Source organism: Drosophila yakuba, chromosome 2R, assembly GCF_016746365.2.
Source record: "Drosophila yakuba strain Tai18E2 chromosome 2R, Prin_Dyak_Tai18E2_2.1, whole genome shotgun sequence".
Taxonomy (NCBI): domain Eukaryota; kingdom Metazoa; phylum Arthropoda; class Insecta; order Diptera; family Drosophilidae; genus Drosophila; species Drosophila yakuba.
Window position 1 is genome coordinate 10,329,825 of NC_052528.2, and position 267,972 is coordinate 10,597,796.

General features: G+C 45.7%; 46 protein-coding genes across 82 annotated transcripts in view; 24 read left to right on the forward strand and 22 right to left on the reverse strand.

Annotated features, from left to right (window-relative positions):
- Positions 1-24,302: 24,302 nt before the first annotated feature.
- Positions 24,303-26,542, reverse strand: LOC6529969. Its single transcript, XM_002090879.3, has 4 exons — positions 25,711-26,542; positions 24,824-25,442; positions 24,564-24,757; positions 24,303-24,486 (listed from the first exon to the last, which is right to left on the reverse strand). The coding sequence occupies exons 1-4, from the start codon at positions 25,967-25,969 to the stop codon at positions 24,380-24,382; spliced, it is 1,179 nt and encodes a 392-aa protein (XP_002090915.1). The 5' UTR covers positions 25,970-26,542; the 3' UTR covers positions 24,303-24,379.
- A 662-nt stretch (positions 26,543-27,204) lies between these two features.
- Positions 27,205-28,519, forward strand: LOC6529970. Its single transcript, XM_002090880.4, has 3 exons — positions 27,205-27,915; positions 27,974-28,170; positions 28,358-28,519. Exons 1-3 carry the CDS (start codon positions 27,212-27,214, stop codon positions 28,450-28,452), a joined length of 996 nt encoding a protein of 331 aa, XP_002090916.2. The 5' UTR covers positions 27,205-27,211; the 3' UTR covers positions 28,453-28,519.
- Positions 28,520-29,819: 1,300 nt separating this feature from the next.
- Positions 29,820-58,292, forward strand: LOC6529971 (calcitonin gene-related peptide type 1 receptor). 3 transcript variants are annotated; one of them, XM_039372083.1, is made up of 11 exons: positions 29,820-30,524; positions 47,811-48,027; positions 48,432-48,587; positions 50,630-50,736; positions 50,836-50,927; positions 52,159-52,285; positions 52,387-52,613; positions 52,907-53,083; positions 53,412-53,535; positions 56,575-56,703; positions 56,971-58,292. In XM_039372083.1, exons 2-11 carry the CDS (start codon positions 47,841-47,843, stop codon positions 57,043-57,045), a joined length of 1,401 nt encoding a protein of 466 aa, XP_039228017.1. In that variant the 5' UTR covers positions 29,820-30,524; positions 47,811-47,840; the 3' UTR covers positions 57,046-58,292. The 3 variants fall into 3 exon arrangements, with proteins under 3 accessions (XP_039228017.1, XP_039228018.1, XP_002090917.3); XM_039372084.1 differs by having other exon boundaries at positions 56,982-58,292; XM_002090881.3 differs by having other exon boundaries at positions 56,997-58,292.
- A 1,426-nt stretch (positions 58,293-59,718) lies between these two features.
- On the reverse strand, positions 59,719-66,058 carry LOC6529974 (PDZ and LIM domain protein 7). 5 transcript variants are annotated; one of them, XM_015196544.3, is made up of 6 exons: positions 65,258-66,058; positions 63,299-63,450; positions 63,098-63,189; positions 61,007-61,770; positions 60,725-60,792; positions 59,719-60,654 (listed from the first exon to the last, which is right to left on the reverse strand). In XM_015196544.3, the coding sequence occupies exons 1-6, from the start codon at positions 65,462-65,464 to the stop codon at positions 60,567-60,569; spliced, it is 1,371 nt and encodes a 456-aa protein (XP_015052030.1). In that variant the 5' UTR covers positions 65,465-66,058; the 3' UTR covers positions 59,719-60,566. The 5 variants fall into 5 exon arrangements, with proteins under 5 accessions (XP_015052030.1, XP_015052031.2, XP_015052034.1 ...); XM_015196545.2 differs by lacking the exon at positions 65,258-66,058 and adding an exon at positions 63,617-63,634; XM_015196548.2 differs by lacking the exon at positions 65,258-66,058 and adding an exon at positions 63,576-63,621.
- Positions 66,059-67,734: 1,676 nt separating this feature from the next.
- On the reverse strand, positions 67,735-68,662 carry LOC6529975. The gene is made up of 2 exons (XM_039372786.2): positions 67,984-68,662; positions 67,735-67,934 (listed from the first exon to the last, which is right to left on the reverse strand). The coding sequence occupies exons 1-2, from the start codon at positions 68,458-68,460 to the stop codon at positions 67,932-67,934; spliced, it is 480 nt and encodes a 159-aa protein (XP_039228720.1). The 5' UTR covers positions 68,461-68,662; the 3' UTR covers positions 67,735-67,931.
- A 1,351-nt stretch (positions 68,663-70,013) lies between these two features.
- Positions 70,014-70,744, reverse strand: LOC6529976. The gene has a single exon (XM_002090886.4). The coding sequence runs from the start codon at positions 70,649-70,651 to the stop codon at positions 70,253-70,255; it is 399 nt and encodes a 132-aa protein (XP_002090922.1). The 5' UTR covers positions 70,652-70,744; the 3' UTR covers positions 70,014-70,252.
- Positions 70,745-71,393: 649 nt separating this feature from the next.
- Positions 71,394-72,205, reverse strand: LOC6529977. Its single transcript, XM_002090887.4, has one exon. The coding sequence runs from the start codon at positions 72,110-72,112 to the stop codon at positions 71,441-71,443; it is 672 nt and encodes a 223-aa protein (XP_002090923.2). The 5' UTR covers positions 72,113-72,205; the 3' UTR covers positions 71,394-71,440.
- Positions 72,206-74,533: 2,328 nt separating this feature from the next.
- On the forward strand, positions 74,534-76,970 carry LOC6529978. The gene is made up of 3 exons (XM_002090888.3): positions 74,534-76,319; positions 76,395-76,491; positions 76,548-76,970. The coding sequence occupies exons 1-3, from the start codon at positions 74,607-74,609 to the stop codon at positions 76,919-76,921; spliced, it is 2,184 nt and encodes a 727-aa protein (XP_002090924.1). The 5' UTR covers positions 74,534-74,606; the 3' UTR covers positions 76,922-76,970.
- A 173-nt stretch (positions 76,971-77,143) lies between these two features.
- On the forward strand, positions 77,144-79,934 carry LOC6529979. Its single transcript, XM_002090889.4, has 3 exons — positions 77,144-78,843; positions 79,332-79,428; positions 79,497-79,934. The coding sequence occupies exons 1-3, from the start codon at positions 77,314-77,316 to the stop codon at positions 79,889-79,891; spliced, it is 2,022 nt and encodes a 673-aa protein (XP_002090925.1). The 5' UTR covers positions 77,144-77,313; the 3' UTR covers positions 79,892-79,934.
- A 1,097-nt stretch (positions 79,935-81,031) lies between these two features.
- LOC6529980 (muscle-specific protein 20) lies at positions 81,032-82,167 on the reverse strand. Its single transcript, XM_002090890.3, has 3 exons — positions 82,034-82,167; positions 81,540-81,872; positions 81,032-81,472 (listed from the first exon to the last, which is right to left on the reverse strand). The coding sequence occupies exons 1-3, from the start codon at positions 82,061-82,063 to the stop codon at positions 81,281-81,283; spliced, it is 555 nt and encodes a 184-aa protein (XP_002090926.1). The 5' UTR covers positions 82,064-82,167; the 3' UTR covers positions 81,032-81,280.
- A 5,823-nt stretch (positions 82,168-87,990) lies between these two features.
- Positions 87,991-89,325, reverse strand: LOC6529982 (glutathione S-transferase E14). Its single transcript, XM_002090892.4, has 4 exons — positions 89,116-89,325; positions 88,787-88,987; positions 88,602-88,724; positions 87,991-88,512 (listed from the first exon to the last, which is right to left on the reverse strand). Exons 1-4 carry the CDS (start codon positions 89,263-89,265, stop codon positions 88,288-88,290), a joined length of 699 nt encoding a protein of 232 aa, XP_002090928.1. The 5' UTR covers positions 89,266-89,325; the 3' UTR covers positions 87,991-88,287.
- A 248-nt stretch (positions 89,326-89,573) lies between these two features.
- LOC6529983 (protein PTCD3 homolog, mitochondrial) lies at positions 89,574-91,774 on the forward strand. Its single transcript, XM_002090893.4, has 2 exons — positions 89,574-90,024; positions 90,082-91,774. Exons 1-2 carry the CDS (start codon positions 89,698-89,700, stop codon positions 91,711-91,713), a joined length of 1,959 nt encoding a protein of 652 aa, XP_002090929.1. The 5' UTR covers positions 89,574-89,697; the 3' UTR covers positions 91,714-91,774.
- LOC6529984 (probable palmitoyltransferase ZDHHC24) lies at positions 91,698-93,116 on the reverse strand. Its single transcript, XM_002090894.4, has 2 exons — positions 92,821-93,116; positions 91,698-92,768 (listed from the first exon to the last, which is right to left on the reverse strand). Exons 1-2 carry the CDS (start codon positions 93,056-93,058, stop codon positions 92,155-92,157), a joined length of 852 nt encoding a protein of 283 aa, XP_002090930.1. The 5' UTR covers positions 93,059-93,116; the 3' UTR covers positions 91,698-92,154.
- An 840-nt stretch (positions 93,117-93,956) lies between these two features.
- Positions 93,957-97,118, forward strand: LOC6529985 (sulfhydryl oxidase 1). Its single transcript, XM_002090895.4, has 2 exons — positions 93,957-95,520; positions 96,348-97,118. Exons 1-2 carry the CDS (start codon positions 94,096-94,098, stop codon positions 96,831-96,833), a joined length of 1,911 nt encoding a protein of 636 aa, XP_002090931.1. The 5' UTR covers positions 93,957-94,095; the 3' UTR covers positions 96,834-97,118.
- LOC6529986 (transmembrane protein 183) lies at positions 97,039-98,400 on the reverse strand. Its single transcript, XM_002090896.4, has 2 exons — positions 98,169-98,400; positions 97,039-98,104 (listed from the first exon to the last, which is right to left on the reverse strand). The coding sequence occupies exons 1-2, from the start codon at positions 98,233-98,235 to the stop codon at positions 97,116-97,118; spliced, it is 1,056 nt and encodes a 351-aa protein (XP_002090932.1). The 5' UTR covers positions 98,236-98,400; the 3' UTR covers positions 97,039-97,115.
- A 136-nt stretch (positions 98,401-98,536) lies between these two features.
- On the forward strand, positions 98,537-100,481 carry LOC6529987 (probable peroxisomal membrane protein PEX13). Its single transcript, XM_002090897.4, has 4 exons — positions 98,537-98,739; positions 98,801-99,478; positions 99,532-99,761; positions 99,894-100,481. The coding sequence occupies exons 2-4, from the start codon at positions 98,820-98,822 to the stop codon at positions 100,313-100,315; spliced, it is 1,311 nt and encodes a 436-aa protein (XP_002090933.1). The 5' UTR covers positions 98,537-98,739; positions 98,801-98,819; the 3' UTR covers positions 100,316-100,481.
- A 100-nt stretch (positions 100,482-100,581) lies between these two features.
- LOC6529988 (transcription factor Dp) lies at positions 100,582-106,356 on the reverse strand. 2 transcript variants are annotated; one of them, XM_015196543.2, is made up of 9 exons: positions 105,800-106,356; positions 103,176-103,333; positions 103,046-103,112; positions 102,848-102,974; positions 102,451-102,784; positions 102,147-102,382; positions 102,007-102,089; positions 101,860-101,943; positions 100,582-101,799 (listed from the first exon to the last, which is right to left on the reverse strand). In XM_015196543.2, the coding sequence occupies exons 2-9, from the start codon at positions 103,317-103,319 to the stop codon at positions 101,615-101,617; spliced, it is 1,260 nt and encodes a 419-aa protein (XP_015052029.1). In that variant the 5' UTR covers positions 103,320-103,333; positions 105,800-106,356; the 3' UTR covers positions 100,582-101,614. The 2 variants fall into 2 exon arrangements, with proteins under 2 accessions (XP_015052029.1, XP_002090934.1); XM_002090898.3 differs by having other exon boundaries at positions 105,674-106,356.
- Positions 106,357-106,748: 392 nt separating this feature from the next.
- Positions 106,749-108,122, forward strand: LOC6529989 (F-box/SPRY domain-containing protein 1). Its single transcript, XM_002090899.4, has 3 exons — positions 106,749-107,214; positions 107,268-107,632; positions 107,692-108,122. The coding sequence occupies exons 1-3, from the start codon at positions 106,907-106,909 to the stop codon at positions 107,784-107,786; spliced, it is 768 nt and encodes a 255-aa protein (XP_002090935.1). The 5' UTR covers positions 106,749-106,906; the 3' UTR covers positions 107,787-108,122.
- Positions 107,821-108,599, reverse strand: LOC6529990 (COP9 signalosome complex subunit 9 homolog). Its single transcript, XM_002090900.4, has 2 exons — positions 108,439-108,599; positions 107,821-108,298 (listed from the first exon to the last, which is right to left on the reverse strand). Exons 1-2 carry the CDS (start codon positions 108,514-108,516, stop codon positions 108,161-108,163), a joined length of 216 nt encoding a protein of 71 aa, XP_002090936.1. The 5' UTR covers positions 108,517-108,599; the 3' UTR covers positions 107,821-108,160.
- Positions 108,600-108,611: 12 nt separating this feature from the next.
- On the forward strand, positions 108,612-109,388 carry LOC6529991 (UPF0587 protein CG4646). The gene is made up of 2 exons (XM_002090901.4): positions 108,612-108,945; positions 109,008-109,388. The coding sequence occupies exons 1-2, from the start codon at positions 108,693-108,695 to the stop codon at positions 109,244-109,246; spliced, it is 492 nt and encodes a 163-aa protein (XP_002090937.1). The 5' UTR covers positions 108,612-108,692; the 3' UTR covers positions 109,247-109,388.
- Positions 109,389-109,572: 184 nt separating this feature from the next.
- On the forward strand, positions 109,573-113,224 carry LOC6529992 (organic cation transporter protein). 9 transcript variants are annotated; one of them, XM_015197052.3, is made up of 9 exons: positions 109,613-109,843; positions 110,775-111,390; positions 111,445-112,162; positions 112,226-112,319; positions 112,508-112,564; positions 112,644-112,744; positions 112,805-112,885; positions 112,944-113,054; positions 113,111-113,224. In XM_015197052.3, the coding sequence occupies exons 2-9, from the start codon at positions 110,834-110,836 to the stop codon at positions 113,138-113,140; spliced, it is 1,749 nt and encodes a 582-aa protein (XP_015052538.1). In that variant the 5' UTR covers positions 109,613-109,843; positions 110,775-110,833; the 3' UTR covers positions 113,141-113,224. The 9 variants fall into 9 exon arrangements, with proteins under 9 accessions (XP_039228743.1, XP_043062890.1, XP_039228738.1 ...); XM_039372805.2 differs by having other exon boundaries at positions 109,602-109,843; positions 110,775-112,162; XM_039372806.2 differs by having other exon boundaries at positions 109,605-109,843; positions 112,944-113,224.
- On the reverse strand, positions 113,129-114,222 carry LOC6529993 (transmembrane protein 186). Its single transcript, XM_043206956.1, has 3 exons — positions 114,030-114,222; positions 113,233-113,966; positions 113,129-113,163 (listed from the first exon to the last, which is right to left on the reverse strand). Coding segments are annotated over exons 1-2 (615 nt in total). The 5' UTR covers positions 114,031-114,222; the 3' UTR covers positions 113,129-113,163; positions 113,233-113,352.
- A 195-nt stretch (positions 114,223-114,417) lies between these two features.
- On the forward strand, positions 114,418-116,813 carry LOC6529994 (aquaporin-11). Its single transcript, XM_002090904.4, has 4 exons — positions 114,418-114,531; positions 115,150-115,330; positions 115,639-116,052; positions 116,143-116,813. The coding sequence occupies exons 2-4, from the start codon at positions 115,153-115,155 to the stop codon at positions 116,355-116,357; spliced, it is 807 nt and encodes a 268-aa protein (XP_002090940.1). The 5' UTR covers positions 114,418-114,531; positions 115,150-115,152; the 3' UTR covers positions 116,358-116,813.
- Positions 116,814-116,970: 157 nt separating this feature from the next.
- On the forward strand, positions 116,971-117,910 carry LOC6529995. Of its 2 annotated transcripts, none has more exons than XM_039372812.2 (4): positions 116,971-117,174; positions 117,234-117,340; positions 117,406-117,581; positions 117,676-117,765. In XM_039372812.2, exons 1-4 carry the CDS (start codon positions 117,063-117,065, stop codon positions 117,752-117,754), a joined length of 474 nt encoding a protein of 157 aa, XP_039228746.1. In that variant the 5' UTR covers positions 116,971-117,062; the 3' UTR covers positions 117,755-117,765. The 2 variants fall into 2 exon arrangements, with proteins under 2 accessions (XP_039228746.1, XP_002090941.1); XM_002090905.4 differs by having other exon boundaries at positions 116,977-117,174; positions 117,406-117,541; positions 117,676-117,910.
- On the forward strand, positions 117,812-118,562 carry LOC6529996. The gene is made up of 4 exons (XM_002090906.4): positions 117,812-117,920; positions 117,972-118,126; positions 118,184-118,319; positions 118,421-118,562. Exons 1-4 carry the CDS (start codon positions 117,812-117,814, stop codon positions 118,492-118,494), a joined length of 474 nt encoding a protein of 157 aa, XP_002090942.1. The 3' UTR covers positions 118,495-118,562.
- Positions 118,563-118,977: 415 nt separating this feature from the next.
- On the forward strand, positions 118,978-120,888 carry LOC6529997. Of its 4 annotated transcripts, none has more exons than XM_039372810.1 (7): positions 118,978-119,155; positions 119,221-119,438; positions 119,507-119,642; positions 119,743-119,917; positions 120,014-120,232; positions 120,555-120,657; positions 120,749-120,888. In XM_039372810.1, exons 1-4 carry the CDS (start codon positions 119,047-119,049, stop codon positions 119,799-119,801), a joined length of 522 nt encoding a protein of 173 aa, XP_039228744.1. In that variant the 5' UTR covers positions 118,978-119,046; the 3' UTR covers positions 119,802-119,917; positions 120,014-120,232; positions 120,555-120,657; positions 120,749-120,888. The 4 variants fall into 4 exon arrangements, with proteins under 4 accessions (XP_039228744.1, XP_039228745.1, XP_015052540.1 ...); XM_039372811.1 differs by having other exon boundaries at positions 120,014-120,032; XM_015197054.2 differs by lacking the exon at positions 120,555-120,657.
- Positions 120,883-124,057, reverse strand: LOC6529998 (peptidyl-prolyl cis-trans isomerase 1). Of its 2 annotated transcripts, XM_039372803.2 has the most exons (6): positions 123,857-124,055; positions 123,503-123,784; positions 123,251-123,441; positions 122,553-123,194; positions 122,298-122,493; positions 122,057-122,197 (listed from the first exon to the last, which is right to left on the reverse strand). In XM_039372803.2, exons 1-6 carry the CDS (start codon positions 123,866-123,868, stop codon positions 122,168-122,170), a joined length of 1,353 nt encoding a protein of 450 aa, XP_039228737.1. In that variant the 5' UTR covers positions 123,869-124,055; the 3' UTR covers positions 122,057-122,167. The 2 variants fall into 2 exon arrangements, with proteins under 2 accessions (XP_002090944.1, XP_039228737.1); XM_002090908.4 differs by having other exon boundaries at positions 120,883-122,493; positions 123,857-124,057.
- A 182-nt stretch (positions 124,058-124,239) lies between these two features.
- On the forward strand, positions 124,240-126,328 carry LOC6529999. 2 transcript variants are annotated; one of them, XM_002090909.3, is made up of 6 exons: positions 124,240-124,449; positions 124,511-124,655; positions 124,712-124,837; positions 124,998-125,147; positions 125,204-125,450; positions 126,240-126,328. In XM_002090909.3, exons 1-6 carry the CDS (start codon positions 124,322-124,324, stop codon positions 126,242-126,244), a joined length of 801 nt encoding a protein of 266 aa, XP_002090945.2. In that variant the 5' UTR covers positions 124,240-124,321; the 3' UTR covers positions 126,245-126,328. The 2 variants fall into 2 exon arrangements, with proteins under 2 accessions (XP_002090945.2, XP_015052542.1); XM_015197056.3 differs by having other exon boundaries at positions 124,382-124,457.
- Positions 126,329-126,330: 2 nt separating this feature from the next.
- On the forward strand, positions 126,331-128,928 carry LOC6530000 (origin recognition complex subunit 3). The gene is made up of 4 exons (XM_002090910.4): positions 126,331-126,471; positions 126,534-127,331; positions 127,401-128,638; positions 128,703-128,928. Exons 1-4 carry the CDS (start codon positions 126,445-126,447, stop codon positions 128,797-128,799), a joined length of 2,160 nt encoding a protein of 719 aa, XP_002090946.1. The 5' UTR covers positions 126,331-126,444; the 3' UTR covers positions 128,800-128,928.
- On the reverse strand, positions 128,909-132,847 carry LOC6530001 (valine--tRNA ligase). Of its 2 annotated transcripts, XM_039372802.2 has the most exons (7): positions 132,711-132,847; positions 132,442-132,656; positions 132,123-132,290; positions 130,802-132,064; positions 130,720-130,737; positions 129,615-130,644; positions 128,909-129,555 (listed from the first exon to the last, which is right to left on the reverse strand). In XM_039372802.2, exons 2-7 carry the CDS (start codon positions 132,625-132,627, stop codon positions 129,053-129,055), a joined length of 3,168 nt encoding a protein of 1,055 aa, XP_039228736.1. In that variant the 5' UTR covers positions 132,628-132,656; positions 132,711-132,847; the 3' UTR covers positions 128,909-129,052. The 2 variants fall into 2 exon arrangements, with proteins under 2 accessions (XP_039228736.1, XP_043062889.1); XM_043206954.1 differs by lacking the exons at positions 130,720-130,737; positions 132,711-132,847.
- Positions 132,848-133,312: 465 nt separating this feature from the next.
- On the forward strand, positions 133,313-155,711 carry LOC6530002 (probable lysine-specific demethylase 4B). Of its 11 annotated transcripts, none has more exons than XM_039372140.2 (9): positions 133,313-133,975; positions 143,893-144,433; positions 144,509-144,847; positions 144,906-145,228; positions 145,294-145,553; positions 145,668-146,039; positions 146,645-147,046; positions 148,569-150,837; positions 152,817-152,967. In XM_039372140.2, the coding sequence occupies exons 2-9, from the start codon at positions 144,002-144,004 to the stop codon at positions 152,824-152,826; spliced, it is 4,407 nt and encodes a 1,468-aa protein (XP_039228074.1). In that variant the 5' UTR covers positions 133,313-133,975; positions 143,893-144,001; the 3' UTR covers positions 152,827-152,967. The 11 variants fall into 11 exon arrangements, with proteins under 11 accessions (XP_039228074.1, XP_015052544.1, XP_039228070.1 ...); XM_015197058.3 differs by lacking the exon at positions 152,817-152,967 and adding an exon at positions 151,738-152,661; XM_039372136.2 differs by lacking the exon at positions 152,817-152,967 and adding an exon at positions 153,316-155,711 and having other exon boundaries at positions 133,315-133,975.
- On the reverse strand, positions 155,467-156,536 carry LOC6530005. Its single transcript, XM_039372331.2, has 2 exons — positions 156,482-156,536; positions 155,467-156,220 (listed from the first exon to the last, which is right to left on the reverse strand). Exons 1-2 carry the CDS (start codon positions 156,534-156,536, stop codon positions 155,835-155,837), a joined length of 441 nt encoding a protein of 146 aa, XP_039228265.1. The 3' UTR covers positions 155,467-155,834.
- Positions 156,537-157,335: 799 nt separating this feature from the next.
- Positions 157,336-160,786, reverse strand: LOC6530006 (1,4-alpha-glucan-branching enzyme). The gene is made up of 4 exons (XM_002090916.4): positions 160,598-160,786; positions 159,408-159,577; positions 158,405-159,345; positions 157,336-158,350 (listed from the first exon to the last, which is right to left on the reverse strand). Exons 1-4 carry the CDS (start codon positions 160,675-160,677, stop codon positions 157,484-157,486), a joined length of 2,058 nt encoding a protein of 685 aa, XP_002090952.1. The 5' UTR covers positions 160,678-160,786; the 3' UTR covers positions 157,336-157,483.
- A 698-nt stretch (positions 160,787-161,484) lies between these two features.
- On the reverse strand, positions 161,485-163,800 carry LOC6530007 (serine palmitoyltransferase 1). The gene is made up of 6 exons (XM_002090917.4): positions 163,652-163,800; positions 163,337-163,410; positions 162,773-163,272; positions 162,388-162,715; positions 161,968-162,333; positions 161,485-161,905 (listed from the first exon to the last, which is right to left on the reverse strand). Exons 2-6 carry the CDS (start codon positions 163,382-163,384, stop codon positions 161,741-161,743), a joined length of 1,407 nt encoding a protein of 468 aa, XP_002090953.1. The 5' UTR covers positions 163,385-163,410; positions 163,652-163,800; the 3' UTR covers positions 161,485-161,740.
- A 161-nt stretch (positions 163,801-163,961) lies between these two features.
- Positions 163,962-168,132, forward strand: LOC6530008 (apolipoprotein D). 2 transcript variants are annotated; one of them, XM_015197061.3, is made up of 5 exons: positions 163,962-164,181; positions 165,483-165,654; positions 167,371-167,525; positions 167,581-167,653; positions 167,712-168,132. In XM_015197061.3, exons 2-5 carry the CDS (start codon positions 165,517-165,519, stop codon positions 167,982-167,984), a joined length of 639 nt encoding a protein of 212 aa, XP_015052547.1. In that variant the 5' UTR covers positions 163,962-164,181; positions 165,483-165,516; the 3' UTR covers positions 167,985-168,132. The 2 variants fall into 2 exon arrangements, with proteins under 2 accessions (XP_015052547.1, XP_002090954.2); XM_002090918.4 differs by having other exon boundaries at positions 163,967-164,181; positions 165,478-165,654.
- A 101-nt stretch (positions 168,133-168,233) lies between these two features.
- LOC26535489 lies at positions 168,234-169,410 on the forward strand. The gene has a single exon (XM_015197418.3). The coding sequence runs from the start codon at positions 168,377-168,379 to the stop codon at positions 168,713-168,715; it is 339 nt and encodes a 112-aa protein (XP_015052904.1). The 5' UTR covers positions 168,234-168,376; the 3' UTR covers positions 168,716-169,410.
- Positions 168,705-171,946, reverse strand: LOC6530009 (tyrosine-protein kinase transmembrane receptor Ror2). The gene is made up of 4 exons (XM_002090919.4): positions 171,576-171,946; positions 171,204-171,483; positions 170,896-171,138; positions 168,705-170,834 (listed from the first exon to the last, which is right to left on the reverse strand). The coding sequence occupies exons 1-4, from the start codon at positions 171,942-171,944 to the stop codon at positions 169,552-169,554; spliced, it is 2,175 nt and encodes a 724-aa protein (XP_002090955.1). The 5' UTR covers positions 171,945-171,946; the 3' UTR covers positions 168,705-169,551.
- A 149-nt stretch (positions 171,947-172,095) lies between these two features.
- On the reverse strand, positions 172,096-173,659 carry LOC26536225 (DNA ligase 1). 2 transcript variants are annotated; one of them, XM_015197473.2, is made up of 3 exons: positions 173,418-173,659; positions 173,152-173,238; positions 172,096-172,504 (listed from the first exon to the last, which is right to left on the reverse strand). In XM_015197473.2, exons 1-3 carry the CDS (start codon positions 173,514-173,516, stop codon positions 172,319-172,321), a joined length of 372 nt encoding a protein of 123 aa, XP_015052959.1. In that variant the 5' UTR covers positions 173,517-173,659; the 3' UTR covers positions 172,096-172,318. The 2 variants fall into 2 exon arrangements, with proteins under 2 accessions (XP_015052959.1, XP_015052960.1); XM_015197474.2 differs by lacking the exon at positions 172,096-172,504 and adding an exon at positions 172,582-172,700 and having other exon boundaries at positions 173,418-173,620.
- Positions 173,660-174,079: 420 nt separating this feature from the next.
- LOC6530010 (tripeptidyl-peptidase 2) lies at positions 174,080-179,676 on the forward strand. The gene is made up of 12 exons (XM_002090920.4): positions 174,080-174,362; positions 174,572-174,908; positions 174,966-175,515; positions 175,764-176,318; positions 176,660-176,781; positions 176,837-176,993; positions 177,062-177,264; positions 177,330-177,493; positions 177,559-177,670; positions 177,731-178,726; positions 178,787-179,114; positions 179,173-179,676. Exons 1-12 carry the CDS (start codon positions 174,198-174,200, stop codon positions 179,543-179,545), a joined length of 4,062 nt encoding a protein of 1,353 aa, XP_002090956.2. The 5' UTR covers positions 174,080-174,197; the 3' UTR covers positions 179,546-179,676.
- A 137-nt stretch (positions 179,677-179,813) lies between these two features.
- On the forward strand, positions 179,814-189,646 carry LOC6530011 (activated Cdc42 kinase-like). 2 transcript variants are annotated; one of them, XM_002090921.4, is made up of 8 exons: positions 179,814-179,896; positions 181,121-181,190; positions 181,269-181,668; positions 181,723-182,805; positions 182,868-183,604; positions 183,665-183,884; positions 187,821-189,140; positions 189,198-189,646. In XM_002090921.4, exons 1-8 carry the CDS (start codon positions 179,893-179,895, stop codon positions 189,387-189,389), a joined length of 4,026 nt encoding a protein of 1,341 aa, XP_002090957.2. In that variant the 5' UTR covers positions 179,814-179,892; the 3' UTR covers positions 189,390-189,646. The 2 variants fall into 2 exon arrangements, with proteins under 2 accessions (XP_002090957.2, XP_039228078.1); XM_039372144.1 differs by lacking the exons at positions 187,821-189,140; positions 189,198-189,646 and adding an exon at positions 184,099-187,684.
- A 74-nt stretch (positions 189,647-189,720) lies between these two features.
- On the reverse strand, positions 189,721-194,713 carry LOC6530012 (condensin complex subunit 3). The gene is made up of 7 exons (XM_002090922.4): positions 194,284-194,713; positions 194,037-194,213; positions 193,146-193,960; positions 191,561-193,088; positions 190,918-191,499; positions 190,718-190,858; positions 189,721-190,426 (listed from the first exon to the last, which is right to left on the reverse strand). Exons 1-7 carry the CDS (start codon positions 194,527-194,529, stop codon positions 189,872-189,874), a joined length of 4,044 nt encoding a protein of 1,347 aa, XP_002090958.1. The 5' UTR covers positions 194,530-194,713; the 3' UTR covers positions 189,721-189,871.
- An 833-nt stretch (positions 194,714-195,546) lies between these two features.
- LOC6530013 lies at positions 195,547-198,544 on the forward strand. The gene is made up of 4 exons (XM_002090923.3): positions 195,547-197,108; positions 197,165-197,397; positions 197,451-197,847; positions 197,905-198,544. The coding sequence occupies exons 1-4, from the start codon at positions 195,645-195,647 to the stop codon at positions 198,412-198,414; spliced, it is 2,604 nt and encodes an 867-aa protein (XP_002090959.1). The 5' UTR covers positions 195,547-195,644; the 3' UTR covers positions 198,415-198,544.
- A 347-nt stretch (positions 198,545-198,891) lies between these two features.
- On the forward strand, positions 198,892-199,986 carry LOC6530014. The gene is made up of 3 exons (XM_002090924.3): positions 198,892-199,080; positions 199,142-199,350; positions 199,421-199,986. The coding sequence occupies exons 1-3, from the start codon at positions 199,002-199,004 to the stop codon at positions 199,736-199,738; spliced, it is 606 nt and encodes a 201-aa protein (XP_002090960.1). The 5' UTR covers positions 198,892-199,001; the 3' UTR covers positions 199,739-199,986.
- A 1,913-nt stretch (positions 199,987-201,899) lies between these two features.
- On the reverse strand, positions 201,900-204,835 carry LOC6530015 (nose resistant to fluoxetine protein 6). The gene is made up of 9 exons (XM_002090925.4): positions 204,551-204,835; positions 204,130-204,493; positions 204,002-204,075; positions 203,740-203,942; positions 203,572-203,684; positions 203,305-203,515; positions 203,059-203,240; positions 202,537-203,002; positions 201,900-202,482 (listed from the first exon to the last, which is right to left on the reverse strand). The coding sequence occupies exons 1-9, from the start codon at positions 204,813-204,815 to the stop codon at positions 202,255-202,257; spliced, it is 2,106 nt and encodes a 701-aa protein (XP_002090961.3). The 5' UTR covers positions 204,816-204,835; the 3' UTR covers positions 201,900-202,254.
- Positions 204,836-223,357: 18,522 nt separating this feature from the next.
- LOC6530017 lies at positions 223,358-224,342 on the reverse strand. 2 transcript variants are annotated; one of them, XM_039372957.1, is made up of 2 exons: positions 224,083-224,342; positions 223,358-224,027 (listed from the first exon to the last, which is right to left on the reverse strand). In XM_039372957.1, the coding sequence occupies exons 1-2, from the start codon at positions 224,129-224,131 to the stop codon at positions 223,432-223,434; spliced, it is 645 nt and encodes a 214-aa protein (XP_039228891.1). In that variant the 5' UTR covers positions 224,132-224,342; the 3' UTR covers positions 223,358-223,431. The 2 variants fall into 2 exon arrangements, with proteins under 2 accessions (XP_039228891.1, XP_002090963.1); XM_002090927.3 differs by having other exon boundaries at positions 223,358-224,018; positions 224,083-224,341.
- A 25,465-nt stretch (positions 224,343-249,807) lies between these two features.
- LOC6530018 (tyrosine-protein kinase RYK) overlaps positions 249,808-267,972 on the forward strand; it is a 24,156-nt gene continuing 5,991 nt past the window's right edge. The window contains exons 1-7 of the mRNA XM_002090928.3: positions 249,808-250,271; positions 255,966-256,861; positions 261,289-261,416; positions 261,490-261,727; positions 261,802-261,970; positions 262,035-262,192; positions 262,273-262,418. Coding sequence (XP_002090964.1) covers positions 256,744-256,861; positions 261,289-261,416; positions 261,490-261,727; positions 261,802-261,970; positions 262,035-262,192; positions 262,273-262,418 — 957 coding nt within the window. The 5' untranslated portion in view covers positions 249,808-250,271; positions 255,966-256,743. The remainder of the gene's footprint in view (positions 250,272-255,965; positions 256,862-261,288; positions 261,417-261,489; positions 261,728-261,801; positions 261,971-262,034; positions 262,193-262,272; positions 262,419-267,972) is intronic.

Genomic DNA, 267,972 nt, shown 5'->3' on the forward strand with positions numbered 1-267,972 from the left:
GTGTCACACTCGTGAGTTGCAAGTTGTGAGCTGTGTGTGTGCTCGTGTGTGTTGGTGTGCGGCAAGGATAACCTTTTGCAGAGCATTAGTATGCAAATTGTTGCAGGTAAATAAGCCATATAAATAAATAAGAGGAATTCAGCAGTTGGCACAGCTTAAACATGACTTTGAACACTTGCCGCTATTGATCGAATTTATAAATCATGTGCAATTAAAATTCTCTAATTAAGCACTATAAATAAGTAATTACGTTATTTCTCGTGAATATTGAATGCGTTGCATTGGGCAAATAATCCCAAAACGATTCACTGCGATTCATAAATGGAATTTCTTAACGATTTTTTAACATTTCCTTGATGGAAAATGTCTTCCTTTCCCTGAAATATATTCCATGAAATACTGTTTGTCATTAATCGCCTTTCAAAATCCAGTTTAAATCCGCAAAATGTTTATTTTCAATAACATTAGCTAATCAGCTTATTTGACTCCACTACTGGAGCCATAATTTATGCAGCTAATTAAATGTCCGACGATGTCCTCGTTTCGATGACATATAGTATATGGCCATTAAGGATCAAGTTTTAGGCCATAGGCTAATGGCTATAATTAAAATATATTAGTTGAGAGGCCTTTACCTCGTTTCGCATAAGTTTAAATCGTTTAAGTTTGGCAAGCGCTTAAAGCGTAGCCACTCCTCTCTGCGACACGGGAATCCATCTAAAGTTGATTAAGCGAGTGCATATGGCAAGGGCTTCTGGCATTAGCGGTGCCAGGTAAATATTTGTAAATCAGGACCTCACACCCACACACACACATGGCAAACTTTGCGATTGCCAAGAGCGACACGCACTTGACTTTCGAAACTCACTCGAAGTCTAAGTTGGCTGTGTTGGCTGAGTTTTTCGCTGCCTTCTGTCTGCGAGTTTGACTGCGAGTTTGCCTGCTCGTCTGTCCCGATGTCCTTTTGTCCTTTTGTCAGACTGCCTGTTTGTTTGTTTGTTTGCTTGCGCTCGAGTTGTGTTCGCTTTTTTGCCATGATGTTGCACTTTTTGCGGCCCGAGAATAAAGTTGTTTTCATCCAAGGAAATCTGGTTAAATAACAAGTACTCGTATCTCAGTACATATCTGGCAGTGCCAATTGAACCGCTGCCAGGTGTTCGAGTACACTCTTCCCTCCTCCAGCCATCGCTGCATATCCTGGGATAAAGAGCCCGGAATATGTCAACACATCTCGGTCGACTGGGTGCACCATCTCCCCACCCTTTGGCTGCCCGCACTGACCCCAAAATGTCTAGCCATCCGGCCTGCAACATGCACTCATTCATTCACTTCATTTGCCGAGTTACGCACGCTCTGGGAAGATTGGATACTTTAGGTTAGGAGTGGGTATAGGTTTGGGTGTGTGCCCGAGAAGGGGGGTCAAACTCCGCCCAGTGATGACATCAATTTGCGTAAATTGTGCTTGGAAAACGCTGCCGGAAACAGGCAGACTAATGGAGCGGAAGTTTTTCCAAAGCATTCGAATGCCGCTCGTTGAGTCGCAGGCCCTTTGTTGCTAGACAGAGAAAAATGGGATTAGATCGAGCCCACATATGTTTTTGCCATTTAAAACACTCGAAATGGATTCCAGATTTAAGGTTGCAAATCAAACAAATTTACTTAAATTGAAGGACTACTTAAATTAAGAACTAGCAAAGATTTCTTATAAATAGACATTACTATACGCCCATTGTGTTACAAAAGCACATTGTATAATAATTCATTTGCATATTTTTATGTCCTTTGAACACGTAAATATATTTTAATCGGTTTTTTTTTATATATAAGTAAGAATTTAATTTTATTGATACGCATTATGACACTGCAGATTTTATGATGCTTTTTGCTGATACTCTTGCTATACAAATATTTATGTTCAACGGGTATAAAAACTATATAATTGCTGCCAATTTGCATGGTATTTTTTCCGTCTGTATTGAGTCAAGGGCTAGAGGGGCGACTCCCCGATTTCCTGGTTCTCCGGCTTGCCAGCCAGTCAGTTAGCCATTTCGTGTTGCACATTCAAACGGCATGCAGATGAGCTGGCAGGATGTTGTTGCTGCTGCTGCAGGAGGGCGGGCTGGGGGGGTGTGCAAGGACGATGAAAATGGTGGGAAATGGGAGTGGAGAGGGCGGGGGAGGGAGGGGGTCGCTTGCCGGTTGACTGGCAGTTATTTAGCAGCTCTTCTAATGAAGCTGCTGACGGCAATTAAACATTACGCATACGCACCGTTGTGCAGGCGAATTTAATGCAATTGTCTCGTGTTCTCACTCACTCACTCACCCACTCACTCACTCACTCATTCAGCGGACGGTAAGTGAGACAGACAGACAAAAGGACGGCAAAGGGTGTAGAGAAAATGTTCCGCTTAATTTGTTTGAACGGGTGCCGTGGCTATGTAAAATTAAACTTGTCTGCTGCGCATTTAAAATGTCACCGAGCAGGACCGTCGACATGGCACATGGCCGTGATCCGGTTGTGGTGTCCTCCCATCCCAGGACCTTCCCAATACCAATCTCCGCCCACTTCCGGCGCCCATGATAGCAGCACTAGCTGCGGTGCCCGCATGCAAAACGAAAAATTTTATCAGCATCAGTATGAAAATGTCGCCGCATATTAACCTGTCATCCATCACTTTTGATACTTTAGCAGTCCGCCGCCGTAGCCGTTGCCATCGCCGCGTGTTACCTTTTCCCAGATCCTGACCCCGTCCCCAGCTCCTCCCGTGACCCCTGACCCCCTGACGACTCCCGTTGACATCACGCAGCGGCAAAAAAGGGTCAATTCCGTTGCACGACGATACACAAAAGGATAACGAGCGCAATATGAGTTGGCATTATAATACGCCAGCAACAAGGACTACAACAACAACAGTTTGCTGCCGAAGAAAGCGGGCTGCAGAATAAAAAAAAGTGGAAAAAATGGCACAAAGAGAAAATAAAATGGCGTCGCTGCTGCTATCATCATCGCCACATCGCTGTAGTTGTGGTGGTAGTGGAAGTGGAAGTGGCAGTGGTATTGGTATTGGCAGTTGCATTGGTAGTGGTGCTGATGCTGCTGCCACCGATGCTCCATTCAATGACGATGGGGAAATGCAAAAAGTCTCTACTTACACTTTTTATTCAATAAAAACTTAACTCGATTTTGAGGAACAACCAACCAACAGTCGAAAACCGATAACGATTAGGGAAAATTCGGTTAACTTTGGAAACTAACAGTGAAAACTCTGACGAAAAGCGTTGCCATGCTGCATTGCTTTTACTCCAGCAAAATAACGAAAAATAATTCATCTTAAGCACAATCATTTTAATAATTCGACGAATTTAAAGCTTACATTCTAACAGAACTCAAAGGATGTCTAAAAATACGTTTTTATAATGCGTCAAAGCATTTGCTAAGGAACTTACACATAAACGCATTTAAAACAATAGTTATCTACAGTAAAGCGACTAAAATAAATACATTCCTGTTTTAAATACTTATGCCATATTGTTAAATAAATATTTACCAGTTTAGCATACATTTTTGCTGCGTGCAAAATAATAGTAAATTTCATTACGCTGAAATGCACGAAATAACATCGCAGACAAACATAATTGTAAATTCCATTAAGAGTGGCAAGCCTTCAAATGTATTAGCCCTCAGAAATCAGATTTGGGAAATTAAGCAAAATGAAATAATAGCTGCAGTGGGGGTATTTTAGCCCCTGCCACCACCCACCACCCACAATCCCACTGGATGTTTCATTTACTGTTGATTCGCTGTTGGCCAACTTCGGCGCAGCCAAACGGCCAACTTTAAAGGGGTTTGTCGACGGCTTTTGTTGGGGTTTTACAAAGGGGGCTTACAAAAGGGGGCGGGTATTGTTGGAGGTGTTCCCTAGTGTGTTAGTGTGTGTGTGTGGGAGTGTGCCTGTGCTTTTTATGAGTAAAATTGTAAATTATGTCAACTGGCCACGACCCACAGAGCTCGTTATATAGTTGGAGTGCCGTAAAGGATATGCGGGGACGGGGTTGCGTTTCGGCACTTCTCTAACTGCTACACGAAACTAATGAAAATTTATTGATAATAAATTTAATATGTTTTGCGGTTGGATGTTTTATGTGTCCCCACATAACTTCAACCTATAGTCGTATACATACATATGTGCGTTTGAAGTTACGCAATCGATAGTCAAAGTGAGCATGTCTAGCCCCACCGATTCAGTGCCAACGAATCATAATTAATTTATGGCAATTAATTAGTTGGCCATGTAATGCAGTTGGCAATGCATGATGCCAATTTACCCCACCTCCACCCATCACTTTTTATCAGCGGCCATTATCATCTATCGTCATGCCGCTGTTGACATTTCATTGAGTCGAGCTCAAACTTCATTATGTCCTGCAGCGGTCCTGGCGCCAGGACGAAGTCTCATGTCGTGTGGGTGCGTGCTGTGTGTGCTTTTCCTCAGTTTTCCTCAGTTTTCCCCCAGTTTTCCTTAGTTTCCCCCATCCCAAGCCACAGCAAACCCTTAACTTGTACTCTGTCTTCCTCGTGGCCCGACATCTTGCTCTGCTTCTTCTGGTTGTGTGACTTTGTCTAAGTTTGTTTGCATAACCTATTTGTATAAATATTTTGCCTTGCTCTGTTGCTCAACTTATTTGCACGTACACCCCCCTTTGAGCCTTGAAGCCCACCACCCATGACTCCCTGGCTCCGTCTCTGTTTCGTAGGTGATAACAATGTTTGTCTTCATTTTCGGGGTGGAACAAAACTTTACTCTTAACATTTTCACTTAAACTTGCACAACAAATTCGGTTTATTATTTTATAGTTTGGACACGTGTGCTGTGCGTTGTGTGTGGTGACTGCTGCCTGGCTCAGCAGAAATGTTTTTACCAAAATAAAACACAATTCGGTGTTGCATACTTTCGGGTCCTGCGTCCTTGTCGTCCTGTCGTCCTGTCTTCCTGTTGTCCTGTCTACCAGCACAGCCTTCGCCTTTGCCCCCAGAAGTGTTTATGCAAAACCAATTTAATTCCAGCGATTTGTTGACACATCGAGGAGTCGAAGCCAGGTTTATTGGACGAGATTAGAGTCGAAATTAACGTGTCTGTTCTGGCTGTTTTGCCTGACTCGCAATCCCCAATCTCCAGATGGTAAATGCAATTTACGCCCGGGCTAAGGCAATTTCGGCGCCCCCGTTTTGCAGCTTAATGAATTGTCAAACACTTTAAGCCAATAAACGCAATAATGGCAGACACACACTCCGGCATTCAGGTGACAGCTACTGCAAGGCGTTTAGCTGTGAAACTTTTAAAAGTTGCCAACTTTTGTACACCACCTTCAAGTCCCTTGAATCCTCGAATCCTCGCTCCAATCCACGGGCACACACGCACATTTTGCACTTCTTTCACATGCCAGGACATTTGTCACAGGGCTTTTCTTTCTGCTGCCATGACTGTCAGCGAAACTTTGCTCCTCCGCCGCTCGACAGCCAGCAAAGTGTTTATGTTGGCCGGAAGACATAAAAGCGAATGCAGTCAATAGTCCACACGGTCGATGGGTTGCTGGGTTGCTGGGTTGGTGGAGCAGGAGAGTGCGGAGATGCCAGTGACACGCAACCGCAACAAATCCAACCGGAAATCCACTTTAAACTTGGCCAAGAGCAGCTTCATCTTCCTGCTCCTGCTGATCCTGCTTCCCCTGCTCTTCCTGCTCCTCCTGCTCCCCCTGCTCCTCCCTGCTCCTCCTGCTCCTGCGTGTTCCTGTTCTCGCCATGGCAAAGTGGAGCTGCACTTGCACTTGCACTTCAACGCTTCGGTCGAGTGCCATCGAGCAATCGATGGACAATGCCGAACAAAGACAATAACCAATGGAGTGTGGGCAGGTTGGAATGGGCGGTGGGGGGCGTGGTAGGTGTGGAGAGGGATGGAGAAGAGCGGAGAAAGCCTTTCTAACTGTCCATTATTGAACTGGTATTAAAAGCTAAAGGCAGAGGAAAGCGAAAGTCGGCAAGCGGAAGAGGATATCGAAATGGCTTAACAAATAGCTCAACAAATCAAATTATTGTTCAACCATTATACACATTCAAAGTAAGCACTATTATTTTCATGGGCAATTTAATTTGGGCAGCTAATAAACTGGAAATGAAACTAGCCATTTTAAGCTACCTTGATTGCAAACTGAGTTAAAGTGTGAGCTGTATGATTTGCAATAGCTACGAATACAATTGTGGCCAAAAAGCTTACTTAAGACCAATTTGCGTATACCCAAAAGCTGCTTTTGAGGCAAGATTCCAATCAGAGTGCTCAAAGTCATGGTGCATTCAGAAAATGCATTCAAAGGAATTAAAAACTCACAAACTTATTGCACGACTTTGCAGCTTCAATAATAAGGAGAAGAAACAGGGGAAATAATTGGCATGAAATGACACAAAAATTGATTAAAAGCCAAGAGACCGAATAAGAGGCCATGAAATATTGAGCACATTTTTAAAGGCCAACAGCAAACAGGCTAACAAGCAATGAGCAACAAGCCAGAGAAATGCGATAAGGAATGCGTGAGGAAAAGTCAAGAGAAAGGAAATGGAAAAGCGAGAAGCGAGAAGGCGAGAAAGCGGGCAAAATGCCGGATGAAGGCAGCGACAAAAGTTGAAAAAGTTAAAATCAATTCGTGGCCAACTGAAACCTGATTTATGGCTGCATTTATGAAATGCCCCAAAAGGATCGAAGGCAGTCCTGGACCAAACACACACATAAAGATACTCCTTCGGCAAACACACTCGAAACACTCGAACACATACAGAAGAAGAAAACATTCGGAAAACGGAAAGTAAAACGGCTCGCAGCTCGGAAATAGAAAACTAAGTGATTGAGGAGTTCTAACGAGTCCCAGCAAATTTACCAGAAAATTGACTTTTTCTGTTTGGAATTAAAGCGCTTGGCTAGCTCCGCCCATTCGATTCGATGGGCGTGGCCTGTCAACTGAAGGTCCTTTTTTTTGGGTGCTTTTGGAATGGGTAACGAGTGAAATTGAACTGTTTGCAACTACAAATTGCAACTTGTTTTCACCTGGCTGCGTTTTGTTTTTTTATTTTCAGTTTCGACAGGTGAAATAACCGCAATTACGCTGATGCAGCCCGCTCCGTCCCCCCCATCTCCCTCCCTCTCTCTCCTTTGGCCAGTAAACTTTAGAAATGAAATTGCCAGTCCGAGAGAGCCGGGCCAAAACACATTTGCTGTGGCAAGAAGTACGCTTAAGTGCCGCTTTGCGAAACATTTCATTGCATAAGCGGAGGGACGAGCGGTGGGCGCCCTTCTCTCTGGGGGGCGTGGCAGGGTGCAGGTCCTACAGGAAGCTGGCTAAAGTGAAATACTGGCAGCAGAAGCAGCAGCAGCAGCAGCAGCTACGTCGTCCTCCGCGCAAAGTCAAAAAACTAACGAAATCGGAAACGGAAGCACACAAAGCGCCATGGTCCCGCTCCGCCGATCCGCCAGCTCCTCTTGCTCTTTCTGCTCCTCTTGCTCCTCCTGCTCCTCTTGCTCCTTCTGCTCCTCTGCTCTCCTTGCGCCTTCCGCTCGACGTTTGTCCTGCATCATCATTGTCGCTCCGCTGGCTGCCCGAGAACTGCTTAAAAGTCAAAACACAGCGAGCGGGAAAGCGGGAAAACAAAGTGTGCGGAGGGGGGTGCAAACTTTTCCCCAGTCAAACGGGGAAACAAACAGAACGAACGGAGCAAGTTGCCACAGTTTTTCCCATAGCAGTTTCCCCTCTCGCAGTTCTGCCCGCCACTGGCCGCTGGTTGTCATCACAGCGATATAAAAATTGGATGCTCATTTGCTGCTCTTGGTCAGCATTTCACCCGCTTTTCACCCGCTTTTCCCGCTTTTCCACTCGAACCGCTGGTAATTTGCAGCGGCCAATCTTTGCCGCTCCCTTCGCCGCACACTCGAATGCTTTGTTCAATTAATGAGACTCTTGACAGTTTTCCGCAGCGCAGCTTTTGGCTGCTCCTTGCCCGTACGCTTCCCGCTTTTCCACTTTTCCGCTTTTCCCCATTCCCCATTCCTCGTAACTTGTAACTCGTAACTCGTTCCTCATTTCCCATTGCCACAGCTTTCAGACCTCAGTTAGCAGTTAGAGCAGGCCACTCGTGCTGCTGTTTTGTAATTTATAATGTTAACTTTTTGATTTTTGCCAGGTCAGGGCGCACTTAATTAATGAAACAGGCGCAGGAAATGGCGAAAAGGAAAGGACTTGCGGAGCAATGCAATTGAACACAAATACATAAATTCAATTAGGCAGGCACAACGGAACAGCACAGAGCAGAGCAGAAAAGACCAGAAATCAATAAACAAGTTTTGCCTCACCTAATTGGCAGCCACGCCCCCATTGCGCCTCCGCTCATTAATTGCCCCACGTACATTGCTCATACGTCACGTGGCGCGCTAATGCCAAAAAGGAGTGGATAAAGTGCTGCACAGGAAGAATCGTCTGACACAATGACTGATGTGAAGAGTGCTTTTTAAATTTGACAATACTTTATACTGCGGGAAGCTTTAAACTGTATGGATGAACGTAAATATGTTTATCCATTAATATCTAGCTGGTTTCTTTAGTCCTCTGAATTATATTTACGTTCTCTGCGATTTGTTCGCAGTGTGGCAGAGAGTTATGTGTATGTGGTTGTAAGGTGGGGGAAAAAACACCAACTGTCAGCTGTAATTAGCACACTCTCACACCACACTAGCACACACATCGCCTAACTCGAGTTGACGCGATGAAATTTTTGACTGAGTGATGCCCACATCCCCATTCCCATCCCCCATCCCCCATCCCCATCCTCCATCCGCATTCACATCGTTCCACGGAGCTCAGTTTTTGGCTGGCAAAAGATGAATGTCTTTGGCTGCAAGCAGGCAGGCTTGGCTGTAATTATTAATGTCATCATCATCAGCATTATGGTCATCATATGGCAATGTCGGCGCTGATGATGACTTGCCTGCTTTTAGGCGGCTCTTAAAGTGTTGAAGTTGCCGCTTGGCTCGACTCACACACACACCAGCACACACACACAAGTACATAAAGGAAGCCGGATGCCACACCCTAAAAGGGAAAACACCAACGCATATTAAACAGACTACAGCTCAGACTCCTTCAGCCGCGGGCAAAAAATAATAATTTGCAGTGCACATTTCTTGCTCTCCTTTTCCGTTTGCTTTTTCTGTGCCACTTTTTTCCCCTTTTTTATGTTGCGCTGGATATATATTTATATGTATGTTACAAGTTGGCATACCTTTTTTCAACTCCCGGACAAACAGACGGACAGGCGGACGGATACGGACACGGACACGGATGATGGGATCCCGGGGATACTGGTGCTGAAGCCCTGATGCGGCGGTGTTCATGTTGTTTGGCGCCATTATTAATAAAGTTCACGAATGCAATGCAATGAGCACCGAGCGCGTTATGAGTGAGTTTCCCCGCAGAACCCACACACTCGCGCCGAACTCATAAGCACACACTCACACACTGGCACACACACTTCTCACGGACACAAATGCACACTTAGTGGGAGGATGCGGCAACTCACAATTGCAACGAAGAGCTTTGCAGTGCCCTGCGAAAGAGTCAATGGGAATGCTGGTCAAATTTAAAGATTAAATTGGTAGTGCGAACATACCAATTGAACGTGTTTCTATAGAAATCTAATTTCCACTCGATTCTCTTTATATAGTTATGTTATTAGCTTAAAGTTAATTCATATATTGTAAGAGTATTTTAAAAGTCGACGCATGTGTGGCGGATGCATTCGCATTTTTTATGCTATTTACACTGGGAGCCGCCGCATCTCCGACTCGACTCGGCCCGCAAGTCCTTTCCTCGTCCTTCCAACTTTATGCTATCTATAACATACATACCGAGGATCCTGACTAACACACACACACGCACAGTTGCACACACACAGCCGCAGCCAGTGGAAATACAAACGAACATGGCGCGTACTTGTAATTCCGCCTAGGTGCATGGCGGCCCAAAGTGTTTCTGTTTCATGCCCATTGCAACAGTTGCAAGTTGCAGCGGCAATGCCACATCAGCTACCACACACACCTACACTCTCTCACACTCGCACACACACATATACACACGCAACACATCACACAGTTGATGTTGATGCGCCTCGAGTTCTGTCGAGTGCGGCTTTTGTGGGAAAAATTAAAAATTTCGAGTGGGCCGCAAGTGGTTTCAAGGATTTGCATTAAGCGCATGCAACTTGCCAACTGTGGGTGCCACCCCCTGGCCACCACCACCCCCTCTAGCTCCCAACACCCACCACCCCCGGGCACCCCTGGGCACCCCCACTAACCACATGCCACCAGTACAAAGGCACAGGAACAGGCACAGGCACATTAACGGTGCGGATGTGTTTGGGCTGTTAGTTTGTGTTTGCCCACCGACTCCCCATTTCCGCCCCCACCCCCATCACCCAACTGCACCCCCTTCCGCTTCCGGTTGCGATGGCGACTTTCGCTTTAATGACTGCCCGTCCAAGCGTTAAAATTGCTCAGCAAATTCAAATACTAATTCTTATTAGGGGATAAGTCGACGGCCAGGGGTAACTGCATATTAAATATTTACTCTTCTACCTTGGCCAACTGACGAGATTTGATGACACTGCGGGCTAGAAGCTGGTTAAAAAAGATCCATTTAATAGATTGAAGAGTTTGCCTTACCAGAGGACAGTAAATCCTTAAATATTTATGTGTCCTTGTAGCGCAATCAGCTTGGTTCATTTCTATATCACTTCAATCTAACAAAGGAAACATAAATATCAAAACATTTGTGAGTTAAGTTATCCTGATAATCAGTATTCGCTCACTAAAATATAGTTTAAGTCCGTTGATAGGATTTTGAAATAGTGTATTTGTACTACTTCAAATAAAGTTAAATCTTCTTGTTTTGACTGAGGTCCTCAGTTAACACAATTATCGCTCACATTCGCCTCGGGGCTTTGGCTTCTTGACGGGGGAATCTTTGTGGGAGTAGCCATCAGTATCCGTGGGATTTGCGTCGCAGCTTAATAATGATCCGTCTGCCTTTGTGATGTACCCCCGGAATCGCATCTATTCTCATAGTCGTACTCGTACTAGTACTCGTAGTCGTAGTCGTAGCACATGCATATCAAGCTGCTTTCAGCTGCATTCTTAGCAATTACACAGGGCTCAGACTTGGCAGGAACAGGAACAGAAGGGCAGCAGAAATCTGGGTATAAAGTAGAAAAAGGCAAAGAGTGGAAACTAAACCTTTGCATGGCCCACTAAGCACACTCGTCAGTTTGTCTCTGTCTCAGTCTCAGTCGCTGGCTGTTTTCCCAGCCAGTCGCCCGCTTTTCCCGCTTTTCCGACCCTCGTTCTCTTGTTTTCTATTTGCCAAGCGCTTCAGTCGGCTAACACACACACACACACACACACACACAGCCACATGTGCCAGTCTACAAATGGTATTTTTATTTATTCTGAGCTTTGACTGCAGCCTGACTTGCAGAAATTTCATAATAAAGTTGTTGAACTATTTTTCATAGCATAGTTTTAGGGACTCACCGTGCACTTAAGCGTATTAAAATGCACTCGAAAGGATGCAAATAGCAGATAATAATCGGCCATCTGAACCCTCGGGCGAGTGGCAAAAGTGAAAATAAGAGCCAGGTTTCTCGTTTGGCAACGTGTAATTAAGTTGTGCCACTATGTACGAGTATGTACGCTCCATGTGTGCTCCTCGTGCTCCAGGGCGCTTTAAATTGCTCTGGACGGGGGTGACAAATGGCCAGAACCCGCAGCTCTCGGATGGTCACATGCACGTACTTCCTAATCCTTTTTTTTGTTTTGAGGGAGGGGCGACCAGGAGACCAGGCAAATCCAAACCAAACCAAACCAAACTGAACCGAACCAAAATCGAGCAGCGAGCACAGTTGCAACGTGCGACGAAACGAAATCAAAAAGTTCCGAAACAATTTCGTCGTAAATCTTCGAAAATAGTTTTGCAGTCAGGCCGACAAGTAACGGCAAACAAGCAAACAGGATAGTGAATCCGCAATTGGAAAATGCTTTCGGGTCACACAGCGAGCAAATGAAATTGAGCTTGTCCGCCGGGCTCAAAAAATGTGTACATTGGCATTGTTGCACCGCTCAAGTATTCTAATAACCATGGCATAGCCACTCTCCCCTCCACTCCCCTCCAATCCTCGGTTGCGCAGCCCCTTGCTCTTTAATGCCCGAAACTTGTGCGAAATCAGGGGCAGAAGTTGAGACTCCTGACCGCAGGATGCCACACAGCTAAGCTGGCGTACAAATAAACATTTAAAATGCCAGCCAAAGTGTGGAAAATCAGTTGCTGACAATGAATCGGAGCTCGGAATGGCACTGGCATGAATGAGAAGGAGTCTGAGGTTTGTGGCGAATTTAAACTGCCAGACCCAAGTGGTCGGTGTTCGAGTGCTTCAGTGTGTGTATGTTCCTGTGTGTGCCTGTGTCTGTGCCTGTGTATGTGTGTGTGTGGAAAGTGTAACTAATGCTCGACACTGGCACTAATTTAATTACGAAAAACGCAAAAGTGTCGCCTGGCAGCTAATGCAGCTGGAGCTGCAGCAGCAGCAGCCTCGCCTCGGCCATTTGCTGATTGCCACAAATTGCTCTGGGGGGCCTCCTTCTGGGCCAAGTTTATTTTTTTTATTTTCCACCCTTTTTTACTCTTTTTGGCCAGTGGATGTCACTGAGTCCACCCTCTTATTTTTGGTTTTTATCAGCAGGAGCAGCAGGCGGAGCAATTGCAGCTCATTAGGCAGACACTTGCAAAGGATTTGTCCTGTCGCTGTGCTTGTGTGCGTGCTCCCCCCTCGCTCTCTCCTTCTCTTCACTGTGTATGTGTATGTGTTTGTGTGTGGCAAATTAATTAATTTAAGTCTTATGCAATTGCAATTGCATCGCACTGCATTGCCAGTGAGACAGCAATAAAACATTAGACAAGTGTCTGCTGCAAACGAGGTTAAACATGCCACTGATGTTGCATACACACACACACACACACACACACAGACTTACACACCCACACGGGGGAATGCCACGCCCTTTTGGCCCCTCCGCCCGAATGGTTCCTGTTTGGGGCCAGGACATTCAATATTTTCCGGGCATTCGGCAGATGCTCGGCAGATGAAAAATCGATTTTAGTTTAAAATTAACAGCCTCAAAAATGACAAACACTGGCACTTGCTCTCGATTCGCAGGACCTACAGGATATTGCATATTTGCCCACACTCGCACACACACACACATACACACGCACACAGGGCAAGTGAAAAATGTAACTTTAAAGCGAATTGCAGGCCTAAAATGGAATGGAATAGCCACGAACACAGTGTGCAGCACATTTGAACCAAATTGTGGGGGCAACGGGTCCTTCGGACGGGAGTTTCGTCCTTTTCTGCTGCTGCCAGGCATTTCTTACATTTTGGTTGCATTGCAGCCACACTGAGAAAATAATTTGATAATGAACGCTTGGAAGTGAGTGATTATAAGAAATGAAACTTAGTTTTCAAATAATAATGAATAAGTGGTTATTACTATGCATAAGTTGCAGAATCACTGGGTTCTAGTTAACTACTGTAGGGTTAGGTAAAACACCGCTTGATTTTTAGAACTAAATTAAAGTTAGACTATGCTAGTTTGTTATTGGAAATATTTTCAAAATACCCATCCAGTTTCGAACATTTTTTCGCCTGCCCTCACAGCGGCAAACAGAAATTGCAATCGAGCGCGTGTCAAAGGACATGGAGAATCCTTCGCCTGGCGTTTGGCATCCAAATGCCCCAGTCGCCCATCCTGTGTCCCCTCCGCATCCTCCATGCATCTCGATGCTGGTCGGTCCCTCGCTTAAAGTGAAGTTGTCCACATTGACATGGCGAGGAACACGGAGGTGGGTGGTTATGGGGCCTAGTGAAGCCAGGCCAGGCCAGGCCAAATGTGGATGTGGGCGTAACGAAACGGAATCGAGTTGCATGTGTGACGGAAATGTGAAACAAGTCGTCCTTTGGCCACCCTTTGCCCCCCTCCAACCATCGAAACCAGCCTTTCTGCCCCCTCTTTTCGGGCAGTGTGTGCGGGCCAAAAATGCAGTTGTTCCATTGTCACAATTGCCAATGAGGCAGCCACTGTGCTGCAATCGCTGCACCACTGCCCACTGCACCGCTCCGCCTGCGGCGACCAGAAGTGGTAAACATGCATGCCAAGACCTGCAGCCTGGATAGCAGACCCACTGGCCACTCGCCAGTGTCCAGGAGGCACTGGCCAGGAGGCTGCAGTTACCGACCCCCAGCGGATGCTGCCTGGATATGTAATGAAAAATCAATCAATGCAATGCACTTGCCGACTGCCATAGGTCAAGAATTCCATTGCCACTGTGCGACATTCTTTTTTAGGTCCTTTTGGATTGCTATTGTTATTTACGGATTATTTCCATCGAAATAAATATTTTCTGCCAAAATATTTTCACTTGCCGCCTGAGTATTTGAGTATCGAGACCTTTCAGGATAGTGCGTAAATTGCAAAAGGCTAACGAGAATTTACAAGCGCTTAAATATTCAATCCATTTGTTGTGTCAATGTAATGCGATAATTACCATAAAAGAAAGGAGCCTTAAGTCGTTTGGCTATTTATTTACCTACGCTGTATTTGATAACGCTTTAATACTTAGTCAGTTAATCGGAGGGGCTTTAAGGACTTAAACTATTTTCATTATATATTGATATTTATATACGATATATATTGAAGACAAGTGTGATCCAAATAGTATTATTATCTTTCGCAGTAAGGTTGTTTCCTTACTGCTTTTATTTATATTAGTCCTTTGAATAGTGAACTTCACTTTCAAAGTGAAGCTTTTCAGTCAAAGGTAGTCCATCTAATCTACGTAAGCAAATCCTTTTTTACAAGATAACTCCTTCTATTTGACTCAACCGTCAAATCTTACTGCACAGAAGTACAGCTAAGCTCGAGGACAACGACAAGGTGTTCCAAGTCAAGAACTTCTCGATTTCCCGAGGACTCCGCAGCAATAACTACAACTCAGCCCGCTTCGGGGGGCCGATGTGGGGGAGGATGTGCTGGAAAAGCGGGAAAACCCCGGACTGCTTCGTGCGGCAGGCAAATTCCGAGAGAAAGAAATGGGCGACAGGCAGTTAAGACAAAAGAATTGTGGCAAAGGCAGCCATACGAAAAGGTCGGGTCACACAGACGCAGACGGTAAATTGAAATAAATGCAAGACGGCGGTAAAAGTTGCCGTCGCACGTTTCAATTGCAATCCACCCATTGCCAGTCCCCCCCTCCCCCAGAAAAAGGAACCGAAGGAAAACACAGCTCCTTCAGGCAACAACAATTTTTCGGCTTATTAATAATGCAGCGGCCGCAATTCAATGAATTTTTGACTCCGGCCGGAGAACTACGGCAACCTACGGAGCACTACGGCCGGGGGCGATGGCTCCCGGGCATGCCATCGTTGCACGGCCATCGGAATCATCCGGAGCAGGAGCGGCATCATCCGAAAGCGGAGAAGCAACATAATTTTGTCTCTGCTTTTTTCCCCGGCTATCTGATGAACCTTTTAGCTGCGCTGGGGGTTGAGGCGATTTTTGGGTGAGTTTCGGGGGGAAACGAGAGGTGAGCGAGCAACTGTAACATGGCTGCTTAAACCTTTACGTGCGACAAATTTACGACTCCAAATGTGACCGCAACAACAACACCAGCAACAGCAACTACAAATGGAGCAGCAACAGCAAGGTGAACACATTTTGCGGCAAAAAGCAAACAAAGTCCGCCCACGCAACCACAGGACCACACACACAATTCTGAAGGTGGATTGCAGTGCGTTCCCGGTTCCAAAATAGCCAAAAACCCCTGAATCGCAGTTCAGCGGAACTTGAAAAATAAACCTCATACATAATATCAAACAAAGAGATTCAAAAATGCTTAAAAGTGCGATAACTTAGAACAAGGAAGTACTTTTAAGGTGAGTACATTTGGAGATTTCGTTTCGAAACATTTTGGGAACAGCTTTGAAGAAGGCTATCTGCATGCGGATTCCGCTGCCCGTTCAGTGGCCCACTCCGCCGGCAATTTTATCCTTTAGCAAATGCCCAAAAACCGTATCCACCCCCGCCCTCGCCCCACACCCTACACCTAAAGCACACCGCCCGCCACCCACCACCCACTTTGCCACGCAAAGAGTTCACTGTCCATTACATAAATATTTTATTTCAATAAAACGTGAGCAGTTTTTATGAATTTCATCGACATTTCATGCACTCTGGTGCACGAATTTTGCACTTTACTGTCGCTTAGTGGCATCGTTCGTGTTCGGTTAGTGTTATGCGAGCGTTTTGGCCCATCCGGCGCTTAAAGGGTTAAAGCCATCTGTGCATGCATGTGTGTGTGTGAGTGTGTGTGGGCCATAGGGACTCGGTGTGTCCATGTCCGCTGATGTATGAAACGTTTGATTGAATTGACAGCACACACTCCGCATCCCCCTTGCCCCCTTTGGAGGTCCGTGGGCCAATCGAGCGCGTATCGAAAGCGAACCGAACGAACTCCACGCTCCAAGGACCTCTGCTCCTGGCCATAAAAAACAAGATGTCATAAATTTTCAACGCATTTCTGTTTGTTTTCCACGGCGTTTTCCCTGCCCGTTTCACGTTTTAAGCGTTGCGTGTGCATTTTGCGGCTGCCACTGCTTCGCTTTTTCCCTCTTTTTTTTATGCACATTAAGTTAATTGGAAAACTCATAAGACCCAATGAGCATCGCGGCCACTGTGCGGATTGAGCTAGTCAATGTAAAGGCGGCCCGAAATCATTAATCTCCGTTTGCCGCTAAGAAGGGGAAGTACCCCAATGATTACGGTAGCGCCCCTCCCCCTTAATAAAAAAAACAACAACAACAACAAACAAACAAGACGGAGGCGAATTGAAAAAATTGTAATCTCTGTCGCCAAGCGGAAACACACAGCGCAGTGCTGATTGCTCAGAAAAAATGTAGCCAGAAATCTGGACATCTTTCTCACAAGCATTTCGTTTTAAGCACACAAAATTGTATTTAATCGTAAAATACATTAACCTAAAACAGTTTTCAACTCTAAATATAACACCGTTAATATTATTGTTGACTAAACTAACTTTCCAAACTCATGTGTGTTTCTTATTCTTCCCACTTTATTCTACCTAAAGTTCATGCAGTGCTTGACTGAAAAGTGTAGCCTACTTTTAAGCGGCAGTTAATAAGCGAGCATCTTAATGTTCGATCGAACATGTTGGAAGCCTAACTTCCAACTATCACTTGTCAATCTAAGCACTACTAAACAATTTTAGAGTTATTTTCAGATTCTTTCCCATTTCAGTCAATTTTTTACTGCTTTACATATATAATTGTGGCAGCACTGACGTTGACAGTCGCTTGTCGACGCTTTTCCCTTGACTGCCCACAATTGATGTATAGCTAGGCGCAAGTTTTAGCCGTGGTCGCGGCCAGGGGTTAAGGACCAAGGACCAAGGACGCCAAGGACACGCCAGCGGGTGGCTAACAAGCAAAGAGCACGAAACAAATTGAAATGAGGCGTACGGAACTGTCGGCTTTCGACCGCCCTCCAAAAAGTGAATTTAATAGCCCAGCATATTTAAATCGTAAAAAGCAATAGCAAACGCGAGCGCGAAGCCAAACAAACTTTTTTACAAATTAGCTCGAATTTATTTAAATTGCACTGCCTGCGTTGTAGGCAAAAAATAGGTGGCACAAAAATAGCCCATTATGCGGCTGTAAATCTAGAATTGAATTGAATCTGGAATTGAGGAGGGAAAAGCTTAAAGAATGTTAAAATGTAAGTGTTCTGCTCCATAAGGTTGGTTCATTTATTAAATGGACTTTATGCTATTAAAGCTAATTATTTTTGAATGTTGTGATGTAGTATTATTATAATTTAAAAAAAAATTCCAAAACACGCCACAATTATTTAAAATTCATATTTGATTCAATTTTCTCGATGTTTCCTATGAAAATTTGATTTGAAAATGAACTATTCAGCAATTTTTGCTGCTTTTAAGCATGCACAAGCCTGGGTAAAAATCTAAGCGCATTTCAATAACCATACAAATGTGGCTTTGCGATTATCTTTATGCCGGGTTTCATTACAATTACGGCTGTTGACTGAGCTGCTGAGTGAAAAATTTCGCGTAAACCGAAGCCGAATATCATTCGCATACGTTGAAAGCTGCTCGCAAAATGGAAAATGTTTACCAAACGCCATGTCGCGTTTTATGCGCTTGCTTTTGTGGCACTTTGCACTTGTGCGAAAGCCGAAAGGCAGATGAGGCAGCATTTTTATGGTGCACCACCCAGACGCACACCCACACCCACCCACACTCAAACGCACCACCCAACCACCCACTGAATGCAGCAGTTCTTCGCACACTCGCGATAATTGCAGCCACAGCAGCAGAAGCGACACGAAAACTGTTGCAATGCAATTAGGAATCTATTTTTTGCTGATGTCTCGCACTTCCGCCGCTTGGAAACTCCCGCGCAAGGATCCGCGCGTTATCCTTATTAGTTTCGCGCACCATTGCGCCAACTTGTCGGGCATCATCGACACTGTTTTGGCCATGGCCATAACGCTTATGGTTATGGAGAATCGTTGCGACCGGCTGACGGCCAGGCCACATTTTCTGACCATTTCGGCTGGAATCTCATTTCAAATTCTATCTAATAATTAACATGGCCATAAAAGGCCCACCTCCCCCCTCTGTTCGTTCATTATGTAAACTGTCTCGCTGGCATTTCAACTTTACAGAAACGAAAAACTGGGATACCGGCCAACAACAAGCCGCATTTATTTTTATTCGCCGGGAAGGAAAAGGAAGGGCAGAAACAACCTGTCGCCAAGCGAGGGGAAACTCATTTAAGCCAAACAAACATTTGTAGTCTTAATTTTCGTGGCTCAACATAAACTTGGTTACATTTCCAGCCCCCAAAACGCCACCAATTCCCAGACCCGCGCCGTAATGGCCCCCACTTTGTTGATGATTTTCATTAAATTCTTACGCCTTTTCTCCACATTGTTGTTGCTGCTGTTGATGTTGCTCCTGCTGATGGTGATGCTGTGCTTAAAGGATACACAGGCACACTCATACACACTCACACACACGCACACACTTTGCGGCGGCAGTTTCATTTGCCTGCCTTAAAAATCCGGTACAGTGTGCTTCCTCAATCCAGCACCGAGAAAAATACTGCCTGACTTGATGATTAATCAAATTTTACTTGAGTATATTCAATAATAAATTAATCATTTTCTTGGAGTTTACCCTTTTGCATCAACGTATGATTAATTAAGAAAAGCATTTAAAGGGAAATATCTACATATGCAATTATCATAATTAAAGACTTTCGTAGTTCCTCCTTGTGTATTTACCAGTTACTGCCTGCCTGCAGTTAACTTTGTGTTTTTATCGTTATTTGTGTTGAACACGCATACTTAACACCATCGCACGCACACACCCGCACACTTACACCTACACACGCACACACGCGAGAGCTCGCAGTGAAAGATAGAAGCTTTCTTCAGGAGAGCACCGTGCACAATATGGCTGAATTCTCATCAAAATTTTATGCTGAAATTAACAAATCTGTTTACAAATTTATTAAAACGCAGCGCGACTCGCTTGTTTCCAGGTTCTTTGGGTGGGTGGTGCGCCCCCTTGTGTCGTCATCATCATCATCGTCATCACCAGCACTGCCATCATCCGCATCGTCATCGTCATCCGTGTGTTGCCAAGCTCCCCACGGCAAAATGGTGTCCTCTTTCGCCAGATCGTCGAATAGCTAATGTTGAAAGTGGCGCAGCAATGCCGCCGTTGTTTGATCTGTTGACAGTTTGATGTGTCCGCCAATTTTTCCATAATGGAACCTATTGACCAGCCACAAACAAAAGGCCGAATCGCCCACACATACTGGCAATTATTCAATATGCAAACATGCAAACGGTAGCGATTAACATATTATAACTCACACAGAAGAGGCAAACAATCGCACCCACACACTCACACGCGTGTGTTAGAACACAAATGGGGTGTGTTGTGTGTGCGTGTGTGGGTGGGGTGTATGTGTTGGTGTGGGTGTATGTGAGTCAGCAGCGTTTTGCATAATTCCCGAAATTTCCATAAACACAAACGGTGAGAAATCCATAGTTCAAACAGTTACCGTGTCGCCAACGCATTTGCATAGCGACTCAAACTCAAACACAAATTCGAATCTAGACTCCAAGACGCAGGATGGGTTGTTGGATTTGGTTCTGCTTCTGCTTCTGCTTTCGGTTTTGGTTTTGGATTTGGTTTTTGAATTTGGATTTGCATTTCCGCATGAATTAGCTGTCCAATAAGAAGGGTGAGGTTTCCTGACTCATTCCCAGATTCTGGCCTCTGTGGGAATGTAAACAGCGGAGAGCTCGTGGCGGGCCCAATAATAAAATTAGGAAAACCGAATGACCGTGGCAATGTTTAGATAGCCGTACTCCGTGCCGTTGCCATATTGGCACACATTCTTTGATCATTCAGTTTATGGTGTGAATTTAGCAGCTTATTGGCTGCTAATTAGTGAACAAGTTGCCAATTCGTTGGAGAAATTTTTCTGTAAGCTGTTCAGCTGGAATTTAGTGCATTTCTGCGAACTAAAACCAGTTTTTCCGCATAATTCTTGTGGCTATAAAAGGTTTTCTCCTATAGGAGCTTCTATTTGACTGGTAACTGAAAATATTTAAAAACTAGGAGTGTACTAGGGATTCTCCTTAACCCAATGTGAACTGAACTGCCAGCCGTCTAATAGCCGTCCAAATGCATAAATATTGAATATTGCAGTTTTTGAATAAAGTGAAGAACATCTTAACGCTTAACAAATAAATAAAATGTAGCGGTATATTAGTTCGGTAGATATAACACTCCGCCTGCAAAAAATTCACTCTTTCGACATTCCCATTGTCCATTCAAGTAAACTGTTTTGCATGCGAAAACCCTTGGCGAAATCCCATCTATAGCCGTGCAATTTGAATGGGAAGTCTTTAAGCCAAGCGGCTTAAGCATTTAATCAGTTAATTGTTGGCAACGGCGATACGCATGGGTGTGATTTTTTAATTAACAGCGCCATTTACACAGCATTACCATTCCAGCACGCCACGCCCCACGCTCGGCTACCCATACAGATGCAATCAGCCCACGCACACACACAAACACAGAAACCCACACAGACGAACATACGCACAGACGAACGTCGGAATGCTGGAGAAACAAGAGCAAGTACAAAAATTGCCGTTATCACGCCACAATAACCTCAAAATTTATTCACTTTATTGATAATGCAATAAATCGCAGCCGAGTGGCCAATGCAACAGTGTGGGTGCATGAGCGAGTGTACTAGTGTGGGTGTGCTGCTGGCTCTGCGTGTGTGTGTGTGAGGCTCTCTGTGAACTGGCAATTTTTTCGTAGCATATTTTCGGGCTGGCGCATATTTTTCATGTTTGCATATTTCATTTCAATTTTATTTCTTGCTGCACACCCGCACACACACACGTACGCCTGTGTATTTACATCCAGTGTAAAATATGCCATGAAAATCAACAAAAATTCGCACACAGAGCGCACGTGAGTGGTTTCCCCTCCCCAAGTCACACCATTCATTCCCCGTCTCTCTCTCTCTGAATGTACATGCTTCTCTTTCACAGGCAACGCTTTGCAATTGTATCTCGAATTTGCAGTTTTTGTCTTTAGAAAAAACAGAAGAGAGAATATTTCGGTGGGCGGAGGGCTCGATAAAGGACCGCCCGCCACAAAGGACAGCTTCAATATTATCGTTTCATTTCATGAGCCTGCGACAATGTGTTCATAAGACAACATCACGCCAAAAATTCCATTAAATTGGGTCATCAAATCTTAAGTTCTGTTCAAAAACAAAATATGTCACATAGAATGCCAGAGCGGGAAGTTCAAAATGCTATACACAGATATCTAAAATAAACACGTATGTAAGGGAGGTGTATAAAAGTATGCTACGAAGAATGCCGAATCTATGAAATCTAGCCTCTATAAAAGTAATTTCTTTGTAATGCAAAATAAACTCTGTGCTTGTGCTGCAAAGTATTTATTTTGAATTTCATCAATTGTAAATATGCTAAAGAAGAGGTTTTCTTTCAGTGCACCTACATGGTCGCTTACAATGTCCATTTGCGATGTCGCGAGCCAAAAACTGCAGCCCGTGTAAGCCACTTTGGCATGCATTTTCACACCCCTGCTGACCATGACAAATTGGCTTGCATTGCTCGGGTGTCCGAGCTTTCCCTCTTCGCTTATTAGCCATCAATGCGAGGTGGCTTTAAGGGCTTTAAGCCCGAACTGAGGCGGCATCTTATCTTGGTCAACTGGTCGCCCCAGCTGCGCGCTATTCGCACTTCCGGTTACACTCCATTTAGGGCACCATATTGCCGGGTGTTGGTGCTGGCACTTTTGCGCATATTTTGCAAAATCATTACTTAAACAGACTGGCATGCTGGCGAGCTGGGCAAGCGAGAAAGAGCGCCAAGTAGAGTGCGAAAGAGAGAGGCTGACCAGTCCAGTGGAACGCTGCCCTTTTCCTTCTGAAGGCCCCGTGAGTTTTTCCTGTTTTTGCTGTTTTCCCTGGCTTTTCAGTCGCCTCGTTCGCTTTCGGGGGTTTTAAAATGCATTTTCGTTATTTTCACTGCAGCTGCGACGCGTTGCCAGTTGCTGGCTGTCGTCGATCTTTTGCCACTCACAGCATTTAGCCTTAGCCGCCTCAGGAGGTCCTGGCCATCCTTTTTTCCAACCACCCTCCCGCCACCCGCAGAACGCCATCTACCAGCAGTTTAGTTTGGCGTTAATTTATGAGCAACATTTAGCAGTTTGTACCTGGGAAAGCCGCTGCAAGACATTGCTAGGGAACTTTGCTTTATGGCTTGTTGTTTGCCACCTACAAGGAGCGCAATAAAAATAGCTAGAGATACAAATTAAATGAAGCTGCGACTACCAGATGCCCTAAATGTGGGTGGAATTCGTTTCGTCAGACTGCCTTCTATATTATAGACCTGTTTATATATAACTTACACTTTGCATAATAAATCAATACTCCTTAATTGCAAGATGACAATTTCAGGTAAGGTAGCTTTTATTTTGGCGTGCAAACTCAAGCAAGAATGCCAAACAACACGAAACTCTAAATAATGTAATGAATAATTAGCCAAACCTGTGCCAAAAATTAGCCATTAGATGTTGGCAACCATTTTACAAGTGGCGTACTCATAAGTACCCCCACATACATTGCCTCGTCTGAGTTGCTTGTGTTTTGTATTTATTTATTTACTGGTTTAGTTGGGGAACCATTAAAGATGGGTCACGGTGGGCTTAGGAAGCTCCCTCCGCCGATCCCCGCCTGGCAGTCTAACAGAGCTGCTGTCCACGGCAGGTGCGAACACGCTAATCCAGCCATAAAGAGACTCCCCCGGAACCAATCAACCATATTGACCGTTGGGATTGGGCTTGGGATTGGGTTTGGGATTGGGTCTGGGCATGTGCCTGATTGGCTTATTTTACAATTTACACCAGAAGAGAGTGGCGTGGAGTGGAGTGAGTGGCTGGGTGAGAGTGATTCTCGGAGCCGGCGCTGCTAAATGAGCCATGATCGCTGGAAGAATGCGCTGCCCGTCAATTAGCGGGCTTCCAAATCTAGCACCTTGTCAGAGTGAAAGGCTTCCGGGGAATAGCAATAGGAATGGGAATGGGAATGGGAAGGGGAAGGCGGTCTGTGGGTAGCGGACGCGGTTCGATTCCCAGCACTCAAAGCTGCCAATGGCGCATTTTATACATTTCTATTTGTTTGCCTTTGTTCTGCGGTGGCATTTTAGCTACACATACTACACTACACTATACAGGGGTATTGGCTCCCCATCGGGCATCGAAGCTCTTGACTTTAATCACACTAATTACGCAACTAAAAGGATAATCGTGTCGCTGACCGCACAAGCTCCTTAATGCGTTTGTCCAACTTTTTGCGATTGCGCTTGTGTTTGTTTGTGTGTGTGTGTGCATCATCCAGTTCACCACCCCCCACCCCGATGTTTTGTCATAATCCCTTCGATTTGACAAGCTCATTAACTGAATACCGAAATTAAGCTTAAACGCGTGTGTTTTCCTTAAAGACATTCGAGTTTATTTAATGTTGAGGCAAGAAACTATCCAAGTGTAGGTGAAAACAAATGAGTGCTTAAAGTAGCGAATTCCTCTGGCGGTAAGTCATACTGAATCCCGTCTCCACATCCCGATTCAAGGTGAGGTCATCGCTGGAGAAGTGCATCATGTAGGGCGGCGAAGCTGCAGAATGGAATGGAAGCCACATATCAGGCGCTGTTCAAGGGGCATTCCCCCTCCGCAACAAGAGCAACACTCACCATAAACCAGCAGGTTGTCGTTGGTGCCGCAGTAGTAGGTGGGCTGGTAGGCCATGTTCTTGGCCAGAATGCTCTGCGGTATCATTAAGTAGTCCTCCTGTCTGCCGGTCGTGTGGACAGTGGCGTGGCAGAACTCGTCGTAGCCCTCGCCGGAGTCCGACTGCACGGACATCGAAAACTTGCTAAAGGAGTATCTATTACGATATGAAGGAGGGGTTTCATCAAATTTAAGATATAAGCTATAATTTAGCCCTACTCACTCAATCATGCTGGCTGTTGTAGCAGACTTGATGCAGATATTGTAGCTCAAGTCGGGCATATAGTTGCTGATGACTGAAGTCTGGAAGTTGAAGCTGCGAATGGTGCCCGACAGATCGGTGTAGTACTGCTGACAGCCGGGCGGAGCAAGTAGCTCATAGTCCGCGTGGTGGGCGGCGAAGATGTCCCTCAGATCCTGCAGAGAATTGGTGGAGGTTGCCAGGCCGGCAGAGGTGCTGGAACGACGTCGGCTGCTTGCTGGCGGACCTTCCAGCTGGGTTACAATCAGCCTCCAAACGGGTGCAGTTCCTCTGGAGGTGACGACAAACGTTAGGGTCACCTGGTCGACTCCCGCAGCCGCATTGAAGGGCAGGTACAGGTGCTGGCCATCGTTTACTCCGCACAACTTGAAGCCACCCGCCTCGAAGTAGTCCTGGCACTCGAGGACTCCATCCGTGTCCGTGGGCTGCTGCATCACGAACTGCTCGAAGTCGATTCGCAACTGCTGCACGTTGCTGCTAAAGGCTTCGATGGTGTAGGTGTTCAAATCGCTGGCTAGGACGCCAGGATTCTTGATGATCGTCCTCTTCTGACGCGTAGAAGCACCCACTTGAAGGTTGGCTACCGGAAAAGAGTGAATTTTAGTTTATCTTAAGAACAAGATTGCTGGCACTTAAATATTTTATTTTTCCATATTTATTTACTTGGTTTTTCACTTTTGCGAGAAGCACTTTAATAAAATTTATATTTTAAAGGAGAGCCAACTCATTGAAAATGGAGTTTATTACACGTTAGTACTTCTAAGAAAGCAATTACATAATGTTCCAGTGAATTCATGTTCAGGCCATAGTATTTATTGACCCACTTTTCCTGTCACCAACCAACTCACTTTCACAGCAAACGCCGTAGGTGCCGCAGTATCCATTCACGGTGCCCGACTGCCGCATGCACTTGAAGCGCGTGAGGCAGGTGCCGGTGGTGCCGCTGTTGGTGACGCAGCTGTCCGCCAGGACACTCCTTCGCCTGGCCTGGCGCCACAAGCCAGGCTCCTGGGCGCTGGAGGCCAGGGCGCCGCTCGTGTCATTCAGCGTTTGCGCCTGCGCAATGGCCAGTAATCCGGAAAGAAGCAGCAGCGTGTATCCAATCATAATCCTCGGTTTCACTCAGGTTCTATTCACCCACGCACTTTCACAACGACTGTGTGGATCTTTTGGGGGTCGCAGCGCTTATATAGCACTTCTTGGGCCGAAGAATCCGAAAGATACAGCTCGCAGCGCTGGCAGCGATGCGGTGATGATATTTTCGTGTTAGAAGCAACGGCGTGTCAATATTTGGTAAGAAGCTCGGTTTGTCACCTACCGGCATGAATATTCAAGCCAGGCTAGTTGCGCCTATTAACTTGCTTGCTCTTGCCCATTGCCGATCGAGTTGATCGAGTCATTGAACCTCGACGAGTGTCCATTACTGTGATCTTAGATCTGTACAAACTGGGTTATGTTTGCACACTCTTTTGGGAACTGAGACGGGGCTGAGTGGCTGGCTATCTCATTATCATCGCCATAAACGAAGATGACGATCGATGATGATGATGACAATGATGTCAAAAAGTGAAAAGAGGCAACAAGTGTTGAAGGGTGTGATTGAGTTGACAAGACCCCAATTAGAGCCAAATTGCACAACTGAAATTGGGCCTCGACTTCGATAAATGCAGTCGAGTTCTATTCGTAGTCGAAAGTTGTTTAAAAAGTACATTTATATACATATTTGTCCATCAACTGATTGCCTCCAATAAACAACACATTTATCCGATAAAAGCGCGGTCAATTCGGTTTGTATAAACCTTATCACTATTCACTGGGGATTTTGTTATTTAGCAGAAACTTTGATTGCTGTAAAAGAGAATAGTCGGCGATAGATAAACAATTTATTTTAAGCTTTTCAATAAACATATTTTTTGTTTATGTACGTAATTATTGGTGGAATAAATACAATTCTGTATGGAAGCGGGGAAGTAACAACTTTTTAAACACCAAAAAGGTATTATTAGCATTAGAAGTTCAAAAGTTAAAAAAGGCCTTTCAAGTTTCAGGCCAAAGTCATAGTACTCCTTTGTGAGGGTATAAGAAAGCTCTTTGGATGAAAATAGCCTAAATAGATTGCTTAGACTTTTCCCCACTGATAGGGCAATTAAAAATACCTTTTCCATGGCTAAACAATAATAGAGGGACTCCAATTGTTTGCGATTTCGCCATCAGAATGCAGGTGCCCCCTTGGAGCGGAGCGATAAAACCAATCGATCATGATTGTTGACACTGGAACCTGGACAATTGGACGCGATTGGAGTGACAGGTGCGATTGCCGGCGGGCCATAAAAACCCATCCACTGACCGATGTGCAAACTCAGAACGATGAAGAACTGCATAGCAAGCGCCCTGCTCCTCCTGGTGACCGTTGCGGCCGCTCAAGCCGCTTCGGTGGCCACGCCCACCTGTGGAGGCTCCACCTCCTCGAAGAACATCAACTTGGTGAACCCGACGAATCCGCCGCGCGTGTGCGAGTACCACATCAAGCCGACCAGCAAGTACGTTTGCCAGCTGAGAATCGACTGGGCCATGACCTTGGCCCAACCCACGCTGGAGTCCGATGGTTCGGGCCTGACCTACGCCGAGTGCACCCGAGATGCCTTCGAGGTCGACGGACTGAAACTGTGCGGCACCGAGGTGTGGCAGCACATCTATGTGCCCTTCAACGCCACCGACGGTGAGTCTGTGGTGGATCTGGTCATTAGCTTGGCCGAGCGTGCCGGAGGCAGTGGATTGCCCGCCGCCTACTGGGACATGACCGTCACCCAGCTGGAGTGCCCGGTGGGAGCATCCGTTCGCTCGCTGGCTCTGGAGGAGGAAGTCACCATTGAGAGTCGTGCCACCTCCAACCAGGATGGCTTCTTTGTGGCCCCGCCCGGCTGTCGGCAGTACTTCCCGCAGGCCAAGGGAGCGGTGAAGTCCTTCAACTACAACGACGGCAATGGCATCTATCCGTCCCGCATGAACTACGCCATCTGCTTCCGTCGCCAAACAGATACTAAGACTCTAACGTGAGTAATATAATATATATTTCTTTGATATTAACTTAATTTAACAATTTGTTTAAAGCATTCGCGCCTATGACTTCAACGTGGGAGATGTGGTTTCCGCGTCCACCCTGATGACCGATGAAAACTGCTACAGCAGCGATAGTACCAATGATCTGGATGCCGATTTCCTGATGGTGCCACAGGCAACCTTTGAAGATAGCCACAAGCACGCCACCTACTTCTGTGGCTCCATCAACAAGGATGTGGTCATATCGAGTAAGTTTTTGAGAGCTTTTTGGGTGCGAAAGCTCAGGTAACACTAGTCAACAAACTTCTGGGATTGGCAATCTATTTCTACATTTCTGTTATATATACATTTTCAAAATGAAAATCAAATTGAAAATTATTTTCCCGAAAATAATACCTTTACACTAAGTATTATAATATCTATCAATTTTTGTAGGCAACAATCCCGGTCCTTTGATGGTGCTGTTCAACAGCGACGACATCTACAGGCAGAATGAGGCTGGCTTTGCTTTCACCTATGTCGTGTCCTAAGCGGCTGAGCTTCTTTGATTTCGTAAGCTAAACAAAGAATTTGGCAATAAACGTGGTTTAAATAAAAGATTTACCGAGTGTTTACTCAAGCATTAGCGTTGGACAATCAAAGAGAGTCGTTCGGCAGACTTGGCAGCTACAATCGTATGGGAATTTGGGGCTTTCGTTTTCTATTCCCAGTGCTTTGCCCTATCAATTACAGATAATTGAAGACTTATCAGAACAGACGCGGTATCAACATTTGTCTGCGACAATTACCAGACAAGCGATATATTATCTCAAGAAGCCCGACTATCTAGGTGTTCAAATAATGTGAGACAATCCATCAAGTGGTTCTCCAATCTATCAGATTCCAATCTTGGCGGAACTTTATCTAAACGCCTGTGAGCTATTTGAGATAATATCGACGTGGGTAAACTGTGTTCTAAAGTGGAAGGAAATTCTGCATAAACTATGTACTGAAATTGAATGCGTAGTTGTTGAGAAGCTTTGCGATTTTTATCCTGTGAGATAGAAGGAGTTTCAATAAGCTTCATTGGTTGAAAGCTTCAATAATATCCTTAGCCAAAGCAGTACACCAACTATATAGCTTTCAAAAGCCTACTGTCGAATACGTAAATACTTTCAGACTATCAACAAGTGTTTGAAAGTATTGTCTTGGGGCCGTTTCCCCAAAAATATTTACGTTGATAGTATGATTTTTAAATTAGAATCTGAATGCTGTTAGAGTAATGAATAGCGATTGTAAAACTTGCGTTTTATTAGCGGCGCCAGTCGTTTATCAAAAGCAGCATAGTCCCATAATCTGTATTTTAATTCGGTCGACTTGGAGCAATATTCCTTATCAGCCTCTTCAAACGCAGCGCAACAAGTTGCGAGCAACATTAAGTGCCCTGTGCCGAATCTGCTGCGTTCGTCGCGGTGGAAAGCTTTGCTAAAGCTCGGAAAACTCATTCTTGGAGGCCAGCGCACTGTGGGTAGGAAACCATTTGAGTTTCCAAAAATAAAACTTAATAAAAATATAATATGTAGATTTTTTTGTGAGTGGTTTATGGTTATTGTGGGAAAATCTTAAAAAATAAACCAACAGAATGAAAAATATAAGAAATATTATTTTACATTACAATTTATGCTTTTGTTTATTTTTAAAGCTTGTAATTTTTATTTGATACAGCTTTTTAGCCAAATGCCTAAAGAGTATATATTCCCTGTCTGCAGATGTATCCCCTGAATGAGAGATTTACTTGCAATTTCTGCACCTTGTCCCACTGTGAAGTGATAAGACGCGCAATGCTTACGGCTAGCTGCAGCAACATGTTGCGCAGTAGCAGCCACGCCGGCTGCCAGCCGTGTGGCATGCGGATTTGACTTCAGTTGCCGTCCAACTGCCGCGTATTCGGAACGCTCCTCGCGCATCCGAGCCGGTTCCACAAGCATATCCAAAGCCATTTTCGAACGGTGTGCGCGAATCGCTCATTAAACCCAAATGGGTGTACAATAAAAAGTTTTAGTCCCGGCCATTGAAAAGTGTGTGTGCTCTACTTGTTCCTTTATTATCATTTTCTCCAAGCCATTGTCATCGCTTTTTGCGTGCAACGTGTGGCGTGCTGTGCCGTAGTGCGGTGTGAGTGGCCGATTGCGAATGCGAGTGCGTCGCTTAAATGCCAATTAAAGTGGCAGGCGTTTAATCAAGTCAAGTCCCAGTTTCCAACTCCGACTCCGACGGCGGCCCCCACTCCAACAACGCCGACGGTGTGACAAAAGAGTCTACAGGAGTCCTTGGCATAGCTCCACTCTTCAGTTTCCTCGCCATCCTCACCATCCCCACCATCCTCGGCATCCTCGGCAGGCAGCGCACATTCACGAAATTCCCAGTGAAAACATAGCCATAAATTAACAACTAATTCAATTAACTGCTGACAACGTCAACGAGCGCCGCTTGGCTGCAGCTTGGGACCAGATCCTTTGCCAGGAGGCGGGCCAGAAGGGGGCGAGGAAAAGTCACTGCATCGCCGCAGGATATGCGGCGGGTTGCCTAGGAGGAATTCCTTGTGCCAGCCTCCTTCTTCACGGTAAGCCCACGGTTCCCACTCACAATGGGAGAAATATTTCAAAGCGCACACATGCCGCTGCTCGCAACCGGAAATTATGAGGCCCGTGCGTTCCGGCTTACATTTTCAGGCGACTTTATCTGCTTATTCCAATCTCACATTTTTCATGTACATAACTATCGGTCTATTGTATTATGTTATCACCGAGGATATGCAAATTTTTATGGTTGCAGGAACATTGTCCATTTAAAAGAGTTTTAGAGCTGTGCTTTTAACATGACAAGTAAATTTAAATTCAGTAAACAATTTTAACACAACTAAATATTTTCCAGTTTATTTGTAAACTTTTAGAAAAAGAACAAATGATTAAATTGGTAATATGTTTTGTAGTTTTGGATAAACTTTTAATTTAAAATCCATATAAAATAGTAAATGCCATTGAATGCAGTAAGCATATTTTAACAAAACTTATTACATTCCAGCTTCTCTGTACATCATTTAGAGAAAGAACAAATGATTAAATATGTATATATGTTTCGGAGTTTTCTAAAAACTTTTAATTTAAAATCCATATAAAATAGTAAGAGCCATTGCTTTTAGTCTATGTTTAAATCTACATAAAAAAGTTTATGTGGCGCACATTCTTCTAACACTTTTCATGGCCTTACCCTTGTTAACTCTGATAAAGAGTGAAGAATGGCTGTCAAAGTGGAAATCGGAACATGCGTTTCAGACTCTTTTGTACAAGTGAAGTCCTTAGAAGTTGGCCCAGCGAATAAATGAAATATTTGAGATGTGCTCCCAAGTCATGGCCATTATGCAAATCACAGATTGAGTGGAAAACGCCCAAAAGGATTTAGTTTTGGGGCCCATTCCATTCGGCATTCGGCGTTCGGCATGTGAATCGACTTTTGTTTGGCTTTCGAATCCTGGGTAGCAGCTGCATAAATCAATGGAGCAGCATTTCTCTCGGTTCGTTTGATTTTTGATTTCCAGCTCCATGATGACGCACGTTGTAAGGCCATAAATCTTGCGATCTGGCCGGAATGTCTTTAATTGTTAAGCGCACAGACGGCAATCTGCAATCTGGAATCTGGAATCGGCAATCTGCAAGTCGACGATGATTTCACAGCACGACGCGACACTATCATTATTGTGCGATGATCATGATATATCTGCCGTCATTTGTCACTGTAACAAGTTGAGCCTGGCGGCCAAAAGCAAACAATTTGCCACCGGCTAAATTCGCTGTTTGCTATTTGTTATTTGCTGTTAGCCATTTGCCATTAGCGTTTACGTGGCGCCCGAACTGCACCGTAGATGTCTTAGATACAGATACTGGGCCCAAGATACGTGGGCTTATATACAATATAATCGTGGTGTGGGTGTGCATTAGCTTTTACTTTAAACAATAAATTCTAGCGGAGCGCTATCTCTTAGCCGGGAATATTTTGGACCACAAAATGCATTTCGCGAACTATATTATAATTTGCTTTCCTTTCACGCCGCTTTGTTTATGTCCACGTGAGCCAAATGCGGCGGCTAATGAGTAAATATTGTCAGAGATAATACCCGAGTGCATAGTAGCCGTTGCTTTCTGGGGCTTCCAGCAAATGGACGACTCTCGAGAGATATAAATCAGTGCTCTCGAGCTAGAAATGCAGGAAGTATCTTCTTTTTACTAGAGTAAATACTGAAGTCGCTCAGACTGCAACTGCAAACAGATAAGGCACCAAGTTATGATTCGAAATGCTTCCAAAGTATGTAATTAAAGTGCAATAAACAACTCATGTCCTCAACATACAGACAAAAAAGTGCAGGCAATTAAAAACTCATTAAGTGGAGTAAGAACCAAAACACATTTCCATTTCACATCGAAAATTACTTCGAATTTGTTTATTAATGCTCACAGAAATTTGATCAAAACAATCTTGAAAACAGCAATACCTATACATGAAAATTAATATCCAACAAGAATGGCTCTCTAAATATAGCCTACGTTTATTCGTTTCGAGCATTAACATTCTTATGCCCAATAAACGCAGCCATTAGTACCAAATTATTTATTTAACCATTAATGAATGTATTTGGAAATCGTTGCCATTTTGCCAATATGAATGCTACTATGTTTGATTCTGTTTATAAAAACAGGCTTATGAGTGATTTGTCGGATGTACGAGTTCATGTAAACACAATCAAATCAAACACTTTTTGACAAGCCCTCATCCTCGTCGGTTGTGGCCAATATCGATTGCCCTATTTGTTATCAATTGCCATCATTCGTGGCTTTGGTCCACTGATTGATACATCCCGTTTCGCCGGTTGCCAAATTAATTTCCCTTGCAACAATTTCAACAACGTGGTTGCAAAGCGGTTACGGATTTGGGCATCAACGGTGTTTATTGTATTAAGAATTTTCCAAATTAATTGCGAATTTCGGCTATTTTTGGGTTCAGTGGGCACGAGTTTTCCTCATCACTAAAACCGACAAAAAAAGGAAAAAAGGGGAGACTGACAGGTCTAAACAATAACAAAATGCTGGCGCTGATTGAACCGCTCAGTGCACAATTTCAATCAATTTTTCAATTAATTTTCATTGCCCCGCGTGCGTCCAGTTTGGAAGTGGGCACGATGATCAAACGACGATGAGATCGCACGGCCAACGTCATTGTTAAGGCCAAATCAGTATTGGCCGCATCGCAAATGCAGGCAAATGTAGGCAAATGCAGGAAAATTAAAATAAATGGTTATGGGACTCCATAAAGCATTACAATATCACAAGGCAGGAGCATCGCGAGCTGCCAACGTGACTCACACACCCAGGCCATGTTGGCCAAAGGCGAACAGAGTACACAGCTTGCATGGACTGTGTGTGCGGGTTCAATTAACGTGGCCAAAGCAACTTGTTCTTGGTCGCAGGAAACCTGGAGTTGGAGTTGAAGCTGGAGATGGCTAGAACTCCAGCCTGAAAAGGCAGCGTCCAGATTGCTGCTTCTACAATCAGCCGAGCCAGACGAGCTGGCAGAAAAAGTTGTTAATTGGAATTTAACAATCTCTAAAAGCGTCTAATGGATGGGATGCGTGCTCTGCGTCCCGGCCGGTTGACCAAGCGATTTGCCCCACTGTGCGACTGGGCTACCAGTTTACCCACTCTGCGCTTTATCTGCCGGCAAATGTAGAAATTAAGTTTCGCCCGGCCAGATGGATCCCGACCGAGCGACTGTCAGTATCGTTTACGTGCCGCCGTCAGGCAAAAACAATCAACATCAACTTATTTGTCTGCTGGCCAAACATCTCAAAGTGGCCAGCATCGCAGAAATAGCAGCATCTGCTAAATCCAGATAGCCACAGAGTCAGTTGCTCGGTGCTTCGGTGTCATGACCATTCCGGGTCCATTTCTGGGCCTGGGCCTGGTTGCCCGCCTGCTGGAGGAGTCGTGATTTTATCCCCACACACTGACGCAAAATTGGGTATCTAGTTTATATTAATCAAATTTAAGAGTGGCAATCCATCATTTTATCTAAATATTTAAATGCCATTTATTGAATGCTTTTGGGGCTTACTTTTATGTTCCTACACTCAAGATAGGAATGCTAATCATGTCTAAATAATCATGGAATGGTTGTATGTTTAGCACAATATCTATTAAATAAGATTCCACATGAGCTTAAAGATAGTATCGTATAAAAGTAGAGAGAGGTATAAATTAACCAATAGTTTATTCTTTAAAAATGAAAATATGAGAATACATATTTCCTCGCAGTGCATAGAGCACAGGCTCGGCTTGCATTCTTGCGGCGTCATTTAGTCGTGGGCTTCGTAACAAAGATCGTTAGCTGTAGGAATTATTGGAGCAGCTTTTCCAGCGGCTTTAGCCAGCCGTCAGTTCGAGTGGGGAAAATAGTTTCTCACAGCTGGCTCTGCCCCTCTGCTCCTCTTTCTGCCGATGACAGGTCTCGGTTTTGGGCCCACCTGCCGGCTTTTTGGATGGCCTCCTGGCCTCCCTGGCATTCCTGACAGCCCTGTGCTCCTCAGCTCCCTTGGATCCCTTGGCTTCAGCTGCCGGTGACAGTTCACGTCACCACAGAGCCACCACCAGCTGGCGGAAGCTTCTTTGTGCCGCCGGCTGGCGCTAATGAAGCATCACACACATCCGCATCCACGCCCAGGTGGCCAGCACGTGTGCTGCCTGGCCTTTGATAAAAATGAGAAAACAGATAAAAAATAAACCAAGTCAAGGGGCATCTTGTGCTCAGCATAATTTGCGCTGACATTAATCAATTGCAGCGTGGGCTTGGCAGGCGAGAAAAACCGCTCCGCACTTGGCCATAAATTAGCAGCCGCATCCACGAAACATGGCCAGGAACACCTGTTGGTGTTCCAGCACTTCCGATTCGGGCCGCTTTTGAATATGATTTGCAGCATCGCGGTGCGGCGAACATCGATATGCTCTTTAGATAACGCCGAGCAGCTTCCCTCCGCAAATTGCAGCCCATAAATCTGCCGCAAATTGCAAGGCTCATGCTCATGCTGGTGGCCCTTGTCCGACACACTGGTTGCCATTAGCTGGAACATACGGCAACATGAGGCATGTGGCAAGTAGACACATTTTTGTGGCCCACAAACATATGTATTTGCAAGTGCCAAGACATCGGCGCCATTGACACATGACACGCCCATTTATCGCAGCGGAAGTCGCCTGTCGAATCGGCACTTGGCTATTTGGCTTCTTGGCCAAAAGTGTTGACAGCTGCAAATCAAATTGTCATTAAATGTGCGTTTCTGGCAGAAGCCTCTGGGCACTCCTCCAGAAATAGTGTGCCGTCGGTAATTGCAATTAAAACAATTTTGCGGAGCGTGTCGCGCCGACACATTGACAAACTGCGCCAATTTACGTGGGAATTCGGGGGCGGCACTCAAAACTTTTTGCCGGTTGAAAAGTTGCAAATTGTTTGAAGCACGGTTGAGTTACAAGTTAACAAATGGTTGCAACGGCAACTGATACGTGCATATTTTCAGTCCTAGTCCTTAGTCCTTGGCAGGAGCTTGAAATACGATTTTAAAATTGTTTTCACAATAGGGTTTTCTTACTTGCTTGATTTTGAAATACATTTCTTTGATGTAAAAGTACATTAAAGTGGCACGACAACTCTTTGGCTGACTTACTTTATTATTTAAGATCGGGATTGACTAATATTTGTATATTTATTTATAAAAAAATAATTATTTTCATTTTATATTTCGATACATTCACTTTATATCTCTGCCTATGGTATATGTATAAATACAAATAGTTAGTAGAGTTTACAATTCAGGTCCCTTTTCTTTTGTATTATTGTTTTCAACGAAATCTCTGACTGCTATATTTTAATTAAAATAAATAAGCCCACCAGATCTTCTGAACTTGATTTACGGAAGCCAGTGAACAACATGAGTAGCATTATCCACTCAAAACAGTGATAAGATAGTTATGAAGTCCAAAGATATGGGTTTGCATTGATTTATATTAAAAAGAAGAGCTCTAGATTAGTTTGAAAATACTTATATCAGGGAAAATTCCAAAAAAAAAAGATTGTAAAATTCCTCTAAGACATATGCCATATGCCATTGAACTCTCGAGATGGCAAGTGCGGGCCCTATTGAAATTCTAATGATAAATTGGGTGCCTGCTTTGTCTGGGTAAACCAGGTTAGCGGTTGTGGCCAACGTGCCGCCAATGCTGCGTATGCGTAATATTTATGGCACGACGCACATGTGGCAAGGTTCCAACTGCAAGAAGCTCGTCAAATGGCATAAATAAGCACATCTCACTTGGCAATGCGTTGGCTGCTTCTCTATGCAACATGCGACACGAGTATTGCATTAGAAAAGAGGTGGCACCGACGTTGCACCCACACCATTCCGTACGCCCTCACAATTCTGGCACGCATCTGAATGAAATGAGCAATTAAAAAGTGCGCATAACTTAATTAAAGATGTAAAGAGTGGAGAAGTCGGGGAGGGGAAGGGTAATGTGGCCAAGTGACCACTGCCAAATTGTCGCCTTTGTTGGACACGGGTTTTTCGCGTTAAAAGTTCCATTTGAAGTTCATTAGCATGTTTATTGGGTTGTTTAGTGTCCTTACCGCCAGCAGCCGGTCCTGTAATTACTCGGTTTCCGGGAACAGAAGTCGAGACTTTCAGCAACAAATGTTGCAACATTAATTAGGACACATTTGCTGGAAATTCCCTTTCAATTAGAGCCCGCTTTTATGCGACAGGATCTGCTCGAGTGTCCTGCGAATGGATTCCAGCAGTCAAGTGCCGCCAGGCGGGCGAAATGTAGTGGCACTGAGCTGCGGATTACGAGTAAGTCGGTCAAAGGTCAGCTGCTCTTAATGTGCTCCACCGCAGGCTTTAAAGCTGCTGCCCCACCACTCGACCTTTGGCTAAATCTCGGCTAATGAGTTTCAGAGTGGTATAAATAATGCAAAATGTTTCGCAAATACACTCTGAGGGCCACGACCACACACCCATTTATCGCCAGCCACGGAAAACAATGGTGCTTTGGAACAAAAGTTAAATAAATACGCATATCACACACATTTTTGGGTACTCATACATACTTGGGCGTACTGGAAAACAACGGACCAACTTTAACACTTATTTAATACACATACAAAAACTGATAGGTTCATAAGCAAAGATAAGTTGTTGTGCATGTAACTGACATATGTGAGCAACATTTAATCTGATTTTTATACTTCTTTAATGCAGATATGCAATTATCTGTCTCAATTTAAGGAAATCCTTTTATTTTAAGAGCTCACTGATTGTTTCCAAAGTTGATTCCCAATCAACACATTAAAATGGAAAGAGGCATGATGTTTTGAGAACACTAAGGGGATTAAATAAATCTCCAATCGATCATGAGATTTTTCCTTGTGCAGCTGTGCAGCACCTCAATCTCCAGTGGGGGATTGTTTTAACAAATGTCCATCTTCGCACGCCTGTCTCGTCTCGAGTGAGTGGCAGATGGATTGGCAGCAAGTGTCATTTCCCCAGTCCATTGGAATGGACAGTGTGCTCCACCCACCTACTCGGTGGGTTGGTGGGTTGGTGGATTGGTGGGTGGAACCAATCAGTCGAGGGGCTGAAACTTAAACCAGAAACTAATTGAAGTTTTGCGGGTGCTCCGTGCTCCGACATAATTCCGCTTTTGTACTTCCAGCCATAGCAGCCATGCAGCTGATCCCATCAGCGAAACCCGGAGCTTCAGCTCGTCATTAAATCCTTTGCGTTTCGACTTTGGTCAGTTGATTAAGTATGCATAAACAGCAATTATGCCGCCCCTTGGGGGCGTGTCCGCGTAATTTATGCTAAGTTATGGCGTATTATATCTATTGCGGACCCATTTCGCTTGCTTCTATTACCAAAGACGAGCTGCCTGGGAAAAAGCACAAGCACAAGCACGAAGCACAAAAGTTGGCAAACAAAATCCATACATTAAGCATATCCTTTTTGCAAGAGCCTCCCTCTAGAGCTCCCACGGCCATAGTAACCCATTGAAATTAAAACGCTCTATTGAAGGAGCGTCCCTTTTTTGTGGGGCACCCCAGAAAATCCCCCCTCCAAACAATACTTTTCAAACCTTTGTTGCCTTTTTCCGTGTGCTCTTTGCGGCCACGAAATTGCAGGTAATTAAGATGCCGCCCCATGGCATAAAGTACACAAAAAACGGCCATTGAAAAACGGAGTGTGGCAAAGGAAAACATAATTCACTGTCTGAAAATTCATTTCGACATTTCGCTTCCCTTTGACAACGCTGCTGCCAAGAGGGCTGAATTTTCCTGCTGCTTTCACTTAAGGATTTTCCCCGACATTCGCTTTCCTTCCCAGGCTGTGCAGATGAAGCACCTTCTTGGCCATCCTCTCCTGCGTTAAATTGAGTGTGAAGTGTGCTAAGCGCGCCAAGGTCTAGGCATTTACTCAAATTGGAGTATAATTGACTACAAGCCATTTGTTTTGAGCAGCCGTTTAATGGCGCTATTAAATATTCTTCTTATATAGTAAGTACAGGTCGTAAATAACTCTTGAGGCCAATAATTTGGTGGCATCATTTCGTGATTAGCCAGAACAAAAATTATAATGTTCACGTACTAATAATCATAAATCTCGCTAAGCAGCTTTCAACAGATAATAAAAAAGAGGGCATTAAATCGAAATTATAATATGTGAATATGCAAATGAGACACTAATATTTTTGTGCACATTTATAATCGAAGTTTATTTTCCAAACAACAGAACCTAATAATGCAAAGCATGGTGCTCCAACCAATCTGAAATACTGTGCATGAGGGCGAATGTTGCATTCGTTTAACCCACTTGGCATTCATTGTTGCATGCAGCATGAAATATGGAAAATTATGCTCAGTCTGGTGAAGGAGAATGCGGCAACCGAACTGCATTGCTAATCGGGATCGTAAGAGCTACACAAAGAAAAGTTTATAGCTACTTATATTGGCACTATAAGTAAGGAGAAAATGCGCTTAGAAGATGGATTCGGAATAATTTGAATACACAATTTTGTCATATTCAAAGTATAATTTTAACTACCAGAATACAAGTTTTTCAAAATCCTTACCAAAATATTGAGTGTGTGTTGATAAGTTTTTAATCGAAGACAATTACATTTGATCTTATTTTGTATCGTTTTATTTTAATAAGAGAGATTACACTTTAATTATAAGTTAAAATTCAGTTTGGCTCTGTGCATCATCTGCATGCCACTAATTCACATTAAGCCAGGCAAGGAGAATCTGGTTAAACATGTGCCATAATGCCATAATTTGCCAAATGCACAAACACAAGGATAACCAGGAGCAGACGTCCTTCCCGAAACCACATGAGCTGAGATTTTTGGCCAGCGACACTGTCGCCCTGGGAGATAAATCTGGCCAAGTTTATTGAATTATCCAACAGTTTCCTCGGCCATCCAGATTCCAGATCCAGATCCAGTTGCTCGACTGGACGGGACAGCTTCGATAAATTGGCAACATGGCTTTAATTGGCTCCGAGGCGTGCAATCAAAACAGTTTTCGATAACGCGCCACGAAAGGTTCAAAGCCCAAAGTTCCTTTGACATGGCCTGCGGCTGCAACTTGGCTTTGCTTTTCCTTTTGCCTTTGGTTTGGGTTATGGTCTCGTCTGTCGTGGGCGAGAAGGCAAATCAGATAAGCACTTAATGCCAAGCACACAATGTGGCCAAGAGTTGTTGGCCAGGACACAAACACACAAACGCAAGCTCACACACACGAACGCAACGCTACATATACACGCCTGACTGGCTTGTAATGGAATTGCGATTGTATCTGGCAGATACATTTGTGCTGGAGGTCCACAAACGAACCCATTTGTTTGGCAAGCAGATTTATGCTCATGCTCATGCCGTTGTCATCGGAAGCCTAATTAAATATCACAGGCGGCCGAAGTTCGAGGCGGAAAAATTACACTACAACTGAATTAATTAAGCCAACAAGTTCCACTACTTCGTTAGTATGTAGTGTCGTCCGTCGCTCGGTTTCATTAACAAGAAGTCGGCAAACAAAAGTTTGCAGCTGTCGGAAAAGTTTATGATCCGACCTCGAAGAGATAGCGCAACAAGTAAATTCCGACTTAGCACGCGCCATCGGCCAAAGATACATTTAATTAATTTTTGATTCCACCAGATACTCAGACAACTAGTCGTATCTTCGGATGACGCAGTTCGTTGCTTGTTACTGATACAGATTAGATTCGGTTCCAGCTCGCAGCTTACTTCGGTCTGACAACACTGACCACTTCACTGAGAACTTATGAATTTGATTAAAAACTTTTCCTTTCACTCTAAGTGTTATTTAAATCGAAATCAATTGCATGGCAGTTACAACTGGCCATAAATCGCGTACAAATTCCAGTCGAGCAGGCAAAAGTCCCAATCTAACTTTTCCTTTGTCTGCTCCACATGCAAAATTAGGCACAAACTTTGTGAAATCGAAAGCGACTCCAACACAAAGGTCCCAGCACTCAGTGGCCCATCACTTGAAGGTATTGAACCTCGATTGCCGACCATTGTTTCCCCATTATGCATGCAGGAGCGGATCAGCGGATGCGGGGCACGAAGGGCGCGTCTGACAATTACACAAGCTCCCTGCAGCAAAGTTCCACAAAGAGCAACAGTTGCGGCAGCCACAAAGAAACTCAGCTGCAACTGAAGTCGCAGCAGCAGGAACACAAATGTGCCAAGGCAACAACAAAGGCGGCAGAAATAATATTGCTCATAATAGATGCAAATGCTGCAGGCATTTGGGGAGAGTATAAAGCAGCAGTATAAATAAATACAACTCAGAAATAATTCTACAACTAGAGGAGGGCGACTGAGTTAAGCAAACATAACACAAAACCAAATCATTGATATTTCTCCAATTAAATGCAAATATGTTCATTTAAATCTTGCTGTCTAATTTAACAATTTAAGCAACAACTCAATATTCACATTCCACTGAAAACAAACTTATTTCTATGCTTATATTATTTGTTTATCATTGAAGTCGAAAACTTTCCAAATATGTCAGCAGCGTATATAAATGAAAAACATTGGGAAAATAACATCACAACATCAAAACATCAAAATACCAGCAATGACAGTCGTTTTAAGAGAAGCTAATTTCCATATGAATAGAGCAACAATTGTCCAAAGGCGGCGCAAATTGCAAATGAAATGAAATATGAAAATCAAACTGACTTCCCCCAATTGACATTAGCTGACTGCCAGAGGAGAAACCCATTTTTTTGGGGGGGCAAGAGGTTGTGGGTATAGAAATGGAAATGGAGGTGACGAGCACAAAACAATTCTACTTGGGCGCTGACAATGGCTTTGGCCCATTCTCCGCAACTTGCCTGTGAAAATTCGACTGGTTTTCCTTACCCGGGTGTAGTCAATTGTAAACACATTTAAACAAAACTCAACGAGACGTGCGGAAAATTGCTGATATGAAAAGTGAAAAGTGCGCCGAGGTCGTGTGTTTGGGTATCCGACGGGAATGCTGCCTACACCAATTTGTGTGGCCAAATTGTGGGCAAAAAAAAAAAAATTGGAAGGGGCAAGGATGAAGATGAGGTCCTGGCTGAAGGAACCGAAAACGTAGGCTGGCCGCAAAATAATGTTATTGATATGAATTGAGTTCGTTTCGCAGGATGCGAAAGTGCGTGAGCTGTCCAAATAATTATCTTGGCTTCGTGCTCGGAAAACTCCAATTTCGAGCACTAATTTCGGATGGGATTGTAGTAAAATCAAATTAATTGTGAGCTAGCGTTTGGGGTGTGAATTAGAAATATTGGAAAATTAAATGAGCCAAATAAATTCATTTACCTTCACGTCGGTGCTTTCAATTTTATCTGCAAAACCTTCACATCCTTTAGGCACAGTAGCAAAATAAGCATAATAACGACCAGCTTTTCATTACAAGAATAATTTGTTGTAAACTTTTTGTAGACCTTAGATTTGCTCAACAATTTCTCAAATTTGTTTAGAGCTTTGTAACTTTTCAAGACGCTTTTAGCCACAAGTTCAATGTCGTTTTCGTTACTGTTTGAGTTGAAGTAACCCACTTTAACCACTTCGCCCGGCCATATTTCAATTGGACTACAAAGTATTTGTCGAAAAATTCCCCCGTCCTAGCAACGGCAGAGAAATAATCAAATATCATGATGAACACGCCTCGACTGGAATTATTATAAGAGGCAGCCGGAAAACAAATTCCCAAGCTCACAAAAAGTTGCCCAAACAATAACAAAATGAAAGAAATGTGCACTTGAGCCGCGAAAAAGTTGGGAAGGGGGAAAAGTACATTTATTCCCCGCGAAAAGTTCTTGAAATCAAAGTACGAAAGCAGCACAACAAATAAGCGCAGTTAAAGTACGAATTTTCTCACTGGCTTTGGCCAAATGACAAAGTTAAATAACAACTGGGGAAAGGGATCCTGCCCTGCTTGTTGCCAGGACTGTCACTCTTTGAAAAGGATACGGCACATGCACAGTGCCTCTGAGCAGCTGCTTTCTTGTTCTTGAGGTGCTATGCTACACATATACTACACACATGTAGGCAAACAGCGCCGTTCAAGATATTAGTGCTTTAGTACAAACTTAAATATATTTTTATTAAAACGGATAAACAGTCCGGAAATAACAATACCACTATATCTTATGTGCCTCCTGAGCATCATGATAATACGAATGGTTTGTTAAGTAAGATAACCATCTTGAGATCTATTGTTGTGGCCGAATCTGTGGGTGTTTAGGGTGTGTGCCGAGCACTTTTGAGTAGACCGCAAGACATTTGTGAAAGAGCAAACAACAGAAGGCAAACAAAGTCCATTTCAGAACTCACACCTTGCCGGGCTCAGACATATGCAAATTCAGTGCGCGAACAAATTGTGCAATTTTTGTTGGGAGGAAGTGAGAACAAGGCATTTAGCACGTGTGGCACGTATTTCATTTCAGAACCCAGCGCAAACGCACCTCCATCTCCAAACGGCGGAAAAGCAATGAACCAGGACAAAGGTCGACTATATAGGGAGCTCAAAGGATGCAGAGCAACATGGTAGCGAGTTGAGAGTAGGACCGAAGGCAAGTTTGTGGCTCAAATGCACTTAACGCCGCCGGTCTCTTAAAACTCCGCTTTTGGCCGGCTGGCGAATTTAAATCCATCCGAATTCCTTAATCCATTGCCGGTCCGGTTTTATAAATTATTCCATGCCATTAGGGCTCGGCTTTCACGCTCAGCGCTCCATGCTCCACGTTCGCCGCTTCTGAGTCCGGAGCCAAGTGGGCAAATGGGCAAATGTGTGTGCAAAATAAATAAATCGCTTGTTCTGGTAATCTCTGGCAACATTTTTATGGCCCTCTCCTCAGCCTTCCAAGGCTGCCCAACTGGCCAACCAGCTTAATCCTGGCTAACACAGATACTTCCGGTTGTGGTGGAGCGGTACGAGTAGTGTCCCTTTTGTCGGATCTGGGATCTGGGATGTGGGATCTGAGCGATTCCGTGTTTACACTTTATACTTATTTGAAATATGAGCTCCTTTCCACGCTGCCAACTGCAGCGCTAAATAAATCAGACAGCGTGCCCGCAAAATCTTACCCATGGCAGCTGTCACTCCGCATTATTATCAGCAACAAAAGGTCCCCGGCGCTGATGCAGTGACTCAAGCCCCGGACAGTGTGCCTGGTGGAGCCCCAGGATAGCAGCTTTGGATAAGAATGGGAATCTTGAGAGGCGCCAGTCTGTCAGCGAGGACAACATGATTTCAACTCCTTTTTGAATAAATGGTACGTCATTATCGGGTGATAATGGAGCAAGTGGATCCGCACTAAAAGTGTGCCACAACATACTTACAAATGAACTAAAATATAATATATTTTATTCTGTATGTTACACTTTGGCTGAAAAACAGTATCAATTAACTGAAGCACTGTCAATCTTCTGTGAAATCTACTAAAAAAGACGTTTGATACGTTTCATCGCTAAAAAATAATCAAATATTTATTTAGAACAGCCATCGAAACACGAGTGTTAACAATAACAGCATTTTTTTTTAATTATAATTTCATCGTATGTTAATTCTTACATTTAAAATAACGGTCATTAAATAAATCAAAAGTCCCAATAAAGCTTAACATAATTCAAGCCCCATTGACGACCGTCAAGAGCAAATAACATTTTTCCTCATTGAAAAGGATTTTTACTTATAATCCCCGGCTGAAATCCACAGGAGCAAGCGAAATTGGAAACTCATAAATTGCCTTTATGCTCTGTCATTCCATTCGCAACAAAAGTGGTGGAAAATGGAAAACGATTCAGTGCATCAATGGCGCAACAGGGAATCCGGCGAAATCCGAATGGAATGCCATAGTTCGGGCCATGGCTAAAACGTTTCAGCCATTTCTGTCGCTGCAGCAGAAATGTTGTTTTAGGCAAAATGGTATTTAAGCGATTTAAGAGCCCGTTCGACAAATCTTCATTTCGAAATAAAACCCAATAAAACATAAAATTCTGTGGAAATGGCTGGCTTTTAGCAGAATCTTTTAAAGCAAAATACACTGGATTTATGACATATTCGATTCGATTCTTTCATGCTACATTTCAAAGAGGATTTTAATTGCCTCCCACCAGCACATTCAATAATTGATGCCGTTGTTTGCTTAAAAAGCAAGCGAAATTTAATGCAAAATATAGAATAAATCATTGCGAAATCTTGCCATGTGGGCGGTATGAAACTGGCGCAGACATCGTGGTACGTATGATTTATGCGCCTAATAAATTGCTGCAGCGAAAACTAAAAGCTGTTTTGTGCTCAGCGCAGAATGAAGATAAACTATCCACCGGGATAGTTTGGGTTGGTTTGGGTTCCAATCCACTGAGTCCGAGACCAAAGGCTCGATTCACAACTGACAGCCAACGAATTGGAAATCGGCAAACAAACATTTTCATTACTCATACGTCAGGGACGGTGTGGGGAGGGGGGTACTCATACTTGTGTGTGTTTGTGTGTGCAAGCGCAAAAAACCCCGAAACCAAACCAAACCAGCCATTGAAAACATTTTGACAGATGCAGACGGCACAATTTCGCTTGGCTACGTTTTTTAATACCCAACAGTTTTGCGCAACATTTCGCGTGCAAGGTTTTTCACCATGGCTCCATTTTTCCAAATTGTTGGAGAACAGTGGGCGACGGGGCGAGGGGGCGTGGTCAGGGTCGACACTTCAACGCCGAGTGCCAGAATAGATGCCCCAACATGATACACATGTAACCCACGCATACATTTGCCAGTTTTATGCTTTTCCATTCCTCAACGCCCCGCCGCAATTTCCCATTTCCCCTGGCTTTTGGCCGTTTTTATTGAAGCCTCCTCCCGCTCGCTTTTATCAAATGCAATTTACGGATCCCTGACATCGAGCATTAGCTCAGGGTGGCCCAAGTCAAGTCGGGTTTACTTAACGCACAGCAGCTGCTTTCCCAGCCCCGATTTTCCGATTTTCCGACTTCCCACCTCTAGACCAACTTTTTCGACAGCTACTTTTCGCCTATGGCACTTTTCCACACGCTTTTATTGCTAATTTCTGTTATTGCCGACGTTTTGCGTGAGTTTCGCGAGTTGTCGTAAAAATATTTTTATTAGCCGATCGCGGGTGGTGTGCGTACAGATTGGGAGCCCCTCCCCCTCCTGAAAGCACATTAAAGCACGAGCTGCCACATTTCGGCAATGAGACACGCTAGAAAGTATGCTAGGCAAAATCCAGCACCTTAACTCTCACACACACAGTGACTTCAAAGGCAACTTTCATTAATTCCAAGTTAAATACTTAAAGCCATGCATTAAACCTATTTTATGGGATCAATGCATGTCCTGTAACTATGCATTCATTTGAGTCCCTTGTAACAAAGTTTAATTCGGTTGAAATACTATAAGTAGTAAAAGTACTAAGAGCACTTTAAGAGCGATTTTGTGCAGGATATTCTTAGCCTGAATATAAAAAATATTGTTTATTTATTCAGCCATGGAATTCATCAGCTTCGTGTGCTTCAAACTCCCTCTCAAGAAAAATTCTAGTACCTAATATTGCTGCCCGCACATTCAATATGATTTATCCGATTTCTATCCAACACCCGACTATTTTTCAACCCACTTGAGCACCGAATCACTTATTCATTCCATGGCTGATGGGCAGGTTCAATGTGGACGATTTATGGGCAAGTTTGTACCGAGAAGTCGTAAAATTAAAGTGCCCCAAAGCCCACGATTCTGAAGACGCTTTTATGGCTATGGCCAGTTAATAACCAAATTTGTCTGCTCAGCTTTGGCTTAAACATTAAACCGACTTGCTGGGCGATGAGCTCAACAAAAACGAGCGAGTTGTGCTGAGTGATGTTCTGCGATTTCGTGTAATTCGTGCAATAAATATAAAACTTGTATTATGATTACAAGGATAGATGGAGAGTTGCTAAACCCGAGCAAACATGGCATAAAGCGTTTGTCATAAAACGCCACTCGTTCACAAGTGTTGTGCACACAAAGTGCATTCAGTTTGCCATTACCCAAGCCACAGCCCTCGGGGAATCCCCCTCGATGTTCTGCTCAGCCAATTTGCAATCCTAGATTTTATGTAGTTCGCTTGCAAAGGAGCCTTTTCTGCGTTACCGGCTGTCATTGTGGTTTTTGCTCTTGTCACTTGGCAGTTCGAGTGCAGCCAGCAATTTGCCTAAACGATAAGATTAGAAAATGGAAATGGAAATGGTAGTGGTGACAGCCACCTGACGCAATCTCGCATGAAAGAAAATTGTTCGTCCGCCATTCAACACCCGGCATCCGGCATCCGAAATCCGAAATCCTCGATATCCAACTGGACATGACCAGTTTCCGGAGGAATGCACTCCACTAGCATCTCGACACAAACATGTGTTTGTTGTTCTCTGTCCAAAAACACGCCCAACTTATGCTGGCACATTTCAGTGCAGTTGACAGAAATATGCAAACAGACGGCAGTAAATATTTGTTTTATTATTTATTTTAAAGAAATATGCAAATTCTCAGAGAAAAAAAATAATTGTTATAGAAAATTTGTGAATCAATAAAAAGAAACCTATGCTAATACAAGTTGTGGAAGCGATTGCTCTGCAAATTCCATATATTTAAACTATCAATTTACAAAAATAAACGTGGCAGTCAAATTCCCACTGAAGCGTTCAGTTTATTATTTCAACAATTACGGAAAATAATTGCCACTGATAATAATGGTTTTTTGTTTTTCGATTACTTAATTTATAATAATTTTATTATTTCCCAATTAAAAAACATTTTTTTTATAGCTAAGTTAATAATCCACTAGACCATTTATTTAACTAACTATTTATGCTTAACTACCAGTTGACAGTTTGTATTTCTTTTACCTATAGTAACATTATTTTGAAAAAATTTCACTTATTTTAGACTTCTGCATTTAATTAATAGCTGATGCAATCGCTTAAACTCAATTAAGTTACGCACATCTTCTGTGTAAAAAATCAATGCATTCGACCATAAATAATTCCGTTGCAATCAGTGCAAGAGTATTCAGTCGTGGAACTTTAATAGCGGCAAGCTGTTGGAAAACCAATTAAATTCCCCTTCAAATGGAGCGTAAAACGCAAAATACTTATGGTGGGGGCGGCACACATTCGCACACGCATTTATGAGCTTGGGAAAACCCATTTGATTGACTAACGAAACTTATTTGCTACTTTATTGCAGCGGACGCAGTGCAGCAGTTCCACGACGACCATGAGCGACCAGCTTGGCAACCCCAATGCAACATTCAGCGGCAGTGGAAGTGGCAGTGGCAGTGGCAGTGCAATTGGTGGCAGCAACGCCGCCGCCATAGCCGAAAGTGTGGCAGAGAGCGGTCCGGACTTCGATGCACTTCGGGCCGCCTGCGAAACGCGGCTAAATGCCAGCGGTCAACTGGCGGGTGAGTCGTGCACTGCGAGAAAATATGCAGTGCATATGGAAACTGCTTTATACAATTATTATTACCACAGTCTGGCCAGTTGTATAACACACACTAGTCAAATTTGTAATAAAACTTCTTTAAATTCGTTTTTATAAAGTTCAAAATAATTTTTGTACACTTTTTAGTCATTTGCAGATCATTAAAATATATTTTTATGACACACATCGCCTTTACTTAGGCAAAACAAAAAATGCAAACTGAAATTGCAGAACTAGTGAAATATAAGAATTCTTGTTTCATTACTACATTTTTGTCGCGTGCTTTACGTTCTGGCCAACTGCAATTTCGGCGTCCATTATGCACGAGTAACTTTAAATTGCTGACCTCTCCCTTCCCCTTTCCTTTGGCCCCTGGGCAAACAGGCTCCGAAGGACCAGGCGCAGGAGTAGGAGCAGGAGCAGAAGCAGGAACCCACTGCGCCGGCACCTTTGATGGGTGGCTTTGTTGGCCGGATACGGCTGTCGGCACATCCGCCTACGAACTGTGCCCGGAGTTCATCACGGGATTCGATCCAGCAAGTAAGTGCGCCGGGCTGTTGCTGAATTGTTTATTAAATTCCACAAAGCTACATCCGTTTCGGGGTCAGCTGGGGATCTGCATATGACACGAAAAAATATATATAGTATACCATGTACACATACATAGGTTACATAACGTGCCAAAGGGAAATGTGTTTGCACGAGGCAATGCGGTTGGTTGGGTTGGTGGGTTGTTTGGTAGTCGGGGATCTAGGTGGTATACCCTCTAATTGGGCTCATCCCTCAGCTCGTCGGTATATACACATAAATGGAACAGAAAATACGCTCGCAGCCAGGCCAAATCAATTGGAAACTTGTTATGTTTATGCTTTGATTTCGTGTCGTATGGAAACATCAGATATTCACAAAACCACACGGCTCCTTGCAGCTCCCTGGGCCACTAAATTATCCAAAAGAGCTCGACAAAATGCTAAAATGTTTCGCCTGATTTGGCACAATTTGCCGTAGTCTAACCGAAATCAAATGTAAGGCAGAAAACACGGCCAAATTGATTGAGGCTGCTGGGCAGAGTTGAAGTCAAATATGAGTATGTGCACAGGTATTTAAAGCTACTAAGGCGCCAAGCAAAGGGATTTAAGTTTTATTATGTTTGTCAATTATATATTTTTATTCATTAATCAGTGTTCTTGGCAAGGTGTTGATGACGGTCACAATGATATATGTATAACTAAAGAAGAAAACCCTTTGAATAGTTTGGCCAACTCATTGTCCTATCATTAGCATATCATAAATAAAAATATCAAAGGTGACTTGAATAATTTCTGAGCTTTCCGCAACACTGTGTGTATTTCATTTAATTTATAATTAGCAGATGAGTGCTATATAAATTAATCAACAGAATGGCCGAGCGCACAAAGAAAACTAATTAATTATGCTTGGCATACATATAAAAACGAAGCCACGCTCTACAAAATCATCATAAATGCGGATAAATATTTGAAGCAATTTATGGCATAAATCATGCGCTGCATGATAATTTGCATTAATGGTGTACAGCCAACTTAAACCTCAACCTCGTTTTGGCCATGACCAGGGCAACGAAAATAGCGAGAGTTGAATGACTTTTTTTGTTGTGACAGAGCGGCGAAAGCGAGGCGAGCGTCAAGAAAGTGCTACTTTTGCTACATTTAGCTTGTGGTTAGCTTGGCGCCACCCTCACTTTTATCCTTTTTGTACTTTTTTTTGGTTTTTTGCCTTGGGGGTCGCCGTCAGCTTGTACAAGATTATGTGCTTTGGCACTGCGCCGCCATTAACTTTTATGGCACTTCCGGTCGCCGGATGTCGATGTGGTGAGCTGCGGTCGAGAACTCACTCACCCCGCTTATCCCGCTTTCCCCACTTATCTGCCACACAGCGCGTATACGTGATTTTCTCCGTCTGCGTGCCAAACGGCGATAAATGGATTCTTGGCCAAAGATCATCGGTCGAACAGAACGGAAAAGGCAGAAATGGCGGAAAAACGAACGACCTGATAAAACTCACCTTCGAAGTTCCTTGCTAAAAATTCTCGAGTAATTTTTCGACAAGTGCCACTCCGTAAATTGCACTAGCAACTTGGTAATCCACAGTCGAACGGCACTTGACATGCCACAACCAATGTAAAGTTTTTGTCACGAACTTCGACTTGATTCGACTTAAAAACACACAGACGAGTCAAACAACAGAATGGTTATGCAATTCCAAATTAATATGGTTGCAAATTCCCATGCGAATCGCATTTCTTTTGCGGTTAACTTGGTGGCAGATGCAATAAATAATGGTTAATTCAATTGAATGCTCAGGCCGACCGCAAAATGTAAATATGAGCCAGAATATTTATCCAGTAGTCAATCAAAAAATCACACACATTTAGCAAGTGTAAATATTTGTGTGGTGCACAGGATGTCGAAATGTTTGCTAGAAAGCGCGGCAACGAATTAATCGCATATGCAATATTTATTGGGCAGGTGTAATAAGCAGAGCAAACAGCGCGGTTAATTATTTTTTATTTATCGCAAACTGACATTGCCTCCATTATGCAGGATATGCCCACAAGGAGTGCGGTCTCGATGGCGAGTGGTTCAAGCATCCGCTGACCAATAAAACATGGTCCAACTACACAACCTGCGTAAATCTCGACGACCTCGAGGTAAGCCGATCCCATAGACTATAGTTTATCCTTCATGCAACTAATTAATCGAAACACTATGTATCTGCCCACTTACATCTCTACACCTCTCTTCTTCAGTGGAGGCACAACGTGAATCTGATCTACGAGGTGGGCTACGGCACCTCACTGCTGGCCATTCTGCTGTCGTTGGCCATATTGGGTTATTTCAAGTGAGTATGGCAGAGGGCTTTCCACTCCTTCATCTTGGCCACAAGTTGACAGCTTGGCTGCTTGGCTTCTTAGCTGCTTGAGTTGGGAGCAGGGAAAACCACTCAAGGGTAATGAGGCTCGCTGGTGATTATATTGCGACTTATATTGAGACTTATGAGGACTGGCGCCAAAAGTGAAACTTGCCGATGGATGGATGGCAAACAAATGCGACAGTGGCTTAATCAACTGCCAACCTGGATGCTGGGCCCAAATGCTTATTGCACTCATTGCTCACTTAATGCGGCACAATTGACGCCGGAAATGGCGAAATGGGAAAATACATTGTGTCCCCTTCTCCTGGCGACTCGAAGCAGGATATCGATTAATTTCCCAGTGCCTGCAGACCAATTAGTGCTCTGCGTTTGTTTATCGCACATTCGGATGGAGCTGGGGCCCAAGGATAAAGGATAAGGGATAATGGATGTGCGGACAGAGGGGCGATCCCATAGACAGAACGGTTTTAAATTGTGTGCCAAAGGCAAATAAAATGGGGCCAGCGACGTGTGGGAATTCGGTCTGCCCTAAAAAAGTGAATAATTAAAAGTTTAATGACTGAGCATCGTGACCAACTGAATGGACCACTCCACCCTTAAAAGCACGCATTCCTCAAACAGCAACGATGAAAATACCAGAATTTCAATTCAAATAAAACTTAATTGCATAAAGGAAAATTAAGTCTTAGTGTTAGGGTATTTTAATAGAATAGAACTTTAAAAAAGTATAATTCTCATTTAATAATTGTATTGCCTAAACATTTTTTTAATACAACTCCCCTTTAAATTACCTTTGATAAAATATGAAAAAATAGTTTGTAATATAATTCCTGAGACAACAATTTACTAACCTACCGCTTCTGACGATACTTTTCCTAAAACTTAAGACATTATAAAGTAGTGAGGAGGATACCGAGAACAATCTAACCCATTGAATTAAATTGCCGAGACGAAATCAAATTAGATTCAGTTTGGCCAGATGTCAGCAATCAATGCAATTGAGCAAAGGAGAAACAGAAAATGGGAAATGAACTTTAGCCTTTTGGTCGCAGGACTTTTTCTGCCTCTTGCAGCCCTTTCGGAGCGGGGCCGAATGCAAATGGAGCCATAGACAAACTTGCAAATTTGGCCATAAAAACTTGCCACAAATTGACGGCTGATGTAATTCGATTCGCATATTTGTCTCTCGATTGAACAGATCCCTGAAGTGCGCCCGCATCACGCTGCACATGAATCTGTTTGCCTCGTTCGCTGCCAATAACTCGCTGTGGCTGGTCTGGTACCTGCTGGTCATGCCGAACTCGGAGCTACTGCATCACAGTCCGGTAAGTGGGCACACCTGGCGAATGCGTAATGGTGAATCAACCTCGGCTTTCAATTTCCAATTTCCGATTTCCATATTCCGAATACCATATTCCACACCCAGTTGCGCTGCGTGGCTCTGCACATCACGCTGCACTACTTCCTCCTGTCGAACTACTCCTGGATGCTCTGCGAGGGATTCTATCTGCACACCGTCCTGGTGGCCGCATTCATTTCCGAGAAGAGGCTGGTCAAATGGCTCATCGCCTTCGGCTGGGGCTCCCCGGCCATCGTCATATTCGTCTACAGCATGGCGCGCGGTCTGGGCGGCACGCCCGAAGACCATCGTCAGTAAGTGAATAATAAATAGCTACACCTCACACCGAAAGAAAAGTACGAATACCTACAATCATCAAAAGTGAATATATCAAAAGCATAAACAAGGAACAGGTTATAACCATAATGTGTTGTTGTATAATAGGTAATCTTATGATATTGAAACTGATTAAAATCAGTTTCATCAAGATTTCTCTGTGTAGTTGAAAGATTGCGTCTGTCGGCCGCTTGGCCAAATGCTAATCAAATCAATCAGCAATTCACCCACTGACTCATCTCGCATTCCTCCACCAACTTGCTTATTGCAGCTGCTGGATGAGCCAAACCAACTACGATAACATTCTGGTGGTGCCTGTGTGTATCTCCATGTTCCTGAACCTCCTGTTCCTCTGCAACATTGTGCGCGTGGTCCTTTTGAAGCTGAATGCCCCGGCAAGTATTCAGGGCAGCTGCGGTCCATCGCGAACGATTTTGCAGGCATTTCGGTAAGTTAGTCACCCCCTTTCATAAAACAAAACAAAACAAAACAAAAGAGAAGCAACTGGGGAGACTGAAACACTTACGAGTGTAAGCGAAGCTGAGAACTCTGGCCAACTGGCCCACGGGGCGAATGCGTAATTATATTTTGTTTCCCCTGTATTTAGAGTCCTCCTCGTGCAGCCGTCAGCTCTTTTATTGTTTATTCGCTCTGCACTTGGAAGTTGGGTTCATTTTACATTTTGAATTACGCATACGCCGCGTTGACTTGCATGTTAATACACGGCTGAGAAACGAAAACAAGGCATTATAATTCACCCTCTCATCCTGTTTTAGGGCCACGCTCCTTTTGGTTCCTCTGCTTGGCCTACAGTATATCGTAACGCCTTTTCGTCCTGCACCCGGACATCCCTGGGAGAATACATACGAAATCATCTCGGCGTTTACGGCCTCGTTCCAAGTAAGTAAAATGTTTTCCTTTCTGTTCTCGTTTATTTTTTCCTTTTTTTTTCGTTTTTTCTTTCCGGCTTTTGTTTTGCACGCTCTCATAAAATCACTTTACGACTCGGAGCTGGCTAAAAAGTTATGATGTTAGTTCGCCTCATGGTGCCATCCACCACTGGGAATGCAAATAAGCCAGAATTACTGGAATACCAAATACCAGAGCGAGCTCATTAGATCGGTTCGCTTTTCAAATCAATAATGAAAGTACACGCCATGTGAAATTCCCGCCATTGGCATTTCACTTGATCTCGGTTTATTAAATTGCTGGCCGAGATTGGAGCGAAGTTCCCCCTTGGAAAAATGTGGCAAGTTGAGCATGAAATGCACTCTCGCACACAGGAACTCGTAAAAGCAACTCGAGCTTGTCGCTCAGCCAAGTCAGTTTCGATAGACCACCATTTACACTTGGTTAACATATATTTCTTGGCCGCAACTTAAAGACAACTACGCGAAACTTCATCGAGCTGCGTTCCCTTCTTGTTTGTAGACAAGCCATAGAATCTTTTAGTTTATGTTTTCAGTTTGCAGTTCAAATGGTTTGCATATATTTGCTTGTTTTTTCACACGAAATGGTTTTCTACTACAGACTGTTGACATTACAGTTCCCGTGGAGCTAGAGGTGCATAAAGGTATGCCACAAAAATCTTTGCGTTCGATCTACACCCAATATAATCGGCTCAAAAGGCAGTCCAGCTAGACAACTTCACAAAACCCATTGAATTCATGAGCAGCCCTAAAACAACAGAGAAATCCATTATCTTGCTAGTAAACATTAAATCATCTTGAGTGCCAGTAAGCTGCAGTTGAGCCTTTCACAATTTTCTATAACTCGGCAACAGCACAATGACACCTCGTTTTGAGCCTCTTCGTCAATGCCAATCGATTGATGAAATCTTTTATTCGAGAGCTGAAAGCTTAAGGCCAGTCGCCTGGGACTTTTCCTTTGCATTTTCCTCTGTTCGTATTTATTCACTTTTTTTATTGGGTTGTTTTCCGTTGGCTTATTTGCTGCAAAGATGGCAAAGTTTTCCCGCTGAACTCGGTGGTTGCATATAATTTGGATTTATTGTGGCAACCGTGCTGATGATGTCGACAGTCGTAAAAGATTCCCCGCAAGTTTTCAGCTCCGGAAAGAATATCAAATAATTTTTGAGTTAGGTGCCGGGGGATTTGTATACGAGGGAAATGGAAAAGCCCGAAACTACTTAGTCAAAGACGAGAATTTATATGCATGTAAACGTGTTTATTTGGTTGTTTTGGTGCCGAAATGCGAAACTTGCTGCAATTGCCATTTGTCCGCTTGCGAGTTTTCCGCAGAGATTTTCCTCTGTTTTTCCCCCAAGAGCTTGTGGACATTTTGTATTTAGCAGATGTGTAGACTAAGCACGTTCTACTGTAATTGAATTAAAAACTTTCGCTTGGCAGAAAGCCAAAGTGGAAAACAAACGTCAGATGTCAACAGAATCGTATTATGAAATTCGCTTGGAATGCTCTCAACTTCTTGCCAAATATTTTAAATCAACTAATTGGCTTACTAAAGCTTCCTATTCAACAGGTTTTCCTAAAATTAAATAAAAATTCAGTGCTATTATAATAAACTTGTCTGTGTAATTCAGCAACGAAATAAAGGAAACTTTAGAAAAACGCATAAAATACGCTAAAAAAAACATTAATCCAGCTCAAACTTTATTCGGGTAGCACTCATAGTAAATGGCTTAAACTGCCAGACAAAGAGAGATAGTTCATCCGAAAGCTTTATAAATGGGACAACAGAGAACAGGAAGGCAACGCAAAAAACACAGCAAAATAGGTGGAAAAATTTAATAAAGCCAGATCGTGTTTATATTTGGGTAGATGTAGTACTAGTTGGCCATCCGTTCTGTGGTTGAACACATCCCGGAACCAACTACGCCAACTAAAACTACTAAATAAGGAAACAGCAACGGTTTACCCAACAATGCAGCTATACACAAATATGTAAATATGAACTCTGTTTTACAAATCGAAACATTTGACCTCATTTCGCAAGGAAAAAATTAAAATACATTTATAGAGGGATAAGAGTCCGTAGAGAAGGAGAATTTCATTCTGAAATGCACTGTACAATACAGATACACTGGGAGCAAGGAGAAAGTCTGCCAATTCGAGTAAAGACAATCAATTCTAGTCCTGGAAGAAGTGGTTCATTTGCAATCAAACAACAAATGTCTTCTTTGCAATATGCTGTGAGGTTATAAAACCCCATTTTGATTATGGAAAGGCAGCCAGAAACAGAGGAGTAAATGGATGGCAACTGTGGCTGATTGAGTTCATGATGGGTCTCCGTGAGTAGTGGCAATCAAAAGAATCCCCGCTCCGAAGTGCTAACCAGAAATCCAGGCGGCAGTCAATGCACGTACCCGGCCATACATTAAATATTTACATATACATATATATATATATATGGCCCCCACAAACGCCGCTTGCAACAATCAGGCAGAAAGTGGCAGGACAAATGTCAAACAGTGGGTTCGCATCGGTGTGGAGGAAGGAACGAAGGACTCACGGCCCGTTGAAGTGGCCGTCTGACAGGCGAAATGAATACTGAGCCATTTCGGTGGCAGGATGGTGGAATAGCCAAAGAAACAAGCAAAATTCTATTATGTATTGTATTAGGAGCGACTCGGGACAAACAAGAAAATGGAGATACACAAAAAGGGAAATGTCGCCTTTTGCTATACCCTGGAAAGCATTGTTGGTATACTAGCTGAGCTTTTAAACCTGTAACGTATATAATTATACTTGATCAGGGTCACTAGCCGAGTCGATCTGAACATGTCCGTTCGTCTGTCCGTCCGTATAGACGTTGAGATCTCGAGATGGGTAGCCACTGGTTATACCCAATTGCAGGGTACAAAGAGGGACTAAAGCGATGGACACTGCAATAAGGACAACTGCGATAAGCCGCCACGATAATTTGGACAGCCTGCTCATCATAGTTCCATTTTTTTTCCAGGGTCTGTGCGTGGCCACTTTGTTCTGCTTTTGCAACGGCGAGGTGATTGCCCAAATGAAGCGCAAGTGGCGGATGATGTGCTTCAGCAACCGACCACGGACCAATTCCTACACAGCTACTCAGGTCTCGGTAAGATTTGTACTAAAAGCTTCACACGCTTTTCTCCCATCCTTTCTCTCTGCTAATTTTGTACCACGGGTTACGGCGCGTATGAGTAATGCAGCAGCAGTAGCACACTTAAGCACTCACAGTTTATTGGCCTACAGATCCGAATTAATCGCATGCAACAAATAAACAAACAAAAAAATATATAAATCTAGCAATAAAAACAAAGAGAGACACAAGATAGTTACAGAAACCGACGCACCGTTGCCAACTGGCCAACCACCATGATAGCAAATTCTCAGTTCTTTTGATTGTAGTTCGTGCGCTGCGGACCGCCACTGCCAGGAGAGGAGAAGGTATGACTAAAGGACATGTCGGCCAAGCGACGCGCCTCCGCAGGACCCCAACACCACCATCCGCACCATCAAAGCCACCAGTTGTCCTCGGAGCAGCAGAGAGCACGCAGCCAGAGCCTGGCGAGTTCGTCGTCCTTCCTGGACGGCTGGCGTGACCGGATGCCGTTCCGGAAACGTCGCCAAACCATCGACCACTCCCGCCAGAGCCAGCCGCTCATGGAGGAGGGAGGAGAGACCGCTGGCCACGCCAAGTCCGCGCCAGGTGCCGCCGACAGGCCGACATTGATGACGACCATTGCGGAAGATGTTGCCGAGGCAGCAGCAACGGCAGCATCATCGCACGCAGCTGCAACATCCGACGCAGCAGCAACAGGTGTAAGTGGAGTGGAGGAGGGCCATCCCAATGGCATGGGCACTGTCATAGTTCGCATGGAGAGAGCTGGCCAACAGCACATGGCCGATGAGGCGCTTTAGGTTAATCTCTCGAGTCACACAACATCTCATAGTTTAAGCCACAGTTATACCAAAACCAAAACAGGTCAAGAACCCAAAAACCAAACCCCACCAAAAGCTACAGCCCATTGAACCCAGTTAGTATCGCCAGGCATGTTCCTTAATTATACCTCGAGTTTCTAAATAATTGAACGGGTGTCTAAAAGTAGACAGTGTCATTTTACATCAAATTTGCAAGGCACAGCTTTTAGATTTGCCATTGTTGTTAAATGTTCATACACTCTCAGCTGAAGCCTTTAAAATTCCGATTTCATTAGCTAAATTTACATTTCTGTTAAATTTGTATTGCATATTTTAAAGTCTACTTTGAGGCACCCGAGATATTGTTACGAATCTTGCGGAAAACTTCAAAGCACCCAGAATAAGTTCCTTAGCCAGCAAGGCTGATGTGTATTTTGCACCATGCTAAATGTTAAGTTTGAATAGTATAGACCGCAGTTCTCCTTGGTTTCCCTAGAATGCGAAATGCGAAATAAATTTCAGCCTTTTGCCGGCAACGGACCCACTTGAATGAGAACATATTTATTGTACCTATGAATGTAAGAATTTGCGTGGATATTAAATATCATTGTTGTCTTAAGTGTTAAGTGTATCCTAGGACTAGTGCCCCCCAAACTCCCTGCCCCCAAAAATATATATATACATATATCTCTCTCTCTCTCTGTGGTAAGCTGAGCTTTCTGGCAATCGCTTTTAATGTGTCTATGAATGTACGCAAATGTAATAAAATTTTAATTATATCTACGTATGCTATACATTTCCTCTGGTTCTTCTGGGTTCTGCTTGGTTCTGCTCTGCTAATTAGTCAACTTTCAGTTTGTTTAATGAATCTGGGGTACGTCTGTCAACAACAGCAACAAGAGCAACAACCTCAACCCAGTCCGGGCTCCGGACCTAATGCCCATTTAATGAATGCCATTTGAAGTTGGCCCTCCTCCGCTGCGCTTCGTCCCCATGGACGTTGGCCAGGTTATCCAGCCTGGTGATGAAAGCACAACAGGTGCTTCCGAATTCCATTTGAGCCAAACCTGTTTGTGCCACAACATGAAGCCTAATTTATATTTGTGTCTAACGAGAATTGCCGGGCTTCACTAAAAACAATGCTGAACTATTTTGAATTGGTACAATAGAGACGGGCAGTTTCACTTGGCTATTTGGGCAAAGGTGGGTGTGCAGCTGGTTACTACGGGTAAGTAATGCGGATTTACCTATTCACAGTGGAAGTTCCAGCTAATTTTCTGTCTGAAGGCGATGCCCTCACTTGTTTATTTTCATTCTTTCAAATATATAATTTAAAGCACCATAAAATGCATATAGTAATTTTAAATACTATTAAGATTCGCCAGATAAATGCCTAAATAAACTTTTATACAAATAGATTATACAAAAGTGGCCAACTAAGTTTAGACATTGCTAATTGATGGATGAGCAGAACGAAAAGGTATTCTCCTTTGCCTTTTAAGTCTGCCCACTGACTCTGAAATCCAGAGACTGTCAGCTATTCTCACGTAAACCTACCGAGTGAAACCGCATTCTGGCCCACCAGGACACTCCGCAGCAAACAAAGCTCATTGCAGTGCTGTCAACATTTGTTGACACTTATTGAGGACTTTCCGTTGAGTTCTGGCTCTGGTTTGGCCGTTTTCCGTTGGTGGTTTTCATAATGACGTCCCTGCAAGTGCCATCGGGTGGCAGTGGGCGGCAGTGGGTGGTGGAGGGTCCCTTTGGGTGGCTGTGATTGCGACTGCCACTTTGTTTGTATGGCAGGCACGTGTCCTCGCAGTTGCCCCATTGTGCGCTCTATGTTTTATGCATGTAAAGTGTGCGCGATAAGTGGCAGTTTCACAATGTGCACTATCACACTCCTGCCCACAGAAACTCATAATTCTGCAGATTATTCGCGCCCGGAAGCATAGTGAACACGATGCTGTGCTCAGCCCAGGTTGATATCGCTCATACGCCGCGTACGCCCGCCGGAGTAAACTTTTCTCATCAGCCAGCAGGCAAATGAGCTGTTTAATTCCCGAGCTGTTTGTTTTCCATGCTGCCATCGAATGCGAGCTTTGCAGAAGGGAAAACATTTACGTTGTGCATGCCAACAAGGCGCTTCATTCACTTAGCGACTCAATTTTGCTTAAGTGTTGTATTAAAGTTCAATAAATTCAAAAAATGTGTTGTAATTCTTTATTAAATTTAACTTTCAGCAATTAAATGTAGCTTATATAAGACCAGAAAAATATTTGAAACATGATACTATAAAACTTTAAATTTGTAATAACTATAAAATTCTTGAATAATTTGTATGTTAGCCTAGATTTTTGACCACGTCCCATAATACCAATTTAAAATCAAATAAAATTTAAAATAGAAACCTTTAGATGTATAAAAAGTGATCCAAACCAATCTAGAATGATACTACCCTTGCACGGGGTTCTAAAAATAAGAGTAAACTTCGAGGAACATTTTTTGGCACCGTCATCGTCCTTTTCCGTATCCTGCGTGACTCACAGGTCCTGCTGCTTTCGGAATAAGTGCATTGCGTTGGCCTTCAGATGGAATTTATGGTGCGGTGGGTCACAAATAATGCATAAACCTGGCCAAGTTGCAAGTGCCGGTTGAAGAGCTTGGCACTGGTCTAGTTTGCGTTTGGGTTTGGGCTTCGGCTTGGGTTTGGTTGCGGTTTTGTCTTGATTTTGAGTCTGCTTGCGTTTGACTTGGCAGTGATTTTTTTGGCATACGGCAGAGTGCACTTTAATTAAAAATTTTACCCGACTGAAAGGCTGGGTGTGAAGCGTGTTTGAATAGAGTTTCAAATACGCCCGGGTGTGCGGCTTTTAATTGAAGTGCTGCTGAAGTTGAGGCTGCTGTTGTCGCCTGTGTATTTGCATAATGAACTCAATTAAAAGTTGGCCACTTCACACCACCCTTCGACGTCGAGTTGTCCCCCTCTGAGGTTAAACTTAGTCTAATGGCAGGAACTGTTTAACATGGGTTTGACTCCTTGCTCCCTTCACAAATTCACTCCTTTTTGTCCTTGAGCAGCAGCTGCATTCGCTGCCCCACCAATCCCAGCGGCTTTCGTGGCACCAAATGGCAAGTGGATTGCCTGGAATGAATAGGGTTTCAATTTGGGGTACATACTCGTACATGGGCATGTGTCCTTATTCACCACTCACTTGTATATGATCTTTTCACGGTCTGCCCAGGGCCAGGATCGCTCCAGTTTGTCCAGCCTGAAAAGCAACTAAAAGAAGAGTTATGCTTTTATAAATATGCATAGGAGTATTGTATATTTGTAAAGCCGAAACGATTCTTAACAATATAGTTGCATTTTAAATGCCATACTAATTTGCAAATTGAAAGATCCCCTTAGAAAGTCCCCTTGCCAGACTTTGTAATCGCAATCGTTTAAAATCATCATAAATTACTGGCCTGATTGAAATATGCGGCGGCATTACCTTTTGTGTCTGCCCCTCGGCGGATTCTTGAGGCGGAGCCTTTGGAGTGGGCGTGGCTGGGCGCACCTTCACCGGCTCGGCTTCCAGGCAAGACTCCTTTGCCTGTGGCTGCTCCTGCCGAGGCACCTCCCTCGCCTGAGTTCCCAGTGTCAGTTCACCTTCGGCCTCGGCGTCGTTAATTCGCAGCTTGGGCACATTGCGGAGATTCCACGTGTAGGTAGTGTTCAAGAAGTCGCTGTCATCCTCGTCCTGGTCCTCGTCCTCTGTAGAAGAATACGTATCCGCGGCGGGGGTCGCTGGCAATTTCATGAAATACACCGTGCTGCCGGGCTCATCCTCATCGCCGGATTCTGTGTCATCGCTTGCCTCATTTGCCGGATAATTGGCTTCCGATGCATAATCCGATTCCGGCGTGACATCCTTCAGCAGCTTTGATTGCCTGGCACCTTTCGGAACATCCACATGCTCAGCATCCTCCTCCTGAACCAGCACCAAATCTTCCCCGTCACTGTCACTGTCACCTGCCTGTCCCCCTTTCCTCAGCTCAAAGTCAAGGGCATCCTCGTCGTAGGAGAACTTCCGCTGCACATAGGCCGTCTCCTCCTCGTCCTCATCCTCATCCACCTCCGATTCACTCATGCGGCCGAAATTCTGCGACACGGTGGCCAAAGTGGAGCACAGGATTTTGGGTATTTCGGCTATGGCAGACAACTTTCGCTGCATCTCCAGCAGACGCATCTCGATGGAGCTGGCTCGTATGCGTCCTAAATGGAATCCATTAGTGAGTAGAGGTATTTTGGGGGTTTCAAGGGGTTTCTTTTTATTAAAGCGACAAGGACAGACACGAAATATTCAAAATTATGTACAAGTGTAAAAGAGTTAGCGAACTCTACACAGAGGAAAAGCTGCATATAAATCAAGTCTATTTATTATCTAAGACATTAGTTTTGTATAGTAGATAATTTTGCGAAAGCAATGCACCTTAGATAGATAAATGTATCCCTATCTTTCTATCTCGAAAAATATTCAGCTAGATATTATGTATAAAGAAATACGATTTCAAAATGTTTACTGCGCACATCAACAAAACATTATTTCTCATATTGGTGGGTAGTAAAATCTTTTGACTGGCATTTTTTCACAGTGCAGGTGTAGGGATGCGGCAGCTTCTGCTGCCAGGGATAAGCCGGTTAGCTGGGTGAACGGCTCCTCACTTGGCCTTGGAGGCGCTGGGCAGGGCCATCAACATGTTCTCGATGGTGTTCGTGCGCAGCTCCTGGTTGTCGCCCACCTCCGCGAAGAAGCGCCGGATGTTCCGGATGATGCGATGGTGGGGCAGCTCCTGGATCGCGGAAGGATTACACGGGGAGGCGATGGAGAACACGGCGGAAAGTGGGAGAAGGGAAAAACGGAATGTGTTAATTTCGATGGCAGAGTTGTTGGCATGCAATCGTGTGGTTGGTTCACCTGCTCCTCCTCGTCGGACGACTCGTCCTCGCTGAGCTCAATGACCACCTCGTTGCCCTCGTCGTCCAGCTGCGTTTTGGTTTTCTTTTTCTTGGGCTTCGGCGGCTCCGGGGGGTCTTGCCACATTATCGGATGCCAACAACGCGAGCCAAGCAGGGGGGTTGGGGTGAAGTCTACAAAAAGATACAAAGCCAAGTGAGTTCGGGGCTACACAGGAAACAACTTGGGACTGTAAAACCATTTTACATATGGACAACAATTTTAAAGTAATTCGGATAGGCACGGTTTACATTAAAAACAAGTAATTTGGATCGAAGCAGTTAGAAAATGAGTTATATATTTTAGCACATTTCAGCACTTTTAAAAAGTTTTTTATCATTACTAAGTTTCATTGAATGTATCACTAATATATTTTTTATTGAGAATAACTATAAACTACATTAGTATCTTCTGTATAAAGTGAAATTTTCCTAATTACTTATAAAACACGTGGCACATTATTAATATCACTTGGTAGTATTGAAAAGAACAACATTTTCACACCACATTTCTGTAAGTAATCAAGGAATGGAGCTGGAGGCGAATGAACTGATTTGGGAACCCATGCAAAAAGTAAGTACTCACCACTTGGCGGCGGCAAAGGCTTTGGAACCCGCATCACAATCGACTTCTCCTCTCCGGCCTCGAACTGGCCCATGGGATCGTCCTCCTCCATGCTGCGGGGGAGATGGACAGCAGACAGTAGTTTGCTCATTACATAAGTTAAACGGCCTGAAAGCCTCCCAGACGCACCGCAAGCCAGCAAGTGCATCTGGGGCAACCTACTTGCGCAGCAGGAAATGTATCTTCTTGGGTGTCGAGTTGATTTTCTCGTGGGCCTGGGACAGCGTCAGCTGCGAGGCGTCCTCCTCGTTGATCTCGAGTATGATGTCGCCCAGGCGAATGCCCGCTTTGTCGGCCAGGCCGTTGGGGGTAACCTGCAAGGACCACAAGGATGTCGATTGAAATCGAGAGCGATGCGATGCGATGCCTATGCCGATACCAAAAGCGAAAGCGAATGCGAAAGCCCGGCAGCTCCTTTCACTTTCAGCAAAAACCGCACCGTGCGAGCTTCGAGGCGCAATTGAATGGATATCTGCGTACTTTGAGTTTAGGTTCAGAAAATATACGCGATGCGCGAACGACAGATACAGATGACATGTATACGAGATGAGCTAACTGAACGGCTGCTCCCAAAAGAAAATGGCCCAAAAATAATGAAAAAACAATAACATCTAAAAGCAACACAGACACAATGCGTTGTTCTTAAACATGGCGGAATGGACTTGGTGGGTACCCTTTAATAAACGTATCATGGAAAATATAAATAAAACTGGATGAGTAATCATGTAGTTCCAAAGTATTGTAAAATTGTAAGAATTAAGAAACAATGAAACAAGTTGAGCTCAAATAAAACAAATAATACTTATAAAGGAGTACATATAGTTAGGTACAAATAATCGGCATTTTCCTTATGGAAACTACTTATGCATAGGGTTCATCAAACTCTTTAAATGTCCCCTAAATTGACTTGAAATCAAAAATAAAACAAACAAAAAACAACGACTGATATTTTTCTTAAAGACTAAACGCGAAACGTCAAAAGTAAAATGTTGCACAAACGCCAAAAGCAATACTAATAGTTTCGCCTTATGGGAAATCAGTTTGCATACATATGAGATACAGTGCGTCACATTTTTGTAGGGTTTCTTTATAATAACAATATATATAGTTAGGATATCGATATCTAATACATTATTATAGCAAAGAGATTTTTCCATTTGCATATGACTCTTTAAATACTTTTATTGATTGTTATACTTTAATCATTGTTATATCGTGTGCTTGGATACATATATTTTATGACAGCCAACGTATTTATTTTGTGTATGAGGGGAAGGGGTGCTCGGCTAACCCAAATATTGTACATTCACTCGAGACTCAAGTGGGCCAAAAAGAGCAAAAAAGGGGAGACGAGACAGGCCAACTAAAAGGCTAGAAAAGACTCGAAGACTGAGCACAGAAGACAGAAGACGGGGCGCGGCAGGTGCAGATGCCAGAAACAATAAAATGCTAGCTTCTATGTGCTGGCAGCCAATTTGCATTCGATGCGACTTCGTCATAGCATAATTGGAATTCAAATTTGACTTGGTTTGGTGGGTTGGGTTGTTGTCGTTCTGGCTCGCAATCAAAAAATTGGAAACAATGACGAAACAGCAGTTGCAGCGGAAAAGAGCTACAGTGGGAACTACTGCAAGTGTAACTTGCTCCAGTTAATTATAGCTTAAAGTGGAATTAAACAAATATTATATATGTTCAGCAGTCCTGTTCCTGAAAATTCTCTTTAATTAAAATTATGATGTATTAAAATATATCATAAACTTGGAATGAATTAAGCAATATTTTCTTATTCACCAGTAGTAGATCAGCAAAAGTTGTAAATAAAGTACAAAGTACCTTTATTCGGTATTTCTTAATTAAGAACGAAGTAAAATGGGAAATTTATTCATCTTGGGACATTTTTGAGTTATGTACTTTTGAAATTTATATTTGCTTCACTGCCACTTAACATTTAATAAATATTGTTTTCCCCTCCTGAAATGGATACCCAGAAAAACAGTTCAGCTTAAATGCCTTTCCTACAATTTGCAATGGCTTTAGGTTGACTGTATCGATATAATTGTAAGGCTGGCACCAGGTGGCCTCGTTCCCAGGGGCGAACCACCCCCATGGAGTATAACTCACCTGGAAGACTGTCAGCGGCATGTGGAACTCCGCTCCGCCGGTTATGAGGAATCCCCACCGGCTGTCGTCCTTGGTGGCGTACGCATCGGAGTCGACATCGAAGGCGGGATAGCCGTCCGTGTCGCCGATGCCGCAGGACACCTTGATGATGGGCGCCTTCGCCTTGGACTCCGGCACGGACCATAGCAGTCCCAGTGGTTCCGGCATTCCGGCTTTGTTTACCTGTACTCTTGCGAAGAGATACCGGATCTCTTTCTATCCGCTGGTTTTATTTATAAATTCGCACTCTTGCCGGCGGCACTCTTGCTTTTCTATTCTATCTTTCTACTTTTACAAGTATACTCGTATCGCTCTTTTTTCGCTGCGAAAGTTTTGTTGCTCTTTTCCCAATCGCTTGTTTGCGTTCGCCTGTCAAAATTCCGCCCGTGCAAAAATATTACTCGAATTTTGCCGGCTTTTCGACACAACCTGAAACTCAGTTACTTTCTATTCAAACTTTCGATTCAAACTGCAGGAACCAGTTGAATGCCTGAACTTTGGGCAATTGTGCGTCTTATATAATCAGCAGTCACGCATTGCACAACCCCAATCTCATTAAATCTTGGTCTGTAAAGTGGTAAAAAGTACGGAAACTCCACAAATTTTTGAATTACCGAGACCACGACTATGAGGGATAATTATGGAAAATGTATTTAACACTTTTTTATGCCTGCTGTCTGGTTGTTCCTTTTTTACTTTGTGGCTTCTCTTTCACTTCCACACGACTGCACTCGACTTGGGCAACTAAAATAATTTTCGAGAAGTTTTCCTTTGTGGCTGCATCTTTTCCATTTTCCCCATTCTCTCTCGGTCTTTTTTCCTCTGCTCCTCTTGGTCTGTTTTTCCTTTTTTTAGATTATTCTTGCATTCTTTGTTGCTTTTTTCGACAAGTGGAAGCGTTTTTTGCAACTGATTAAAGATATTCTCAAACATTCAAGTTTAAATTAATAAATGCATGTGGCATTGAAAGTAACCTCTCTTTTTAAGCTATAATTCATTGCACAACTATTAATTAAATCTACGCAAGCAAGCTAGTTTAAGTCAAGAATAGTAGATGGCACTTCTGATGGGAACTGTAGAGGAAATAACAGATGTTAACCTTTTAAATTTGTATATGACATCAATACTCAAAAATGTACTTTTAATAAGCTAGGCAAAATCAATAATTATCTAAATGCTTAAGCATCCGACTCATATACATATATACTATTTATTATACATTCTACCTGTTACTCGTACATAATTTTCCATGAATCCAGTTACTCTACAAGAGTAAAACAAGAGAGAACGCTATAGTCGAGTTCCCCGACCATCTGATACCCGTTACTCAGCTAGTGGAAGGGAGAAGAAGGGTCTTAAACACAGTTTTTGGCGGTTTGTAGGCGTTGTAGTGGGCGTGGCAGAAAGTTTTTTGGCAAATCGACAGAAATTTACAAGACCATTACAAAAATGAAAAAACATCAAAACATTTTTCAAAAGTGTGGGCGTGGCAGTTTTGGGCGGTTTGTGGGCGTTAGAGTGGGCGTGGCAATCAACAAACTTGCGCTGCGTCTATGTCTCTGGAGTCTGTATGCTTAATCTCAATTTTCTAGCTTTTGTAAATCCTGAGATCACAGCGTTCATACGGATGGACAGACAGACGGACAGACGGACATGGTCATATCGACTCGACTATTGATCCTGATCAAGAATATATATACTTTATATGGTCGGAAACAATTCCTTCTGCCTGTTACATACTTTTCAACGAATCTAGTATACCCTTTTACTCTACGAGTAACGGGTATAAAAAGAGTATGAAAATAGGGCCATGCTCACAGACAAAGCATTCCGCTTGTCAAATAAGCAACAATGGAAATCAGAGTTCCATGTGTGGGAAATTTCAGGAGAAAGGCCCAAAAAATAGCATACACCTGTCAGAAAAATCTCGATTAGCTCAGGGACAACTGCAAATGTAGATATGGCAATGTGTGTGGCATGCCTGTTTCAGGAATAGTTCGTACACATTTTCTTGGAGTGGTCATAAAAGAGTGAACAAAACGTGCCTTATCAGCCGCAAAGCACCAACAACCACAAATGGTGACAAACGAAGAAACAAAACTGTAGGCAAATTTGCAAACCAAGTTTTCAATATCCCAAACGTCGTAAAAGGCGCAAAATGCAGATGACACGAATCACAAAAAGGCTCTTCGCAAAACAGAAATTTGTTTGGAGTACAGCATAGCTTTTTGTACAGAAACCAGAGAACAACCGAACTATCAGATACCCAATACACAGCTAGCATAAAAATCATCATAAATATCGGTAAAAAATGCCAAGATTTTATATAATACTTCAGAATAATTGAAACATATTTGAAAAAAAGGGATGACCAAAGTGGTTTAGCAAATGAATAGAAACTAACCCGGATACTTAAACTTCGCACTCCAAACTCCGCATTAACTATAACATTTTATCTTGTTGCTATTTATTTGTAAATATGTAAATTTGTTAATAGCTAACAGAGTTTTACAAATCATATTCAGAATGTAAGATTCTTTTTAAGTTCTCATTAGTACATCATAAATTTAGGAACTTCGTGATAAGAATGGTGTTACTGATAATGCAGAAGATGACTAATGGGCCAGGGGTGACATTACTGGGGGAAAGAAATTTCATAGGAATTTTTGGAATTTTATTTGTCTCTATTTAGAAGTGGGATTTTTTTTAGGTAAGTCGTTACAAATTGCGTACATATCAGGTATTTCAATTCTAGAACTTATGGTACTACCTTTTTCCAACTCGCTAAAGTCTGCATCTGGGCAAATAGTGGCCAGGAGATATAAGTTCCTGTACCTCACAGCCGACCTGCGCCTTCTGACAGCGGGCTCCACTGGTTCCTGGGAGTCTATAATGAGTTTCTGTTCCTCCCCCGAAGAAGATTCCATTGAGCTGTCCATACCATCGTGAACTTCCTCATTGACGCCATCCGTGAGCTCCTCAGAATTGCTGCTACTAGTGTCCTTTGCAGCTCGCTTGCTGATACTGTGCAGCTGCTCCTCCGATAGGTGATTATACTCAGAATTCTCGAATAAATCATAGGTGATATCCTTATAAGTTAAGCAATTAAATGCCCCACTTAGCACAATGCCCGACATAAGGAGCAGCAACACAGATCGATGCATTTCGGTAATCCTTTTATATCCTGGCAAACTGTATTCCACTAGCTTCCTCGGTGTGTTCTCCTCACTGAGACCGATTTTTTCGAACTGATTCTGACCAAGTACACACGTTAACCGCGAAACCTCAACGAATGTGCTATCGCCTCCTCGGCGATTATGTGATTATAGACTCAAATTCAATTGTGCCAGTCAGATAGCGGGTCTCAATAATAGACTCTTTATGATACACATCATTGAAACAGACGCATTTAGTCCATTAAAAACGTCAGTTAAGCAAAATTTGACTGGCAAAACTAAAAAAGCGTAGTTTCATTGCCTAAACCATTTCGTTTTAGGTGGGCTAATTTCGAAAAGCCTTTCAAATAATGAGAACAAGTTGATGATAAATATTCAATATTATGGTAAAATTGATTGTGAAAATAAGTAACAAGGTTTTGAAACTAGTGAGATAGGCACATATTTCATCATGCTGATTCTAAAATTATTTAAATATGTATTAATCAATACAAAACAAAGTATGTGCGCAGCTTAAGAATCATATTTTTTTCTTCCTGGGAGCAGTCTTCTACCCACTTAAATATAATTTTTTTATTTTTTTAAATTATGTAATTGCCTTTTCAAATATATAAATCAACTTAATCAAACTCAGCCTTTACAAAATATTAATAATTTCGGGACTTTTCGTTACACATTTTGTGCTACAGATAATAAGGATAAGTAAGGGGGGTTCGGGGTGCACTGTTATTTCAATGAACAAACCTGTAGTTCCTGAGATCTTGACGTTCATACGGACGGACAGACGGACGGACAGACGGACGGACAGACGGACGGACAGACGGACGGACAGACGGACATGGACAGATCGATTTAGCTATTGATCCTGATCAAACATATATATACTCTATATAGTCGGAAACGCTTCCTTCTGCCTGTTACATACTTTTCAACGAGTCTAGTAGAGTTCTAGTATAGGGTATAACAAACAACGTAGACTTAAACTTTGCCATGCTCACAGGCAAATATTTCGTCAAATAAACAACAATGGAAATCAGAGTTTCATTTGTGGGAAAAATTCAGTATAAAAGGCCCAAAAATGTGGCACACACCTGACAAAAAAATTTCGATTAGCACAGGGAATACTGCAAGTGTGTCATATTGTGTAACATATGCATGTTTCAGGAATAGTTCAAGCATTTTCTTGGGGTGGTCATGAAAGAGTGAACAAAACGTGCCTTATCAGCTCCAAGAGTCCAAAGACAACAAATGTGGACAAACAAAGGCACCAAACCTTAGGCAAAATTTGAGATCCAATTTTTCAATATTCCAAAACATCAGAAAGGGCGCAAAATGCAGATGAAACGAATCAGAAAAAGGCTCGTCACATAACATGAATTCGTTTGGCGTACATGCTCTAGTCAAGTGCCTCGACTATCAGATACCACAGCTAGTAAGAGGGCCAAGGAAAAATTTTAAAATTATTCTTAAATATCGATAGAAAATGACAGTTCGCTCATTAAAATTTTAACATTTTTTTAGGCTTGTAAGTTAACGCAGCGTTTTACAAATCATTCCAGGAAAGTAAGCTTTATATTTAGTTCTCATGAGTACATCGTTAATTTAAAATCGTAAATAAACATAAAAAATGACCGTTGGCCACTTTGACGACTGCTGTCGTGATAACGATGGTGTTACTGATAAGGCGAATGACTAATGGGTCAGGGGTCACATGCCTGGGTAAAAGAAATTTCATAAGAATTTTGTAGCTTTGGGAATTTTTGGAATTTTTGTTTTTAATTTAGAAGAAAGAATGTTTTCTAGGTAAGTCATTACAAATCGCATACATATCACGTATTTCAATTCTAGAACTTATGGTACTTCCATTCTCCAACTCGCTAAAGTCAGCATCTGGGCAAATATGGGCCAGGAGATATAAGTTCCTGTACCTCACATCCCCCGAAGAGGATTCCATTACGCTTTCCATATTATCGCGTACCAGCTCATCGACACCATCCGTGAGATCCTCAAAGGTGCTGCTACTAGTGTCCCTGGCAGCTCGCTTGCTGATAATTTGTTCGACACCGCTGTACAGCTGCTGCCCCGATAGGTGATTATAATCAGAATCCTCGGAGTCCAAAGAACTTGCCACACCTAGCACAATGGCCGACATAAGGAGCAGCAACACAGATCGACGCATTCCGGTAATCCTTTTATATCCTGGTAAACTGTATTCCACTGGTTTCCTCGGTGTGTTCTCCTCACTGAGACCGACTTTTTCGAACTGATTCTGACCAAGTACACACGTTAACCGCGAAACCTCAACGAATGTGCTATCGCCTCCTCGGCGATTATGTAAATTACGTAGGTTGAAACAGAAGAGCCTAGTCCCTTAAAAAAGCCACGTAATGCACAATTTGACTTACACAACTAAAAAGGCGTAGTTTCCTTACCCGTACCATTTCAGTTTTAGTTGGGTCAATTTCCAAATGCCTTTTAAATAATGAGAACAAGTTGATGATAATGGTTCAATATTATGGTAAAATTGATTGTGCAAATATTTATATTAAGAGTATTGTGGTCTTTCAACTACGGAGATGAACATTTCAAAATCTAAATTACACTTGCATACAAATTTTAGTCCATCTTAACACAAGCCTCCTCACATCTAAGTAAATAAAATATAATAGGAGTCTATTCCTTTATACGTCTTTATTATTGTAATAAGCACTCAGTACAAAGACCGATCTTAAAGGAAATATGAATCTTGCTAACTCGTAGGCAATGGAAGCCCTCCCCAAAGTAACAGGTATCTGATAGTCCAGAGGCTAATACCTTGTACTGACAACTCAGTAATTATAATTAAAAGTCGTTGGTAGAACGCATAAATTTGTAAAAGGTGATATCGACTACTAAAACCCAATCATGAAAAAGCTATGTACTTGTAATGTTATTTATGTTTATTTCAAATCAAGTTCTCTAAGAGATATCATTCGGCATAGGTGGCTTCGTTTGCCTCTTTGGAGCTGACCTCCATGACTTCGCATCCCTGGGCATAGTCCTCGATGCTTGTGTTATCCTTGCCCTTCAAAAGCTCCGCTGCAGCCTGCGCCATCTCCTCGTCCAGCTCCTTCTCAGCCTGGGCATCCAGGGTCGGCTCATCGCTGCTCATCCGATCGCCGAGCTGGCTGGAATGGCTTTCGGTAGCCTGGCGCCTTCTTCTAGACTCCCCTAGCTTACAAAAGTCTACGAAAGTGTCATGCAGATCGGTATGCTTAATATCCAAATCTTCCAGTGCTTGGCAAAAGGCTAGCTTCATCGAATCTTCCGTGCTTCTGCGTTTCCTAGCCTCCTGTTCCGTATTAGTTTCTTCATCCGCAGGCTTTGTTGTCTGCTCTTCGGAGGAACTGTTCGCCTTGTCCTTCTTCTGGCCCTTGTGCTCCTCAGAGGAGCTGCTGGAATCCTCGGTAGATCGTTTACTGATGTGGTTTCCGGTGCTGTCGTCCAGGTCCAGCAGCTCACCGCCATCCTCGCTCTCCGTCAGCATCTGCTCCAGCCAATCCTCCTCGGATTTGGACAGTTTTGTGGGCAGAGCCACTGCAGCACAGAACAGTATGGCTGACATAGCCAGTAGCAATAGTGATCGCTGCATTGATCGCATCCTTGTGGTATATCCTTATGGTATGTAAATAAGCTCTCCTGTGCTCCACTAGGCACACTTTGCGCCACGAATTTCTTTTGCAAACTGACTACGACTGGTGGCAAAGATTTGCCAAGAAACCTCAAAAGTTCGTTCCTGTCCAGATTTCGAAATTACGGGTGCAAATGTAATTAAAGCCTCTATCAAATTCGTATGTTTAAATGCTTATTGCATTATACGAGTATTGCATATAGATTGCACATAACACTCTATCTCATTTTTAGTTTCCGCGGCACTGCGCAATTTCCGAGTTTGCGCCAATTGCGAGTTCAGAAATCCAGACTCAACTCACTTGCATAATTCATGACAACAAATTGAGAGGCTGTGGAACGCGATGCACTATCGAGCTGCCACAGTAATACAGGCGAAATCGCCCTGATAAGTCCACGGATCACCACAGATCAACCCCGACGCGCAATTTGTAATTATAGATGCTTGTTCAAAACAGAAGAGTACAAATGAAATAGTATAATCCGAGTACACAGCAAACAAAAAGGTCGAATATGTTTTGCAGTCACAGAAAATATTTTCCTAGCTGCCCCACTAGTGATGATTACATAAAAGGTTTTAGGAAAAAAATTTAAATTAATTTAAATAATACATTTGGTTTGCTAGCATAAAAATTGTGCTAAATAAGAAATAATAAAAGCCCATACATTCCTAATTTAATTAAAATATTTGTTAACTGATCTAATCTTTAAATGATTCACAGAGAAATCCAGATTTGTTTTTTAATGACCTTCTAATCTTCAAACGCATATTTCACAATTACCGTTTCAAAAAATAAACATTAAATCACTTTGTTATTAAGCTGCAATATGTATTTATTTTCTGGAAAATTATAAATACAAATTTGATTATTGAAATAATTATATTAATTCCGTCACACCAAAAAACTGAAGATTTCAGCGTTTGTCTAGTTCTTCTTTCTGTTTAAGTTCAGCAGGAAAATAAAATCTAACTTGTAAAACAAAAACTTTTCTCATCAAATTTTTAGCATTTTCTTAATCTGCTGGGTTTGTACGCAAAAGGCTATCTTTTCTCGCGCTGTGTAGAAAAACACTCGTAAATTACAATTTGGCCGGCGCAACGTGCCAGCGTAATTGAAGCGTTTCGCGGAGGGAAAGTCAAGTTCAAGAGTTCTCCTAAGTATCCGTAGGATACTGCGACGCCTAAGCCGAAAATGCCAGTTAAGGCAGACAAACAGAACGGTAGAACAAAAAATAAAAGAAAGGATTCCAGAAAAGCTTCGGACGGAATGATAAATAGCAAAAGGATTCCCGTTCTGCTTCGCTGAAGACTGAAGACGTGAGCCGACTGGGAAGTAGGCCCACCAGTAGGCCACATGTGTCCACTGATGAGTGTCCAGTAGGGGCAATTATGGTGTCACCGGTGTTTACCCGACTATTAAATATCCATCAGAAAGTTGGCTATTATTCACCTGAAGGCGCGCCAGTGGCAGCGTCTTAAATAACATCGAAAACAAATTTATTTAACAGCCATCAAAGGGGATTGGCCCATTGCGTCTGTCATAAAAAAGTTATTTGCCTTCTTGCTGTGGATCCGGCTTATTGAATATGATTCCCAGATGTCCTTCGCAACATCAAAGAGAAAGCAGTGGAATGGGAGAGCAAAGTCGCAGGCTCATGCATAATTTAAAGCAATTTGGCATTGTGCTGTTGTGCTGAATCAATTTCCACGCCCAGACAATCAAACGGAAAGTATTCAGACCCGAAATCCATTCCAAGTGCTGCAGTGCTTCCATGCAAATTACACTCTCCACCACTGCAGCACTTTTATGTAAATCCTGGCAGGCACCTGGTGCCGCTGCCCAAAATGGCAGTGAATTAAAGCACCAACATTTTGTCATATTTATTAAAAATTTATCAATGTCATAAAGTTTACCGCACCCGCGCAGAAAACCAACAACAGTCCAGGAACACACGCACACAATGGCCAACGATCAATCAACTTTAAAGCCCTGGCAAGATTTACTTAGGACCTCCAATTGGACCCCAGATGGTGCTTAAAGTCCGCAAGTCGCGGCTTTAATCCACGTTCACCAGTTCAACTTCTTAATAATACATATCGTTTCAATTCAATTTGTTTAAAGCTTAAGAGCACTTTACTTAAATAGAAATTATTAGCACGTCAAGCCTAAAAGTATGCCACTTTTTCTTTAAATCAATTTCTGTTCCTAATTTTCAACCTTTACTGCAACGGCTTTGCAAAAAGTATTGGGTAATTTATTTATTTAGAATTTATTAGAAAACAATAACAATTGAGCAAATTTTTGTTGCTTATTATTTTGCTTGAGTTATTTGTCACATCAACAAAGAAACCCAAAAACACAACACACCCACAGGCCACCCACAACACAAAAAAAAACACACAAAAGAAAAAAATAAAAAAATAACAAAAAATACACTAAAAAAACACACAAAAAACACTAAAAATGTCCCAAGATCCTGTCTCTACACAAGAAGTCTTCCCCGCGGTGGAAACCATCGAAGCAGGAGAAAAATCCGTGGTCGACACTGTCCCAGAGGTTGTGCCCCAAGAAAGAGAGGCTGAGGCCGAAGGGATCTCCAAGCCGGAGGAGGGCAACCAACCACTTGGTGATGCACCGCGAGAGGAGAAGCCACAGAACGAGTCTATACCCATCACCGCACTCGAGGCGACGGAGGAGGGACAGGAAACGGAAACCATCGAACACGAAGCTACCAAAAGAACAGAACAAACGGAAGCCTCAGATGATCTTTCGGCAGAGGAAAGAAAACTGAAGCTGAAGAAGGAGCGAAAGGAGCGTTTGAAGAATTTGGCAACCACTCGCTTTGCCCCGATTGAATTCGAGGACAAAGTTAGTTTTGTAGGGGTATATAAAGAAGAAGTCAGGGATAATGAGGTGGAGGAGGAGGAGGACCACCTAGCCAACATTGATGGGGTCGATGGAGTCGATGAGGACGCGGATTCAAGTGCCACCGACGAGTCAGAAGACGAATTATTCTTGGGACCCAAAATGGTGAGCCTATTCCCGACCTATGGCTTCTCAGATGGCCCTGTTGATAGAAGCATATTCCAAACGGATGTGAAATTTGAAGACATTGATTATTCGGCGAGTTTGACTGGTATAAGCATTGTATCGACGAGAACATTGAAAAGTGAACGCGATCCGGATTCCGTTCAGATGAAAACCAACTTTCTGAGGGATTTCGATGTGCCCAGTCTGTCGGACATATCGGAGGAGCACGAGCCGTCTGCTCAGTCACCGGAGGGTGATAAGCGGTCGCTGATAAGCGTACAGCATGATGATGGTTTCTATGCGGATCCCACGTCGAAGATGGACTCAAGTTCCAGCTCGGCGTCGGAATCGGTTGGGGACATTGAGGAAGAGCACCAGGCTGAGGATGCGGCTCCAGAAAGTGAGGTCGGCTCCCTCGATATCTCCGACATACCTGAATTCAATGAACCACCAGTGTTCAGGACCAGTGTTCCTGAAGAAAAGCATGTGACTCTGGATGAATTCACCATCTTGTCAAAGGTGGCCTTCTCATTACCCGAGATCCGAGAAGATCGTGACATTTCGCTTGCTTTCGAGATCAAGTCGGTGGTCACGGAACTACTGTTCGATCTTTTTGAGGAGACGGCTAAGATTTCGGACCTCCACAACAAGGAGAACGAAATTCGCGCGAAATTGGACAAGAGTAAGCTATTGGACGAGCTGCAAAAAGCCGTCAGTACATATTTGTTTGAAAGGTCCACGAACGAAATGGTGGGCAATCGACTGATAGAGTATTTTAAACGCAATCGCAATGCCCGGGTCTTTGTCACGCTCTCGCAGGAAAGTGACAAACGATTCCATTCCCGATACATGCAGGCACTGGCTCTGCTGGACAGTCTGAAGTATCGACTGGTGGTGGCCAAGCACAAGCACGCCATCCAGATGAACAGGGTGATCCTGGATCTCCACTCCGCCCAGAGTCTCGCCTCGATCACTGAGGAGCGCTTTGAGCATCTGCTCCGGAAACACCTAGTCCGGGCCGACTCAGATTACCTGCGACGTCTAGTCGATCGCGAACTGAGACTAATGACGGTCAAACGGAACGAGATCAGCGACGCCAGACTGTTCCTGATCATAAGAAAGCACACCTTGGGTCACATATTTGGTGTAAGTATGCTGGTCAGCAAACCCAGCACTAGCATTTGAATGTCAATAGTTAATATTCCTCCTTGACTCTGCCAGAAAATCCAAGAACTGGAGACACTAAGTGACTCCTTGAGCATCAGGGACTTCTTGGCCGTGCAAAATGATGTGATTGCCCTGCAAAAGAAAATCGAGGGTAAGCCCGATATTTGCCTCACAAAATTCATTCTTTCATGATCCCATTACCGGCAGAGCGCACTGTCGATCTGAAGAGGATGCGAACGCAGTTCCTCATGGACGTTCATCTCACCCGACACAATCGGGAAAAAGCGCTGGCTCTGGGGGAAAAATTTGAGCTACAGAAAATACTGCTGCGCAACGCCATCAAAAATCAGAGAAACCTGCGAAGACGACTCTACGAAGTGAAATTGGAGCGCAAGACGATGCGTCAGCAGTTAAGGGACCTCACCTTCCAAGGCGGCATCCTGTCGATGCCATCGCTGATGTATGACTTCGACAACACCGTGGAGCGGCTGAAGGAGAAGCGGGAAACGGTCGCCAAGCTCAGAGAAACCATGAAGGCACTCCAGCGTCGGGTCAGCCAACTAGAGGCAAGAAGCATATAGAGTTGTAAGAACAGATAAATCGAATAAACAGTGCACTTTATCACAAAAACGTTTGGCTGCTTTTACTGTGACAATAAGTTCCAACTGAATTTAAAGGCAACACCTTTGTACCCTTGTATCATTTTAATGTGAAATAAACTCCTTTAATACGAATGTATAAACCATTTAGGGTGACAGAGTGCCCTTCAAAACATATGCCCCTATGCAAAGACTGTCAGTAAACGCCTAGGGTACAATCACAAAACCAATGTACACGAGTACACAACAACTCTAAACAGAAACACTAAAAATATAACACAAAAAAAAACAGCAAAAGCTCCTTAAAACCATTATAAAAAATACAAAATATCGTATGCAAAAACGAAAAAAGAAGTAAAGAAAATACATACACAATGGAAACAGAGTTAAATGAAGAACCGCAGATTGATTTGGTCGAGGAAAACGAGATAGCTTTGGCTGAGGAAAATCTCTCAAGATGTTCAGAAGATATCATTAAGTCGGATTCAGAGCCCGTATTAATAGTTTCTATCTCATCAAATAATAACAGTGAAGTAAGGTTAAAAGCCTTAAAAAAGGAGGAAAAAAAGGAACAACTAAAGGAAATCATGAATCGACTAAAGGAGCGCGACGCAGAGGAGTTGCGAAAGAAGCTGGCCGGCAAACAGGAGGAGGTCAAAGGGAAGGACGAAATGGACAGCAAGTCACAAGACAGTTTCCAAAGGGCCCGGTTCAGCTTACAAGTCGAGGAGTGGGATGACACATTGCCAGAGCACAATCTGGATGATGATATCGACAGTGGCACCAAAAGTACCACCAGGCACTCGGATGATGCACCTCCAGCAGCCACTTTGGACGCAGTTGATGCCGAGGAGGATGACTTGCTCGATCCCATCGAAAGCCGTTCGGAATCTGATTCAGAAGCACCAGTGACCCAGAGGTCCAAGAGCATAGATCCCATGCAAGTGGCAGTTAAGTCTTTAATGCTGGTGCCCAGTCTATCGGATATATCGCTGCCAAGTGAACAGCCTCTTCGAAGAAAGTCTACCCAGTCCGTGAAATCATCTCGATCATTATATGTTAGGCGTCTCACAACCGATGACGACACAAGTTTCGATTCCGAAGAGGCGGAAGAAGAGTCCACCAAAGCCCCCAGTGAATTCCGTACTACTGCAATTGAGCAATCGAGCGAGTCGGAATCGCTTGGCGGGTCACTGCCGCCCATTCCAAAAACAGAACCTTTGGAAAATGAAGCCCAACCTTACATGGACATCGAACAGTTGTTTCCGGTCGCATCGGAAAAACTCGTTGAGAACGAAATCGATACGGCAGTCAATCTGAGGATTGCAGAAACACGCCAGATTGTTAATGATTTTATAATCCACTTGATACAGAAGGTAGTCGTGCCGGAGTATCGGGGTACTGAGGAATATACTCGGGTGCGACTGGACAAGGAGAAGCTGCTGGATGGGCTGCAAAGTGCGGTGCATGATTACATGATTGTAAAAGATCAACACAAACAGCTGGAGGATCGAATGATTGAGTACTTCCGCCGCACCAAGAACTTTCGATGCTTTGACCGTCTAACCCAGGACGCCGAGTTGACCTTCTCCCGTCGCCTTGATAACGCCCTGTCCTATCTGTCATATGGCCAAGAGCGCCTCGCCAGGGTGAAGGAGAAATATGGCATTCTAATGAGCACTGCGTTTTTGGAACTCTCCAACGCCATGAACATCGTTCTCAGCACGGAGCATCATCTCGAGCAGACGTTGAAACAGGTCCTGGTTCGCCCGGACGCCGAGACCGACTTCCTCAAGCGCCTGGTTGCCCGCGAACTCCGACTAATGGCCGACCATCGGAATCAAATCAGCGATGCCAGGGTGTTGCTCATGTCGCAGAAGCACACCTTGGGTCGCGTCTTAGAAGTAGGTATCCAGGGATGCACTGTTGCCCAGATGGTTGTTAATTGCGGGGTTGGCAGACATGAAACCCCCACCTGTCAAGTTTCCCCCGTATTTTCCTACATATTCTCCGCCATGTTGTCCGAAATGTTGTCCGCAGTGTTGTCCGCCATGTTGTCCGCTATGTTGTCCGCTATTTTGTTCTCTATATTTCGTCATTTTGCCCGCCATGTTGTCCGCCATGTTGTCCGTCATGTTGTCCGCCATGTTGTTCGCCATGTTGTAAGCCATGTAATCCGCTTTGTTACCAGCCATGTAATCTGCCATCTTATCCATACTCGAATGGAATTTCCACCATATGGAGCTCTTTGTTGCCCATTACGTTGTCCACAATATTTTTTACCAAGAACACCACATCCCAAATATTCCACGATGTAGGCGAAATTCTACCTCTAAAATTGTTTTTCAATGTTCCATATTTTTATAAATTTATTTATTCGCTTCTCTTTTAGCAAATAAGAGATGTAGATACTGTTTGCGCTGGTGTGAGCTTGAATGACTTTATTTCCGTGCAAAACAAGGTGTTGGGGCTCGAAAAGAAGATTGAAGGTATAGTTTTGTGTATATCTCTGTTTTTTCTATTCGATCCCTATGTGAATATTTATCAACTTTATCAGAGCGAAATATTGAACTGAAAAGACAGCGCAGACTATACCACACCGAACTGCATATAACTAAGCACAATCGAGAGAAGTCCCATGAGTTGAAGAACAAGATTCACCAACTTAAAGTTAACCTGCTAGGAAAGCACCGGTTGAGGGATAACTTAAAATCCGTGTTGTGCCATGCGAAATTGGAACACAAAGCCATTCGGAGGCGGTTACATGAGTTGACATGCCAGGGTGGTATCCTGGCTATGCCTGCACTGATGTATGACTACGATCGAACTGTTGCCTATGTTTCGGAAAAGGAGAAAGCGGTCTCGAGTCTACGGGAAACCTTCAAATCACTTACCAATCAACTGCATAGTGTGCTGGCACCTTTCAAGAAAAACTCAGTAGTCATTCAATAGGACTATGTAAACTTGTAAGCCAAATAAATTTTTTTCACAAAAATGACGTAATATTTGTCGTTTAATAAGACTATAAACAATAGAAAATTCAAGACTTCCTGCTCGTAAGCTTATGCATCAACCCAGAATCGGTTGAGAAAATCTCTTAATGAACCATTATGAATTTATATATATCCCCCACATTTTCAGTGTCAAGTTTGTTATTTATTTGCCTGCTTTGTTTATTCCACCCATATATATGTTGAACAAAATGAAACCAAGGGGAAATACCGTTTGGTTGTTCTCATTAATATTTCTAGCAGGCAATTGTTGGAAATTTTCAAAGCTCTAAATATACCAATTCGGAAATTGGCACGCTTTATTCTTAATCATATTTTCTGAGAACTATTTGAGTTTAAAATACACACGACCTGAGTACACTTCAATTAGCCAAAACGAATGAGGGAAATATTTCACTTGAGGACTGCGTCATTTGAAACTAATTGAAGAGATGCTGAATGTATTCCGCAATCTAAAACATATTCCTTAAATATATAGATTGCCTAAGTTTCCAGATTCTTCCAACCTCTGTTCTCACGGCATAATAAGCTATAAAAGATCAATACCTCCAATTGACGGACTGTAATAAATGAAGAAATTAGAAAGGTGCCAGCTGAAGGCGTGAAATATTCGCCAGCGATGTCTGGCTTCTCATTTTTGGCACCATCATAGTTGCACCTGCAACACATAATGTTGTGTGTGTGTTCACTGTAGAGTGAACAATTTCACGCTTCGGACAGGTGAGTTTCGGCATTCCTTTCGCTACATATATACTATAGGTATAGGTAGTCAGTGTATAGATGCGCATCTTGATAATAACTCTGCCCAGAGCTGATGCTGCGACCTCGACACGCTTCGGTGGAATGTTTCACATCGCACACACTCATCGGAGTGTGTTGATGTTTGGTTTATAACGTTGATACGATGATACATATATATATGGATATATGGCTATACGAGTATAGCTATTTGGCTATACGTATGAAATTCATTTTTAGAACGCACCATAGGCAGATAAATAAAGTCTGTACACCCACACAAGCAACAGCAGCAAGAACGTAGAGAGCTCAAGGTTATAGAGGTGATCGGAAAGTGGAAAACTGGGATTTTTGAATTACTTTATTGTACTCATAAATAGATTAACTTAGGCGTATACTTAATATAAGGCGACAAGCCTTTGCGTTGCTTTCATGTGTTGTTTTGTGTGAGTGTGTTCTTTGGTGTTGTATATTGCTTTGGTGAGGAATAGCATTGTGTTCATGTTTCTCATCATACAAAATATATATGGGTGTGTTCACTTAGCATATGTGTAGAAAAGGGTGTGGATCGGGCCGGGATCCATCCTGGCGCTTACTTGCCGAGCAGGATCTTGCGGCCGGCGCCGAGGTTCTGGCCAGCCTGGGTGGCTCCCTTGTTGGAACCGGCCTGCAGACCCACGATGGTCTGGCCGGCCTTCAGCTGCTCATCGGTGAAGTCGCGCTTGCACTCATCGGCGGGCTTGGGGCCCAGGAAGGGACCCTTGAAGTCGGCATGCTTGTAGGTCTGCAATTGTTCGAAAATCGAAGATTAGCCTGGCTCAAAATGGGTTAGAATGGGATTTTGAACTTACGGCACGGCCCAAGGCGAAGATGGTGTTGGTCACGTTGGCAATATCCTTCTTCTCGTACAGATCGACGGTCTGGAAGACATCGATGTCGGGCACACCGTACTCCTTCAGGGCCTTCTGGAAGTTGTTGATGTTCTCCATGAACTTGAACTGGCCGCCCGAGGAGTTGACCTTGGCCACGGCATTGGGCGACAGCACGTTGATCAGCTTGCACAGCACCTGACCGTCCTTGAGCACATCCTCGTAGGCCTGGCCGGCGGGGAACTTCTCGGCAATGATGGCCTCGATCCACTCCTGGGCCTCCTTGTCCATCTCGGGATTGCGCTTGCCGGCAATCTAGGTGGATCGTTTCAAGAATGAGAAAAAAAGGCATACTTTAGGCACAACATTTCACAAAGCTCCTTGTTAGATTTCACACTTCTTCAATCCATTTTCGTGTATACTCGTATACATATATTTTCGTAAGGATCTTATTTTTTCACTGATTGGGTATTCACCTTGGCACGAACGGCACGCTCAAGAGACATGTTTGATTGGTTTGGTTTTGGGTTCGGGTCCTGCGGGATCTTCACTAAAGCTCTGACAAGCTAACACTGATGCCAGCCAACGGGGCGTATGCGGCTTTTAAAGCGCGAGAGAGCGTTCTCCGACGAATTCGTTCAAGAATTTTCCAAAAATATATCCGAATTCGGAGTCGAGTGTGTGAAAATTTCGCAGCGTGGGCGTTCTGTATATCTATTCGAAACGCCGACTTTGCCCGTCTCCCGCGTATGAGTCGTGCGTTATAATTTTAGATCATCATCGGCCGAGAAAAAGGAAAAATCCAAATGCTTCATCATTTTCACACATTTCCAATCGATGGGTGCGGTGTGTATGTGTGCATGTGTGTGTGTGTAGATTGTGCTCAAAGTGCTCATTTGCATGTTAGCCGCATTTTTTCGGACTTGCTGCTGTCCTGCTGTCATTTTGCACTCATTTCGGGCGCGTGCATTCGTTGGCCGTAATTTCCATCGGCATGCAATGGGTCATAATTAAAAATGGCAGCAAATTGGCTCCCATCGAGCGACACATCCTCCAGAATTTACAGGCAGATTTATGGTGACAAGTACATCCTTACAATATTCACGCAGTTCCCAGTGCATTTTCTTGTTAAGTGGACCTTCTGAATAAACCGCCTGATTATTTACTTATTTTAACGCTTAAAACTTTAAAAATGTCTATGTACTCAATAAACTTTTCTGAAAACGCTCTCGGGTTTTCAAAGTTTGGGTTTTATTGCTGTTTTAAATGTATTTAATTAAATTTAATCATTCAAGACGAGATGCAAGAAATGTATGGTTTTATATGTTAATATGTCGGTTATTTTTGTAAAAGAATAGTCGAAATAATGTCATACTATTTCGATAATTTCGATTGATTTAAATGAATATAAATTTTATAAAATTATTGATTTTGATTTGGGCTTTTATTTACAGGACTGCTAAGGGCTATTAACAATAATAAAATGAATAACAACAATTTAACGCTCTTTTAAACACCTCTCTTGATTGCAATACTGCATTTAATGCATTAGCCATACAATGCATTTATAATCTGATAATGCATATCAAACTGGCCTCGAGGGAAAAAGAGCCATTTACAAGCATTAAAAAGCAAGATGACAGCTATTACTTTAGGAGCGGAAAATTAAGTTGAATTGCGTGGTCTGTGTTATTGGAAAGCACTTTGTTGGAGGACAGCCGTCACCAAAACATGCCTTCAAAATTAACATCGGGAGGGCAATAAAGTGAAGACGACCAGTCAAGGCGACTGGGAACTGTCAAAGTTCGTGCCCCCCAACAAAAATGAATATTTTATTAGAGTGTTTCGAAGGAGAGCCAAACAAACAAATCGCACAGCGATATCTATTTTGGGATGGGGCAAAATCTTTTGCTAGAGAAGATACAATTTCGATAACACTCGGAAAATCTACGAGATACACGTAAAAGGCGCGACGAAATTGTGCTATGGGTAGCGCGAATATTTCTGAATTCTCGATGTCGAACAGGTGGAACCGAGCCGAAATAGTTGAGATTTTCCAGGCTTTTCTTGTTTTTCCCTCGTCCGAGAAAAACAGATGGCGTGTTCGTTTATTTTTACCGCCTCCTTGGCCCGCGGCACTTCGTCGACGAAGCGCTTTCTTTTTTACATTTTTATTTTAATTAACAAATACGCGGCGAATTGAAGTAAACCGCATTTGTTGCCATTTAAGTGAATTAAATGTGCCCCAGGCTGGGTTTTGACTATTGTCTTCGCCAAAAATTTAATTAATGCCCCGCAGTTGGGCGGCCATTTTTTACGGCAATTAAATTATTGTAATTGCATTCGCCGACGAGGGGAGTGGCTCATCAAGTGAAAGAATCAAATTCAATTACGATATGGCACCCTCGATGGTTTTGGAAAGCACTGCCGCCTCCCTAGGATTGCAATTCAAACAAATGGCTGATTAAATGTTTATCCGGACCCCAGAGTCCTTCATGCATCCTCATCAGGCGACATTCCCCTTCATCGTTTTGGCCAAATTGCACAGAGGACACACACGGCGGCCCAATTGCGTATGTGTTGTGTTGCGTGCTTGAGTTTGTGTTGGGCCAGGAAAATTAGATTCGAGTGTGCAAACATCCTGGCGGGGGACCATTTTGCAGGCGCTAAGTTAGCCGGGATTATTTTCCCATAAATCAGCATAAAAAATCCACATCCAGGCCAAAGGCCTGCGCCCCGCAAAATGGCCAGCACACAATGGTCCGAAAATGGCAACGCATATCCGAAATGAAGTCAAGCGAAAATGAGGTCGTTGGGGAAAAAGGCACCAAGGGATCCAATAGATCCAACGGAGCCAATGGATCCAAAGGATTCGGCGCGCCCTTGGGGCATCGAGCAACCACTTGCTGGCATTTGTGCCGCTTCCGTTGGCTTACAGTGAAGCTTGGCGGAAACGGAAATTGAGTCAAGCGTTTCAGTTTGCAGACTGCAATTTCATTTATAAACAAACACAAAACAGACAACATCAATTCGAATACAGAATACGGATACTGGGAACTCGTGCCCCATTGCCAGTGAGTTGGCCGTCTATAAATAGACGCATTATTTATTTAAGCTCAACATTTAATTGGAAAATCATGCCCAATGTCGTCATTTTGTTAGCGAAAATAAACATTCGATTCGCCGCGGTCATGGCATCGAGTAGTTATTTATAAGTTTCTCATAATTTCTGTAGACATTTTTCAGCTTCTTGCGACAAAAGCAATTAAATAAATTTCACATTTTCACTTTGTCGTCGAGAGAACATTCGTAGCACAATGTTGGAGGAATTATACGTTTTGTATTTAAAATTGTTTACCTTTTGGCCAATTTTTTGGTACCCAAAATATTTTGGTTTAAGCGAAACAATAACTGCCAACTTTTGGCCAATCATAAAATTTAATTGCATTTATTTATGAACTCAACACACGTTCAACGTACAAATCAATTAGAATATGTCCTTTGTTGTTAATACAAATGTTTATTAGTTACATGTTGATTTTATCAATTAATTTTTAACTCGATTCTAAGACCAGAGAGCATTTTAAAATTCATTTGAACTTGGTTCAACAATGATTGCGAAACGGAATCTTTTGAACTTCTTGTTTGATAGATGTTTGTTCTCTTCCGTTCTGTTTGGCTTTCACCCAATATCTTTCAACCAAACGGACTTCGCTAAATCTTGAGACGTAAGCCTCAGATAAATGATACTGGCGCTGTGGGCGTGGCCCGGCCTACGCCCCCGAAAAACCCGAAAAAAGGTTAATTAGAAATTCACCTGGACCGCAACCGAGATGCCTAGCACTCAACCACAACAAAAAGGTCTTTCTGCTCCACCAGCTGGCCGAGAATACGGAAGGTGAAAGTAATATAATAGAAATTAATATTTGCGAGGGCGGTTAGTTGGCCGAAAAGTATACGGATTTTTAATCAATAATTCAACTGTGACTGCTTTCGAGTTTACGACCAACTCAGCAGCGGCCAAAGGCAAGATGTTTGACCCGAAATAAAATCAGCAAATATTGGCCCAAGTAATAATCGAAGAGCTAAACCCGAAATCGCTTGTCCCAATGGTCGATTGCGAAAACTTTGTCAATATTTCAGTATCACGCTTCGACGACTTCTGGCCTCCAAATGTTCTCAATGCTCACAATGCGCCCATTGGGCAATGGGAATTGGCAACGTGGAATGGCCTGGTCTAATTGAATTTCCTGGCTAACACTTTAAAGCTGGTTGCCGGGCTGCCTGGGTGCAACTAGGAGCCTGTAATGAGGTTTCATCCACTGCCCCCGCATCGAAAAACTTTCCATTTGGACAAATTGACTGGCAGGCGCTGAGCAGGCAGACTTCAAAGCAGCATTTTCACTAAATCAATTTGCACAATGTAGGCTCAAGGAGTTCTGGACCCTCCTGCCATCACTTGCGAAGGGGAAAAGTTTGTCACAAAAGTTGTCGCCTGTCATCCATAACTCGATTTGTAAATGGCAACGTGTGCCGCATTAGGGTTCTCTCCTGGATGGGCTCCACTTTTTAAAAGCTATGCTAATTTGAAGCCATTATACGCCCAATTATGGGATTCCTTGTGCCAGGAAATGTGTGAACACATAGGGAGATTGGCGAAAGTTGAAAACTTGTATTTCATTTGCAAAAAAACACACAACATAAAGCATAGGTAAATAAGAAATCACAGACATTTTGATATAATGTGGGTACAAGTATGCGGTAAGAAATGAATCCATTTGAAATTTATTTAATGAAATTAAATTTCATTTGTGTACGAGTTTATGCTTCTCAGATTGTAATTTCCACATTAAAATTACGAAGGGCATACTTAATTTGCATTTTCCTATCTATGGTTGTAATTATTGTTTTGGAAAAACCTTTTTCCCCTTTGAATTTTACACTTGTGTTTTGCTGCGTCTAATTTATGCCGGTTAAAAAGTCCTTGCCAGTTCGATTTTAATTATTTATTTTAGCTTCATAAAAACAACAATAATTATTTAAATTAAATTGCCTTTCCGCCCAGTTCGCACAGTAAATTTGCCTTTATATATCAATTTGATTCCGCGAGGCTGAGGCATTTGGACATTTCCCAGTGGGTGGCATTGCATCATCATCGTCCGCCGCTGGAATTGCCCATAAATAAAGTCGCATGTATGGGGCAACGTGGCCTTTAATCGAATTTAAGCGACATGCAAATACACACAGAAAAGTGGTAGAAAAAATGTTGCATTTTGAGTGTCGACACAGTTTATGCTCTAAGGAAAAAAGTAAGTGATTCAACTAAAACTTTTTTAATATACGACGTCCGTAAATGACATTATAAAAAATGTATAGAGATTTTTGTGTTGCAAATATTTATTATTTGTTTCCTTTATAAAACAAAATACAATATAAATACGTTTTCGAGAACACTTGGCATAATAAAGTAATGGTTAATAATTATAAATCAAGGCAACAACAATATTTTAAGTATTAAAAGCTATTCTGATTTATGAAACACTTGTGTATATACAAATTTTTCATTGCGACTGGCTTGTCCACATAAAATTGCAAATTGATGCAAATCACCAGACAAAGTTGCTAATCTCTGCGGCAAAAGAGTAAGACAGAGCTTAAGTAAAATTATTCAGTTTTATATATTTGGGGCCCCGGATGCGCTTTTGGTTGGCCGTTGACAGAAAGCTAAAGCATTCCGGTGGCCATGACAAAAAATCTCTGTACAAGCACTGACAACGTGAAGGGCAGATAAATGTTGAGACAACGCCGGGTGAAATTGAAAAACTTGCTGAGCGCAAAGTTTGCCGCGTGCCTTGGATGGATGTTGCTCCGCCTCGGATGCCAGCAAGAGGCATTAGGAATGGCTGCATCTTTCCCGACACTTGGCAGCTGAAAAGTCAGACGGTCAGGGGGTCAGAGGAGCAGACATCCGACGAGAGGACCAGGTGCACGTAGACGCCAAGCTGTAAAGATGGACGTGGATGTGGATGTGGAGCTCGGTGCGTGCGCCAAAGTTTGTTCGAGTTGGCTGACCAGGGCATCGAGTTACTTGCTCTTCGAGGTTCGATGCGGAGCAATTAGCAAACTGGTCCTCGAACAGGATTACCCCGCTCAACTGGAGGGCACTCGATATGGCTATTAGGCCTGACAAGCTGTCATTAGGGCGCAAACGTCCGGAGCAGCCAAATATTTGCCAGCGTTTTGGATGTAAACAAGGGTCACTCGCATATATGTTAATGAGCTTGCTTAAGGGTCGCGGCCAACCGCTAAATTACTTTGAATTTGGCGGAAATACACATATATTTTCCCTTCACCAGAGCAAATATACTCTGGCTGCACCCACATAAAAGGGTTGGATGTTTAGATATCCGTTTACCCCCTCAATAGTTTACGCTTTTAAGAGGGAAATTTATCAGATTATTTCGCACGAGTTTCTATAATAATTTTTAATTGGCGTACTTAAGAAATATGTTATAGAAAATTATCATCTGGCATTAATAAGAATATTTCACTTTGTATTGCTATTTTCATAGATAAATATCTGTATGCAAGAAATCCAATCACAATTTAGGTTTAATTAGGACTTCAGCTATATAAACAATATTTTTTAGAATTTATGATTATAAGCAATGTAAGCGATCGAATCAACCCCGTTGGCAGCTTAATTAAACAAGCCTTCTGATGAGCAGTGCTACTCCACTTTCTCGGTGACTGGGGCAGATGAGGATGGGAACTGAAAGCTGCCGACGCTCTCCATCGTCTGGCGAAGCTTCTCCAAGCCACTGCAGTTGGCCTCGTAGGCATCCAGCTGCTGCATCGCGGTGAACCAGCGCCGCAGACGTGGGAACTGCGACAGGGGAAACATGAGATTGACGGTGCTCAATGTGGTCACGATGGATAAGTCGGCGAGCGTCAGCTGAAACCGCGGCAACAAAGGTGAAATTCTAGACTTAATTGAGCCGCCACAACGACAGGGAATCGCAATCAGATGAGGTGGTTTTTTACCTGTGGCCCTGCCATAAAATCGCTATTTTCCAGGTAGCGCTCCATGATAATATACGCCTCGGTCAGCTTGCGTTCATGATGTGCCACATCGACATGGGCAAATCCCTGGCGGACAATCGCCGACTTAAAAATAAAACCATATGTAAATATATGTAAACATCTAGTTTTAATTGCAAAACACCCACCATAAAATCACTGTCACGCCGGAACAAAAAGGAGCACTCAAAGAGCAGGAGGTTCAGGACCTTCATCCGTTCGCCGTGCTCCTGGGGCCACAAACTACCGCCCTCGTTGAACTTCTCCGCCAGGTGAATGAGTATAGCATGGCTATCCGTCAGCACCAGATCACCATGGACTAAGGTGGGCACACTGTGCTGGGGATTCAACTAAAAATGCCACAATATAAAAACACTATTAACGATTTCGTATAATTATAATGAATTGCAAATTTACTCGAATTAAATTTAAATATAAATACTGCAAACATATCCACTGAATAAATTTGCTCACTTACCGCTAAGAAATCTTTTTGGAATTGCTCGCCCTTGAAGAGATTCACAAACCTTAGCTCGACATCTATATCCAGCAATTTGATTAGCATAAGACAACTGCGGACGGGCGGACTGCGTTCGTCGTAATACAAAATCGGCTTGGGCTGTGACATATCGTTAAGATCAGGTAGAAAAACAGACAAACGAACGCCTTGAAAGCCGATCAGTAACTGAATTGGAAAGCATATGTCGCAGTGGGACATGTGGCATTTGTGTACTTTTATAAAGTTCATCATTATATTATTAAAAATGGCTTAATTTATTTAAATAAAACTGTGCAAATGTAAATGTAAACAGATAGGAAAGATAACGAAGACATTTTAAATTTGGCGCTCATTTTTAAATTCGTGTGGTATCCCTGATATAGTGTTTAAAAACGACTTACTAACCCGCACTGTTAACCGGACTGTTAGCTACAGCTGATCAGCCACACTTTCTGGGCAAGAAGAAGCACCTGCATTGTCCCGAATTAAACCAGAAAAACATTTAATTTTCTTGGTTTCATTACTGAAAGTCAGGTTACTTTGTGTCCAGCCCCCTAAACAATGTACCTCTCGCGCCAATTGAGACTGCTGCCCAGGGCGAACATCGCGCGCAGCTTGAGTTCCAGCGGAGCACATTACACAACAGCGGCGCCGGCGGAAGATGTCCCCATTGAGATTCCCAATCGGATCGAGCGTTCGCCCACCGATCTTCTCCAGGCTCTGGCAGGCACCGTGGCCAGGGATCATACCGCACCGCACTACAAGTACCACGATGACCCGTTCCTGATACCCATGTCCAATGCGGCGAAGCGTACTTATGCCATGTCAAAGGAATCGGGACGCAAGGCGGCCAAGTGGATCAAGGAGGAGCACCGCGATTTGTTTATGGTGAGTAGCCAGGTGAAAGTGTTACCACATACATACTTATCATTTCCCATGTCACAGCACCAAGAAGCACAGCCGGCCATCGAGAAATTCGCACCTAGCATGGTCTATACCGAGGATTCGGTGGTGGACGAGAGCTCCCTTGCCCAACTGATTTCCCAGGGTGAACTTAAAGACGCTGTTCTAGTCTACAACCTCCTGGAGCAAAAGGGAAATCCAATCAGTCCCGATCTTAAGCAGAGCCTTCTGGAACTGGTTTGCTTCCACAACAACCAGGAACCGCTGCCGGCGGAATACATTGAAGAGCGCTGGTTCATGCAGAACAATCGACGACGAGAGCGTGGTGGCAAGACCTGGAAGGATGGCGATCTGGCAGAGAAACTGTACTCTGAAATTGAGCCCAAGACGCCGCAATCATATGCCTCGCTTATCCGAGGAATGGCTAAGTACTTGCAGTGCGAGCGGGCATACGCATTGCTCCAGGAGGCTGGCGAGAAGCGGGTGCAACTGGACACCAACACCTTCAACTCCGTTATCGAAATAGCGAGCTTCCTGAAGGACACAGCCGAGCAGCGATGGCAGCTCTGCACGGAGCTTCTGAATGAAATGTCGCAGCAGAAGCTGAGACCCAACTTGGGAACTCTGAACGCGGTGCTGCAGTGCATTAGCACCTTTGGCAACTTTAAGCTGGCGCGCACGGCTGCCCTACAAGCTCTGCCGGAATTCAAACAATTGGGTGTGAGTCCAAGCCTGGGAAGCTACTACTACCTTCTGATCATCTTCTGCCGAGAAAGAGGACCAGTGTCCCATGTTATTGTGGATATCCTTAACGATATTTCTGGCAAGGAGTTCCAGATTCAGCATCCCAAAGACACATACTTCTTTGCCACCGCCATGGATGTGTGCCGCAATCATTTACACGACAAATCGCTGGCGAAGAAGGTAGACGAACTGCTGCACACGGGCAAGAACTACGATTTGATTGGCGACTCCTTCAAGGAATCAATCTACTACCGCAACTATCTAGCTCTGCTATGCCAAACCGAGTCGATAGATGAATTCATGCTGAGCTACGACTTGCTGGTGCCCAACATCTACATTCCCGAACCGGGTATCATGGAGGAGATTCTTAGAGCCATTGAGATCAACGGCGGCGTTGAGTATGTGCCACGCATTTGGTCTGACATGGTGGTATTTGATCACACGCACCGAGAGAGTCTTCTACTCTATGTTCTTCGCATCTTGGTAGATAATAAGCCGAATCCAGATTCCCCAGCCCAAGCACAGTTGCCGGAGCAGGGCGCCAAGGTGGCGCTGGATATGTACGAAAGGGTGGAGGAGGCTATCAGGCGACTCCGAAAGGTGTCCTTCACCGGCCAAATGCTGGGAGATATACTCACGCTTCTCGTTCGCGGAGGTAACTACGAGAAGGCGACGGAGGTCTTCGCCCACATTGACAAAAACCAGCACAGAATTCCCGGAACACCCAGCTTAAATGCTCTGCTGGAATTTGTGGACGCAAGTGTGCAGGAGAAGTCACCCAGCCAGGCGCTGTTCGCCCTGCAATACGCCGTTGAAAACAACATCGATTCCAGGGCGTTAGCCAAACGCATTCACGAAGGATTTACCCTAAATGAAACACACCTGTCCAAGCTGAAATCGCTTGTGGGCGAAAGTTTTCTCGACAAGTAATAGATATAATGATTTGTAACTGATATAATGAACGCTGTTAAATAAATTACCATTAACTAAATACTAGTATGGTTTCATTCAACAGAATAATTTAAAACTTTGCCATAGAATAGACGTTACTGAATACACAGTATTCTTAATATTTTGTAAAGCTTTGTCAATAAAAGGGTTTTGTACTATTTTAACATGTCAGCCGATCAGTTGTGAGATTTGTAAACATTAAACATTAATTTCTCTTGGTCAAGTTGTGAGTAACAATACCAAATATTGACTAGTATAAAATGTATGATATATGTACCCGAAGAATTTGAATATCAATTCAGATTCAAATTGTGACTAGAGCGTCTTAAAATAAACAATACTGATTAGTAATTTGTTAAGAAGTAAATATAAGTAAATGCCTCTAATGAATGTCAAAAACGGGTACGACAGAATTCAAATCTATTCCTCCTTTGGAGAGAAGGCGGCTATGGGGTCCCAGTTCACCCCGTCGTGGGGCAGATCACTGCGCAGAAACGGCGACAGCCATGTGAGATGCATTCTCTTGCCCAGAACCATCTCCAGGTTACCCCGCAAGCCGCGATCGTACTTCCTTGTGCCGCGCTCCCTTGTCACTGCACCGCTCTTGAATATCGACCAGTGGAAGACAAGGAGCAGGGATGATATGGCGAAGCCCAGAAGGGTAAGGTCATATATGACCAAATAGAAGGACTCCCAGCTTGGCGACAGCAATAGGCTAACCACAGGAGCAAAGATGGTGAACAGCGTGGACCAGCGCCAGTAGACATCCAGATGGAGATGCCACAGATAGATGCTCTCCATGATGGCAGCCGCCAAGGAGCCGATAATCATGTACACCAGGTAGTAGAAGAAGTACCTGTAGTTGTGGTGCCCGATGCAGCAGCAAGTGAATCGACAGTGGTGGTCCCGCTTCAGCACGCACACGTTGCACACTTCGCAGTGCCAGGATCGAGGTGGCACCAGTGTTTGGCAATCGTGGCAAGAGTGCCACCGGGCCAGCTGCCCCGCATCCATCGGTGGCTTTAAAAGCTCCTCTATAAAGATAATCTTAGAAGGGATACCACAAAATCATTGCTGTGTACCCACTCCGTATACTAGTGTCCACAAGCATGCAGGCCAGCATGTTGGAGGTGATGTTGAAGATGACGAAGAGGCTGGCCACCCAGAATAACGTGTACCAAAAGCCTCCGATGGCAAACAGTTCCGGCATGACAACGGTAACATGGAAGATGTATGTCACGGGCACGAAGACAGCCACCAGGAGGAAACATGCGAAATCCGAAATGGAACGCGGCTTGATCCGATCCCACGAGCGCAAAATCATCTTGCTCCCGTTATTTTTTGTACCCCCAACTGAGACAGTGCTGCAAAGCGATTTCTGGCAGTGCTGCTAACGGTAACTCTGTTAAGCTGGGCAAACAAATCGGTAAAACACAACTGTTACTGTTGGGAAACCAGTACAATGTTAAATAAGACAAAATTTAACAGAGTCCAGTCATTCTCCAAAGGAAACGAGAGATTTCATTTTAAGTATATTAAAATATTTAAGATAATAAGATGAAAATAAATACAAATAAATAAAATGTATCCAAAATGTATAGTTCTGCAATATGCTTGTACTTATATTGGTTAGTTAATCTATGTTTGCATTATATAAATATGTATATAAAAACTTGTACTCAGAAACAAACATTCTTTTGAATAAAATAACAACTCTATAAAGGGGTTTTCAAAGTAAATAAAATAAAACCATACAAAATTGATAAGGCACATCACTTTATTGAGGCGAAAGCTTTTCTTATTTCTTGGTATTTTTAATGACATTTCTCTAAATATATAAGTATGCATACATAAAGGAGTGTCATTTTTATGGGGCTTATCAAACACCATGAACGAAACAAAAGAGTAAACAAAATATTTAGCTAAACAATAAAAAATCATTTTCCTAATCTAAGGGTCAAGCAGATCTGAAACTCTGCCTAACTACGGTGCACATAAATGTATTATTTATTCGTTCATATTTTTCCATTTCAGTTATTGAAACTTTTTGGAACTAGTTCGCAGTGATAGTAAAATCTTGTAGCTGGAAGTTATATATGACATCTTCTTGTAATTTAAAAGTGCATAAATTAGCTGGCACCGACCGCATTTAACAGCGCTCCGCTCGGCGGGTTTTGAAAGTAGCTGACTTCTAGCTATAAGCCAGTTGATTTGGCATCCCTGCCAGCAGTTAATCAAACCACTAGCGACCGTAAAACATTCCAAATGCTTCGCTGAAGTCAAATCTTATCGCAGCAGAGCAGTCGCGTTCCACATCGCATTCCGTACGAATCGCAACCGCAAATTGGGTAGATCCGCAAAATGTCGGCGACGCACCTGGTTATTCTAGCCGTCGCCCTGCTGGTGGACTTCGCATCCGCGGGCGTTCCCCTTCCGCGATACGAGGCGCTCCTCAAGGAACAGTCCGCTCCATCGGATCCCACACTGGGTCTCTACGATGACGGTGATAAGGTTGTCCGTCTGACGGTGAACAACTTCAATTCCACCGTGGTGGACCAGAATCGCGGAGCACTCGTCGAGTTCTACAACACGTACTGCGGCCATTGTCGCCGATTCGCACCCACGTACAAGGCGGTAGCGGAGCACCTGTTGCCCTGGTCCGAGGTGCTCATCGTGGCGGCCATCGATTGCGCCGCCGAGGAGAACAATGGCGTCTGCCGCAACTACGAGGTGATGGGCTATCCAACGCTGCGTTACCTGGGCCCCGGTTTCCAGCCGGGTCCTCAGCACTACGGCCAGAGTCTGCAAACGCAGGATATAAACGAGATCCGCGAAATACTGGCGGGTATGGTGGCCGCTGAGAACCTGACCAGCAGCCACAACAACTCCTACTGGCCAAACTTTCACTTCCTAACGGAGAACGATTCCGCCAACAGTTTGTTCGAAGGTCTCAGCAGCGTCACGCAGTACGTGGCAGTAGTCCACGAACCGGAGAATTCCACTGTAGGCGTCGAGTTGGCTCTGTTCATGACCCAGTGGCCAACGGTAAGCGTCCGGCGCGTCATCGATCCTGCAGTGGCCGCCAAGTTCAAGATTAACACGAGCAATCTACCCCTTAGCTTGGTGGATCGCAAGGGCGAGATTACGGCGTACGCGCCAGAATCTACCAATGGTGAATCGTATGCCAAAAAGCTGTCCGAAGTGCTGGGTAAGAAGAATATCACTCCCAGGCCAGTGAAGGTGCATCAACCATCGGTTACGCCGGCGACCAAGATTACGGGACAGAACGAATTGATCGACGAAGTGCACCGGAACAAGCACTTCGTCTACCAGGCGGATCTTGAGCAGGCCATTCGCACAGTGCTCCACAACGAGGTGTCCAAGGTGGGCGAGATCAGTGGCGAGAAACTGCTCGCCCTGCAGCGATTCCTGGCCGTGCTGCAGCGCTACAATCCGCTGGGCGCCAATGGCCACCAGCTGGTGGCCAAGCTGAAGGACTTCGTGGTACAGTTCAATGATCAAGTGTCGGGCAAACAGTTCGAGGAAGAGCTAAAGCGTCTGGAGGCCCACCTCTCGCCCGTCTACTCCTCCACCCACTTTGTGGGATGCGCTGGATCCAGTCCTCGCCTGCGCGGCTTCAGCTGCTCCCTGTGGACGCTCTTCCACTTCATGACCGTGCAGGCGGCCAACAACGAGGAGTCCCAGGATCCACTGGAGGTTCTGCAGGCCATGCACGGCTACATCAAGAACTTCTTTGGCTGCACTGAGTGCTCCGAGCACTTTCAGGTGAGTCAGCAGGCGGGGAGGAAGCTACGTGCTAATGACCACAATAGTGCTGATTAGGAAGGCGATCGTTATGGGGTAGGGTAGGATAGTTGATTACCAAACAAAAGACTTGAGTGCTGACTGTCGGAATTTTCCATGCATGCCAATTCGATCTTTTTTCACCAGAAAACTAATTTACCGCCCGAATTAGACCATTAAACAGCAGAACTAGTGTATAATTTAATGCTGTGTTCATTAAAAAGGCCAGTGTGCGGATCAGCACCTCCGAATCCGGGGTTTCACGGGTAATATTTACTGCCTAACTGGTATTGATTTCCCTGCACGTAGTGCGGTTTGTATAATGCACTAATTGTATAACCACGATGTAGTCACTTTGATAATTGTTTTCAGTTTTTCTGGCCCTCGCGCTGAGCCGAGATTTTGTTTGTTATTTATAATCCGTGAGTCACACACCCACTTTCTCTTGAGGCTAACTACACAGGTGATTACTAGTAGGCTACAAGGGCGACTTGTTTTCAGGTAAATTTGCATATTTTTTTTAACGATACTGTTTCATTTCAAATCTATTTTGAGTTCTATTCTGGTTGGTGCACATCATTAAGTAATTCAGACTTCTCCCTGAAATTTTAATAGTAAGTTAGGGAAGATAATTTAACAGCTGAGCAAACCTCCTGTAAATTGATATAGCACACACTGACATTTCTTTTCGGGGCTGCCCTTAGCGAGGTACCACTGTAATTAACTAGGTTTCCGTTCGGCAGCTGTGACAACAGTGGTTTTTTGTGACGCTCACGCATTAAGTAATTTATTTTGTTTACGTTTCACAGGCGATGGCATCGAGGCGAAAAATCTGGAGTGTGCCGAACAAAGAGGAAGCGGTTCTGTGGCTTTGGGCAGCCCACAACGAGGTGAACCAGCGACTAGCGGGCGACGCCACCGAGGATCCAGAGTTCCCCAAGAAGCAGTTCCCAGCTCCGGATAGCTGTAGCGAATGCTACCGTACGCCCGGCTCCAAGTCGGAAAACTTAGAGATCGAGTGGAACAAGGACGCCGTGTTGGGCTTCCTCAAGAACATACACAATCCGCAGTTCATCAGCCGGTACGGTGTGCAGCGGGAGGAGCTGCTGCACCCAACGGCGGACAAGATGCGGCAGAAGCGACAGATCTCAAGCGTCTTTACAGACATGGATATGCGGATGGGCATGCTGCTGTACGCCTTCTGCATTGTGATGATGGTGTTGGCATTTAAATTGTTTGCCTTCAAGGGATACCGCAAGAAGCCCTATGGTCACGACCTTCTGGGCAAGGTGTAGGTTAATCCACAGAAAAGCTTCCCCTAATTCTAAACAACAAACAAAAGACACCGAACATCCAGAAACGGAATTTAACACGCCACATCCTTGCATGTTTTGTATTCGTGGCATTTAGAGTTATGATTAAGTTAAAAGTGTGTATATATGAACAGTCTTCTGCCAGTTGTAACCCCTAACATAATCGCTTTTTACCACGACGATGCACCTGATTGCTTTATTTTTTAGGCATGCAAATGTGATTTTTCCCTCCAGAAGTGACAGTTTGAATAAAAACGATCAATGCTACACGATTGCGAACACTTGTTGCATGTTGAACACATGTTTTGGGCGGTAGCACTTGTGATAAGGTGCAAACACAGCAATATTGCAGATAAGGAAAGACAATTGGTATGAGGCGAGGGTTTTATTTAATCTCTGGAACTTCGGATGCCACCAGGGCAGTACTTTGTACTTTTCGATGCGAGCGTGTTTAATGGTTACAGACACATTTTGGCAGCCATCCTCGGCGAAGTCCAGCTCTAAGTTCTTAGCCAACATATCCCTGCAGAGGAGTTCCCGGGTGGCCCGTAGGCGATAGCGTGCCTGTTGACGGCTGTAGGATAACATGTTGGCAGTTGGCACGGCGTGGCGGCAGAGAACAATAAGCATAACCACACCCTCGTTGGGATTGCCCAAAGTAAGAGGAAGCTTCGCCGTATCATCCTCCACCAAGGATTCCCAGTCATTTACAACTTCGCTGGGGTCCGTCTCCAATTCTTCCTGCACATGGGGCTGTCGGTTCGAAAACTTGTAGCACATAATCCACAGACACTGCTTCTGCGTCTGCCAACTGGACATAAGGATGCGATTTAACAGCCAGTCCAAGCTATAGCCTAGTTGCAGGCGAACCTTCAACGGGCGGTAGCAGTGGAAGAGCGCCTCGAGGACAAGTGATCTGAGGGCCTGGGTATCACAATTGCGCATCTGCTCCAGCTGCAGCTCGGGGGGCAGGTTCAGATTCCACGCAGAGGTGGCTCCAGTGCAGTGACGCCGGTAGAGATTGCGCCAAAAGGCCCGAGAAGCCACGAGTCTGGCGGTTTGTTTACATATAAGAGCGAAGGTCTGCACGTCCTCCGGATCAATGTGCATGGATATGTGGAACCAAATGTCATGTCGCATGTTGATCCCATTGTTGTTGCTGCCCTCCGCCATGGCCAAAGTGGGTGCAGTGGCTCGGAATGTGGACTTCTGCTTCACTGCGACGTAGACTTCCGATTGGCGTGCATATATTGCTGTGGGTAACGTCAATTTATACCGACATTCAGGAACGCTCTGTGGGCGGAAGGGTCAACTTACCACATTTCCCTCTAGTGCGGAATAGTTTGTTTTGAATAAACTCATCACAATCGGCATCCAAACTCATTATGTTGTGCTATCGCAGGCTCAACAGCTGTTCATTTGCGAGTTGGCGATGCCCGACAGAGTTGTCACCCGTCGCGTATGTATTGAAACAACAATTATAATTAGGCCTAAAATTTAATGCAGGAAAATAACACTTAGAGAAAGTTTTGTTCGAGCAATAGTACACAAATTTTGACGGAATGCAATATAACTTTTTATTACGATGCCGCAAGCTTATCAAAGTCAACATTTTAAAGAAGCAAACCGAACTCACAATCTCTAGCCATGTAGAGCGAGACCTGGTCACTCTGTTCAAGTGCCATCTCTAGTTGAAATCTAGCTGGAAATAGATAGAACGCTAAAACTGCTGAAATTGATTAATTGTTAAAACAAAAGTTTCGAAAAGGTTCGTTGATAAGCCTCTGCTGGAGTTCCGAGGCAACAGCAACGAGCAATAGCCAATCCGCACGAAGCGGTCACTTACCGCCCGCCAAATCAGAGCCAGCAATCTACATTCGGCCCGAACGTACGAAAGCAACTACCGTGCCGTGGGGTAAAGTTCACAGCACTTTTCCTTTTGTCCCAAGTCAGTCAGATTTCGTCACCATGGTCGACAACAATAACCTGCGCAGTGCGGTGATCAGCGAGGCGCCCCTGCTGCCGCCCTCGAGCAGCATCGGAGTGGGCGTATCCAGCGGCGGAGGATCTCCGCCGGAGGCAGTGCTGCGCACTCCGTACGGCAATGTTAGGGCGCTGCCCGGCCCGGCGCAGCCCCCTCCGCTGCCACAATCCCCATTCCAGCAGACACAACAGTTCGGTGGATTCGGCAGCGGGTACGGCGGAAACAACTACGGACTTGGGGGATATGGTGGATTCAACAGCGGCGCCTTTGGATATGGTGGATTAAGTGGGTTTGGCAGTGGATTCGGAAGTGGATACGGGTATGGAGGCGGCTATGGTGGAGGCTATGGCGGTGGCTTCGGCGGAGGATACAACAGATTTGGAGCCCTGGGCGACAACGATCCGGAGCAGCGGTTCATTCATATGGCTGAGGCCAGTTCGCGGCCAGCCTTCCAGAGCATCGAATCCCTAGTGTCGGCCATTGGTAACATCGCCTCCATGCTTGACTCCACATTCTTCGCGCTGACCAGCTCGTTTCGGGCCATTCTCGGCGTGGCCACGAACTTTGTACGCCTGCGGAGTGTTTTTGCCCAGTTCTGGACCACGTTTGCCATATTCCGCGGTCTGAACTGGATCTACAGAAAGTGAGTGCGGTGCAAAAGTGTGGAAGCCAATTTAACCATGTATTTCGTTATAGGATACTCTTTTGGCTGCGTATTTCGAACCTAGACCCTTCATCGGCGGCCTTCAAGAAGGCCTTTGCCGAGGCACTCAACGAAGGCAATGCCCAGGCGGGAGGGGCACCTAAGGTTCCACGAAAGGGAAACTCACCCTGGGCGGTGCTGGCCTTTATCAGCTTCATCTTCACTGCTCCCTACTTGATCATGAAGCTGCTGGGAACCGTGACGAACACCGCCCAGGAGGAAGGTAAGCCCTGCACATTGCACAGTCCATTTTATCTAATCGAGAGCACTTTGCTCCGTCCATGTGCTATAATCTGGCCGATAAGGCCTCTTAAGATAAGGCTGCGAATAACGACTGTGCTCTCATCCCAAACAGCCCGTAATCCGGCCAAGTGGACTGCGCCAATTCAGACTCAGGCCGTTTACGACTTTGTGGGTCGCAGCCCGAGCGAGCTTTCACTGCGCGCCGGGCAAACGCTCCATGTGGCTCCCCGCGACATCCAGCAGACGCTCAATCTGCTGAACACCGGCTGGGCCCTAGCCACAACAAACGGACAAACCTCAGGAATTATTCCGATTAGCTATGTGAAATCACCACAGCAAATGCGCCAAGAGATGCAGGATCAAATAAAGCCCGCTCAGCCACAGCCGGAACTAATGAATTTGTCCGCGGCAGCCTTTGCGTCTCCTCCGTTGGAGCAGCAGATGAACTATGACTTCAATCTGGCTGCCCAGCAACAGGCACCTTTGGGTCCGCCATCAACGACGTCAGCTGTGCTGGGCGAGGGCTTTGCCTGAGCCGGCCAAATCCTCGGGGAATTTGCTTAAGTTTAAGTTATGTTTGGTTCAGCTTCTGTATATGTATGTCCCTGTATTTTAAGTTAGCCTTCGCCTTTTGTATATTTCCATTTAGTTGTAAATGTTAATTAGTCAGCGATCCCAATGAAAGTAAACATTAACCATATGTTGTGTCATGAATTGTTGACTTATTGGGTGGTGCAGGGGCTTCTTACGTTATTCGCTTTGTGAAATGTGTGCAAGCCATGGAGAAAAAGATTAGGTTCTCGGTTTATCATATTTTACAATATGCAAATTACTTCTTTATTAACTTGTCACTCGGTTCGATTTCGTCTCACTTGTTTGTAATTTCTTTTGCATCCATGCAATTATTTCGATTTATTACACAACTACATGCTCGACACTTAATTGTTAACGCCTTATACTTGACTTTCTACTAATTTGTATTTGTATGTTGTTGTATTCACTTGAAGAAGGTTCAATAATATAAATACAAATTCTGAAAAATGTATATCTTGTTTAATTGTTATTACTAATTAGGTAGGTTGATTATTTCGCAACTATCTGCACTCCGTTGTCAACTTAAATTGTGGGTTTTGAGAATCTAAAACAATCGCTTTGTCGAAGGGTGTTAGCAAATAAAACATATTTCATATGCTCGCTCTTGTCTGCAGTTCAAACTGCTCGTGGCATTCTATAAATAATTGCATTTCACTGCGGTTGTGTACAGTTTTGGTATATTATATTATTAAGAGACAATTACCCATAACATTATCGCTTTTGCTTAAGCCTACCCAAACATGAAAAGGCCATTAAGGGAAAAGGGAGACTGATAACAACTAAGTAGAGAGTAAACATTAGTCTGGGCCTGTGGTTTCGCGGTATTGCCATATGTGAATTGTGGTTTGAACTAAGATACGCGTTCTGCTTAACTAGACAAATTATTTTAAAAACGTTTGAGCTTAAACATAAATCTTCAATGATACAAGTACAAACTGTGTATGCAAACTACACTTACATACATGAACTACCGAATCATTCTGTCTCGTCGCTGCGAGATATATGTATAATTTAATAGAGTCTCATTGAGAAGTAAACAAAACCAATTGTGTGGGTGGGTCGGATTGGGTGTGGAGTGGAGTGGAGTGCGACCCCTGCCTATCCAAGGGGCCGTGGCAAACCTAACAAAGCGTTGATAAACGTAAAACTAAATGTGTCCTCCGCATCAGCATCTGCACCTCCATCCGCATCCGGGTCCGCATCGGCCATGGCTGGCACAATGACGGCGGCACAATCAGCTCAATCAATATCGTCGTCCAGCTCGTCATCGTCCATCTCCAGCTTAAACTCGCCATCGGTGGTGTGTTGTGCCGAGTGTTGTGCAAAACCCTGGGACTCATTGGCCGCATCCAGGTACCCATTGAACTCATTGTCCTCGTCGTCCGATTCGTACATGGTTTCGCCAGTCTTGCCAGAGCCGTAGGCTGAGCAAATTACAAATTAAACTTTATAATTGAATTGAAATTGACATTATAAGGCCATACCTTCAACATATTTGGCGAGGTTTGGGGGCACCCACGACTTGACTCGTTCAATGTTCTCCGGCGTGCATTCGCCCTTATCCAGTCCTGCAAGTAATAGCATATGCAATGACTTTCGTATCTTGGCAGCATAAAATAAAACACACTCACCCAGAAGGAATCCCATGCGCTTAAGCACCTCAATGTCATCGTGCATTTCGAAGGTTTTGTCGAACTTGAATATGTATTCGGACCTGGAACGAAATTTGGGATATAGAATACATGCATACTCCAACTGAGTGTATGCTTACTTGTCGTTGGTCACACTGCAGTTGATTTTCGTGGACTTGTGCGTGTTCACGATGATGAACGGTAGCTGGATCGAGGCATTGGGGGAAGGCACCACGCCTTGGCTCTCGTTCCGCTTGTTCCGCTCGACCAACCCCTTGAACGCCACATGCTGCATGATCATTTCGCGCAGCATTTCGTTTTTTTGTTTGATTCGCTCGCGGCGCTGACTGTTTTCCTCTTCCAGGGCGAGAAATGTCTATGGAAAGGGGGCAACATTATCACATTAGCATTGCGTTTGGTGCTTATTGTGAACGCAAATCCAACCTCTGCCGAATTGGCGGGCAGTCCTATCCAGCGAATCTCCTTCTTGTCCTTGGAAATAACATTGATTGCCATCAGTACGTTGAGCGCATCGTAGACACGACGTCGGATATTCTTTTGATCACAGTTGTTGTCGTACGCATTGTTCTTCATCTCCTCGCTGACCAGGTCGTCGGCCACCTCATTGTAGGTGGTTTTGCCCTTCTCCTCCACCTTTTCGCAGACCTTCATCGAGAAGTGACGCAAACCCTTGCCTGCCTTGTCCGGCTTGCGTTTCCTTTGTACGGACGATGATGAGGCGGACATGGAGTGCAACGTGTTACTCTGAATGGCATGGCTGTTTGGAAAAGGACATAACTTTAGTAACCGCCTAGAAACTGCTCTGTTCGCTTCTACTTACAGTTTTGATTTCATTTTCATGGGATTTGGCGTAAACTTCACATAGCGATCTCCCTTCAAGGGCAAGTCGTAAAGACCACTGCCAGCGCTCGAAGTTTTCTGCGCCGAAACGGTGGTGTAGGTAGTACCTGTTACTCGGAGGAAACCAAAAAATAATTAAATTAGTAAAAGGAGGATCATCATGGGCTAGAAACGTTACCTTCTGTTTTTGGAATGGACAGTCCGTTGTCCTGCAGCCGAATAAACTGCCCCTGACTACTGGAGCCCTGTGGGTAAAGCGGATCGTTAGGTACTAAGTGCAAGCAACGTGGGGAACGTTTTACACTTACCATCTGACTAAAGGCGCCCATACGTCCCACGTTGCCGATGCCGCTAGCATTTCCGCTGTTGCGCGCGGATGAGGTGGTGGCGTAAACCACAGCCACGGGTTTTCCGCCATCCAATTCGGACCTGGTTTGGGCCGGCTTCAGCATTTTGGATATTTGTCCTGCGGAGTTGGAAATATGAAGAAGAAGCGGAGGTTCCTTAGTTGCGGATATACACATAACACGCGACTAAAATGCCTTCTTTGATAACGCAACTGCATGTATTTTCACAGATACACATGGGTGTTGGAGTGTTAGTGAGCAACTAAGTATGTGTGTAGTACTATCAACGATGCGTTGTTTTCGCCGTTTCCACGGCGAATTCAACGCAGCGAAGTGAAGAGAATGGAGCGAACGAAGCGCATTGGAGTCGGAGTACAACAACAAAAGCCCAGCGGCACAGTAAGATTGGGGTGCATACACACATACACGCATACTAAAAGGTATACCCACACTTACGTGCTGGTGGTGTGCGTGTGTATCAATCGGTGTGACAAGGATAAAAATGCAGAAGCATAAACAACCCGAAACCAGATCGCCTGGACATTAGAGATGGCCACCACGTGACCCTTACCCAAATAGAGATGGTTCGATACTTAACACGATTGTTGATCAAAGATGTGTCGGATTAATCCGAATTCAAATGAAACTCGAATTAAATACAGTTCGATAATATGTTCCCCATTAAAACTTATTACTTTCCCTTAAAATTTGAAGACCAAAAAGCAAGCAGAAGCCTAAACAGATGTTATTCAGAAAACTAATTCCGTTTACTGTTTTGATATTACTGATCGCAACTTGGTTTGTTAGGTAATATTAATTACTGCCAATTTGCTATGACATTTCCATTTCAAAGCAACATATAATATAATATCTAAGGAGAATTAAACTGAAATCCATTAAAGCTACTCGTTTGGCACCCCTGGTTTCGTATCTAACCGGCTTCTCTAAGCATTTCCAGTTTTAGATCTGTAGGTCTTCGTCTTCATTCGATGTAATAATTATTCACCTGTCGCCAGCCCGATATTTGCATAATCATAACAACAAAGCAGGTGGTGGACAACGGAGAATGAAGATGAAGATGCCCAAAACAAAAACCGCAAAGGGTCGAATGCTAAAAATACCTGCCAACACTCCCTCACCCACGGGCACACCACACGCACACACACACCTGCAAGTGAGTCAGACTCACGGGGGCTTAGGCAGCGACCCATACGAGAAAATGTCGGACTGTCCCACCAGATGGTAGCCATGGGAGTCTTAAATTCGGCGGGGGTTATCCTATAATGCATAGGCAGGGTCCCGAAATGCAGGTGCAACCATAATCCCTACCATTGGAGAAGCAGTTCCACAGTTCGTCTGCAACAGTCAACTAGATAACTACAAACCAGGTTCCCCGCTGGTATTGGTCTATATACTGCGTTTATGCGCTCACCAAATTCAACAAAACCGAAATCATGGATTGCATATTATAACTTCGATTACAACAGAACATTAAAAGTATGCATAAGGGTGTCAATTTGATAAATAAATCCTCTGCCCTTTCAACACATTTGATAGCTTACTTTAAGCCACATTTACAATGTTTTATATTCTTATTTTGTGGTATCTTGGCTGAATGACACTCATGAAGTTAATCAGTGGTCTACTGCGGTTTACGCTAAATGCCGCATAAACGCGGCGACGGACAACCACACACGTGTACAGCGCTTACACCTATTTGCGCTCGCCTGTTTTGGGCTTCAGCTTCGTGGCTGAATACGTGTGTGTGGCAGTGTTGTTCTTGTTGTGGCTGTTTTTCTCTCACCCCGATCTCTCTCTGCGTTGCGCCCCGTCTCTCTCCCACTCGCTGAGATATGGCAGAATGTCACGCTGTTCAGATACATTGGTTTCACGTTGAATTTAATTTCACAATAATACCTTTGTACGTAGCTGAAATCAACGATTTATCACTACTAAACTTCATGCTAAATCCTCAAAGCGAATTCGCAGTAGCGGCGAAGTAATCAGCTGTTCGCCGCCCAATGAAAAAATAACAAAAAATAAGTGGGAGAAAACGCGCGCGTGCTAGTGTGCGTACGTGTGTGTGAGTGAGCGCGCCAACTGGGCGATGGGCGTAGATGGTAGAAGGGGGCGGGGCTGGGTGGCTCGCCGATTTAAGTTGTTATTTCGCGGGGGTCTCTCTGTCTTTTATTATTACTTTTTGCCAATTCCTAGCACTCTTTTCGGTTCGTCTCGCTGGTCTCCCCCCGCAAAGCGTATCAAACGATGAATATGGTAGGCAAAAGAAACCCGAAAAAGCAAAGATGGCGTTTTACGCTGCCCATGCAACTTTGTAGCGTATCTGTGTGGGACGGCGTGTGTATGAGGGTGGTGTGTGGGTAGGGGTGGTGAGAGGGGGAGTGCACCCACTCCACCGTGAGCAAAAGTCCTGTCACAGGATTCCGCTTCCGCCCACTTACCGTGCTCATTTCGGAAGAAGAAGTTCACCTCATCGGCCTTCACCGTACCGCTTGTCGAATGCGCCATTTTTTGGTCGCTGGAGATCAAGTGATCTTGCTGCTGTTGTTGTTGTTGTTGCCACTTACCGCTCACCAGGTGGACCGCCAAAAACTGAAAGAAACAGCAGTGCTACGTGCCGTTGCCGCAACGTGTGTACTGCGGGGCAAATAGAGCTGCAAAGGGGCGACGGCGGTGGGTGGGCGGGTGGACGTACTGCACCCACGGACTGGGGCACGTGTGCAAATCCGGATGCGGACCACGACCACGACGACGACGACAATTGCGACGACTATGGGGAGCGCACTTGTACAAAAAATAAGTGTCGCCCGAGTCAAAATGGCGAGCGCATTTTTCACTTCCAGCGGCAGGGCATTTTTTTTTCTTTTCTGTTGCTCACACACACTCACAGCGGCGGCCCTTTTTCGGTGGACTTTTTCGAGGTCTTGCGGCGCACGGATTTTCACGCGGTTAGTGGCAAAAGATTCGGCGGACTATTAGCTTTCGAACGGCAGGCAGCAGCGCGTATTTCCGCAATTTCTAAGCGCAGCAAAATGGTCACAAAATTTCCACCAAGTGCTGCTTTTCGTTTTCATGTGGGAAAGGCAAAGCAGGCTGTGTGCGGGTGCGAATGAAATGGCAGACAGTGCGCGCCAATTTACGCATCAATTTACGCAGTGTTGTAAGCAGCTGTGTGCAGCGGTCGCTTTCCCGCACTGGTCGCGGATGTAAACAAAGTTGCCACTTTGTCCAGGTGATTGGTATTTCGCTGGCACACCATCAACGGTCACCTTGCATTTTCTCCATTTGCTTGGTTTGGAAAAATGACAATCAACTAAGCGCAGCAAAATGGTCACAAAATGTCCACCAAGTGCCGTTTTTCGTTTTCATGTGAAAAGGGCAAAGCAGGCTGTCAGCGGGTGCGAATAAAAAGGCAGACTGTGCGCGCCAATTTACACATCAATTTACGCAGTGTTGTAAGCAGCTGTTTTTCGCGGTCGCTTTTTCTCACTGGTCGCGGATGTAAACAAAGTTGCCACTTTGTCCAGGTGAGTGGTATTTCGCTGGCAGCCCACGAACGGTCACCTTGCATTTTTCCCCATTTGGTTGGTGTGGAAAAATGACAATAAAAAGGAACGGGTAAATCCAAGCAGCAGCTATATACAAGCAGCCCAGCAGCGGAGCAGACGCACACAATGGTTGATCCTGTGGCGGCGCTGTGTAACTACAATGTGCTGGAGGTGATCTTCTCCTACCTGGAGCTGGAGGACCTCAATCATTGCTCTCAAGTGTGCAAAAGTTGGTATCACTTCCTTAACGACGAGAACAGCGACGTCTGGCGCTGGCACTGCCTAAACAAGCTGCCCAAGGAGGCCCTCAAATCGGACCTGCTGGCCTCCGTCTCCACATACAAGACCAAGCTGCGGGCCTATTTTCACGCCTGGAGCCCCAACGACTGTTCGCGGAATGTGTACATCAAGCCAAATGGATTCACCCTGCATCGGTAGGTCTTTTGGGTGGCTAGATCTGGCTTAATGTATCCTTCCATTGCCGCAGCAATCCCGTGGCCCAAAGCACAGATGCGGCCCGGAGCAAAATCGGATTCCGGCACGGTCGTCACACCTGGGAGGTGATATGGGAGGGACCACTGGGCACCGTAGCCGTCATCGGCATATCTACCAAGGAGGCGGCTCTGCAGTGTCATGGCTATGTGGCCCTTCTCGGCTCCGACGATCAGAGCTGGGGCTGGAATCTCGTCGAGAACCACCTGCTGCACAACGGCGACATGCAGGGCAGTTACCCGCTCCTGAACAACGCACCCAAATACCAAGTGGGCGAGCGGATACGCGTTATCCTGGACTGCGAGGACAACACGTTGTCGTTCGAGAAGAACTACGAGTTTCTTGGTGTGGCCTTCCGGGGTAATTCGAAATACTCCGATGGTACCAACATTCTGATTCTATAAACTTGTACTTTGCAGGCCTGCCGGACAAGAAGCTCTACCCCACAGTATCCGCTGTCTACGGCAATACGGAGGTCTCGATGGTTTATCTCGGCACCCCGTTGGACGGATAGCTTCGCAGAGGACCTACAACTTCAACGGAATCTCTAGGTTATTGTGTACATTTGTATTTATCTCAATTATGATTGCTTCATTCCACCTGCAACTCAGTTCGATAAATTTAGTTACTAGTTTCGTTTTTTTGTACAAAATTATGAATTTTGTTGATTTACGCTACGCCAAAGTTCATATCCACCTCGGCACTATCTTCACATGGCAATTTACGTTAGTTATACGAACCAAATGAATATAATATTATAGCGATTAAACAATAGTTGCAGCAATTTTTTATACACCGAAGATCGCTGATGATTGCGCAAGTAAAATTACAGACAAAAGAACGAATTGCAGACACATTTCTTTCAATCCATTCATTGAGCGGTGGCGCCTACTGTTTCCCATCGGATTTCATCTTGGCCCAGTTGTCGTCGTCGAACAGATCATCGAAATCGTTGTAGAAGTCTGCGTGGACGTGCTTATCGTTGGACGGCAGGTGGTCCATCATCATTCCTGTGGCTCCGCCGGACTAACGAAATACAATATAAGAACAAACTAGGTTAGCATTGCGATTATGAAAGTAAATTCTCAAAATTGTAATGTCTACAAGTATAAACAAGGTTTGCCACAACCATGTTTTTCGATTGGAAGCCTTGTTTGAGGACTTACCTCGTCCATTTCCATGTAGCCGGGCCCTTCGGAAAACATTTCGTCGGCAGCCAGAGAGGGTTTCATGTTTAAATCCATATTTAATTCTATTTTAGTTTCCAACTAACTTTTTAATGCTTTGTTTTGTGCAGAAAATGTACTTGGCTGATGGCGTTGCCACTGCAGTGACAGACAGAAAAAGGTGGCCATCCGGCAACCCTGCCAAGCAGCTGATTGCTGCTAGTTGCTGAAATATAAATAACAAATTTATAAAAATGGTGCGTGTGGGCCTACAGGTTTCCGCCACGCTGGAGAACGTAGACAAGTTGGAGACGTGTCATCCGGACTACTCCTTCTTCTTGAAACTGAAGTGCAGCAACTGCGGCGAGCAGTCGGACAAATGGCACGATATCACCGAATCCGAACGTGTGCAGCAGGATTCGCGTAATGCGGCCGGCTTTAACTTTTTCATGAAGTGCAAGATGTGCAGCCGCGAGAACAGCATTGACATCGTGGATAGGTCGAATGGTAGGTGGTTTGTTTTGCGTAACGGACTCCCAGTGATCTCCTGAGTTATACCATCCTCACAGCTCCTTACACGGCGGACGATTCTGGAGGATATAAGACCATCGTGGTCTTTGAGTGCCGAGGCGCAGAGCCCGTTGAATTCACGCCCCGCGTCGGATGGCGCGTCTCATCCGCTGAAAATGGCCAGCAGTTCGAGGAGGTGGACCTCTCCGAGGACGATTGGGTGGAGTACGACCAGAAGAACAACAACTCTGTGGGCATTTACGAGTTCGCCTCGAAGTTCATCAAGCTGAAGAAGTGAATCCATTGCTTCATTTTGCCTAGGATTTATTTGATATTGGGCTTACGCCTTAAACTAATAAATATAAAAGCCACGACACTCAAAAACAAACATCCTTTAAGTAAATAAAAATGGATTTTTAATAATGACCATTTTTAAGATATTCAATACTTCTATTGATTTTGATTGCTGTTCTGAAAATATTTTATCGTTTTTCTACTTACAATACAGAAGTTTCCCAGAAATATTTCAAATATTATGTGTGATCATCGTGCGATTCTCTTAGCCGCTTTCGCGGTAAGGGAAAGTATCCCACAAACTCTCTGCACAGTTTTCTCTCGGTATCGATTTTAATATGCCGGCTACTTTGATTTCAGATTGAGCACGAAGATATATGTAGCACTTGTAGCAATTGTGTTTGCCTCTCTGTGTGCGTTTGCACTTGATTTCTCAAGACAATTCGACTATTCAGTATTTCGCCAGACTGCGAGCGATACGGACCGGATACGGGATTAGAAGCCAGTTGCCGGAACCGGATATCGTTGGAAAAGGCGCGTAATATTTTGTGAATGGTGACCCTTTGAATCACCTTGCGACCACCTGCCGAGTGTCTAGCCGGTGAGTCTCCGGTAATTATTCCGTCTGGTGAGCGAGTGCCGCCAGCCAGCGTCACCAGGTGCATCATTAAACCTCTCAGTGATTAGATAATGGGGGCAGTCTTATCTGGACCTTTGGGCGACGTAGTTCAACAGCCTGCATAGGTTCCCACCAATCCGATGCAATAATAGCCCAGCCCAATCCGAGCCCTGACCTTTGCGAAAGTACGTGACATGGAATGCTCATATCGAGCGCTTTACCCCTGGCCACTTCCCACACGGTTCATCCATTATGCATGATTCTAGGCTGGCACGCTTCAATCATGCATCTTCTCCAGTTGTTAACTGGAACACTTGGAAGACTTATTCCCATTCCCATTACAACACTTCGCTTTCTGGGATGCAGCATTTTATCTCAATTGACAATGATTGGATTGCGTGCCTGCATATAAATTGCGGTAACTAATTGGTCACTTTTTACATTGAGTGGTGTTTTGTTTAAGTCAACAAGATCAAACTGTCAATCCATCGATCTTAATGTTTAACATAATGAAGGATGACAACGACTTTTATGTCTTCTACATAGACTCATTAGCTTGATTTTCTATCTCATTTGGTTAATAATATAAAGAAAGCCTTTTTAAATTTCTAGAATTTTAGAAAACGTTTTAAAAGTTCTTGAGGTTTTTAATTACGTTCCGGCCATTTTGCTTTACATATAAGTTAATTTATTAAATTTTTGATGGAGTATTTATCGACACAGGGGCTTTAATTTTTAGCAAAAATTGTTTTAAATTTTTTTAAGATAGCATAGATACCGGCCGCTGGACTTTTTCAAAAGTTTATTGTACACGCTTTTCTATTTCTGATCTGGTGCACACCTTCTATATGTACACCCTCGGAAACGCGTGGTCAACATTAAAATGCCTATTAATTAGCTATGGTAATCGCAGGTCAAGCGCCGTAAAATCCGGAATCCTTGGGCCTAAACCCACTCACCCCTCACTTCAGAATGTCAGCACCAGCGGCAGCTCCGACGTCTGCCGTCCTGGACTTTGACGACATTCTAGCCGAGATCGGAGAATTCGGACGCTTTCAGCGGCGGAACTATCTGCTCATATGCCTGCCCGTACTTTTTGCAGCCGCCAACAGCCTGTCGTATGTGTTCACGGCAGGTTCGCCGACCTACCGATGCTACGTGCCCGAGTGCGATAAGGTGGAGGATGCGGACTATGGAGCGGATTGGGTGTCGATCGCCGTGCCCGGCAGCTGGAGCAAGCGGGGCCAATTTACGCCGTCCACCTGTGAAAGGTTCGTGGCGAACGGAAGCCACTTTGCATCCACCTCAGAGCCTTGGAGGTCGTGGCCTTTGGATCAGTGCTCGGCTGCGAATTTCACGGCGGAAACGGAGAGGTGCCATCAGTTCGTGTACGGCAGTTCGGAGCGGACCATTGTGCAGCAGTGGGGAATGCACTGCCAGGAGAATCTCTGGAAGCTGGCCTTCGTGGGCACTGTGCACTTTGCCGGCCTGGTTGTGGGAACAGCTCTCTCCGGATACCTTGCCGATCGGTATGCACCGACTGCTTACCATTTATGTTTATGGTCTACATACACCTATTTTAGATATGGACGCAAGCACATCTTCCTGTTCTGCATCGTGTTCATGGCGCTGACGGGAGTGGCGCAGGCGCTGTCCTGGGACTACATAAGTTTCCTGGTCTTCGCCTTGTTGAATGCGGTGGGCACATCCGGTGTTTACCCGCTCGCCTTCATCATCGGAGTGGAAATGGTCGGACCGCGCAAGCGTGAGATGTCCTCCATCGTGCTCAACTACTTCTATGCCGTGGGCGAGGCGGTCCTTGGCCTGTCCGTTTTCCTGCCCGACTGGCGGCAATTGCAGCTGGCGCTCTCGCTACCACCGCTTATTTGCGTGGCCTACTTCTGGCTGGTACCGGAGTCCGTTCGTTGGCTGCTGGCCCGTAATAGGCGGGAGCAAGCGGGTGTGATCATCCGGCGGGCGGCCAAGGTTAACCGGCGAGACATCTCCGTCGAGCTGATGGCCAGCTTCAAACAGCAGGAGCTGGAAGCGGAAGCCAGCCCTGAGACTGATGTCGAGGGTGGCCTGGACGTGCGGAAGGATGACAAGATCTGGTTGGCCATCAAGGAGGTGGCGGGCTCTCCCATTTTGATGGGCAGATACGCCATTCTGCTGCTCATTTGGGCCGTCAATGCCATCGTCTACTATGGACTTTCGCTCAACGCCACCAGTCTCAGTGGCAACAAGTACCTGAACTTCGCCCTGGTTTGCCTCGTCGAGATTCCTGGCTACAGCCTCGCCTGGGTAGGTTGACACCGCCTTCGTCCGGAACCGCTACTAATCCCACCCCTAATCCTCCGCCAGTAGCTATTCCTACGGAGATTTGGCCGACGCATGGCACTTTCAGGCTCCTTGCTGCTCTGCTCCATCACGTGTGTTGCCAGCGGATTCGTCACACTAGGTAAGAATCAGATAATGAATCAGATCACGATCGGCAGATACCCTGAACGTTGAACTCTTTAATCATTAAATATTACTCATACAAAGCACTAGCCAGCTAGAAGTTGGCTTAGCACAACTAGACTGGCCTTCATTTCATCAAGGGTAGTTTAATAATAACGATCTAAAACCCCATGCATACACGCTAAGCGCAAGGAGATTGGATTCCCTGCCCAACTGGAGGCGAGAGTAGGCACTCGTGGAGTTGTGAGTTGCCTAGATTCCGAGCTTAGCGCTTTAACATACCTCCAGTTTATCTGGCCATAATATGCACCTTGTTTTCTAGGTGCCAACTGGCTGGTTGTGACGCTCTTCCTTGTCGGCAAACTGGGCATCACCTCCTCCTTCGCTGTTATCTACACATTCACTGCGGAAATGATGCCCACGGTACATAGCTCATTTAGTTGGCCCAACTCAGCAGATTAGTTTTGATTTCCTTTATCATAGGTCATTAGGAGCGGCGGCGTTGGTGTCATGTCCACATTTGCCCGCTTCGGTGCGATGCTGGCTCCATTTGTGCCTCTATTGGTAAGTTAAGTTCTGAATTAAAGGGAAAGCATTTGACAACTCATTGAAATCTCGGCAGGCTTCGTACTATGACCCACTACCTCTGCTTCTTTTCGGGAGCTTATCGCTTGTGGCTGGACTTCTCTCGCTGTTGCTGCCGGAAACCTTCAACCGAAAACTACCCGATACGGCAAGTAATCTCCCGAAGTGTTGGAACCACAGTGTTCAACTTTCCCATCTCCACAGGTAGAAGAGGCGATTGCATTGGGGAAATGATTCATACAGCAGCCTATATTTTTCTAAAAACGCATGTTGCTGAGGCTAAAAAATACTCGTAATAAAGTGTGGCTTACAAAAGGATTACTGACCTTAAAGGTTGAGCTTCGACAACAACACGCATGTGGCTTTTGGACATGGTTTTTTAATTTAGTTACTAACAAATGGGTGTCTCCGGTATAACAATTGCCTAAAACTAACTATCGATCGATTCAATCTCCAAAGAGGCCCTCGAACAACTGGGGATCACTGACATGGCCAAAGCGATTGAGAAGCTTATACCGCCGTTTGGGATCGCTACGCAGGCAAATGGGCGAAACAAATCGCAGTCGGGACGGACTTCCCTGCTCCCAGCTGGGCAGCACATCATCGGTGTCCACGAGTGCCTCCTGTCGCCGTCCCCAGAAGTCCACGTAGGCCAGCTTGAGCAGATCCTGCTGCTCGTTCACGTAGACGAAGCCCACGAGATTAGAGGCCGCGTAGCTGGCGAGTGTGAGGGTGATCAGGCCAGTGACGCCCACGGCTGCGTAGATGGCCAGTGCGTCCGTGCTTAGCTGTCCGGCGCTGCCCAGGGCGAAGACAATGGGCGTTCCGGCAGCCGTGACGGCAGCCTGGTAGACTTTCAGCTTACTAAATGCGGCCACGATCCTTATGCTCGGCAGACTATAGACGGTTCGCCATTCGGTGAATCCGGCGTTTTCGTGGTCCGCACCGTTTCCGGCCGCCTCTGTTGCCAAGCGGCGTCTCTGCGTCGGCTGAATGGCTAGGGACATGCAGCTCCTCCATGGCAATCTAGCAGGACTGACCCGGCTCAGCAGCTCTAGCACTAAAATAATCAATTTGCGATTTAAAGTTACAAACATTATGGTTGTGTGCGAACTCAACTCACTTTCATTGATTTGTGTGTGTTTGGGCTGAGTAATTTGATCAAAATGTTTGGTTTTCGTAAAACTGCTTTTCTCGACCTAACGTGTATATTTAGACTCGCACTTTATGTTATAGTTAACCGTTTTAATATCATTATTTACTAACATGCCTTGCATAATAAACAAACGCACGTGTGAACGGTACCTAAAGCCAATCAGCTGGCAGCTGTCTATCGATAAGCCAGGTGCCGCCGTGCCAGTGCTGCCCAGCGTAGCTCAGCAAACTGCGGTTACTTTTTGAAAATGGGCGAGCATGGAGAGCATGGCACACAAGTGAGATATTACGTCAGGACCCAGTGGATAAATATAGCAGAGCCAGATGATTTCCCGGCGCACAGAGAATGATCAATAAATAAGGCACTTCTACTAGGCCTCAGTCGTCGCACAGTTCTCACAGCCTCCCAACGCGATCCTCCGCCAGTTCGTTAATCTAATTTAACGAAGTTAATCTTTTACAATTGCGAAGTATGTGCATACACATGTCCAAAAACATGGAACAGTCGGGTAGTCGACTGCCAGTTCTGAGTATCCAAATTTCGTAGACAATCGTTGCAGCAGCATCCAACATTTTCCAACTACTTGTGTTTATTTGGCTTTCTTTTCGCGGTCAAGACTCAGTCAAAACATTTATTTTTAGATATCTCGCTTGTGCACTGCATTCGGAAATAGTTCTTTTGCACACAAACGCACTGGTGTGCAATATTTTTCAACATGCAAATTGTTCAAGGTTCAGGAGATAAGAAGGCCTCGATTAAAGGGTCACAAGCATTAGCCATTTAAAAGATTTGGTCGCGGTGGAAATATATTTTTATTTAGTTTAGGTATTACAGTAACTTTTGGGAAATTTATAATTTCTCAAATATAGCTTAAAATTTGTTGATGATTTGCACAAATATTCTGAGACCTGTTCAACTTCGAAAACCGAAATGAACAAATATACCTAAAGAAAGACTTTCATGTAAGCCTAAGCAGTACTTGTTAATTAAAACTTGAGATCTAACTGGTTAACTGATCGGTGCTACATGCACTTATAATAAAGCAGCTAAAACCAAAGTATTTTAGAAGTGTCCTTCCAAAACGCAGGACATGTCGACGACAGCGCTCGGGATCAGCGCCCTCTTCATGGTGGGCTGCTGTGCTCTGGCCCAAATCGCTCGGGTGATCTGCCGGCGACTGGTGACCCGTGAGGGCTTGGTTCCCATCCTGATCAACGAGGCCATCGCCGCCGCCGAGCTGTGCGCCTGCTGCTTCGAGCTGATTATTGGTGAGTAGAAGGTTTGGAAACCGATTATTTGCTTTCAATCGTCGTTTCTAAAGGATGTGGCTCTGTGAAAATTACTCATACGCTACGTAAGCAAGCTTGAATATTTTATAATAAATCCTTCCTCCAACTCTTCAGTTGATGATAAGAATAGTCAAGTATGTGCGGGAATACAATTTGGATAAATTGTACATGAATATAGTCAAAATAATATAATGAAAATTTGTTGTCAAAGGCAACAGTACGTATGAGTAATAACTCACCAACTAAAAAGTGTGATTATGTCATTTCGCTTTCAATGCTCCCCCCAGTGGCCGACAACTTCGGAGTGTCCATGTACGCCGTCTGCCTGTTCCTGCTGACCATCTGGTGGGGCCGCGTGTGGGGCGACGCCTCCGCCTGCCCCTACACCCACATGGAGGACGTGGTGGAGGGTCGCACCAGCTTCAAGGAGATGGCTCTGCGCAGCTGGGCCGAGCTGATGGGCGGCTGCTGTGTGTACCGCGTGGTGCAGGTCTTCTGGTGGCTGGAGCTGGCCGAGACCCATCGTGGACGGGCGTTCGAGGCCTGCAACGCCGATCTGCAGGTCAGCCCCTACTTGGGGGCGGTCATCGAGGGCGTGGCCACGCTGCTGTGCCGCCTGGCCTCGAAGACGATCAGTGAGAAGGAGCCACGGTTCGGGAGCTACATCGACTCCTTCATCGGCACCAGCCTGGTCGTGGCAGGTGAGTGGCGTAGCGCTTGTTCGATCCGATCCGCCTGCCCACTGCTGGTCTCCTAAGTAGTTTACGCCTTTAACTATGTCCTACTTGCAGCCTTCAACTTCTCCGGCGGCTACTTCAATCCCGTCCTGGCCACCGCTCTTAAGTGGGGCTGTCGCGGCCACACCCACCTGGAGCACATCATCGTCTACTGGATTGGCGCTTGTGCTGGCGCCGTGCTCTCCATTCCGGTCTTCAAGGTGCCCGCGGTGCGACGCCTCCTGCTCGGCGAGGAGGCGGCGTCCAAGTCCAAGTCGAAGCAGGAATAAGCCCGAAAGTCAGCCCTTTTATTTCGCGTATCCGCCGATATCTAGGTAGACATGGCATGTCGAATACCACTAGGCTAAGGTTTCTGCCTCTCAGTTCTTCAGGGCAACAATATGGAATGTTATTGTTTGGGGCACCGACTACACAGTTTGAGATTCCCTCCACCCTCTTTCCTCTTACAAAAGAGAACATCATCGCTCCATGCTGAGCTACATTAAATTAACATTCTGGCGCACATGAACAGAAGGAATTGGGCTTTAATATATACATAGATAATATATATGTATATATTTATATGTTATTCTGTCACTATGCACTTTGTTCAAAACAGGTCTTTTCCTGCTTTTGGGTTTCAGCTTCTATTTAGTAAGTAGAACAAATTTGTTAATGTTTTGCGAAAAACAATAAAATGTATACAAGCATCATGTTGCCGAAACATTAGTTGCGGATGCACCCGATCTTGTCGCTTCGTTTTGATCCGTGTTGCTAGCAACTATCTGTTAGATACATTTTATGGTACTAGCGCCCCACATATCTTGCTATAACCCGTCGATCTCGGAATAAACTTATCAATCGGATTATCGGATTGGAGTCGGAATCAAGTACGCTTGTGAAAATCATTGGAAAACCGAGCAGTTCAAATTCAAGCTTCAACTGAAACGTACCATATCTGTACATATATAATATTTACTTAAATTTCTGCTGCAATGGCTATACCAACCATAAAGAAGTGCTTCTGCCTTGAGCTGAAGTGGGGAGCTCTCATTGCCGCCTTGTTTGACTTGATCTTTGGAGGCTCCTGTGTGGGCTGCACTACCAGTAAGTTTCATTGAAGTTTCCAAGGGCTAAGGAAAGAAAGAAATACACGAATCTTGCAGGGTATAGAGATTCCGATGGAGGTTTGAATTTCGTCTGGTATGCTGTCGCCTTAGTTCACATTGTACACATAATCTTCACCATTTTGGTCATTGTTTCTGTTTTTGTGGTAAGTAGTTAGTAGTTTGTGGTGTCTGCACAACGAGCCTAAGGAGCATCTAAACGATTTTCTAGGCAAACAAAAAACTCATCATACCTTATCTAATAACTGGAATTATTCGCATTATAATGGATTTCATATTTTTAATATTTGTGTTTATAGAAGACACTGATGACGTCACGTCACTGGTTGTCATCATAATTAACATAGGTACGTTTTTTCATGTTTTTCGGATATGTATGTTAAAAAAGTACGTAAGTTGGCTTTGATTTTTCTTTAGTCTATGCATTCGAGAGTAACACCTAATAAGTTCAACTTAACACTCTTCTTATCGCTACCCATAGTTATTGCAGACATCCTGTGGGCCGTTATCTTCTCATGGTACAAGAAGCTTGGAGGTTCAGTGGATGTATAGATCACTGAGACTATACAAAAATGATGCCAAGACCACAAAAGAACACTAACTAAATCGCAATTAGAATGAAGTGTGCCATTAGAAAGTGCTGCTGCTGTGAGCTGAGATGGGGAGCCCTGATCATCGCCCTTATAGACATGATTGCGACTGCGGCAGTTGTTTTGGAAACTAAGTGTAGGTGATGTTGTGTGATCCGAAACAGTTTGGGCATAATGTGTTCCACAGATTTGGCCTATTATGAAGACTGGTGTATGGATCATAATGAGGAGGTTCTTGAAAGCAGCTACTACTTTTTAGCCTACTATACTTGGATTATCGCACTTTTCTTCCACTTTGCCCATTTAATGTCCTGTGTTTTGGTTATTGCCTCTGTTTGGGTGGTAAGTATTCATTTCCAATCAGCAGCAATAGATTCAAGAGACCCTCTTCTGCTCCAGCAAAACAAAAATCTGCTCATTGTCTATCTCATTACTGGAGCGATACGCATTATTTATGACTTCATATTTTTCATTTATGTATGCGTCGCGATTGGTGCTATGACTTTGACCTTGCTCCTCATTGGCTGTGGATTCGGTAAAGCTAAAAAATATCTAAATATCTTTGCTAGCTGGCCGGAATTAATACTATTGCCCATTTCAAACACCTTGTAATTAATTTGCAATTTAAACCCGCAGGGGTTGCCATTTACTTTTGGGTCGTTGCCTACTCGTGGTTCAAGATGATCCAAAGCCCAGCAGGCGGAAACTGAAGTACCTCACTTGATCGCACCAGGCTTAACACAATATACTGAAATAAATTCTATGTGAACAATTCAAATCGATTAAAAATGCATTTCAAATTGGTTCGTCAGCAGCAGCAGTGTGTATTTTCATGGTCTCCCCAGAATAACCTGTGTGGCTAGGTTCTTCTTACTTCACGTCGCCTTTCTTGGCGGGGTCCAATTCTAAGTCGATGCAGGAATAAGCCCGATAGTCAGCCCTTGCATTTCAATATCCGCCCATATCTAGGTTTCGGCCTCTTACTTCTTAAAAGAAGCGATGTCGGGCTTTAATAATGTAATGTATATAATGTTATAAAGATATATGTTATTTTGACACGTCTTCAGAACGGATAAGCTTTTGGGCTAGTTTCCGGATTATAGAGTTCATCAATGATAAAGCTGATCAATCGATGTTGCTAAACATCGGTAAAACCATACTTCAGTGGTAACCTTTCCGATCACTAGTATTCATTTATTTGTTTCCTGATCAGAGTGCCTCCTTTCATTACTCTAAAATTTAGTACACTGGAATTTCGTAAAATGGGCGTCGTCGACAAATTTCTTTACTTCTTCGAGCTGAAGTACGGCGTACTCATAGTTGGGTTCGTGGACATCATCCTAAGTATACTCTGCGGGTGCTACCTGCCATGTAAGCACTGGGTTAGCACGGAGGAGGAATGTGGGTGGGATAACCGTGTTGGTCTTCTTCCACAGGGATAAGGCGTAAGGTGGATGAAGATTTTTGGATCCTTACAAAGGCGCCGTATACTATTCATGGGCAATCCCTTGCAAAACGTTCGCAGCTGTACGATTTTTATGTTGGTGATGACTTTTACTTCAATAGGTTCGGCTATTCAATGTATATATTCTGCTTGATTGTCCTCGTTCTTCACATTGGCGCCTCCATACTCATCATTGTGTCCGTACTCTCGGTACGTCCATACACCCTCTTGTCCAAGTCCCCATCCCAACCGCAGAACATCCCCGTTTACTCGCTTAGGAGGAGAAAACCATGGCTGCCCCCTACGTGGCCACTGCCCTGATGCGCTTCGTTGTGCTGCTCCTCATCCTGATTTGGATAGTGACCAAGTCGTTTGACTGCACAACCACTTTTTGGCTGATAGGCCTGAGTCTGTGTGAGTACTCTCAAGTGCCAAGTGTCAAGGGCCAATCAATCAATCAAAATGGGTTTTAAATCATGACATCAATCTCTCATCATTCGCTTCACCTCTTCAGTTCCAGCCACCTACTTTTGGCTAACAGTCGTGTCTTGGTACAGCCCGTCCACCTCGTAATAAACTTAGCAATCGGATTTGTGTCAGAATCAAGTACTCGCATTATTCGCATTATACTGGATATCTTATTTTGCATATTTGTGTGCATAAAAACTTCGGATATGTATGTTAGAAAAGTACGTAAGATGGCTTTGATATTTCTTTAGTCTTTATGCATTCGAGAGTAACACCTAATAAGACCAACTTAACACTTTTCTTATGGCTACCCACAGTTGTTGCAGTCTGCTGTTGGTACGTTGTCTATTCATGGTACAAAAGGCTTGAACGCTTAGAGGAAGTCCAAAACTGATACAAGACCCCAAAAGAACGCTATTTAAATCTCAATTAGAATGAAGTGAATCTTAATTGGAAAGGGCTGCTGCTGTGAGCTGAGAAGGGAAACCTTGATGTAGATGTGAATGTGACTGCGGCAGTTGCTTTGGAAATTAAGAGTAACTTTTATAACATTGTTTATAACTTCATACCCGTTTCTTGTGGAGTAATAGTTTGTAACAGGCTGAAGCAAGTTTTTCCTACCATATAAAGTATATATATTCTTGATTAGGATTAATAGCCAAGTCGATCTGACTATGTCCGTCTGTCCGTCCTTATAAACATCGAGGTTCAGACTCCAGAGACAGACGCAGCGCAAGTTTGTTGACCCATGCTGCCACGCCCACTCTAACGCCCACAAACTGCCCAAAACTGCCACGCCCACATTTGAAACATTTTTAGATATTTTTCTCCATACGCTAAGTAACTGATATCTGATAGACAGGTAACCCGACTATAGGATTCTCTCTTTGCTTTTTTATTGATGTTTGCGTGGCGATGAGCGCTGTGATATTAACCTTACTCCTCATCGTCGGTGGATTCGGTAAAGCTTACAACTTACCTTTGGCTGACTGGCGAGAAATAATATTGATTTTTTTTAACACCTTGTTATTAAATTGCATTTAACCCCATAGGTGTGGCCATTTACTTGTGGGTCGTTGTCTACTCGTGGTTCAAGATGATCGAAAGCTCAACAGGTTGGAACTAAAGTACCTCATTTGATCGCATAAAGCTTGATATTATGTATAAATAAATTCTAAGTAAGCAATTGAAATCGATTACAAATTTATTTCAAATTGGTTTGTCAGCAGCCGCAGTGGGCATTTCCGTAGGTATTGGTTTTCGTCGGCGAGCCCGCCGTTTCACTCTTAAAATGACCTCGTCCTTTATCTGTTCGTACTGGTAATCGGTGTGGCCCAGGGAACAGCGTTTGGTCACAGTTGAGCCATCGTCATGTAGGCTGTCTCCCAAAGTTTCGTCGATGGTGTCATCCAAACTGGCGGCTGGCACCTGCGGCGCACTGTCCATGTTGACTTTTCTCTTTTTCAGCGGGGTTTTCTCCGTGGCCTGTTTCTTTGGCGTCGCCATCGATGACACAGTCTTTGACTTTGTTTGGGTTTTTATGGGACAGCGCTGGCTTGGAGACTGGGTGAGAATCGTGATAAGGCTTTGTTTTGGCGTCTGCGGAGCTCTATTCGACGTTGAGGTCACTACAGTTTCGTCCGGTGACTGCTGGTGCAATTGCTCCAGTGCCATCTCAATGGCGTCTTCTGCGATCCGCATATTCGGATAAGTTGGATCTGCTGTGCTCGCTGCATCCTGCTCGTTCGTCAGCATGTCCATCTCAGCTTCCAGAATAACCTCGTCATGTTCATCGCTGTGATCCAGTTTTGTTGAATCGGGCTTGGCGTATAATACAGTAGACTTGATGGGAGTTTCGTCCGCGGAGCTAAAAGCAGTTTGATCTTTTATCTCTGCACAACCAATGTTTTTGTCCTGTGTGGCTAGGTTTTCCTGATTCGGCGCGGAATTTGTAACGGCTGTTGGCGCCTCGTCCTGCTTGTCGACCTTTACAGCAAAGTGGTCGATGTTCGCCATCTTGGGCAACCGAATATCTTCGATAATCCTCACTCCCACGTCGGACTTGACTTCTGAGCTTACTTCATCCGTTATGTTCGGTTCTCGGATCTCCTTTCTTGAGCCCGCCTTCTCATTCTCATCATGCTGAGAACACACATCAGTTAGGGGCGTTATGTTCTTTGATAATGCTACATAATCGGTTCCCTCTTCGTTTTTAACCGTTTCCACAACAGTTTCAACTGCAAATGGCTCTTTTTTGTCTAACTTTGCCTGTGGCTCGTTGGCTTCTCTTGCATCCTTGAGTTGGTCTAGCTGTTGCGCATCTGCTGGACAATCTTTTGCTGAAATTTTTTTACATTTTTCAACTATTACAACATTTTGATTCGACGTCTTTTTTAATAGATCGTGTGCGTGTGTGTCTTTTGTATGATTCGAGAACTTTTTAAAGGTATTTTCGTCTCGTTTATCCAACTCTATTTCGTTGTTAAAAACATCCTCAGATTCTGGGTTAATTAAATTAAGTCCCGGGATAATATCATGTTTTAGAATACAAGCTTCAGAAATTAAACCATCTTTCGGTTGAGTAATATCTTTCGTCTGTACCTTTGGTTCGCTTGAGCAATTGGCATTCGTTTCTGAAGCAGCATCTCTTCGCTTGGAAACGCCTTTCCTAGACGGTTGGGACTCATATACCAGTTTGGTGGACTCGAGGATCGGGCTTCTGCTGCGTTGGTCATTTGCTTCATTGCCAGTAAGTGTGGTGTTGGCTTTGGTGCTTTCTCGTGACAAATGTATCTTGCTACAAAAATCAGATGGTGCTAACAACAAATGTAACTTATGTCCTTTTGCTTTACTGACCTGGGCGATGCGGAATGGCTACGGCGTTTGGCGTGCCTGGACTTGCTTTCTTCACTCCTGTGGTAATCTCGCCGGGAACTATGTTTTGGACTCCGGCTGCGGCTATGGTGTCTATCTCTGGATCTGTGTCTATTTGCTGGACGACGAGTCTGTGTAGTAGATTTTCGATCGGTGGTCTTGGAATATTCCGGCCTGGGGGACTTGCTTCTTTGGACCGATTTCTTGTCATATTCTCTTGGGATAGATTTAGTAGCATCATCCTTTGAGGACCACTTCTGGTCATCTTCTTTTAAGATTGGCTTCTTATTATCATCATTGAATATCGCCGCACTTTCAACACCTTTTAAAGCGATTTTTTTAGTGTCATCTTTTGTGGTCATCATATTTCTAGCATCTTCTTTAGCAGTGAACTTTTTCGTGTCATCTTTTGTGGTCAGTGTCTTTCTAGCATCTTTTTTAGCGGTGAACTTTTTAGCGCCGTCTTTGGCAGCTGTTTTGAACGGATTTCTATCCGTTTCCATATCCGTCTTGGCATCGATTGGCTTCGCTTGAAATTCTTTCGGACGCTTACTCTCGGGTTCCCTTACCACTGGCTGTTCAAATGGTCGCGCTCGTTTTCGCCGGAAGCATACATCGTCCTTTCTGTTAAAGAAGACGTTGTTAGTTAGGAAGCAGGGGGGTTGAAAATTCATACTAACTCGTTTCGCAGCTCGGAAATCAGTGTCTCTTTTCTCTTAATCTCCGCCTTGGCGGTGTCCAGTAGATTCTGCAGATTAACCTCCATGGTTTTTATCTTCTTTCCGAGTGCCTTATTCTCGGCCTTTAGCGCAACAATTTCGGCCAGCGCCTTTTCGTATTTGGCTTCCCATTCTTGTAGCTCTTTGGTTTTCTGCAAGATGGTAATTTAATTAACCGAACTCCGCTGAAAGACTTTCACCTGCAAAACTTACACGATCTTCGACCTTCTGGAAGTCGTCCAAATCATCGTAGATGTCCAGTTCAAGAGATCTGTCCATTTCCTTGGGCTTTGTTGAACCTGCAGGCTCCATCTCGTACAGATCGCCGTAGATATCCAAATCCATAGATTTATCCTTATCTCTTGACTTCATCCCACCCACGCCCTGATCTTCCAGATCCAGCTCCATCAAATCCTCCAAAGCTTCGGGTAGCCCCAGTTCCTCGCTGGATTTCGTGTTCCCCTTCACGATCGCCTTCGTGTTTTCTTCGCTCCCCTTCAAACGAGGATATTTACAATTAATAATGATTAATAAAGTTACATTTGTAATAGTTACTGTAGTGTTTACCTTCTCAGCCATAAATTAAACAACTTTCGATACACAAAAGAACCCCAATGGTCTTGATTTCCTTGTCCACTTCCTCGGATATTGCATGCAATTTGATAGCTAAGTGGATATTTGTAGTAATGAAATATTAGCTAATATTATTATTTTATTGAATATTGTTGGAACATTCCGTGTTGCCGCCAATCGATAGCAGGAGATGCGCTTGCCAATCGGAAGCAACAGCTGACCGCCTCGAACGATAGGCAATGATGAGGCTCGATATCGATTGTTAGCTGCCAAAATTTGGCGGCAAAGCTAATTATTCAAAAACTACTTCCTTTCAAGTTCTCGAGTTCAAACTCTTACGAGTTTTCCCATTAATAATGGGATTTTAAAAACAATCTAGTTGACATCCCTTAATACTCAAATTTCTATGTCCTTCAAATAAAAATAAATAAATACATAAAAACCTAGAAACACTACATAATGGCAGACACTCCAGAAAAAAGTTCTTACTACAAGAGGGAAAGAAGGAAGTTCGCCCTGATCACTTACCTACTAACAGCGATATTCTTGATCGTGGCGCTTTTGCAATGGGCCCTTTTCCGCTTTTTGTACGTTTGTATGTATTTTCCAAATCTATTTTATCCTCATTCCACTTTTTTTTATTTTCAGAAACTCTTTAAATGTATTTTTTACTTCTTACTATTGGCTGAGCTGCTTGTTTTTTGGAGTAGGCCTGGTACTTCTCGTTCTTTTCATATTCTTTGAGGTACTGCGCTTTAATAAAATGGTAAATTGGTTGTTTGCAGTCCTAATTGTAAGTCTATAACATTACTCGCAGTCTGCGTGCAAATATGAACCTATTCTTCCCAGCTTGAATTCATTGTACTGGGAATCGCACCGCTGGTTGTCCGCCATTATAAGTATCAGTTCCTCTTTAGCTTCCTCATATGGACCCTAGTCTTGGCACTCTTTATCGTCTGCGGTTCCTTCCTTCCGGTAAGATGTGTCCCAAATCCTTTTTATAATTGTATTATTTAGAGATTTGAGTCAATTTATTGATATTTTGAGCTTATTACGTGTCAAGCTATTATTCTTGATAATATTTCATCCAAATTAATGGCATTTGGTTCAAATCTATTATTGTTATCCCATTAAGCTGGATCTCACACTGGATGTGGTGGTGCTATTTGTGCTCGCCGTGGTTTCCATTATCGGCGCCATATACTTTGTGATGCTTTACATCGTGGCTAATGTCGCATACTCGTTCCTTATCGCCCGGGGCTTTATCGTCATCAGCATCTTGATGGTAAGTACTTTATCTGATTTTAAATTAATTTCTGTCATTAATTTTCGCACTTACAGTTTGTGATGTACCACGCGCAGATTATAAATGGTGGAAGGTTTGCAGAGATGCGCACGAAGGACTACTTCCTGGCAGCAATCATACTCTTCCTCGATTTCCTGCTCCTCTATCTCTTCTCGTTCCAAATGGGTCCAAAATGGTCGGATCTCTGCGATCGCGAACGTTCAAAGAACTTGGTGCTCTTCAGAGACTCTACGACTTCGAATCCCCCGAAATGGTGGTATACGAGGACCTCGTCGACGGAGGGTATGATAACGAATTGATATTTCGCTTTGTTTTATGGTGGCTTAGACTTCTTATATACAAGCGAGATAAATTATTTTTTTAAGAAAAATATCACTAGCATTAATAGAATTTTTAAAATTTTTAACTATATTCAATTTTTTTTTTAATCTATACTTATGTATATAACTTAGTTAATTTTTTTTAATAGAAACCTTTACAAATATCAATAATAATAATTAAAAACAAGGGAGAACGCTATAGTCGAGTTCCCCGACTATCTGATACCCGTTACTCAGCTAGTGTAAGTGCGAAGGACAGTTTTTGGCGGTTTGTGGGCGTTAGAGTGGGCGTGGCAAAAAGTTTTTTTGCAAATCGATAGAAATTTACCATACCAATACAAAATTGAAAAAATATTAAAACATTTTTCAAAAGTGTGGGCGTCGCAGTTTTGGGCGGTTTGTGGGCGTTAGAGTGGGCGTGGCAACATGAATCGACAAACTTGCGCTGCGTCTATGTCTCTGGAGTCTGTGTGCTTAGTCTCAACTTTCTAGCTTTTGTAGTTCCTGAGATCTCGACGTTCATACGGACAGACAGACGGACAGACGGACAGACGGACGGACAGACGGACATGGCCAAATCGACTCGGCTATTGATCCTGATCAAGAATATATATACTTTATATGGTCGGAAACGCTTCCTTCTGCCTGTTACATACTTTTCAACGAATCTAGTATACCCTTTTACTCTACGAGTAACGGGTATAATAACAATAAATTAAATTTGTTATATTTTGTTTCCGTTAATCTTCAGGTTAAGGTACCCGCCCCTAAATTCGTTAGCCAACACTGCCGCCCATTTGGCGCCAAACACAGCAGCCAGCTGATTTCATTTCGCGTTACTACCGGTGAAGAAACTTTAATTGGCACAGAGCTGACCTAAACAAATAAATAAATAAACGCAACCCGGCGACATAAAGAGACCACGACATCGGGCCGCAGTCAGTGTAAAGCCAGCGATGGATCCCACCATTTCAGTGTCCAAGGTAAGTGGCTTTGGCTTCCAAACTGGACATTGAGGTTTAACTTCTTATTGTTTTGCTTGCAGGGTTGTTTTGTCTACAAAAATGGCGCTACGAGAGCCGGGAAAAAGGCGGCCGGCAAGCGGAAGCGTCCTGCCACGGAGTCCAGTAGCCTTCTGGGTCATGAGGTAGTGCAGCAGCCCTTCTATGAGGAATACCGCAACGCCTGGAACCAGGTAAACCACCACATAGCTGATCTGCAGCACCGCAGCTATGCCCGCACTCTGGAGCAACTGGTGGACTTTGTGGTGGGCCAGGCAGAACGTGCCACCCCTGACGAGGTGCTGCCCACCGCCGCCTTGTTAACGGGCATCAATCAGCCGGATCATCTCAGCCAGTTCACGGCACTTACACAGCGACTCCATGCCCAACGTGCTGCAATGGTATGTGTGCTGCAGTCGAGGGATTGCGCCACTCTAAAGGCTGCCGTGGAGTCATTGGTTTTTGGGCTCGTAGAAGATGATGCGGAAGTAGAGCAGATGGATGACGTGGACGAGGATGGCGCCGAACGAGATCGCAAGCGACTACGTCGCTCGCAGTGCACCATGAAGCAGCTTAAGTCCTGGTACTCAAACAACTTTAACTCGGAACGGAAGCATCGCCAGCTGGTCGTCATCCTTCCCGACTTTGAGTGCTTCAACGCAAGCGTGCTGCAGGATCTCATCCTCATCCTCAGCGCCCACTGCGGCTCACTTCCATTCGTCCTGGTCCTGGGAGTGGCCACGGCGATGACAGCAGTGCACGGCACACTTCCCTACCACGTGAGCAGCAAGATTCGTCTAAGGGTTTTCCAGACTCAAGCTGCTCCAACGGGCCTCAATGAGGTAATAGCCAATTCTTTCATACCAGTGTGTGCTTATTTGTGTGTTAATAGATTTCCTAACCACTTTTAGGTGCTCGATAAAGTTTTGCTGTCGCCCAAGTACTCTTTCCACCTATCCGGAAAGACATTCAAGTTCCTGACCCACATCTTCTTATACTACGATTTCTCAATCCACGGCTTTATTCAGGGCTTCAAGTACTGCCTGATGGAACACTTCTTTGGTGGAAATGCCTTTGCTCTTTGCACGGATTACAGCAAAGCCTTGGGACGCATAAAGCAGCTGTCCCACGACGATATGGAGACCATCAGAAGGCTTCCATCGTTTCGTCCGTATGTCGAGCAGATCAATGATTGCAAACGCATCATAGCCGTGCTCACCGACGATGACTACCTAAAGAAGAAACTGCCGCAGCTCCTGCGCGACTGCTTACTCCACTTCCTGCTCTTTCGCTGCTCCCTGGAGTTTCTTACAGAGCTTGTTGGGGATCTGCCGCGCTGCCCTCTCGGAAAGCTGCGTCGAGAACTGTATGTCAACTGCCTAAACCGAGCGGTCATTTCGACACCGGAGTACAAGGAGTGCCAGCAAATGCTTAGCTTTCTGTCCAAGGACGAATTTGTCGCTAAGGTAAACCGATCCCTGGAAAGGACTGAGCAGTTCCTAGTTGACGAAATTGCTCCGCTTGAATTGGGCGAGGCCTGCACTGCTGTGCTGAAACCTAAGCTAGAAGCTATACGGCTTTCAGTGGACGAAGTGGTCAAAGCCACCTTGGCGATAGTAACAGCGACATCGCCCACCGAAACAAGCAAGCCAACGGACCATCTGACTCCGGTTGCCTCGCGTCAGGAACTGAAAGATCAGCTTTTACAGCGCAGCAAAGAGGACAAGATGCGGCAGCAGCTGAATACGCCCACCACTCAATTCGCACGGGCTCTGCAGAAGACTCTGCAGCTTATCCAGGCACAGATTGTCCAGGCACATCTTCGTCCGCTGCAGGATGCTCCACCTATTCACGAACTTTTTGTGTTCAGCGACATTGCAACCGTGCGGCGAAACATAATTGGAGCCCCGCGGGCTGCACTGCACACTGCCCTGAATAATCCACATTTTTACATGCAGTGCAAGTGCTGCGAGCTGCAAGATCAGTCGCTACTGGTTGGCACGCTGCCCGATCTCTCCGTGGTTTACAAGCTGCACCTGGAGTGCGGTCGCATGATCAACCTTTTCGATTGGCTGCAGGCCTTTCGATCAGTTGTGAGTGGCGGCGACAACGAGGAAGTGGCCCAGGAGCAAATCGATCCCCAGATCCAGTGAGTACAAAATTATATTCCTCTCCGTATACCATAAATCCTTATTCATGTTTCCTTCAACCAGAGCCCGATTCACGCGTGCCGTAGCCGAGTTGCAGTTCCTGGGGTACATTAAGATGTCGAAGCGCAAGACGGATCATGCCACCCGATTAACCTGGTAGCTCGGGATTTGAAGAACCAAAATCCCTTAGCGAATAGTACTTTTCTATTTATTTATATTGGGGCAAATTTCATGTGTGGGACGTTATAAATAAATAAAAAATCAATCGATTTGTCTACTCTGTTCGAAATGCATTAACTTTGTTTGCGATTGAAGCGCGTTCTTGTATTTTTAAGTAAAGCCCAGCAGCTGGCAAGGCAAGCGTGCTAAATATCAATTACCAGTGATCCCGACTAGCGGTTACTGTTCCCTGTTCACATCAGTTTCAGAGTCTCGATGGCGGCAGCGATGCGTTCAATCTCTGCCCGCGATTCGGAAAGTTTTGTCTCGTTGGCCTCCTGCACCTCGGCGGGAACCTTAGTTGCGTAGTCGGCGGCCTGGATGGCCTGTGTCAGCTTGCCCACCGTCTGCACTAACTGGTCGCTCTTCTTCTGCAGCTTGGCGATCTCCTTGTCCGCCTCCACGAGTCCCTTGAGCAGCAGGTGCACCTCGCATTGGCCCGTCACGGTCAGGATCGCACAGCCCTGGGGAGCGGGACTGTCGAAGACCACCTTGGAGCAGTAGGAGATTGTGGCCAGATCGCTGGCGTAGCGTTTGAGTATTTCACTGGGCACCGAATCCGTGCACACTATATACACCTCGGTTTTAACCTTGTTGGGCAGATTATAGTCGGAACGGGCAGAGCGGATAATCCGCGCCGCCTTCTGCACAAATTCCACGTCTGACTCTATTTTCGTGCTGCGCCAAGATGTATTGCCTAGGTATAAAAATATTACAATAAATTGAATTGCATTAATAAATAAAACGGCGACTTACTGGGATAGCTAGCCACGCAAATGCTAGGAGCGGGATTTGCCCTTGGCAGTCGCTGGTAAAGTTCCTCCGTGATGAAAGGCATGAACGGAGAGAGCAGGCGCAGACCATAATCTAGACATACGTAGAGTGTGCGCCTGGCGGCGGCCTGCTGCTCCTCGCTGCCGCTCTGGAAGATCGGCTTGAGGCACTCTAAATACACGTCGCAGAGATCGTAGAGCCAGAATGCGTAGCAGGCGCTGGTCGCTGCAGCAAAGTCGTAGGACTCAAAGCCGGTGTTGCAAGCTTCAATGGCCGCTGCCAAGCGTGACAGGATCCAGGCGTCCATCTGGTTGATCGCTTCAGAGGCACTCAGCTCCGTGTCAAACTTCTCAGAGCCGGTGAAGTACAGCAGCGCGAACTTGGTGGCGTTCCACAGTTTGTTGCAGAAGAAACGATATCCCAGAACGCGGTTAATGTCCAGGTTGATGTCGCGCGCCTGCGTGATGTAGGCGCACAGCGCGAATCGAAGGGCATCCGAACCGCACTCGGGAATTCCCTGCGGGTAATCCTGTTTCTGTCCAGCCTTAGCCTTTTCGATCTCCCGAGGATCCAGGTTGGAGCCCACAAGTTGAGCATGGAGCCCCTCGAGCGTAATGCCACGAATAACATCCATAGGATCGATAACATTTCCCAATGACTTGGACATCTTGCGTCCATGCGCATCCCTCACCATGGGGTGAAGGTAGACCTCCTTAAACGGCAGTTTGCCCAGCAGCTTCTGTCCGAAGAATACCATGCGAGCCACCCAGAAGAAGAGAATGTCGTGACCCGTCTCCAAGAGCGATGTGGGATAGAACGTCTTCAGATCCTTAGTTTGGTCTGGCCAGCCAAAAACGGAGAAGGGAAAGATTCCCGAACTGAACCACGTGTCCAAGACATCTTCGTCTTGTTTCAGAACGATCTTGCTGGCGTCCACTCCGAATCGTTCGGCTGCCTTGGTCAGGGCCTCCGCCTCGCTGCGTGCGACAATCCAGTACTGCTCGTCGTCGTTCTAACAAGGAAACAAATAAGACAATTGTAATACGTCTAATTTAATTTAAGATATTCTTGTTGGCTTTTTACGTACCACTGTTCCATGGACAGACTAAGAAATCCAACGTAATATATTACCCACATAAAATGTTATTACCCACAACAGATTTACTCACCGATCCGGCTTGGAGGGAAGGGTCGGTGAAGCTGACATGGTATGCCGGAATCCGGTGACCCCACCAAAGTTGCCTCGACACGCACCAATCACGGATACCGTCCATCCAGTGGTACCACGTCTTAGTGTGGTGTTCCGGTATGATCTTCAGTTCGCCGGAGCGCACTGCCTCAGTGGCAGAGGCGGCCATGTCCGAGCAGCTGACATACCACTGCGGCTTAATCAGTGGCTCCACAACGTCCTTGGAGCGACTGCAGATGGGCACCACCATCGGGTTGTTCAGTGTCTCGCGGTAGAGATTCAGCGCCTTAAGCTTCTCCAGGATTTTCTTGCGGCACTCGAATCGCTTCATTCCAGTGAACTCTCCGTAATCGCCGATTATGTAGCCGTCGTCGTTGAAGATTGTAATGAAGGGCAAATTGCAGCGCTTGCCCACCTCGTAATCGTTGGGATCGTGGGCCGGGGTGATCTTTACGGCACCCGTACCGAAAGCCATATCCACAAACTCGTCACAGACGATTGGCAGGCGGCGCGTGGAGAACGGATGGGCAACGAACTTGCCATGCAGGTGCTTGTACCGATCGTCTTGGGGATGCACAGCCACAGCTGTATCGCCCAGCATAGTCTCGATACGGGTGGTGGCTACAATGATCTCCTCGTCAGTGTCCTCCACCTTGTAGGCGAACTTTATCAGAACGCCGAACTCCACCTTCTCCTCGTATCCGGGAATCGAGAGGAATGTGCGACCGGGAATCTCCACCTTGTCCACCTCAATGTCTGATATGGCCGATCGCAGTGTGCACGACCAATTGACCAGTCGGGAGCTACGGTAGATGCTGCCCTCCTCGTGCAATCGGACGAAAGCCTCGGTAACGGCGCGGCAGAGCTTGGGGTCCATGGTGAAGGCCACACGGGTCCAGTCATAGGAGGAGCCCAAGGACTTCAGCTGCTCATAGATGCGACCGCCCTTCTCGCGGCGCCAGTCCCAGATGCGCTCAATAAACTTTTCGCGCCCAAGATCGTGCCGCGATAGCTTCTCGTCGCGCCACAAAAGCTTCTCCACCACCACCTGTGTGGCGATGCCGGCGTGGTCACAACCAGGCACCCACAAAGTGGTTCGTCCCTTCATGCGGTGGTAGCGCGTGATAGCGTCCTCGATGGCGTTGGTCAGGGCGTGGCCCAAATGCAGGGAACCCGTCACGTTTGGTGGTGGAATGATCATCACAAACTTTCCATTGGGATTAGGGTCGTCAATCGATGCACGCTTTAAGAGCAAGCAGAATTAGAAACTACTGTTTTACACAAAACATGGATCAACTCACTCCGTACTCAGGCGTGAAGAACCCCTCCTTCTCCCACCAGCTGTACCACTGTGCCTCCACGAACCGTGGACTGTAGGCATCGGGCAAGGCTCCACTCAGATCCTTCTTCTCCCCGGGCGCTGTTTGGGCCGTGTACACGGCAGCCTCTTTCACCTCCTTGGTGCGCTTCTGCAAGGGAAGGTAATTCGAGCATTACATATAAGTGGCACTAGCTTTCACCAATAACAATAGGCAGCAATTACTGCCTCTCACTTGGCCACATAACCTCGATTTGGGATCTCAAAATAGGAGGCACTTTCAGAATGAATGCATCACTAACCTCGGGCTTCTCCTTTTTGTCGCCCGCTGCTGGAGCAGCTGCGGCCTTCTTATCCAGCTTCGCCTGCAGCTTGGCCAGCTTCTCCGCCTTCAGACGCTCCTTCTCCAGTTGCTTGGCCGTCTTGGGAGGATCACCCCCGGCTACGGCTGGTGCGTTGGCATCGTTCTGCTGTTCAGCCTCGGGCATTTTGATGTCAGGTGATCTCAGGAGTAAATCTGGATAGTGCAACCGTTGGTCAAGTGATGAAATGGACGGAGTACATTACTCACATGCAGTTGGACTGGAGTCGCAGAAAAACAGATGAAAACGTGTGCAGTTTGTGGCCAGGGTTGCCAACCGGAATTTATTTTGAATTTAAATTGACAATAAACTATACAAGTATTATAAATATATATTTAAAGTGGAATTTTAATTACTATTTGTTTTGAGAGCTAGTTAATGTTCTTATGTAAAATTAGTTTTCTATAATATTTTGTTACAATATTTATTTATATTCAAATCAATTATAATACATCATACTTCAAAATATAAAAAAAGACGCCAAATACTCAGAATTTAATGTTAATGCCTACGATTATGGAAATGTTATTTTATAAATAGTTTAATAGTTTTGCATCGTTTTAGTTTGGGAATTATTTGAATTCGTAAAAAAAAAAATAATTGCGTAAGAATCCCCAATCAAATCTAAATTAGTTTAATATTCTCAAAAATGTTTTAATATTAAATTAATTTACAAAATTTATTTATAACATTTATTTATAAAATGGCCTATTTTGCAACAAACTTTCGCTAAATTCAGTTTGCCAGCACTGTCGTATATCGATAGGCCTGAGCAAGAATTAGATTGTATTATCGCTACAATCTGGTCACATTTGCAGTCGTGTTTTTGGTGTATTTGTATTGCAAGATTTTTGCGAAAAATAAATACATAAGCTAGTGTAATTTGTGTTGTTCTTTTGTGAAATGTAAAGTGAACACAGACACCATAGCTTAGGCCAGAGTTCAGTGCATACAATGTACACATTGTACCACCCAAGAAAATGACTAATTACAGCGTTTAGTGTAAGTGTTCTCATTCGAGTGTGTGTCCATTGGACTGCAGAGGAAGCGTCTGATAAGCAGCCATCTTCTTATAAGAATGGCAAGGAAATCCCTGCCAAATATATGTAAATCCTAAAAACTAATGCCGTGCAGCAAGGGGCACATGCCTTCTGGCCGTCCACGAGATCGAGAAACAATAGATTTAGCAACACCACAACAACAACAACACACCCAGACATGTGCATCGCGCAGCTAATCTATTGTAAATAAACTGCGTCTGCGTCCATTGTGAACGAACACCTTTTCTCGGTCACGTACGCCGATTCCGATTCCTCGATTCCCGATTCGCTGATTCTCCGATTCCGTTGCAACCAGCAGAGCAGTTTGCAGGGAATTCGCGAAAAACCAGGTGCCCCACATCCTCCAGAGAAGCAGTTGCAGGAGCTGGAGGAGTGCGATAGGAGGAGAGCAGCATCCACGGCATATTCATCGGGTGAGTTTCCCAGACGAAAGTGCACTGCTTTCCAATTGGCGATTCGCAGCAGCGAGTCCGCCGTGCAAAATCGATTTTTCAATTCGCCCACTGGGGCTGCCTCCCTACCACCCACTGCGTACCGTCCACTTTTTACTGGAACGCTTGGACGCGAATTAATTCCATTAACTTGGGTAATTCGCCAGTGCGGTGTGGTTCCTTTTCCGACAACTGTGATGCACAGTCGAGGTCGGGTTTCTAGGGCTCTTTAAATCTTAAATCAGTTTAAATTCAATTTATATTTGTTGCTGTAATATGATATATTTAACATATTGTTTTGAAATTACAATTCAATGAAATAGTCCCATAGAACCCAATAGATTATTTAAGTATCACCGATAAGTAGGCTTCGATTGAAAACAACATACAACATATGTACATTAAAGTGTGTATTACATTTGTATTACATTTTTACAAACATACGTTTGTCTGTTTTAAGCAAGAAATTAGGCTAGCTTACTTGCACTTAAAACTTAGAACGATTTTGACAAAGATTCACACTAATTTTACTAGTGATGTGCCACACTTTCGGGGTCTTAGTGTTATAGTTTTCCGATTCATTCAGAATGTTATGAACAAAAATGCAATTTCCCAGGGTCAAAAGGACTGTGATTGATTAACGAAACTATAGTTGCTGTCTCATCACTACCATTAATTTTCCAATCGTTTCTAAGGCAGCTATGTTATCTGTAACTCAGAATGTTATGAAGCACAACGAATTATAATTTGTTGTCTTTTTTATTTGATAAAGTAAAAGAAAACATGATATTAAGCTATGAAGCTGAAATTGGGGTCTATTTATTTCCCGATTTCTATGGGAGGAATACGATTAGTTCTGCGGTTTCTATTCCGATCTATTGGGACTTAAATGCAGTTTGCACGAGAAAGGTTTTCTGAAGAGTTTCAAAAAGATATTTGGGATTTGAAGTGACTACTATTTCTTTTAGAGTACCCTCTGGTTAAACTTCCTCTACAGATGGGTTCCAATTGACGTTCTTATCAATGAACTGGAGCGCATTTTACAGTATGAATAGCTAGATCGATCTGAAATTAGAAGGTACGAGCTGCCTTTGTAGTCTTTATTTAAAAAGCAGCTGCGGTTTTATAAAACCTTGCCCGGCCGTTCAATGACTTCTTCCAAGCAAACAAAGGTAAACAAATGTTTGACAAGCCTTTGACGTGCCCACAGGATAACGAAATCAACTCTTCTGGAGGCAGCAACTGACCTGCGACAAAAGGGACTGGCAAAGAAGAACATCTGCCGTCCTGTCTGGCTCTCTTCTTACCTGCCTGATCCAGTCAAAAGGACTAGGTTCAATGTACGCCTGCGCAAACATCGTGGCAAAATGCAGCTGCCACTGAAACAGGCCAGACTTAAAACCGACGGGGAAGTCGTGATTTTTTTTTAGCGACATTTAGCACTTCCTTTCCGACGACAGTCGCAGGCGGAAGTCTCGAATTGTGTAACAGTTCTGGCTGGCTCCTTTCACCAGCTCTCGTTCCTCGTAAATTGAATGTAATCGCCTTCGATCGCAGTCGTGTCCTTTCACCGCTCACATACCGGTTCTGATACCCAGTCCGCCAGTTGTTCAGAACGCAACTCGAAACTCTTCCCTGTTGGAGCACTCATCGTTCCCCTCTTCCTGTGCTTAACCTTAGCCCTAGCCCCATTCCCATGCCCATGCCCATCCTTATCCCTACGGGTCTCGGTGTCCAGTTACAGCTGGGAGAGTTCAGTTTTCGGAAAGCTGTTTGCTCTGCGTTTGCTGCAGGTTTTTTATGCTGGCTCTTTGGGCATTGGAGGGCCATCCTGTGGGGTCGGGCAGCTGATGCCAATCTAAAGGCTGATGCTGCAGAAGCAGATGGGCGTGGGGCCAGCATATCGGCTTTCCTTACCAGCTTCATCAGTTTGGAGTTTGAAACAGAAGACAAATACTCATAGGGCATCAATTGAGTTATCAACTATTAAATTTTGGATATCTGTAGGTTTAAAAAGCGTATATATTGGGTTCTCGGTTTGTACTTTTGGTTTGTGTGAGTTTAGACAAAACGAACTCATTGCAAAAGTAAGGCTGTTATGATTGATTTATTACATTTACCCCGAAAAAGGTACTTTTCTTTGTGTTGTATGGTGTCACCGCAAAAAACATGTAACTGCATTGCAACTGCGCCAGGACAAAGGATGTCATTCATCAAAAACGAGTTGGAATCGCCCCATATACTTCGTGTTTAATTAGCTTTTCGTGGTCCCTGCTCGCAAAAAAAAGAGCGCATTACAGTGCTGAAGAACTGAAAATTTATAGCAGAGCTAGATAGAATAGTTGGGGGCCCCTTTGTGCAGCTGGCAGATGTCCTTTGGTTCGTGGCACATGCCAAGGCGAGGATCGTTGAACGATGAGCTGGGCAAAACGAGCCAGATGTTAACGACCGCTCCGTTTGTGTTCCGTCCGTGAAGAGTAATCAATGCAACAGCAGGCCAGCTACGTACTCTCTTTCTCGATCCCTTCGTAGCCATCGTCCTTTCAGCTTGGTTCTGCTCAATGCCTCAATAGCTCAATACCTCAGAGCCGGCTGCAACTCGTTGGACTGCCTGCCCACGAGCGACCATTGCATTTTACGGCCGACATCGACAGACATCTGTCGGTTCCAAAAAGGCTGGTCTGCCGCTGTGCCACCCAGCCAGCTGTCCTGAACGAGCGAGCTGTTCAAATTAAGGACTCGGCGTGCAGGTGATGCAGTATTTTCCGCCTGGAGCACACTTTATCCTTGCAGAGTGCCGGGTCTCCCCTCAATTTTTTTGTGGGTGAAGAATGAGTGCTGCTGGGGTTGTGTGGAGCGGAATGCGGGACACTGCCTATGGGGGATGGCCCAAAATCAGCTGTTTGGCGCAATGTTTATAAACAAAAAGCGAAACTGTGACACTGGCAGTGGCAGTAACCCTTAGACACGTCTGGGCATATTTTTGGAATCACCACCAGGGCAAGAGCCCGAACCCGAGCCAGAGTCGCAGCCAGAGCCAGAGCAACCACCGACCTACTTTGGCGCACTTGCTCTGGGACACATGGCGCATGGGGTGGTTCCGCTCACACGCACGCACCACATCGAACCGCACGGCCTTCTCGTAGGTGCAAGGACGTTGGGAAAACCCCCCAAAATGTAAACAAACGCAAGCAACCCCAGCAGAGACACCGGCACCGACCGTATCCGCTCTTGCTCTTGCTTGGTCATATGCCTCCGAACCCACCACCTACGGAACGGATACGGTTACGGCTGATATGGATTCGGTGGCGTGTGCCGGCATGTCATCCATCCACCCAACGTCTTCGACACGTCACATTTAGGGGTTTTCCCAACCAAAAACAAAAAAAAGAACCCAAACCAAACCATACCATACATATTGAGACCAAAACAGAGCGAATCCGTGGTGGTCGGTGGTAGTTAAGGCAGAGCAAGGAGCATCCGCTCCCGCTCCCATTCATAAAGCATAATAAACATACCCCCGGACCGACTAGGTGGTGCTTTTGCCAAAGATCCCGTCCGTAGGTCAGGTGTGGTGGTTCCGAGTGGATGAAGTGCGAACAAGTTGTCAACTCAACAGGTCGCCGCCCCGCCGGGTGGTTGTGATGCACTGGTGGTCGGTGGTCGATGGTCGGTGGTCGGTGGGTGGTGCAATGCGATCCTTTTCAATCCAACTGAGGGTATTTTACTGATTAGTGAGGCGGGTTAAGTGGCTAGAGCCCTTGGTGTTGGGAAAGGTTTGGGGCTTCCCCCAATTTGCAGTAATATAGTAGTTTTGAATTCCTTTTCAAATCGTGTCATACTTTGCAGAGATTTTTGCCAATACTTGCCCAACATTTTTAAGGAGATTAAATTGGTTCGTCCTGATTTTGACGTACATAATGATATAAATCATTGCTAATATTTATGCAATATTATTCAATACTACAATACAATATAAAAAGTTTATTTGGCTTATCTATAAAGATATTTGTATGCAAATGTTTCGCTTTTAAGAATTTCGTAATCAAATGTAAATTGCCTTAGGTATACTCTCCAGTTTTAAATACTTAACGAGTTTCTAGTGAAGACTTAGCATCTCTGCTTAATTCTTTAAACCACAATTAGGTGTCCTTTGAATTTGCTTTTACATTCTAGTGGCCCATGGCCTCGTTCTATATGTTGTTCTAATGCCACAAATCTGAATGCAGAGCATGCCGCGACTAAGGTCCTGGTGCGCACATCCTGCTCCGATCGACTTTCCCTTGGAAGGATAACGAAGTGGCCACTTGAGCACGGACACGGGCACGGCAACTTGAAAAGTTTTCGCTTTTCCTCGGCGTACATGTCAGTATATATACAGGATATACTTAGTCATATATCCTGGCACTTTTTGCTCCACATGTACCACACACACATACATATACCGAGCCGTATATCCTTGCGCTTTCTGCTCCACATGGCCGCCATTTTGTTGACCAATAAGACTTGGGATGCGAAAAGTGTCGAGCAATAGACGAACAATGGCGAGGAAAAGAGAATTAATTAGATTGGCAGCTGCTGGGCGTGCTGCAGCTGAGAGAGCGCCAGAGAAATAGATAGAGAGATAGCCAGAGCGAGGGGAGTGAGGAGGGGGATAGAGAGGAAGAGAGAGCAGCGAGTGTGCGCGGAAAGCCTGCAACGGGAAACTTGTCATCGAATTCGAATTCTACTCCTTCCTTCTCCTTCCTTTGCGCTTTCTATTCACTTAGCACACAATAACAGGACAACAACATCAATAACCGAAAGAATGGACGCCAGGACGAATGTAGCTGGGCGCCTGCTAAAAAAAAAAAAGAGAACTCACAGGAGCAGAGCACTAGACACTAGGAATACACACAGAGACACACACACGCACCAGAATCACAAAATGTAACGAACGAAAAGCATGAAAACAAAACAAAGGCCAGCGGCAAAGGCAGAGAAACGAGCCAAAGCCAAACAGTTGTGCAATTGAGATAAAGGACAACAAAAGGGAAACTTCGAAAAGGGGACGCGTGCTTTGCTTTTTGGTCGATGCCTGTCCTCGCCGCACAGTGGGATATTTCTAAAGTTATTAGGAATGCGTGCGTGTTTCTTTAATCCTTTAAAGCCCAAAAATCATTACACTCATTGTCTGGTCTTTTAAAGAAAGTTCCAAAGCTGGTAAAAATCGTTGCATACCTTCCGGAGACTATTATTATTAAAATATTACAACAGCTCGTTTAGTTTGTTTTTCTCAGATACATATATGCACATCTATACATTTTAGTTAGTAAGATAAGGTGAAGGATACAAATAAATTAGGAAAGAATAAAAGAAACTAAAAAATGTTTTTTGTACTGTGCGGAGAAAACCGTTACTCTGTATAAAATATACAAAACCATGTTTCAAAATCGCCGATTAAAATAATAAAGTTTTTATATAAAATATATAAATACAGATAAATTTATTGGATCAGTTCATAAAATAAATCAAATTTATAATGTACCACCTTTATAAGGCAAATCCCACTGTGCGGATTCGACGCGCGTGCTTTGCGTCACAAAAGGATATAAACAGGCAACTGGCAGCAGGAACAACTACGGCAGCACAGCTACAACAACAACGAGCGGCAGGAACAAGCATAGAAAAAAGCATAAATAATCTTGTAGCTGTTGTCGCAGCTGAGGCGCAGCGGAGCTCGAATTGAAATTTTGTGAGAAATTGTGTTGGAGAAATGCCTTGTGAAATCACACGAGGCACAGGACGAATGTTTGTGCTCGCGTATGTATGTGTGTGTGTGTGCGTTTGTAAAATGGAATATAAAATGACAGGCGGAGTGGTATGGTGCGGAGTGGAGGGGGGCGCGGTGGGAATGTGGAAAAAGGGGACGCGCATTATGGCGGTTCTCTGTGTGTTCTTCATCGACGACGTCATCGCCAGTTGTTGTTGCTGTTGTTGTTGTTGCTGCTGCTGTTGGTTCCTGTTTTCGCTTTTTACCGTTCAGTCAATGACCACATTGTGTACACAACTGCACTGTTAGTATGCGTGTGTGTGTGAGCCATTCCTGCCGGAAGTTGAAGCCGCCTGGTCATTCTCGCTGCTTTGCTGCAAGCTCTCTCTCGTTCGTCCCTTTCCGCTCTCTCTGCGTTATGCCTGAGTTGCTTTGGAGAAACAAGTTTTCAGGACAGGATCCTTGGACACCCCGCCACTTTTTGTTTCTTTCGTTCAAAGTCCTGCCGTGCAGTGTGACCGTTCTGTTGTGCTCTGGTCACGCTTTGATCCTGCCGTTGGCCGCTCCCCCAAGCTCCATTTTTCCATAGGCGTCGCCCGGCTAATGACACGTTGTAAATTATACTACCACAAGGCATTCCTTTCGCCGTTTCAAGCTGCTGTAATTACTCAGCCCGGTTTCCTTTTTCCTTTTTAGTCCCTCTCCTTCGCTCCACGTCCTGTTTTAATATTTCGCGTCGGTTTTTGTATGGGTTTTCTGCATACAGGATGCAAGAAACCTTGTTATCGAATCGCTATCACGTAATTGCTCGCTGCAGTTGCAGATGTGCTAATTTGTATTCGCCAAGCGCATATGCCATTAAATTGTACATTATAAGGGATTTAACAAATTATACTTCTGCGCTTTTGGGAAATTAATGTCCTTAACAGTTGCTACAATATAACATTTTCTTATTACCGAAATGATTGGGAAATATAATTGGGGGCGGTATAACTTAAGGCGCATAAGGCGGTCGGCTTAAAGTGACGTCCTTATTTAGCTGGTACAAATATCTGCAAACGAAATATGACCTCATAAAATGTAAGGCGAGCTCAAGCAATATAATGAGTACGAATTTTGAAATCGATCAATAAAATTGTTTACTCTGTATAGCACGAATTAAATGGGAATTTTGTAGCATACAAGTAAACAAACAAACGAGCCTTGCTCTTAGCCCTATTTGTTGGTTTTGCAATAATTATAAAAATATGCAATTATTAAGTACGAGGCACACGAAGCCGTCTCAAGTGGATCCTCAACCTCTAACCTCTGCCGCTGTCGTTTACCTACGAACGATCGCTGGCGATCCGGGATCAGTAAGTCCTAGATTAGATCTTCGCCAAAATCCGAAATCCGTGCCAGGACAATGCATAATGAGGATTAAGTCCTTTGCGATTTCTCTAACTGCTTACTGAGATGCAGAGAACGAGAGAGATGTCCTGACTGCAGAAGAGAGCGTTTCGCATGGCGAATGCATTTTTCCTTTTGCCACATTTGCTTTTCGCAATAAAACTAAAGAGCAGAAAAAAAGGCATTGTTCGAACCACGGATGAATAGAGGAAAAAGGAGGAGCGGTTAAAACTGCCAGTTTTCCACACGGCTTGCATTTCCCTATCCACAATTATCCTGTCAAACTTGTTTGCGCCGTCTCCCTCTTGCTCTACACCAATTTTCCTTTCGCATTATGCTTTGACCAGAGCATTCGCATTAAAAGGACAACGCTCTTGTGCGACGTGACTGTGTGTGCGTGAGCGTGTCTGTGTGTGCGCGCTTTGGTGTGTGTGTGTGTGTGAGTGCGAGCGAAGAGCGAGTTCTTTCGACGCCTGCGTCGCCATCGTCCTGGCATCGAATTGCCGTTCAGTCGACGCTTGCCACTCAGACCGCTCAGACATGTCGCGCCCGTCGTGAGTGCCAGTTAGGAGTCCACATACATATACATATATATAAATATACATCCTCGAATAGAGAGAGAGCAGCAGCCATCAAGTCGAAGACTGTGTAAAACGCAAAACAACGACGCCATCAGATGTTGCAGGATAACATAAATTAATATCAATCACGCAGCAAAACCAAAGTATTCTACCTAAATCATTCTACAAGAATAGCAAAACCCAAAAAAATAGTGCTCAAGTGTATCGTAAAACATCAAATTGTGCAAATTAGTTACAGTTAGTTAAAAAGCAGAAAAAGTTTCATATGCAAATACACAATAAAATAATGTGCAATAAACTACCAATCAATTCAAACAAAAGCAAAGCAGCAGCATCCGGAACAACAGTCACATCCAGCAGGAGTTGCTCATATAGTTACAAAAGTACTTTTGACATTTTGTTGGGATTTACGCACGGCGAGCATCGAATAAACTAGAGAAGCAGAAACAAAAAAAACCCATCAAAGCACATCACAAGTGAGTTCCAAATTTCGTCCTTTCACAAACACACTCACATATTCGTAAACACACACACATGCACTCACACACACATGCATACGCACTCGCTGCATTGCGACTCGTCCATGTCGAATCCCCTCTGTAGCGAGTATATCCTTCCCGCTCACTCGCTCTTCCCACCATATTCGCTCTTCCCTTGTCAGCTAGCAAATAGTTTTGCGCACTCGTCAGCTCCCCCCTCTCAGATATCCCGTTACCCCTCCCCTTCCCCAACATCGTCGGCTCTCCGCTCTCGTTCGCTTTTTGTCTTCTCGCTCTCTACGAATTCTCGGGTGGTGGTACAGTTTTCTTCGTGGTCGAAAAATTGCGTAAATTTTCATCTAGTGCTCTGGGATGTCTCGCACAGCGTTGTCCTCGTTATCGTTATCCTTGCTGCTCCTCCGGCCTACAGAGCTTCCATTCTGCTTGTGCGGAAAATAGGAAAAACAAACGCAAAAACAATTGAAATAGGTATTGACTGGGAAAAAGATGTCGCCGGATTTGTGTCATTTGCTTATTGGGCGTTTTCAATCCCTATAAATGACTTGGCATGGGAATAACGGTTCGTCCTGGGGCTCAATAATTAATTATCCGCTTCATCTTGATTTATTGTGTTTTTTTGGGAGGCTTATCGTATACAGAAATACACACAGAGAAATTTTTCAATCACGCATGACTCATGTACCTATTTTTTATTTTACGTATCACACTTTTAAGTCAATTATCCTTATCTATTGCGATCAATTAATAGTAAACAACTTTGGTATACAAAATAGGTGGAGTACTAGTTATAAATTCATAATAGTTTAATTTATTTGTACGCTAATTTCAACGATTATAAACCTAATATATATATTTCTATAGAAAGTGTTAATAAAAAGCGCCATATTATGAAATAAATTCAAAAAATAACTATTTTAAGTTATCTCAATCTAGTAGGTGATTGTTTATATATATTTTGCGTGCTTACATAAATAGCGGTTTTAATTTTAATAGAATTATGTATAATATCGAATTTGGGAACACTTCTACATTTGACAAACTTGTTTACATTTATCATTATTACTTTATATTGTACTTATACATATTTGAATAAATATTTCCTCAAAATAAAGTGCGGTAAGAAATGAATCGAACTAACCATTTTCAGCCAACATACAGTATTTCCATATTACCGGTTATACCTTTAACTCACAACTTTTCAGCTGGTTCTGCATGAAATCTGATATACTTATTCAATTTACAACATATCGCCGTAGTTAGTAGGGTTATCAAACGAACGATCATTGCACTTTTTATGGGTTCCTATGGGTTATGGCGGGTCCCGCTGGCCCATGAGGAAAACCACTCGAATGACAGGGGCGGGGGAAACGACAACTGCATATCCTGCCAGCCTCTATTCTCCTGCCAGTCGTCCTGCCTGCTTGCCTGCTGTTGTAGCTGCCGCGCCCATTAAAAAAAAAAAAAGAAAACCTCGAAAAGTTGCAGCTGTTCCCTCAGCGCTCCTTCTCTATTTGTTTTGTGGCTGCCAGCCATAATGCCGATCCCAAGCGATCCGATCGCTGAGCGCTTAGCAACGGGGCAGGCAGACGGGCAGACGGGCTGGCCATGAATGGCATCTGCCCGGGATTAATGGGCCGTGCACGGGAGTACGGAGTTTTAATGCTGCTTCTATCACAGTTCCAGATCGAAGCGCCCGAGCTGTGAGAGAAAAGTGTCTCGGCTCAAAGATTTAAAAGTCCGACAACAGGTCGGAATTGAAAAAGGAAAGAGAAAAGCTGAGACGAAAATGAAAATGTCAGAGGTGCCACGCATCATGGTCTTTCGACCCACCTGGGAGGAGTTCAAGGACTTTCCCAAGTATGTGGCCTACATGGAGTCACAGGGCGCCCACAAGGCCGGTCTGGCCAAGGTGGTGCCACCGCCGGAATGGGTGCCCCGTCGCAGTGGGTACGCCGATCTCGATGCCCTGAATGTCACGATTCCGGCGCCCATATGCCAGGTGGTGACCGGCAAGCAGGGCTACTATCAGCAGATCAACATACAGAAAAAGCCACTCACAGTGAAGCAGTTTAGCGAGCTGGCCAGCACCGAGCGCTACGCCACACCCAAACACTTTGACTTTGAGGATCTGGAGCGCAAGTACTGGAAGAACATAACATATGTGGCGCCCATTTATGGGGCAGACGTTAGCGGAAGCATCACAGACACCGACCAGGATGTAAGTTGGTTAGGGTTTAGGGTTTCGGTTTGGGCCTTAGTTGATGATCCGTTGCCGATTCCTTTGCCGTTGCAGAGCTGGAACATCAACCGGCTGGGCACTATTCTTGACTATGTCAACAAGGATTATAACATCCAGATAGACGGCGTGAACACAGCTTACTTGTACTTTGGCATGTGGAAGACGACTTTCGCATGGCACACGGAGGACATGGACCTCTATTCCATCAATTACTTGCACTTTGGGGCGCCAAAGACGTGGTATGTGGTGCCGCCGGAGTGTGGTCGCAAACTGGAGAAGGTGGCCAACCAATACTTTCCGGCCAGTTACAAGAACTGCAATGCATATTTGCGCCACAAGATGACGTTGATTTCACCACAGATTCTCAAGCAACACGACGTGCCCGTCAGTAAGGTGCGTTAATGGGTAGTAATTATGTCCCTAGTGGCCGTACTAAATCCGGCTCTTGCAGATCACGCAGGAGGCGGGCGAGATCATGATCACGTTTCCGTTCGGCTACCATGCCGGCTTCAATCACGGCTTCAACTGTGCCGAGTCCACGAACTTTGCCATGGAGCGCTGGATCGAGTACGGCAAGCGGGCGGTGCAGTGCACCTGCAGCAACGACATGGTCAAGATCTCGATGGACACATTTGTCAAGCGCTTCCAAAGCGATCGCTACGATCTGTGGATGGAGGGGCGTGACGTGGGGCGGCATCCGGAGGATCCGCCAAATGGGGTGCCCAGTGCAGCTCCCCTGCCACCGCACCTCGATGTCCTGCTGTGTGATAAAAAGTAGGTTTCCTTGCGCTCGTTAGGGCTTCCAGTGTGTCTTATTCCCATCTCCTGCTCCTCCGCAGAATGAAAAAGCAATGCAATCCCACCAAAGCCAAGAGTTTCAAAGAGCGTAATCCCGATCTGGACCTGGATGAAATCCAGCAGAATCCCAACGTGCCCGACGACGTCAAGGCCATGCTAAAGGAGAGCGTTCTAACGCTGGACACGGGCGATTTGGCCACGGATGAGGCTGATTTTCCCAACGAGGATGCCATGAGTCTACAGAGTCCGGCGGATCTGAAGACCAAGCAGGAGCTGCTTGAGTACATAGACGACGGCACAGGTGTGTGGGCCGGCAGGTGCCCTTCAAAACGAACTCCCCCTTTCCCCAGCTGAACTATAATATGTTTCCTTTTTTCGCATTTGTTCTTTGTCTTCCTATTTTGCTTGTTGACAGAAGATGATGATGAGGAGGAGGACTTCAAGCGGCGCAAGCAGAAGCGGCGCTACGATGCCGACTACGACGACGATTGGCTGGCGTCCAAGCGCAAGAGTAACTCGCGAAACAGTCGCGGTCGTAGTCCGCGCACCAAGGATGACCGTTCCATATCGCCAGCCTCCTCCACTTCTTCGACGTCGCGGGGCGCAAGGCGTGGCAAGGCCAGCGGCACGCCCCGAAAGACTCCTGCACGGCGGAAAAAGGACGCTAGTGCCACATCTCCGGCGGTCACTTCTGCTGCAACTGCTGTAAAAACACCCACATCAGCCGTGACAGCTGGAACATCACCAGCCACAAACACAGCAACAGCAGCAGCAGATGGCGGAGGAGGTGAGAGCAGCAGCTTAAGCAGCCACTGCACCACTGCATCCACATAATCACAGCTTCACCTGTCCACCTCCAAGCCATCCAAATTCTTTAACCCAATGCCCCAATGCCAAAACGTCCCTTCTTTAGCTACAAACATTCCAAATTCCACAGCATTTTTTTGTTTTAACCAAATTGACAATGTTTCACATGCCGTTCCACATGCATTTCATCGTTTTTGTTTTGCGTTTAATGTACAAATAAATCGTTCTAATTGTAAGAGTGCGTCAGAGAAATATACGATCACGCTTTTAAGTCTATGCTAAAAACTAACCGAAAACCAAAACTGTTTTACTAAACCGAATCCAAGGTGTTGGTGCTGTCTGGGCCTGATCCGTTTCTCTTGTTTTGCTGCCCCAGAATCCGCTTCACTTGCTCTTTCGCTTTGACTACTCACCCTCATTCCACCCAATCGCAATGCCTCCTCCCCAGAAAACCCCCGAGTCCACATGTGTGTGTGTGTGCCTGTGTGTTTACACCAACAGTAACCGTATGATACGCATTTAATCACAAACTTTTGAAATCCCTGCTCGATCAAGTACTAAACTCTATCGATTGACGTTTTTCAGATGCCAAAAAGGAGCGACAGTCGCTGCAATTTATGCAACAATCGCGTAAATTTGAGGGCAAGATACCAAAACTAAGTCAAAGTCAAACGAGTGCAGCAGCAGCAACAGCAGCCACGGCAGCAACAGAAGCATCCACATCCAAGTCTAGTCAAGAGCAGCAGCAACAGATTGTCTACGTCAACATGTTGCCCGCGGCCAACACCCTGAATGGCATTCCACAGCAGCAGCAGCAGCAATATGCGAGCACGGATGGCAATGTCTATCAGCTGCAAAATGAAATACTCTGTGATGCGAACGGACATGCCGTGACTGCCGCCACGGCTTCATATCAAACTACGGCCAGTAGTCCGCAGCAGCAGCATCAGCAGCAGCAGCAACAGAATGTTGCAACCAGTGTTGCCGGTAAGTGTGCAACTTGAATTTGTTCGCTTTACGTTAATTTGTTTGTTGGTTGTAGTCTTTGTGTATGGTTTAACCCTCTTGTGTACTCGTATTTGGTGTTTCAGTTGAAGCTATTACCACTAACCGCTCTCATTGTAAATACAAACTCACATAATTATGATTTTGACCGTCATCCGAATTGGCCAACTTCGAATCCAATCAATTGTTTCGTTCTGTAAGTGTTGTCGCACATCCATGTCCATGTCATCCATTCGGTATCATCTGCATTCCATTCCAAATTGAAAACTGCATTTTTATTTATCAACTTTTTGTGCCGAAATTCAAACGCGCGCCACTAAGGGAGAACGTTTCCAATGAGAACAAAACATTGAATTTGACTTCCATTTGTGTGTTCCGATATAAAAAGCAAAATGAATGAAATGAAATAAAAAGGCAATGAAATCTTCAATTACCCATTACCGACCTATGAAAATCCAATCGCATCGCCCAATTAATAACAAAAACCGCTTTCAACTGCTCCACACACTACATGCTCGTCTTTAATTTGCGACACCCTTCCCCAGGTCTGTGTCCTGTCTCTTCTCGAATTGTCGAGAGCATTGGAACAATCACATAAATAAATGCACAAATCATTTCAACCGAGGGAGGGAGCTCCGTGCAAAACAGTAACGCGTCGAAAAAGGCCCAAAAACAATTGTCGATCACGTATTATTTTACTTTATTAGCTAGTTTAAGCTAGTTTGTTCTGCAGTTCAAACTTTGGCGCCCAAGCAGTGAGACCAATCAGAGCAACAGTGCTGCCCATGCGCGCGCCGACTCCTGGCAGCACTTGCGCGCCAAGTTTGAAAATTGAGTTTATAATATTTAGATTTGCGATTATGATTTAGTTACTTTTAGCAACGACACTTTCCCGTCTTCTACCTCTCACTTATTGTTTCCCACTCCACCACACTGGACACCACACAAAACCCAATCCGTTCCCAGCTCCTGCTCCTTCGCAAAAGGTGTAGGAGGAGGAGTCTGACCAACGTTGGCCACACACACACACACCAGTTTCATCCTCTGCTCTGACCACCTGTTACCACCACCTCAGTTACTGAAGTCGATTATTTATTTAACTTTATTTAGTACGTATTGAGTTGCGAGTACTGTACCAGAGTTACGATTACGATTGCTGTAATGTAGATCTAAGTAAACACAAATTCTACCGACAAACAAAAACCAATTCACTCACTTTCTATCTATATGTCCTGTATTGCCGTATCCAATCGATTCGATGAAGAGGCCCGTCCGTAAATGCACCAGATGCACTCCATCTGTGGCATTTGCGTATATACAGTTGGCCGCAAGTAGCTTTCATTTTGCACAACATTTGTTTTATGCGAACCTGATTTGAGTGAATTGTTGATTGATTTCGATTTCAATTACGAATTGATTTATTGATTTATGCAAATATTACATTCAAACACATCTTTTATGAACCAAACCAAATATGTATTTTCAAAATATATATAAACAAAAGACAATGTGGTCACAACTATTAGTTCGTCCTCCATCCTGCACACGAACGCCAACACCAACGGAGTGGACACAATCGCCGCCACACAGCAGCTGCAGCAGCAGCAGCAACAACAACAGCAACAACAACAGCAGCAACAACAACAACATTACCACTATATCACCACCACCGGCGAGGATGGACAAACCCCGACCACCATAGTGTTCGAGAACTACAACGGCGGCATGCCAGCGGTCAGTTCCGCCGCACCAACGCCCGTTCCCGTGTCGCAGGCCAACTCAGCCGCTACGACGACCACCACGGCGCTGGTTAACACGGACGGCACGATCATCGAGTTCGATGGGAGCACGTACGAGGAGTACCACGTACTCAAAAGCGAGCCCGGCAGCAGTGATTGCCTGAGCAACGGCAGCAGTGCCGTGGCCGCCGACATAATCAAGTACGATCCCCAGCACGGAGTCGTTGGCGACGAGGAGGACGACGAGGAGAACGGCTTGTTGCAGGTGAAGTACGAGGAGCAGAGCCTCGAGCACGATCCGGACAACGAGCACGATGCGGACCAGGAGCACGAGTACGAGGAGTTCCAGGTGATCAAGGCCGAGGTAGAGGCCGAGGCGGCGGAGCTGGCAGCCGGCACCACCAGCTACACGATCAGTCAGGACCAGCCGGCACCGGGCACCCCGGTGCTGTCCTCCATGGTACCCAAATCGGGATCGGCGGCGGCCGCCAAGCAGAAGCGCAAGCGCAAGACGCGCGTCATCGCCGACGACGAGCAGGGCGAGTACCTGGAGAAGATGAGTGTACGTGGCCTGGACATTGCCCGCTACGAGCACATCATCGACGGCGTGGCCTACTGCCTTGTCTGCGCCAAGAACGACATTTTTAAGACGTTCAAGAACAAGTACAGCTTCCAGCGACACGCCTACCTCTTTCACGAGGGCCAAAACCGCAAGATATTCGCCTGCCCCATCTGCAACAAGGAGTTCTCGCGTCCGGACAAGATGAAGATGCACAAGAAGGACAAGCACGGCGACGTGCCCATGCCGCCATCGGCCACCACGACTCCGCTGAAGGCTGACGGTCCGCCGGCCAAGCGGGCGCGCAACTCGCGCACGCCGCGCGTTCGCAAGTCGAAGGGCGGCGATGGCAGTACGCCAACCAAGAAGCGGCTGGCGCAGATCGACAGTGTCCTGGACGACGTGCAGAATGGAGAGTCCCTCACCATGGCGCCGGTCAGCGTGAGTCACTCCCAGCAGCAGCAGCAACAGCAGCAACCGATGCAGCACAGCATCACAACGCTGGCACCCACGACGCCGTCGCAGCCGCAGCATCAGCTGCAGACGCTGCCCTCGCTGGACTTCAGCGGCATGATTCTGCCTGGAGGCGCACAGCTGGCACTGGCCAATCCGGGCGCCACCAGCTCCGTGGGACTGCATCGAGGACCAGCCACGCCGAATGGTCAGCCGGCGGCGCCCACCACCACGCTGATCTACTCGAACCAACTGGAACTGCAGCAGGCGCTGCTGCAACAGCAGCTGCACGGCCAGAGCATCATGATCCAGGATCAAGCCGGCAACCTGGTGCCACTGCAGCTGGACGGAACCCAGGCGATATACACGACGGCGCCGCAGGCTCAGCGCCAACAGACCACGGCCACATATCAGACGACGCAGCAGCAGCAGCAACAACCAGCGCAGCAGCCTGCCAGTCAGGCGCAACAGCAACCCCACTACGAGTTGGACAACGTGACCTATTTGAGCTCCACGGCGGCGGCCACTCCGACGTCAGCCGAGCAGCAGCAGCAGCAGCAACAGCAGCAGCAGCACGTGATCGGCACGGTGCAGAGCTATCAGATCCTGACGCCCGACGGCCTGCAGAACTTCCAACCTAAGCTGGAGGCGGCCGAGCTAGGCGACCTGTGTCCCTACTCGCAATACACCTTCACCACGCACGCCGGAGCGCAGCCCACGCTGAATGCGAACGCACTGGACGCGCAGACCCACCAGCCGCAGCAGCACCACCAGCCGCAGCAGCACCACCACCAGCAGCAACACCACCAGCAGACGCAACTACTGCAGCAACAGCCATTCGCCACGCACCACAATCCGCACCAGCAGTTCATGGAGCTGAAGAACGAGCTGCTGATCAAGGGCGGTGACGCCTACACCCTGGACACCGCCTCCATGTACCACCTGCCCTTCTCGCCCACCTCGATGATCAATGCGGTGAACGATGTGAACACCTCGTCGCTGCTGGAAACCAAAGAAATTAGGTAAACGCTCTTTCCAACTAACCAAGCCCACTATTGCCCACTTCCCTGCCTCCCTTGTCTGCCCGACTTTTCTCTTAGTGTAACGCGCTCGATTAGATTGCCGCTCTGTATCTGTATCTGTAACTGTACTATATCTCTGTATCTGTACCTATACCTGTATCCTATACCTATCTTGAACTTAATCCATTTTGCTATCTCTGCCACCGTAACCCCTTTATTGCGACTGCGACTCCGACTCCGATCTTCCTTTCCTGTATTTAGAATCGCGAATCGACGGTGTACTTAATACAGAAAATTAAACACTAAACACCCGATGGCCGCCTACAAAACACGAAAACCGAACAGGGGAAGGGGGTATACATTAAGTATTGACTTGTTTAGTTTTTAGTTTTAAATTAGGATTATGCATATATCTTAGTTGTATTATTTTGTAATCATCCATGATGTACCTTTTTATTTATTACGTATCTACATTATTTAGTAGTCTTTAACAGAGTTTTTCAGTTGGTACTTTAGTCGTATGAATTGAAGTTTGTGCATTTATTTATTTACCAATCATAAACCCACTGAGGTACTGCACTCTATTTCGAATAGAATGTTCCCTGTGTGGCTTGTTGTTGCTTTCTTGTAAAATTATATGCCATCAAATAATACCAAATGAATCCCCCGAATTAATCACAATAACCAATTCGAACCCCTTTTTGTTTCGAGAAATACTTGTGTTCAAATACGTTTTATACTTCAATGCAATTTTGTTCTTTTTCTTTCTTTTCTCTTGTTTTATTTTATGTACACACAACCAACCCACCAACCAACCAATCAATCAAACAATCAATCAAATCAACCCAACAATATAATACCCGCTCAAAAAAATAAATCAAAAACACTTCCTAACTATAGCTACGATATATCAGAGGCAGTGCTATTAGCTCTCTGAATGAAATGATCGACACAGAAAGCTGCAGCCAAAGTACCAAAAATTCTATTTTACGAATACAAGACTATACACTGAGTTCGCAATGAATACGATAGCTAAACGAAACGAGTATAAAAGTGAATACCACCTAGCCATAATCCCAATCGAAAGCAACGCAAATGGAAGCCATTTTCAATGTTTGTCCAGATCAGCGGCCAAGCATATAAACATAAATCCACCAAACTAATTTAGCGAAGCATTTGTGTACTTACATCCGACACATCACATACTCATTATACTCGATTGATTCACTGATTCATTTACTCTTCCATCGTTTCCCGTTTGTGTGTGCGTGTGCAAGAGCAGCAACGAGCAACAACCAATATTCGAAAGAAACAAACAAACAAACAAGCAAACAAACCAAAAAATGATCTCCAACACTCATAAAAAATAATATAAACATATAAAAAATATTGGACAATTAGTGAAAGGTATGTGTACTTTTGTTTATTCGCCTTATTTTCTTGTTTCCCATTTTGTTTTGCATAATACTTTTCTGTTTTGTTACTAACCCTTGGGTAACTGCATCCTAATAACCACTGGTATTCAAACACCCACTAAAAAGGGAACCGCACTGTTCAGATACTTTTGTGTACATGGGGTGTAAGTATCTAAAACGTCATCTACTGACCACTAACCACTGATCACTGACCATCCGGGAGCAACACCATCTGATCCATCCACACATCCACATTCGATCCATTTAAGCTATCAGCCATAAGAGCCCTTATCATTTACTAACCAAAATTAACTTTGATTTAAGCATATCTAACAACTAAATTAAATGAAAGGAGTCGAAACGATCGAAACTAACACCAATTAAAATGAGAAATCAGCAAATATGCTAATCAAATTGTTTTTATTTTTCTTTTTCACCCGACAACATTTTACGTTCGTCTGTTGTTTGTGTTCTTGTGTTATTCCCTATGATTTGCACACAAAAATTCATGATCATGCGACACAACAACCACATCAACATCAACATGAACAACAACAACAACAGGTTCTTCTAAACACGACAACCACCAGAAACAAATGTTCAAGCGGCCATACAACACCACAACACCCAGCAACAACCACAGAACCCAGAACACCACAACCAATCCAAATCCGAATCTGAATCTGAATCCGAATCCGAATCAGAGTCAGACCAATAACACCACACCAAAAGATGATTCGCAGCGCCGGCAAGTGGAAGCGTATCGCATTTACTACGAAGAAATCGTCGTCAAGCAGGCTAATGCCCGTGCCCGTCTTGCCGACCGCAGCACAAGTTGCAGCAATAGCAACAGCAACAGCATCTCCAGCCGCAGCAGCAGTAGCGGCAAAGGCAGTGACAGCGGCAGCCGCAGTGGCAGTGGCAGCAGTTTCGTCGACAAGTTCACTGACTTTGTGACCCTTTCGAGCCGAACTTCTCCCATGCCCAATCCCCCTGCCCAGTCCCATGTGCCGCCACCCACAAGAAATGCGACTAATGAAATCCTTCCTCCCAACACGAACAGCAGCAGCAGCAGCGGCGGCAGCAGCACCAACGCCACTAGCAACACTGCCAGCAGCAACAGTGCGTCCGCCGTGGTGAGCAGCAGCGCGAGCAATGGCCTCAAGCCGGCGGCCAAGAAGACACCTGTCATTCTGCTGGCCGCTCGTGGTGCCGCCAAACAGCCGCAGCTCAGCATTCTCAATGGCAACACCAAGGCCGGAACGGGAAATGGAAGCGGAAGCGCAGGCGGAGGCGGAGGCGGAGGCGTTACGTTGGTGCGCGTCAATGCATCCAATCGAAATCAGCGCCAGGTAATCGTCGCCCCGGAAGTTGCTCCTGTGCAACAGCAATCGGTGGTCGAGGAGGAGCTATTGGCCGAGGACGACGAGCTGGAAGAGGAGCTGGATGAGGATGCAGTTGCCCTGGCCGGACTCTCCTCTTCGACTGCCCAGATCCTGCGGAAGTTCCGCATACCCAAGGGCACAGCCGTGACGGCCAAGTCGGGTGACAACTACCTGGCCATGCCCACGCCAACACCGTCGCCGCCGGGTGTCGTCAATTTGGTTAGCTCCGGCGTTGAGGCTTCCGGTTACATCGAGAACGACGACGACATCATCGAGGAGCTCAACGAGGACGACCTGGTCGAGGAGATTATCGACGAGGAGCCCAGCCAGGAGCAGCCAGAGTTGCAAGAGGCGGCGACCGCCGATGGCCTCGATCTGAGCAGCACGAACAGTGCGACGGCCACAGCGGGCACCACCATGCTGCTGGCCCCCCAACCGCCTCCGCTTCAGCTGCAGACGGTGGCCTCCAACGGCACCGTGACCTGCTTCAACCTGCCGGCCAACACCATCCTGCTGCAGTCGGCCGACGGCAGTATAATCGCCGCCACCCAGGTGCCGCATCCCAGCAAGGCGGGTCAGCAGCAGCTGATTGCGCTGCCAGGCAACGTGGCCCTGGCCACCGAACCGGCGTCGCAGGCTCAGGCCACGTCGGCGCCCCAGGCCACGCAGACCCTGATCCTGACCGCCGACGGCACGGCCATTCCCATCCTGGCCACAACTCCCCAGCAGCAGCAGCAACAGCAGCAGCAGCAACAACAGCAACAGGCTGCCGCTGCTGCTGCTGCTCAGTTGTTCGCCGCGTAGGGTCTAATGGGTGGCCAAATGGGTCGATTTTTGAACAGTGCCACCATAATGCCGACCACTTACTTCTTTTAGAAATCTCTCACCTGTTCAGCGCAGATTCGGTTGCCCATGGCGCAAAGCTGGAACTTAGCTCTGTGCCGTCGGCAACGTTTAAATGTTTTTAGGGTTTTAGAATACTACTTCAAAAATCGTCACATTTGGCCACCAAAAAGCGGGGAAACGCAGCAGGAGCGTTTGCTGTAAAACAGAAAAAAAAAACAGAAAGTCGAAAGAATATTAACTCAAACATAAGCCAAGCTAACTCATTGATATTACCACACTGTTGGATGTGCATACGAAATTTATTTTTTTACTCAAAAAACCAAATGCCTACAAGAATATAAATCAAATGTTGTTCAACACACAGAAAAGCACACACTCGCGAATGGATTTGCGGCAGAATCAAATGTACTAGTATTCGGTTCACGGCAAACTTGAGAGCATCGTAAACTAATATAATTTCTACGCCTAAGCTAAATTTTAAACGTTTAAGTGCAAACACGAGACACACACCCCAAACCAGTTGTAACTATTTCACCTGCCTACAGTGCGGGCAGAATATGTTTAGTGTAATTTAGTTTTGCGAGAACGGTTCCGTTTCTCTAAAGGATAGCTCACTTTTGTAACTACCGGGAGCGTTCTCGAAAGATACTTATAAATATAATTTGTTCCTTGCATAATGAGAGATGGACACAGGCAACTATGCAACGTATTTCATGTAGTATTTATTGAATAAGTTCTCAATCTATTTATTTATTTTTGTTAACTATTCCCATCCGTGTACCCCGCCACCCTTAACCTTGTCATTACACTTTCTTTTGCCATGTTGTATATTCTTTATATATATATATTATATATTTTATTTGCAATCTTGTTATGCCATTCGTATAGGAAAATAGGAATTCAAGCATAGCACCGACCTAACATTACTCTAAGTTGTAGGCCCGATACTTTAGACTAAAGTATTTTTTTAACCCATTCTTGCGACACCGACGGCCCAAGAATACAGAAACCACACACACATTAAGCTAAGCGAAGCTAGGGTTAAGCCTAGGCTAACTAAGATACTTTAACCGATGGAAGACAATGATTTAAAATAGCTTGTAGTATGTACTCTAAGACAAATAAGCAAAACTGAGTTGCACTTCTGTAAGATATACTGTAACTAATAACGAAGCGGAAAAGCTACAAATAAAGCAACTCGAGTAGCCTACATTATGTATAATACAAATTCTAAAGCTAATATTACTTTACGTATACATATATATATTTATTATAAACAATAAAAATACAATTTTAAAAATTTAAAGCAATAAAACATTACGTATTCATTTATTTCTGCGCCTTTTGCTGGCTACACCTCTCGATTGGGTTTCTTCTTCTTTGGCTGGATAGCCTGCATCACCTGGACGTACCACACGATACCACCAACATGTGCGCTCGGCGGAGTTCTGTAGTTCTCCATGATCGTGATGTTTAGTTTGTAGAAGCCTAGGGGGAAGACGTTGGGCAAGAAGGTTTCGTTTAAATAGGCGTCACGTGCTAACAAATGGCCGTAATATGGACACGAGTGATTGAAGTTTGAGAACATCCTGCTGATTCTCAGAATAATCAAACCATAAGGAATAAAGCTGCGCCGGGATAGTGCATCGCACATGTTTATTTGAACGTCCACGAGAAACGGCTGGAACTGGTTGGAGTAGTCTCTCTTGAGGATCTGAAACCGAATCTTGAGATAACCTGGTTAGTGGAGCAATCAGATGCGTAGGGAAGTCCGCCGAACTCACTGTTATATTGTACAAAGGCCTTAGAAGATAGACATCCATTTCAGCCACCGCCTTGTTCCAGTTTACGGCTCTTATATGGCACGAAGCGTTCGCCGAAAACCCAGGCACTGTTGAGCACTCTATATTTTTCAGTTTGTACACTATGATGGGTTCGCTGAGCTGGAAAATATCACACATACACATGGACTTCAAGGATACTGGGGCAGTGCTTCACTCACGACACTCCAGAATAGGCAACTGCCAAATAGGACTAGGTGAATGGACTGCATGTTACTCAGCAAGCATCGGAAAATAACCTTATGAGCTGTGTTTAAATTCCTATCCCAACATTCTAATGTGGTTTTAATAATCAAAGCTCCATTAATTAATTGGATCAGCTTCAATGATTGTGTACTTGTCATTATACACAAAACACCATACATTTATAAAAATCTGTGTGGTACAAATCAAGATTTGTAAGCGACGTTTACAACTTTGTAATTAGCTAATTTTTCTAAAATTTAAATTATGAGGGACTAAATTTGATTGGAAATTTTTATAAGCATTACTGGCAAAAATATGTTATTTTGGTGCCCATTATGGGAATTCCCAAGTTGTCTATCTGCCTTTAAAATGCACTTGAGTACAATCCATTCTTGTATCCTTGGATACAAAATATCTTAAATACGTTACTATGTGACAGTCATTGTAATTCCCTAATTACCCAAAACTTTAAGTAGTAAACAAATTAATCGATTTGAAACTGTTCAGCTCATATGAATGCGATATTGATTCAAACAAGATCTTTCTGGTTATTGCTGGTATGATAGCAGGTGAGTCTATTGAAGTAGTAACAAATTAATTACATTTCATTTCCGCAAATGAAATAGTCGCTAAAAAAGGAAGCACAATTAGTTTGAGTAATCTGCCGTTTTCGCAATTAGAACCAAACCCGCATTCGTTGAAATAAAAATGAAGTGTAATAGGACTCAACGGAGTACCGGATTACCTTCCAGGATTCTTATTTATTTAATGTATGGTTGAACCAAAGAACCTAATGTCTTTGGTTGAACCTTAATAAAAGAACAATTTTAGAAAACTATACCTCAGTGAGCATATATTTCAATGATGGCATCCCGATTCGTAACATTAACAAGCACTATGACTAAATGTGAAATTCGTTTAGGCATTAACATTTTTATAGACCCGGTCCGACCGTAACAACTGCGTCTACTAACTAGTCACTGACGCGGGCGTAGACCACGGCGGTGCGTGAGGGCGTGTAGACCTCAATGAAATTGGAGCGACCGGCGTAGCCCTCCGGATTGGAGGGATGTTTGCAGTTGGCGTCGATGCGGTTGTGGCCGCCGAAGAGAGGATCGTCTGAGGAGAGCACCGCCTGGTAGGTGCCCGCCCAGTTGGTGCCCACACGGTATCCGGTGAAACTTCGCTGGGGATGGAAGTTGAAGACGAACACCAGGCCGGCACGCTCGAAAGCGATGATCTTGTCGCCCTCGTGCTTCCAGCTGACCCATGCGGGTCCGGAATGCAGCCAGCCGTAGCGCTCCTCGGTCTCGTTCATGGCGCGATCAAATTCGTTGAGGTACTTGTACTTCAGCAGATCGTCGTCCACGAGATTCCATTGCCGCCGAGCATAGTGATATGAATCGTTGTTGCCAACGCGCGGGAAGTCCAGCCATTCGGGATGTCCGAACTCATTGCCCATGAAGTTCAGGTACGCCTCTCCTCCCAGGGCGTGCGTGATCAGCCGAATCATCTTGTGCATCGCCAGTCCACGGTCAATGATCAATGAGGAGTCCGACAATGTAGACATGTGTGTATACATCTCCTTGTCCATCAGCCAGAAGGCGATCGTCTTGTCGCCCACCAGCGCCTGATCGTGAGACTCTGCGTAGGCCACTGTGTTCTCCATCCAGCGACGGTTGGTCAGCGTATGCACCAAATTTCCCATGTCCCACTCATCGTCACTCTGCTCCTTCAGCAGCTCGATCCACTTGTCGGGGATGGCCATACCCAGGCGGTAGTCGAATCCGATGCCACCCTCGGAAACGGGGCGACACAAGGTGGGCATTCCAGAAACATCCTGAAAAAAGTAAATTGTGAATAAGCCTGATCTGGGAGCTAGCGCATAGCTTACCTCTGCAATAGTGATAATCCTCGAATCTATTTTGTGCAGCAGATGATTGGCCAGACCCAGATAATTGAGCGCATCCGTGTCGACGTTCAAGCCGAAGTACTCGTTGTAGTCGCCGCTGAAGCCCTCCCCAATGCCCCGGGAATGGTACAACATAGAGGTTACTCCGTCAAAGCGGTAGCCATCGAAGTTGTACTCGTCGTGCCACCAACGCAGGTTAGATAGCAGAAAACGAAGCACCTCGTACTCCACGTAGTTGAAGAGACGACTGTCCCACAGCGAGTGCTCGCCACGGGCTCCGTCGTGGAAGAAGCAACTGTTGGTGCCATCGAACTGGTTCAGACCGTCCTGAACGTTCTTGGAGGCATGCGAGTGTACCACATCCAGCAGAACGAAGAGGCCGTGCGAGTGGGCCACGTCGATCATGCGCTTCAGCTGCTCCGGGTTTCCATAACGGCTGGAAGCTGCATAAAAGCTGGTCACTTGGTAGCCAAAACTGGCGTAGTAAGCGTGCTCCATGATGGCCATGACCTGGATGCAGTTATAGCCCTGGCGCTTGATGCGCGGCACAATGCGATCGGCAAACTCGTCGTAGCTGCCGACCCGCGGCTCCTGAGAGGCGATACCCACATGGCACTCGTAGATCCTAAGCGACTTGGGTCTGGGCGGACCAGCGTGCTGGCGTTGATAGCGCTCGTAGGATGGTGGCTCCCAAACGTACTGCTTGTAGTTGACCCCCTGGTTGGCCGACTTAGGGGGCTGCACCACGTACTTGGCCCAGGGCGACAGGCGGTCCAGCAATTGACCGGAATGGTTGCGAATGATAATCTTAACTTCGCTCATGTGCTTGATGGCCGGGCTGCCGTCCTCGTTGGGGGGCAGGTGGAGCTCCCACTTGCCGAAGTCGAGCTTTTTAAACGGATGCGATTCCCAGTGCCAGTTGTCTGTGGGATTGAAGAACTGGGTTAGACTTGATCATTCCGATTGAGAATGATGGACTACTCACTGAAGTCACCCGTGAGATAGACATCTATGGCTCCAGGTGCCCACTCCCGGGCAATCACCGAATTGTCGGGCTGGAAATGAAGGCCGTAGTGCTTATAAGCCGTCGAAAAGCCATCCAGTCCGCCTTCGCTTTGGTTTATCTTGTTCAGCCAATCCTCTAGCACGCCATGACTGCAATTGGAAATTGTGGGATTATTTAAGGAACCAACAGAATAAGATCGAGCTCAAATAGGTGTGATATAGTACATTTATACACTATTAAGAGCTATTTTCATATCTTTACAGATTTTATAAGATAATCAGTGCTATTTATCCCTTTCGGTAGCGTAATAGTTTCTTATATTGGGGAAAAAATATTCTTTTTATTTTTGTTAAATAATTTACATATTTATACTCATAAAGCTTCTGCCTCAGATAACAAAAACAGGGGTCAAATAGTGTCATTGCCAAAGCCAGTTTTCTGATTTGGTTTTAATTAATTAAATACCATTTAAATATTTATTGCTATTATTTTTGTATAGTATAAGTTATATGACAAAGTTTCATTATGTTTTATTAAAAGGTTTCATTTTTTTTCAATGCACTTGAAGTTAAGCGGTTTGATTTCTAAAACAATTAAACACAAAAAGTAAACAAAAAGAGAGGCCGAAAGACGAACATCCTACAATCACAATCACCCGATAAAAGAGACCAAAACAAAAGACGTGAAAACGGAAGAGCACCCGAACCGCTTCGATTTGCACGGATGCAAAAATAGAAGTGTCGTCGGCACGACTTGGGGAAATGCGGAAAATGCCACCAAGGCCAAGGAGATCCATGCTCCAAGCACGCCGGCAGCACGCAGCGAACATATCATTTATAATTTCGTTTTGGCAAACACACACAACGCACCGCACTGGCCAACTAACACACACACACAGGGGTGTGCCGGGGCGGCAAACACCGGCGACCTTCATTCGACATTGCGAACGCAGTTTTTCCAACTGCATGATACGGCTGCAGCATGGGCTACGGATTCCGGGCTGCGCGCCACGGACTGCGATAGCCCTCTATGGTTACGCCGCACTCGCTTATCAGCATGGAGCGCATAAAGCCGGCGCCAACCTTGGGTTACCTGATGTACATACATGTACATACATTTTTATACATTTATGTATGTACATCCGTGGAGGGCGGGGGATCTCAACTCACCGGCGACGGATCTCGTGCTCAAACGGCCGCAAGTAGCCGTCCGTCTCGAACAGCTTCTCGATGTCCTTAGCCTCGGCCATGGCGGAGGAGAGTAAATCCCCGAGCGGTTGACAATACAGGAGGAACTGAAAAAGGTGGCGTTGGAGCTGCTGGTTTGCCTGTTGACCGACGAGCGACAACTGTGCTCATTTATCAGCTGCAGGCCAACTCAAAAGCTGCGCGGCGAACGGAAAGCTTTCGCCTGCGATCAGCTGTTTTTGTAGCTTTGCCTTTTGCGCCCGCCATTCGCGTATGTAAACAACAACGCGAGAACTGCTGCAATTGCATGTTTTTGTCGCCAAATGTTGCGTATTCGCACTGATAGCACCGCACCCAAGTTCATAGTACGTATACGTCCAATTGCCGCTGATTGCCGGCTGGCATATCGGCATCGGAATCCGCATCTGAGCGCTATGTGCACAACATCATGATGCGGGGTCGTCGTTGTCAAGTTCATCAGCGGATCGAATGCACAAACATGGGTTTGAAAGTCGAAGGGTTATGATTACTGCTCACAGATTAGGTCGTCCCTTGGAAACAGCTCTGCCGCACTGGTAATCAAATCGCTTCAGAATCTAATTTAGGTATTATTGAATGTCCGGCGATGTGTTTGTTGCTTGTTTATGATGTGTATCTTAATTGTCATGCTAGGAACGTAGAAATAAATAAAATAGGTAACACAATTTCATATATGTTTATGAATTACATATTTTAAAAGATTTGAATGTTTCTATGTGGAGGCTGCTCCCGTAAATGTTACAGAAATGTTGAGTCACACAATACTACTCACCTGTTTATCAGAATAAACCAGAATCAGCAATATAAAGACAGGCAAGGCAACTACCAAATAAACTTAATAGTTTTATTTATCCAGCTCTCTTATCTATAACATGTAATCTTTGGAAACTTTCCGCGACTTACAGTTTTTATTAGGGCGCAGTGCAACAAAGAGCAATGAGCAAGTGCAAGGCTAGCCATTAGCTTATACAATTCATACTGGACTGGTCGTGAAGAAGTGATGGAAAAATGATGGGGCCTGCAGGCCTTAAAACTTAACAGTAAGGCCATTGTCGAAAGAACATCATTCCAATCCAACAATAAGGCTTATAGGACGGAGCTGGAAACACTCTCGATGACCTCGAACGCACTGTCTATTTCCGCGTTTTCCAGCAAACGGTTGACGGCAATGCGAATGCTGGGACGGACTGGTTGGCGTTCCCTGTTCTGCAGGTAGGCAGCCTGTACCACAGCTACTCCTCGGGCAATGCACTGGGGAGAGTGAGTAGCAATGTATAGTTTTCATAATTGCAAGGAGTGGAGGAAGTGCCTACCTTATCAGCCAGCTCTGCTAGAAGTTTCAGTTCCTTGTCAAAGTTCTCGGCGGGCTGGGCCAAATACAAGTGCTTCACTGGCGACAACTCATGACCGCGCAGGGTCAGTTTGCTGAGTCCCAAGAACTTCTGGTGCAACGTCTTAGACTTGGCCTGCAGCTGCTCGAAGATTTGTGGTTCTCGCTCGAAACGATCCAATGCTGAAATAGCCGCCTGGGTGAGCATGGGCGGAAGGGAGGCCGAGAAGATGTAGCCCAAGCCAGAGAGGCGCTGGTGCTCGGCTATGAAGTGGGAGCCAACGCAGAAGCCACCGACTGTTGCCATCGATCCCTCCATTCCGGCCGATATCAGATCGACTTCATCACGCTAAAAGAAGTATTAGCTATAACTTTAGGTTTTGCGTTGCGGTTTTCCACCTACATCGACATTAAAGTGCTCCGTAACTCCGTGACCACCCTGGCCCAATGTACCAAAGGATATGCTTTCATCGATGAACAAACGCAGCTTGTACTTCTGGCGCAAGGCCACCAGCTGGGGAAGTGGGCAGATCTCGCCAGTGTTCATATAGATACCCTCGGCGACGAGGAAGCGCCTTGTTTTGGCCGCCTTTTTCGGATTTTTCTGGTCTCGTTTTTCTTGCTCAATCAGCAGACGTTCCAGATCCTGAACGTCATTGTGCTTGAAGAAAACGATTGTGCTGCGCGAGGCATCCAGGCCCTTCTGAATGGCAAAGTTAACAGCCTCATCCCTACGAAAAAACATGTTATTAGTCGATAAATCAAGAAGTCAAAGTAGGGAATCCTACACAAAGATAAGATCGCCACGCTTGGCATATGCGGGAATAGCACTGGCCACGGTCGAGAAGCCGTATGAATACACAATGGCCTCCTCCAGGCCCATGAACTTGGCAATACGGTCCTCCAAATCCAGATGAACGTCCATGGTGCCGTAGAAGCCACGAGGTCCGCAGGATCCTACTCCGTACTTGCGTAGCGACTTGCACGCCTCCTCCAGTATCTCCTGGTCCTCGAGGAAGCCGAGGTAGTTGTGCGAGCCCAGGTTAAGGCAGTCGTGACCATCGACCTTGATGCGCTTGCCCACCTTGGACTGCACAACACGTGTGTGCAGCAGCGGATGATTGGGATCGGTGTCGGCCACCAAGGGCTCTGGTTCATAGTCGGCGATTATGCGGTCTTCCTCCTCCTTGGTCAGCTGGCGGCGACGACCTCCCCCTCGCCTGTGGAGCAGCAGCCAAACCACGGTTATGACCAGCAGGGTCTCCAAAACGAGGGCGAACGTGGGGGTCTGTCGGAAAAAGAAGAAACTAGAGTAAGTTAGGCATAGGAAAAATCGGAGAATCCAAACTCACGTTGCGGAAAATACTGCCGATTTCGTTAAACAATTGGATGGCCACCATTTTGGGAGTTTGCTTGCGTGCCCTTTCTGTAAAAAATCAATTGAAACCACCTTAATTCCCTGAAGTTATGTGTCATCTAGACGACGCTTTCTTATCGCAGATATGTACAATCATATGTAAAAATGAAGCAATGAAGTGAACGACCATACGGTACGCAGTTCTTTTGAATTGGGTGTGTAGGCTGACATAAGCCAGTTAACAGAAGGTCTTCCACGCCCTTTTCCGATATTTTCTTTAATTTAATTTCCATTCAAATCGAGCACTCACCACAAAACTCAGTTAACTATAGCATGAACTATAAGTGAAATATCCGCCAAAACAGCTGGTTAAAGAATGTACTAAAAAATACCATTGTGCGGATATCTTTAAGGTTCTTTAAGGGCAAGCTTAAAGCTCGCTAAGAGATCCATAATTATCAAAAAGATACGAACATTTGCAGCTGATTTTAAATTTCAGTTGGCAATTATCAAAAGTTTTCCAATATTAGTATACTTATAAACTGAAACAAACATGCTGCCTAACGGTTTTTTTCTGATAATCGAAGTGCTTTAGATTTTCAATAAATAAATGTTCGATTACCTGCTTATATCGATAGGCAAAGCAGCTACCGCAGTGTGACCGTGTGGGGGGAAATAACAAAATTGAATTGAATTCAAACCGCCGATCCGTTCAGTTTCCATTCAACGGTTGCTGCGATCGGTCGATCGATGTGAGCGATCCGCGTTACTGGCGCTATTCGAAATTCGATTTGGCGAGATAAAAACCGCGAGAAGCCAAAGAACACCGCAAAAGCCGATGTAAACAAAGTGATATGACATTGATATGGCATTTTGCATGACAAATTTATTATTGCATTGCACGCGAATTCAATCTAAGCGGACTCTTGTATGTGCACAAAGTGAAATCAGCTGGCCAAAAAGAGTATTTTGCAATTGCCTTGGCTTATTTTCAGCCACTTGCGGCGGTCGTTTTCTGTTAAATTAACACTTTTTCTATTGGCAGTGATGGGAAGTGTCTATTTGGGCGTACCTAGCAGGCAATCTAGGTACCATTTAGTCTAGGTACTGTTATTCAGTCTAGGTACTACATTGCAATATAGGTCACTCTACTAAATGTCCTTTTTTATATACAGACATAGTAAACTCTACCGTACTTCGTACTTCTTTAACATAATTTATAATACTATTATTTATACTACTACTCAATTCGAGCCAAGGAAATACTTCTTTCTAAATCACTATTGTAATGATTCGGCTTAAAATACAAATTGATCAGATACTTGCACGGACAGAACTGATAAGTTATCTGATGCATTGTTACAAGAAATACATAAGCTTGTAGTCAGCAATCAAAGTCCCTTTTACATCACTCACTATTGACCAAAAGTTGTGGGCCTTATTACACATGCGATAATGGCAAGTCGAAGTAGCGAAAAGAAACCCACTTCCTACTTCTCTTGAACTTGATGCGCTCGAATGAAGCTACATTCGCTGCAAACGCCCGTTTTCGCAGATAAATCGAGCAATGCACCCGACTAACTCCATGACACAATTGATGCATCGCATCGCATCGCAGTATTTCCTCGATTAGGTATTTTCGCTTTTACCCGCTTTTTGCAATGCGCAATAAGTACGAGTACGAGTATCTCTTGGAGTGTGCGAAAATCGGTGGAGCAACCAGTTTTCGAGCTGCATTTCGACGCTGGCTTTTCTTTTACGTAACTCGCTGGCCGGGCACGAGCCAAAAACCAAAATAAATATCAATAATAAACGGCGCCGCGCCAACCCAGTTAGTGGTTTTCACTTCACTCCACCTCACATCACATCACTTTACCGACCACCAATTCGGTCCGGCTTGCCCCACAAAGCCGGTAGTCAGCACGTTCCGTTCCATTATCGCACACATCCCATCCGGAATACTAATGGACGGACATGGTGTACCTTTGAGGAAGTGTGTAGGTTCATGTTGATCCGCAGTTCGTTGGCCAAGTGAACCCGTCCAATCGAAAATCGGAAATCACTTTGTGCACAGCCAAGTTAAAACGGCCTAGTTCAATGGAAATTGACTGATCTCGAATTTGGAATTCCACACAGTTTAGTTTAGTTATTCAAAGTGAACTATAAAGAGCAGCCATGATGAGTGGCCAGCCACTTGGCTGGAGGGTTTGGCTAGTGTCCGGAGTGCTATTAGTGACTTTTGCTGGGACGGATGCCTACGGATTTGGACGTTGCCCGAATTACCCATCGATGCCAAAGTTTAACATGAGTCGGGTAAGTTAGCTGCTGCCCTCCATTCTTTATAACATGTACTTATATTCAATAGTTAACTAAAATTGTGGTGTTTATCGATCGCTATTGCACTGACAGCCTGTTTGGGTATAATAAATATTCATGCAGACTTTTGTTTGCAGTCTAGACACATTTTTGCAATGTGATTGGGTCAAATAAACCACCTTTCAAACCTGTTATTAAAGCCCCACTTTATTGACCCAGCTGAACCCAACAGCTCCAGTGTTTAATGTTTATGTTTAACTAAATAAACTCTGTTATTAGACTATATAAGATTTATGAGTATGACTAATAGTATGAGTATATGAGGACTGTGTGTCCTTACAACTGCGAGATGCACTGTAAAATAAGCCACTCATCGCCTACTTCCCATATCATCTCAAACGTGTCACATCTCCGATTAATTGGCACAAGGCGTCTGGCGCAGACCAAGATGCAGAGCCCTCTTTACATCTCGTGGATTGTGCAGATGATGAACTTGAACCAATTTAAGGCCACCAAACCGATCGCCGTGTAAGATGCAAACCAGTTTTACAGAAGGAGGCGAGCGGCACAATGGCTTTATGGCCTGTGCGATGGTAAACAAGCCACTTAGTTTATAAAGAAGTAAATCAAGCAGTACCAATGCTGAGACATGGGCACGCCAAGGACAACAAAGTGCACTACAGTCGAACATCCCTAATGCGAACACTTCGATATTACATTTAATATTTCAATCAAACACAAATCACCACAAACGTGAAATGGATGTTTGCAAGTGCCTATATCTAAGATAACTTAGCAGGGCAATAAAAAAAAGATTTTATGAAAAGATTATATAAAAGTATTTCTGAGAATCCATAAATGGACTTTGTTTAGTACTCATAAATGCATGTAGTTGTCTTAGCTATAAAATCCCCCCTGCTCGCTTGAATATAGTGTCGAGATCATAGACTAGAAAATTGACTCACTGGCTTCAGCAGCTCAAATTAAATTGATTGAGCCTTGATTTGCATAAAAGATAATGCACCATAATTGCCCGGCAGAGGTGGAGGCATTGTCAACCACATTATGTGGATGTGGCGACCTCCTCCCCACTTCCCCAAATGGCACATCATCCAATTGAGTTGTTGACAGTTGCCGACAGGCGTGAATTAAGCCACTTGCCACCGGCCCCGCCCCCTAAGCGCTCTTTTGACCCGGGGCAAAGACCTCGGACGATCACCACCAGTGGCAACTCAATCCGATGCGGCGCCCTCCAACTTTGAACTGCAAGACGGGCTGCGACCGAAAGAGCAAGTCCACAACCAGTTTCCAAAATGTTTATGTTTTACGCTTTGTTTGCACTAAGTGGCGCTTTGATTAGTAACCCAGTTAAGTGTTTCTCGGCCGAGAGAAACGCTGTGTGACAAAGGTTTCGGATTTCACACTAATGGTTTTCAGATGGTTCTAGTTCCCATCCTCCTTCCAGATGCGTGAAATATGCCACTACTGATAAAGTACTTGCAAAGTGAGTGACTAGAAGAATCACCTTTTACTGAAAGAACCAGAAAGTAACATATGTGCCATATACTTTCAAAACTCAGAGTAGATGTTAGACAAAAAGTGAAAGAGTAATAGTAATAGAGTAATCTATTAATTACATAGTAGTAAAGTATAAAAGTATCTATTAATTACATAGTAGTATGTACTCATTACATTAATGTACTCATCTTGTAGGTCCTTGGACACTGGTTCGAAGTGGAGCGCTCCTTTTACCTTCCTGAAATCGCCTCCGGATGCACCACCTTTCAGTTTGAGCCGTACAACAAGGGTGATCTATCCCGGTTTTCCAATTTCAAGCTGGCTGTGGCCATTAAAAACATTAACCGCATGTATGTATAACTAATCTTTTAAATTTTACTTTGCTTATAATTGTTAGCCTTTTAGAACTGGCAATCCGAATGTGAACATTGGCTATGCGACGCCAGAAAACAGTCGATCTTCCATCATGGACTTTAAGGTATCTACGATAAATAACACGATTACTAACACTAAATTAACAATTCACTGTTTTCTAGTTCACCACCCGATTTCCGGATGTAATTGCCCGACTGCTGCCAGGTTCCGGAAAGTACCAGGTGCTCTACACGGACTACGAGAACTACGCCATCTTGTGGTCCTGCGGCAGCATCGGCTCACTGGGCCACTCCGATCAGATCTGGATTCTGGGACGTGATCGGGACTTCGAGGTGGACGTGCGCTCCAAAGTGTACGACGTGTTGAAGCGACTCTCTCTGGACCCGGAGAGGCTGATCATCAGCAAAAACAAACAATGCCCCGAAGCGCTGTAGGATGCATCCCCCATCTATATGTTTAAGTTCATTCGGTTAAGGAACAAATTATTTTTGATGCCTAATCATTTAGGCTGCTGTGATATCGAGGAGTGTGAATCGGCGCAGAGAGGCGAAGCATCGCAAATACAGAAACAAATAAGAGTAACTCGATCGGGATTTTCAATACTTGAACTCATGCGCGTACTGCCAATTAGCGCGGGTGTCCTAATTAATTTGCAATAAATAGAATTTCCCAGTCATCAGAACTTAGTCGTAATTTGCCAACGGATCGAATAGGTTGTTGCCGAATAAGATGTCCCAACTGTGGATTTTGTTTTGCCTGATTATCCTTGCGATCCAGGCACAGATGTCCGCTGCGAGAGGAGGTGGAGGTGGCGGCGGGGGAGGACATGGTGGAGGCGGTCATGCTGGAGGCTTCGGAGGAGGAGGACGAGGAGGCGGATTCGGAGGAGGTAGAGGCGGCTTCGGACGAGGTGGCTTTGGAGGACGGGGGCCAGGATTCGGTGGTGGCGGCTTCGGTGGACCGGGCCGCGGAGGCTTTAGAGGAGGACCTGGAGGTTACAGAGGCTACGGAGGATATGGCGGATTCGCACGATATGGTGGGTACGCTGGATACGCGGGAGTTCTTCCGGTGCCACTGCCCGTACCTTATCCTGCTGCCTATAACCGTTGCTACTACGATAACTACTACTATAATTACTACTACTGCTGATGGGATACGGTTATAGATGGTTTATTTATACAAATTACAATCAACACGTTGCTTTAGTTACAAAGATTATGTAAAATTACCCAGAAATTGGGGTCTGTAGACAGTTCTCTAAATATTCCATATCTCATTTGACTTATTGTTTTGATGGTCTCCGGTGTCTGGTTCCTGTTTGTCCACCCAGTGATCAGTGTTCAGCGATCTTTGTGGAGTGCTGCGATGGCAGTGCTTACGGCTAGTCAAAAATATTCCCATTAAAATGCAATCTACATATGCGCATATATATGTATAAACTTAATCTACAGACTAGATATGGATACGAAACGTTGATGATGCGTTCGTTGTTGTGGCAGACTATTCGATCGAGATCGAGAGATCAGAGGGTATAAGAATATCAAAATAGTTTATGTATCGATTAAAGAAAGTTATGTGAGGAAGCATCGAATGAAAGACTTGGTAACGGAGCGATCTCTTAAAGATATGGAGTTGTCATCTATACTAACTTAATCACAAACCTGTTGCCCTCTGATCTCACCTTGTGCGAAAATACAATTCAATATGCATAAGATCGTACGAAAGATGGTGCAAGGTCGGTTAAATTCAAGAGGGATAGCCTAGGAATGTCATCTGTATCCATCCAATTCAAAACTATTTTGTATGCCCTAATAAAATTCGGTAATGCTGAGATACACCAGCATTATCCGATATACTGAAGGTCCAAGCTTATCATCAAGTGTTAAGATGGCATTCCATTCTAGCCTGGCATGTTCATGCGGTTCTATTGCTTGCCCTCAAGGACAACGGACGATCGTTCTGCTCGAGAAGGATTATTTCACAGACTCCTCCGGTAATCCTCTAGAGCATTGCCTTGCACTCGCTCTCGGCGATGCTGTGCTGGATGCAGTGGTTGATCTCGGCGAAGCCAGGTCGCTCGCTGGGCTTGCGGTTCCAGCAGCGGCGCATCAGCGCGTAGACGGATAGCGGCGTGTTGTCCGGACAGCCGAGTACGTTGCCCTCCTTGATGTACTTGATCACCTCCTCGTGGGTCAGCCCGAAGTAGGGCTGCAAGGCGAAGGAGAAGACCTCCCACAGACAGATGCCGTAGGCCCAAACATCCGACTCCAGCGAGAACTTGTTGTACAGGATGCTCTCAAGCGGCATCCAGCGGATCGGGATGAAGTCGTTCTCGTCACCTTTGTAATAGTCCTGCAGATAGATCTTGTGCGAGAGCCCAAAGTCGGCAATCTTCACCGCCATGTGCTCGTTGATCAGGCAATTCCGTGTAGCCAAATCCCGGTGGACGAACTTTCTCTCCGAAAGATACAACATGCCCGCTGCAATGTTGGCCGCCATCTGCAGCAGGTGTAGCTCGTTCAGCTGCAGACGATCCCGCGCCGGCGCCTGGTGGGTGGCATATGGGGAGCAGGCGCGGAGGAACTCGCTGAGATCGCCAGGCGCCATGTACTCGAACAGCAGGCACATGGGTCTGCCCAGGGCGCAGACACCCAGCAGCCTCACGATATTTGGATGATCGAATTCGGCCAGCAAACAGGCCTCCCGCTCGAAGTCCATCTGCATCTGGTCGCTGGCGTCGTCCTTTAGCATCTTAACAGCGACTAGGAGATCTTCCTGATCGGGCACAAGTCCAGGAGCTCTGGCCTGAAAGACGCGACCGAAGGCTCCTTGACCCAGTGATCTCACATACACGATATCGCCACGTGGATACTCCAACTTCTCCAGGCGCGCGTTCGGTTTCGTGCCCTTCGCATCGGCCACGTTGGTCACGGTAGTAAGGGCGACGCAATTACTGTGAACCGTGGCTGTGCTCCTGATGGTGCCCCACTTTGCCAAGGTATTCGTGTTTCCATTGCCTCCGAGAGTTTCTCTACTGGTATTCAGATTGCCGCCACACTCCGCACCGCCACGCATGGAAACACTGCACTCGGCAGTGGCTGCTCCCGGAGGCTGGGTGTAATCCTTGTGCTTGGACAGCTTATAAACAAGCAAGATCATCAAGTGCAGCGTCACAATGGCCACGAAACCTATTCCGGCCAGGAGGAAAATCATCGATGGCGTGAAGAACTTCTCCATCTTGATGGGCGTGTTCAAATCACCAGCATTGGGGTCCACATAATCCGCTAGAACGGAAATGGGTGAATTGTATAAAGTTGTAGAGGAAACGGAATGATCTGATCTTACGGCACATGGGTATATCGCAGTGCTGCCAGCGCACTGATTCATCGACAGTGTAGCACCAGGGATGCGGCTCCTCGCCGCCAGCATTCCGGCAGTAGTTTTCGCCTTCCAGGAGCTGATGGAAGACCAGAGGTGGCTGGAAGTGCTTGTGCGGGTACTGAGTGTCCCAGCGCTGGCAAGGAATGCCCGACTTGGACACGTTCATCGTGCCCATGTAGAAGCGCCCGTTTCCATTACGACAATCGTCTGTGAGGGAAAAGGTTCTAGCATTAGAGAAGCCTCCTTAAGGGTTAGAGGTAATGAAGACTCACAGCTCACTTCGGATTCCTTGAGTTCGGTGAGACCGATGTAGGAGCAGTTGGGTCGCCGCATGGAAGCGTTGTAGTGCGGCAGGGAGGAGCAGTTGGGTAGACGAAAGTGGCCGCGGCTCTTGATAAACATGTTCCGCTCCTTCTTCTCCTCGATGAGCACCCAGTCGTTGTAGCAGAACTGCAGATGCGTGGCCTGGCAATCCTCGTAGCAGAGAGGAGCCTTCACCGCTCGACCGCCCTCCATGTGGCAGTTGGGAAATGCATAGGCGCACAGCATTTTCTGTAACGGAAAGCGATTAGTAATGGATGCTAGCATTCGGTTTTACAAGCAAAATGTAGAAGCTCCTTCTAGATGCATCAACTGAAACTCACCTCGGCTGCCTCGCGACACAGACCCGTCAGATCGGAGATAAGCTCGTCCCAGAGCGCCGTGGTCACCTGCTCGTTCTTCCAACCGCCGGTGGGATCCTCCAGACTGTACCACACCTGACCAGTGAGATACTCCTTGCACACCTTGCCGCTGTACGGAGCGCAGTAGCCGTTCTCCTCCCGCTCCCGCTCGTGATGCCGCTGGTGGTGGCGCCGGGTGACGGGCTCCTCGATGGCGTTCAGTGAGTTCGCGTGCGTGGCGCTGGCAAAGAGGAACACGCACAGCGCCAGGACAGCTAAATTGGCCCCCCATTTCAGTCCCATTCCCCGGAGCACCCGCTCAACCACCCCCACCCAGTGCCGGGCAGCCATGGCTGTGTTTTCTGTATATGCCTTGTTTAGCGAACCGTTTCCAAGCTAAATCCTAAATGCAGGCATACATAAACTAAGGCATTTTACCGGCTTACAACACAATATTCTGTCTTCCCGAATTTTACAATTGTTTTAAAGAAGTGAATCGGAGTTAGTCGGTAGGATATTTGTTTATTTCCGCGCTCACAGCTCGACGACGCCTTTTCACCGAATACCACACAAAGCTGACGACGGGATGTTTCGCCACCCGAACTTCTCCCTTAGGGGTGGTTTCCTGTCACGAGCACAGGGTTGCTAAATGCGCGGCAAAGGCGGCCGAGAGTCCTGTGCTCGGATTGGGAGCTGCACTGGCGAATTGTTTGTTTTTATTGATACTAATTTTTCCTCTGCTTCTCCTCTTCCCTCAGCTGTTTCTCCCTGAGCTTTTCCTCCTTCTGCAGCTGTTTCTCCCTTAACTTCCGCTCCTTCTCCCTCTTCTTCGCGAGTGCGGGATCGTCGTTGTCCTCGTTGGGATCCTTTTCCTCCTTCTTCTCCTCTTCATCGGGAATCTGCTCGAGTCCCTATAGAAAAAGAAGCTTTACACCTGAGGCAGCATACCAATCTGTGAAGAACTACAGGAAAAACTCAAAGACGACCATTTCAACTATCACTTCCGAACTGCACGTTTCGTTTATTCACTTTTGCACTTAAGCTTAGACGGAAAACTTTACTTAATTAAAATTAGTTTGTTTTCTCATCCGGTATGGCATCCAGACCCTGCAAGAAGATTGGTACGGTTCTTTATAGATGGAATAGGTTCATAAAACTCTTTGGATGAGCGTGCAGGAACGAATGATGTTGGTAGAAAAACAAAAAACATTAAGTACCGCCACCAATGTTTTATAACAATGTTAGTAAATGAAATTGACGTAGAAAACACAGTATTAATATACGATTCCTTCAAAATAGGGAAAAATATTACTTCTCAAATTTTAAAACCAAGTTCGTGTTAGTGACGAAAAAAGTTTATAACACCAATATCGATCTAAATCAATTAATATAATTCAAAGAAAAACATAAACAACAAAACCAAAATGAGCGTGCATATTTATGGAGTGAGGCTATGAGATAACAAAACTGCTGCCAGAAATATGCCAAAATCAAAAGCGTGATAGTTGGCCGCACAAAAATCAGCTGTAGGCAGGCCAGACTATAGCATGCCACTTACGTTCATCTTGTAGGGATTGTCGGTCAGTCGGAAATCGCGCTGGTACATAACTCGGCTGAAACGCTCGTCCATGTTGCGCCGGAAAGCCTGTGGAACACACGAAAACTATTAGAAACTCCGTAGCCAGTGATCACCAGTGTTCCGTAGAACTTGTTGCGAAAAGCAGGCGGTTGAATAATGTTTAACAGATTTCGATTGGTGCACAAACAGCTGCGGTTATATAAGAATTTCGAGCTGCTGGGTCAGAAGGCCAGCGTGGAACTCACATTGCCGATCGTCAGCTTGTCCAGGCCGTACATGGCGTATATGGGCACCGACAGGAGCGTGGTGATGATCACGGCACCAGGTAGGATTTCGAACCACATATTGTCGGGAAATAGATTGTTATGATATTTTCTACAAGACGACACCCAGTGTGACCACGTATGTACCGTTCCAATATACAGGTAGCCCCACAAAATATACCAAAAACTAGAATGTTGAACTAGAGGTGGGCCAGTAACGATAAGAAAGTGACGGTGACTGAGTTCTATTCTGCTACTTCGATTTAAAAAATGGTTTTGTCGAACAGTTATTTGAATGAATTTATATTAAAAATATTATTATGCAAATGTGAAAAGTGTATTTTAGGCTGAGGTCTGATCCAAGCACGTCCATTTAACCGAAGATCTATATTAATTTAATTGCTTTAATAATAATTAAGTTTCCGATATAACAAGTAATAATACTAATGTAATTTAAAAAAGTGATTACTGAATTTTCAGTACCTATGACACGGCTTACACAGAGAGATATATTTACTTTAAAAAACTAAAAGTTTCAGTGTAAGGTTGTGCGACCGTTTTGCGTTCGATCCCGATTGGTATTTTTCCCGGTACATTTGCGGTACATGCAGCTGCCCCATTTTTTTGCACTCACATCTCGGTCCTACCAATCCAATTCTTCATTGAACAGCGACCAAGGAATTCGCAGAGAGTTCTGAGCGCAGCAACAGCAGCAAGCAGACTACCAACAACGAGCAGAGCGACAAATCAGTGGAGAGCAGGATGGCCACCAGCGGTATTGTCGAGTCATTTCCCACGGGCGCCCTGGTTCCCAAGGCGGAGACGGGGGTGCTGAACTTCCTGCAGAAGTACCCGGAGTACGATGGACGCGACGTCACCATAGCCATCTTCGATTCCGGCGTTGATCCCCGGGCAACGGGACTGGAGGTGAGTTGGCACTTTTTTCACACTGTCTATACCGGTGACTAAGTACTGGTACTGGTGATTCTACTACTATTCACAATGTTCCTTTTTACCAATTTTATTCTGTTTCGTTCTTTCTACATTCTACTTTGCCTCCTCTCGCGTGCTCCTTCGTTCTTCTGCTCTCCTTTTACCCATACCGATTTCTACCCGCTCCTGCTCCTCCCCGACAGACGTTGTGCGATGGGAAGACCGTTAAAGTAATAGAGCGGTACGACTGCTCCGGATGCGGCGACGTGGACATGAAGAAGAAGGTGACGCCGGATGAGAACGGCAACCTGAAGGGCCTGTCCGGGAACTCGCTCAAACTCAGCCCGGAGCTGATGGCTCTGAACACAGATCCGGAGAAGGCGGTGCGAGTGGGTCTCAAGAGCTTCAGCGATTTGGTGCCCTCCAAGGTGCGGAACAACATTGTGGCCCAGGCCAAGCTGAAGCACTGGGACCAGCCGCACAAGACGGCCACTGCCAACGCCAGTCGCAAGATTGTTGAATTTGAGTCACAAAATCCAGGTGAGCCAAGAAATTTATTACTTACTTGGCAAAATTACCAACCACTTATCGTTGCAGGAGAAGCCTCAAAACTGCCCTGGGACAAGAAGATATTGAAAGAGAATCTAGACTTTGAGCTAGAGATGCTGAATAGCTACGAGAAGGTGTACGGCGACATTAAGACCTCCTACGATTGCATCCTTTTTCCCACGGCCAACGGCTGGCTGACAATTGTCGACACCACGGAGCAGGGCGATCTGGACCAGGCCCTGCGCATTGGCGAGTACTCGCGGACGCACGAGACCCGCAACGTGGACGACTTTCTTTCTATATCGGTGAACGTCCACGACGAGGGTAACGTTCTGGAGGTGGTCGGCATGAGCTCACCCCACGGCACCCACGTATCGTCCATTGCCAGCGGCAACCACAGCTCCCGGGACGTGGATGGCGTGGCGCCGAATGCTAAGATCGTGTCAATGACTATCGGCGATGGTCGACTTGGGTCTATGGAGACTGGCACGGCACTCGTGCGGGCCATGACCAAGGTAATGGAACTATGTCGCGATGGCAGACGCATCGATGTGATCAACATGAGCTACGGCGAGCACGCCAATTGGTCAAATTCCGGGTAAGAAAGAGCGAGAAGCCGACGGCAGCTAATCCCAAAGTTGGTGATGTCTTTTAGTGGGTCTGGGTCGGAAGAAATGCGTCGCAGAAGAAAGAAGATGTGTGCGTCTAGGTAAATGCCATGCGAAATCCAAATACTCACACACTCCAATCCTCTTGTCTCCGACACGTTCTAGCCGCCAAACACCTAACTGATAACCATCAAAAGTCATGAAAAGAAACCTAATCTTTATCTCTAATCTCTTGCAGCCGCATTGGGGAGCTCATGAACGAGGTTGTCAACAAGTATGGCGTTGTATGGGTGGCTTCGGCCGGCAACCATGGTCCGGCACTATGCACTGTGGGAACTCCGCCGGATATTAGCCAGCCCAGTTTGATTGGCGTAGGCGCATACGTATCACCCCAAATGATGGAGGCCGAGTACGCGATGCGAGAGAAACTGCCCGGCAACGTGTACACTTGGACATCGCGAGATCCCTGCATCGACGGAGGACAGGGCGTGACCGTGTGCGCTCCGGGCGGAGCCATTGCGTCCGTGCCTCAGTTTACTATGAGCAAGTCCCAGCTGATGAACGGTACCAGCATGTCGGCACCTCATGTCGCCGGCGCCGTAGCCCTGCTCATCTCCGGTCTGAAGCAACAGAACATCGAGTATTCGCCGTACAGTATTAAGCGGGCGATCAGCGTCACTGCCACCAAGCTGGGTTACGTGGATCCCTTTGCTCAGGGCCATGGCTTGCTCAATGTCGAGAAGGCATTCGAGCATCTGATTGAGCACCGCCAGTCCAATGATAATATGCTCAGGTGAGTACTGCAAGCCGCCAATCAGACGATTGCAACAAAAAACACCTTGCTATAACCGGTGTAATTAATTGACGTTCATAAGCAGCCAAAAATCAATTCAACAATTAGATACAAGCGAAATTATACCGGTTATTATTTCGGGTTTAATGATGTTAATCGAATAATTCCAAATATGTAGAAGCAAATGATAAGCGCACTTTCTGGTTTTATATTTTAATGAATATCTGCTGATATTATTAGATGGAAGAATAATAGTTAATTATTAAGCAATATTCTGGAACTCATTTTATAATCACAATTGTCCATCCAAATTATAAATTCTTTTGGTTTTAACCCTTTAGGTTCTCCGTGCGCGTGGGCAACAACCAAGCAAAGGGGATTCATTTGCGTCAAGGCTTGCAGCGCAAGTTCGTCGACTACAACGTGTATATAGAGCCAATATTCTTCAATGACAAGGAGGCGGGTGAGTTGGTACTTTAGGTCGTGCCGTTCGAGTTCTTAACCTTCGTTCTCTGTAGATCCCAAGGACAAGTTCAACTTTAATGTACGCCTGAATCTTATTGCCTCGCAGCCGTGGGTGCAGTGTGGAGCTTTCCTGGATCTTAGCTATGGCACCCGCTCCATTGCCGTGCGCATCGATCCCACTGGACTCCAGCCAGGCGTTCACAGCGCTGTGTAAGAAGCTTCTCAACTAAAAGCGGGACTCCCTCTCTAATCTGTTTTTTTACCTAAAATTTACCCAGAATTCGGGCTTATGACACTGACTGCGTGCAGAAGGGCTCTCTCTTTGAGATTCCTGTCACGGTGGTGCAGCCCCATGTGCTGGAGTCGGACAACACGCCCGTTTTTGAACCCGCCTCTTCCAAGGCAGACAATAGCGTGGAGTTTCAGCCAAACACCATTCAAAGGGACTTCATTCTGGTGCCAGAACATGCTACTTGGGCGGGTGAGTGTCCCTCCTTAAAAAAAGGTTAAAAACTGACACTAGAGACACACTACTTCCTCATGCAGAGCTGCGTATGCGTATCACCGATCCCAATCGTGGCAAGGACATTGGCAAGTTCTTTGTACACACGAACCAACTGCTTCCCAAGCAATCCTGCCGTAAGCTTGAGACCATGAAGATCGCGGTTGTCGGCTCGGAAAACGAATCTACAATGGCTTTTAAAGTTAAGGTTGGTAAATTGATTTAAACCTTTCCATTTCATCATACTGATTTAAACCTACATTTGTTTTGCAGCCTGGCAAGATTCTGGAGCTTTGCATTGCCAAGTACTGGTCGAACTATGGCCAGAGTCATCTGAAGTACAGCTTGCGTTTCCGTGGCGTGGAAGCGCACAATCCCAATGCCTGTGAGTGCTTCGTATTATGCTAATCGGCTCTGTTGGAGTAAAATAACAATAATTTTTTAGACGTCATGCATGCGGGCAGGGGAATTCATAAGCTGGAGATCGAGGCCCTAGTTTCGGAGGATGTGAAACCCCTGCTACAGCTGAAGAATGCCGAAGTGGTGCTAAAACCGACAGAGGCCAAGATCTCGCCACTAAGTGCCACCCGAGACGTTATTCCAGACGGACGTCAGGTGTACCAGAACCTGCTGGTCTTTAACTTGAACGTGGCCAAGCCCGCAGATGTGTCGATATACGCACCGATCTTCAACGACTTGTTGTATGAAGCGGAGTTTGAGTCTCAGATGTGGATGCTTTACGATGCAAACAAGGCGCTGGTGGCCACTGGCGATGCCCACTCCCACACTTCCTTCACAAAGCTCGATAAGGGCGAATACACAATTAAACTGCAGGTGCGTCACGAGAAGCGCGAACTGCTGGAGAAGATCTCGGAGGCAAACCTGGTGGCCTCATTCAAGCTGACCAACCTGCTCACCCTTGACTTCTACGAGAACTACAATCAGTGCATCGTGGGAGGTACTAAGTACGTCTCGGGGCAGTTGAGGGGATCCACCCGGGTGCTGTATATCGCTCCAATTACCCAGGAGCGACTTACCAAGGCCAATCTACCCGCTCAATGCGCCTGGCTAAGTGGCAATCTCGTATTCCCGCAAGATGAGGCCGGACGACGCGTGGCTCAGCATCCCTTCACTTACATACTGAATCCCGCTGAAAAGAAGGCACACACGAATGGCTCAAGTAACGGTTCCAGCGCTGCAGGGTCCACAGCTGCAGCAGCTGCTGCCCCCTCTGCTAATGGCACAAAGCCGAAAGCTCCGGCGACTCCACAAGCGGCCACCTCGGTGACTAATCCTGCGGCCGGCGATGGAATCACAGCTCAGAATGACCCTCCGGTGGACAGCAGTGTCAGTCCCGCCTCACCCAAAAAGGGCAAGGCCAATGCCGACGACTATGCCGAAAGTTTGCGCGACTTCCAATGCTCGCACATAGTCAAGTGTGGTAGGACATAAAAAAGAGCTCATTGTTTTCTGATTAATTTCCTAAATTATCTTCTTACAGAGCTGGAAATGGCAGAGAAAATCTATAATGAGGTGGTGGCTGCGCATCCCAAGCATTTGCAGGCAAACCTGCTGCTTATCCAGAATATCGAGTCAAACCAGCTTAAGTCGCAATTGCCGCTGACCTTCGTCAATGCCCAAAAGACATCTCCACCAGAAGCAGGCGAAAGTTCCGACAAGCAAAAGGAGGATCAAAAGAAACTACGAAGCGCCCTGGAGCGCATTGTTAAGCTAGCCGACAAGGTGATCCAGGAGACCGATGCCGAGGCACTGCTCTCCTACTATGGCCTGAAGAACGATACTCGTGCCGATGCAGCCAAGATAAAGACGTAAGTTGTGTAATTGTGTTAGGCATTCCAATCAGGAAATAATTGCCTTTTCCTTTAGCAACATGGACAAACAGAAGAACAATCTCATTGAGGCGCTAAGCAAGAAGGGCATTGCTCTGGCCAAGCTGGCCGTTTTAGACGACAGCATCAAGGATCGCCTGGCCGAGATCAACGATCTGTATAGTGAGATTATCAAGTTCGTAGACGCCAACGACTCGAAGGCCATCCAGTTCGCTTTGTGGCACGCCTATGCCCATGGCCACTACGGTCGCATGTACAAGTACGTAGTGAAGCTGATCGAGGAGAAGCGCTCCCGCGATTACTTCGGGGAGCTGGCCGCCATCAACGGCGCCCTGGGTCACGAGCACATCTGTACTGTCATCAACCGTATGATGGTCACTGCCTTTCCGAGCAGCTTCCGTTTGTTCTGAGCACCATTCGACAGAAGTCGCAACAAATATTCACGCTTCGATGCGATCATTGTTTTTTATAACTAATGTAATCCTAACTAATGTATGAATAAATGCTATTAATTGAAGTAAGTTGCTTCTTTTGAACCAAATTTGTTAATTTAATGAAGTATAAATCAAGTATAGATTTCCCTAAAGAATTGAACAATTGAGCAGTTATGAAAATTTGAAATCCCGCCAAACCGTTACAGCGTCGAATGCAGCATTTTCCAATACTGGCTCCTGGTAATTGAGCCGACTCCGCGCGACGGTCATACTTATTGCAGCAAAAAAACAAAAAACAATGCAGACGCACACGCGAGTGTAAAATGGGTAAGTTTGACAGAAAAAGCGCAGTTAAAAACTGGAAAATTGTCCAATTGTGCGGTTAACAATATGAACTCGCTGGTGACAGGTGAAAAGTGAAAGAAAAGCGACTTTCAACTGCAGTTTCCTGCTACGTAGTTGCGATGAGGCTTCCGCCTGTGTGTGCAAGTGTGTGTGTGCGTGTATGTATTGGCCGATCGATTTTATTTTGCATATTCAAGGACAAGCGAAGTCCTGCGGGAAAGTGCGGCCGGGATTTGAAGAAACGAGAATCGGGGCGGCGCCGGAAACTGGAGCGAGCTCCCGGTCCCAAGCTGAATGACTCAGTAATCGCAGCACAAATCCCCGGGACGATATCAGCTTCGCAATCTGTGTACATGCATTTGTTGCTCAAGTTCCACCCCGCATCCAGTCCCATCTCACCAGTCCCACTCCCACTCCAACCTACCCCTTGCCCACCCAGTGTGTCAACTCCGGAGAGGACAAACAATGGCCCCTTGCAGCCGGATGACAAATGCGGGTGCAGCGACATCAAGAAAGAACCTTCGACTCTGGCGACGCGACTATCAGACACTCTTCTTTTTAAGTTTGCCTATGAAGTGCATTAGCATTGTGTGCTATGTGCAATGAGTTACAATTCAGACCCTAGGTTTTGAATTAGATCGACGTGTTGTGATTTACGGAAGTTAATCTTTTATTTTACCCAAATAGATTACTCAGTATGAACATCACTTTCTGGTTAGAATTCAATTGGAGTGGCACATCTAGTTAGATATTTTGCACCAATATCATTTAAGATGGTATCTTCCATCATGAAACTTCCGAAAACCTCACCTTTCAGCGGAGGTGAGAGCTGTATACATTTGAATGAATGTGTGAACGAGTGTAGGGTATAAAACAAGGCAATTGGAATTCTGTGTCAATGTGCTCACGTACTCCTGTGTGAGAGGATGTGGGTGAGGGAGCGGGTGCGGGTGCGGGGGCGTAACTTTTGGGTATTCAGGAGATGTGTGTGTTTTATTTTATCATATTCAAAAAACCATCTGCGTTGGCGGATCGATCGTTAAAGAAGTTATTTATTGCCTAGGGTATTCCCCCTTTCCGTTCTTCACTTCAAAGATAAGGGCCCCCAAGATTTGGTCTTGTGCGGTCGCTTATATAGTATCTATATAATATATACCGACGATCTTAATGTGTTTATTTTTGTACATTCTTATTCCCCGGTTCCAGAGTATCCACAAATTGATTTATACGAATTCCTCACTGAGTCTGAACTGCAGCAGTACTACAATGCCGTCAAGTGAGTGACCCAAAAAGCGGAAGCACTTCCCCCCTATCTCCGACCGAACTAACTCATTATACTTTTTACTCCCCGCAGAAACGAATTGAAAATAACGAATGCGGCCCAATTTAAGTATGCAGCGGACGAGGATTTGCGTTTCATCGGGCTCTCGCGCCCGGAAATCCGGAGGCTGCGTAAGTTCTACGAGAAGCATTTTCCCCACAGCTACCTCAGCAAGATCAAGCGTCTGCTGCAGGCGCCCGGCACTATGGTTAAGCGGGAAGAGGCGCCTGGCGGCGGAGGTCAAGTGGCGCTGGATGGCAGTAGTGCCTCTGCATGCTCCTCTCTGGCCGCCAAGAACGGAGCCAGTTCTCCGAGCAAGGTGCCCAACAACAAGCACATTATACCGGCGGACTCCATTAGTGTAAACAAGCAGCTGGGAACCGGTGAATTTGGGATCGTCCAACAGGGAGTCTGGTCCAATGGCAGCGAAAGGGTGAGTCAGATCAGTCTTTATCATCTTGCAATTATTATCCTCCATCTTTGACAGATCCAAGTGGCTATTAAGTGCCTGTGTCGAGAGCGCATGCAGTCAAATCCCATGGAGTTCCTTAAAGAGGCGGCCATTATGCATTCCATCGAGCACGAGAATATCGTGCGTCTATACGGCGTGGTCCTGGCCACTGATTCGCTCATGCTGGTCACTGAGCTCGCCCATCTGAGATCGCTGTTGGAATGTCTCAAGGACTCGGGACTGCGAGTCAGTTTCCTTACCATTCCCACGCTCTGTGAGTTCGCGCTACAGATCTGCAATGGAATGCGCTACTTGGAACAGAAGCGCCTCATACACAGAGACCTTGCGGCGCGAAATATTTTAGTCTTCAGCAAGGACAAGGTCAAGATCTCCGACTTTGGCCTGTCGCGGGCACTAGGCGTGGGCAAGGACTACTACAAGACCAACTTCAACGTGAATTTAAAGCTGCCGATCGCATGGTGTGCGCCCGAGTGCATCAACTATCTGCGCTTTACCAACGCCTCAGATGTGTGGGCCTTTGGAGTGTGCCTGTGGGAAATGTTCTCATACGGCTTTCAGCCCTGGGCGGCACTTACCGGTTTGCAGATCCTTGAGGCCATTGACGCACCCAACTACCAGCGGCTTGAACAGCCCGACTGCTGTCCCAGCGAGTATTATACATTGATGATGAAGTGCTGGCAGGACGACGCTGCCAAGCGACCGCGCTTCGGTGAAATCTATGACCAACTGCCTGATATGAAGCCAGAGCAGCTCAAAGCTGTAGTGAATTGCACAGAACCCAAGAAGGACCATCTACTTTATCGCCAGGGGGATATTATAAGCGTTCTAGACCGCAACACAGGCACACCCTTCTGGAAAGGAGTGCTTAGCACCGGCAAGACGGGCTACTTCAACCCCTCCAACACTGTGGCCTTCCTCGAAGGTCTGCCCAGCTCCACGCGTGATTCATTCAGCCGGGTGAGTGACCACAGAATCAGCAAGCGCAAGCTGCGCACCGAGATGATTTCGAAGCCACAGAACGACTTCAAGCACACCGGCCACGTTGGTATTGACGGAGCAACATTTGGAGACATCGCATTCCTAGGAAGTTCGCAAAATGTGAGTCCTATAACGCAGTCAATTTCATTCTCTTTACTTATACGTAATGTTAATTGTTTCAGTACAATCACGTACCCAAGCAGATAGTGACGCCCTACAAACCCTCGGAGGACATTGAACAAACACCCCTGCTACTGCCGCCAACGCCCACGAGTCCCGATTCTCTACAGACTGCCAGTGGGTATTTCCCAGAGGGTGCCAACAGCGGAGGCGCCATGGGCACCTCTATGAACCCCACATTCATTCCATCCGCCGAGCACACTCCCAAGCTGATAGCCACCAACGGCCAGAGCTCATTCGACTTTGCCAGCGGGTCTACAAATCCGTTTTTCCTTAATAGAGGAGACGAAGAACTGGAGTTTGGCTTGCATAACAACAACTATGGTGCGGATGGTAAGAGTGTCCATTCGGAAACGGGCTGGCGCCCCACCTCTCGGAGTATTGTAGATGATCCTCATGAATACCACGAGATATCAGATGATGAGATTGCGGCTGACAAGCTGGACTTTGGCCCTTCGCTGTTGGATGAGATTAACTCGATGTTTGGATCGATTAGCGCAGCTACAGGCAGTCACCCCAAGTCGCCCGGATTTGATCACGTGAACAGCAAAAATGAGATTACGGAAATGTCGGCCAAGTTGGGCCAAAAAAGTGGCGACACCAATGGCAATAAGCATGGCCATGGGCTGCTGCCCACGCTCTCGAAAAAGAAATCATCGGGAACTGTGAAACCTATTTCTGTAAAGGATGAGAAGATTCTCAACCATGCCATCGAGATAGCAAACGAGATTAGTGCTAGGTAAGCTGCCCTCTATTTAATCTGTTAAATAACTTCTAATTAAACTGTTTTTGGTTTTAGGTCGATGATTGATCTGGTCTCTGATCAGACACCCGTCATCCACAGTCCAAAGCGCAAATTTAGTTTCAGGTTTCCGCACTTGAGTAATAATGGAAGCGGCGACAAGGCTGGAGGCTTAGGAGCCAGCGGTTCCGCCCACACTCCCACCCATGGCAATGCATCGCCATTTTCCAAGAAAAAGAATTTCACCGAGGAACTGCAGAGCATTCCGGATATACAGGTAAGCCCAATAAAGAGTCTGATCAGTTTAGATAGCCATTATTGCTCTGCCGCCGATCTCCGGTTCTAAAATAGATTCTAATCCTTGAGTTTTGTCTACACTCTGCTCTTTCTCCTTCATCTACATCGTTGCCCTTTCATTTCCCCTTTTGCGTTTGCGTTTGGCATTTTGTTTTGGTTGTTTTCTCGTTTTGCTCCTCCATTGATCCGAGCAGCGTTTCCGCTCGCTGAGCGAAATCAAGAACAGCACCGATCTACGTGTACCCATCTTTGACAAGGAGAGCTCCGATTTCCTATTTCAAAAGTCGCGCGAGATCCTTAGCAGGCCATTGAATCTAGAGCGAGAGTGTGTGGATGAACTGCCGCCAAAGAGTATCGACGACAACATCATGGACATTGAAAACACACTGAAAGCGCTCAACCTGGACTTTATGCACACCTACACGGAGTTGGATAAAAGCGACTCCAACGACACGATTCTCAACGACCAGCTGCCCCACATGGCCAGTCTGGACGACGGGATCAGCAGTGCAACCGGCAGCCTGAAGTCGGCGGTGTACAGCTACAGCAACGGCGTGCAGACCATGTTCGATTTCAATGCGGCCACCAGTCACCTGGACAAGCACCTCCAGTACATGCATACCCAGGCCCAGCTGAGCGCCGCTGCCCCCGTCGATCCCAAGCCCATGGATGACAAACGGTCGAGCACTCCAGACACGGGATTCGCCTCGCGCGACACCAACATCTCCCTGTCGCGTCGTAGTAGCCAAAAGTCCAGCTACAGTCCCCAGGAAAGTTTTCATTTTCCGCTGAAGGGCGAGGCCCTTTTCAGCGCACCACCAGTGGTTATGTCTGGAGGATATGCCAGCCTCAAGGATGAGCTCGGCTACGAGAGATTTGGAAACGGAGCCACGAAGCAGATGCTGGCCAGCGCCTCGCCCATTAAGTCTGGAGCGGGTTTGAATGCCAGCAGTGGCTCTGTTTACATGGGATCCAAGGGCTACCGCCAGCGTTCGACATCATTCAACGAGAGCTTCCATCCCATTTCGCCGGTTCTCTCGGAACCGCCCCAGCGAGACAGAGGCGTGATCCAGCGACAAGTGAGACTGGAGCAGCAGCCGCCTTTGCCACGTCGCTCCGCCTCGTATAAGCCCCGTTCCATCAGAGCCCGCACTCTAAGGCGGTTGAGTTACAATCCTATGACTCTGGATTCGAGTTCATCCAGCGGCGAGGAGCCTGTCAAGCCAAGTCTGGCCCGCTCCGAGTGCGACATCCGCGCCAGAGTGGCGGCCAGCTCGAACTCGTCGTTGGGAAGACGCCGCCGAGCGGGAATGAATCGCCAGGTGCAGTCCGCATGCCACGACGAACGTGAGGTTATCATCTCTCCTCGACAAATGTACGGATCCAATTCGAGCATCAAATCGGCGCCGCACTATAATATTGGAGGGCAAAGACGCATCTTTCACAGAGGAGGACCCGGCGTGATGGGTGGTGGCTACGAGCAGTTCCAATACGACGAGCGCATTTACGATTTCGGAGGTCGTGGTCCGGGCAACAATTACAATATGGCTCAAGCGAGTTACTTGAGCTCTAGTCAAAAGCCCAGCTATCTCTTAAATGGATCCGAATTGCCCGGATCCGGATCGGGCTCCTCTTCGGCGGCTTCGTCAGCCGTCCAGGCAACCTACAGAACAGGAACCGGAGCGTCTGTACAGCGACCAATGAGCGGAGGAGCTGCTCTGCACGAGTTCGATATTAGTCGACTTACGGGAAAGAGCCCCACTTCCACTAACTTCGTGGGAAGTTCCCCTGAGGAACTGAAACAGCGCCAGCTTTCTGTGGGCTCCCTCCAAGCGCCAACTAAAAAGGTAGCGATGCCCCAGCGACCTACGGAATTCCACTGGCCGGAGAAGATACATGCATCGGCGGTAAAGCAGCACGAGATGCACTGGCGACAAGTGCAACAGCAGCAGTCGCTGCCCACGGCATCGATTATCACAGCAGCGGTCGGCGGAGCAGTTGCAGCCCGAAGATCCAGTGATAGCTCCTCCTCGTCGAGCACCGAGAGCGGGGATGAGTTCCAGTTCCGGCGCGAGTTCGTGGCGCCGCGAATTCCGCCCAGTCCGGCTCCATAACTAAGGAAAATGCTGAAATACGTTCTCAATTTACTGTTTGGCAATGTGATGTCCGATTAGTGGCGATGGGGAGGGATACGAGGAGATGCGAATTGAATCCGGAAAGTCGTGGTCACGAATGGATGCTCCGCAAGGAGCTTGGCGGTGTTGTGTTTGTGCTACTGTCTGTGTGTGAGGAATAGAGCGTAGAGTGTTGGCGTCGAAGAGTAAATTGTAGAAGTATTTACAGCGAATAGATTATATATTTTTTGGATTTGAATTTTTTGAAGCGAGATGAGAGTGTGCCTTATAGGAAAACACCGAAGACCTCTCAGAACAGATAATAATGATGTGCAGATCAGCTGCATACCTTCCAACCTTCCATTACATCATCTATACACATGGTTCATCGTCACCAACAGCTAAACTCCATTGCATCAATAACAGCGGTTTCCTTTTCCAATTCGATAAAGAATGTTCAAATATAGTGGTCTGTAATTGGGTTCAGACATCTAAACCTAATTGTAAACGCCATATTTCGTCCACTTCTATCCAATTTGAAAAGGAAAACGCCGCGAAAGTTTTCTCCGCCTTTCTCAAACAGAAAAATAGTAATAGCCTTACGTCAATATACCAAACGTTTCTTCAACTTTTCACTACAAACTAGCATATATAACAAAGATAATGGCTTCCAAACGGAATAGAAAATGTTCAAGAATTTTGTAAAATGAAACCCAACAAGAGCTTGGTTGTCGAAAACAGTATTGCAAGGCACACGACAAACACAAAACACCTACACTTTTCGAGGGGAATCCAACTAGACAGGGTATTACCTATTGCCGGTGGGAGCTGTATCCTTAGAGCCCACGGTAGTTATAAGTCACACAGACACAGAAAACAACTAGACAGACAGTCACCCACACAAAACTGTTGACAATCCTCAGAACTTGTCCACATCCCTAGACACTCGTCGGAGCAAGAATCCCGTACGGATTATGTGCCATATCCTGACGCTTGCATTTTTTATGAAACCAAAGCTAAAGCGAAACCAAAACCAAAAGCAAAACCAAAACCAAACAAGTTAGACGATACCGAAACCAAGAGAAGCATTTACGCTCACTTTAACTAGAGTGTCGAACCCTAAGTATCTTTAAGATTGGAGATTGAAGAGTCAAATATTGGCGTACTAACCAAAACGAAACCGAAAGCAAAACTAAAATAACCTTAAATTGAATTGCCGGCGGCTGCAAAGTGTCGAACGTTTTTGATAACCTCACTAAGAATATATTATATGAATTAAACTTACTAAAAGATTTTCGCATTCTATGCATTTATGGATAACATTAACATGAGAATATTATATACAGATTATATATACACCTACCTAAATCTAAATCAACCTAATTTTATGTATACAAATATTTAGTACGAAACATGATATTCTAAACTATGCGTTTGAAGCGTTTCAACCCAGAGAACATTAAACTAAAATTAAAACCAAAATTTACTCGAGTATTATACAAGAAACCCCAAAGCTAAACTAAACTACATTTAACTAAGCGACAACTATTTAAAAAACAAAACCGTTTGAATTCTAAGAACCAAACAAGTTAATTGGTAATCAAAAAAGAAAATGTTGTGCATATTTAAAGGGATTCAATAAAAGAAAACTAATTCTGAATTTCAATACTGGCGTTGGGTCTTTCGATCGATTAGTATACATTGATTCCCCCGAAGCTTTAGTTATTATTGTTTTGAATCCCTACATTATCATTTTGTACAATTTCATTTCCATTCAATTTATTCCCAACCCGCCCACACAGTCGCTGATCGGCAAGGAGGGACTGGAGGCCTACAACAGCCTGATCGAGCGCAAGGCCCTGCTGGACATTGGTCCCAGTCCGGCGGCCACCTTGCTCCGCCACCTGGACACCGACGAATTCGATCTGCAGAGCCTTCACCAGTCGCAGCGCCCGATGACATTGCCCACTCGAGGTGCCACCCAGCGGGTGCGCAAGGCGGAACTGGCCGCCGGGCTGAGTCGCCACAATGACGAGAACTCCAATTCGCTGGAGGCTTGCGAGAGTCCCAGCTACATGACCCACGACAGCTACAAGTTTCCCGAGGCGCAGCCGACAGAACAGCTTCCGGAGCCGGAACCGGAGTCGCCGAACCCCATTCCCCTGCCGCCGCGCGAGGGCAAAAAGCAGGTGAAGACCAGCACCAAGCGCCATGTGCGCAAGTATCCGTTGATAATCCCGGCCAACGGTTTGCAACGCACCCTCAGCAAGCTGACGGACTTTGGTGACGAGCCTTCGAAATCAACGGAGCTCTCCACCTCCTCCCAACCACAGCCAGGACGAGCCATCGAAGTAGTGGCCGCCGTCCGGCCGAGTGGCATGCGCCGTCCGTCGCGGCCCTCGGAGCGGGAGTACGAGAACATGCCGACGGTGGAAAAGGAAGCCGCACACACCTACCAGAACTTGGATAAGCTGGCACCCGCTGATGCTGCCGGCTTGACGGATACAGCTTCGCTGCAGTTCGAGTCCATCCTGGAAGCTGACACCAGTAAGGAGGGCGTTCTGCAGTCGCCGGATGTCACCGACGGATTCTATAACTTTTCCATTCAGAAGGAGCACTACAACAAGGGCAAAGATGCCGAGTTTGAGGCCACTCAAATATCCGGCCTGTATGTAAACGATGACGAGCTTCGCAACCTGGACATCGAGAGTAGTCGCCGTACAGCCACTCCAGGCAGCAGTTGCAGCGCTTTGGAGTCGGAGGTTAGCCAACCAGATGTATTGCCGCCAACAGAGTCAGCGCCGGAAGTGAGTCGCTTCTCAAGTGCGGACAATGAGCTGGCTGGCAATGCCCTTTTTAAAAAGGTTCGAGCCTCCGTGAACATGGCCATGAACAGGAAGTCAGTAGCTGAAACCAGCTTAAGCTGCAGCCAACCAGGAGGAGCTTCTGCCAAGCCCCAAACTGAAGCAGAATACTTTGCAGCCACCGCCGCTCGACTGGCGGATTCCAATTCGGTGAGCTGTGAGGACCTGCTGGAGTTCTCTGACAAGAAGCCCAAGGGTTGCGAACGAGGCGTGGACTCGGATGAAGTGCGCATAATGGTGAAAGTGCTCGGGAAGGACGTGAGTTCACTGTACATAGAGAAACAAATATCATATAATCAAATGTTTATTTCACAGAGCACGCCCAACCGTTGCCTGGGTGCCCTGGAGTTCATCAACTGGGACGTGCACAAGTCTATCAAGCTCATCAAGTTGCAGAACCTGGTTAGCGAAGCCAATCTCAGCCTGGAAGCCTCATTTGAGGCGCTGCAGCAGCACGAATGGGATCTGCACACAACGGCCCACAAACTAAATGGCCTTAAACTTTAAATACTCCTCTAAGGGCCCCACTTCTGGATCGTCCCGATCTGGTTTCAACGACCGCCGTTGCCTTAACCTCATAACTATCGTTTCTAATTTGTAGGATAAGCATGGTATAGATCTAAGTAATTTGGAACTAACGTAATCACTGCTCGCCATTGGCTGCCTTCATTCGGATCCATAGAATCTCAGCATGTACTTATTCACGCATGCTTGGTCTGCATGCAAGTAACCAGCATCAAAATACACATTTATGCATATACGTACATATATAGGCATTTTCAATAAATTGTAAACATTTTACACACGGCCTTCAGTTGATTTAAAATGCTGACCTTTGTTTCTGTTAAATTATTTAACGATTTATTTAAACTTTATACTACTACATAATTTACACATATTTTACACAAGCAATCGGGCACACAACTTAACGCTAACGAACGAACACAGAACACACAACGTGAAACTATTAGGATGAGTATGGGCGGACGCTATTTCCGCCTGCTGCGCTTGCCGTCCACGCTCATGGACAGGGCCACGGCTCGCGTCACGCGCTTCGGCGTGGACACTTGCAGTTGGCCGCCACTGAGGTTCATCTCGAGGGACATCCGCTTACGGGTCATGACACTGGAATTTATCCGCTGCGCACGCGCCTCGTTTCGCGTGGTCACTTTTGGGGTGCTGGAACTGGGGCGGGATCGGATTAGGGATATCGTCTTCTTGAGCGGCTTTTTGGGTTTCGCAGCTTCTGGTTCAGATTCGGACTCTGTTTCCGAGTCCGGCGGTACAACAATCGCTGGAGGCACTTGGTTCTCCTTGACCGATGATGTGCTGTCTGTGGGACTATTTGTGTTTTTCGCCACCTGTTGTCGCCGGGAACTCCTGTTGTCCAGGCGTTGCTGCTTCCGCAGCGGCGACTCGCGGGGCGGAGAGAAAGCCGTTGAATCATTGGACCGTAGTGATCGGGAGTTGGGATCTGACGGAGTTCGCCTTAGTACTCTTTTGCGTCCGTTTCTTAAAGGCGTTTCCAGGTGCAAGACTTTTCGCTAATAATAATTAAAAAAAAATAATGTAAAAATCAAGTGAATACAGCCCCTTTTGCGAAGTAAGATTATTGTGCTTTATATGGTATATATACCCAATTGCAAAGCTAAGCAAGTGGTGCAACATTATTTCTAAAGTTCTTGAAGGAAACTACAATTTGTGTTTAGTTTTAAAAACATTTGTTGATTGTTAATGACGATTGCAACTTTTATCTTAAACTAAACAGCGAGTAGATGGTGCGTGTGTCCTTTTGGGAGTGGCTAGAGCTGCAAGCGCAAGCGCCTCATACTCACTTTGCTAACTAGGTTGGGTGTGGTCTGGGATGTGGAAGTGTTGGCGCCCTTTCTGTTGCGAAGCGAGCGGTGGCGAAGGTGGCTGACTTCGTGTCCTGCTTTGGGACTGGGCGATGCTTCGATCACCTCTGAATCGTTAGACTTAAAGAGAAATTAAATGTCAAGGAATGTAGTTCTTTAAAGATAAAACTTACTCTTACCTGGTTTGCTGCAGTTGGACTTTCGCTTATCTCCTTGTCGGATGATTCCTCTTCAGTGGAGGGCCGCTTTTCTGGTGTCTTGGACGACCTGGCAATGGCCATTTCAAGGCGACGCCTCATTTGCGGCTGGCGTAAATTTCGCTTGGATGTCTCTACCGCCTCAGATTCAGTGCTTTCCTCTGGGTGGGGCGACTGCGGTCCTAATAAACTCTCGGCATCTGAATGGCTTATGGCCATTGAGCGGCGCAGATGACGAATTCCCACAATATTATCTTTCCCAAAGGTGGTTACAATGGGCTCGGGGATTGGCGCTGGTGGTTCGGCTGCCTTTGGGGTTAGAGTAGCGTTTACTCCGGTTGAGGCTGCAGATTGCGTTAGTTCGTTCGGAGATTCTTCGGTATCAGGAGATTTCGACTGAGCTTGCGCTGGAGTTTCCGATTCTGCGGTGGTCACAGTAGCAGTTTCAAACTCTTCATCACTTTCGCCTTCACCGGGATTCCGACGAGGTGGCGGATTGAAACTGCCGTTTACCACCAGCTTGAAGTTCTCAATGCTCTTGATCATGCGCGGATCTAAATCGCTCTGAAAATAAACAGGAGTCAAGTAAGCACACGTTATTGAGGGTTTTTAAAAAAGTACTTACTGCTATCAGATTATCCGCCAGCGCAAGTATTTCAGCCTTCACGTCTGGACCGTTGAATACGTTTATTGTTAGAGACGTTAGCTCTTTGGCCAGTAGACGGCACATATCTTTGCGCTCCGTAAAGTAGTTCTGAATATATTGCAGAAAACTAATCGCTATTTTGTTGTGGATACTTGTTTGTGGCGTGCTGATTTCTTGCACTGTCATTTCGAGGAAGAACTTGGTCAAGTGTTCGGGTTGGACGCCGAGAAGCGGCGAGTCAAAGCTGCAGTTCATGATGGTCCAAACCGTGGGCAGGAAACACGGCTGTAGGAGACTATGCTTGTTTAGGCGCCTCAGCTCTTCGAAGAATATGCCCAGCACCTGGCTGATAATGGGCTCGGTGTTTGGGTTAAAGTACCGCTTTAGCAGTTGCTCCAGCACATCGGTGCGATCGTCGAGGTGGCCTCGAAGCACCAAGCGACAGAGACCGCGAACGATTGCCAAGCCCACACCTTTGTTCTGCAAACGCTCCACATAGTGTCCCAGTACCACGAGAATGTCACTGTTCTGCTCGTTGTTCTGAGACTGGCTGCCATCGTCGTCATCATATAGCTCCTGCATTGTGTACAGTTGTCGCCGCTTCGTCTTTGACAGTGCACCTCCGGTCTGGTTAAGATCGTTGAAGTAATCCACTCCATAGCGATCCAGTAGCTCCAAAATGCAGTTGGCCGCCGTCTCGCACAGACGCACGATGTTGTTGTTGCAAAACTGGTCCACCACCACCTCAAAGACCTCCTTGCTGTATGCCTCGTAGAACATGCTGAAGGTGGTGCCGCATTTGATGGCCCACTCAAAGATGTCAACCTCGGCGCACGGTAGGTAACGGCAGATGAAGTCCTTGTACAGCTGGCAAAGACTTGGCGTCAGCTTGTGGACGTGCGGCGATGCAGTCATGTAGTAGCAGGTATAGAGACCCTTTAGCACGCGCTCTTGCTTGGAGAGTTTCGGGCGAGTGGGCATTTCAATCACGCCGTTCTTCTCCAGCAGCGGCCGAATTAACTCCGTATACTCTTCGGTGACAGCAATTTTTTCATCGTTTACGGACTGCGCCCGTATGTACTCCTTCTGGCGCACATAATTGTCCTCCTGTTCCTCCATTTCAAGAATTCTAACTTTCAGGGAAGAGATCTTCATCTTTAGCGGAGTGTCCAAGTCGTCCAGCAACTTATTGATCAAACTTCGATCGTGAATCAGCTCGTTCTGTTTGGTGTTCAGTTCGCACAGCTCGTATATGATCTCGATAAAGAACTGCATTCGGTCGTTCATGTCGGTGATCAGTTGCTCCATGCAGCGCACCAGCACGCGCACGATCTTGTGGTCTAATAGGAAGTCTTTTAGAAGGTTGGAGATCAGCAGACGCATATTGTCACGCCCGATCTCGTCGCCTAGATCGTAGGACTCTAATATCTCTACCAGCGAGAGAAGCATGTTCTGGAACTCAACCTGGGCAAACTTGTCCATATCAGGCTTTTGAAACTGACAGAATCTACGAAAAGGAATACATTTAATACCAATTGGTGGTGAGAACTAGACTGCGACTTACTTCTCCATGTAGGTGCAGAAGACACTGAGTTCCGGCAACACCGATTCCATTTCGGGCGCTTCCGTCTCCAGATACTCGCTAAGACATTGCCAATACAATAACAGCTCTACGGTGATGGATTCGTGTGGGATGCAGCGGTGCAGTTCACAGTCTTCGCTTAACGGCAGCTGTTCGATGAGTTGCTGGATGTCTGTTTGTTCGAAGATCACTCTAAGCATTTGCTTGGCCACACGTCGGAAACGCAGCAGTTCTTCTTCATTCGAGTCCAGCTTAAGGGCCGCTGTCAGAGCAACGTAGTTTTGCTGGTAGGACTCAATCCACGTCTTGAGCATGAAGTTGATCACCGTTTTGCGCACGGTGGCCGATGTATCGTTGAGTCCCTGCTCCAGCAGGGTGAGCCGCTGGGCCACCTTGTAGGAGCGCACCGGATAGTTGCACATGTTAACGTAAGTGTGGCGGCGCACCTTTTCATCGACGTCCCAAAGCCGCTCCAGGATGTGCGGAATGGTAATGTAATTACGGCCCATGCACGTGATGATGCACTGACGCACGTTGGGCGAGGGATCGGAGGTAAGGTGATACTTGTAGGCGCAAACGACGGGATCGCTGGGATTGTCTGGGTTTTGAAGACGCTGCATGGCCAGAACGGCCTGTTTGCGTACACTGGCGGACACATCCTTCACGCGGTCCAGCATTGCTTCCAGTATATTATCGCACTGGTGGTCATCCAAGGCGGCATTGGGTCCGAGCTCCTTAAGTATGAGATTTACAAAGTAACAGATGCGATAACGTATGTGCGGGTTGCTTGAATAGGTCTGTGGGGGAGGAGAAAATCGGGCACTAGCATTAGGTACACAATTCGTCAGTACAGTATGTACAGTAGACACTCACCGTAAGCAGCCAGTGAAAGGTTTCGCCCAGCATGGGTTCTGTGCCATCCGAATCTGGGCTCGTGACGAAGGTGGCGCAGAAGTTGAGGGCCATGTTGGCGTTCTCATTGCCCTCCTCAGCCTCCAGGACGGCTTTCAACACGTTGATGAAGACCTTTCGAAAGGACTCGTGGCCCATCTGTCGGGATTGCACAATGTTAGTTTCTGAAATTCCGGAAACAACAGCCAGGAATTCCGACGCCACTCACCTTTGCGTACAGTTGCTGCATCTCCTTCGAGTAGCGCTTGTGCAGGGATTCCTTGAGCTCGGCTTGTCGCATTATCGCATACATCAGTTCCGCGGATGCGTCCGGGGTGGTGGCCACGCTCTGATCCTCGTTCTCCTTCTCACCATCTTTTTTGGACTTTTTGGTGGCCGCCGGACGCCTTCTTCCGCCCGTTGCCTTGGGTTTGGGTTTTTCCTTTTCGCCCGACTTCGCCTTTGGTCTGGCCATTCCGTACGGGTTATTCTGTTTTTCGTGGTCCGCAGCCAATACTGGATCTCCGTTTTTTACGGTTCAATCTTGAAACTTATTTTCAAATTGCATTAAACGATGGCGAAACAAACAAGCGTCGCGTTATTGCTTTCTCCTCTTTCCACCCCGTTCGCTTGTTAAATTCAAATAATGCGTATGGATTTTTTAGTGTGTTTCTGGTGTTGCGATCGATAAATATGATCGTTTGCCTATCGATTGCTGTTCTCCATTTTAAATTTAACGGAATTATGTATACACACAAATTTTCGTTTGTGTTTGATTTCTTATATTAAAATTATGTTTTAATTACAAAATACTTCTTTGAAAACCAAACGTAAATTGAGTATTTAATAAGCGGTCTTCGATATTCGCTTATTTGTAAGAACTGTGAAATATCTTGGCATTTTCAACTTTTTGTAAAAATCCTGTACAAGAAATCTTGCACAACTTTTCCTTTTTAAAAATCGGCAAATGGGATTTTACTAGGGGTGGTTTTTTACAAGAAAGACGGATATTACATGGCACAGATTTATCTCTCAGGTTAAAATAGAAAATACAGTTGGCTGATAGGAAATTGCAGAGAGAAGAGTTAATGCACATGTCGTTTTATATTGCAATAAGAACGAGCGGCGATATTCGCGCGGCATTTCTAATATGTTTTACAGGTTTAGGAGTATATTTTAAAATTTTCATTTTGTTAAAATATTAAGCAGCAATAAGCTTAATTTGAGACATATCTTAGAGTTTGATGCACAAAAACGGAATATGTGCATGAAAGGCTGAGCGACACAAAGATTTCAGTATTTTCGGTAATTATTTTTCCGAGTTCCAAAAACTCATTGTAGTTAGTTGAAAAAAAAAAATCCTGTGGCATTGCAAATTTATTGTGGCACACTTTTAGGCATTTTCATAAATATTTATGACATGTAAAATATACAGTGAGTGTAAATTACATAAAAGACGAAATCCTAATGTAATGGCAAAGACTATTTATCAAAATAAAGCTATCTGGACAGAACTTGTCATTTAAGATATGTTTATTTTCATATATAAAATATACTAATATACAAGAATCGCGCGAAGTCCTTCTAACCATGTCCCGAGCCTCGAAGCGCGTCTACGACGCGAAGACCACTTACCCGGATCGCACCAAGTCTGAGGAAAAGTCCTTTACGGAGGTGAGTGTTCCGATCAAGAAGCTGGACACGGCCCTGCTCCTGCTGAACTCCAAGGAGGAGTGCGTCTTGCTGACCATTTTCAGCCACATAACGGACTTTGCCCGACGCCAGGATGCGAATGTGCTGGAGCTAAGGGCCCATCGCTTGTTGGAGCTGCTGCTGGAAAAGGATCTGTTCATTGCGTCGGAGAACACGATGATCCGCCGCTTTGCGCTGTACCTGCTCACTGCTCTGCTGGACAACACGGACATGTCCACCTACGAGCCAGAACAAGCTGATCAGATCCTGGAGCAGGCGTGCAGGTTCTACATGAAAGAGGTGGACGACTTCTGCATCGAGTACTTGACGTATATACTCAATGTGTGCCTGAAGGATCCCCAGATGGCCCATGGCATTGTGGAGGCCACTGAGTTCCTGGAGAAATTTAAGTTGGTGTTCGTTAGTTCGGAGAATCCGGATACGGTGTTCAACTCGATTGAGGCACTGCACCGGATGCTGCTAGTCCAGAGTGCAGAGCAGATGCTGGAGTTCACCACTCTGCCGGATTTTCCGGTGGATCGTATTATCTGTGAGGTGACCAACGAGTTCCAGGAGATCCGCAAGGCGGCCCTTAAAACACTAAAGACTCTGCTGGCGGACACTGGCGACGAAAGCGTCTTCGAGGCACTGCATCGCTGCTACTTCGTGCTGGAGCAGTTGGTCAAGGTCTTCTGTGAGAATCCTCAGGGCTCGGAGGCAGCCGATGTCATCGAGGTTCTGGCCACAGCTCTGCGATCCGAAAAGATGACCAAACTGTTCTTCGAGCAGAACCTGTTCGACCAGGTCGTCGAGCAGCTGCGTAATCACATGGAAATGATGCCGCTGGAGATGCGCTGCACCATCATATCGATTTTCGCGGAGACGGCTCAGTACGAGCAGTTCCTACCGCGGATGAACAAGGCCGAGATCACTGACATGTTCCTCACCTGCTTGATGCAGAACAAGCCGGCTCCGGCTGCCTTTGTGATCCAGGGTCTCCATCGCATGTCCCACCATCCGGATGCACTGCGTCGTATCGTGGCCGCCTATCAGGAGGGAGCAGTCCGCAAACTGGTGGCCATCGTCATGTCGCCGGATGTGGCCATCAAGGCTCGGGAGCAGGCGGCCGAGTTCCTGTCGCGTCTTCTCGTGGCTGCCTTCCGCGACACAGCTGCCGAGCTGCAGGAGCAGGACATCGCTGTTGTTCTCACCGCGGTCATTGCGCAGGGACAGCCCATTCTGTCCATTGATCTCATCCTATCGCTGCTGACGATCATCGAGAGCCTGGCCCAGAACGAGGAATACCGTAGGATCCTTGGGGAGTATAGTTCACTTACCGAGCAGCTGGCCCAGCTTCTAATGGTGACTACTCTGAGATTGTTGTGTATCCACCTAACCTAACCTTCTTTTGATGACAGCGTTCCTTTGCCCACTCCATCCTGGTAAACAACATCTTCCGATGCCTCTGCACTCTGATCGACGAGGCGCCGGTGCGTGAGACATTGCTGGCCAACTACATAGTCTCCTCCATGAAACGCGCCCTTAAATCCCTGTCCAATCTGGTAAAGACTTCGGTGACCAACTTCATTCTGCAGACCACGCGCTTTAACGAGTTCATAGATGCCTACATTGACCGTGGGATCATGGAAGTGTAAGAAAGTCTGTTTATCACTGAAGTGTTCTTCATTCCCTTGTCAATCTCAGGTTGTTGGATTTCCAGAAGCACGCCTTCTGCATTTCCACCTGGGGTCCGGCCATCGAGAGCATCCTGTCCAAGTGCCCCACTATGAAGTTCGCCATCCGCAACTGCCTCACCTTTACGGACATCACCGCCGGCAAGGACTTCTATGTGTCGCGCAGGAAGTTCAAGGACTTCCGCCAATTTCAGGACATTCTGCGCCTCGACTGTTCGCCTTTGGATGCCGTCCTGGTGATGAACTTCGATCGTCCCAAACCGAATCAGAACGACGTGATTGCCGTGCCGCTGCGTTGCTTGAGCACGATCACGGACTTACCCGGCGATCAGGGTTGGGGTTACTGTAAACGACCTGGAGATAACAACTTGCCGCAGTACTTGGAGGCACTGAACCAGACACTAGCGGTGTGTTAATCTTGTACAGCAATTAACCATTTAATTGCCTTATCTAACTGCCCCCAGATGCACGGCTTGGTGGAGAACCCCGAGCGGGTGCGTCGCTCCATTGACTTTGAGAACGTGGCCAAGCGAAGCAAGCTGATCGCTCAGGCGGTGAACGCCGTCATGAGCGAGAATCTCAAGGTTCTGGACCTGAATTCAACGGAGGAGTGCTGCCGGAACACGGTCCGCTGTCACCTGCAGGATCTGCGCCACGTGCTGCACACCAACTTCATACCGCTGGGCATGGTGCGCAGTGGCTGCCAGTTCGAGCGGGCGATCCTCTTTAAGGGCTTGGCCGACCAGATCGGTCTTCCCTGCACCCTGCAGCGCAGTGTGGACGGCAGGATGCTGTTCAACGAACTGCCACTGCCCCTGGAGCCGGAGAAGGATATGCATTGCGACAAGAAGACGCTCAAGTACATGCCCTGGCGGATGCTGCGACCCACCCACGTGGTGGACCTCCTGTACAATGTGGGCGAGCTGTATCCGATGCAGAGTCGCCAGGCGCTGCAGTACCTGCGCCTCTACTAGTTCAACTAGTTCTACTTGTTCCCAGTTTCTGAGCTAAGCTCAAATGATCTCGGTTGCGCTTGCCAAATTATCCTGTCCACTTGTTTGTCCTCTGCTGTATGCAAGTTTATTAAAATTGTTTTATCGGGTACGCCCTTTGTTTATTTTGTAATTAATCCATTATTTATCTTAGAGCAGAATATCATACATTAAAACAAGTTCCAGCACTAGGCCCTATTTTAGTTCGATTTTTTGTGTCAGAAATTAATAAGAAGAAACACAAAGTATTTGGGTGTTTCGATTGGAATTGAAATGCAATACAAATACTTTTTAAGCCAGTTTAGCGTTTTGAAAAAAACATATTTACAATCGTTTTGAATTAAGTGTGGTATATTTTTCGAGCAAAGTAATATTTCTGAAAATCCTGGTTTGAGTCGCGACTATTTACGGAAGCCACTGCGCATGTCCTTCTCCTCTGGAATTGCGTCTGACATTCGTGGTCCCAGTGTCAGGTGGAGAGCAGTGGGGTTCGCGGAATGAGGAGCACGTAAACAAGAGAATCTCGGGCCACGTTAGATTAGCCAACGGATTGGGTGGCCAGCAGCAGGATGATCCGGCCCTTCGTCACGCTGCTATACTTCCTGCTGACCAGTTCGTCCATCGTATTCACGGCCTGCGTGAACAATGGTGAGTGCTCGTTGAGGCGCGACCTTGGCGTAGAAAAATCAATAACATCTCACATTTCCAGTGACGGGCACCAGTTCACCCGGACCCGGTCCCAGTACCTCGCTGACCAGCGGGCACATCCACCGCACGGCGGCAGCCATCGAAAGGGTGAACAAACTGTGGTGCTTCGCCTGCCACACGATGGATGATGGGGAGGCCTGCGTGGATGTGGCGGTCCGGAACGATTCCGCACTGATGAAGAAGTGCCAGGGCGAGGAGTTCATCTGCATGGTGAGTAAGCATGGCCATGGCACCTCCAGTTCTCGAATCACTAACCATAACCCACCCACTCAACCCACAGGTCAAGCGATTCTCGTACACCACCAGCACGGAGAACTCCACCAGTTCGCCCAAGATGTGGTCCCTGGACCGGCGATGCACTGCCAACTGTGAGCCCGGCTGCATCATCATTGGCGAGCGGACCAAGCTGTACTCCTGCACCTCCTGCTGCGAGGAGTCCTTCTGCAATACGGGCCGAGGTGCTGCCTCCGGGATCTTCCATCGCGAGGACACGGGCATCGGCACACGGCTCTTTTGGCTGGCCGCCCCCTTCTTGGTCAACATGTCGCTGGTCCTGTACAAACGGCACGCCGGCCACGTTCTCCTCAAGCTGCAATAGGCCTCCGGGTCACCTCACAGAATTTAATGCTCCACACTGAACTCAACTCCACTAAATGCCAAATCCTAGCTAACTTTAGTTCGATGTCTCCTGTAATGTAGATAGGCCGGGTGATGAGAAGACCCCACTAAGCGAGAAATCCTGAATTGGAACCTTGATTCCGTAGGCTAGTACTAATATTATATTTTACCATGGATTACTTTAAATTAAAAATAGATTTCCCACAATTGGTTGGGTTGTGACTTTAATATGCTTCGTTCAATGCTTTGCAGCTCGCAGATATTTTAATAATTATATTATTCAATTTGGACAACATCAAAAGCTACTTATTACTTCGAGTGTGCCCACAAAATTGTATTTTAGTTGGAAAATATTACGTATTTGGTCAATCGGAAGTAGCTGCAACTCCAGTTCGAGCTGGCCAATTAATTATTTGTTTGGAAATTAAGATTTTTAACCGAAAACTCAAGAGCATTTCAAAATTGTTTACCCATAAGCCAGCTTACTGCTTTAGATTACCAGTTGTAAGCACATTAATTAATTGCGATCGAGGTCTGTTTCCATTGCCGATTGCTTATCCGTAGGCAAACTGTTAATAGAATAATTGTAATCCCTAAATTGGGGGCCATCCCAGCCGTATTGTGTGCCAAATTCTGGTAAGCAGCGAGGCCATGAATACATGCATTAAGCCCTTCATTTGGCCCTGTGAATTGCATTACGTTTCCGTTTCCACATCCACATTTACATCCACATCCACATGCACATGCCCAGCTTCCTCTGTCTGCATCCGCATTACGATTTTTGAGCCGGGTGCGGATGGGGGATTCTGTGGGGCGGCTCTTCTGGGCAGACATGAATTATTTATTGGACAAGCAGTCGCCGCATCGTAGGAGTGTTTATAGGCAGCTGTGGGCGGGGCAGGACCTCTCTTCCGGCTTTTGGGTGGGCGGCAGATCCTGCTCATCTAATGGCGTTGCCATTAAAAACAGATACTAACATGAGACATGCTGCATCCGTGTTTTCGAGCGTGAGCCTCTTGTTTTGTCCTTATTTTCGGGTCTGGAACGCACCACGCCCCCTCATTTGGGCCACACATGCAAGAAGGCTTGTTAACGCCCATCAAGTACACGGGAAACTAACAGAACGAAAAATGTGTTTGCAAGCATCGGCATTTGTTATTATAAATTTATCATACAATTAATAAAAAATATTTCTAAATGTCTTGTAATATGTAACAAAGATAGTTTATCCCAGAAAACTTAAGAGATTTGGCGTATACATCAATCAAATAAATCGAAGGAACTTCCCCTTTCGAGATACCATTTCTTGCACTGCATGAGATCTTTCTGCTCCAGTTTTGCTTCCCCCGAGGGATACTTTTCGGACCAAAAATGCCGGGCTGGCCCGGCTCCTAGCTGAACTTCGTGCTCCTAGGCTCCTCCATCTTGGCTAATAGAGCCGAGACAAATCTCTTCATTTCGGGCTTAATTTTCTTAGCAAATTTACATAAATGACCGAGGGGAGAATGGCATTAAAGGAAGTTGGATAGGGTTCAGGTTCAGCCGGCTGGCCATCCATCATGGCTCTCAGTGGGTGGCGAAGTGGGTTGGTGAAGTGTGGCGAAGGGGGGTGTATAGCTTTATGTGGCCTTCGTGTATTTGGCGTTTATTTTTGCGGCTTTCATGTCGTAAATCTTCATCAGACTGCAAATTACGTGGTTTCCATCGCGCCACTCGCCCGCTCGCTCGTCCTTCGTCGTTCGACGGCATCCTTCGGCGTTCCGGGGGCACTTTTCGGAATGTGGCGGAACGTATCCGGCAAACAATAAAGTGACCGCATCGCGAGGCCCCAAACCTCCATAGCCTTGGTCGGGAAAAACAATAAGCGGTGACAAAAAGGCAACAGGATGCGCATAAAACCAGGAACAACAAAGGCATAGACAACAACAAAAATAACCATTAAAGGACATCGGTGGGCGGTGAATGCGGCGCAGCCATTGACAACAGTTTCATTTATGAAAAATAATAGCCACGGCAATATGCAAAATTTATTATTATATTTGCGTTGAGCCGCAAAAATGCGACGGATTTCGAGCCTCGACCTTAAAAAGTTGATGGGACTGTCCGACCGAGCTACCACGAATTTGCAATACCCTTTCAGATACCGTTTTACTTTTTTGATAAGAATGGCTTCCAAGTACCGGAAAATATTTTTATCATAAACTATATTAAAAGCTTTTCAAAATATTTATAAGATTAATACAGATTAATAGTTTTACGTCTGGCACTCATACAATGCGATTAGAGAAGTCAAGTGACGATGATAAATGGTCATGATAAACAACTTGATTAAGAATGGACTCATTAAATGGAAGATTATTCCGAATTTAAAAAGCACTTGTGATTTTAAGTCTTTTTGGGTGCATTCCAATGAAACGTGTTATCTGTGAGCAGTGACGCTTATAAATATTTTCCTTAATAATTATTTTAATTCACAAACTACCTAAGTGGTTCGATTCAGACACTATTATTTAACTTATCTACAGTAGAGGTCGGAGGTTCCACTGGTTCTTCTGGGGCGCTAGGTTCCTTATCATCACTAGGAGATGTCTGTTTTTCGATAGGAGGGCTTTTTGCCTTTGGCCGCAGGAAAATGTCGAGTCCTCCGAATGGCGCCTCGATGAGCAGATGCATTGCATAGGAAAACAGTACGGTGAATCCAAAGGTCGACCAGATGTTAAGCATCTGAAAATTGGGTATTTTAGATCCAACAAAAGCAGTATTGTTTACTAAACCCACCATTTGGTAATCCGAGAAGTAAGTGCTCGTCCTGGTACTCCGGGCGTTCATCTCCATAAAGAACATGTGCCATATAAAAACGGAATACGACAGCCTGGAGAGGGGTTGCCATAGCGGAGAGGAGAGGAAACTATTGGCCAGTCCTCCGTGTCCCTGAACGCAGGCGAAGATCACCCAGCAAAGGGCCATCGCCCAGCCCAATCTCGTGAAAGTATAGTAAGAAGTCTCCGCCAAGGTGGACGCTGAAGAATCAGTCCACTTGGACGGTGGATACATGGCAAAGAGCGATGTGAAGATCATGGCCAGGCAGAGGATCCATCCCGACCACACGGACACCCAGCTGAGCTGGAACTTCTTCCCCTTGCTCAGATGCAGGAAGTATCCGAAGAGGAATCCTATTAGCCAAGGTGTAGCGTGCGTATGGGTTGCATAGTATGCAGCTTCCGTTGCTCCTGGAGTTGCATTTCTGGAGAAAAAGCATACGGTAAGAACTCGATTTAAACACCAAACAGTATGACCTACGTGACCAACATGGAGTAGCCATTGACCATCATGGTGGCAAAGAGACAGGCGGCAAGTGATAGTATGAGAATGAAAATGCCAGCAGCTGCTTTCTTGCCCCACTTGTAGAGGGAAATCAGGAAGATCGGCGAGATGATGTACAGCTGCATGTCCATCGACAGATACCACGATTGACCCAGGCACTAGGTTTGGAAATGAAACGTATGTCATTTTATTCGGATGGTAGTAGTAGTACTATGGACTCACCTTGGCATCTGTGTAGTTGTTCACGAAGAGCAAAGTCCAATACCAACCAGACCTGCAAGCCGCGTTCCCGAGATACCCACCCACAAAGAGTGGCCCATCGGATATCAGAGGCATCAGCTTCATGTGAACCACTGTGGCCATCGCCAGGAGCGGAGCGATGCGGATGAGGCGGTGCAAATACATCATTGGCACATTAAGTTTGCCCTTGGTTCTGCGGGTAAAATGCACTCAGTATGGGAATAGCTTTGTCACTTTTCTTTGACTCACTTGTCCATCAATCGCAATGGAATCAGAGCCACCAGCAAGCCGCCAATCACTAAAAATGAGTCTACGGCTATGAAGCCATGCAGAATAAAACTGGCAAAAGGACTTTCCACCCACTGCAAAGGGATATTGCTTTTTAAATGTTCTCCAAATAAGTAGAATATCGCTTACCGTTGCGGCATTGAACAAATTGATGTGTGGCGAAATAAGAGAAGCGGAGTACTGATGGCAAGTAATCACCCAAATGAGCGACAGGCAGCGGATTCCATGAAGGCAGTCGATTACATTCGGATTCGAATGGCTTTCCACAACGCGAAACAGGGCTCGGGAATTGGCCCGAGCCGAGAAGATCTTCACAATGCTGGGAAGCTGATCTGAGGATGAACTAAAACCGTGAAATATGCATAAAAAGGTTAATAATCGGTTCACTTACTCTGATCTTTGACTAGGAAGTAGTCCCACAGGGTGGAGAATGCCACAATGCAACTCATCACCGATAACATAACTCTGCAAACAGAAGAGTTAGCCATCTAAAGCGGTATAAAGCTTCGGGAGACTTACATCATGAAAATGGTGAGTCCATCCCAGGACCCACTTTCACTCGTCTGGCAGCTGCCTTCACTGATCCTCATGCCTGAGCTGGGATCACTCACATTGAGTAACTTCCCCATCAGCTGACCCACAAAAGTGTTCATGTGGACCGCCGAGCAGGATGCAGGAAAGCAAGTGGCAGTTTTGAAGCTACCGAGCGATGTTTCGATCCCCATTATCTTGGCAGGGGATACCGAGAGAAAGCAGTACTTTCCTTGGATGCTTCTACCCTGGCCGACCTCCTTCCTGATGTTCAGACACTCGTCGAAGTTTCCCAGGTCGTACGAATGGCCGGTGAGTAGACCCGATGGAATGGAGCCCCAGGCATCGATCACTGGCATTTTAAATACTAGATATAGCCAACTCTACTTGTAGTATTTTAACTACTTACTTTTCAACGCCCAGTACTCAGCACTTCGCAGTCCTGCCATTAGCCTAGCCATATCGTTGAGGCACAACAGATCCTCCACACCAACCAACTGGGAGACGCCTAAATCTTCCAGTGAGATATTCCGAAAGTATTCGGCAAACTCGATGCCCAAGGACCTAAGATTCCTGACTTTTCGCAACTCCGGCAATACATCCTCATCGCTCGGATTCCCGGCACTGATAATCACAATTCCGCAGAGTAGAAACACGAGCACTTTGTTCGTCATGCTGGTTAAAGTGCTATTGAGGGTTTCTTGACGAATGAGGAACCCCTTTATATGCGAATTAGGTAGTGATAAGGGCTGCCAACGCAAATCAGTCATGATATTAGTCACTAGATAGGTAATAACATTGAAATACCTGATTAAACAATCTTGTCACTTGCAATAGTTAATCAGCACTTAAGCAGCGATACTTCACAGAATTGTTCAGAATCGGACAGGTGTACCAAAATAATTTGGTTTCTTATCTACCCAGGTGCTCGAAGCGGACGCCTGGCCGATGATTATTATTCAATTTAAAATATGTTTAAGCTTTTGGGAATTGCCAAATACCAAATACCCAAACCCAAATTCACAATAAAAACTCCATAATCATCTCGTAGAAATCACGCGAACTCATCGAAGTAGTAAGCATACCCGAATGGATTTTTAGGGTAAGTGTCACAGAGATTCCCGCTGGTGTTATTGCTTTGCCCGCTTTATTCATTCATTATTATGTATTGCCACTTTGGCATTGGCACAGTGTTCCGCCATGTTTCTGGTTGTTTGTTCGCTTGTTTGCTTTTATTTGCCATCATTCTGTGCACTCGTTAGCGGTTGTTGTTGCTGCTTTGTCGCGCCAAGTCCACAAAGAAATTTCAATTAAAATGCAACAATGCCGCACTCCATCATTGGGGCGACGCGCCAAGCTGACAAACCGCGACACATTCCCCCGCCCGGCATTCTCCAAGTACTCCTCCTGGAGCTCCAACTGGTGCTCCTCCTGGTGCTCCTCCTGGCACTCCGCCCTGCCGGAAGTCCCCAAGAATTTGGCAGCCACGAGAGTCGCACGTCTCGCCAATGGCTGGCAAATGACTTTTCATGGCGCAAAGTTTTTGGCCAGGCGGCAAGGGGGCTTTGGGTTTTGGCCAGTACTCGGAAAACTGCAATAATGAGTTGGGGAAAATAAATTAAGTTTAGGAAAAGTTCGCTGGGGAAGATATTCAAAGCCCAACTTAGAGCTTGCTCATAAAAACGTAATAAATGTACAATTTTTCTAAACTAATAAGCTGAAATAATAATGTGATTTGAAATAAAAAGCTTTAAAGCACTTGGCACTCTCAATCATATATATAAAATATATTTATAAGTGGTTATAGAAATAAAATAGATTCTTTAGTGTTCCTGATTTATCAAGCATATATCTGTAAGGTTCAATGATGAAAAGATATATTTTAATATTTTATAATCTTCACATTGAAATTTAAAATAGTTGTGTTGGCGATAATAAAATAATCTATTGATGTGAATTTTGAATAAAAAATTTTACTAAATAGCTACCACCTGTTCTTATATGTTTTAATGAAAAACCAATAACCTTGCCATTAATTTATGATTTTTATTTGTGATTAAAGCGATGGTTGTGGATAACTTAACACTATTACTATATCAAAGCTCATATTCTGTTCCTAGTAAAGTTCTTCATGGCACCGCCGTGGGTGATTTCTCCCCGTCGTCAAATTAGGGTGATGCACATGCAGAACATCGCCAACTGGCCAAAAACAAGTGCAAACTGGGCAACATCTGGCGGGGCATGGAGCATGGAGCATGTAGCATGCAGCATGGGGCAGCAGACAACGACAAGACCGGGCTGATGTTCCATTGACAGCACCCGAATGTCAGTGGCCTTGTAGACGACGGCTGTGCCGAGGCCCCACCACCCAAAAGCGCCCACCACCCCCCGCCTCGGGGATCGGCTCCCTTGCAGTGACTGTGTAATTAAAACTTTGAGTAACAGCCACGAAAACTACAATTGACTGACTGCCTGACATCCTGGGGGCATTGTTATGTTTGGATGGTGGGTGGTTGGGTGACTGGGTGCAGGCTGTGGGTGGTGGCTGGTGGGTGGTGACCTAAGCTGTCAGTTGACGCCACTTTGGGTGCGAAGTGTTTTCGTTTTTTTAATAAACTTTCACCAGTCTGCTGGCAGCAGCTCATCCCTTATTGGATTTTCAGCTTTCGGTGCGAGCGATGTTGATGGAGGCGGAGCGAGCTGAAATAGAGATAAGGAGATAGTTGAAAGTCGGAGGACTCTGGACTGCTTTCTCCATTAAGAGCTTGCTCTGCTCTTGCGATTTGCGTAAACGATTTTGATAGATTTTGATGGGATTTTGGCTTTGGTTTTGAGTTGGTGAGTTGGTCTCGAGTGCCTCGAGTTTTTCCCGCTAGCGGCTGCACTCCTTTTCGCCCACACAAAGTTCTGGCTTTAATTCCAGCTCATCTTGCCAGCCGAAGGACACGGAAACGCACTAAGCGCAAATTAGAGGGAGCAAAGGAGATTTCGTGTTGGGAAATTGATTTTCTCGTGTCTTTTCTTTTGCCAGCTTTACGGTAATTTGCTCGCACACAGGCACACTGAGCGAAAAGTTCTATGCTTACACATGTAAAACTTAAATATTTAAGATGGGTTATTATATAAGATACAACATTAAATTGCATTCTAAAAGTTTATGTTTTAATATTAAACATATTCTAGCAAATTTGTTTAGTTTGGTATACTTTCCCTATGCACTGATGTTCACTCGGATGCACACACACAAAATGTTTCTCCGCTCACGTTTAATGCTTTACATGAATTTGCATATTAATCTTGGGTTTCTTTCCCATCTCCTGGCTGGTCCTGCCATCCGCCCATGGCCCGGTGTCCTGGCAACCTTGCCGAAATTACACGGAACTACACATTTTGGTTTGTCACCTCGGCATTACGGCACGTAAAGCGTAATCAGCTGTGTGTGCAAAGCTGTGGGACATCTCCCAGCCACCCCCAGTCACCCCCAGTCACCCCTTTTTGGAGCTGTCCCCTCGAGCGTATGCAAATGAGGACCCCGCGTTGTTGCCAGCTGCTCTCAAGGCGACTTAACGCCTGCTTAATGAACATAAATTAGTCAGGTGTCGCTGTGCGGCGTCCTTTTCCCACCTAACGCCCCCTTTAGGGACCTCGTGGGCGTGGCACAGCATGCGTTTGTATTTCAATTTCGTCGCTAGTAACTTCCGCTGGGCGGCAGGACCCCCACGAGATTCCCTACTCACGAAGTCTTTAATCAAGGTCGCAGCGTGACTCCACTCTTCTCTCAGTCCTGAGATTTACGTTGAAAAGGAAAGCTGCTTTTAAATTCAAATAATTTAAATAGAGTTGGAATAAATGTAATTGAAAAATGTATCTAGAATCAAATTGAGCAGGGTAAAAAAAATAATGAAAACTTTTAAAACTAGGTAAGGACTACCATTTAAGTGTCAATAATAATCGAGATGGATCCATTTACTAGCGTTTGAATCGCAGTTTAATTGCACTATATGTTTCAGTCCTGCACTCTAATTGACGTTTCGATGGAGAGCCTGTCAAACACTCGCCGCATCTGAATCCTCCAGTTCAGTGGAGCACTTTGACCCAGTTACCACCGCCACTTTTATGGGAAACCCTTGTCTTCGATTACTGTTTGCTAATCATCTGCCCCGATTGCGCCATTACAGTTGACAGTGGGCATTAAGTGCAGGCCCAGCCGGCGGCCACTCGTCCAAGTGGTGTTGACCCCACCACCACCACCACCGCCCATTTTAGCCATTCACCAGGCGGAGTGATTAGGGCCGGCAGTTATTGGGCCACAACCGCTTGACCGCAAATGAAATCAGCCAGCGCATCTATAAAGTCCACCCATTCAAGCGGTTGGGTGCGAAAACCGCGGTATCCCGCCGGATGCAAGAACCATGCCCGATGCCCAATGCCCACTGTGCGATGTCCGATTGTGTGGCCTACGCACGGGTCAGGGATACCCCCTGCATCAGGCCCACTTCCGCTGACCTCTGCTGCGGCTGCCAGGAAGCAATCAATAGTGTAATGCCAGACAACAGCATCCGGCGTAGTTGTTTGGAGCTGAAATAGTAAAAAAGACCTGCGACTGGCCGTGAGGGTATTTGTTAGCCTATGACCATGCCATTGGAATCACCACGGCACTAGAACACTCATTAACTGTCCTTAGAAAACGTCAATTTGTTTTACCAACCCCAAAGTTTTGTCGCACATGTAAATAATGCCTTTTAATCAAAGAGAACAGCGGAGTAAATCCATTAAAAGTGTACGTGTCGCCGACTTTCACTGGGGCTAGACACCCTAGGCCTAGATAGCCAGCTCCCCTTTTCCCTGAACTTCCCCCCGTGGAGCTTGGCTCCCTGCTGAGCAGGTTTATTTACAAATTTCTTTAATGGGGCGACAACAACATTTTTAATTAGCACCTGTTCCCGCTGCTGCTCAGGCTAGTCAGCCATTTGTCGATCCAGTAATCTCCATAAAACAGGAGGACATGCTCGCAGTTCCGCACCGTGGAAATTAATTTCCAACTTTCCCTGGCTCCTCGCCTCGTAATTTCCTCCGAGGAAGGAGGTGCAAGTACGCCCAAGTACTTCGACAACTTTCTCCCTAATGATGCCATTCAAATGCGTGGCACGATGTTCCCGGCTTCTCTTAACCCATTACATCCTGGGTTCCTTTCGCTCTGATTCCACTGTGTGCTCCAGTTCCCTTTCTCTCTCTTCCAGCTGATCCAATCCTCTAATGCCTCCACTTAGATTCTGTTTCAATGGCTGTTGGATCTCCCGCACATTGCGCATCCGCCCTGTTGTCCTCAGCTTTAGCAGCCTTTTGTTGTTGGTGCTGCAATAATATTTTGCAAGTGTTTCTAAACAAGCACAAAGTCATGTTTCAACAGCTGTAGTCTGGTTTCTGTTCGCTGCTGTTTTTATTGTTATGTGCCACTACTTCCCCTTAGTTCCACTCCCACCACCCCCTTTGCAACCCCACTGTAACTGCTTTTTGCTAAACTTTCGCTGCACATTAAAGCAATTTGGCCGACGGTTATAGACTGATTTAATAGAATGCGAAGGGGCGGGGAGAGGGGGTGGATCCACACCCAAATGAGATATTTCCACACAAATGAACAGAGCCAGACCTCTGTTATGTGTGTGTGTGTGGGTGCGTGAGTATCTGTGTGCAATTGGATATAATTGTTTGACTAAATGAGTGCGTTCGCCTCTTGTTTGTGCCCCCAAATGTGCCATACTTCGCTTAGCGCTCACACATGGCCAAAAGCCTGGCCAAAAGGAGAGGGGAGGAGGTGGGGTGCAGAGGATCCTTTGGATAGCGGGCTGAACATAACGGAACAACAATAATTATGGCAAGCACTCTCATCCCCAACCGCACCCCCACTTCCACTTCCACTTCCATCTCCACTCTGCATCCACTTTAATTTCCGAGGAAGGGGGATATATGTGTTTTATCCCTGGCAAGAGTGCGAGTGAGATAGAGCAAGTGAGAGGGAGACGGGAATTCATTTAATTCCCAGTCGTCTGCTTCGATGCGTGCATCCTTCCACTAGATAGAGGCGAATCCAAATGGATATGACTCTTGGCATCGTGGATGGCCCGATAGCCGTGTAAGTGGATGGAGGAGCAGCTCTTGCCACCCATCCCATCTGCGACTGGAGGCTGTTCCCATAATGAGGATGAAATTGAAGGCTAAACAAACAGGATTCTCTGGGCAAAGAAGCGGCGGATCAGGAAGAAGGAGATGAATTAAGCTGAACACATAAAAATCCCCTCCAGTTTCCAGGGAAATTGAATATTTAATTATGGCTCGATGGAAATTGCGTTAGAACTTGGTGACGAAAATGGGCCAGACATCATGATGCTAGGGAGTCTAGAAAAATGCCAGAGTGGGAACCCAAAATGTTTACAAGGACAACAATTGAAGAGGCTGCTAAATAATTTATTCCAATTTGGCAGAGATTTCGAGGCACCAAGAAGTTAACTTGGCTCGAAAGAAATGCTAATGTTCTCCCTAGAGGGAGAAGTGCTTTTAAAGAGGGAACGAGAACTTGAACTCCCAAGTCGGTGGAGAATAATCCCAGTGCTTTGGAAGGAACCCTAATGGGTTTGGTTCATTCAGTGGTTAGTTAGGATTAAGTTTACTAATTTTCGCCCAAGGGGTATGCATTGCCTAAAACCCACTGGATTGGAAGCAACAACCGAGATAAACAGGGCCAGACTGTCTGCGTCTCTCTGAATGGAGCACCTTCGCTTATCTAGGCGGACATTCCACCTCCTTCCTCGAGAGACTCACACGCTCCGCCTCTCGAGGCACTGGGTTTGTGTGTCGCCTTCACCTGCACCTTCGCCCAGCTTCCACTTCCACTTCCCACCTGCCACATGAAGTACGTGAGCGCCACACGAAAGTTTCCCCCTTCGAAATCAGACCCAGACATCCAGACATCCAAACATCCAGACATCCTCGAGGGGAGCGGGTGGGAAAAGCCGCATATTTATGAATGGCTCTTGTTTCGAGTTTAACGCACTACGGGAGCTTTATCAGCTCGTAAATATAAATTAGAATTTAATTTTTATCGTCGAGGAAAGGTAGCTCATGAGGGTTGGGTGGGAGCGGGTCCTTCGCCTGGGGAGCAATCGAGTGGTCCTCGGCACAAATTAGAAGGTAGTCCTGACAACAGGGAAGCGAGGTCTGCTTCAAGGGTATCGCCATTTCCATTTGCGCCTGCCACGTGTCGTAATATATCAAAGGCTTTGATTTCGCAGTGGAGCCCAGTCGGAATCCCCATTTCAAATCCAATCAAGCCCCTGGGATGGTCGATAGTGGGTTAGATAGTGGATGCACGGCGCTCACCTGGGTCAGTTGCGAGAAGGCGTAGTAGGAAATCCTCGAGGGACAGATCGACTCTGGCTTCGAGTAAGTCGCCTCTGCGGTCTGTTCAACGTTCAAGGTTGGAATGGGTTATGTCCTGAAACCTGTGGATTGGTCCAAGGATTGCCGGGGTTAGTTGGTTTTCAGTCGCCCGCAAGTATTTGTTGTAACCGCAAATCACAAACCTGGAGAATATCAAGGGAGATAAGGAGGGATTCAGCTGAGATGCTTGTTAATGAGATTGGTTTCAGATGATTGATGCTTGGCGGATAAGTTGAGTGAGTGATGTTGAAACACCTTGAAACCTGGTTATGTACATTTTGATGGGAAGCTACAGGTGCACCGTAGGTGAACCAGGAATGTTTTGCCTTCTGAATTGCTCACCTCCTCCTGAAGGCTTAATTGTTAAGGAATTTAAGGTTACTGATAGCCCATGCTGTGAAGGTTAAGGATAACATAAGCTGTGTGTTGGTCATGAAGGCGGAGCAGGATATAAGAGTAAAAGTGGACGCAAAGCGAAAGTTTACACTGCATTCACTTTACAGATTTCTCCTGCTGAGCAAACTTTGTGCATTTGCTGTTTACACTCCCCTCGAGCGATTCTCTCTACCATTAAGCGGAAATTGATTTTCTCAAAGGAAAGGGATGCTGGAGAGATGGCAACACTAGGTGACAATGCTGGTGGGTAAACAAAACCCAAGACACAATAATAATCGAAATCGAATCCGTCACCAGCAGGCGAGGAAGCAGAAGTGTCTCGAGTTCTCCTTCGGTTCGAAACGAGGAGCGACGGGATTCCTGGGGGAAGCTCTTCGGGTTGGAGATATTAAAAGGTGTCAACTGCGACTGCTTCATCATAGGACTTCACAGAGTAGCAGAAGTCCTGCCATGTCCTGATCTTTCCCACTCTCCAGTCGAATTCCCCACCCGCTGGCATTGAAAGACGAGCTGCTTGAGTTAAAACGACGTGAAATTAAATTTCTTCATCCGCTTTTATTGTTGCTCTTCCTATTTCTATTCCACGCCCCGCTTTTGAGGGGCGCATTATTTACTCCACGGGATCAGGCTAAGTTCGCTTTTCATTCAGACCAGGCTGAGGAGGAGTGGGAACAGAGGGGAATGGAATGCCGGGTGTTTACCCGCTTCAAGTTCGAGTTGCTGCTGCTGCCTGGTGCTCTTGCTCTTCCACAGACTCCGCCGGATGTTGGATGCTGGATGTAGCAATTCCGCTTCCGGCGGACTGAGTGAGGGGATGATTGGCGCAGGACGAAACCGCCTGCATTTAGGATAGAACAAAGCGCTCGCTAGCTGCTTAAAACAATTTTAAATCCAATTACAGAACAAGAAAAAGCATTTTTCGTTAGCTTTCATCCCGCTCTCAGCTTCATCTACATCTTCAGACTGATTCTCCCCACCAGCTCAGCTTTCTTCTATCCACTTTCCATTTACCATTTCTGGCTTGTTTTTGAGTCCCAAATTGATTTGCTCCCCGTCGCGTTTTTAACCTGGCTCTCTGAGTGGGCCAAGTGCACCACTTTCCTACCTATAGTAGTACCCCACAAAACTCTTTGAGCTGGTGAAAAAAGAAAAGTGAAAGAACACAAACATAACCCCAAAGTGCTTCCCATCAAATATGCACAAACACCGAAAAAGGACAATGTGCCCTTCCCATCCTGTGCCCTTCTGTGCTTCTCCTCTCGTGGAGTTTTAGGCAGGAGGCAGTTGAATAAATGACTGTCTCAATTAATTCAGCTCTGATTTCTGGGATGTCGCAGCTTCTCCACCACTCCATTCTCTTAACCCGTGTAATGCCTGTCACCTCGATTGGCTTCACTGGGGAGCGCAGTCCTGAATTGCACTTTAAGCAGCATCAATTGGCAGTTCTCACCCCCTTGCACAAGTTCATCCTGCTCCAGGTTGGATATCTTTTGGAGTCCCCCATCATCCCATTCCCTTCCCTTGTAGTGTCAAACTTTGCTCGTCTTTCATATCACGGTGCCGCCAACTTTGCCTGCGAAAGTTTCGCCGCTTTTGAGAGGGCTCCTTTCTTCTCGGGACTCTTCTGGATATTCCCTCCTTCAAACCTCTTCTTCCAGACCCGATAGTACCACACCCACGTGTCCCGCCTCCCTGGCCATAATTATAATTCCTGCCATTGCGATTGTCTGAAAGACTCCGCCGCACACACGTGACACTGCAACCGCAACTCATATTCTCTTATTCTCGTAGGTGGGGAAATGGGGCTCTGGAGATGGGGAAAAGCGGAAAAATGGCAGAATCTGGTGGCTAAGGTGAATCCCAGTGCCGTGTTAGCTCTGCACTCTCGCATCGCCAGCAAGCGGAGACACTATTTGCATGAGAGATTAAGGGGTAATTAGTGTCATTAGTTGGGAGAGTGCACTCCAGCCCCAATCCTCCTCTTCGGATCTCAGGGGAGGCAGGTGCCCCTCGTCGCTGATTAAGAGTGTTCCTGCTAATTGTCCCATGAATCAGAGATGAGGATTGCCGTTCAATTGGCACAGTTTCTGATTGCGTCTCTCGCAATCCCCCAATTACCTCATTTGAAGCCATAAAGACGGATTCCAGATGCCAAGCCACCCATGAAAGGAAACATGTAACAGGGGGTAAATTAATGTGCGGATTTCTGACTGTTTTCTATTCATTAAAAATAATTTTCTTTTGCATTAACTTTTCATTCGCAGGGAAGTATCAGACCGAAGGTTGTGGTCCACCCTTAGGGTGGGGCACTTGGAAGCTGGTCCGAAGGGATCGGGTGGCAAGGAAAAAGTGTGCACATCAAAGCGAAACTTGTTGAAATTGCATTTTTACGCACCCTTGAACAGGAAAGTCTTCAGCGGAAGGAAGGCAAGGGGGAAGGGGAAGGGGAAAGGGAAAGGGAGTGGCTGTGTCGGTGGCAACGGGGAAAATGGTTCGTTGCTGGGACAACACATCCAAATTGAACTCAGAGGCGGAAAATCTCCAACAAAAGCGCAGAAAATATTTAATTTTAATGCTTTCGACACTTCATCGAAGGGATTGGGTGTCACGGGAGGGGAAAGTAACAATTGATACGAAATGAGGAGAAAGGAGAAAGCAATGAACTTTGTTTACTCTTGTCGCCGGAGATGCCGAAAAGTGCACAACAAATGGTTGGAAGAAAAGACCCCATTTCCATGTGGGAACTGCAGCAAGAGAGTCCAGGAAAAGTTGGCTCGAATGGCATAGGGAATGGGGATTGGGGACTAGTTCGTGCATCCGTGACGAGCCTTCCACATGAAGAAACTCCCATGGAGACCGAGAAGCAGCGGAGGATGAAAGGGAAATGAGGTGGAAGTCTAAGGAAAATCATGCACAGGAATTTTTCATCAGGGGTGCGAGCAATAAGAAGATGGAGGAGGAGGATGAGGAGGAGGAATAGGATGAGGGTCAGTTTGTTTGATTTCATGCTGCTTGTTAATTTTCAAATCGAAACAACTCAGAGGGTGGCAGCCATCACAACTGGAGGATGGGGGTGTTTTCAGGGGTGTTAACTGGTCGTTAGCAATATAACGAGCTTTTAGAAATGCAGGCAGGACCTCCAAGAAGAGTAAGCTTGAAAGGAATCTTTGCCAGGCAAAGGAAATGGCGAGGAGCACAAAGCAAACTGGAGCGCCTCTGGAAATGTCGCTAATGAAATCCGATTTGCATGATAAATAGGATAAATAGTTGAAATGGCGGAACAAGTTGTTTATGAGGTGCAATGGCCAGGAAAGAGCCCAATTGCCCCATTGAACCGGATGCATTTGAATGGCTTGAAGGCGGGAATGATGGATGGTAGGAGAGGGTGGCCATAATTGGATGCAGTGCAGCGCAGCTCGTTCATCCATCAATCTAGTATCCATCTCCCCATCCATCTGATTGTGGATTACTTTTATGCCATCAACTAATTGAAGCGCTCTGATTTGGCAACTAGGAAGCCGAGTGGATGGAGCCTGCATAATGAGATGGAAGCATTTATGCTCCAATTACAGCTAAGTGCCGGAAAATGCTGTGACCAGCTAAACAGCGAAACAGCTAAACATCGAGTGATGGAGTAGCGACCGCGAACTAGGCCAGTTTCCATGCCTTCCCATCGGAGTTTCCACCTTCCACTTCTTTCCCGTTCCTGAGATCCATTAATCAAGCTGAGGAACAGGAAAATCGCGAACCAAACGACGAGCACGAGGCCATTCCTCCTTGGCGCGTCAATGAAATCCGCGTAACTCCCATCTGGAGGAGTCAGCCCTCTCCTGGACTGGGCTGTGCTGGGGAACTTGGCCTTGGCTCGATCTGGAGCCGGCGCCATCAATAACGAGAATTCGCGTGGAGCAGCAAACGGAAAAACAAGAAAACAAACACGGAACGGCGAGCAGGGAAAACATGGAAATGTGGGGAGGCAAAGGAAATGGTCGAGGGAAACGGAAAATGGGGGAAAGCTACTTGCAGCTGTCAGCAACGCGAAGGTGGGTGGCTTAGGCCCGGCGGAAATCGATTGGTGTGCGATTTGTTTTGGTTTCGCCCACTAAGCATGTCCATATAATTCCACCTTCCATGGTTCCCCTCGTCACTCCAGCAACTACCTTCCTTCGATGGTCAACTATAATTTCGGAACTATTAATGACTGTGACATGGTCTCCGACTTGGGGGACTGTTTGTGTTTTCGTGTTCGGGGATCAATGAATTTGTCCTGTCGCACTTTGGCCTCCAACTATTAATCATAGATCCTGCTCGTGGAGTGGGTGTTCCAATCGAAGTTTCATTAATGGATTAGCAAGCGGAACTGAGACTGGACTTACCCATCAGTTTCATCACCTCGTGGTGGCTGATGAAAATGTTCAGATAGCCGCTGACCGAAGTGGAAATGGTGAGGCATAGGAGCAGGATCGGGATCAGATTCAGGGGAAGCAGTCCCATGGTGGAGCAGGTTGCTTTAGTGGGTGTGGGTGCCGCGAGGAGTCAATAAATTGTCAGAGCATGTGTCGCCGCAAGTGGCGAACATTTCCACAGCTCCACTTCGTCCGCTCCCCTTTGACAGCCAATCTCAATGTGTTGCCATTGATGCGTAGCTTCCAAGGGGGGAGTGGGGGTGGGGTTTCCGGGGTGAAGTTTTCCTGGTGCTGAGTTTAATTCGGCTGCCAGTTGCTCCTGCCTTGGTGATGGTTGTCAGTGGCTGGTGCCACAAACAGATCCCAAGCTCTCGAATAAGCGTTAAAATCAAATTCCAGCTGCTGCTAACTGTTCCGGCTGAAAGTGGGAACGAGGTGGCCAGAAAGGGGTCTGTCTACCAAATTTGGGAACTTTTCAGCCTCGGCTTCCGCTGGCTGCTCCCCTCATTCCCCTCTCAGTCCGCTTTCTCCACTCCTGCAGTCTGTTTCAGAGCAACTTTTCCGTTTTCAGTTTTGTTTTGCTGCGGTTGCTGTTGCTATTGCTGTTCCTGGTGGCTTCCTCCTTCTCCTCCTCCGGCTTTTTGCATCAGTGTGTCCAAATTTGGCCCAGACTGAGTTTGGTTGGCTTTTATTGGCTGAGCTCCTGTCAACTGGCCCTGCTTTCCGCTTTCCTCTTTTGGCTGTGTTGTTTTGTGGCTATCGCCTGTCACTTTGTCCACTTTTCTGCTGCTGGTCACTCCATGTTCCTTGCTCCAGAGGCCTTTCTCCACCGATTTCTTCCTCGCTTCCTGTTGGTTAAAAAGTGATTTGATTTAGTGCAAATCAGACTGCAGAAAGATATAGAGATGACAAAAGAAGATGCGTTGTTTAAGATGGGGCTTCCTCAATTGGAGGACTTAGAAATGGGTGTACATATATGTGGTGATGTGCTGTTCGGTGGTGCAAACAATTTGCAAAATCAAAATAAAAGTTTCTCCCCTGCAAAAGTAATTAGAAAGTTGCAAAAAGATTAACAGCTTAGGGTTTCGACTGAGATCCATCGCAACTTTCCGTGAAGTAACTGACTTACATCGCATATGAGTTGGTGGTTGAAAGTGGAAGGCGCTTTAATAAATTTGAGGCAGTATTTATGGGTTTGTTTGGCATAAATTATGAACTGGAAAAGGGAACAAGTTTTGGCTTTGGAAATGTTTGTGGTTCAAGTGGTTCAGGTGGTTTTCCCCCTGCTCATTGTTGTTTGGTCTACGTGTTTATTCAGCTGTCCCTCCCCTTTCCCCCTGCCCCATTCCCCTTCATCCTTGCGGGTTATCCTTGCTGGTTGCGTGTGCAGGTAACCCGAATGGAATGCCAACTGCATTGGAGGAGGGCGGTGGGTCAAAGTGCAGTGGGGTGGGTCTCGTGGGCATGGCAATGGATCCGGGACAGTCGAGTGCTCCCAAAATGAAATTGTTGCCAAGAAGCAACCAAAACTGCTTCCATCTCCATGGAAAACTGTTTCCCACTTGGCTTTTGCTTTTTGCTCGTTGCTCCTCCCGCTTTTCCCCATTTTCTGGCCGCAATAAAAATCGAAATCAGAAAAGTTAGTTGCCTTCATTTTCCGATTTTTCTTTTTGCGTTGAAACATTTTTGGAATTTTAAAGTTTCACCAACAGAAGATAGTTTTCCAGCCGATGAAAGTAATTCCCGAGCTTAACCAAAGAATGCTGCGGTCTTTTTAATTAAACTTATCTGCGCCGAAAAGATGCAGAGGCGCCGCGAGATGGCAAGTAAATCACTTGATTAGGGATCGGAAAGTACCTATCCCACTTTTCTACCAAACCCATCATCACCTTTAAATACTTCAAAAGCAGCTACATCTTCTCGAAAACGACTGTAGACTTCGTCCATGAGATATTGGGCTTTCAAAAGTCACTCAGCGGGTGCATTAATTATTCAGAGGACAAATAAGCGATGCGAATGTATGTTTTGCATGTGAAATCAGTGTAGCGAATCCAAATGGAGCAGCAGGGGGTTGTAACTAAGAGCACATCCTTACTCGATAACATATTAACTGCATCAGCTCAATCATAATCAGCGAACGGAGCTGCAATGAAGAATATTAAGGAGGCTTCTGTTTAGTCACCCGCATCATCATCCGTCAGTCTGGCACGCCTTCAGGTCCTGGAGCTCCAGCTCCTGCGCCTCCTCCTGGAGCACCAGCTCCTCCGGCAAGTGACAAATTGAGCAGTTGCCATTGTCTCCGGAACCGAACGAAACCGAACGGAGCTGATGAGATGCGATGAGCAGAAGATGAGCCCTAAATGGACGAGTGGGAGTGGGAAAAGTTTTCAATTACTTGCAAGGAACAGGCCGGAGACGAAGAAATGACTCAGGGAAGAAGTCTGAGCAGTAATGAATAATAATCTGTTACCCCCGGTTACTCCGCATCCCGTGGCAATTCATCATTAGGAAATCCTTGGAGGAACACGTTCCACCGCTTTTCCTTGGACAATTTCAGTCTGGAACAATATTTACTCTGCCCTGCTGAGATTCTCGGCTCTCGACTTGGCTCGCCCATACTCCTGCAATTAAAAGGACATCGATGGGCTGCCCTCTGGCCTCCTTGTTTCAATTACAAAGTGGCTTTCACTTCTAATTGAATCGTGAGCTTGCCTCAATTCCGGGTCATACTTTATTCCACCTCGGCACTCTACTTTGTTTGCTCTTGGCTTTTCCAGAAGGCATCTTTAATGGCTGGCAAGGGTTAACGAACTGAGTCTCGATTAATGTTTTATTTGAAGTGATGAAGTACTTTCCTCTTACCAAAGGCAACTTCTAACCAAGCCTTATCTAAACTATGAGATGTCAGAGTATTTTTAAAAACTTACCAAAAACCGTACCTCAATTACAAAGTATATGATCAATATTTAATGTGCGAAAAGGGACGATTTATTGATTTAGGGTCAATTGATTCTTCGATGGTACTCAATATCATTTTAATAGTGCACCACAAAAACATGAACCAAACATACATTTTTCATTCGATAAAAATCTGTTTCGGCAGCCAAACGTTTTTGTTAAACAAGCTGCTCCCCAATGAACAAATCGGTAACAAAAATTAATTGTCTGTACAAATTAGCCCCGAGAACAAAAATAACCATTCCTTCTCATTCCACTCGACAAAGCATTTGCAATCATTTTCCATTTACAGGGACAACAAAAGCAAATGTCGCTCGTTATTTTTAATCAGCCATCAAAATATATGGCTGAAAATTTGTCTACCCAACTGGGCAGCTGGCCAGTGGGCAGGTGTTTTGGCCTGGCCCACTTCCCACTTCCATTACCAGTCCGCATTACAGGTCCATTATAATGTGCGCCGCGAAATATTTTACGCGAATTTAATAAACCCTGGGAATTGGGCAGGAACATTAAAGCTAATGGAACATTTCGGCCTGCAGCTGATGTGGGATAAGCTAGTTACTCGCATTTGGGCATCTGTCGATTGTGAAGGTCTGTATTCTCGTATAGTGTGCATATTCAATGGCGGCGACTCAGACTCTATAATGTGATGTGTATATAAAATATATGGAAACTGCGGGGCATGACTTCTCTATCGGAGCTCCATCATTGATTTATGGCTACTGAAATACATTTTCCTATGCTGTGATAAAAAAGAAGTCAGTCTGCTTGTGTTCCGCCTAATCAGGACCTCCTTTGAACCGAAAACAGGAGCACTAACGAGCTGCCTTCAACTATAGTAATTACACAAGTCTACAAGAATTTAATCCACTTATAACATTACAATAACTTTATTTTGTATAAAAATGCATTGAACTGCGTGTACACTAATGTCTTGACCGCAACTGTAAGGACATTCAGGATCCCTCTTTGCCAGCGCGAAAATCATAACACACTTTTAGGTCACGACATAATTCAAATAGCCAGATTATTGGTCGTCCTTCGCTGTTGTTGTTGTTGCTTTTGTTGCTTTTGGGGGGAAAGCACTTAGTGGCCATTCAATCAACGAGCCACTAAGCGAAGAAAGTGGACCCTGCGATGGGCGAAGGCTCCCCACTGGAAAGTGTTCGAGTGGAACATCAAATTTGCATAATATTCTTTTATGGCTTATGTCTTGTGGTCGCGAAACTTGAGCCGCCCAAAGGTTCGACATCTGGGGGCTTTTGCGGAGGGAGTTGGGAGGGGGTGTTGTTTGAGGGTTCGTTGGCTGGCATTTATTGAGTGGCTTTTAATCCCCGGCATATTTCAATTAGTGTCAACTTTTTGATTTTATGTAAACACATGCGAAAGCAGAGCAACTTTACAGCCCATCGTTTTCCCCACCCAATTGGTTACTGCCATAATCACTGTATCCCCCCAATCACACACACACACACACCCTCCGCCAGTGGGTAACACATACATATGCATGAGTGTTGGTCACGCAATCCTGCGGTTGTGGCAGGATATGTGATTTGTGCGCAAAGGTGGTTGTGCCACGCTGCGTTTGAGTGCTTCTTGTGAACTTGAAGACTGCTAATGCCGTTGGTGAGCAGTTTCTATAAGGTATACAACTTTAATAAAAATATAGAGGTAAGATTGGTATACAACTTTAAAAAAATATAGAGCTAAGACTGGTATAAAACTTCAATAAAATATAGAGTAAAGCTTTCCGTGCTGGTACTACATTTCAGTGTAAGATCTCAAATGCCGTGGTCTTTGCTTAGTTTAAAAGTTACTAAAACCCTTTTAAATATTAATTCGGATATTCAACAAACTGAAACTACAGTCAAAGCATCAATCAAACGGCATTTTAAAATGCACAGTGCGATAGACGACGTGTCAGATATGTGGAGTGAGTTCCACCAATGTTCCACCAGCATACATACATCTAAAGAAACCCATTTAAATAATGGACTAAATCCAAAGAGCTTAAACTATTCTTTATTATCTTGGAGACTTAGAGGATTCAAGAAGAAACCTTCGTGACAAAGCCGCAGTCTGAACGGACAACTATTTCATTATGGGGTGCAAATATTTGCCCAGGTCCCTCGTTTCCCTCGGCAGTGGAATAAATATTCATCCGTGGCAGGGGCAAAGTGTGATGGACAAACCCCTTTTGCAATCAACTCAAACTGCTGACAAGTAATGTGGGAAAAATCTCCGACTACTGGCATCTCTCGGGGATTCCATATCAAAGGTGTTTCATTACAGTGAGTAAACGACATGGCATCTGATGATACCAGATACCGCATACTGTCCCTTTACCCATTGCAATTTGGCTTTAAGCTTCGACACGGGAAACCTGGTACCGGCACGGATGTTGTCAGAGGTCCGGAAGCCAAGCCCACCTTCGATTAACCAAGTATCCGAACACTCGGACAAGCCGCAGTCTCGCCGGGCGCCGTGTGTCCAACTGTCGTTTGTTTACATAACATCAACATGGACCAAAAGCCAGAAACGGCCGAAGGCGACTCGGCAACCTGTGTGGGCACATGCGCAATGGGGAATCCCCCTGCTCCTTTTGGGTGGCATCCTTTGGGTGCCCAGTTTTGGGAGCCTGCAACTGTTGCTTCGTATTGCTGATTGCACTGGCAACTGACACTAATCCAATCTGGCCGAATCAGCTGCGGAACGAGCTGCAATCCCAATTGGTGCCACTAATTGCGAGCAGGACACAAAGGCAGCGCCAATGGATTTAATTTGCAGTCAGACAAATTGCACAACTTGGTCAAAACAATTGCCAGCAGTTACGAGTACGAGTATATGGTCAGCAGGGTGTACGAGTACACTTTCCCCAGCGGTGGAATTCAATTACACTTGGCGGACTGTCGACTGTCGACTGTCAACGGGAGTAATAAAAGTTATCGAAGCGAAACAGTTGGACATGTACGTAAATCCTTTAAAATGTAATCAAATTTGAAAAGCTTTCGAGCACGTGACTCAATGGCCGCTATTAAAGCCTCGCCAAGTAAATTGACTGTGAGGAAGCTGCGATTTGAGTGGCGTGGGATGGCCGGGCTACACGGATTCCGACCGATAAGAGACCGCTAATCCCCCAGACGTGCACTTATCAGCGAAGCAAACACATCCCACTCCCACTCCCACTTCCACTTTCCCTGCAACCAAAAACGCCATATTCTGAAGGACTTATCCCACTGCCGCTTAATACAGGAAACGAAAAGGGTGGGAGCCAGTCATCCCCCAATGCAACAAATGGCAGTGGCAGAGCGGATATAGAACACAATAAGAAGTGGAAACACAAGTGGAAAGCACTAAATAGTTGCAGCAGTGGCCGGAGTTGCAGGACGAAGGATAAACTGGAGAAAAAGCTGCAGCCGAGTGCCAAAGTTCACACCAACCCCATTGGGGAATCCGAAGAAAAACCGAGCTGGGATAAGGATAATAATGCGGGAGTAAAACAAATATACGTTGATCTCTGGCAAAGGGTATGTGGCAAAAAAAATGTGTGTGGCGCACAGGAAATGGAATCAAATCGCCATACAAGAAAACAAAATACTGCAAATCCCCTTAATGTAAGCAAAATGGGCACGTGACCAGAAAGAAGGAAGCAATAAGGATGTGGGGTTAAGTCCAAGCTCTGGACAACAAATTGCCGCACAAAAGTAATCCTGGCATTTTGCAGATAGTTGCATCTCGGACAATAGGAAAGCAATTTGAGAGGTGGCTTTGTACCATTAAAATAGAAAATAAAACAGAATTGTGCATCATTTTCGCCATAAAAGGACCAGCACTAAACGCCCTTTCCCTATCCCCAGACTTGAGTCATTCTGCCGCATTTGAATAGCTGTCAAATCAAACCAATCTTAAGAGCAATCTGAAGTGGAGCAAGTATAAAATGAAAGATGAGATTCTCATTTCCGCAGCCACGTTTCCCTTATTGCTCACTTGTGGATATATGATATTTAAACTGCTTGAAATGTGATTAATCCAAGCAGCTTTCATATATTTTCTAAATCAATCATCTAGTTTATGCCTTACAACTCTATGTTCCTCATGTTTCTTCATTCCTTCGTACGGCCTTGTATTTGGCACTGAACTTTTCCAGAATTTTCCTGCCCAGACGACGGGAATGCTCTGCCATTTGGCGCAAATCCAGCTGTGTTTTCTTGTGGCTTTTGAGCTTCTTTTTTCGGAGGCACATCCTGGTCTGATTTAAATCCCCACTAAGGTCACCTTGGCGAGCCCTCAACTCGAAGGAATTGGGCCCGATTCCTGGCCTATAAGCAACCAAGTACCGCCTGCCGTCTTGAACGTCATAGAATCTGGTCGTGCAGCGCATCTCTGCGGCCAAATGTTGCACGATGGCCTCTTGTAGTACAGACATGGGCCTAAAGTCTATGAATCTGCGCTTGCTGGCGAGGAAGCGCCGCAATCGTCGCAGGATCACATCTGCCCTAAGGACATGCTCCTTTAAGTCCGCAAAGTCAAGTGGCCCCAGATTTTTCTCAGCATGCAAGGAGGAAACCAACTGGCGAAGGGTTCGCTTGGACTGGATTCCTGGTTGGTTATCAGGCGGAATGCAATTGTAGTTGTGCTCGATGTGGATAAGTCGGATGAGACTGCTGAGCGGTCTGGGAACTGAAATATCTCGAAAAGTATCTGTAAAGGTGCTGATCAAAAGACCTTAATGTTCTTCACCTACCTATATTGTATTCATTAGTTTGAAGAATCTCTTTAAGCTGCTTAGTCATGCTCAGAGATTTTGCAACTTTTTTTCAGTCGAACAAGTTATGAAGTCTAAAATCTCAAACTTTCCAGATTTTCACGCAGCTTATGGATACTTAAAGAGAGCCCAACTTATCCCAAACTCTTATTTGAATTTAATGTAAACTTTGTTCAGAATTGTTACTGCCGAAATTGGGTTCGCTCACTTTTCTCCTCACAGCTGCATCAGATGACTAAGTAAAGGGCTGCACAACAGGAATCAACTTTTTGGGAACCTTGGAAACCCTATTTCGCAAAGGTGACAACCCAAAAAAGAGCGCTGCCAGTTGCTTTATCGAAACAAAGGAAAGTGCAAAACTGCATGTTGCATGCCACTTTTATTGCCCAATTCGCCAGCAGTCAGGATATTATTAGGGCCAAGCCAAACAGAAATCAAAGTTTTAGAGCCCCGGAAAAGTGAGTCCTGCAAATTGTTGGACGGACGCTCCCCTTGAAAAACTGCGCCTCCGGGGTGTCGGAAGTGACGGGAAACTTTCGTGGCCAGCAGCAGGAGCAGCACATCCCTGGCCAGATGAACCAACCACAGCAGCCAGTGGCCATCAACAGTCATCCAGTTTTATGGTATATAGGCGTCCGACGAGGATAAGCTCAAAGGATGCCACTTTTGTATGAGACGACAAGTCGAAGTCGGAAACTTCTTTGCTGAAAGATTTTATTGCTTTCAGCCGTTTGCATGTGTCCCCATTTCGGATTTTGGGGATTGCTTGGACAACCCGCAATCCTCCTCCGCGAAGTTGGCCTAAAGTAAATCAAGCGTGACGCTTTGTTTTCCCTTGATTTAGTTTTATGGGCCTGCATCGGACGTAATTGAATTATGCAAGTTGGCACCGAGTTTATTAACATTCGATCGCAAAGGGGAAAATGGGGGAAAGGAGCAGAAAAGATATGATGACACGGATGAAAGATAGCACCAGGAGAGTGGATACAGGATACAGGATACGGGCGGACTCAGACATGGTTACGCTTTTTAGTGGTGATATTTGAATATCAAATGATTCCGCACAACTCGCGATGAAATGAATTGGAAAATATGTGTATGTACTGATAAGGGAACCCCAAATCCCGCCACATCATGCAAATGGGTATTGGGATGACAGCAGGATGTAAACCGTATTGAAATGATAATCTTTTTATCTGCCGAATGGAGACCATAGCATTGCACTACCAGGAATCAGGCTGCGAAAAACTGCCTCGGAAAACCAATGGTAAGCTCTTTTCCAATATTGCGGACCAATAATTAATATATGAGTAACCATGGCCGACGAATGAGAGCCAGTTTGTTGATATTTGCGGAAAATCTGTGAACTGAGTGCGAGCTTCGTATATAGGACACTCAGTTTCGGAAACTTCATTGAAGGGTCCTCCGATGCACTGGCAGTTGCATCTGCAGAGTCCTCGAATTACAGTTTCATGAGCTGTCCGATGAGGTGGGTGAAAAAGTAGAGAGGTTGCAGCTGATTCCGAATGTATTTCCGAACCGAAACCAGTGACAAATTGAATTCAAAAGCGTTCGAATTGCATCTGCATCTCCACTACCCCTTTTACTCCATTCCCCATCCAAAAGCGATGCGGGTAGAGAACATCCGAGAGCTGTTTGTGTCCTGTCGAGTTGAGTTGTGTTGCGTTGTGTTCGACAAGGACTAAGCTGCATCAGGCGATTCCGAGTAAGTGGCTATTGCAACTCACGCATCACCACCCAGGCTTACAAATGTCAAAAGATATCGTAATTCGCATCAACAGGAGAGATGCTTCACCGATATGCTACCGAACCGATTCACAAAGCCAACAGAATACTTCGTTCGATTGCTGCAGTCATCAGCAATGGAACAATGCACTTAACCAGGCCCCAGGACACGCTTTCCACACTCTCCCCTCGCCTCCTGGGGAAACTTCGATGGCACGTCGAAAAGTTGCCTAAAAATGCTCACGTCCCAGGCACGTGACCAAAATGTTTGGCCATAAACAAGGAAAATATGAAAATGAAGAGCCGAGCTCGGCAAATAAAGGAAACGAGGAAATCAGGAGGAGGAAGTTTGCAGCTCGGAGTTCGGAGTCGGTAATCGGGTTGATATATTTATCCTGGCTGAAAGTTCGCTGGAAACCTCTTCAAAAATTCATCAAGGAGCAGCGCTCAAGTTGACTTCAGCTGAGTTTGGTTCGTCCTTCTTCGCTCCTTTCTGCGGGTGTGGACATTAACCCCAATTGGCTAAATGGCTCATTAGGTCAGTGGGGGAGCTCTTTCTTGTTCCTGGAGTTCCAAAGGAAATGGAGAAACAGAACCAGAAACAGAAACAGAAACAAACGCAAGCGAATTGCACTGCTGCGTGGTCAGTTATAATTAGGGACATTCGCATTCGGAGCTTTACGAGCGAGCGATTAAGCGAAAGGATACGAGGGAAACACCCAGTAGGGAGTACTGGGATGACCAAGGCCAAGGACACGGGAATACCCACTCCACCTCGGACTTACATTCAATATTATTAATTGAGAACGTGGTGTGTCTATCTGAACCCTAGGAACGTAAATATATCGCTTACAGGCTTCTGTCCAATTGGAAAGTGGCCAAAGTCATGTCCAGGACGTTTGTTTAGGAGCCGTTAAGGGAGCGGTTGTGAAAACGAAAGGTGTATCCTCCTCATTGGGCTTTGCGGTACTGTGGAGTTGATTAATTGGCCATAAACCAAACGATTATCATCCAAATTCAATGGTTGATGGGTAGGTGAGGAATGCCTAAACCCCACTCCAATCCATCCCAGTTCATCATATCTCTCCCCTTTCGAAGTTCGAGTACCAGACATCGCTGTGGATTAGCCAGGATGTGGATGTCCTTCGGTTGCACGGCTGGTGCTGGGCTGATTCCCACTTGTGCGCAGGGTAACATTTCTGGTGGTCTGGAGCTCCGCTCCGATTCCATTTGCCTGGGCAACATGTACCATTATGATTGCAGAGCCCAACTTCAGCTGGTGATTTTCCCTTGAAGTTGCCCCGTAATCAAGGGGATGTGGCGAAGGGGAGGAGCGCCAGGCAGTAATTGCTTAATTTGATTACGTGCCGCCGTAAAAAGCAGAACAGGAAATTTGCACACACACAAGCTCCGTGCTGGGTAATGAAGTTAGGATGGATGGATGCACGGCTGGATGGACGGATGGGTGGGTGGCTCCTGGGCTGTTTGGCTGTTTGAGTGTAAAGGTAAGTGGGGGTAAGAGAAGGTCCCCAACCGCAGCCCCCAATCCTCCCAATCGAAACAGGAGCGACTTTAAACTTTGTCGCAGACGCAAGCAACTTAATTCGTGTTTCGGCTGAGCCTTTCGCCAAATGTCGCAGGCCATTTGCCATAAACAACATAACAACAAACAAGATGAAGGGTAGCGGTGGGGTAAGGTCCTGGAAAAGGGAAAAGGGCAACAATGGCGTCAAAGGATCGAAATGGGAAATGGGAAACTGTTCGCTCGTGCGATAATTAGAAGCGCCCAGTGCACGCTCAATTAGAAGCTTGTAGCCCCATCCCCGTGGGTTTTCCGGGCGCAGAAGGTTGTGGGAAGTACACGGAACATGGAAAGTCTTTCTCCCGCCCTGCTGCACCACCTCCTCCTCCTATTCCCCCTGTTCTCCCTGCTCCGCGATGCAGACACGCGATGATCCGGAGCGGAGCTCGGCGTGAATGAGTCGCTGGATGGAGTGGGTGGGAGGGGAGGGGAGGGGAGGCGCAGGGCTTGAATGTCTTAATTAACTGTTAGCTGCACTCTGCGAAATCAACAGGCCATAAACGGCAACTGGAGCAGAGGGGCAGAGGGGGCAGAGTTATGGCCGTTTGGCTGTTTGCCACTAAATAATGTCGAGGACGTCGTGCCTCATATTTATGATTCGCAATTATTCTACAACGTGTGGCGGCAAATCTGCGCCGTTGCCAGAAAATTGCAGTGCAGTTGGGTTTGCGAGGGCTGGGCTATCTGATTCTGGAAACATGGAGTGTGCATAGACGGTACAGTGGAACCACGCTCACGCACACTGCTGCCAAACAATTTGCACACTCACACAAATGAAAGAGAGCTGTTGGTTTTTTTTGGGGCGTTTTCTATGTGGCGATGGGTTTTTATTTTGGCGGCAGACGAAAGTGTTGGGCAGACAAATGGGGTGACTGGGGGATAGGGGGATTGGGGGATTGGGATTAGAGGCAGGAGCCGAGGGGCGCACTATAACATGTCACTGGGCCATAAAAAAGTTTATGTCTGACATGAGCCAAAAACAATTTGCATATTTTTCCACTGGATAACAACTTAATTTAGGATACCCATAGACATTCGGGGGCGTAGCGGCTGCGTAGCCAACTGGAACGGTGGCGGCGGAGTAATTAAGCCCGCCTTGAGCGGATGGGGATGGGGAGCTCAGAGCACCAGGAACACAGGGAGCACAGGATGGGAATGGGAGGGTGGGGAGTGGGGAAGTGGGCCACCGTGAACTGCCAACTGCAGGGCCACTCGGGCGGATGCGCGATTTGGCTGCCTTTCGCACCTTTGTAGCCCAGCGGGTGTCGTCGCTAGATTGAAATTGCTTTTCACATTTCACATTCCCATTTCCCATTTTCCATTTACTTCTGGCTTTCTGTGCGCGTTTCCTTTCTCTCGGCTGCATTCATCGCTTTCTCCGCTCGATGGCCTTTCTTTCCGCATTTCTTTTCTCTCTCCTGGCTGCTGCAGTGGAAATGCAATTTATTTGCTGTCGCGGGCATTAAACGCGCTGCGCTGACTTTTGACTGACGCCATATTTTCCGCCACATTTGCAATATTCGCACGAGCCGAACGCTTCCGCTTCCGCTGAAACTGCCACTGGATCTTTATGGCTTGCGCCACGCCTACCGCCCTCCGTCCTCCGTGCTCCAAGTGCACCGCCCTCTCAGCTTTCATTTTTCAAAACTGTCAGCTGCGAATATTTCACAGTCGCTTTTTGGCATCTCACCCCCCTGGCCTTCCATTCCCCTTCGCTTTCGCCAGTGTCCTTTGTGCTTAGCCATCGAAGTGTAGAGTTAATGGCCATAGCTGTGAAGTGCCTCGTCGTAACCCGAGCACTCCTGAAAGAAATCCATTTGCCCCCACTTGCCAAGGCCTTAATTACAACGTCGCAACAAGAACAACACGTGTACAGCTGCACTTAAAAAAAGTTTGTTTTAATCGTTGCACTGTCTGTAAAGGAAAGTAACCCTAAGTAACCCAAGCAAACTCTCAAGTACGCTTTTAAATTCATATGAATATAACAAAGTTATATTTTCGCATTTAGCATTGAAGTACTGAAATAATTAAATGAACTTTTTCACCGTGTACAAGTACATGCTCAAGCTGGCCAAGATTATGCAGCATTTTTTCATTAAGAGTGGCAGGCAAAGCGATTCGTCTGTTCCTTGGTAGTCATCAACTTGGCTGCCCTGCGGCAGGATATGCGACGGAAGTGGAGCGCCAAAGACTACAAGGTCCTTTGTGAAGGAGATCCGGTTCACAGGAGTGCGAGGTGGTCGTGCTCAGTGGTTTTCGTGTTCAGCTTCGACTTGGAATTAGCATAATCAACATGAAAAGGCAGCTCCAGGAATAGCAACTCACTCGGAGTTGTAAGCCAGCCGCCACCCATTCCACCCATTCCAGCCGGGATTCTCCTCTGTGGTCGAGTTTTTCGAGCGCCTTTAATTACACAGCGCTGCACACAAATGATGAGCTGGCAAATTTCCACAGCTCCCAAGTGGTTGTGGGCGGGCAAGGCTGTCTAGGCGGCTCTCAAGGTGGGCGTGGCCGTAACTGTGGCACAATGACTAAGGATTTTGCGAAAATGGCCCGCAGGCATTGCCAAAGCCAAGGCAGGACTCCAGACAAAGCGATTAGTGAGCCCGAGCAGTGCATGCCAAATGCTCCTGCGGAGACCGAGGTTTCTTTCCTCAAATTGAGATAAACTTGAGATAAAGTGGGCCAGGGATCTCTTGGATCCCGAATGAATCACACGATAAAGAGATGTCGGCCATGAAACGAATTAGGACAATATGTTAAGTGCCAAAGTGATGGCGATGCTCGGTCTCCATCAAACTCTCAGCCAGAACAAAGGATAAAACTAATAAAAACTAATGAGAATGAAATCCCCATAAATCTGATTTCCCATCCTTGCTGCTTCTCCCTGCCAGCGCTAGACTATTAAAAATTTCCAGAATAAAGCGGGATTGATGTGTTGGAAAATAAGTAAGAACGGCAATCGATGTGAAAACTGTGGGATTAGAATACACTTTTAGTTTGTATAAATGAAAAATGTCGGATAATAAAATGTGTGCACCAAGACTTATTTAAAGGAATCGAACCTGAGTGAATATTGCATAGATTGAATAATCGCCAAAATATATTAAATGGAAACTTGTCTATCAATCGAAGTCAAAAGAGTAAGAACAAAAGGACATGCAGATTAAGCTGTCATCTCTGGCGAAGAAGCCATAGCTTAGCTGAATGTCTGGCAAACTGACAAACAGACAAACTTTGGCAAATTGCTGCAATGGCCAATTGTCCGCACTTTCAGCTGGACATGCAATTAAAGTTTGTGGTCCTCGAAAACTCGAGAAACGCCCGTGTGAGATGCCCAATACCCCAGGGCAACTGGGCGCCACTTGGGCAGCTCTCCTCGCTCGTCAGCCGGCTGCTCGAACACTTTTAATTGTTGAACAACTTTCGAGTGGTTCATAGTGCCATGGCCTCGATCAAAGATGCAAGTAATGTTTGTCCATGAACATGAACATGAGCATGAGCATGAGCATGCACACGACGGATGGCAGACGCAGTACTATACAATGCCATTCGGGGTAAGCCGCTGGGGAAAATTCCGGGTGAAATGTGCAGAAGAAGGCGAAGGCGATGGCGGCAGCAGCAGCAAGTCACGACAAAGTCGTTGGGAGAACTCCCCCACAACTAGTGGGTTCCTCAGCCAGCCATTCACTCAACCCATGCCATTCTGCATTGTGAATGTAAATACATGTGCGAAAGCGACCACCTGAGAAATCAGCACGCCAGGAAAAGCACCTCTGGGTTGAGTTGACTGATCCACCCAGTGCTGTCGGAAAAGCTTATAGCTGAAATTACAACAATCACACAATTTTATGAGGCAGCAATCAGGGAAAACAGCTTTACCAAACACTGTTAAAAAAATTATTAACCGAAATCATCAGATTAAAGGTCCCCTGCAAATTGGGATTTACACTATGAAGCAGCGACATCCGTTGCATATCTTTGGAACTAGTACGTAAGTGTACTAATGTGTTGTAACTACTAAAAATATATGAAAAATTATTATAATTAAAAAACTTTTTAAAATATAAATATAAGGGAATAATTTGCTATAGTCACAAATACAAAAAGCTAGTTTAATATTACAGCTTAACAGGCATCTCTGGCGCCACCACCTTGAATGTTACCAAATCGCTTTAGCTCCGCCACAAGGAGCAATAAAAATGATACCGAAATGCCGCCCACTTATTGCCGGCGGATTGCGATTTCCACTGTGGGGGAGTGGCACTGCCATTATGCTTGTGTATTGATCTAAAATTGAATGTAAATTGCGGCAACTCGAATGATGCACGTGGGAAAGAGCAGCTGCCCGCTGGGACGAGCACTCGAGTGCAGGGTTCCGGCCACAATGTTGCCAATGTTGGGGCAACAGCGAGCGTGGAATCCTTTGCCAGCCCTCTTGTATCCTTCCTCCTGTCTGGACGCCGTCGCCGTCTGCCGCGCCGGGGTGTCCTGGTGCTCGTGTCGTGTCCTGGCTTTCTGCTAAATCGTGCGACTGCCATTAAACCTTGCTGCTGCAGCCATTGCAACCGAGTGCAGCCAGTGTCGTTGACTCGGAGACAGTGTTGCTCCTATGGTCAGTGGCCGATGTCCAGGCTCCTTCCACTCGTAACTCTTCCAGATAACCAGGGGCGACACTACCAACCAGCCAGGCAGGCAGCCAGCATGTGTGCCCACAGCAAACTGGGCCATAAAAGACCATTACATCTTATCTTGGCCAATTGGCTTTGGTTAAAATTTCTGGCCGCCGGGGGAATTTATGCCGGGGGCTTTGCCCCCCAGCAAGGCATGCAAATAATTTAAATCAGCAGGAAAACGAAAACACCTGCCGGACCTTTTGAAATGTGGCGCATGCCAATGGAATGCCAAGTAGTCGCGCCGAAGGAGGACCCACTTTATTCCGGGCTCAGCTCGATGGAGCTCCATCGAGTTCCCCCAGGCACATCCCGTGTCGTTCATCTCGCATATTTCGCTTGTTTATGCTTCCCGCATGCTTCCCGCATGCTTCCCGAATGCTTCCCTTATGCTGCCCCGCCAGAAAACTGTCGACTTTTCGCTCCGTTTCGTTGGGCTTCCTTCCGTTTTATGACTTCATATTGTGTATGGCATTGAGTTGTTGCCGGAGCTGTCGTCTCGCAGATTTTACGACCATGATGGCGCATTAAATTTTATAACTTATCAAAGGGCCAAAGCTTACCCCCTCCCCCCTCCGCCCACCGCCCTCCGTTGCGATGTGTCAAAATCCGGAATGGCATGGGGTGTGAATGATGGGGGAGAGATGGGTGTGGGTCTGGGTATCGCTTGAAAGTCATTTAAATTTTGGTTAACTGTAAATTGGCTCTCGGCACTTGGGCACGGAAATTTGGATACCACGGCCGTCCCCAACCCGAAACGCACGTTAATTGAATTTCGCGTCAAACAAAAGACTCTGCGGCTGAAATGTGGCTTGTCACACCAAAAAACCCGGCACCGGAAGAGAGGATGGATCCTGGGGAATGGATGTCCTGGGTGTGGAATGGGTGTCGAATCGGTAGCACGGGACCATCCGGCGGGTATGGGTTTACGCCATATACGGATGTGTGCGCGGGTCTGGCTTTGACTTGATTACGACATGCGATGAAATGGGCTTGGATGACACCCACATGACACTCCAACGGGGTGACAACTCTCCCATTTCTCCCATTTTCAAGAGCACTCGTCTCGTCCCGCAGTCAAGTTGACTAGTTGAAGGGCTACGGAGAAACTTTTGGACACAACTGTACTGGGACGCTCGATAAATCGGAAATGATTTGCAGGCGAGTGCTTAATTGTTCCTTTGTCTATGTAGTAGAGTTCAAGAGGATACTAAATTGGTTGCAGTGTGGGCGATCAATATTATATTATTTATTTAAATTACTATTCCAAATGTCCGTCTGTCGTCGAGACCTTTGCAATTAGAAAAGCAGATAGATAGGTAGTCAATATTTTATCAGCCAATACTTGGCGAGGCACCAAGAAGTGTCAGAACCACACTTTAGAAACAACTAATACATTTTAAGGCCTATCAAGGTCAATAACACAAGTGGTGAGAAATAAAGGTATTTGCCTGAGGTGGAACTCTTGTGAAATGGCGATATTAGAGGATATCGGATAGTTGAGAAATTCAGGCATAACGTTCGCTCTTGGGATTTAATTGCTATCGATTCGTAAGCTTAAATTACAGTGTGAATTGCCAGTGAATTGATGAAATAATAGTTTCTATCCTATTAATAATAGTAAGCTTACGTGTAATACGTCAATAGCTTAGTGGCTTTCTGTTTCGTTACAGGATCGGATTTATCCATTTCGCGGCTTTAAATTAAAACATTTGCATTAAAAAGCGATACTTTGACTTAATACTTTTTGTTTTCGCTCAAAAGCCATTTGCATTTGACACCCATACTCTTTCATGTACCCTGCACTTCATCCCATATGTAGAAGCATTAAATGCACTTGTTATTTTGCAATCAATGCCAATTAAAGCCATCAAACGGGCTATGGTAAATGGATTTGCGGCTGACATTGATCTCCGTAGACAGCAAAGCACCCAAAACCACCCAAAACCATGCAATACCAGCCCGAACCACTTGACCGCAAATGAAACAAATTCAGGCAGTACATGGGTATTAACAACAATATATGATAATAATTGTGCCGGTTTGGGGGAGTGGCCATGCGATTGTCTTTGTGGCCATGGAGGGTGTGACCTGCACACGGGGCAATTGATTTAAATTAAAATTTAAATGGAAATCAATTAATTCGGATTGCCAGTGATTTTAATTGAAATTCGTATTCTACGGCCAAAAACTAAAGCCCAAAACCAAAATGCGTACAGAGACCGTAAACGAAAACGGTTCGGTTTGAGTTCGAAATGGAAATGAAAATGGAAACTGAATTAACTGGCGGGCACAAGGAGTCTTTCAATGACCGAGTCAATTATTGTCGATGCTGATGCAATTTTTGCGGCTGCCCCTCTGCCGACATAAATTGGCATTGGTTGCAAAATTAACAATTTCATTTGATAAATCAAAGGTTGCCCGACTGGCCGGCAGATGGAATTGCTCACTCAGTCACACAGGCGCAGCCACAGCCACAGTCGCATTTGCCGACGCAGATGCAGTTGCAGTTGCTGTTGCTGTTGCAGTTGGAGCTCCAATGCCAGTTGCACAGTTGCACGCATCAGTGGGCACAGGGAACCTTTTGTGTCCATATTCAACATGACACGAACACCCACGCATCGGGAAGCATTCATTATGCATTGTTGCTTTCGCACACCCAACACCCAAACTTCCAAACTCCCAACACCCGAACTCACAACATTTAAGCCACCCCAACCACCCAGCCATCTACATCCACACACATTGAATTTGCATAATTGCATCTGTCATTGGCATTGGCTTGCTGGCTACAATTGCATTGACCAGCGGCCACCCACTTTGGCGCCCAGCCGCCCACTGCAAATTCGAGCCATTTTACTTTGTGTTCAATATGTTCAACATGCTACATTTTGTTTGCTTTGCTATGCAAAGTATGTCGAGAATGTTCCGCAAATCGGTTCATCGGCAAAACTGCGCAACTCGACTGGGTTTTATAAATAGCTGCTCTAAAACTAAGCAATTGAGTTTTAGTGCATTCCAACAATTACGATTTTTGCCTGAAAAATACCACTAACATATAGAGAAATTTATATCATATATGCTAAATACATTTGTCCATTCCAAATCATTTAATTACTTCCGTTAAGTAGTCAATAAATTAATAGAGAAATGTATATGAAATCAATGTCATCAACAATAGTTTATTTACTAAGCGCTAGGTATAGAGTGCAGATTTATTGATAAAAACATTATTTTAAAATGTCGTTCAAAAGTATTTCTTATTTTTCATGTTAGTTATATCTATATAATCTTCATTTTTGTACTAAAATGCTTTAAGTTTAATTGCCAAATTCTCAGTGTGCCGTTTTTGGAGTAATCAAAGTTGAGAATGAAAATATTTGGCAATTGGAGAGCTTGGCTGACATTATTGTAAGTGCATTCAGGGTCCCAGGACTATTTTATTTGTTTTTACACTCTCCACATGGCAAACACAATTTGCCACAGACGGGCAATGGCTGGAAAATCTCGCACTCGACTAAAATGCATATCAGAGAAAATGACTATAACATTTTAAAATCATAGCAGGTAAATATTGACCGACGAGCTGCCCTCCGCCGCCATCGATTTCACTCCAATATATCTGCCTATAAATATATGTATATACATATGTATAGATAGCTAGCTTTACTGACAGATTGCGTGTTTGCGGACAACAGAGAGCAGGGAGGGGAGGGGAGGGGCGTGCTTTTAATTAAAAGGCCGAATGGGCCAAAAATGTTGGCAAATATAGAAGCATGCAGACTGAGTGCACAGATAGATTCCCACTGTGCCACAGTTGCCATTAAAGCCGATCGAAGATTGACTCCTTTTTCGCCTTCAATCGGGCTGAGTCATGAGTCCTCTTCCAGGACTTTTACAGCCCTTACTTGCCTCACATGTGTGGGTGTGTGTGTGTGTGTGTTTGGATAATATTGCATGCACTTCATTTACTTTATGCGTTCGCTGTATCCTTAAATGTCCATGAATTTGGTTAGTCATTCTGCAGCCCCTCCCGCCGCAGCCGCCGCTGAGCTTCGTTCCGCTGCATAAAATTTATTTCGCTTTTATTATCATTTCGTGCATTGAGTGCACCCCCAGCCACCCCCTGACACCCCAACCACCCTCGATTCACCCCCACACCCCCGGCATTTTTCAAGCGGAAGCAGTGGAAAAAATTCAAAGAATCGCCTGCAATTGACCTGCCCTTCGCCGCTGTGCAAAATGCTTTTCCCGGAGCGGATCTAAAAAATGGCTAAAAAATAGTTTCGCCCCCTTGTAAAAATATGTAAAGTTGCAACACGTTCGTTTTGGCCGTCTATTTGTGTGTTCCTTTAAAAAATGAAATGGGGAGTCCATATATATATATATATGTATATGTTGCCGTAACAATAACAAGAAGGACAATGGCAGTGACAACAAGGACAACGCTGCATGAACTACTGCGGGGTGGGGTGGTGGGGGAGGTGTTTGGGGGGGATTCTCCATCTCTTTTTAGTTGCTGGGGTAATTTTTTCCGTCGTCGTCGCTTTCTTTATGCTTTGCGTTCAAATAATGTCATTTCGTAAATTGCTTCACTTCACTTCTCGCCGATCCCCATCCCCATTCCCATTTTCCATCCCCAACCCCATTTTCCATTTCCATCCACAAACCGCACACCCTTGTTGGCATATTTTTTTAGGGCTTCCAGCTGAAACACAAACATATAGCGATACATATCCACATACATATCGAAAGTTCGGCTGGGTTCTGTTCCTTTTATGTTTTCTGGATTGTTTTTTGTTTTTCTTTAGTTTATTTTTGTCCTTCTTGTTTTATTTTGTCCACCGCCAACAATTGGCCTTTTAGCTCCGGCTGCAGGCTCGGCTCCTCCGGCTCCCAGCTGCTCTTCCTGTTCCTGCGGCCTTTGTTTCGTGGCAGCCACTCCTGTTCCTGCCCCTCCTCCTGCTGCCGATCCTCCTCCTCCTGCTGCTCCAGCACACGACGTAACGTGTGTCCATGTCCTTTTGAAACTTTGCCTTTTGTTTGGCGCGAAAATCAATTAACGCGCTCAATGAGCTTCGGAAACTTTTGCCCCAGCTACACACACACACACACAACACAAAGCCAATTTACAGTTAACCAAAATGTAAATGTCCTTTTTGGTGGCGGCCCAGGGAGGCGGAGGGGGGCGGGGACACGAAGCAAGTGTCAACTGCTTTGATAAGCTGTTAAATTTAATGTGCTTCAATGTCATAAAAGTCTGTGGCAAGGACAGCAGCTGAGGGAGATTCAAAGGGCCATAACACGAAAACAAGTTCTGAACGGCACATGAAGTCATCAGCAGCTCGGAAAAGCCTCCCCTGAAAAGATATATCTAGGGGGGGCTGGGAAAATCTGATAAGAGTCCATTCAAAGTGCATGCCAATCGAAGAAGGTTTACGAACTACATCTAATAAGGACGTTCCATCTTTACAGGGTACAAATATTACCAGCAACTGACTCCTTAGTATTTAGAATGTTAAATATAAACTCTAATTGTTAAATAAGTACATTACTTCCTTTTCGGTACCAAATAACTACTACAGAAAAACAATTTATGAGACATGCGAATTGTTAGATCCGCTTTTTTACCAATAATTCAAGTAATCTATAGCTGTTATAACCAAAATGACTCACAACTCATATAAATGATTACAAAAGGCTTTTCCCCAGGCAATCTGTGTTCAGTATTATTCATTATATGATAGCATGATAAAAATTGATGCGTTCTGAAAGCAGTGTGAAGTACTGGTACTCCTACATGAATTTGGCAAATCTTCAACTTGTCATTCCCTTCACGTTTCACATGAATAAGCTTTGATTTTATGGGGCACAATGATGAAAATTGTATTTTATACTCCTTTTATATACACTTTTTTAGTCTTGTGCAGCATTTCAACTTTTGTTCCCTTTAAATGGTTAAGCTGAGCTTCTGTGCCTTCTCAGCACATCCAACACTTTTCCCATTCACCTGCCCGATTCCCACGTGCCTCATCAGAAGCCGAATCAGATGCGGATACTGATACGCACTCGCCGCGATTCACATTCAATTTGAGATCAATGCGCGAACATAATGTGGACCATCCACTTACCCGCTCCCCGAAAATGGGGGGCTGGCTGGCTAATGGGGATTGGGGATTGGGGGGCCATCCATTTTGTATGCCATTATGGCTTCTGTTGGCGGCGCCAAAGCGATTTGTGCTGCCAATTCCCCCAATCATCAATCGCCCATCGCCCAGGTGATTGCATTCGCACATGTATTTGCGGGCTCCCCAAGTGATTTGTGGGGTTGCAGGTTCGGGCAGGTCCTTGCAGCACTTACCGCATGCATCCTTGGGGCAGGAGAAACTACTGGCGAAGTGAAGTGCTCTGTGCCCGAAACTTGTCCGACAATTAAAAGTAGCCAGAGTGCAGTGCGGCCAAAACGCAGGGCAACTGACAGACAGGGCCTTTGAAGTGGCCAAGAGACCGCAAACTTTAATTGCATGTCCGGCTCAAAAGTGGGGACAATTGACCAATCAAGCAAGTTTCACAAACTTTGCCAATTGTCTTTGATTTCATAGGCGGCATGTTTGCCTCGGTTTTTGGTTTGCTTGGCTTGGCTTGGCTAGAGTTGCGTGTTTGCACAAATTGCGGCTTGTGGAGAACTCAATTGTGCTTCCCATTGCTCTTTGCCCATCGCCCATTTCCCATTGCCCACATCCCATTTTCCATTTCCCATGCCCAGTTGAGTTTCCCACTTTCAAGTTGGGAATGTCATTTATTGCCCGGCCCTGGAACCACCGGATTTATCTGGCTCCTTCAATCCAATGTCATTGGCTTTTTCACACCCCGAAACACCCTTGGTCTGTTGCCAAAAAATGCCCTGCTTTTCGGGTCTTAAAAATTTGGCTTATTGTCGTGCTCGGAGATTGCGTGTTGTTCGCCTGTGTGTTGCGATGGATTTTTGGATTTTCCTCCAAACAACAATTATTTTAGATTTGTGTTTTTTCGGGCATGAAATTAATTTCGGCTCTTTGTGGCCAACGAACGATTCGTGTTTGTGTTTGTGCGCCTAGTGAAAACTTTCATTAACTGCCTTTGACCTTAATCAAGTGTTTTAAACGGGGGGCGGGTTGATAATGGTTTTAAGGACCTACTCAATGCCCAAGCCAAGCCCAAATTGCAGCAAGGCAATTCGAGTCCAGGCAGTCAGTCGGAATGAGCATTGAACTTGTGCGTCGGCCATCGATACTGAAAACTGATACTTGCCTCGTGTAATGAATGCCTCTTCCATAATTTCTGACTTGCCGTTGCCATGCCATCGCAATGCCCGAATCCCGAATCCCGTTTCCATTCACATTCCTATTCCCATTCCTATTCCCACTCCCACTCCCAGTTTCAGTCCCAGTTCCAGTCCCAGTAGAGTGCACTGAGCCGTGGGTTTTGCTTCGTTCCACATGCATGAGTGCATCTTGACTATCGACATGCCAATTGCAAAATTGTTTTTCGTGCCTCCGCCTCTGGAGAGGCTCCATCAGGAGCAGGACCAGTACGACGACTAGGAGCAGGAGCAGGTTGCCCGGACAACCCTTGTGGACCCGGCATTAACAACACAATCAGGACAGCTTTTGAAGAGCGCCGGCCACGATGCGAAGGTGTTATTGCCGCACATTTCCATCTGCATCTCTCTATTTTCAACGGCCACTCCATCAGTGGCCTCCATCGAGGGTGTGTCCACCCCATGGTGCACTGTCAACTGCCAGTAGCATTCCACTTCCACTTCCACTGACCACTCGGGTGCCCCAGCTGAACATTTCGCCTGATAGAGCTCTTCAACTTTTCCCCCTGCTTCCGAAATGAATTAAAAATGCTCCATGCCAGCGAGAATTATGGAGATGGCGGCCGGCAAATTAGTTTAACTGGTAGTTGAAAAGAAAAAATATATGTATGCTAAATTAATTTCAATGCCAGGCAACTGAAACTGGAACTCAGTTAAATTCCGTTTGACAGTGAATAAAACTGCTCGCGTTGCGTCTGCCAGTCTGGTGGACGCGAAGTTCTGGGTTAGGGGTTAGGGGTTAGGGGTTGGGGTTTTGGGTTGGAAGTTGGAAGTTGGGAGTTGGATTTCAGGAGGATTCGGTTCGAGTTCTGCTTCAACAAAGTGCAATTCATTTGGCGCCACTGCCGACGCCATTGGGCGCCATTTTGTTGCCGCAACTTTGAATGGAGTGGGATTACGAGTGCAGCGAGGCAATGAACAAGTTTTTTTCACCCCAAAGCATTCTTTTTTTCCACTACAAGTTCTGGGCAAAAAACTTTCAAGTTTATTCGAATGGCAGTGTTGCAAATTCCAATGCTGCTCATGACCAATGCATCCCCCTAAGTGGGTCCAGTAATGGCCAAAGTTAAGCGGAAACTGCTTAGGTGGACTGGCAACTGCAGCTGTTAGTCAATGCACTGTTCAAAATTGTGCTATTGTGTGTTCTATAGAATAAACACTCCTGATGTGCGATACCTTGACATTGAAAGGCTTAACTGAAAACATAGCTATGCGTCTATGAAGCACACATATTTGGATTCGCTGTTAATCTTTATGAAATTGTATTTTTTTCATTTGAAAGGAACTACCAGATAATGATATATAAACTGGAAATAAGACCATCAAATGTTCCAATCCTCGTTATCTAATAGCCCACTGATTTGCTTTTGATGATAAAATTATGCTTTTACTAGACAGCTGACGAGTTCTATTCACCTACCACCTGCCACATATGCTTGTCACCTCCATGAGATGCGAACTGTATTCAGTGTGGTACGTTCCAAGAGGTGTGTCTGCTTTTGGCCAACTTTGTGCCGAGTGGCGATTCCACTTTGATTGGCCACTTTGAGTGCTCATTGTCGGTGAAAATCAAATTAGAAGCGGGCTTCATCCTCCTTCACCACCCCAAAGTGGAATCACTTTCCTCACATCTGACTAATTCGCGGCCACTTCCGAAGCTGCACGCTGTCCCTGAGCGCCGTGGCATGCCACATGCATCTCTGTCAGGCAGAACACACCCCCAATCCCGGCCAGCGAAATGTAGCGGAAAATATGGCGTTAGTCAGCGCAGAAACAGGAAGACTGAGCAGTTCGCAAATGGATTGCCTTCCACGTGGGCGGAAGGCGGCCAAACAGGACAAGTGAGTAGCCCAAGCTGTGTTTGGGCCTGCAGAGCAAGGCGCTTACGCAACTCGCTCCCCGGAGAAAGACAACAACGAGCGGGTCCTGGGACACCCCGAATGTATCCGAAATTAAGTCGTTATCCAGCGCTGAAATATATGCAAATTGTTTTCGGCTCATGTCAGACATAAACTCTTTTTATGGCCAAGTGACATGTAAATCCACCTAACCCACTCCTTCTCCTTCCCCTTCCCCTTACCCCCCGATTCCCCTCTCTGTTTGTCTGGAAACACTTTCGTCTGCGTCTGGCAAAGAGAATTATTCCAGCTCGACTGTGAGTGTGTGTGTGTGTGCTCACGTTTATGCACTCTCCGTGTATCCAGAATCAGATAAGCGGAGCACACAGCTCAACCCACTCCGAAGTTGGCTTTAAATCCACCTAAACACTGCAGTCAGTGGCGGAACTGGAGGGGTTCTTTAGGGTTTAAACTCCCCCCGAACGACACATTATTAATGATATTTTAAAAATGTGCAAGAAAACAAATTGATGCATATCAAAGTGGTATGTCCTTTCACTTCAACTTCACTCCACAAATGAATAATGTTTGCTTTGAGCAAAGAAAAATGTATTACTAAATTTCTGTTTAAATATATCATGAGAATGAAGCAACAGGTATATGGTAGTTCAATGATTTAATAATTACAATAAGTAACTTTATATTCTAATCTTACTCATCTCAGAAGCTAACAATATCGGAAGCCCCTTAAAATTGGTTTTTAGTGTGTCACTGTTCAAAGTCCTTGCAATTTAGAGCGGGGGAAGAGGAGACTTGCCGCCACACGTTGCAGAATAATTGCGAATCATAAATATGAGGCACGACGTCCTCGACATTATTTAGAGGCAAACAGCCAAACGGCCATAACTCTGCCTCCTCTGCTCCACTTGCCGTTTATGGCCTGTTGATTTCGCAGAGTGCAGCTAACAGTTAATTAAGACATTCAAGCCCTGCGCCTCCCCTCCCCTCCTCTTCCCACCCCACTCAACCCACTCAGCTAGTCGTCCATCCAGCGACTCATTCACGCCGAGCTCCGCTCCGGATCATCGCGTGTCTGCATCGCGGAGCAGGGAGAACAGGGGGAATAGGAGGAGGAGGTGGTGCAGCAGGGCGGGAGAAAGACTTTCCATGTTCCGTGTACTTCCCACAACCTACTGCGCCCGGAAAACCCACGGGGATGGGGCTACAAGCTTCTAATTGAGCGTGCACTGGGCGCTTCTAATTATCGCACGAGCGAACAGTTTCCCATTTCCCATTTCGATCCTTTGACGCCATTGTTACCCTTTTCCCCTCTTCCAGGACCTTACCCCACCGCTACCCTTCATCTTGTTTGTTGTTATGTTGTTTATGGCAAATGGCCTGCGACATTTGGCGAAAGGCTCAGCCAAATTAAGTTGCTTGCGTCTGCGACAAAGTTTAAAGTCGCTCCTGTTTCGATGGGGAGGATTGGGGGCTGCGGTTGGGGCTCTTCTCTTACCCCCACTTACCTTTACACCCAAACAGCAAAACAGCCATACAGCCCATCAGCCACCCACCCATCCGTCCATCCAGCCGTGCATCCATCCATCCTAACTTCATTACCCAGCACGGAGCTTGTGTGTGTGCAAATTTCCTGTTCTGCTTTTTACGGCGGCACGTAATCAAATTAAGCAATTACTGCCTGGCGCTCCTCCCCTTCGCCACATCCCCTTGATTACGGGGCAACTTCAAGGGAAAATCACCAGCTGAAGTTGGGCTCTGCAATCATAATGGTAAATGTTGCCCAGGCAAATGGAATCGGAGCGGAGCTCCAGACCACCAGAAATGTTACCCTGCGCACAAGTGGGAATCAGCCTAGCACCAGCCGTGCAACCGAAGGACATCCACATCCTGGCTAATCCACAGCGATGTCTGGTACTCGAACTTCGAAAGGGGAGATGGATGTAAAACTGGAATGAATTGGAGTGGGGTTCAGGCATTCCTCACCTCCCCATCAACCATTGAATTTGGATGATAATCGTTTGGTTTATGGCCAATTAATCAACTCCTCAGTGCCGCAAAGCCCAATGAGGAGGATACACCTTTCGTTTTCACAACCGCTCCCTTAACGGCTCCTAAACAAACATCCTGGACATGACTTTGGCCACTTTCCATTGGACAGAAGCCCGTAAGCGATATATTTACGATTCCTCGGGTTCGGATAGACACACCACGTTGTCAATTAATAATATTGAATGTAAGTCCGAGGTGGAGTGGGTATTCCCGTGTCCTTGGCCTTGGTCATCCCAGTACTCCCTACTGGGTGTTTCCCTCGTATCCTTTCGCTTAATCGCTCGCTCGTAAAGCTCCGAATGCGAATGTCCCTAATTATAACTGACCACGCAGCAGTGCAATTCGCTTGCGTTTGTTTCTGTTTCTGGTTCTGTTTCTCCATTTCCTTTGGAACTCCAGGAACAAGAAAGAGCTCCCCCACTGACCTAATGAGCCATTTAGCCAATTGGGGTTAATGTCCACACCCGCAGAAAGGAGCGAAGAAGGACGAACCAAACTCAGCTGAAGTCAACTTGAGCGCTGCTGCTTGATGAATTTTTGAAGAGGCTTCCAGCGAACTTTCAGCCAGGATAAATATATCAACCCGATTACCGACTCCGAACTCCGAGCTGCGAACTTCCTCCTCCTGATTTCCTCGTTTCCTTTATTTGCCGAGCTCGGCTCTTCATTTTCATATTTTCCTTGTTTATGGCCAAACATTTTGGTCACGTGCCTGGGACGTGAGCATTTTTAGGCAACTTTTCGACGTGCCATCGAAGTTTCCCCAGGAGGCGAGGGGAGAGTGTGGAAAGCGTGTCCTGGGGCCTGGTTAAGTGCATTGTTCCATTGCTGATGACTGCAGCAATCGATGGCTCACCGAAATGACAAGGTAGCAGCCAGTTGTTGACCTATCTCGTGTCTCCTTTTGGTGTATCCCTTGGAATGTTGTAAGCCTGCACTGGGATGATAGCCAGAAGCCGCTTAGTTCTGTTAGAGTAGAAAACAGTGGGAATACAAGACAGGAGACAAACAGCTCCCAACAATTCACGGATCCGATTGCAACGATTGGAGAAATGGTTTGTGGGAGAGCGGATGGCAAAGATGCACTTTGAACGCTTTCGATTTCAATTTGTCATTGGCTTGGACTCGCAAATAAACTCGGGATCAGCGCCGTGGCACCAGGCACTCCCTTCCACTTTGCCATCCCAACTGGCAGCTCATGAAACTGTAATTGGAAGTCCTGGTCACCCTGCAGCTGGGTGTCTCTGTCAGTTGGAGGAGCAGTCGTCTGCCATCATTGGAGTGCTGCACCAGCACTCAATTTTTGATAAACGAAACCCGCACCGGGATGACAGATTGCAGCGAACCGTAGTGATGGTGGTACTGATGGTTGGCCTGGCACCATGGTGACTCACATATTAATTATTGGCCCACAATATTGAAACAGAAACCCCTGCAAATGCTCTGAGGCAGTTGACAAATCGATTTCTTCGCATTGCCATGGCTATCGAAGGGACTGACCTGGCTGGGAACGCACCCTTGTTGGCTTATTCAAGTTTCAGATTTGATTTCCAGCACTCCAACCGACATCCCACTTCTGCATCCGGACATCCATCGGTGTCAATTAGGCTGTGGAAAGCTTTGTTCGCCTGCAAATTGGCATTTCATTATGGATGCCATGCTGTTGCCATCGCATTGCGCATTCATGGGGCTGCTTATCACTGGATGTGGTTATGGATGTGGATGTGGATGTGGATTGCAGCAGGAGGTGGTGTTACTCAGACTTGTGGTGGCATATCGAATAACCCACATCCTTTATCAGGCTCATCCACATATTTTCCAATTCATTTCATCGCGAGTTGTGCGGAATCATCTGAAATTCAAATATCACCGCTAAAAAGCGTAACCATGTCTGAGTCCGCCCGTATCCTGTATCCTGTATCCACTCTCCTGGTGTTATCCTTCATCCGTGTCATGCTCCCCCTTTAGCCCCTTTCTACTCTTTCCCCCCACATTTCCCACTTTACGATCGAATGCTAATAAAGTCGTCTGCCGTTGGCCGACGGCGCCAACTTGCATAATTCAATTACATCCGATGCAGACTCATAAAACTAAATCAAAGGAAAACAAAGCGTCACGCTTCATTTACTTTAGTACAACTCCTCTCGGCGGGGAGAGGTCCTGTGGACACATTCCCCCTTTTCCCCCTCGCCGAATCCCAGAAACCCCCACTTCGAAGTGGAGACACATTGAGCCGGCTAAGAGCAATAAAAGCGTTTGCCAAGAAAGTCTCCTTTGGTTTCATTTTTCCCCCGCAGCTAGTATCCTTCGTGTTGCTAGTCTGCTTATCCTCTTTGGCCGCCACCCAAACGCTTGGCTGACAGTTGACGTCCTTTGGATGGCTTTGCTTGGTGTGTTGGTCTCTGGCAGACTCCTGAACTCCATCCAGACCCGGCTGGCCATGAAACATGAAAGTTTCCCGTCACTTCCGACGCCCCCGCGGCGCTGCTTTGCATGGGAAGCGGCAAACAATTTCCTCGGATGAAAGTTGGCTGCGACTTTGATTCTAGTTTGGGGCCCCCGTTTGGGCAATAATAATATCGCAGAATGTGATTGTCGTGACTGATTGCACTGGGTGTGCTCCAAGAGTTGGCAGCAGTTTCTTGCAGTGCACTTAACTTTATTGTGCGCCAGTACTGGCGTTGCTGAGCTGCCCTCGTGGCGGATTTGAGTTAGTGCCAGGCATCAGGCATCAAGGCATCGGGCATAAAGTGTTGGCGCATTATTATCTTTCGGACTTCATAACTTCTGGCCGTAAAGTTCTGATTGGGCGCCGGCGAAGTGCCAAAAGTGCCGGGCGGCTGGGTGGAGTTGTCTTGGGTAAAACAACATTTGCCCTGCCAATTTGCGGGCCACAGAGGTCGCAATGCCGCCGCCCCCCAGCCCTCATCATTATTTTCACATTTATCGAGCTAATTAACAGTCGTGGGAATACGTGAGGCAATTGAAGCGGCGAAACGGGAAACGCCTTTCATCTCGCAGAGAAACGTCAAAACGAAAAGTATTTAAACTGAAAATGCCCCATCATCAGGAGAGAAAACTGGCTGACAGTTCTCAGAAACTGGAAAAATGAGTCGAAAAATACTTCGACAGGCGTTGAGGAAATGAAATGGCGAAAAGGATGCTGGCGTGCTCAAAAGATGTTTGATTTGACAGCCATTCAAGGACTGCAGTTGCACTCCCGAGTCTGCACAATGGACGACTGGTGGTCAGTGCTGGTCATTTCTGCTCTCCGCTGGAGAGAATGCTGGTGTGAATAATGCACAATCCTTTTCAGACTCGATTCCCCATTCCATACCCCTAGATATTGGGGCGTAATAGTGTCTTGCAAGTGCTGTCTGCCAACTCGCAAAGTGCTTCCTTATTCTCTGATCCTGGCGCCTTCGCCGTCTGCGTCTTTGGTTTCGGTATCCGACTGGGTTTTATGATGGCGCAACAATCTGCAGGCTGTCAGGATTACTTTCATGCGGCAATTTGTTGGCCAGTTGGCAACTTTTGCCTCATCCACATGCACAGTCTGTTGTCCGCTGTCCAGGGCAGGGAATCCACCCCAGAGCTCCTTTATCCTGGCCAACTCCTGCTGGCTTCTCCCTTTCTGGTCACGTGCCCATTTTGTTTACATGCCGCATTAAGGGGATTCCATTCCGTTTAGTTTTCACTCGCTGTATTTCGTTTTGTTTCGTTTGCCTTTTTTTCGTTTTATTGCGATTTGATTCTATTTTCTGTTTGCCACACATTCATTTCGCTATATCCCTGCCACACAGATCAACGCATATTTGTTTTTACTCTCGCATTATTATCCTTATCCCGCCCCTTTCCCCTTTCCACCGGATTCCCTGATGGGGTTGGTGTGAACTTTGCCACTCGGTTGCAGCTTTTTCTGCGGCATATCCTTCGCCCTGCAACTCCGGCAGCTCCTGCAACTATTTAGTGCTTTCCACTTCCATTTATTGTACTGTTTTGCGGCTGCTTATTGTGTTCTATATCCGCCCTAGTACTGCCATTTGTTGCATCGGGGGTGGACTGGCTTAACCTTTCCTTTTCCGCTTCATCCTTGCTTCATCCTGGCTTCATTCAAGCTCTTCGAGCACTCATTACTCAAGGAGTGAGCGTGTGGCAAGAGCTGGGCGAGATGGGGTTCCACTGGCAATGTAGATGTGCTTGCCGCGCTGATAAGTGCACGGTTGGGGGATTAGTGGTCTCTTATCAGTACGTACTGTCGTAGTCCAACCTGCGCACCCAGCCAACGACCGAGAATCGGGGATTTTATCACAGGCAATTTACTTGCTGGCAACTTAATGGCGCCCAACGTGGCACGTGCTCCACGTGCGAACAGCTCGCAATGGATTGTTGAGATTGCAAAATTGAGACGGGGTTGACTGCTGACTGGCTTGCTAGCCTGGTTAGCAGGGTTAGCCATGAAAATTTCAATTATTTTCAGAGGCCTTGTTATGATTTGTAATTGGTTTTCTTTCGTTACGTTACATTTCGTTTCATTTCGTTTCAGTTCAGTTCGGTTCGCTTCGCCACTTGCCGTGCGGATGTCCCTTCTTTAATTAAAAGTCCGAGCGTATCGCAGCGAACAAGTTGGAGGGCCTAAAAGTTGGCACTTTTTTGTTTGCCTTCTTCGCCTGCCTTTGGTAATGAGCCATTCTCCGATCTAATGGCGAACTAATCAACCTTTTTTAATTGAATTCCTGGTACCAGAGCTGGGAGCTGGAAGCTGTCGTCCCCAGGCTCGGGGACAAATCAAGGAAAGTTATTTCATTAAAAAATTTTAATTGACATTCGTTCTTCCAGCAAATTAAGCTTTGTGTCGTAAAAATATTTGCCCATCTCAGCTAGAAGTTTCGGTCCGGCCAGGCCATCTGTCAGTTGGACAGGACCTGTCCCAGGACCTATTACCTCGTCCTGTTTCTTTCGCCCTGCTGGCTCATTTTCACTTCCACAATGAATCAAGCTGACAGAGCTCATATATATTTCTATTTCAGTTTCCTTTTTTTTTTGTGCAGACTCGAACTTTTTGTGCAATGCTCGCTTTTCGCCCTCTTTATAGATATTTTGATGTAATTACTGCGACAAGTTGCCCAATTTGCTTAGTTCGGAGTTCGTTTTATTTAATTAGTTTGTAGATTGTTTGTCCCGGCTCTTTTGGCAACGTCTTCTGATTTTCCCCATCTGCCATCGCTGGCAACAGGAAATTGTTCAGTTTCGTCGGCTGTTGAGTGACAAATTGAATTTGCTGTGACAAAATAGGGCTACTTGTGAAGGTCCATGCATCAGATGCTGTCGCCAGCACAGAGAATATATATCACCCACATACCCACACCCACTCAGGCAATTAGAGATTTCGTGCTATATCTTTCTGGCCACTAAAACACTGCTAGTTTAGGGTCCGAGAAACAACGAATGCGGAGTTTTGTTCACTCACTCTGGTCAACATTCCCCTAGTGCAACTAACAGTGCTCTTACGACGACTTTGCTTATATTTCACAGCAACAGTACTGGCTTTTGTGGCACTTGGAACTAGTTCGTAGAAAAAGTATCCAAGCTGTATCATAAGGTTTAATATAGAAAAAAATAGAAAAAATTATAGAACATTTAGTACGATAAATGTGTATTCGTTTGAATAAATTTACTTTTCAACGTTTGACCCTTCAGAACAGTTTTTTTATTTAGCGATAGAAATAACTGGTGCTTCATTACACATTTCAAACACTTAATACGAAAATAAATTAATTTTACACATGCATATCTCTCCCAAAGAAAATGAGGTTTACTTTCCGTTAACATTACAAACTAGCAACTTGTTGAGCACAAATAAACAAATTTTTTATTAAAAATTACTTGAATAACCCTTGAGATTTACCGCCTTAAATTGCCATTTACGATATTCATTGAAATTATTCAAAATAAGCACACAGAGCGGAGCTGGATCCGCTCCACTTGCGCTATCGGGAAACCCGAAACTCAACACGACATCAAGTGCAATCATAAACAAGCGCAGTTCACTGCAACAACCGCACTTCTCGCTGCCCATTTGCAAAAAAAATGCGCAACAGTTGCATGTGGCAGTCGCCAGTAGCTACAACAACTACAGCAACAACAGCGAGAACAACAACAGCGAGAACAGCAACAACGACAGCAACACCAACACAAAACAAACAATTGTGCTTTCTCCGGCCCTAAAATCCGCACCCAACCCCCTGCGGCCGCCCAGTTTACTGCCGGCATTTTGGGAGCACCACCACCCACCTCCCACCACCCACCGGAAACGGAATCGCTGCGCATGTGCCCACAGCAGAGCCGAGTCCTTCGATTCGTGGCCAAGTCGTGGAAATGAGTACTGGAGTCAAGGACTCCGACGGAGGACTTTCCGTTGTCGTCGACTTTCAGTCGCTCGCCACTTTTCGAAACACACGGTCGTCGAGGATTTTCCACCGCCGGAAAACTGTGGAAAACTGCGTGCGTGCGTGAGTGTACGTGTGCTTCGAGGGAAAAGCGAAATTCTCCGTCCAAACAACAGGCAAACACAAGCGCAAGCTTCGTGGTTCCTGCGAGGTTCGCGTACCGCAAAACCGAATCATTAATAAGGAAAAGCCCTGCCGTCGACAAAATTGTTTCGCGGTGACCGGCACGTTGACACGGCTTAAATGGGGCATTATGTGCTCGGAGTTCAGTGCTGATATATGCAATTTCCGCTAATCACAAGTGCAATAAGCCCACACGATTCTCTGTGTGATGCCAACTGGCCGGCAGAACTAAAAGGATTAAGCTCCGTATCCACACATCAGTACAGTGGTCCAGTGTTGTTCCGAGGTGAACGACAGGCGTTAAGCTGATTGCCCTGTGTGATATAAGTAAGCATTTAATGTGTTTTGTTGGCTCTGAGCGATTTTAACACCCGCTTGAACCCGTCACAAGGCATCGCACCCACTTCAAACTCTCGACCGGAACTAAATAAATAATTGTGCTCGACCCCCACACCCACCAACCCCCATCCTACACATACACATACACATTTATATATATGGTTTTTTAGTTCCTTTTTTATGGTGTCACATTGCGTGACTGTGGAAACTTGCGACTGAGGACTGCCACTAATTGCAATGTGTGAGAATGATGGCCCTTTTCTTCGGACGCCCGAAAGTAGGCAATAAAAAGTAATGCAAGTTCCGAGTGGACAGCCAAAATATGGAGATGATGTAAAGATGAAGGAATCTAGCACAGAATGCACTTACTTGAAGGTTTTAAATGGCTTGTGAATACCTTAAGCTTACAGGGTAACAAAATTTCTAAGTTTCCAAAAAGGTTTATGCCAAAGAGAAAAATGATTTTTGTTTGAATCTTATTGAAACGGCTAAATGGCATGGAGTAGTGCAGTGGTACATTTTATTCTTTATTTATGATATTTAAAAGTATAAGTAAAAAATGTATAAGTAAAAGTTAAACTGTCAAGGAATAAGTAGTGGGCTTATTGCATTCTTAACTAGGAAGATTAGTTTAATTTCTTTTGAGGACTAACATTTGAGTTGAACGACTTTAACGAAAGCAAGGAGCTTTAAGAAATAAGTAAATCAGGTTAATGGGGGCACATAAGCAATAGTTCTAAAAAACCGATATACCCCGGCTTACAAGGAGTACCCCGCCTAAATGGAGAGGAATAAAGCTGAAAATGCAAATCTCTCGTTGCGCTTGGGCAGCTCCAAATGGGCTGGCCCGACACTTAGCACCACCCCACCATCCAACCATCCAACCACCCAACCACCTTACCACCCAGAAGACCTTTTGGCCAGTACCCCAACCCCACCCCCACCCCCTCCCTCACTTTCATCCACCGGACCACTCAGTGCACGCCAACGCCTCGACACGACAGCCTACGTTGATTGAATGGCTAAGTGGAGGCGGCAGAGGCAGGGGCAACAAAGGCGGCACAAAGTGAAACTAAAAGTTGGCCTAAGTGCGGGCCACAGTTTCGCTTTTAGCCCGGTTTTTATGCCTCGGCCCCTGATTAGGGGTCTTTGGACGAATATGCATAGATTAGGCACGCTTTTAGCGCTCGATTGCGGGACACTCGGCTTGATGTTTCAATTTGGGGCATAAAACTGTAAAAAGCGGACTCGGCCGCTTCTGTTTTGACCCAGATAGCCAAACCCAGGCTCTGATGTCGTTTCACAGTCAGATTTTCGCCAGCGCCGGGGAAAATATCATTTTAATAACCGAAATGACAGCCATAAATCAATGATTATTGCCCATTGTCTGGGGAGTTGGGCGGCTTGTCGTTCTTCGTTGCCCTCGTCATTCGGAGGGGCTTTAAAACGAGGGTCCTGACTGTTGTCGAGATACTTCAACGGAGATAAAAGTCCCACACCCAACCAGCCCATCTGGGTGTTTTCGCTTAGCCCGGCTTGTGTCACTTGGCACCATAAATTTACGCCACATAATATTGAAAATTCCCATCAGACAACCGCACGGTGTTGAGTTAAACTCGTTAAACGTAATTGAGGTTGTATTTCATGTTAAATGGCCGGCTGCCCAGTGGCGCAGTCCTGTGTTCTCTGGATCAGCCAACTGGATATGTGAGATGGTCATTATGGGGTTATTTACTAGACACTCGCTTGCATGCAGACTAGCATCCTGGAAAGCCCTCATTCTGTTTACCCAGCTGTGCGGGAATCCTGGGTCTTACCTTTAAAATACGTCCTCTGTATGGAAACTCTTTTCATTTCTAAGCACAATGGCACTACAAAACAAGTAGTCACGCCATAGTCCAGTTCCTCGACTACCAGATACCCGTTACTCAGCGAGAAATTCTAAGGTTAATCTGAAAGACATGCATCCTTTTTGTTCGTATTTCTACGAATTCGTGGTTAGATTTAGGTACTTCATTTGACACTCGATCCAAATGTTACAAATACCACAATCAAGGAAATTCTGTCAAAAGTAAATGACATTTATACTTCCATTTTCACATATCTTTATGTAGCTTGTCAAACCATTAAAATGAAACAGCAAAAACAATTGAAATGCTATTCGGATTTCCCTTTCACTGCAATGCAACACTTTGATTAAAGGTAACTAAATAACTTGGAACTGCTGAAGTCTCGACATAATTTCTAAGGATAAACGAACACGGTAAACAGCATTACCATAGTATTTTAATGCCACTTTAATGCCAATCAATAATTTTCCTAATTTATGGGCACAATAATTACAAAAGTAATTAGAGAAGCCCCACATTAAGTGGAAACTGTCATCATCAGAAATGGCACAAATTCTGAATTTAATTGCTTAGCCAGGCTAGACACTAATGCCCAATTTCGCCGCAAACTTGAATGTCCTTTATGAGGGGTCCTGGTGTTTTGGATAAATATATTTAGCGCACATGTTCGGCTGAAAATCGTTAGTTCAGTGGAGCGCAGCGACAAAATTACACAAAATGGAACAAATCGGAGCCCCCTCCTGTTGTAATGTAAATTAATTGCCTGCACAAATTAGCCAGTCCGGCGAACATTTTGGACATTAGGCCCGGCACTTTTTGGGCAGCTCACTGAGGGGTGGTGCAATTCCCAATTGTTGGGACAACATTCGCCAGCAATTCCAGAGAGCCATTAAATATACAACAATACTCAGGTAATGCCAGGTAAACATGGCAAACTGTCGCTCGTTACTTTTAATCAGTTATCAAAATTTATGGGCAACAATTTGTCCGGTCAGCGCGAAACTTTCGCATTGTGTTGCGAAGTCCATTTTCCCAGTTGGAGTCCATTTTCAAATATTTACGCCAATTTAATGAGGTTCGGCGCGTTTGTTTATTCGTCAAATTAATGCGAGCGAGGCCATTGCACTTAGAAAATAATTCCTGACAAATTAGGATGAATATTTGATTAAAAAATCACAAATAAATATTATTCAAAGCGCATTACCTGTTGATAGTCTAAAATATATATTTTTAAAGGAGAATTTATCTGGTAGAAATGAATGATATTCATTTATGGGCTTATACGGACTGACGGACAGTCCGAACGACAGACAGACAAAAGCAATTTATACCCAAATTTGAAGCAATTAAATTAAATTTACTAATGAACACGTATCGAACACAGTTATAGGAAAACTGTATACGTCAAGTAAATGCGAATGGCCACAGGGATGACGTGGAGTGCAATTCGATATTTTATTGGGGGCGGAAAAACTATTCCCATTCTCCGCCCAACGAAAGCCAAGGGCGAAACTCAATTTGAGTTTCAGTTTACTTTAATTTTGGCCACTCGCATTACCCGAATGCGAAATTTGTTTTTGTTTCTGTTGGCCAAAATAGATGCCATCGGAGTTTTAATAGCCAAGGAGATGGATATCCTGCCACATTCGGTTGTTTATCATCAGTTATATAGAAGTTGGGGGAACGCCAGTTTTGGTTGCTACTAGGAAAAGCCCCGCGGCTGTTTTCCCAGCCCAAGCGACAACAAATGGGATTGGGAGCTGGGAGTTGGGAGCTGAGAGCTGGAAAATGGTAAAAGGGAAATGGGAAATGGGAAAGGCGGAGGTGGGCGTGAAGTGGGTGAGCTGAAGCCATGACAGGGCATTTAGGGTCGGGTGGAGGAACCGAGCAACTGGAAACGCTAAGCAAACAGAGCTCGAAAAGATGGAGAAGGAGAAGGAGCAATCGGTGGAAATAAAATATTAACTCAGCCCGACTCTAGCTCACGATTCAATTAGAAGCGAAAGCCATTTTATAATTGAAACGAGCCGGGAGGAGCCCGAGGCCCCATTTCCTCCCACCAACCAACGAAGCGAAAGCCTTTTCAATCTAGGCCGAGCTCTGGGGAGCGGAAAATAATACACATCGATAAATATTAGCTGGGGAAAAATGATGCAGGCAGCGGCAAAGATTATTATTCATTACGGTACCAGCTTCGCCCGCCTATTTTCCTATTTTCCCCCGAGTAATTGAAAACTTTTCCCCCATCGCCAACTCAACTCATCCATTCATGGCGCATCCTCTGCGATCTTTCCTCCGGCTCCAGAAACAACGGCCAATGCTCAATTTGTCACTTGCCGGAGGAGAAGGAGCCGGATGGATTTGGGGGCGTGGCAGACAGACAGATGATGCGTGTGAGTAAGCGGAAAATGCTCGAAGGAAACTTGGTGTGCCCACGGTCATGTCCCGCGTCCCTCGTGCCAGCATCATGATTATGATTGAGTTGATGTAGTTAATATGCTATCGACTAAGATGATGATGATTGCGATGAAGGATGGGCCCGTTTCCCCATTGGCGACCCCCTCAGGATGTGCACCCTGCTCAATGTTTGTCTGCTGCTCCATTTAAATCAGTTACAGTGAGTTTCCCCTCGGAAAACACACAAGCAAAGACACACATTTCCCTCGTTTATTTGTCTTTTGAATTATTAATGCACTCGCTGAATGACTTCGCCAGCCGGAGAACTCGTGTTTCCCATCTGCAGATGCGGCTGCCTCTGCTCCTTGGCTTCCTTTCATGATGATAAAGGTGATGATGATGGCGCTGAAGTGGATGGTGGCTAGATGTGCTGATGATCTGGCCCTTAATCAAGTGATTCACTTGCCAACCCGCGGCGCTCTTTGGGCGCAGATAAGTTTAATTAAAAAGACCGCAACATTCTTTGGTTGAGCTCGGGAATTACTTCCATCGGCTGGGAAACTATCTACTGCTGATGAAACTTTAAAATTCCAAAAATGCTCCAACACTTTTGTGAGAGAAATCGGAAAATGAAGGCAACTAACTTTTCTGATTTCGATTTTTATTGCGGCCAGAAAATGGGGAAAAGCGGGAGGAGCAACGAGCAAAAAGCAAAAGCCAAGTGGGAAACAGTTTTCCATGGAGATGGAAGCAGTTTTGGTTGCTTCTTGGCAACAATTTCATTTTGGGAGCACTCGACTGTCCCGGATCCATTGCCATGCCCACAAGGCCCACCCCACTGCACTTTGACCCACCGCCCTCCTCCAATGCAGTTGGCATTCCATTCGGGTTACCTGCACACGCAACCAGCAAGGATAACCCGCAAGGATGAAGGGGAATGGGGCAAGGGGAAAGGGGAGGGACACCTAAATAAACACGTAGACCAAACAACAATGAGCAAAGGGAAAACCACCTGAACCACTTGAACCACGAACATTTCCAAAGCCAAAACTTGTTCCCTTTTCCAGTTCATAATTTATGCCAAACAAACCCATAAATACTGCCTCAAATTTATTAAAGCGCCTTCCACTTTCAACCACCAACTCATATGCGATGTAAGTCAGTTACTTCACGGAAAGTTGCGATGGATCTCAGTCGAAACCCTAAGCTGTTAATCTTTTTGCAACTTTCTAATTACTTTTACAGGGGAGAAACTTTTATTTTGATTTTGCAAATTGTTTGCACCACCGAACAGCACATCACCACATATATGTACACCCATTTCTAAGTCCTCCAATTGAGGAAGCCCCATCTCTATAAACGCATCTTTTTTTGTCATCTCTATATCTTTCTGCAGTCTGATTTGCACTAAATCAAATCACTTTTTAACCAACAGGAAGCGAGGAAGAAATCGGTGGAGAAAGGCCTCTGGAGCAAGGAACATGGAGTGACCAGCAGCAGAAAAGTGGACAAAGTGACAGGCGATAGCCACAAAACAACACAGCTGAAAGAGGAAAGTGGAAAGCGGAAAGCAGGGCCAGTTGACAGGAGCTCAGCCAATAAAAGCCAACCAAACTCAGTCTGGGCCAAATTTGGACACACTGATGCAAAAAGCCGGAGGAGGAGAAGGAGGAGGAGGAAGCCACCAGGAACAGCAATAGCAACAGCAACCGCAGCAAAACAAAACTGAAAACGGAAAAGTTGCTCTGAAACAGACTGCAGGAGTGGAGAAAGCGGACTGAGAGGGGAATGAGGGGAGCAGCCAGCGGAAGCCGAGGCTGAAAAGTTCCCAAATTTGGTAGACAGACCCCTTTCTGGCCATCTCGTTCCCTCTTTCAGCCGGAACAGTTAGCAGCAGCTGGAATTTGATTTTAACGCTTATTCGAGAGCTTGGGATCTGTTTGTGGCACCAGCCACTGACAACCATCACCAAGGCAGGAGCAACTGGCAGCCGAATTAAACTCAGCACCAGGAAAACTTCACCCCGGAAACCCCACCCCCACTCCCCCCTTGGAAGCTACGCATCAATGGCAACACATTGAGATTGGCTGTCAAAGGGGAGCGGACGAAGTGGAGCTGTGGAAATGTTCGCCACTTGCGGCGACACATGCTCTGACAATTTATTGACTCCTCGCGGCACCCACACCCACTAAGCCACCAAACCCCGCTCCACCATGGGACTCCTTACCCTGGATCTGATCCCGATCCTGCTCCTATGCCTCACCATTTCCACTTCGGTCAGCGGCTATCTGAACATTTTCATCAGCCACCACGAGGTGATGAAACTGATGGGTAAGTCCAGTCTCAGTTCCGCTTGCTAATCCATTAATGAAACTTCGATTGCGATTGCACCGACATTTGGGCACCCACTCCAAGAGCAGTATCTATGATTAATAGTTGGAGGCCAAAGTGCGACAGGACAAATTCATTGATCCCCGAACACGAAAACACAAACAGTCCCCCAAGTCGGAGACCATGTCACTGTCATTAATAGTTCCGAAATTATAGTTGACCATCGAAGGAAGGTAGTTGCTGGAGTGACGAGGGGAACCATGGAAGGTGGAATTATATGGACATGCTTAGTGGGCGAAACCAAAACAAATCGCACACAAATCGATTTCCGCTGGGCCTAAGCCACCCACCTTCGCGTTGCTGACAGCTGCAAGTAGCTTTCCCCCATTTTCCGTTTCCCTCGACCATTTCCTTTGCCTCCCCACATTTCCATGTTTTCCCTGCTCGCCGTTCCGTGTTTGTTTTCTTGTTTTTCCGTTTGCTGCTCCACGCGAATTCTCGTTATTGATGGCGCCGGCTCCAGAGCGAGCCAAGGCCAAGTTCCCCAGCACAGCCCAGTCCAGGAGAGGGCTGACTCCTCCAGATGGGAGTTACGCGGATTTCATAGACGCGCCAAGGAGGAATGGCCTCGTGCTCGTCGTTTGGCTCGCGATTTTCCTGTTCCTCAGCTTGATTAATGGATCTCGGGAATGGGAATGAAGGTGGAGGTGTGAGTGGAATGAAAACTCTGATAGGAAGGCATGGAAACTGGCCTAGTTCGCGGTCGCTACTCCATCACTCAATGCTTAGCTGTTTGGCTGTTTAGCTGGTCACAGCATTTTCCGGCACTTAGCTGTAATTGGAGCATAAATGCTTCCATCTCATTATGCAGGCTCCATCCACTCGGCTTCCTAGTTGCCAAATCAGAGCGCTTCAATTAGTTGATGGCATAAAAGTAATCCACAATCAGATGGATGGGGAGATGGATACTAGATTGATGGATGAACGAGTTGCGCTGCACTGCATCCAATTATGGCCACCCTCTCCCGCCATCCATCATTCCCGCCTTCAAGCCATTCAAATGCATCCGGTTCAATGGGGCAATTGGGCTCTTTCCTGGCCATTGCACCTCATAAACAACTTGTTCCGCCATTTCAACTATTTATCCTATTTATCATGCAAATCGGATTTCATTAGCGACATTTCCAGAGGCGCTCCAGTTTGCTTGGTGCTCCTCGCCATTTCCTTTGCCTGGCAAAGATTCTTTTCAAGCTTCTTTTATCCTCTTCTTGGAGATCCTGCCTCCATTTCTAAAAGCTCGTTATATTGCTAACGACCAGTTAACACCCCTGAAAACACCCCCATACTCCTGTTGTGAAGGCTGCCACCCTCTGAGTTGTTTCGATTTGAAAATTAACAAGCAGCATGAAATCAAACAAACTGACCCTCCTCCTCCTCCTCATCCTCCACCTTCTTATTGCTCGCACCCCTGATGAAAAATTCCTGTGCATGATTTTCCTTAGACTTCCACCTCATTTCCCTTTCATCCTCCGCTGCTTCTCGGTCTCCATGGGAGTTTCTTCATGTGGAAGGCTCGTCACGGATGCACGAACTAGTCCCCAATCCCCATTCCCTATGCCATTCGAGCCAACTTTTCCTGGACTCTCTTGCTGCATTTCCCACATGGAAATGGGGTCTTTTCTTCCAACCATTTGTTGTGCACTTTTCGGCTTCTCCGGCGACAAGAGTAAACAAAGTTCATTGCTTTCTCCTTTCTCCTCATTTCGTATCAATTGTTACTTTCCCCTCCCGTGACACCCAATCCCTTCGATGAAGTGTCGAAAGCATTAAAATTAAATATTTTCTGCGCTTTTGTTGGAGATTTTCCGCCTCTGAGTTCAATTTGGATGTGTTGTCCCAGCAACGAACCATTTTCCCCGTTGCCACCGACACAGCCACCCCCTTTCCCTTTCCCCTTCCCCTTCCCCCTTGCCTTCCTTCCGCTGAAGACTTTTCTGTTCAAGGGTGCGTAAAAATGCAATTTCAACAAGTTTCGCTTTGATGTGCACACTTTTTCCTTGCCACCCGATCCCTTCGGACCAGCTTCCAAGCGCCCCACCCTAAGGGTGGACCACAACCTTCGGTCTGATACTTCCCTGCGAATGAAAAGTTAATGCAAAAGAAAATTATTTTTAATGAATAGAAAACAGTCAGAAATCCGCACATTAATTTACCCCCTGTTACATATTTCCTTCAAGGGTGGCTTGGCATCTGGAATCCGTCTTTATTGCTTCAAATGCGGTAATTGGGGGATCCGGGGGAGAGGCAATCAGAAACTGTGCCAATTGAACGGCAATCCTCATCTCTGATTCATGGGACAATTAGCAGGAACACTCTTAATCAGCGACAAGGGGCACCTGCCTCCCCTGAGATCCGAAGAGGAGGATTGGGGCTGGAGTGCACTCTCCCAACTAATGACACTAATTACCCCTTAATCTCTCATGCAAATAGTGTCTCCGCTTGCTGGCGATGCGAGAGTGCAGAGCTAACACGGCACTGGGATTCACCTTAGCCACCAGATTCTGCCATTTTTTCGCTTTTCCCCATCTCCAGAGCCCCATTTACCCACCTACGAGAATATGAGTTGCGGTTGCAGTTCACGTGTGTGCGGCGGAGTCTTTCAGACAATCGCAATGACAGGAATTATAATTATGGCCAGGGAGGCGGGACACGTGGGGATGGTACTATCGGGTCTGGAAGAAGAGGTTTGAAGGAGGGAATATCCAGAAGAGTCCCGAGAAGAAAGGAGCCCTCTCAAAAGCGGCGAAACTTTCGCAGGCAAAGTTGGCGGCACCGTGATATGAAAGACGAGCAAAGTTTGACACTACAAGGGAAGGGAATGGGATGATGGGGGATTCCAAAAGATATCCAACCTGGAGCAGGATGAACTTGTGCAAGGGGGTGAGAACTGCCAATTGATGCTGCTTAAAGTGCAATTCAGGACTGCGCTCCCCAGTGAAGCCAATCGAGGTGACAGGCATTACACGGGTTAAGAGAATGGAGTGGTGGAGAAGCTGCGACATCCCAGAAATCAGAGCTGAATTAATTGAGACAGTCATTTATTCAACTGCCTCCTGCCTAAAACTCCACGAGAGGAAAAGCACAGAAGGGCACAGGATGAGAAGGGCACATTGTCCTTTTTCGGTGTTTGTGCATATTTGATGGGAAGCACTTTGGGGTTATGTTTGTGTTCTTTCACTTTTCTTTTTTCACCAGCTCAAAGAGTTTTGTGGGGTACTACTATAGGTAGGAAAGTGGTGCACTTGGCCCACTCAGAGAGCCAGGTTAAAAACGCGACGGGGAGCAAATCAATTTGGGACTCAAAAACAAGCCAGAAATGGTAAATGGAAAGTGGATAGTAGATTGTAGAAAGGGCATAGAAAGCTGAGCTGGTGGGGAGAATCAGTCTGAAGATGTAGATGAAGCTGAGAGCGGGATGAAAGCTAACGAAAAATGCTTTTTCTTGTTCTGTAATTGGATTTAAAATTGTTTTAAGCAGCTAGCGAGCGCTTTGTTCTATCCTAAATGCAGGCGGTTTCGTCCTGCGCCAATCATCCCCTCACTCAGTCCGCCGGAAGCGGAATTGCTACATCCAGCATCCAACATCCGGCGGAGTCTGAGGAAGAGGAAGAGCACCAGGCAGCAGCAGCAACTCGAACTTGAAGCGGGTAAACACCCGGCATTCCATTCCCCTCTGTTCCCACTCCTCCTCAGCCTGGTCTGAATGAAATGCGAACTTAGCCTGATCCCGTGGAGTAAATAATGCGCCCCTGAAAAGGGGGGCGTGGAATAGAAAAAGGAAGAGCAACAATAAAAGCGGATGAAGAAATTTAATTTCACGTCGTTTTAACTCAAGCAGCTCGTCTTTCAATGCCGGCGGGTGGGGAATTCGAGTGGAGAGTGGGAAAGATCAGGACATGGCAGGACTTTTGCTACTCTGTGAAGTCCTGTGATGAAGCAGTCGCAGTTGACACCTTTTAATATCTCCAACCCGAACAGCTTCCCCCAGGAATCCTGTCGCTCCTCATTTCAAACCGAAGGAGAACTCGAGACACTTCTGCTTCCTCGCTTGCTGGTGACGGATTCGATTTCGATTATTATTGTGTCTTGGGTTTTGTTTACCCACCAGCATTGTCACCTAGTGTTGCCCCCTTTCCAGGATCCCTTTCCTTTGAGAAAATCAATTTCCGCTTAATGGTAGAGAGAATCGCTCGAGGGGAGTGTAAACAGCAAATGCACAAAGTTTGCTCAGCGGGAAGAATCTACTGCTCAAATGGAGTGGGTGCGCCCAGCAAATTGCGAGGAAACTTTCGCTTTACGTCTGCAGTGCATCCGCATCCGCATCCATTCTCTCACCGTATGTCCTGTTGGTTCTTTTATCCCCGCAGGACTCGAGGCGGACCTGTTCTATGTGCACGAGGGAGCCATCAACACATACGCAATGCACTTCACCGTTCCAGTGCCTGCGGATGTCCATGAGCTGGAGTTCTCCTGGCAGAGTCTGATTGCCTACCCAGTGAGTAACCAGGAGCAGTCATCTAGAACCTGCGATAATTAACCATTCCACCATAACTCTCTGCCACCCCCAGCTGCCATACGCCATTAGTATCGAGTACAACAACGACCAGGAGGCACTGGGCACGCCCACGCTGAGCATTCCGCACAAGGGGCTGGTGCCACAGGAGATCGAGTCCTTCCTGGTTTACCTGCCCTGCACCGGAAATGCGAGCCTACAGATGCCCGTCAATGTCAACATGGTGGTGCGTGCTCCTCCTCGATTCAACGACACCCGGCTCCACTTCAAGCGCAATAAGATCTGCGCCAAAGGTGAGTACGCCCACAGCTCCGCCACCCACGCCCACGCCCACTTATCCATCACTCATCGGAATTCCGTTTCGCAGGCATCTCACCTGAGCCCAATCAATCGCCGGCGCCAGCCCACGCCCCCTCCCAAGGACCCGCCCTGCTCAGTGCCGCCGCCTGTGCTCTGGGCTTGGTTTTGGCCGTGGGTCTAGTGGCCAGCATGATGTATGTGAGGGCGCGCAAACAGCTTCGCCAGGACTCGCTACAGTGGGTTATCCGCCATCCCCCATCCAAGCCAAACCACTTCATTAACACTCATCCTTATTTTTAGCACCAGCTTCACCACCGCAGCTTATGGCAGCCACCAAAACGTGTTCATCCGGCTGGATCCCCTGGGAAGACCGCCGAGTGCCACGGGCTCCTATGCGACCATTGCCAGCCTCAACAAATACCCTGCGGACAGCAAAAAGTCGTGCAGCATATTCGACCGTAAGTTCATTACCCACTCGCCCACATCGATCTCGACCCCCAACTTACTCTCCCCCGGCACTCCCTCCACCAATCCACAGGTTTCCGGAGCTCACCCACCCCCACGCCGTATGCCACCGCCCTGCTGCCCATGAACCTCGAGCAGACCGCAGAGACGATTTACTCGAAGCCAGAGTCGATCTGTCCCTCGAGGATTTCCTACTACGCCTCCTCGCAACTGACCCAGGTGAGTGCCACTAGTATCCACTATCTAACCCACTATCGACCATCCCAGGGGCCGGGATTGGGATTGCATTTGAAATGGGGATTTCGACTGGGCTCCACTGCGAAATCAAAGCCTTTGATATATTACGACACGTGGCAGGCGCAAATGGAAATGACGATACCCTTGAAGCAGACCTCGCTTCCCTGTTGCCAGGACTACCTTCTAATTTGTGCCGAGGACCACTCGATTGCTCCCCAGGCGGAGTACCCGCTCCCACCCACCCCTCATGAGCCACCTTTCCTCGACGATAAAAATTAAATTCTAATTTATATTTACGAGCTGATAAAGCTCCGGTAGTGCGTTAAACTCGAAACAAGAGCCATTCATAAATATGCGGCTTTTCCCACCCGCTCCCCTCGAGGATGTCTGGATGTTTGGATGTCTGGGTCTGATTTCGAAGGGGGAAACTTTCGTGTGGCGCTCACGTACTTCATGTGGCAGGTGGGAAGTGGAAGTGGAAGCTGGGCGAAGGTGCAGGTGAAGGCGACACACAAACCCAGTGCCTCGAGAGGCGGAGCGTGTGAGTCTCTCGAGGAAGGAGGTGGAATGTCCGCCTAGATAAGCGAAGGTGCTCCATTCAGAGAGACGCAGACAGTCTGGCCCTGTTTATCTCGGTTGTTGCTTCCAATCCAGTGGGTTTTAGGCAATGCATACCCCTTGGGCGAAAATTAGTAAACTTAATCCAAACTAACCACTGAATGAACCAAAACCATTAGGGTTCCTGGGATTATTCTCCACCGACTTGGGAGTTCAAGTCCTTCGTTCCCTCTTTAAAAGCACTTCTCCCTCTAGGGAAAACATTAGCATTTCTTTCGAGCCAAGTTAACTTCTTGGTGCCTCGAAATCTCTGCCAAATTGGAATAAATTATTTAGCAGCCTCTTCAATTGTTGTCCTTGTAAACATTTTGGGTTCCCACTCTGGCATTTTTCTAGACTCCCTAGCATCATGATGTCTGGCCCATTTTCGTCACCAAGTTCTAACGCAATTTCCATCGAGCCATAATTAAATATTCAATTTCCCTGGAAACTGGAGGGGATTTTTATGTGTTCAGCTTAATTCATCTCCTTCTTTCTCTTTGCCCAGAGATTCCTGTTTGTTTTGCCTTCAATTTCATCCTCATTATGGGAACAGCCTCCAATCGCAGATGGGATGGGTGGCAAGAGCTGCTCCTCCATCCACTTACACGGCTATCGGGCCATCCACGATGCCAAGAGTCATATCCATTTGGATTCGCCTCTATCTAGTGGAAGGATGCACGCATCGAAGCAGACGGCTGGGAATTAAATGAATTCCCGTCTCCCTCTCACTTGCTCTATCTCACTCGCACTCTCTCCACATATATCCCCCTTCCACCGAAATTGAAGTAGATCCAGAGTGGAGATGGAAGTGGAAGTGGGGGTGCGGTTGGGGATGAGAGTGCTTGCCATAATTATTGTTGTTCCGTTATGTTCAGCCCGCTATCCAAAGGATCCTCTGCACCCCAGCTCCTCCCCTCTCCTTTTGGCCAGGCTTTTGGCCATGTGTGAGCGCTAAGCGAAGTATGGCACATTTGGGGGCACAAACAAGAGGCGAACGCACTCATTTAGTCAAACAATTATATCCAATTGCACACAGATACTCACGCACCCACACACACACACCAGAGGTCTGGCTCTGTTCATTTGTGTGGAAATATCTCATTTGGGTGTGGAACCATCCCCTCTCCCCGCCCCTTCGCATTCTATTAAATCAGTCTATAACCGTCGGCCAAATTGCTTTAATGTGCAGCGAAAGTTTAGCAAAAAGCAGTTACAGTGGGGTTGCAAAGGGGGTGGTGGGAGTGGAACTAAGGGGAAGTAGTGGCACATAACAATAAAAACAGCAGCGAACAGAAACCAGACTACAGCTGTTGAAACATGACTTTGTGCTTGTTTAGAAACACTTGCAAAATATTATTGCAGCACCAACAACAAAAGGCTGCTAAAGCTGAGGACAACAGGGCGGATGCGCAATGTGCGGGAGATCCAACAGCCATTGAAACAGAATCTAAGTGGAGGCATTAGAGGATTGGATCAGCTGGAAGAGAGAGAAGGGAACTGGAGCACACAGTGGAATCAGAGCGAAAGGAACCCAGGATGTAATGGGTTAAGAGAAGCCGGGAACATCGTGCCACGCATTTGAATGGCATCATTAGGGAGAAAGTTGTCGAAGTACTTGGGCGTACTTGCACCTCCTTCCTCGGAGGAAATTACGAGGCGAGGAGCCAGGAAAAGTTGGAAATTAATTTCCACGGTGCGGAACTGCGAGCATGTCCTCCTGTTTTATGGAGATTACTGGATCGACAAATGGCTGACTAGCCTGAGCAGCAGCGGGAACAGGTGCTAATTAAAAATGTTGTTGTCGCCCCATTAAAGAAATTTGTAAATCAACCTGCTCGGCAGGGGGTGAAGCAGGGAGTCAAGCTCCACGGGGGGAAGTCAAGCTCCCAAGTTCAGGGAAAAGGGGAGCTGGCTATCCAGGCCCAGGGAGTTCTAACCCCAGTGAAAGTCGGCGACACGTAAACCATTAATGGATTTACTACAGTTGTTGCTTTTGATTAAAAGGCATTACTTACATTCGGAATGAAAGCTGAGGAGAGGTTGAGAAGGAAGAAAGACAGTTAATGGGAGTCGTGGTATGTGACCAGCCAGGTGACGAATCCAAGGGGTTAAGCCGGCGAACAAAAGCCGTCGCCAAAGGTTGACAAATTACCCAAACGTCGCTCGATATTTTTTCAAGTCAGCCATCCGCTCAACTCTCAGCCATCCGCTGGGGATTCCCCTTCGGTCAGGCAAACTGCGGCGGATGCTTTTGTCTGGCATTACACTATATTGATTGCTTCCTGTCAGCCGCAGGAGAGACAAACGGAAGTGGCGGATGTTTCTTTTGTTCCGATTTCCCTTTGTGGTCCAAGGACCAAGCGTTCGGGTTCCATGGGGGCGCCGTTTACACACTGCACTTTAGTTTTTGCGATGGCCCAACATGGAAATCGCTTGGACCAACCTAGAGTACAAGACTTCTCCATTAAAATGGGGTTCTCAGCTTTAATTGACAGATTTCATTGGCCAGTTGGAGTGCCTTCCTTGGGAGCAACGAACTAAGGGGCTAAGTTGAAGTCGAGCCAATTGCAAATTAATTTAATTTGCAAAGTCAACAAACCGAGAAAATCGATGGAAATCCGTGGGGGACATGTGTAAATTGTGCAACCGCATTATTAATGCTGAGCCAAAAGGCTGAAGTGGTGGTGGTGGTTAAAATAGAGGGAAGTGAGGAGGGGGTGAGTACCTGGGGGCGTGGCCAGAGCACGCAATGGCTAATTGAAAGGCAATTATGCGTGATTAAGTGCGTGTAAGCGGCGACTTTGGTTAAGTATGCGCCACCTTTAATTAGAAAGCAGTAAAACGCCGACCAGCCGACCAGCCGACCAGCCGACATCTTCCCCTCTTTAATTATGCATTAGTCGAAAGAACCTTTTTGCTTTCCCCCGAAAACGCTTATTAAACGACGGGCCTAACGAGGTCGACTCATCAAAATGCCATGCATCAAACGAAGGCAAAGGGGCGAGGGGCGAGGGGCTGTTCGGGCCATGGCCAAATCGATCAGGCATAAATCAAACGAAATTCAAATTAGTTGGTGCCGGCAAATTAGAAGGCACACACAGTTTGTCCTGGCAGCCTCGGCCATGGAAATGCCAAAATAATGAGAGTTCAGTTAGTTGGCTCGAAACAGAAAAAAGAGGAGAAAAAGAGAAAAGGCTGAGGGAAAAGTCAGACAGAGAGGCTTTCCACCTTGATTAAAGGCTTTTCCCCAGTTGGCAGAGACCTGTTGTCAGGTAAATTGAAATATAATTGAGCCAAAGGCGAGCAGGACACACTGTCAGCTCCACCTGGCAGCCGGCTTTTCATCTGGTTCCACTTCACCGCCATGGCTTATTAGGGGAAGGCGACAGGTCGTATACGTGATACGTACAAAATGCTGTCATTGCCCGACTAAAGTAAAATTCACTGCTGGTGCGAAAATAACGCAGAAAGTGCTGCACACTACATAGCAACAGCAACAGCATCAGCAGCATTTTGCATAGTTGCATTTTGTGTCAACAATTTTTCGGCACAGTGGTTTTAAAACTATGGCTAATTGTTTGGATAAATAAATAGCTCTAAATATCTTGGCCTAATAAGCTGAGCAAAGCTTGATTTTTCGATACTTCATTAGCTGAATTTATGCATTTCTAAAAGTTTTCCAGATGCGCAAAACTGTTGAGCTTATACAAATTTGATTTACCAATTAAGTTAATTAATTATTGTGCATATAAGAGACTGAACTTTTATATTTCACTTGTTGTGCATGAAATGAAAACTTTCCCACCGAATTCTGTTAGAGGTTGCCCAACACGAAAGTTGCAGCGGTAAGACTTCATTAAAATATTTACGCCCACCCGGCCCACTGTGCGGTGTTGGAAAACTGTGTGAAAATTTTGTTGTGCTGCTTTTCCCTCAGCTGCTTGCCAAAAAGTTGGACTGCAGCTCGGCTTTGCCGGCAAGTGACGTGCTGACGTCCACGGGCGACGTTCTGGCAAAATTGTCATCAAGCGTTTTTAATTACAAGCGGGATTGGTTGGCCGAAAGGGGGAGTGGCAGGGGCGGGGCGGTATAGTAGTGGAGCGGTGACGATGGTTGCGGTTGTTGTTCCTGCGGGCAGCCGTAGAGCTGCAAGTGACATAAGCAAATCAGACGCCTGTCAAGTCGTGTGTGTTTCGTTGTTTACTTACGTCATTCGCAGGACACAGGCAGGACACCCACACACCCCCCCTCCCTTTGAGCCCGGTTGTCATTAGAAATGTCACAACAACCAAGCAGCAGCAGAGCAGCAGCAGCTGCAGTCGTGTTCTCAAACTGATATCTCGTATCCTTGACGCCCAGCTGCAAATTCTGTTTCGAAATTCCGCCTCCCAACGTATCCTGATCAAAAATGGTCGAGGCCATCGTCAATTGGCAGTTATTTTTGGCCTGCTTCTTGGCCATTTCGAATTTCAAATGAAATGGCCAGCAATAATGTCCCGTCGTTTGACATCCGCATTTAATATCGAGAGCCGAAATGAACATTTTCATTTGCAATTTAAGCTGGGTGGGACAGCACTGCAATAAAATCCATGGCCCCCCTCTTTTTTATTGGAAACAAACATTGGCCAAATTTCCTTTTAATTTTACTGCCATTTTTCGCATTTATTGGCCTGTTCGCACAGAGGAAAATCTGAAGTATTTCTTCAATGACAATCAGCTAAGATTGAGAGCAATAAGGCCAAGAGAGCAGAAGTCAATTGAAGTGCACAATTGGTTTATTTTAAACTGAACTGTGTCCTTAAACCATTTGCCAAGCCCCTCGAAGTCCTTGGGAAAAGTTGCAAGCGAAACGTAATATTGCTAAGAATGCTGAAGGGATTGCATTTATTTATTGGAGAGGTAGAAGTCACTTTAAGTGCACAAAACTCGTATATTA

Bases quoted from the DNA above. Each gene is read 5' to 3' on its own strand.
- LOC6529978 (XM_002090888.3), top strand. From the start codon at position 74,607: ATGTCCCAAGATCCTGTCTCTACACAAGAAGTCTTCCCCGCGGTGGAA. The intron at 76,320-76,394 runs GTAAGTATGCTG...TGACTCTGCCAG, and splicing joins CCTTGGGTCACATATTTGGT to AAAATCCAAGAACTGGAGAC. The intron at 76,492-76,547 runs GTAAGCCCGATA...CATTACCGGCAG, and splicing joins CCTGCAAAAGAAAATCGAGG to AGCGCACTGTCGATCTGAAG.
- LOC6529982 (XM_002090892.4), bottom strand. From the start codon at position 89,265: ATGTCACAGCCCAAGCCGATTTTGTATTACGACGAACGCAGTCCGCCC. The intron at 88,988-89,115 runs GTAAGTGAGCAA...TGGCATTTTTAG, and splicing joins TCCAAAAAGATTTCTTAGCG to TTGAATCCCCAGCACAGTGT. The intron at 88,725-88,786 runs GTGGGTGTTTTG...TTTATTTTTAAG, and splicing joins GGCGTGACAGTGATTTTATG to TCGGCGATTGTCCGCCAGGG.
- LOC6530013 (XM_002090923.3), top strand. From the start codon at position 195,645: ATGTCCCGAGCCTCGAAGCGCGTCTACGACGCGAAGACCACTTACCCG. The intron at 197,109-197,164 runs GTGACTACTCTG...TTTTGATGACAG, and splicing joins AGCTGGCCCAGCTTCTAATG to CGTTCCTTTGCCCACTCCAT. The intron at 197,398-197,450 runs GTAAGAAAGTCT...TGTCAATCTCAG, and splicing joins GACCGTGGGATCATGGAAGT to GTTGTTGGATTTCCAGAAGC.
- LOC6529976 (XM_002090886.4), bottom strand. From the start codon at position 70,651: ATGCGTCGATCTGTGTTGCTGCTCCTTATGTCGGCCATTGTGCTAGGT.
- LOC6529983 (XM_002090893.4), top strand. From the start codon at position 89,698: ATGTACCTCTCGCGCCAATTGAGACTGCTGCCCAGGGCGAACATCGCG. The intron at 90,025-90,081 runs GTGAGTAGCCAG...CCCATGTCACAG, and splicing joins AGCACCGCGATTTGTTTATG to CACCAAGAAGCACAGCCGGC.
- LOC6529971 (XM_039372083.1), top strand. From the start codon at position 47,841: ATGAGCGACCAGCTTGGCAACCCCAATGCAACATTCAGCGGCAGTGGA. The intron at 48,028-48,431 runs GTGAGTCGTGCA...CTGGGCAAACAG, and splicing joins TGCCAGCGGTCAACTGGCGG to GCTCCGAAGGACCAGGCGCA. The intron at 50,928-52,158 runs GTGAGTATGGCA...TCGATTGAACAG, and splicing joins GCCATATTGGGTTATTTCAA to ATCCCTGAAGTGCGCCCGCA.
- LOC6529974 (XM_015196544.3), bottom strand. From the start codon at position 65,464: ATGCCGGAACCACTGGGACTGCTATGGTCCGTGCCGGAGTCCAAGGCG. The intron at 63,451-65,257 runs GTGAGTTATACT...TGGTCCTTGCAG, and splicing joins TGCCGCTGACAGTCTTCCAG to GTTACCCCCAACGGCCTGGC. The intron at 63,190-63,298 runs GTAGGTTGCCCC...TCTCCCCCGCAG, and splicing joins ATACATTTCCTGCTGCGCAA to CATGGAGGAGGACGATCCCA.
- LOC6530009 (XM_002090919.4), bottom strand. From the start codon at position 171,944: ATGGCTGCCCGGCACTGGGTGGGGGTGGTTGAGCGGGTGCTCCGGGGA. The intron at 171,484-171,575 runs GTGAGTTTCAGT...TTTCCGTTACAG, and splicing joins TGTGTCGCGAGGCAGCCGAG to AAAATGCTGTGCGCCTATGC. The intron at 171,139-171,203 runs GTGAGTCTTCAT...TTTCCCTCACAG, and splicing joins CAAGGAATCCGAAGTGAGCT to ACGATTGTCGTAATGGAAAC.
- LOC6529999 (XM_002090909.3), top strand. From the start codon at position 124,322: ATGGCAGACACTCCAGAAAAAAGTTCTTACTACAAGAGGGAAAGAAGG. The intron at 124,450-124,510 runs GTACGTTTGTAT...TTTTATTTTCAG, and splicing joins TGGGCCCTTTTCCGCTTTTT to AAACTCTTTAAATGTATTTT. The intron at 124,838-124,997 runs GTAAGATGTGTC...TATCCCATTAAG, and splicing joins TCTGCGGTTCCTTCCTTCCG to CTGGATCTCACACTGGATGT.
- LOC6529992 (XM_043206955.1), top strand. From the start codon at position 110,834: ATGTCAGCACCAGCGGCAGCTCCGACGTCTGCCGTCCTGGACTTTGAC. The intron at 112,565-112,643 runs GTGAGTTGCCTA...CTTGTTTTCTAG, and splicing joins GAGTAGGCACTCGTGGAGTT to GTGCCAACTGGCTGGTTGTG. The intron at 112,745-112,804 runs GTACATAGCTCA...CCTTTATCATAG, and splicing joins CTGCGGAAATGATGCCCACG to GTCATTAGGAGCGGCGGCGT.
- LOC6530006 (XM_002090916.4), bottom strand. From the start codon at position 160,677: ATGGCCGAGGCTAAGGACATCGAGAAGCTGTTCGAGACGGACGGCTAC. The intron at 159,578-160,597 runs GTGAGTTGAGAT...TTCCAATTGCAG, and splicing joins GAGCACGAGATCCGTCGCCG to TCATGGCGTGCTAGAGGATT. The intron at 158,351-158,404 runs GTAAGCTATGCG...TACTTTTTTCAG, and splicing joins GGATTATCACTATTGCAGAG to GATGTTTCTGGAATGCCCAC.
- LOC6529984 (XM_002090894.4), bottom strand. From the start codon at position 93,058: ATGATTTTGCGCTCGTGGGATCGGATCAAGCCGCGTTCCATTTCGGAT. The intron at 92,769-92,820 runs GTGGGTACACAG...TTATCTTTATAG, and splicing joins TGTGGACACTAGTATACGGA to AGGAGCTTTTAAAGCCACCG.
- LOC6530008 (XM_015197061.3), top strand. From the start codon at position 165,517: ATGATGAGTGGCCAGCCACTTGGCTGGAGGGTTTGGCTAGTGTCCGGA. The intron at 167,526-167,580 runs GTATGTATAACT...TTAGCCTTTTAG, and splicing joins ATTAAAAACATTAACCGCAT to AACTGGCAATCCGAATGTGA. The intron at 167,654-167,711 runs GTATCTACGATA...ACTGTTTTCTAG, and splicing joins CTTCCATCATGGACTTTAAG to TTCACCACCCGATTTCCGGA.
- LOC6529996 (XM_002090906.4), top strand. From the start codon at position 117,812: ATGAAGTGTGCCATTAGAAAGTGCTGCTGCTGTGAGCTGAGATGGGGA. The intron at 117,921-117,971 runs GTAGGTGATGTT...TGTGTTCCACAG, and splicing joins AGTTGTTTTGGAAACTAAGT to ATTTGGCCTATTATGAAGAC. The intron at 118,320-118,420 runs GTAAAGCTAAAA...TTAAACCCGCAG, and splicing joins CCTCATTGGCTGTGGATTCG to GGGTTGCCATTTACTTTTGG.
- LOC6530007 (XM_002090917.4), bottom strand. From the start codon at position 163,384: ATGGTGGCCATCCAATTGTTTAACGAAATCGGCAGTATTTTCCGCAAC. The intron at 163,273-163,336 runs GTGAGTTTGGAT...TTTTTCCGACAG, and splicing joins TCGGCAGTATTTTCCGCAAC to ACCCCCACGTTCGCCCTCGT. The intron at 162,334-162,387 runs GTAGGTGGAAAA...TACTTCTTTTAG, and splicing joins CGGAGCACTTTAATGTCGAT to CGTGATGAAGTCGATCTGAT.
- LOC6529991 (XM_002090901.4), top strand. From the start codon at position 108,693: ATGGTGCGTGTGGGCCTACAGGTTTCCGCCACGCTGGAGAACGTAGAC. The intron at 108,946-109,007 runs GTAGGTGGTTTG...CCATCCTCACAG, and splicing joins CATCGTGGATAGGTCGAATG to CTCCTTACACGGCGGACGAT.
- LOC26536225 (XM_015197473.2), bottom strand. From the start codon at position 173,516: ATGTGGTTCGAAATCCTACCTGGTGCCGTGATCATCACCACGCTCCTG. The intron at 173,239-173,417 runs GTGAGTTCCACG...TGTGTTCCACAG, and splicing joins ACAAGCTGACGATCGGCAAT to GCTTTCCGGCGCAACATGGA. The intron at 172,505-173,151 runs GTAAGTGGCATG...CTTTTTCTATAG, and splicing joins ACAATCCCTACAAGATGAAC to GGACTCGAGCAGATTCCCGA.
- LOC6530002 (XM_039372136.2), top strand. From the start codon at position 144,002: ATGAAAATGTCAGAGGTGCCACGCATCATGGTCTTTCGACCCACCTGG. The intron at 145,554-145,667 runs GTGTGTGGGCCG...GCTTGTTGACAG, and splicing joins GTACATAGACGACGGCACAG to AAGATGATGATGAGGAGGAG. The intron at 147,047-148,568 runs GTAAGTGTGCAA...TATAAACAAAAG, and splicing joins TGTTGCAACCAGTGTTGCCG to ACAATGTGGTCACAACTATT.
- LOC6529990 (XM_002090900.4), bottom strand. From the start codon at position 108,516: ATGGATTTAAACATGAAACCCTCTCTGGCTGCCGACGAAATGTTTTCC. The intron at 108,299-108,438 runs GTAAGTCCTCAA...GTATTTCGTTAG, and splicing joins GCTACATGGAAATGGACGAG to TCCGGCGGAGCCACAGGAAT.
- LOC26535489 (XM_015197418.3), top strand. From the start codon at position 168,377: ATGGTGGAGGCGGTCATGCTGGAGGCTTCGGAGGAGGAGGACGAGGAG.
- LOC6530014 (XM_002090924.3), top strand. From the start codon at position 199,002: ATGATCCGGCCCTTCGTCACGCTGCTATACTTCCTGCTGACCAGTTCG. The intron at 199,081-199,141 runs GTGAGTGCTCGT...TCACATTTCCAG, and splicing joins CACGGCCTGCGTGAACAATG to TGACGGGCACCAGTTCACCC. The intron at 199,351-199,420 runs GTGAGTAAGCAT...CTCAACCCACAG, and splicing joins GCGAGGAGTTCATCTGCATG to GTCAAGCGATTCTCGTACAC.
- LOC6529989 (XM_002090899.4), top strand. From the start codon at position 106,907: ATGGTTGATCCTGTGGCGGCGCTGTGTAACTACAATGTGCTGGAGGTG. The intron at 107,215-107,267 runs GTAGGTCTTTTG...CCATTGCCGCAG, and splicing joins AATGGATTCACCCTGCATCG to CAATCCCGTGGCCCAAAGCA. The intron at 107,633-107,691 runs GTAATTCGAAAT...TGTACTTTGCAG, and splicing joins TCTTGGTGTGGCCTTCCGGG to GCCTGCCGGACAAGAAGCTC.
- LOC6529994 (XM_002090904.4), top strand. From the start codon at position 115,153: ATGTCGACGACAGCGCTCGGGATCAGCGCCCTCTTCATGGTGGGCTGC. The intron at 115,331-115,638 runs GTGAGTAGAAGG...TGCTCCCCCCAG, and splicing joins CTGCTTCGAGCTGATTATTG to TGGCCGACAACTTCGGAGTG. The intron at 116,053-116,142 runs GTGAGTGGCGTA...TCCTACTTGCAG, and splicing joins CACCAGCCTGGTCGTGGCAG to CCTTCAACTTCTCCGGCGGC.
- LOC6529975 (XM_039372786.2), bottom strand. From the start codon at position 68,460: ATGCATCGATCTGTGTTGCTGCTCCTTATGTCGGGCATTGTGCTAAGT.
- LOC6530011 (XM_039372144.1), top strand. The intron at 182,806-182,867 runs GTGAGTCCTATA...TAATTGTTTCAG, and splicing joins TCCTAGGAAGTTCGCAAAAT to TACAATCACGTACCCAAGCA. The intron at 183,605-183,664 runs GTAAGCTGCCCT...TTTTGGTTTTAG, and splicing joins GCAAACGAGATTAGTGCTAG to GTCGATGATTGATCTGGTCT.
- LOC6530005 (XM_039372331.2), bottom strand. From the start codon at position 156,536: ATGCAGTCCATTCACCTAGTCCTATTTGGCAGTTGCCTATTCTGGAGT. The intron at 156,221-156,481 runs GTGAAGCACTGC...TCCACTAACCAG, and splicing joins CCTATTCTGGAGTGTCGTGA to GTTATCTCAAGATTCGGTTT.
- LOC6529979 (XM_002090889.4), top strand. From the start codon at position 77,314: ATGGAAACAGAGTTAAATGAAGAACCGCAGATTGATTTGGTCGAGGAA. The intron at 78,844-79,331 runs GTAGGTATCCAG...CTTCTCTTTTAG, and splicing joins CCTTGGGTCGCGTCTTAGAA to CAAATAAGAGATGTAGATAC. The intron at 79,429-79,496 runs GTATAGTTTTGT...CAACTTTATCAG, and splicing joins GCTCGAAAAGAAGATTGAAG to AGCGAAATATTGAACTGAAA.
- LOC6530017 (XM_039372957.1), bottom strand. From the start codon at position 224,131: ATGACTAAGCAGCTTAAAGAGATTCTTCAAACTAATGAATACAATATA. The intron at 224,028-224,082 runs GTAGGTGAAGAA...ATACTTTTCGAG, and splicing joins AACTAATGAATACAATATAG to ATATTTCAGTTCCCAGACCG.
- LOC6529986 (XM_002090896.4), bottom strand. From the start codon at position 98,235: ATGAGTTTGGATGCCGATTGTGATGAGTTTATTCAAAACAAACTATTC. The intron at 98,105-98,168 runs GTAAGTTGACCC...CGTTACCCACAG, and splicing joins CCGCACTAGAGGGAAATGTG to CAATATATGCACGCCAATCG.
- LOC6530010 (XM_002090920.4), top strand. From the start codon at position 174,198: ATGGCCACCAGCGGTATTGTCGAGTCATTTCCCACGGGCGCCCTGGTT. The intron at 174,909-174,965 runs GTGAGCCAAGAA...TTATCGTTGCAG, and splicing joins ATTTGAGTCACAAAATCCAG to GAGAAGCCTCAAAACTGCCC. The intron at 177,494-177,558 runs GTTGGTAAATTG...TTTGTTTTGCAG, and splicing joins CAATGGCTTTTAAAGTTAAG to CCTGGCAAGATTCTGGAGCT.
- LOC6529985 (XM_002090895.4), top strand. From the start codon at position 94,096: ATGTCGGCGACGCACCTGGTTATTCTAGCCGTCGCCCTGCTGGTGGAC. The intron at 95,521-96,347 runs GTGAGTCAGCAG...TACGTTTCACAG, and splicing joins AGTGCTCCGAGCACTTTCAG to GCGATGGCATCGAGGCGAAA.
- LOC6530001 (XM_039372802.2), bottom strand. From the start codon at position 132,627: ATGCCCGAGGCTGAACAGCAGAACGATGCCAACGCACCAGCCGTAGCC. The intron at 132,065-132,122 runs GTGAGTTGATCC...TTGCTCTTAAAG, and splicing joins TCTTCACGCCTGAGTACGGA to CGTGCATCGATTGACGACCC. The intron at 129,556-129,614 runs GTAAGTCGCCGT...TTTTATACCTAG, and splicing joins TTGCGTGGCTAGCTATCCCA to GCAATACATCTTGGCGCAGC.
- LOC6530012 (XM_002090922.4), bottom strand. From the start codon at position 194,529: ATGGCCAGACCAAAGGCGAAGTCGGGCGAAAAGGAAAAACCCAAACCC. The intron at 193,089-193,145 runs GTAAGTCGCAGT...TCCTTTTCGTAG, and splicing joins TTCTGCACCTACATGGAGAA to ATTCTGTCAGTTTCAAAAGC. The intron at 191,500-191,560 runs GTAAGTACTTTT...GTTTATTTTCAG, and splicing joins TGGCGGATAATCTGATAGCA to AGCGATTTAGATCCGCGCAT.
- LOC6529987 (XM_002090897.4), top strand. From the start codon at position 98,820: ATGGTCGACAACAATAACCTGCGCAGTGCGGTGATCAGCGAGGCGCCC. The intron at 99,479-99,531 runs GTGAGTGCGGTG...ATTTCGTTATAG, and splicing joins CTGAACTGGATCTACAGAAA to GATACTCTTTTGGCTGCGTA. The intron at 99,762-99,893 runs GTAAGCCCTGCA...CATCCCAAACAG, and splicing joins GAACACCGCCCAGGAGGAAG to CCCGTAATCCGGCCAAGTGG.
- LOC6529980 (XM_002090890.3), bottom strand. From the start codon at position 82,063: ATGTCTCTTGAGCGTGCCGTTCGTGCCAAG. The intron at 81,873-82,033 runs GTGAATACCCAA...CGATCCACCTAG, and splicing joins AGCGTGCCGTTCGTGCCAAG to ATTGCCGGCAAGCGCAATCC. The intron at 81,473-81,539 runs GTAAGTTCAAAA...GAACAATTGCAG, and splicing joins TCTTCGCCTTGGGCCGTGCC to ACCTACAAGCATGCCGACTT.
- LOC6530015 (XM_002090925.4), bottom strand. From the start codon at position 204,815: ATGACGAACAAAGTGCTCGTGTTTCTACTCTGCGGAATTGTGATTATC. The intron at 203,685-203,739 runs GTAAGCGATATT...ATCCCTTTGCAG, and splicing joins ATTTGTTCAATGCCGCAACG to TGGGTGGAAAGTCCTTTTGC. The intron at 203,003-203,058 runs GTAGGTCATACT...CTTTTTCTCCAG, and splicing joins GGCTACTCCATGTTGGTCAC to AAATGCAACTCCAGGAGCAA.
- LOC6530000 (XM_002090910.4), top strand. From the start codon at position 126,445: ATGGATCCCACCATTTCAGTGTCCAAG. The intron at 126,472-126,533 runs GTAAGTGGCTTT...TTTTGCTTGCAG, and splicing joins CCACCATTTCAGTGTCCAAG to GGTTGTTTTGTCTACAAAAA. The intron at 127,332-127,400 runs GTAATAGCCAAT...AACCACTTTTAG, and splicing joins CTCCAACGGGCCTCAATGAG to GTGCTCGATAAAGTTTTGCT.
- LOC6529970 (XM_002090880.4), top strand. From the start codon at position 27,212: ATGTGCAAACTCAGAACGATGAAGAACTGCATAGCAAGCGCCCTGCTC. The intron at 27,916-27,973 runs GTGAGTAATATA...ATTTGTTTAAAG, and splicing joins ACAGATACTAAGACTCTAAC to CATTCGCGCCTATGACTTCA. The intron at 28,171-28,357 runs GTAAGTTTTTGA...CAATTTTTGTAG, and splicing joins CAAGGATGTGGTCATATCGA to GCAACAATCCCGGTCCTTTG.
- LOC6529988 (XM_002090898.3), bottom strand. From the start codon at position 105,740: ATGGCGCATTCGACAAGCGGTACGGTGAAGGCCGATGAGGTGAACTTC. The intron at 102,975-103,045 runs GTAACGTTTCTA...TCCGAGTAACAG, and splicing joins GTCCATTCCAAAAACAGAAG to GTACTACCTACACCACCGTT. The intron at 101,944-102,006 runs GTGAGTGTGTTT...TATTACTTGCAG, and splicing joins GCGCATGGGATTCCTTCTGG to GACTGGATAAGGGCGAATGC.
- LOC6529969 (XM_002090879.3), bottom strand. From the start codon at position 25,969: ATGATTGGATACACGCTGCTGCTTCTTTCCGGATTACTGGCCATTGCG. The intron at 25,443-25,710 runs GTGAGTTGGTTG...CTTTTCCGGTAG, and splicing joins CTACGGCGTTTGCTGTGAAA to CCAACCTTCAAGTGGGTGCT. The intron at 24,487-24,563 runs GTGAGTGTTGCT...TCCATTCTGCAG, and splicing joins CGACAACCTGCTGGTTTATG to CTTCGCCGCCCTACATGATG.
- LOC6529977 (XM_002090887.4), bottom strand. From the start codon at position 72,112: ATGCGATCAATGCAGCGATCACTATTGCTACTGGCTATGTCAGCCATA.
- LOC6529997 (XM_039372810.1), top strand. From the start codon at position 119,047: ATGGGCGTCGTCGACAAATTTCTTTACTTCTTCGAGCTGAAGTACGGC. The intron at 119,156-119,220 runs GTAAGCACTGGG...CTTCTTCCACAG, and splicing joins CTGCGGGTGCTACCTGCCAT to GGATAAGGCGTAAGGTGGAT. The intron at 119,439-119,506 runs GTACGTCCATAC...TTACTCGCTTAG, and splicing joins TCATTGTGTCCGTACTCTCG to GAGGAGAAAACCATGGCTGC.
- LOC6529995 (XM_039372812.2), top strand. From the start codon at position 117,063: ATGGCTATACCAACCATAAAGAAGTGCTTCTGCCTTGAGCTGAAGTGG. The intron at 117,341-117,405 runs GTAAGTAGTTAG...ACGATTTTCTAG, and splicing joins TCATTGTTTCTGTTTTTGTG to GCAAACAAAAAACTCATCAT. The intron at 117,582-117,675 runs GTACGTAAGTTG...CGCTACCCATAG, and splicing joins CGGATATGTATGTTAAAAAA to TTATTGCAGACATCCTGTGG.
- LOC6529998 (XM_002090908.4), bottom strand. The intron at 123,195-123,250 runs GTTAGTATGAAT...CTTCTTTAACAG, and splicing joins ATTTCCGAGCTGCGAAACGA to AAAGGACGATGTATGCTTCC. The intron at 122,494-122,552 runs GTCAGTAAAGCA...TGATTTTTGTAG, and splicing joins AGCCATTCCGCATCGCCCAG to CAAGATACATTTGTCACGAG.